At 42.8% G+C, this 247,508-nt stretch overlaps 7 protein-coding genes and 4 long non-coding RNA genes across 41 annotated transcripts in view; 3 read left to right on the top strand and 8 right to left on the bottom strand.

The window, feature by feature from the left end:
* Nucleotides 1-5,508: 5,508 nt before the first annotated feature.
* On the bottom strand, nt 5,509-13,936 carry LOC309335947 (epoxide hydrolase 3-like). 8 transcript variants are annotated; one of them, XM_081851270.1, is made up of 8 exons: nt 13,673-13,936; nt 10,533-10,794; nt 10,125-10,210; nt 9,236-9,411; nt 8,736-8,864; nt 8,031-8,134; nt 6,893-7,041; nt 5,509-5,948 (listed from the first exon to the last, which is right to left on the bottom strand). In XM_081851270.1, the coding sequence occupies exons 2-8, from the start codon at nt 10,773-10,775 to the stop codon at nt 5,729-5,731; spliced, it is 1,107 nt and encodes a 368-aa protein (XP_081707396.1). In that variant the 5' UTR covers nt 10,776-10,794; nt 13,673-13,936; the 3' UTR covers nt 5,509-5,728. The 8 variants fall into 8 exon arrangements, 7 of the variants coding, with proteins under 7 accessions (XP_081707396.1, XP_081707395.1, XP_081707390.1 ...); XM_081851269.1 differs by lacking the exon at nt 13,673-13,936 and adding an exon at nt 12,836-13,662; XM_081851264.1 differs by lacking the exon at nt 13,673-13,936 and adding an exon at nt 12,856-13,662.
* A 3,114-nt stretch (nt 13,937-17,050) lies between these two features.
* LOC309334459 (epoxide hydrolase 3-like) lies at nt 17,051-23,321 on the bottom strand. Its single transcript, XM_081848758.1, has 8 exons — nt 23,179-23,321; nt 22,138-22,399; nt 21,688-21,773; nt 20,636-20,811; nt 20,273-20,401; nt 19,579-19,682; nt 18,229-18,365; nt 17,051-17,798 (listed from the first exon to the last, which is right to left on the bottom strand). The coding sequence occupies exons 2-8, from the start codon at nt 22,378-22,380 to the stop codon at nt 17,579-17,581; spliced, it is 1,095 nt and encodes a 364-aa protein (XP_081704884.1). The 5' UTR covers nt 22,381-22,399; nt 23,179-23,321; the 3' UTR covers nt 17,051-17,578.
* Nucleotides 23,322-23,599: 278 nt separating this feature from the next.
* LOC309334475 lies at nt 23,600-65,317 on the top strand. Of its 8 annotated transcripts, XR_014153104.1 has the most exons (7): nt 23,600-23,677; nt 26,297-26,354; nt 54,779-54,882; nt 56,433-56,604; nt 61,428-61,485; nt 64,235-64,404; nt 65,102-65,317. It is a non-coding gene; the product is annotated as an uncharacterized lncRNA (long non-coding RNA). The 8 variants fall into 8 exon arrangements; XR_014153103.1 differs by lacking the exon at nt 64,235-64,404; XR_014153107.1 differs by lacking the exon at nt 56,433-56,604 and having other exon boundaries at nt 23,602-23,677.
* BRD4 (bromodomain containing 4) lies at nt 39,215-110,081 on the bottom strand. 5 transcript variants are annotated; one of them, XM_081848636.1, is made up of 21 exons: nt 109,886-110,081; nt 90,737-90,823; nt 78,436-78,754; nt 76,165-76,302; nt 74,827-74,962; nt 73,466-73,755; nt 68,879-69,241; nt 65,096-65,224; nt 64,437-64,646; nt 63,359-63,558; nt 61,490-61,791; nt 60,456-60,566; nt 49,046-49,098; nt 47,722-48,052; nt 46,265-46,798; nt 43,762-43,874; nt 43,421-43,577; nt 43,136-43,263; nt 42,748-42,959; nt 42,150-42,408; nt 39,215-40,584 (listed from the first exon to the last, which is right to left on the bottom strand). In XM_081848636.1, the coding sequence occupies exons 3-21, from the start codon at nt 78,718-78,720 to the stop codon at nt 40,516-40,518; spliced, it is 4,020 nt and encodes a 1,339-aa protein (XP_081704762.1). In that variant the 5' UTR covers nt 78,721-78,754; nt 90,737-90,823; nt 109,886-110,081; the 3' UTR covers nt 39,215-40,515. The 5 variants fall into 5 exon arrangements, with proteins under 5 accessions (XP_081704762.1, XP_081704766.1, XP_081704765.1 ...); XM_081848640.1 differs by having other exon boundaries at nt 61,490-61,788; XM_081848639.1 differs by lacking the exon at nt 109,886-110,081 and adding an exon at nt 109,312-109,412.
* On the bottom strand, nt 53,021-55,468 carry LOC309334483. The gene is made up of 2 exons (XR_014153118.1): nt 55,093-55,468; nt 53,021-53,499 (listed from the first exon to the last, which is right to left on the bottom strand). It is a non-coding gene; the product is annotated as an uncharacterized lncRNA (long non-coding RNA).
* Nucleotides 110,082-114,785: 4,704 nt separating the features above from the next.
* On the bottom strand, nt 114,786-132,558 carry AKAP8 (A-kinase anchoring protein 8). Of its 5 annotated transcripts, XR_014153542.1 has the most exons (16): nt 132,440-132,558; nt 130,826-130,864; nt 130,231-130,263; nt 128,589-128,877; nt 127,343-127,856; nt 126,792-126,936; nt 126,391-126,437; nt 126,193-126,229; nt 124,481-124,519; nt 124,302-124,398; nt 122,901-123,042; nt 122,235-122,328; nt 121,541-121,671; nt 119,483-119,578; nt 117,583-117,776; nt 115,910-116,149 (listed from the first exon to the last, which is right to left on the bottom strand). XR_014153542.1 is itself a non-coding variant. In XM_081850544.1 (15 exons), exons 1-15 carry the CDS (start codon nt 132,453-132,455, stop codon nt 115,709-115,711), a joined length of 2,160 nt encoding a protein of 719 aa, XP_081706670.1. In that variant the 5' UTR covers nt 132,456-132,556; the 3' UTR covers nt 114,786-115,708. The 5 variants fall into 5 exon arrangements, 4 of the variants coding, with proteins under 4 accessions (XP_081706670.1, XP_081706671.1, XP_081706672.1 ...); XM_081850544.1 differs by lacking the exon at nt 117,583-117,776 and having other exon boundaries at nt 114,786-116,149; nt 132,440-132,556; XM_081850545.1 differs by lacking the exons at nt 117,583-117,776; nt 124,481-124,519 and having other exon boundaries at nt 114,786-116,149; nt 132,440-132,556.
* Nucleotides 132,559-138,144: 5,586 nt separating this feature from the next.
* AKAP8L (A-kinase anchoring protein 8 like) lies at nt 138,145-164,299 on the bottom strand. The gene is given in 14 exon segments (XM_081848683.1): nt 138,145-139,354; nt 141,093-141,188; nt 142,211-142,341; nt 143,301-143,406; nt 143,792-143,933; nt 144,366-144,474; nt 146,825-146,879; nt 148,305-148,348; nt 149,207-149,324; nt 149,785-150,244; nt 158,565-158,802; nt 160,287-160,319; nt 164,138-164,173; nt 164,176-164,299. Coding segments are annotated over 14 exon segments (2,037 nt in total). The 5' UTR covers nt 164,285-164,299; the 3' UTR covers nt 138,145-138,994.
* LOC309334484 lies at nt 144,629-146,818 on the bottom strand. The gene is made up of 2 exons (XR_014153119.1): nt 145,204-146,818; nt 144,629-144,984 (listed from the first exon to the last, which is right to left on the bottom strand). It is a non-coding gene; the product is annotated as an uncharacterized lncRNA (long non-coding RNA).
* A 142-nt stretch (nt 164,300-164,441) lies between the features above and the next one.
* LOC309334479 lies at nt 164,442-167,105 on the top strand. Its single transcript, XR_014153113.1, has 2 exons — nt 164,442-166,358; nt 166,975-167,105. It is a non-coding gene; the product is annotated as an uncharacterized lncRNA (long non-coding RNA).
* A 3,352-nt stretch (nt 167,106-170,457) lies between these two features.
* On the bottom strand, nt 170,458-228,217 carry WIZ (WIZ zinc finger). Of its 8 annotated transcripts, none has more exons than XM_081848627.1 (13): nt 228,103-228,217; nt 217,695-218,155; nt 197,399-197,459; nt 192,924-195,472; nt 192,312-192,677; nt 182,223-182,390; nt 180,327-180,833; nt 177,133-177,615; nt 175,059-175,586; nt 173,969-174,478; nt 172,825-173,280; nt 172,172-172,364; nt 170,458-171,903 (listed from the first exon to the last, which is right to left on the bottom strand). In XM_081848627.1, exons 2-13 carry the CDS (start codon nt 218,071-218,073, stop codon nt 171,747-171,749), a joined length of 6,357 nt encoding a protein of 2,118 aa, XP_081704753.1. In that variant the 5' UTR covers nt 218,074-218,155; nt 228,103-228,217; the 3' UTR covers nt 170,458-171,746. The 8 variants fall into 8 exon arrangements, with proteins under 8 accessions (XP_081704753.1, XP_081704752.1, XP_081704751.1 ...); XM_081848626.1 differs by lacking the exon at nt 228,103-228,217 and adding an exon at nt 227,251-227,452; XM_081848625.1 differs by lacking the exon at nt 228,103-228,217 and adding an exon at nt 227,088-227,149.
* An 18,474-nt stretch (nt 228,218-246,691) lies between these two features.
* The window catches only part of FOXK2 (forkhead box K2), a 30,956-nt gene continuing 30,139 nt past the window's right edge, over nt 246,692-247,508 (top strand). The window contains exon 1 of one of the 2 annotated variants that reach the window (XM_081848689.1): nt 246,692-247,115. In XM_081848689.1, the coding sequence (XP_081704815.1) occupies nt 246,715-247,115 (401 nt within the window). In that variant the 5' untranslated portion in view covers nt 246,692-246,714. The remainder of the gene's footprint in view (nt 247,116-247,508) is intronic. The other variant, XM_081848688.1, reaches the window with a different exon arrangement.

Raw genomic sequence — 247,508 nt, 5'->3', positions numbered from 1 at the left:
TCACAGCAACCTCTGGCCCAGCTCCCTAGCTAGAGGGCACCACTTCCTTCAGGGAGAAATTTCATCTGCTCTCAGGGTCACAGCTGCCCATGCCCTTTGGCCGTGCATCGGAGGGACTTGGCCCTGCTTCAGCCAGCCGTCCTCAGCAGCCCAACTGCAGCTTCAAAAGGCTTTCGTAGGAACTCCAAAGAATGTTCTGAAATTCCACTCCGAATCTGAAATGGCACTAATACTCCTGCAGTAAATGCAGGGCCATGAGGAGATTCACAGGAACATCTCTTCTACATGCACACACCGGATACAAGCAACTCCTTGTCCTTCCTTTAGAAAATTCAGAGCAGTGAACAAGAGATTTTCCTTGGCCTTTATCTAGGTATACTGATCAGATCCATACTCCCACTGCTATAGAAGTACAGTACAGCAGTCCCATAATTTACACTGAGGTTGCAGTGTAAACCCAAAGGCAACATCAAGCAAAGTCAGAATGACTACCCTGAACCACCACCCCCACATCCAAGATCTTGACAGAGGCTACTGTGACTATCCCAGAGCATTAAGTTGTGGGGTTACTGTATTAGATACTCCCTAAAAAGGATGAAAAGATTCTCTCCCTGTTCCCTTCCAAAAAAGAGGATATGCTGGGCGGGTAAATTCCCTCTCTTGCTTATAGGGTCAGGGATAGGTTTAGTTCTGTTTCAGGGAGCAAAAAGAGGTCATCCATAGTCATTGCTATAGGGGCAGGTGCCGCCCATTGTGCTACTGCTTCTTTTCAAAGGGCTGGAGCTGCTACTGCTCCAGAAATGTGGTATTTGGTTCTGTTTCAGATCAAAGGATCTACTGGGCAGACCACAGGGGATCATTGCTCTAGAACGTGGTCTGGGTCCATATACAAGCGTAGGGACTGCCTTTTAAATGATGCCCAGATGACACTGTCCTGTTATACAGCTTACACAACTTGGCAGAAAAGCAGTACAGGTGACCAAGTGGGGTGCTGTACAATATTCTCCATTCAGATAAACCACTAATCATGCTCTTTCTATGGCAGGCATGGCCCAGAAATTAGAAGCCAGTGTAGGCATATGCTGTGCATTCACTAAGAGTATTTGACAACCCAGAATGTTTTCTGTCTCACTCTGCTCTAAATTTCTAGGAAGGCTTTGTGTGGATTATATAATGATGGCTCTGAAAAGCTGAGATCCTTAATTTCCATTTCTGCAGACATAAATAAACTCTTCTTGAAGATGTTCCCCACTCTAACATGAATCATTTTACAACCTATTCATGTCAGGCAAATTTGCAATCACTTGTAATTTTTGTTAAAGGAGATTCGTTAAAGCATTTGTTAATGGTTTGTTAGAGGTGACATAATGAAAGTAAGCATAGTGGAGTATATGATTTCCAGCCCCCCGTTCCCCTTTCACACATGACAGATAGGCTAGGCCTGACGTTCTTTAATCTAGCTACCCATTATAATGAGTAAAAGAATATCAATGGCAACTGGTGGCTCCTGGACTTGTTGGGGTGGCTCGGTGGCCAAGGAGATCATATAAGGTAGGGCCAAGCGGTTTTGGTTTTCTCTCAATCCTCCTCCCTTGCAGGAATATTGTGGACTCTTAAGCTTTGCAGTTGTACAAATAATTGGCACCTAACTAAACAGAAAAGTGTCTTACCTTGATTCAGGAGGCGTCCCTGCTGTCATAGTTGCTTCTCTGGGGGAAAAGTTGTGTGGCCTTCACCATGCTGTTATTAGACAACAACAGTACAATTGTTTGTAGGGGAGGGCAATCAATATTGTGTTATCTCCACAGCCAGGGCCAGTAGGACATAGCTGACTTCCCACAGTAAGCACGGCGGCGGCGGCGGCGGCAGGACTGAGGGGAAGGGGAGCAGCAGCGACAGTACTCTAATTTTGTGCTATGCCTTGCCCTCATGGCAGCCATTTTGTGCTATGCCACTCACGCCACAGTGGCCATTTTGTGACTGGTGTCCTTGCAGCAATCTTCATTTTTTATTCTTTAAAACTCAAATTAATAAGCAGCATCCATAGCATATCAAACATTTTTTATTTTTATTATCAATTTTTAAAATGAAAAGTTCATCATGATTTCAACAGAAAAGGGCAAGGGTGCCACAGAAAGCAGGGCAGGGTGGGACAGGCATTTTATGATTTGAGTACGTACAGCCATTTTGTTATTTACAACAACAACAAAACACTGTCTACAAGTGTTCTTGAGGAAAATCATATGCTCAAATAGGTTATTTGCTGGAAGAAGTGAGTAACCATTATTAGTATTTTTGTATTTTTCCTGTACTGTACCTATATATTTTTTAAAAATAAATATTGGGTAGTATTTCATATAGTGCTAAGCAGACTGCTCTATTAGAGCAAGGATTTCTCTTTGTGCAATGGATTGATCTCCCCTTCTCCTCCTACTGGGTGCCTCCTAAATCTGTTCTGAAAGTTCCCCCAACTCTCCAGAAAAGATTTGGAGATGGTGCTGGGCTCATGCAGGAGAAGGAGAGGGAAGATAAATCTCCTTGCACATGCGCTCACGCAAAAATGAGGTTCAACACCACCCGTGATTTTTGAAACAGAAGTTCAACTAAACTTGATTCTTTGCACCCTTCAGTTGTTTTTCTCCCTGCCTTTTTGCACAGCTCTTTTGAGCTCCTATGCTCGCTCTCTGCTAGTCCCCAATACTGTATGTAAATTGGCATGAGCAGGAAATCTGTTGCAACAACATCCCCTAGTGGCATTTCAAAAGCACAGCAAATTATAGCCATGATTAGTCTGGTTGAAAAGTGGAATGGCAGAGCATAGCATTTTAAGCTTAAAAGCATCATTTTCTATGAGCAGCATATGTACAGGGAAGATAATACGACAGAAAAAAAGTCTAAAATATTGGTGGGGCAACAGCAGCAAGGATACTTGTCGCTAAATATTGGAAAACTCAAGATTTGCCCACGCTGGAAGAATGGCAGATGCAACTGATGGACTACATGGAGCTAGCAGAAATGACTGGCAGAATCCGAGACCTGGGAGAGGAAGCAGTGGAAGAGGATTGGAAGAAATTCAAGGACTACCTACAAAAACACTGTAAATTATACGAGTGTTAAGAAGGATGAGGGATTTGAAAATAACAGGGCACCATAAAGTTTGGTGAAAAGACTATGAGAATGAGTGAAGTTTATGAGAAAAATAAATTTTGAATAAATATTATGGTAAAATTGGATATTTAAGACCTAGATAAAAATATTCAAAGTTAGGGACAAAATATTGGAAATGTGTACAATAAGAATGGAAATAAGGTGATAAATTGCTGGTTAAAGTTTTATAAATTTGGAAAGTAGGAGCGAGAGACGTGAGGAAGTCCAAAAATGAAGAAAAGTTGGTTATTACACGATGCTAAATTTTATGTTTGTTTTTCTTTTTTGTTTGTTTTTTGCTTATGATGGCTTTTTCTCTTTATTGTATTAAAAAAACTCTTAATAATTTATTTTTTTTAAAAAATAAAATAAAATATTGGTGGGGAACCTTTGGCCCTCCAGATGTTGCTGAACTACAACTCCCATCATCCCTATGCATTAGCCATGCTTGCTGGAGAGCCAAAGGTTATGGTCTAAGAGATGCTTTCTGCTTCATCAGTACATATAAAGGGACATATAAGCAAGGTGATTTTTTTTAGTTCAGAGATGAGGATGCTGTGGCACTCCAGTTTCAGCCCAAGCCAGCGTGGCCAATGGTCTGGGATGAGAAGAGTTGTAATCAAATAAAATCTAGAAAAACACAGGTTCTCCGACCCCCGTTTAAATGTCTGTGAGGCATCACATGGTTTCCTCACCAAGAAACAGAGGAAGAAACATGCTTGACTGGAACAGAAAAATGACAGCTGATGTGACATTTCACAATGAAGGCAGCTGTTGTCACATCTAAGACTAACCAGCCATAGTTTGTGCTCAGTAAAAAAAGCTGCCTGGAATCCTGAAATATTGGCACATGACTTCCAGGCTCACTGACTTATACTAATATGATCTTACCTCTGTTTTAGGGATGCAAGTAAATATTCTGATATGGTACTAAACTAACCCTGAACTTAAAAAGAAAATTGGGTGGATGGAAACAAGAGAATGTTAGCCTGAAAGGGACAGACATTGGAGAAGCAAATCAGCTCACTATATGCCCTAACCTAATAATAGTCCAAGCAATTATGGCAGCCTTTACACAATGGTTTGTGAAAAAGCACAAAGCAGTAAGAGCTAGGCTAGCCAAGGCATTGAGGTGGTGCACTATGGTGGCTCCAGCTGAACCCCAATCTAGCTGAATTACTGGCCCAAGGAAAACCCACATTGGTTTGTTTATTAGACACTCAGATCCTGGTCCTCCTGGACTATTAGAAGTTTGCCAAGGGCCAAATCTACATGATCCTTTCAAGGACAAACAGCAATGTTCAGCAGAAAACCAGGGGCAGGTTCTGATGCAGAAGGATGTTCCAGATTGAGCCCCGTGGCTTTTTCCTCAAAGATAAAGGTGAACAGATAGAGCAAAGATAAATCAACACTTGTTTAAGTACACAGCTAACATCACAGGTAGTTTGACCCTGAGTAATACTAGTTCCTGCCACTCGATTCCCAAAACATTTCCCACTTCTGCACAGCAGCTGCACAATAGCAGCTGCACAACAGCAGCACAATCCACACTAGAAACCCTCTTCCATCTTTAACTTGCAATATTAGGTAATACAGTGGTACCTCGGGTTAAGTACTTAATTCGTTCCGGAGGTCCGTTCTTAACCTGAAACTGTTCTTAACCTGAAGCACCACTTTAGCTAATGGGGCCTCCTGCTGCTGCCACACTTCCACAGCACGATTTCTGTTCTCATCCTGAAGCAAAATTCTTAACCCAAGGTACTATTTCTGGGTTAGCAGAGTCTGTAACATGAAGCGTATGTAACCCGAGGTACCACTGTATGCCCAAAGGGCAACTGTACTTTCTACCTACTTTCACAGACTGCAGGTGTTTGGAGCATCATCAGATCCAAAACAATGGGATGAGCAATAACAGAACAGTATCAAAGCCCCTCTTTACCATGGAGGCTGCTTCATGAACCAACTGACATGCTTTTGCAGGGAGAGTCACACTCCCAGGTAAAACCACATGTTAAGAAGCAGCTTCTTCCTAATGTGTCTAACTCATTCCAGGTAGACAGTAAAGTAAGAAGGCTGAAAACATTTCAATGTGATCCATGCCATGGGTCGCTTTCCTGTGTAGTACCAGTTGCCAAGGTAGTAAGATGCCAATGAAAATGGGTGTGAAACAGCAACAGGAAACACAGCTTAGTTCTGGATTCTGCTGTGCTAAGGCACACTCAACAAAAAGCGATATAGAAGGAAAAGCTGTGCTCTTCCATGAGTATTAATGCCACCATGCTACAGAGGGAGTGAGATAGAAGATTTTCTGCTGAATGCAACAGCTGTGCAGTTTCACCATCAGGAAGCCTGTATCAAAAACCCTGAATCAAATCCTTTTTATTGTAGTGCAAAGAACACAGACTTGCAGCAAAGCCAGTTAAAGGCTGCATGGAACTCATGTTCCAATATGGTGTAGAAACATTCCACAGGACACAGGGTAGGATCAGATCTCCAGCATCAGGTCAAATGCCTGCTGTTGTCATTTCCTGGGTGGGAGGGATGCTTGTAGTACAGAATGCAGTTACTCCCTCTTTCCATTTCAGTCTCTCTTATGGAGGAAAGCCCACATCAGTTGATTGACTTTTTCAGGTTGCTCCTCATTAACCCAGTGGCTGGCTTCAGGGATGAGCTGCACCTTGATGCTCTTCCGCATGTTCTGCTCAATACATGGGATAAGCCCTTGTTCCAGGAATCCATCCTTTCCTCCCCAGATCAGCAGAGTGGGCACCAGAATATCCTTGCACTTTGCAGGAACCCAACTGTAGAGATATAGATACACAGGCCACATTCAGATGGCACTTTGTTCAGTCTTCACAATGTTTACTTACCTGTTTATTTTTGTGATCTTCCACATGACATGAAAGCTACTCCTGGACATCTAGTGCACTCTTGCAGAAGTTTAGAGCTCATTTCCATGTTAATGTTTTCCAAAAACCCCAAAACAAAACCTGTTTGCAACCCTGTTAACTGAGAAAATCACTAGGAGTTTTGCATTGGTAAAATTTGGGGTGCTATCCTGATATACAGTCCCCCCCCCCACCATTTAAAATGTAGCGTGATATGGTGGCATATCACTCAAAAAGCCACAGTTCCATAATGGAACAGAGATACTGCAGTGTAAAAGGATCATTAGCAACTAGGAGAGAAGCACTAGCATTATAACCAACAAAACAAACACAATAAACCCTACATCTGAATGCAGCCACAGAGAAGGCACCTGCAAATCTGCCCTGGACAGCAGGCAACTCACCACTTTGGCCACTTACACATGTTGCGGCCAACCCTACCACTTTCCACTCTAGCAGGCCTCATGCACAGCAGTGATGAGAAAAATCAATAGAAATCCAGAAAGACAGCATGCCCACACTTCAGTTCCAATTCTAGAACCCAACCTTTCCCATTTCATCGTAAGTTAAAATATCTCAGAATCTCCTTCAGAACAGTCACAGGATTTCCTCATCCCCCTTTCCCACCATTTAGACATATATTTTAGAGAGGAAGAGTGTTTTGTCCCCTGCATCACATAATCCAGTGAAGAATGTTGTGACCTCTCCAAATATTTTGACTAGAAAATTCCTGCTGCCAAACAAGTCCCACCCACCTCCAAGGGGAAAGCCTGAATGTACTGGTGCACCACAACTGAGGAAAAGCATATGGTGCCAATACCACATGTGAGCAAATCTGGGGAGGAATGGGTTCTCACGTGGACAGGTTCCTGTAGTAATTCAGGACTGGTGTTAAACCTCCACACTTTGACAGGCTGTACAGGTAAGCCTCTAGCTCCTCATCTGTCAAACGGCGTGCTGGGTTCTGGGCTCCTGTCTTCTTGCCAGTCATGATTAATTTTATTAGCTGTAGAAAAAAAGACACAGCACCATGTGGAAGCTGATTAAATGCACACCCCATTTTCTGACCCAGAGGCAGCTCATGCCATTTTTATATATTTACTCTCCCTTAGTCTTCCACAAAGTACCTTTGCTGGGAAAAGGAGGAAGCAGCATTGTCTCTTTCCCCCCCTTTCCCTTTCAGCTGGCCCTGATCCTAAAAGAGGATCAGATATATACACTGACATTGAGGGTAAGGCTTCTGAATGGCTAGGAGCCATTATGGCTATGCTCTGCCACCACAGATGGAGGAAGCATGCCTCTGGATGCCAGATGCTGGAAACTGCAGGAGGGGAGAGTGGGGAAGTGAAGGTCATAGTCCTCCCTCCCTCTGGCAGCACTAGAACATGTCATAGCTTGCCACGGCCTCTTCATCCCAGACTCTAGGTAATAATCTCACCACATCAATACCCAATGCTTTTCTTCTGGGGGGGGGGACAGGGGTATGCATACCCCAAACACTTTGTGAATCTTTGTACTTTTGTCCATTTACTGTATTTATTTCTCCCGATAGTGATTTTCTTGAGTCAAAATGAGAGTACCCCCTAAACACTGTTTTAGGGGGGGAAAGCACTGCCAATACCTTAGAAGTAAACTTTAAAAGCCAGGGCATGTGTACATAAAGGTAGGCAGGTGGGAGAAGACACAGGATTATGTATTTTATGAACCAAGACAGAGAGCCCAGTGCATTACCTTGGATGAAGGGCAGTATAGAAATTTTAGAAATAATAGCAATAATAACCCTGCACCCAGAGCTGAAAGGAGACTGACAGAGAAATTTGGGATGAATACATAAAACACAGTTGAGAACTGTATTTTAGGATTGTGGAAGAGAACCATCAGTCCCCAGAGCAGAATAAAATGATTGGACCCTTTGATTAATCTGCATGAGCTTACTTCCAAGTATGACAGAACATGAGCTTTGGAACCCACTCCGCAACCGTTCCCTCAACTCACGTAGAAGTCATTTAAGGACCACAGGAACTCTGGTAGCTTTGGGAGCTGGAACAGAAACATGTGGTTGGATCGCAGCAGCTGGGTGGGATGTCGTGGAAAATATTCTGCAAGGTTGAAGGGAAAATAAGTTGTGTGTCAGGGCAGTGCCAATTTCTCCACACATGAAATGCCACCAGATACTGCGTGGTATTCAACTATGTTTCAGTTAGAGCAAACCCACTGAAATTAGTCAATGTGAATAAGTTAGGTCCATTCATTTCAACAGGTGTACTCTATGTAAAACTTAGTTGAATGCCACTCTCAGAAACCAATCTTCAAAATAAAATGAAAGATGTCAACTGGAGTTGCTTCCTATTTCCCCCTAACATCTGCATCAACTTCCAGTCCAAGCAATGAGGGCAGGGAGGATCGTTTTTTATTTTTTTTAGAAAGCCCTGCTGCCAGGCTCCTATTTATTCACAAGCAATGCTTGTGTGTTGGGGTTGGGAACTTGAGCAAAGCAGACAACCTCCTTCCCACTTCCTCCCAAAAGATCTGTGGTGTGAAATGATGGCCCACTCTGACTCTGCATCCTAAGGGCAATGCAGTCATGGTGGCCTTTCACAGTTCTGCAGGCTTCCCTCTTCCATCCGCAATCCTGTTTAGAGCTAGAAAACGCCAATAGCCATGGTGAGAACCAAAATCATGGGGCAGTACAAGACTTACCTAATAAAACATGTGGTTGAACAGCATCCATGACAATCAGCTTCTCCAGCATATTGGGGTAATTGGCAGCAAATGCCAAAGCTATGATTCCTCCCCAGTTATGCCCCACCAGGATGCACTTAGGAATCTCTATAAAGAACAAATAGAAAGCAATGACACAGAGACAATGGGCTGTACTCAGTGCTTATCATACTCAAAATAGACCAAGTGAAGTTCATGGACATGAGTAACTTAGGTTCATAATTTCAGTGGGTCTACTTTGAGTTGGACATAACCAATCATGGACAAGTAAGTATCTGCCTATAGGAAGCTACAAGCCTGCTAGATAATTTCCCAAACACACACCAGTTCATCCCCACAATGCTCCATTCAGCACCCATGCAACACTTCTGAAAGCTTAGCATGACTGAGCAGAGGACATTCTCTTCCCACTGCTAAAAGGTAAGCCACTGCAATGGCAAGCCAGACCCTCCTTCCAAAACAACCATTTCCACTCTTACCATTCTTCTTATTGGGGCTCAGAGCTTCAATGACATCATGTACATCTACCAGCAGAGCATCCCTCTGATAGTGCTCACAACCAGCTGGTGCATCGGAAAAGCCATAGCCCCGCAAATCGAGGGCCACCACCTTATAGGCCCACTTAAATTCTTGCAATTGATGGCGCCATGCAAACCTGTTGAAATACATCCAAACCATAAAGGGATAAGTAGAGAAGAAGGCTTCCCTACGTGAAAATTCCAGGACATCGGTGCCTACTTTTGTTGTGTTGCTTTAGTCCTGCTCTGTAACTTCTACAGTTTTTGCTGCTTGGTTTGTTTATTATTGTTACAAAGGTTGCTGGTCTGAACTGTATTTCTATATTGTGTACAAATGATTTTATTAATGCTTATTGTACACTACCCTAGGATCTTTAGATGAAAGACAATTTAAAGGTATTTTAATTAAATATAAGTATTCACCTTGTTTCGCTTCCTCACCCTCTCAGAGTCAAGAAACCCCCACCAAGCTTTTGCTTAATTTATCATGACCTCTTCTACATTTATTAAAACTGTAAGTCTACTGTATATGTTGCTTCTGATTCTATGCAGCATAAGGTCAACACTAAAAAAAAGTTGTATTAATTACAATTTAATGATGAAGGCCTTATGGTCATTCACTATGAGAGGATAGCAGCAATCAAGTCCCTTCCTTAGGGAAGTTAATATTTCTGTCTAAGACCTTTGCCCCAACTTTGCAGGAATTTGCTGGCCAGAAAGGTATTACGTGACACGTTGGCTGACAGATCTGTAGCCTATCACTTCCTGCATGAACCACACCTGGAGTAAATTGATATCAGCTCCAGGCATTGCACTTCTTCCTACTGCCGCACAGCACAGTGACGCTTACCAGTTCTGGGGAAATCCATGCAAGAAAAGCATCAGCTGAGCTCCTTCCTTGCCAGCAGCAACATAATGGAGACGCAGCCCTGAATTCTTGATACCCCAAAAGTCAGAGAAATAGGAAAGTTACACACAGACAAGAGCTCAGTGATAGTGACAGGTTCACAATATGTGACATTTCCTGTTAAGAGACAGCTGAGGGGAAAGACACTTTGCATCTAAGACTTTGAAGAGCAGCTACCAGTAACCTTTGAAAATATCAGGGTAGAGGGACAAATAGTTTGACCTGGCAATAAGCAGCGTCCTATGTTCCTCCCAACCTGTAAAATACATGACCAGGATCCTGCCTTCAGCAGCTGTCTGTGAGCCCCTGACTATGGCTGGAAGCCTCCCCCTTCCCCTCCACTGTACTCACTTTTAGTGTCACAAAGCCATGCTCCCCATGCGAGGCATCAGTGAGGCATCTTGGTGGAGTCTCCCGTCTCTTCTTGCGCAGCACCTGGAAAGGACCCCTAGACACCACTAGCGATAGGGCCCACCAACAGTAGAAGGCAGCAGCAAGGGAAGCAGCACTATACACAACCAGCCAGGACACAGCATTAGAGACCTTCAGCATCAGGCGTGTGGGGATCAGTAAGAGGCGATAGAGAGAGGCCATCCCCTCCTGTTGTTTGGGGCTGCAAGAGAGAGGCTGCAGTTCAGAAGTAGGAGAACACACTTTGCATCCCAAATTCAATGCCTGGCATTTACAAGTAGAGCTGGGCAAGAACCCTGCCCAAGAGCTGCTTCTAGTTAATGTAGATCGGGGTGGGGAGCCTCAGGTCCACTGGGCAAAAGCCCTGTGAGACTTTCCTGGGCCACCGCCACTTTTCTTGGTGTGTAGAATTGTCTGTAGAAACTTCTTACTTTTGCATGGTTAGAATGCAGCCTTTTCCCTCATCTGTATGCACCACTGTTATACAGCCTAAGAAAGGTTACTTGCTGCTGTAGTCAGTCCTGAGACAGATAAACCAATGGTCTGATTTGCTCTAAGGCTGAGGATACACCAGAGTGTTAATGCATGCATGGAATGCACAGATCCTATTTTTTCCCTGTGCACTTTTGTCCATACAAGAGCACTTTTAAGTGAACTCCATCCAGCATTTACCATCACCACTAGTGGGCAGTGCTTGATGGAATATATTTGCACATGCAAGTATTTGCTTATTTTTAGATACAAGCTTTCGGATATACCAGACTTGCACAAAACACTGTTGGAAAAATGTAAAAAGAAGTGTGTTCCCAAACAGCCCCACCAGCAGCCCACCAAGCACCTCTCACTAACTGAAGTAAAGGGAGGGCGCTGTGATAGATGGCACCCAGCAAAAGTTACCACACACCTTTTAAAAAATGCCCACACAATGTGCTTCAGTACACCTATAGCTGGGATCATACAGGTCTATGTTGGATCCCCACCCTTACTGCATTATCCACAGAATGGACAAATCTGAACAAAAGAGGGGGAGGCGTGCAAGGTGCCACTTGGATGAAGACAACATTGTGCAAATGTCACAATTATGCACACATGGGATACTGAACCCACTTTAAACTGCACTCCAAAACATTTGCCCACGTATGTGCACATAAAATAGAAGATCTAGCTGAAAGGCAACACGTTGGGATCTGCATTCATTGTTACAACGAACCCTAATAATGATTCTTGTATAATTTTTTAAGCTACTGTAAAATCTTAGAAGGGGCGTGGCTGTTATGAGGACCTTGCACTTCGGGATCTGCCACGACACTACCGGTTGCAAGTCCTTTCTCAGAAGACCAGAAACTCGGACCCAGCCGCGTTACAAACGGGAGTCCTGCCACGGGAGGCACGACGCGTGTCCATAGGAACTCAACCGAGCAAACTCTCGGTATCCAGCAAACCCAAGCAGGGGTGCTCGCCTGCTAACACGGCTGGGTTCTTGGCTGCTTTCGGATAAAGCGGTGGGGCTCCCAAGCTGAGATAGTCAGTGGCGCGGGCAACCGAAACTCTCTCTCTCGGTACCTCAAGGAGCAGGGAGTCACTCGACGCCGCCGGGGCACGTTCAATCTCCCCCTGCTCCCGCGACCCACTCGCTCCGGCTTCCGTTTTATAAAGGCAGCGCCGCCCCTCTAGCTCCTCCCCGCCCGCCAGGGGAAGACGCGGCGGCAAGGCGAGGGAGCAGCAGCGCTTCCTTCCCCGCCTCTCGGGGCCTCCTGCTCCTTCCGCGGCTGCTTCGGGCGCAGAGCTCCGCCCGTCGGAGCGACCTCTCTCCGGCGGAGGGACGAGAAGCCTGCGCTGAGCCCGCTCAGGGACAGGGGCGGCTCTCGTCCACAGCTGCTCCCTGCCCGCTCGCCTGCTTGATCTCGAGGGCCCGCCGAGAAGAGAGCGAGCGCCCAGGGAGCCAGGCCTGGAGAGTCCGGGCGCAGGGCCAGATCTCACCCAAAGGAGACCCCGCCTCCTACAAGTCAGGCACGGCGGCAAGAATCATAGAGATGGAAGGGACCACGAGGATCATCTAGTCCACACACACACATTCCGCCATGCAGGAATATTTTGCCCAATCTGGGGCTCGAACCCACAGTTTGGAGATTAAGAGTTTTGGGCTTTTGGAAACCTCGGACGGTCAGAGGAAGGCGAAATGGCCCCTGCCCGTGACACATAAATGACCTTCTCTTTCAACTCGGCTGCAGAGCTATGCTTACCACCCCACATATTCACGCACCGCATCATCAGAGTCTCTTTGAACTGTCCATGATCAGGCAAGGGAACAACAACCCGCTTTTCGGGTAGGTACCTTTGAAACACATTCTTTCCCTCCCACCTGAAAGAATTCTGGGCGCTGTAGTTTGTTAAGGGCTGCTGGGAATTGTAACTCTGGATTGAGTAAACTACAGTACCCAGAATGCTTTGAGGGAAAGGATATGCTTTGAATGTGCTTTAAAGGTATAGTGGGCGGTAGTTAGAGCCACTCACCTCTACAGCTGAAACAGTACCAAAGTATTTTATTGGTAATATAATGTAAGGACACAAAACTACAACTTGACAATAAACAAAACATTTCTCTGTATGCTAGCTGAGATTTCCTACAGGCAAGCTGCAAAACAACTGAGATTACTTTGGAAGCTGAGGCGCTTGGTGGGGATACAACGGGCTAGGTGGTCTGGTGGTGCACTTAAAAATGGTGATAAGTGAACAGAAAAAGAGCCTGTTGGCCTAAGTGGGCAAAGGATGGCAGCCTAGGCTTTGGTTTAAGGTTGGTACTTTGGTGGGGGGAACAGGGTTTTGTTTTATTTTATTTAGCAGGCAAAAACTCAGCAGTTTGTCTTTTTCGTGTGCAAATAACAATACTGGGAAACGTTTCACCATGCCTTTGAGTTCCTTAGAGGAGAGAGGGAATATAAATGTAATAAATAAATGATTCTCTAGCTTTGTGTTATTCCATGCCTCCATGGCACTCATTTTCTGACTGGTGCCCTCGCTCTCAAAATTCAGAATGTGCCCATGGGCCAAAAGACTTTTGCGACCTTTGCTCTACTTACTGCGCCACACTTGCTCTCTCTTTTCAGTCCTATTCCGTCTGCTAAGGAAGCAACCTCTGTACAGACGACTCCTCTAGTATTTTTATTTCTGTTATCTTTTTGCTTCCTTCACTATCTCCTTTATTCTTCTCCCTCTTCAATCACTTCTCCCCGTGGGACTTTCAATTATGGCATGTCAAGCAAGTACCTAGAGCAGGAGTTGGCAAGGTTTACCTCGCCTGGGCCGGTTCACTCCAGCAGAGATCCCTCTGTGGGCCGGATCATGTGTGCGCCTACGATTTCTGGCGTCTGCGCAGATGCGATTTCTGGTGTCTGCGTCTGCGCAGACGCGATTTTTGGCGTCTGCACATGCGTGGTTTCCAGCACAGCGGAAGCGAGTCCTTGCGCCACGCAGCACATGGGGACTCACCGAGCGGGCAGCTCAGTTCGGGGGCGGCTCATGGGCCAGTTAAACAACCCCCTTGGGCCGCTTGTGGCCCATGCGCCTTAGGTTGCCGATCCCTGACCTGGAGGGTCAAGTTGGAAGGGGCATCAACTGAGCTGCTCTACTCTAGGGCACCTTTTGTGCTTTTCCCTGTCCCACTAGCACCACCACCCCTTTCTGAAGGCAAAATGACATGAGGCCCTGATCACTCCCCTGTTCCTACCTGGGAAATTTAATTTCCCCCATTCGCTGTAATGTCACTTTCAGAACTAAAAGAGTAGGTGTTGAACACAGAATCCACAAGGTGGCTCCGCCTGCAAACATTGAAGTACAGTACTGATTTCATTCTAGCTTCAGAGTGAAACTAAGCATGCACTGTATAACTTTGCCAGCAGTTGCTGTCATGGGCCTTAATGTGTTTTGTTCATACACACTCTGATTGTAGCATTGGTGTGGTTATTGCTAGTTTCCCCAAGTGAGCTATGCTATTGGTTTGTGTTTTTTTCAATTTCCCCCAAACTTAAGCTGGATAATCAGGTCCATTGTAAGAAAGTCTGTGGCTCACAACAGTCTCCACTAAAGATTCCAAAAGATGATATTGCTCTTTCCCCATTATTGGTTTTTCTGTAAATATATGTGTAAGATATAGATCATGGGCAAGTGTGAACTGGTACACAAGGAGATCCAGTAACAATGACAGGCAGTATTTTGAGTGCCATGGGAGGGGAAGCAAATGTTTTGTTACTTTATTCTCATTGTATTTTTAATGCCAGAGAGGGGTAGAATCATGGTGAGATTTCCTCTTCTTCTAATGCTACAATAACTTAACCATCCTTGTGTCCTACCCACCTTAACTGCCCCTTTTGGTGGTGGAGCTGCAAGACAGCAATATTTTCATCAAGATTCCAAGGCCTGATATATATGGTTCTTGAACTGAATGCTCCCCCATTTAAAAAATAATTACCTGGCATAGAAAATTAAAAAGCTTGTCTGGGAAAAAAGCTAATCAAGAAGTCCTCTCCTTGGCATTTAATTTTACATGTTCCAGATTTAGACACAAACACATGTGCTTGCTTGAAGCAACCACTTGCCTCCTAGCTTCACTACAGATGATTCATTAGCATCTTTGAACACATGCCTGGCAGATAATAGTGATTCTGGAATGGAAAATAGCACGAGTTTCATACAGTGGTACCTCAGGTTACATATGCTTCAGGTTACAGACTCTGCTAACCCAGAAATAGTGCTTCAGGTTAAGAACTTTGCTTCAGGATGAGAACAGAATTCGTGCTCTGGCGGTGTGGCAGCAGCAGGAGGCCCCATTAGCTCAAGTGGTGCTTCAGGTTAAGAACAGTTTCAGGTTAAGAACGGAACTCCGGAATGAAGGTACTACTGTATTTGCTAATACATTATACCCTAAGCTGAAGCAAAAGATGCTCTGCTGTACATTTTAAAACGTGTGTTAACATTAGCGCCATTGTGCCCCATGTTTAGTTATGTTATTTATATATTTATTTTCTTATATATTTAAGTTACACATTTATATTCCACACTTTCTCCAAAGGAGCCCAGGGTAGCAGACCTGTCAATATAAGAACTATATATAAGTTGTTTCTTCAGTATACAGTGGGAGCTATACAATGATGATGCTAGACCATATTATCATTACAGTGGTAACTCGGGTTAAGAACTTAATTTGTTCTGGACGTCCGTTCTTAACCTGAGGTACCACTTTAACTAATGGGGCCTCCCACTGCTGCCGCACGATTTCTGTTCTCATCCTGAAGCAAAGTTCTTAACCCGAGGTACTATTTCTGGGTTAGCGGAGTCTGTAACCTGAAGAGTCTGTAACCTGAAGTGTCTGTAACCCGAGGTAGCACTGTATTTATTTGATAATATGCAGCATTAACCACAGCAATTGAATGCCAACATAAACCCTAGTTAAAGAAAGCTGAAGGTCAAACAAGGCAGCCTGTGAAGACTTCTTGAAGCGTGGTCTGTGGAAACAGACAGGTGGAAAGGCAGAAGCCTTTCCTCATCCGCTAGAACTTACTGATTGTGCTTTGGCCACAGATTGCCTTGAACCTAACCTGGCCCTCAGATCCTGGTACTTCTGAACTATCAGATGGCCACTGAGGGTCAAAACTACATGCAACTTTCAAGGGCACAAAGCAGCTTGGCGGGAGTAATGTTCAGCAGAAAACCAGTCCTGGTAACTCATTTAGATTGGAAGCATATTACAGATTAGGGCCTTGTGGCTGCTTTTCCTCCAAAATAAAAATAGGCAAGTCAAGCACACTTGTTTAAACACAAAACATCATGGATAATTTGGCCCAGGGTAGCATTAGGAACTGCCACTCCATCCCTGACTCAATTCCTGCCTCTGCACAGCAGCAGCATAGTTGGCAGCACAATTCACACTAGAAGCTCTTGTACCTTTAACTTGCAATTCTAGAGAATATGCCCAAAGGGCACACCTGCTTTGTACCAACTTCAGACTGCCACCATTTGGAGCATCAGGTCCACAACACTGGGGAACAATACCTGTAGTATCAAAACTCTTTATTATGGAGGCTGCTTCATGGGCAGACATTCTCTCCCAGAGCAATGACTAGCTTTAGTCCTGGCAGATGTGAAGCTTCCACCCAGCTGTGTTCCTATAAGTCACCGATATATGTTCCTTTTGCACATATTTACACACCCACTGAGGGTCGTCTTGTCGTTTCTCCAGTCCACCACATGCAGGATGAGGCACACACTATGTGATCAATCACTGCACCATCTCTTTGGCATGAGCAGTGGGTTAATTCAAGCCTCTTCTCAATACATCCAACTAATTGCCCCAAGCGTTACCAAGATGTTCTCAGGCACAGTCATGTTCTCAGGTAATACCACATGTTAAGAAGCAGCTTCCTCCTAATGTGTCATTAACTCATTCCAGGTAGACAGTGAAGTAAGAAGGCTGAAAACATTTATTTCAATGTGATCCATGCCAAGGGTCGCTTTTCTGTGTAGTTTGCCAAGGTAGTAAGATGCCAGTGAAAATGGGTGTGAAACAGCAACAGGGAACATAGCTTCGCTCCGGATTCTGCTGTGCTAAGGCACACCCAACAAAAAAACAATATAGATGGAAAAGCTGTGCTCTTCTGTGAGTATTAATGCCTGTATACCACGGGGGGGGGGGGGGAGCTGGAAGACCTTCTGCTGAATGCAACAGCTGTGCAGTTTCACCATCAGGAAGCCCATATCAGAAACCCTGAAGCAAATCATTTTTATTGTAGTGCAACAGAACACGGACTTGCAGCAAAACCAGTTAAAAGTTGCATGTGACTCATGTTCCAATATAGGGTAGAAACATTCTGCCAGACACAGAGAAGGACCAGATCTCCAGTGTCAGGTCAAATGGCTGTTCTTGTAATTTCCTGCATGCTGGGTGGCAGGAATGCTTGTAGTGCACAGAGCAGTCACTGCCTCATTCCGTCTCAGTTTCTCTGAAGGAGGAAAGCCCACATCAGTTGATTGACTTTCTTAGGTTGCTCCTCACTGACCCAGTGGCCGGCTTCAGGGATGAGCTGCACCTTGATGTTCTTGCACACCTTCTGCTCCATGGGTACGACAAGCCCTTTTTCCAAGAATACATCCTTTTCTCCCCAGATCAGCAGGGTGGGCACCACAATATCCTTGCACTTTTCACAAACCCAACTGTAGGAGAAGATACACAGAAAAGAAATCTGCAAATTGGCATTGAACAGAAATCAGTTCACCATTTTGTGCCACTTATCAGAGTTGTGTCACTTTCCACCCTAGGGAGGCTCATGCACTGCAGCCATGACATAAATCAGGAAAGGTAGCACACCCACACTTTAGCTCCAATTCTATAAATGAACATTCTTTTAGAAATTATAGTATCTCAGAATGGTCACAAGATTTTCTCATCCCCTTTTCTGAAATTTAAATACAGATTTGTGGAGGAGGAAGAGTGTTTTGATCCTCAGCACCACATGATCCAACAAAGAATTTGGTGCCCTCCAAATATTAGGACCAGAAGGCTACTGCTGCCAAGCAGTTTCTTCCTCTGCGAAAAAATGCCGATCCCACCCATTATCAAAGCTGGGAATAAATGGGCTCTCACGTGGACATGTTTCTGTAGTAATTCATGGGTGGTTCTAGACCCCTGTCCTTCGAAAGGCCATACAGGTAAGCCTCCAACTCCTCTGTCATATGATTCTGGTCTCCCATCTTCTTGCTAGTCATAACAGACTTGATTAGCTGTAGAGAAAAAGACACAGCAGCATGTAGAGGCTAATTAAATGCACACCTCATTGTCCTGTACAATACAGTCTCCTCAATAAGCTAGAGGCAGCTCACGCTACTAAAAAGATTTGTAAAAAATATTTGCTTAAACCACCTTGGGCAGGGCAAAGGAGTAAACAGTGTTGCTTCCTTTTAAAAACAAAAAGTTACCCCTGCCCATATGTATTTATCTGATCAGCTCAGTAGTATTTAAAGCTTTTCCCAGCCTGTCTCCTCCACTATCCACACAACGGTAATCTGCTACTGATCTTCACATGAGTGAAGACAAATGCACTAGCTCCATCCTATGTCCACAAGCTGGAGGGTAACCATCTGCAGCAGGGAGACTTTTCTACTTGACTCAGGTAGGCTTCCCATGCAATGTAGATTTTCCAGGGCTCTGCCTCACAAGAGGAGCCTACATAAAGAGCAGCCTCCCTGTCACAGATTGTCACCCTCCAAATAATCCAGAGAGGGTGTCAAAACAAATGTACTTGTGCCTGCTCACATATCCCACTTGTTCATAGTATGCAATGTCTGAATAGGTTATGACTGCCCCTTGTTTAGCGTAAATACAGTTGTACCTTGGTTGTAGAATGTAATCTATTCCAGAAGTCCATTTGACTTCTGAATGTTCTAAAACCAAGGCATGGCTTCCCATTGGCTGCAGGAGCTTCCTGCACTGAATCGGAAGCTGCAGAAGCCACGTTGGAAGTTTGGGTTCCAAAGAACATTTTAAAACTGGAACACTTATTTCCAGGTTTTCTGTGTTTGGGAGCCAAAACGTACAAGTACCAAGGCGTTTGAGAACCAAGGTACAACTGTACCACCACTCTTTCAAATTTATTACAGGTGAGCTTTGAACAAGAGGCACTCTCTATATGGAGTGAGGCTGTGGTGGAGGGGGCAGAAGAGACAGGGTTATGCTTCTGCCAAACCAAAGCAGAGAAAATCACGCTTCATGCAGAGCAGAAAGCAGCCTGGCAGAAGGGTTTGGGATATGCCCATGAAACCCATTTGAGATTTGTAGCTCAGCATTGAGTGAAGAGAATGAACAGTCACCAGCAGAGAATAAAGCGCTTTGGCTTCACAAAGTTACACAGACAGCTTGGAAAAGAGATTTGCTGTATTTATATTCCTAATGCAAGAAGGCATGAATGGTGAGGCAAACTCCCCACCCTGCACTCACATAGAAGTCATCTAAGGACCACAGGAGCTCTGGCAGCTTTGGCAGCTGGAACAGGAACATGTAGTTGGATCGCAGCAGCTGGATGGGATATCGTGAAAAATATTCTGCAAGGTGGAAGGGAAAATAAATTGCCCTGCCACACATTAAATATCACCAGAACTACCGGTACTCATCAAGAGAACCAATATATGGCCCTTTGTTTTTTCTTTTTATTTGCTTTTGGATCTATTTTGTGCATAACTGAAATAAAAATACTTTATAAAAAAAGAAACAAAATCACCACAACCAGAAAACTGTCTTCAAAATAAAGTAGAGGGCTCAACTGGGGTTGCTCTCATCTATTTCCCTTTAACATATGGATCAACTTGCAGTCCAAGCAGTGGGCGGGGGGAGCTGGGTGGCTGTGTTTTTTAATGTACTCCATCTAATCATAAGCTGTGTTGGTGTGTTGGTGGTCAGGCACTTGGATAGATCAGACAACCTCCCTTCTTCCTCCAAAAAGAGCTGTAGTGTAACAGTGATGGCTTATGCAGGCTCTGCATCCTAAGGGCAATGCAGTCACAGTGACCATTTAACTGTGCAGCAGGGACTAGTCCCTGGCAGATTCAGGCTCCTCCCTCCCTTTTCCAATCCTGCTTAGAATTAGTGAATGCCAAAAGCTGCACACAATCGTAGTGAGTACCAAATCCCTCACCTGCTAAGACATGTGGTTGAACAGCATTCATAATAATAAGCTTTTCCACCAAATTGGGGTAAGAGGCAGCAAACTCAGAAGCTATGGATCCACCCCAGTCATGCCCCACCAGGATGCACTTAGAAATCTCTAAAAGACAAATAGAAGACATCAGAACAGAGACAATGTGGACAAGTATCAGCCTGCTTGACAATTCCCCAATCCGAACACCGATTCATTTCAAGGAGGTCCCATTAAGCATCAATGTAACGCTTGAAAGCTGAAGTATGTTGAATGCATGGCACTCTCCTCCCATTGCCAGTAGCCAAGCCACTGCAGTGGCAAACTGGACCCTTCCTCCAAAACAACCATTTTCACTCTCACCATTCTTCTCACTGGGGCTCAGAGCTTCAATGACACCATGTACATCTGCCAGCAGAGCTTCCCTCCGATAGTGCTCAGAACCAGCTGGTGCGTCGGAAAAGCCATAGCCCCGCAAATCGAGGGCTACCACCTTAAATGCCCGCTTAAACTCCTGCAATTGATGGCGCCATGCAAACCTGTTAAAATACAGCCAAATCACAATGGGATTAAGCAGAGAGGGCTTCCCTGGTCTGCAGCTTTTATAGTTTTTGCCTCTCCATTTGTTGTATATATATGTTTTGAATAATGGCTCCCCCCTTGTTGTTCTTCTGTTCCATCAGGCTTTTGGGAATTGACTTCTTTTAATGAAAGGACTGGTGTTGTTTTTATTGTACTTATTAGTATGCTTTAAATAGATTTTATATCTGTATATACAGTGGTAGCTCGGGTTAAGTACTTAATTCGTTCTGGAGGTCCGTACTTAACCTGAAACTCTTCTTAACCTAAAGCACCATTTGAGCTAATGGGGCCTCCTGCTGCTGCCGCACTGCCAGAGCACGATTTCTGTTCTCATCCTGAAGCAAAGTTCTTAACCTGAAGCACTATTTCTGGGTTAGCGGCGTTTGTAACCTGAAGCATATGTAACCTGAAGCGTATGTAACCCAAGGTACCACTGTAGTTTTAATTCTATTCAGATTTAATTGTTTTTAATGATAGTTTTTTTCTATGCTTTTAGCTATTCTTGTTTTTAACCCGAAAGCCACCTGTAATCTTGTCAGGAAGAAAGGCATGGTAATAGCAATACTAATGGTGAACACCTGATGGTCATTCACTGTGCATCATAGAAGCTTGATAGCATGTAGCTGAGTAACATCATCTCCTCTAGGTCATTTCCTTAGGGAAGTTAATCCTTCTGTTCAATACCTTCTCCTTAACTTTGCAGTAAACTCCTCTAACACATTGGCCAACAGATCTGTGGGCTGACTTCCTGCATGAGCCACACCTGCAGTAAATTGATATCAGCTCCAGACACTGCACTTCTTCCAACTACCACACAGCACGGCGACACTTACCAGTTCTGGGGAAATCCATGCAAGAAAAGCATCAGCTGGGCTCCTTCCTCGCCAGCAGCAACATAGTGGAGACGCAGCCCTGAGTTCTTGAGCCCCCAAAGGACAGGGAAATAGGACAGTTACACACAGACAAGAGCTCAGTGACAATAGCTCAGAGTTTTGCATGCACAGAGTGACAGGTTCACAATCTGTGACATCTCCTGTTAAGAGGCAGCTGATGAGAAACACTCTTTGCCCCTAAGACTTTGAAGAACAGCTGTCAGTCACCATTGAAAATATCAGGCTAGAGGGTCAAATAGTTTGACCTAGCAATAGGCTGTTTCCTATGTTACTCCCAGTCTATCAAATACACCAGCAGCCCAGAATCCTGCCTTCACATTCTGCTTCAGCTGCTGTCTGTGAGCACCTAACTATGGCCTCCCCCCTCCACTTTCCTGCCACCATACTCACTTTTAGCGTGACAAAGCCATGCTCCCCATGTGAGGCATCAGTGAGGCATCTTGGTGGAGTCCCCCGCCTCTTCTTGCGGAGCACCTGGAAAGGGCCCTTAGACACCACCTGCCATAGGGCCCACCAACAGTAGAAGACAGCAGCAAGGGAACCGGCACTATACATAGACAGCCGGGACATAACATTAAAGACCTTCAGCATCAGGCGTGTGGGGACCAGTAAGAAATGTGTGAGCGATGCCATCCCCTCCTGTTGTCCGGCGCTGCAAGAGATAGGCCACATCTCAGGGGTAGATAACATGCTTTGTATGTCAAAGGTCTCAGGTTCAATGCCTGGCATCTCCAACTGGGACAAGATGCTAATCAATAGCTTGATTTGGTATAAGGTAGTTTCTTATAGGAGGATTCTTTTTTTAGATGCTTTTGAGAATGCCTTTAGGCCACACACTCATGACCTGCAGCAGTTTAAGTAACTAACAAAACAGTATTCAAGTTTCAATGATGGTGCAGGGTGCCTAGACAGCCATTACTAGGTCGAAGTCAGAAATCAAGTTCTTCCCTTCGAAGCAACAAGATGCAAAATCTCTCTCGGGATGCGACCTATAATGAGCAGGGCAGAATCTCGCACAAAAGCTACAGGTGGCATAGCGGGGAGGGCGGGGGGAATCCCTGGCACAAAAACCGAAGTGCACTAAGCCTGCAATCCTAACCCCATATACCTGGGGGCCAACCCAAATGAAATCAACAGGACTTCCTTCTGAGTAGACCTAGTTAACGACAGCGCCTCCTTCCAGTAAGGCTGGATAAGAGAGGTCGCTATCTTATCTTCCTGCCAGGCTTGTTACAAACGGAGTCCTGCCCTGGGGCCAAAGGCTAGGTAGGAGGCCGTTTCCATGGAAATTCCACAGAAAGTCTCTCGCCGGCAATCTTCCCCAAACCCACGTCCGATGATCGCCCCGCTGACGCAGACGGCGGAGCCCATGCAATTCCTCCTGCCTGTCAGAAGAGTGCTAATCCTAACCCGTCTCGCCACTTTTCCTACCTGCAATAAGTGAGGAAAGCCACTCAAATTCTGGCGCCAAACAACCCTTTGGTAGACGGTGCCTCGAATTCAGCTCCCCGAAAAGGTGAGCCCCGTAAGTAGCTCTGCCTGCTCCCCCATCGATCTCCTTCCTACACTCTCACCTTGCCGCTCCTGCCTCCGTTTAAAAAGCCGCCCCTCCAGCTCCTCCCCCCTGCGAAGGCCGCTATCTCTGCGCTAGTGGGAAGAAGCTCTGCAGTCGCGGGCGGGGAAGGCGAAGGAGTTGGAGCGCCTCACGCCTCGGGGCCTCGCGCTCTCCTCAACGCAGCGTCGGGCGCAGAGCTCCGCCCCGTCAGAGCGACCACGAGGGCAAAGCCCGCTCGGGGGGTGAGAGGCGGTTGTTGTTGCTCCCGGCAGCTCCCCGCTCGCCGGACGGAGCCCAGGGCGCCCGCCGAGAGGGCCCTGACCTCGCCCGGAGGAGACTCCGTTTCTAGCATGGTGGCTGGCAAGAGAGAGCCGGGTATTGGCCGAGTTCTTTTTCCTCAAGAAAACCCCCATCTGTTCAGGCCCGCTTAACTCCCAGGAACCCCGCAGGGATTTAAGGAGGGGAAGTGGCACCCCGCCCGACGCACAAATGGCCTTTTCTTTCATTTAGCTGAAGGGCCCCACTCGGGTTCAAATCATGGGTGTAGCCAAGCCCCCCCCCCATAATCCATACAGGTTCTGCTCCCCCTAACAAAAGCCTGTCCCCCCCCCAACAAAAATACTGGCTACGCCCATGGTTCCACCTCAACCCCGACCCATGGTCGTTCCTATGGAACGGAGTAACCGACCCCGTGGTTAAGACTCCAAGCGGATCCAAATTTAAGTTTTTTGAGCTCTCCCGGGCCCAAAGACTGAGCAAGTTTGCTTTAGTTTTGTTTATATATCTAACAGATCTACCCCCAAACGGTTTGCCATAAATATTAAAATTACCAATAAAAACAAAGCAATTAAAACATTTAAACATAATTAAAATTAATGGTAAAGGAGATTAAAGCACGTCAGCATAGGTGCGTCCTGGCAGGTGTACTTTGGGATATAAACAGGAAAAGACAGGAATTCAACCTGGGCGAGTTAAAAGTAACCACCCACATACCACCACAGGTGGATTGGGGCCGAAGCGTATTATTAGTAACAGAACATAATACAAAAATGTAGTTTGATATTAAACAAAACGTTCATTCCCAACTAGCTGTATGTTTTACAATAGGTGTAAAATGCTTGGTCCTACTCATTTGGGGCTTTATAGCTTGCGGGGAAAGCAGCTGGGGAGGGGGAATGAAATAAAGTGTATAAAATTATGCATGGTGTAGAGAAAGGGACAATAGGGAAGGTTTCTCCTTCATATAACGCTATAACCTGTTAAATGGTGGGAGACTCAAAAGTACTTCTTAACACAATGCATAGTAAATGCGGAAGTTGCTACCACAGGAAATTGTGATAGCCACCAATTTAGACAGCTTTAAAATGGGATTAAGGGACGCAGGTGGTGCTGTGGATTAAACCACAGAGCCTAGGACTTGCTGATCAGAAGGTTGGCAGTTCTAATCCCCACGACGGGGTGAGCTCCCGTTGCTCGGCCCCTGCTCCTGCCAACCTAGCAGTTCGAAATCACGTCAAAGTGCAAGTAGATAAATAGGTACCACTCCGGCGGGAAGGTAAACGGCATTTCCGTGCGCTGCTCTGGTTCACCAGAAGCAGCTTAGTCATGTTGGCCACATGACCCGGAAGCTGTACGCCGGCTCCCTTGGCCAGTAAAGCGAGATGAACGCCGCAACCGCAGAGTCGGTCACGACTAGACCTAATGGTCAGGGGTCCCTTTACCTTTACCTTAAAATGGGATTAGATAATTCCTGAAGGGTAGGGTTATCAAGGTCATGGTAGCTACCTTCAGTCTACCTCTGAATACTAGTTCCTTGATAACAGCAGCAGAGTTCTGTCATGGTCATGCTGTGCTTGTGGGCTTTTCAAGAGTTAAGTTCAGCAATGATAGCTGGTGAAAATATCAGGATGCACATCCTCATTCTCAGGACGCATTAAGCGTCACATGCTAAAATGGGTGGAGGAAACGGAATCCTCTGCTTAGCTCATATGTAAATAGTATTGCTTGTTAGATAAGTTGATTTGGACATCACCAGCTCATGAAGGTTGTGAAATTGCCCATGAACTGGAGTCCTGCTACGTGGTATGCATGTAATCCAAAAAAACAATTTTACTTGGAAGGGAGAAATCTGAATATATATATAACAAATTATTGAATTAAAAACAGAAGCAAAAATGTCAAGAGCCAGCACTAACAATATATTAAAGAGAAAAAGAATACAAAACTTAATGTTTAAAAAGGAATGTTTTCAAGCTATTCCCCCCCCCCAACACACATTGCTTCCCCAGATTTCCTGTTGTAAAAAAAGAGCAAGAGACAAAGCTGAGTTATTGCTTCCCCTCCCCAAGGTGCTTTCAGCTATACATCACTGGTGAACAGAAAGCTTTTAAAAGTTGAATTCCATCCTTGTACATGGCAGAAACCAGTGTTTTACATCTGGCTCTGGCCTCAATACCATCAGAAACCACAGAGCTTCACTCACTGCACCTCCCTGGTATAAGAACTATTTGTTTCAATGATTGGTACCAACCGCACCATAATTATCCAACTAAATGGGTGGCATTAAGTGAACCCTTAAATTACCGAGCTATTCCCACGCAATCTTGGGGACTGAAATTCGTCAGAAAATGGGGACTCCCTCTTTCAGTGCCATGTTCCTGCAAAAGTGGGTGGGCAGCTAGGTATACTTGCCCTGGGACTCGGAGGACTAAGTTGGCGGGAGGGGCCCTCCATGGACCGGCTGCTTTTTTGTTTGAGTTTATAACTTTATTCTGACGAGACACTTCCCAGGTTTCAGACAAGCTCTGCATGGGCCTGCCACTGGGGTATCACAATTGTTCAAATACTTGCAACATGTTGTACAAAGTAGACATTTGATAAAACATGGTCAAAATCCTGATTACTGAGACATCCATCTGCTCAGAAGTTAAGTTGCAGGCCTAGGCCATCCTGCTGCTTATATGCCTGACCTTACCTATTTGTTTCACCCTTCAGATGACAGTTTCCGATGTCAGTTTCCCTAGGAGAATACTCAGCTCCCAGTGCAAAACAGGTAAGAAACACAAGACTGCGCAGTTGTGTTAGGGATACATGCAGCTCTAGGAATAGTCCTAGGTGTCACCATTAAAACCAGCTCTTCAGCACTTTGGACAATTCAATAATAAAACAAAGTTGCTTATTATATCTGCAACAAAATGTTGCAGTATGGAGTGCTGTCTTCCAGGGTACGCTTATCCATCATCCCTCCATGTGTTCTTATTCCCAAACTTAAAACAGCATTCTGTGGCCACTGAGCGTGCTCAATCTCATTGAACTGTGTTTCCACCCACATCCCACATGTCTCTTGTACTTCCTCCATGCCAGCTGATACCTTCCTTGGTGTGCATGAATGAACACAAATGTGCCATCTATAGGCTTAAGATGAATATTGCTGCTAGTGTGGCTAAGAACATGTCACTCGCGTTATTAGCAGCTATAATGAATGTATCCTCAATTAAGGATTACAGACTTATTGGCAATACAGTGGTATCTCAGGTTAAGTACTTAATTCGTTCCAGAGGTCCGTTCTTAACCTGAAACTGTTCTTAACCTGAAGCACCACTTTAGCTAATGGGGCCTCCTGCTGCTGCTGGAGCCCGATTTCTGTTCTTATCCTGAAGCACTATTTCTGGCTTAGCGGAGTGTGTAACCTGAAGCGTATGTAACCTGAAGCATATGTAACCCGAGGTACCACTGTAATTACTTGTGGTTCATGGGAACATTTCCAGAGCTTGCCATTACTAGGAACGGGTATATAATACCAGGGCTTTTTTTAAAGCTGGAACTCAGCAGAACCTCTCAGGTGCATTCTGGCAGCCTTTCAGCTCAACAAATTTGGGTGGATGCTCAGCAAGTTTCACCACCTCTTTCTAGAAACGCCCCGCCCCATACTACTATATGCAAACCGATACTGATGTGCATCTGATATGAATAATAATGTGCTTGTTTGTATACTGTTATAAATAACAAGCTATGGTTTCTTAAACTATGTGTGTGGGGTTATTGGTTTTGTTTGTTATTATGGTATGCATTTCTGTGGTTTTATATTGTAAACTGCCCTGTGATCTTCAAATGGATGTTATAGAAATTTAACAATACCCTCTAGTAAGGGAGCCTGTCAATAACCCATTTGATTATATGAGGTATAATCATTCCACCACTATGAACAGAATTGTATCATTGTGTGTACCCTATGGTAATAATTAAGCATTAAGCGTCACATGCTAAAATGGGTGGAGGAAACGGAATCCTCTGCTTAGCTCATATGTAAATAGTATTGCTTGTTAGATAAGTTGATTTGGACATCACCAGCTCATGAAGGTTGTGAAATTGCCCATGAACTGGAGTCCTGCTACGTGGTATGCATGTAATCCAAAAAAACAATTTTACTTGGAAGGGAGAAATCTGAATATATATATAACAAATTATTGAATTAAAAACAGAAGCAAAAATGTCAAGAGCCAGCACTAACAATATATTAAAGAGAAAAAGAATACAAAACTTAATGTTTAAAAAGGAATGTTTTCAAGCTATTCCCCCCCCCCAACACACATTGCTTCCCCAGATTTCCTGTTGTAAAAAAAGAGCAAGAGACAAAGCTGAGTTATTGCTTCCCCTCCCCAAGGTGCTTTCAGCTATACATCACTGGTGAACAGAAAGCTTTTAAAAGTTGAATTCCATCCTTGTACATGGCAGAAACCAGTGTTTTACATCTGGCTCTGGCCTCAATACCATCAGAAACCACAGAGCTTCACTCACTGCACCTCCCTGGTATAAGAACTATTTGTTTCAATGATTGGTACCAACCGCACCATAATTATCCAACTAAATGGGTGGCATTAAGTGAACCCTTAAATTACCGAGCTATTCCCACGCAATCTTGGGGACTGAAATTCGTCAGAAAATGGGGACTCCCTCTTTCAGTGCCATGTTCCTGCAAAAGTGGGTGGGCAGCTAGGTATACTTGCCCTGGGACTCGGAGGACTAAGTTGGCGGGAGGGGCCCTCCATGGACCGGCTGCTTTTTTGTTTGAGTTTATAACTTTATTCTGACGAGACACTTCCCAGGTTTCAGACAAGCTCTGCATGGGCCTGCCACTGGGGTATCACAATTGTTCAAATACTTGCAACATGTTGTACAAAGTAGACATTTGATAAAACATGGTCAAAATCCTGATTACTGAGACATCCATCTGCTCAGAAGTTAAGTTGCAGGCCTAGGCCATCCTGCTGCTTATATGCCTGACCTTACCTATTTGTTTCACCCTTCAGATGACAGTTTCCGATGTCAGTTTCCCTAGGAGAATACTCAGCTCCCAGTGCAAAACAGGTAAGAAACACAAGACTGCGCAGTTGTGTTAGGGATACATGCAGCTCTAGGAATAGTCCTAGGTGTCACCATTAAAACCAGCTCTTCAGCACTTTGGACAATTCAATAATAAAACAAAGTTGCTTATTATATCTGCAACAAAATGTTGCAGTATGGAGTGCTGTCTTCCAGGGTACGCTTATCCATCATCCCTCCATGTGTTCTTATTCCCAAACTTAAAACAGCATTCTGTGGCCACTGAGCGTGCTCAATCTCATTGAACTGTGTTTCCACCCACATCCCACATGTCTCTTGTACTTCCTCCATGCCAGCTGATACCTTCCTTGGTGTGCATGAATGAACACAAATGTGCCATCTATAGGCTTAAGATGAATATTGCTGCTAGTGTGGCTAAGAACATGTCACTCGCGTTATTAGCAGCTATAATGAATGTATCCTCAATTAAGGATTACAGACTTATTGGCAATACAGTGGTATCTCAGGTTAAGTACTTAATTCGTTCCAGAGGTCCGTTCTTAACCTGAAACTGTTCTTAACCTGAAGCACCACTTTAGCTAATGGGGCCTCCTGCTGCTGCTGGAGCCCGATTTCTGTTCTTATCCTGAAGCACTATTTCTGGCTTAGCGGAGTGTGTAACCTGAAGCGTATGTAACCTGAAGCATATGTAACCCGAGGTACCACTGTAATTACTTGTGGTTCATGGGAACATTTCCAGAGCTTGCCATTACTAGGAACGGGTATATAATACCAGGGCTTTTTTTAAAGCTGGAACTCAGCAGAACCTCTCAGGTGCATTCTGGCAGCCTTTCAGCTCAACAAATTTGGGTGGATGCTCAGCAAGTTTCACCACCTCTTTCTAGAAACGCCCCGCCCCATACTACTATATGCAAACCGATACTGATGTGCATCTGATATGAATAATAATGTGCTTGTTTGTATACTGTTATAAATAACAAGCTATGGTTTCTTAAACTATGTGTGTGGGGTTATTGGTTTTGTTTGTTATTATGGTATGCATTTCTGTGGTTTTATATTGTAAACTGCCCTGTGATCTTCAAATGGATGTTATAGAAATTTAACAATACCCTCTAGTAAGGGAGCCTGTCAATAACCCATTTGATTATATGAGGTATAATCATTCCACCACTATGAACAGAATTGTATCATTGTGTGTACCCTATGGTAATAATTAAGCATTAAGCGTCACATGCTAAAATGGGTGGAGGAAACGGAATCCTCTGCTTAGCTCATATGTAAATAGTATTGCTTGTTAGATAAGTTGATTTGGACATCACCAGCTCATGAAGGTTGTGAAATTGCCCATGAACTGGAGTCCTGCTACGTGGTATGCATGTAATCCAAAAAAACAATTTTACTTGGAAGGGAGAAATCTGAATATATATATAACAAATTATTGAATTAAAAACAGAAGCAAAAATGTCAAGAGCCAGCACTAACAATATATTAAAGAGAAAAAGAATACAAAACTTAATGTTTAAAAAGGAATGTTTTCAAGCTATTCCCCCCCCCCAACACACATTGCTTCCCCAGATTTCCTGTTGTAAAAAAAGAGCAAGAGACAAAGCTGAGTTATTGCTTCCCCTCCCCAAGGTGCTTTCAGCTATACATCACTGGTGAACAGAAAGCTTTTAAAAGTTGAATTCCATCCTTGTACATGGCAGAAACCAGTGTTTTACATCTGGCTCTGGCCTCAATACCATCAGAAACCACAGAGCTTCACTCACTGCACCTCCCTGGTATAAGAACTATTTGTTTCAATGATTGGTACCAACCGCACCATAATTATCCAACTAAATGGGTGGCATTAAGTGAACCCTTAAATTACCGAGCTATTCCCACGCAATCTTGGGGACTGAAATTCGTCAGAAAATGGGGACTCCCTCTTTCAGTGCCATGTTCCTGCAAAAGTGGGTGGGCAGCTAGGTATACTTGCCCTGGGACTCGGAGGACTAAGTTGGCGGGAGGGGCCCTCCATGGACCGGCTGCTTTTTTGTTTGAGTTTATAACTTTATTCTGACGAGACACTTCCCAGGTTTCAGACAAGCTCTGCATGGGCCTGCCACTGGGGTATCACAATTGTTCAAATACTTGCAACATGTTGTACAAAGTAGACATTTGATAAAACATGGTCAAAATCCTGATTACTGAGACATCCATCTGCTCAGAAGTTAAGTTGCAGGCCTAGGCCATCCTGCTGCTTATATGCCTGACCTTACCTATTTGTTTCACCCTTCAGATGACAGTTTCCGATGTCAGTTTCCCTAGGAGAATACTCAGCTCCCAGTGCAAAACAGGTAAGAAACACAAGACTGCGCAGTTGTGTTAGGGATACATGCAGCTCTAGGAATAGTCCTAGGTGTCACCATTAAAACCAGCTCTTCAGCACTTTGGACAATTCAATAATAAAACAAAGTTGCTTATTATATCTGCAACAAAATGTTGCAGTATGGAGTGCTGTCTTCCAGGGTACGCTTATCCATCATCCCTCCATGTGTTCTTATTCCCAAACTTAAAACAGCATTCTGTGGCCACTGAGCGTGCTCAATCTCATTGAACTGTGTTTCCACCCACATCCCACATGTCTCTTGTACTTCCTCCATGCCAGCTGATACCTTCCTTGGTGTGCATGAATGAACACAAATGTGCCATCTATAGGCTTAAGATGAATATTGCTGCTAGTGTGGCTAAGAACATGTCACTCGCGTTATTAGCAGCTATAATGAATGTATCCTCAATTAAGGATTACAGACTTATTGGCAATACAGTGGTATCTCAGGTTAAGTACTTAATTCGTTCCAGAGGTCCGTTCTTAACCTGAAACTGTTCTTAACCTGAAGCACCACTTTAGCTAATGGGGCCTCCTGCTGCTGCTGGAGCCCGATTTCTGTTCTTATCCTGAAGCACTATTTCTGGCTTAGCGGAGTGTGTAACCTGAAGCGTATGTAACCTGAAGCATATGTAACCCGAGGTACCACTGTAATTACTTGTGGTTCATGGGAACATTTCCAGAGCTTGCCATTACTAGGAACGGGTATATAATACCAGGGCTTTTTTTAAAGCTGGAACTCAGCAGAACCTCTCAGGTGCATTCTGGCAGCCTTTCAGCTCAACAAATTTGGGTGGATGCTCAGCAAGTTTCACCACCTCTTTCTAGAAACGCCCCGCCCCATACTACTATATGCAAACCGATACTGATGTGCATCTGATATGAATAATAATGTGCTTGTTTGTATACTGTTATAAATAACAAGCTATGGTTTCTTAAACTATGTGTGTGGGGTTATTGGTTTTGTTTGTTATTATGGTATGCATTTCTGTGGTTTTATATTGTAAACTGCCCTGTGATCTTCAAATGGATGTTATAGAAATTTAACAATACCCTCTAGTAAGGGAGCCTGTCAATAACCCATTTGATTATATGAGGTATAATCATTCCACCACTATGAACAGAATTGTATCATTGTGTGTACCCTATGGTAATAATAATGAAAATTGGTATTAATTGTGTGTGTGTGAAAATCAGCTCATGTGTTTGCTTCAATGTCAGCTTTAATTTCCCACCCCTGTCAGAAGAGTTTTGAAGTATGTTCACCTTCCAAGATTGAGGAGAGGTACCCCGTCTGCTGTCATACATAAACCCATAAAAAGCAAGCTCATCGGCATACTGGGACTTACTCTGCCGCACAAGCAAGGTCTGGTGGAGTGGGGAATCAGCAATTGCAGCAGAAGCTCACCTAGGGTAGGCAACCACGCCCTCTCCCTTCTAGGGGAAAGGCAGGGTGGTGCTTTGCTCTTCCCCCTCAGCAATGCCAACTGTCTTCACAAATCGTGAAGAAATTGGCAGTAGCGGGCAGCCATGGGAATAGCACTCCACTGCAGCTGCTGCCAGTATTGTGGGCTGCTGCCTGTACTACATACAAAACTATTTGTAGTAAAAAGCATGACTGTTGTAAAGTGGGACTAAGTAGTCTGTTGTAAAGTGGGACTAAGAGCAGAATTTTTTCCAATTTGTAATGCTTCCCTTGAAAGTGGGGTCATCTGATCAAAATGCCCTTTAAAACTGCGAACTGGGGAGATCACACAGAAGAGAGACTTGAATGTTTTATAGTTCTTCCTTCTACTAGTGGTTTTGTAGGCACCTGCACACTGAGCAACACTGATTCCCCACTTTATATTCTGGCCATGCACCCTATTACTATTGCTCTGATATTTGATGTAATCAGTCACATAGCCGCTTCAAACGGTTGTCACATCACTACTGTTTTTATCATTTCTGTAGCAATGGAGTGCCCATCATGATACTTCATCTTTGCCAAAATACCAGCTGTTCTAGGGTTTTAAACTTTGAACAGAATGCAGGAGTGTATCTCCTGGCAGGGGCAGGTTGTACGGAACATGTTACAGCCCTTTCGAGTATTTCCACTTGTTCCTCAGTGATTTCCGGATACAATTCAACTCAAGATGCTAGTTTGGGTTGCAAAGCCCTTTGATGGTATATGCCTCTTAAAAGATGCTGGTGGTCTTAACACTCAGCTGATACCAGCCTGCTTGAGATTACCATCTGTGTACACTCTCAATGGCAACTTCTGCAATTGTAGGACTTCCTTCCCCTGAAGACTCGGCAGCATCTGAGGATGTTTCAGGATTGTTGCAAACCTTTTTTATTTGGACTGGTTGTAAGCAGCTATGGTTAGGGAGGTAGGATGATGGGTTATATAAAACAATAATAAAAAAACTTACTAGTTGGTTTTTTTTTTTACAAAAGGTCACTCAAAGTGAATTAACAACAGCGAATGAATGAATGAATGAATGAATAACATACATTAAAACTAGCATAAAATGAAATAGAGAAAAAAATCAAAATCATATTTAAAGGCAGGACACAATTCACTCACTCAAGGAGGCAGGTAGATTATGGGGGTTATGGCACACTGCTGACTTTATAACATCCTCTGGACCCTTGCCCCTCTTGGCTGATAAAAGCTAGCAGGGAGGTGATTAATGCCTCCTTGTGAGAGGGGGTGGTCCCTGCCTGCTTGAAGGAGGTAGTAGTAAAACCACTCCTCAAGAAACCCTCCTTCAGTTCAGAAAATCTAACAACTACCAGCCAGTTGCTAACTTCCCTTTCATGAGCAAGGTTCTTGAGTGGGTGGTTGCAGATCATACTCAGGTGCTCTTGGAGGAAACTTGATTTTCTAGATCCATTTCAAAGAGGGTTTAGGCCAAAGATTGGCACAGACACTGCTTTGGCTGCCCAGTTTGAGGATCTCTTGTCAGGAGACAGGAAATGTGTCCCTGTTAATTCTCTTCAACTTCTCAGCAGCTTTCAATACCATCAACCATGGCATCCTTCTGGAGCGGCTGTCCAAATTAAGGATGGGTGGCACTGTTTTGCAGTGGTTCCAGTCCTACTTGGATGGACATTTCCGGAGGATAATGCTTGAGTGTGGTTTTTTTGCACCATGGAGCCTTCAGTGTGGGGTTCCTCATGATTTGCTTTTACCCCCTATGCTTAACATTTACATGAAACTGCTGAGTGGGGTTATGCAGAAGTTTGGAGTATGTTGTCAGCAATATGCTGACAACTCAGCTCTACTTTTCCTTTACATCTACAGGTATGGCAGTGGATGTGCTGGAATGTTGTCTTGCCTTGGTAATTAACTGGATGAGAACTAACAAATTGCAGTTCAATCCAGGTAAGACTGAAGCGGTTCTTTAGACTGGGTGGATGGGAGGTTGTCTGCTGTTGATGGGGTTACACTCCCTCTGAATGAGCAGGTATGTAGCTTGGGGGGTGGGTACTTCTTGATCCTTTGCTGTCACTTGAGGCTGAAGTGGCCTCAGTGGCATGGGGTGCTTTTCATCAGCTTCAGCTGGTGGCCCAGCTGGGCCCCTATCTGGGCAGGGATAGCCTAACTTCTGTGGTCTACTTCTAGGTTAGATTACTGACATGCGCTATATGTAGGGCTGCCTTTGAAGTCAGTTTGGAAACCAGTTGGTGCAGAATTCAGTGGCCAGGTTGCTCAGGGGGCCAAGCCAGTTTGAGTATATTACACCGATCCTGACCTGACTTCACTAGCTGCCAATTAGCTTCCAGGCCCAATTCAAAGTGCTGGTTTTGACCTATAAAGCCTTTAATGGCTCAGGACTGCAATATCTCAAGGATCACCTCTCGCCATATGAATTGACCTGGAAACTGCAGTCATCATATGAGCCCTTCTTCACGCGCTTCCTCCATGAGAGGGTGGCAACAACAGGAGCATTTTCTGCAGTGGATCTCCATTTGTGGTGTGCTCTCCCCAGAAAGGTCCAGCTGGCACCTTCATTATCCACCTTTAGCTGCCTAGCGAATACGTTCCTCTTCAACCAGGCCTTGGGCTAATAGACATCCTATATATACACTTTAAAATGTGTTGGGCAGGAGGAACAGAGGTTACTGGTGTTTTGGTTTTGTGCTTATTTTTATTATATATTTTGTGCTTTAATCTTGTATTTTTATGCTGTGAACAGCCCTGAGATCTATACAAATTTAATATAAATAAATAAACAAAGCATCCTGTTTCTAGTACTGTCTGGCAGCTTTGGATTTTGACTGTGGTCTCCTATTTTAATGGGTTGCAGTCCTGATATTTCAACATTTGGTATGGGGCAGACATTTTTTTTAATAAGCTTTTATATACCATCAACTTATAAAAAACAATAAAATAATTAAAACATCATGAAATTATAAAATTATTAAATACAGAACAAATTAGTTTATTCATCAGAGCATATATAGGTTGCAGTGCTGATATTTCAACATTTGTTATGGGGTAGATCTGAAATATTATTAGAAAACTAATTGCAGTGGCAATTTCTGTACTGGGGAGGGCTTTCAGAAAACTGAGCTTGTACAACATGCAACTGAAATTTGAACTGTGAGGGAAACCAGTTGATGAGCTGGGACCCAACATTCAGTGTAGCCTTTGCCAAGTCTTCCTGTACAAGAGCAAAAGATCAAAGAAAAAAAGTGTACTTCATATCTTCAGTACAAATGTTTATTTTTTGCAATGAGAACTGCACAAAAAACCTTTAGTATATAAGTGAAAATTCTATGAATTCCCTTCTACAAATGTCTAAAGTGTTTAATACAAGTTTCAAATTCACTGACATAATTATTTGCCAAGCGTTCCGTGCATTAAGTACAGTGGGATTGTACATTTCTCTTATTCATTTGTACAAGACTGAAGAAGGGGAAAAAATAAACAAGATTACATCATTTAGGCTAGACTCCTACATCTAATGTCTGTAATTGTTAAAATCATACATGGGGTTGGGGGAAGAAAGGGAAATTAAATATGTCTCAGTCTGAATGACAACCAAATTATAAACACAAACATTTTGTAAAAACAGAAAAATAAAACACAAGAATAGCAAAAAATACCTTTGGCAGAAAAAAAAGAATCATGTCCCAACTAACGATATCACCCTATGTTCATCATTCAGAAATGTGTAAAAATAAAATACCAAGTACAGCTTTTAAAAAATTAAAGTAGATAGGTGCAAGCCTGTAAACATTTCAAGAAGTTTGCAAAAGATAGAAAGGAGGAGAGGAGAGTGAGGAAGAAGAACGAGACAGCTGAGTAAGCCACCAATCTAAAAAACTCTATCACTACTTGGAACTCTCAACTACCGACAAGGTTTGGCAAATGTCAAATGCAAAAAGAGGGGTTAACATTAAAAAAGGACTAACCTCACTACTGACTAGATACAAGGGGTGTTGTTCTTTGCATACATATAAATTATATATTTTTAAAATTTTACAGCCGAGGGTGCTCTCTTGGTAGAAGTTCCAGCATCTCCATTTTGTTATGCCTTTATTTTTGTCAGTATGGTGCGGTTTTATTATGTACAATTGTGATGAGCTCATGTGTGACCAACTCTTACAGTGGATGTGAGCTCATCTGTGATCAACTCTTACAGCGGATGTGCACTAAAAGTACCCCAAAAACCCTGAGCTTAAAATTAAAGGAGGGAGATGATCATCCAAAGTGCTTCGTAAAAAGGGCAAGTGGGGGTGGGGGAGACATGGGGGCAAGGAATACTGTGAGAAAGGACTGGCAATGGAAATGAAAAGATCAGAACAACGTTCAGAAGGGAAGCCAAAGTTCCTACTTCCCCATCAAAGATCTGCACAAAAAGAGCCAGGAAGAGAAGATTAAGGCCAGTTAATGAACTTGTGGTAAATAGGATGCACCAGTGGCACAGGGAAGAGGAGGGGATGCAAGGGGCTCTTTCTACTTAATTCTGAGCCGTAGCCATAGTAATATGAGCCCCCTTTCCCTGACAATTTCTGGGATACAATTTAAAACCAAGGGCTAATCCATCAATTAAACCTTCACAAAGAATCTGTGTGAGTGAGAGATTCAACATCTCATTCATTCTGAAGTAATAATGCTCACATGCCAGCAGTTAAAGGGTGGAAGCTAGTTTTGTGTACAATCCAGCGTACTGTGACTACCTTTATGTTGGTCCAAAAAATGAACAGCTACACGTTCCCAAGCATACAGTGACCCCCCCCAGGCCAGTGCACAGTCCTCAGAAACCCAGCATCCTTTGGACTACACAGTTGCATTTTAAAGCTAAGGGCAATTATTGGCCAGAAGTCTAGCCCACTCCTAATACAGATCTGCTGGGCTTGGAGATGGAAGTGCAAACACCCCCTTGGCCTTCTCAATACTGGCAACTACCAGGAAGAAGGAGAACACAGACAACATTTTGCTTGCTTTAAGCAACTCATGGTGGCAGAAAGCTTGACCAACACCTACTTGCACATCCTTTCAGCAAGGTAATACTCAAATAGCCTTCACAGAGGCTATCTTGGGAGCATCTCTTCTTTAGACACCCCTTCACTCCCTCAAAGTACCCAACTGTCTGGTACTCTACACAGAAAAGCTTCGAGATCTTCTAATGATGTAGAGTTAAAAAGGCACCTTTAGGTAAAAATTCAGTGTGAAGACCAACAGCTCACAAGAATACCAAAGAATCACTGGCCCCTAAATTCAGTCTGTTCCCTTCAGTACATGGCTACTGCTCCATGCACCTCTGACAACTAAGGGCATAGAGATTTAATTGCTCATTGAAAGGCCAAGTCCAAAGTTAGGCTGGGAATGGGTGACACATGGTCTGCCATGCCATCTGACAGTGGCAGCCTATAGCCTAATATTGGAGCTGTGCAGCAGGCCACAATACACACCTGTTGCAAAAAGACCTGAGATTGATGCTGAAAAGGACCAAAAGATGCAAGGGCAATACTAATCAGAGGCAGTTGAGAGCTGCCTTAGGTATCGCCTTTCCCACTCCTCCCAATACACTGGAAAATCACATGAGGAGTAAGGGTAGTACAGTCTTTTCCAGGTCTGGAGACATGAAGGTAGCCCAACATAAGTTGCTACCTATATTTATGTCATTTTGGACACCACCCTTTTCACAACATAGATATTATATAATACAAGGCTGAGTTTATCTCCCATTTGGCCAGTTATAATCTAGTTGGGCAATGCATCTCATATGAGTGAAGAGATGATGGCAAATTATGCAAACTGTCTTTCAAAACTTCTGTCATATGGGAAAATAGGGATGTCTTTGGCTGAACGCGCAGAAGTGAGGTTGGTTTGAGGTGTTCACGCAAAGTGATAGCATCCTCTACAGCAGCTAACCAGGGAGGGCCTGAGCTGCCAGGAATAAGTACACTGAATAACAGTGTTCAATAGCCCAACCCCACTGACCCAGACTCAGGACAGTTTCTGTCAGAACAGTCACATTTTGTCAAGAGAGGTATCAACACAAGCTCTACACTGTCAAATACTGGGGCCAGGAGTTCCTCTGAGAACACTTGTTTGGAGGAAGAGTACAGAAAGGTGAACTATCTATTCCTTCCTCTCCTTTCACTGGATCCTCAAGGGGTCAGCTGCAGCCAGTCCAAATGCACCAAACCTAAGCACTTTTCAGGCAGCCAAATTTAAAAGAAAGTATTTCACTGACAACATGGGACTTGTCCAAGGCTTGGAGGACCAATGTCCATAAGCAGACAAACCTTGCCTCTTTCTCATTGCAACTGAAGTGGGCCAATTTTCACTGCTAGAAGCTACATCATACATTTGCTAAGATTTGTCCACTGCAGGAAGAGGAAGTAACTGAGAGCAATCCCTGCATGGTCTTTTCCAACTTTTGGTTTAGTTCTACAGCATGAAACCAGCCATGGGGTAAGATGCCTTCTGGGAAAGTCTCTTCTGAGAAGGCACCAACTGCTTGATACTTTGTCTTCCTACAGTTTCTATGGAATTCTGTTGCTTTAGGATTGCTCCCAGGAAAAGCTTTTCCCAGGTTTGTGACAAGACAGAAACCCTGCTAATTGTGGCCGGAGAATTCCCTTCTCTGCTGGAGCAAGACAGGTGAGAGGGCAAGCTGTCCTTTTGCAGCTTTACCCCCTTAAGTAATTTCATCACAAGCAGGATTTAAAAGAAATGTCAGTACGACACCAACTTTAAAAAAAAAGAGATGAGTTTATTCCATGATCAGTACAGACCAAATGCATATTCACCGTATTAAAGTAAAACCAATTAATTACTCCAGAGATTGGCCAATACTGACACACCAGTATTGTACTGTATAGTGGGTATTTATGGCACATAAACTTGGAACAATTCAAAGAGTAAAATGGAAAAAAAACACACTAAAGGTGCTGGGAAAACGATCACTGCTAGTGTGTGAGAGAATCCAACTGAAGGCAAGAGGAGCAGGCCTTCCTGCTGATCCAAGTCCACTCCCACTCCCTCCTTGGAGCTGCTCCTTTGCTGTATAAAAACTAATTTAACAGACTCCATGACATTTAAAACCCAAAATGTATCTTTCTGGTATTACAGTTAAAAATATAGATGAAAAGTTTGGAACTGAGCAAAATATAAGCAGTGTCTTTACAGAGTTTGGTGGGCTCACCAATAAAACTCAAACAAATATATGCCAACTATATTCACTATACAATACAGCCACAGTCAAACACTATTGACAGGGTGGGAGATACCCCTGGTGCTAATGTTTTCCCCACTCCAATCCATAATGAAGAGACAAGAATACCCACTCAAGAGCTGAGCAGTGCCAATTTGTCTGGAGGAAAATAAACAGATTGAAAGAAACTGACTTTGGTTGGTAGTCTAGCTCAGATTCCTGGACCTCCACACAATGCTAAAAACAGAAACCTCACTCAAATCGCCAGGTACACTTGACACCTCTGCTAAATTATTCCCTTTTTCACAAGCGAACACTTACAGAGAATGGCTCCCAGCTACAGGCTTGTGGGAAGTTTAGTTAAAGGCAAAGCCAGTGATGACAGGACTCAGAAACAGCTTGTATGTCTTCTTGTACACAGCCTCTCAATGCAGAGTGTCTTGTGCTGCCAGCACACAGCATTGTAGAGTCAAAGACATTCTGTAACACAGAACTCTTAAGAATAGAAAAGGGGTGAACAGCATTAAGTCCTGGATATACTGCAAGTAAGTTTGGCATAGAGAATATCAAGTGATCAGGGGCACCCTTCCCAGTAACTGCATGTCCACTGACTCAAACCTAGTACAGAGTTGGCTTGTCTTGGTCTTTCTTTCTTCAGTGAGGCGGGGTGGGGAAGAAAATCACATTGTAAGGCAGACTCTGCTGATCCTTCTGAGGCCACATCTGTCACACATGCAGAAAGGCTGCAGGAATGCTCTCCTCCCAGCCGCCAACAACACTATGGAGAGTCAAAGATTTGCCAGGAAATTAAGGAGTCAGGCAAAGAAAACCAGGCGCTATTAGAAAAGATTCTCTTCAAATATTGCCAACAAATCACTCTGGAAATTCATGTCGATAGTAGCTGCCATCTGGAAAAGAAGAGAGAAGGCAACAGTCACCCAGGTTTGCAGGAAAGGTTATATTCCGATAGCCATCCAGTAGAAAAGGGGGCTTTCTGCTGCAGAACCCACCAGGCAGTGGCAATCACTGGCCTGCTTGGCCAGGCACACTGTCTCTTCCATAAAGGGGCAGGCTGAGTTCTTGACTCCAGAAAACCTAGTGAATAGCACAGTATGTTTGGCAGCTCTAAGGAAATCATGCCAGACAACATTAAAAGGGCTCAGGCAGATGGTGCTTTCTTTTCTGTTATCTATTACACCACTGCCTTATAAAAGAAACAGGATAGAGTGACAGTGTCAGGGAACATGATGCTGAGAAATGTGTGTTTGTATGGGAGAGGGAGAGGGAGAGAGAGAATGAAGGATGCGAAAGTGGGACAAGAAGGAAGTATAATTTAACCTCAAAGTAGACACCTATGGCTTGGCCCTAAGAAGAGCAAGTTGTGTGTATGAAAGGTTAGGTGGAATAAGGGCCTCCCTTGTGTTGAAGACAAATCTTATTAAACCTCAGTGGCCTGGTTCACACATAACACCAAGCCATAGTTTGGTTAGTCTAACTATAGCTTGAATATACAAACCCAAACCACAAGGTGGTACTCAACTAGGTTTTACTCTGAGAAGACTCACTAAAATTAATTAACATGGCTAAATTAGGCCTATTAATTTCAACGGGTCTACTTTGAGAAAAACTTAATGCCACCCACAGTGTGAAACCATAAGTTGTTGTTGGCTTATGAACATGTCTTGTTTTAACTACAGATAGGGGTTATGTCCAAACCCAACAACCCTGCTTAGCTCTGGTTTGTTAGGCCACTGCACTCCAGATGCTCACCAAGCTACAAAGGCAGAAGGCAAGAGTGGCGTTTAGAAAATAAACCAAGCTTTCAAGAAACAAGACATGTCTTGTTTTTTCGTCTGTGAGATAACTCAGCATTTGTTGAAGCCATTACTACAAACCATGACTTAGCATTATGTGCATATGGAGCAATGACCATGTGTGGACAGTATCTGTTCACTTGTAGAATGCAGACTCTGGAAACTTCCATGAAAAGGGTATATTAAAAAGGTCAGTAAGAAACAGAGAAAAGAAAAATGTAGAAATTTAGAGAGAGGGAAATCTGAGAGCTTTGTCAATGAATATGGAACTTAACTATTTCTAGGAGGGGACACCCCCCCAGGCTATGCATTCTGTTTCATAAATGTTTTCTTTGCCTAAAGGAAATAATATTTCCTTTCTTCAATCTTTTTTAGGATCCAAACATTTTCTGTTTCTTAATTTAATTACTGATTTACAGTCACAACCCTAAACATGTTTACTTTACTCAGAAGTTCCACAACTCAGTGGGACTTAACACATAGGTACATGTACACAGGATTGTAGGCTTAACGTGAGAATCCTGTGAAAAAGACTGAGGATCTCTGGCACGTAGTGAGCAAATTAAAAATTATACCAGCAAAGTGAGCCCCTGTTGTTTAGCCTGTTGTCGAAATAGCTCCTCATTCAAACCCCAATAATCCCTTTCTCCCTCACTTACTGCCTCCCTGCGCCTTCGTTCCTGCTCTCGTTTTCTGAGCATCTCTCTCTGTTGGTCCAGCATGGACTGAGAAGCCTGCGGCTGAGAGCTCTGTGCTTGGGGAGCAGAGGCTGCTGCTGACACCTGCTGCTGCTGCTGTTGCTGCTGCTGCTGTGGTGGTGGTGGTGGTTGATGATGCTGTGGTGGCTGCTCCTGGCGCCGTCGGACTTCTTCATGAACTCGACGAGCTTGCTCCAGAGTATCCTCCTCTTCACGACTCCTGCCCAAGACCAAAAGTACCATTAAAACCATAGGCTACTCTTTGCATCTTTTCCTTAGCATCTGGGAAGGTACTAACAGCGTCCAGGAGTAACATGCTGATTTGAAGGCACTGCTCGACAGCTTGTTAACCATGAAAATACAAAACAATGGGGGTATAGGATTTCTGCTATAGCTTGACTTCAACCTACCTAACAGCAGGCTGGCATAGCAAAAACAAGTCCTAGCACACCTATGCCAAATTACAGCACCTATGATCATAAAATTATATGAACACAATGAAGCATGTGCTTGCTCCTTACTTGCAGGTGAATGGGTTAGCAGTACAGGCTCCTCTCACCTCATTCTCTCTTGCTCCCGTCTCTGTCGCTCCTTCTCCTTTTCTGCTTGTTCTGCCTGAGCCTTCAAAGCCTTCTCACGCTCCTCCTTTTCCCGGGCTGCCCTCTTGAAGTGCTCAAAGCTGTCGCTGCTGGATTTCACTGTAGAGGATGGTGCAGTGGGGTGCTTCTGCACTAAGCTTGCCCAGGAGCCCATATTCTTTAATTTCAAATCCTGAGGAGGAAAAAGTACATTATAGCTTATAACTATAATTCTCTGTTCCACTAAGAAACAATGCCTAGCGGGAGTGTCAGCAATTCAGCCCAGATTGGTAAAATCACATTTTCCAAGGATAGTTATAATACTCTTGATTCACTTTTAGAGACACTTGCTGATAATGGGACTGTTACCTTTTTAGGGGCAACTGGTGTTTTTGGTTCCTGCTTCAGTCTCTCTTTCTCCTGGACTCCAGGTGGTGGATTTTGCTCTGGGGGTCTTATAACAGGCCGCCCACTGTCCACTGGCTTCATCTCTGTTCCTGAAACAACAATAATCACTGTAAAAACCTATTCCTGTTGGTCGGCACTATAGGATTGATCATGGATCAATATGAGAAATTTAGCCTTTCCTCTTTCATGTGGACAAATCTACAATGAAACCACACACTAGACAAACAGATTTCAATTGTCACTCACGTTGTTGGATATGTGTAGGTGGCTTGATGCTCTCTGGGTGTTTGGGAGGATCCTGCCGCAAGGCTGGGCTGAAAGTCTCATTTCGGATGACTGGGGATTGCATCTTTTCTTCTTTTACCATAGGCTGTGACTGAACCACAGATGCGGCTCTCAGTTCCTGTCACAGCAGGACAAACCCATGTCAATCACAATTTCCCAACGTAGCTTTCCCTGTGTAAGCCCACCCCATCTTGCACTACAAGTGTTTGGCAAATACCTGTTTTCTCACCTTGATAATGTTTTCAAGGTTCATGTGCAAACTGAATTCTGGAAAGTCCTTTACATTCACACTATGTCTTTACCTGTTTTTTTGGCTGGACATTTGGTTGCGGTGGAGACTGATGTTGCAGCCCCTGGAACTGTGGCATCTGTGGGGAATGCATCATGAGAGGAGAAGGTGCTTCTCTCAAATGACCTGTAACAATTCAGCACCAGTCCGTCAGCTTCTTATCACAGTTCAGTCAGAGCCATTAACCGAAAGTTCTGAAATAATGGGCCAATGATCTGCAGTAGAAGTTCTGACCAGACCGTGTTACAACTGGGGTTGGGGAATGCCTTTACTAAATTATTAGCTACTTACCAAATATGGGCTCATTAAAAGCATTTTTGCCCTCTAATGTTTCTCAAGCATGTTCAGATTATCATATGCTCATCAATGAATGGAGAATGGGTGTGTCTTGCTGCATACCCTTGCAGGAATCAGCCCAATGAAGCAATGTGCAAACTAGAGGTTGATCTTTCATTGTCTGCACCATTATGTGTCTAGCCATAACCTATGTATGGGGATTCTGAATATGTTTCACAAAAGCTTCAAAATGCAATTTTTCACTTTTAAAGTTCCCTATTTCCACTCTCATCCCGCCCCCTCAGTTCCTGTCAGTGACTTCTGCATGCTACCTATGCCTTGATCAGTATTTGTCAATCAATTAAGTTACCTTCCTTGATGCCTTTCAATTGTTCTTCAAGACCAGAGGTCGGCAACCTGAGGCCCATGGGCAGGTTCCGGCCCATGAGCTTCCTGGAACTGGCCCACAGCCGTTCCGTGGATCAGCGTGGGGATTCTGTGCTCCCCTCCTGCCTGCGATACCATTTTTTTCACCTTGGAGAGCGACTTCCGGAAAAGTGCCAGAAATAGCGTGTGCGCATGCACACAGGGGCTCCTCCGTCCCAGAAGTGCGCCAGAAATAGTGTGTCCTCACCCGGAGGAGCACCCATATGCGTGCATACATGCCATTTCCGGTGCACCTCCGGGACGGAGGAGCACTGGAAATAGCTTGAGCGCACGCACAGGTGGACATGCCCTGGCCCACTGAGAGGTCTGCCGGGGCCTCAAAAAACGTTGCCAACCCCTGTTCAAAACTATTTTATTTTTGCAAAGCCACCCAGACTTCACTTACCTAGTCCTCCATCACTATGTGACTCTGTCCTTTCCCATCCAAACTACAAATGAGTTAATACTTGACTTTACCCTTCTTCCATCTCAGTTTTGTCTGTTTATTGTACACTGCAAGCTCCTTAGGAAGAGTTAATATTATATACAGTACATAAGTGCTCAATGAATGTTAGCTATGAAGAGGAAGAAGTGAAGACCCAGACAAAACACTTCACTATGCCTCATGACCTATTAAGAAATCCAGCACTGTGACTGTGAAAACATTTTTTGGCTCTTCTGTCCTACAGTGAGCACATTATAGCACCCTAACTTTTGTTCCTACAGTTCCTGCAGGAACAATGATTAAAGTGCTATATTTTTTCCAAGTTGTCATCATTCAGCAGCAGACTCTTTTGGTTAATTACAGATGGGGCACCTTTTACACGATATTAGTCCTTTTGAGATATCATAACCAGTGTTCGAAACTCCAATTGTTCTAGGCTAGGCATATTTTGTGACAGGGAATTTCATTAGTTTGAGCGGTTTCTGAGCTTTGGGCACAGTACTGCACCTAAGATTTCAGATTAAAACGGCAGAATGGAAGGAAAGGAGGACCTTTTTCTGCCTCCCCACTTCCAGCTACTCTCAGTAGACTGGAGAAGAGACCCTCTTAAGAATATTAGGGGGGTGGGCAGGGGAAGGAACATAATATTTTAGCTGAAGTTCATTCATTTTCATCTTTGTATTCTTGTTATTAAAAAGTGTGCCTAGACATTCTGTTGTTGCGCCATAACCTATGTTTAAGGTGCCATTTAGCTCCTAGCTTTCATATCTTAGTTTCTAACACTGATCATAACATAATATGTATGTATGAGATATGAATACAGAATGATGCAGCAGGACACATGGGATTTTTGAATCCAAAAATAGAAAACCTGAGTCAAATGCATTTTACCTAATAGCTCAGATAATCTAAGACAATGGATTGCTTCACCTTATAATATTATTGTCTTTTAAGCAAGGGCAACTGAAGTCTAGGGGAGGTATTAAATGAGCAAGGGGCATTCTGAAAAGAAACACTATGCATGGCACTAATTGAACAGAGTACAGCTGCAAAGGAAAAACTGTTGGCTACTGAAGAGTCAATGTTTTGTCAATATAAAACTGTTATTACTAAATGGATACAATAGTATAACGTTGTCAAACAAAAATATATTGGAGATATTGTCAAACAAAAATATATTGGAGAAAACCCCCTTTTCCTTCCTTGTGTTCTCTTCAATTCATGACTTTTAAGTAGTGTGATAGCCTCCATTGATTTTATAATAAATAACATCAGTAAAGCGTGGAAGATTTTGGAAGCAAAGCAATTCACGCCCCCCACCCCGGTACGTTTCAAGTGTTTATTATATTCACGTTAGATTCTAACTCACCAGCTGAATAGGGATCTGGCTTGTGATGTCGCGGCGATGGGTGGTGTTGGATGACTTGCTGGGGTTTTGACGGCTGTGGCGGCGGCGGCTGTTGCTGCTGTGGGAGTAGGTGCTGCTGCGGAGGTGGCTGAGGCTGAGGGATATGGGGAGGGAACTGCATTGGTTGCATATGTACTGGCCTCTGCTGTGGCTGATGCTGCATCTGTTGCACTGGAGCATGAGGGGGAGGTTGCAGGGATGGTGGAGGCTGCGACTGGACCTTCACTGAAGGGAGGAGAGAAGTCTGTGGCTGCACTTTCTGCAGCTGCTGAATGTACAGCTGCATCTGGCTACTACTCAGCAGGTTGTGGTGAGGAGCAGGAGGTTCTTCATCCTCTAAAAGCTCCTGGGGAGGCTGGGGAAGTGGGGGCTGCGGAAGCATGGGTTGCTGGTTAAGAGCTGGTGACACTGCGGGAGGCCGAGCAGGTTTCGGGGGGAGTGCTGCAGCTCGATTACTAGGTCTTGAGGGTTGCTGAGGCAGAGCATTGTGCAAAGCTGCGGAAGAGAAAGCAGGAAGACATTACATCAACACTGTGACACGGAAAACAGTTGTATTATTCTCACAGATTAAGGTCAGGTCTATGCATGCAGCTGAATGGGAATAAGGTTGCTGAGCTCTGATACAGTAGAATGGATTCTACTACTACAGGTTTCAGGTGGAAGATCACCTTTTTTTTTCTACCACCACCACACACAAAAAAGACCCACACAACTTTTTCTGTGTAAAAGAGATCAACTGAGAAAGGATCCTGCACATTAGGCATAGAAAACCAGCTCTCTAAACTCAAAATCCTGACTCTTCAACTATGGCCTGGTGTTGATACACTGTTCAAGTCTTTCTAAACCACAGTTTAGCAAGCTGGGAACAAGAACTGGGACTGAATGACGTTCCCCATCCCATGCCTCCTCCCCTTCACACACTGATCACACACACTCTGGGTGGCTTACAGCATATCTAGAAACAAGTGCTAAAACCTCCTGATACAGGGATGCCTTCAGATGTCTTCTGAAATTTGTGTAATTATTTATCTCCTTGACATCTGAAGGGAGGGCATTTCAGAGGGTGGGCGCCACTACCAAGAAGGCCCTCGGAGCTGGACCTCAGTGTCCGGGCTGAACAATGCGGGTGGAGACGCTACTTCAGGTATTCTGGGCCAAGGCCATTTTTAGGGCTTTAAAGGTCAGCACCAATACTCTGAATTGTGCTCGGAAACGTACTGAATGATTTCACTGGATACAACCCCATGGTTTAGCAAACTAGGAACGTTATGTCGAAAATAGCCCTCTGATTTCAAGAGAAACTTCCCCTTGATTTGTACTGCCTTGGGCTGCAATATTGCTCAAATGTCCATAATGTCCTATGAGGAACTTAAAAAACTACAGTGCACATTGTTATACATCCAAGAAACAGCACTCACCTGGAGGAGAAACTACTGTATGCTGATTCAAGTGAGGAGGAGTGCTGTGCTCAGGCTGCTGAGGGAGATGGGGCGGCATTTCTGGCTGAGGAAGGTGTATAATCGGTTGAGTGAAATGTGAAATAGTGTCAAACATATTCCCTGGGAGCGGATGCTCCATAACTGGGATCTGCACTGGAACAAAAGCTGGAGGAGAGGATTTGACTGGAGGGGCTGCTTGTTGAGGGGCTGAAGGAGGTGGTGGGGGCAGCTGCTGTGGTTGCAACTGTGGCTGTTGCTGTTGCTGTTGCTGCTGCTGCTGCTGCGTCTGCTGATGGTGGTGATGGTGATGCTGCAGGAAAGAAACAGAGTATACAATCAAGTTTCTGCATGGGAAACAACGGGGAGGGAGTGCTACCCCTTTCGTTAGACCGCCCTGACCCTCGTTTCTCCTTCCCAGCAGTCACTCAACTGAATCGCTAGGATGGAGAAAAACAGAGTGGAGAAGAGCTGCAGTGGAAAAACTGTGGGAAATGTGTTAGCTTTCCCATGACAATTATACACATAAAAACATCTTCTCCCGAAGTTGCTTGCTTTTACAAAAACTGGTTGCTGAAACTTCGTACATGCACTTGTGCGAAGTGTGTACCTTAATTAGAGTATAGCAGACCACAGAGCGTTAGGAAGAAAAATATGCAACCAAATAAAGTACTCTTTTAGAAAAAAACAAAACCCACTGTATTTTTTTTGAAGTTTAGTGTTGCCCCAGCCCCATACTCAATGCTAGCTTCAGCAATCAGCAAATTTATAAAAGTATTGTGCCAGGAAAGATAGCACTGCGCAAAGAGCAAGGTAAGTTCAATACTTAGCTTCTTGCTCCCAAACTGTACTTATGTAACGGAACTAACTGAAATACTAAGAATTTCAGTAAAAAAAATCTTCAAAAGGCAATTAAAAAATCTTTTATAACAGCTTCTCTTGTTTGAGCTGCACTTTCTCAATATCAAACACTTACTTCTTCAACTGGAAAAAAAACATTAAGCCTCTGAGGAAACCTGAGAGCTGGACCCAGTGATAATTCCTTGTCCATTCTGGACCCTATCTTTCACAAATTCCAAACCTTGATTAATGCTAGGGGCCTAGATGAATGAATCTTACTGGCTCCAAATTCCGTATTGCAGGATTCCATATCCTGTATTGCCTTCCCATGTGAGACAGGTCTAGGGAGCTGAGATGAGCAAAGCTTTGTCCATTCTCTTGGACGTGGAGTGGGCTTCTTTGTGATAAATTAACATAATGTCAAGCAGAGAAACATTAAAGTATCTTCCCCTATACAACAATGTACCTTCTTCTGTTCTCGTCCAGAATGTCCTTTTTTCTTAAGTTTTGGAGGCATTTCTGGGGGAAAAGAACAACAGAGAATTACAGTGCTTTTTCATAACATTGTTTATATGTAATGCTCTTTAATATAAGTTATTTTATGACTATGAAATTCAAATCAAAAGGCGCAAAAGTCATTTCTGGAATCCATAGAAAACTGCCTGATTCCCCCCCCCCCCATATGTATGTGCATAGAGAAAAATGTTCTCTATCCCTTTACATGCCTAGAACAACCCAATGAATTAACCACTTCTATTTTACAAAGATGCCATTACAACCAATGCAAGCTGTTGAGTCAAAGACTCAGGAGAAAGAAAGCAACCCCTGGGCTTAGCAATTCACTTTTGTGAGCATCTTCCTCCAACAACTCAGTTGCCTGCATAAATTTTACTACAGCTTTCCTCTGTACTTTCAATACTAAATAATAGCAGCAGCTGAATCAGCTGTGGCCAGGGGTGTGGGTGGGGCTGCATTGCTCTCCTGGCTTTCCAATGCTGCACATCACTGCCAATTACCAAGAGAGGAGGGGCAAGGGAATGGGGAGCTTGGTATGCTGTAGCCTCACTGCTGTCCTGCCCCTCTCAGCAACTGGCATTGGGAAGCCAAGAGAGCAACACAGCCTCACCTGTGCCACTTCACTATTGTACGGTGGTACCTAGGGTTAAGTACTTAATTCATTCCGGAGGTCTGTTCTTAACCTGAAACTGTTCTTAACCTGAAGCACCACTTTAGCTAATGGGGCCTCCCGCTGCTGCCAGAGCACGATTTCTGTTCTTATCCTGAAGCAAAGTTCTTAACCCGAGGTACTATTTCTTGGTTAGCGGAGTCTGTAACCTGAAGTGTATGTAACCCGAGGTACCACTGTATTGAATTCCTAGGTAGCCTCAGAGCAACAGTTTGCTCTAAGATTTTTACTACAACATGTGGTTAAGCTTGCATTACATAGTAAAATTGCTACAGAAATGTCCTCACACGAAGACCATGCTCTGCCTTTTTCAGCTTGATGGCTTTTTGGTACTTAAGGCTATCTCACAAAAAATAGAAAGCTAAGGTAACCATCTGGGTAGGATTCATCCCTCGCATGCTGGCAATAGGTGCAGGTGAGTGTGTGAGAGACTTTCTTATGACACACATGTGTACAACTGGACAAAGACAACTGGAGAAGGTACTTCAGTGAAGGAAAGTGTTTTCCTAGTCTCTATAAAAAGCCCAAACAGTCTCTGTTGAAAGGAAGTTGGCTCAGATCTACCAACTTAAAGAACAGATCAGAATTAGATACAGCGCACCATCTGGGAAAGAGTAAGTTGTCCTATAGCACAAAGACCCCTGCCTGAGCAACAAGATTTTCTCCCCCTCTCCTCACACCCACAACCTGTTCTAGAAGTTCCCCCCAACTCTATAGAGCAGATTTGGGGTGTGTTGTGGGGAGAGCAAGTCTCTCTGGGCAGATGGAAATCCTTGTGCTAATGGGACTTTGTTGGCTACTACTCTGGAAAATTAAGGTGCCTTTCAAAACTTGTCACCAGCCACAGCCTAATAAAGACAGCATATGAAGTACCCCTTTACTGCTCTTAAAACAGAACCACATAGCCTTCCCCACAAATAGCAACAAGTATCACGTTCTTATCACTATTCTACCACTATTATCAGTTGCACCAATATTATCCTTCTTGGGGAAAAAATCTACAAGTTTACCACCAGGCCCTTTATTCTCTTGGGGGGAAAGCAGTTAGTGGAACTTGTTCAGCTTTCTCTACTTGGTTACAAGGATCGAAAAGGTTTCTAAGTATCAGATGTTTTATTAGAGAAAGACCTTTACTGTGCCAGCTACTGATTTCTACTTTCCATGCAATCATAATTTGAGGGAAATTCCATGTTGCAATTTAATGATTTAGAGCAGTTTATTGGCCAAATTACCCATGAAGCAATTAACTTAGCAGTCAGCAGCTCTTTGGTTTAGGTTAGAATGTGAATAGTATGAAAAATAGGTAGAACCACCCCTAGAAGACAGCTTGTTGGCACCGGCTACAGATCACATTAGCTACTGTAATTCTTTTTTAAAAGTGACACCTTGAGAGTAAAGCTGTTTAAGAAACTGGACAGTGCTATGTCAAGTTTTCAGTTTATCAGTAACATCTCAGTGCTTAGCACGTTCTAAAAAGCACATGCTACACATTGCTACGGAGCAGATAGAATAAAGGGTAAATGATGCACACATGCATATATGAAGATGTGTGATCTGTTGCAAAACACTGGCCTCTTGTGCCATTATTAGACAATATTCTATTTCTAACAAGAACTATAAATATTGGGATTCCATTTTAATAAATGAGGAATTGTTAGCTGACTAAAAGGGGCAAAATAGCTATGGTTTAATGCTGATGTCTTGTGTTTGTATTTGTGCTTACATCTCTCTATAGTTGTCTGTGGCAATATCAGCTTCCTTATAAGAACGAGCTAATCAATGAATGAGTTAAGGAAATAATTTAAAAACCTTTCCTGAGTATGTAAACCACACAGGTAGTTGCTTCCAAGGGCTCCAATGGAGAAAGCCTGGATGCAAGTGTGAAGCTTGCAAACACAGCCCATACCAGGAGCAAGGATTTCCCAGCCCTTAATTTAAAAGACCTGGGCCTTCAGAATTGAGCTTGTGTAAATGTAGCTGAATAGACAATATGGTGCTTCTATAAGGAAGCAGCCTTCTTTCATCGCCCTAGGAGTTACCATACATCACAGGTATAACACATTGTCAAATCCACCTAGAATCCTTGTTGGGGTATCCATTGAACCTGGCTTGCAAATATTGTTCAGTGCTCAGTTTCTCAGAAATCCACCTTGGGTTTTTAAAATAGCTTTTTAGTCAATGACAAGCCTGTCATAAAGAAATTTTCACAGCATGTTTTTGTACTTTGAGCTGACTGTACTCATCTGTCTATATTATACTCCATCTAACTGCACTATTGTAAGATACTTCTAAAACTAATTTCAAATGTTATTTCGGCAATATGGTTGCTGTTAAGTCAGTTTACTGTGGCCAAAGCTTTATGGGCTTGTGATAGCACTTTTCTAGATGAGAAGATTACATGATAAATATCTGCCGCTGTACTGACATAGGTATTTATTTATTTATTTACGCTTTAACTTTGCAACTGCATGAAAACTCAAATGACATTATTTTTGGCCGCATACATACTCCTGAGATAATGTATGAATTAGGCCTCAGAGTGGTTTTGATACATTTTTGGATGAGGGCATTATTTAAATGAATTGTCAGGTTAGACAATTTAATTCCTGTAAAGTGGGAGATTATTTTTATATGGAAAACATAACTTAGTTTGATAAAGCAGAGTTAACGTCTAAATATACAAAGTTATGAGCTGCATATTTTTTGTGCTTTATTTTCTTGGTCCCATACTCTACAACTCCTATATAATTTAGCTGTGTGTGTAAACAATACAAGGGGGGGGGGAGGAGATTGTTAAGGGCAAGCATTCAACTTAAGCAACCTGAAAAAACTGATATGGTTATTTAAATTATTTCTGGCATCATTTCAGCCTGATCACTTGGTGACTTGACAGCTGTCTATTCCTGAAATGCAGCTTTCTTCTGGGGGTCTAATGGGTACTTTATGTGTCAGTGTTTCATGCTGTGATTTAAATATTTAGTACACCCTTCAGTAGAATTACACAAATGTGTGACAAACTAATGAATCTGTGCACAAGATACTATGAAGTTCACTGTCACATATGTGAGAAGAAGCTGGATCATCAAGTAGCACCATCAGCATTTCACTATTCAAAATAAGGAACAAGCAGAGGCAGAAGTGAAGGTTTTCTTTGTTTCAACTGGAATAGTTACTGAAATGTTTTGATAACAGCACACTTGTCTAGGTAAGATAATGCTTAATTTTAAATAATACAAAAACATCCAAACACAACACACTTTATGAACTGCACTTTCTGAATTTTAATGCAGTTTTCAGCTTATTTAAAATTGTTAGAATGACCATAAAGTAATTCAAAAGCCCCACTTCCCACATGTATACAAAACCTGATTAACTTCCTCTATAGACCTTGACCAGCATTCCAAGTATCACATGGTTGCTTCTGCTTGTGCTAAGGGGGCTTATCTTCTCCCCTGTTCCAGTGGCAGCTCCCATACAAGCTGAAGGGCTCCACCCAAAGGCTAGTGGACCCTCTGGAATAGCTTTCAGGGGGCCCCAAAGTTTGTAGGGCAGGGTAGAAAAATGGTCAAACTTCCTGCCTTGTGTGTGCAGAAGTGTCTTTCACACATGCACAGAGTAGTTTGGAGAGGCTTTGGCATTTGCACTTTTCAGTCCCGCAGAATGAAAATCAGAGTTCATTGAGAAGGTCCTATTTTGGTCATCAGATCCTACAAGGGATTTTCAGTAAAATAAGCCTGGTGTGTTAAAAAAAAAGAAAAGAAAAGTTGTTTTATTTTCCAGGTAAGCTAGTGAGTGCTTTCTCAAAAGCATCAAGGTCCAACTAGTTTATATGTCATCTTATATGTTTATTTGATTTCCTTAGGAGAAGTAGCAACAGTGACTGGTACTAGTATAGAATGTGAAAAGTAATTTTCCCCATTTTGAAATGACAGGTTAAAAACTACAATTTTAGTTATCTTACAACAGGTACATTTTCTGTAGCAAACCAAATTCTTTATTTATTTTTATTATTTTAGAACAAAAATAGAGATACTATACAACTTATTTTAAAATTATTGTGATTACATCATTGTTAAATCATAAGCATGCAGATAAAATAGAAAAACAGATTATATAAATTACTGATAAATTATTATTTGTAAAGGTAAAATAACTGAACAGCTGAATAAAAATGACAGCAGACAGTCAATTCGTTATCAAATGCACTTTGAACAGTTCACACTTGTGCATAAGGGAAAGCAGAATTACAGCTTTGCTAAAAACATGCATTTATACATTCCAATAAAAAAAATCAAGCCTTTATCATATCTATCCCTTCAGAAAAATTAAAAAACAAATGACAGAAACAAATGCAAAATCGAAAAAACAATTTAACAATACTAATAAAGACAATATATTTCAAAAGCCCTGAATAGTTTTTATAAATGAAGAACCTTTACTGAAATGTTAGAAAGCACTGTGCTGTAGTGTTGTATGCACAAAGGCAATCATTTCAATATGTAGCCTCCCTAATCCTAAAAGCTTAGATTAGATCAACTTTATACATACGTGTTTCTTGCCATTGACAGTATGTACACTGAATAATTCTATTACAAGTCATTAGTACAAAAAAGATTAAAATTTTAGATATTGTTTGATCTGCCTTCAGGTATGCATATATGCAACCATACTGAAAATATACTTTTGAGACAACTATTTATAATGCTGGTGCTTTGTTTCTAAGAATTAAAAAATTCTGGTTTGTAGGGGGAAAGTGTAGAGGACTGTAAGTATAAAGTACCCTTGTTGAAATTAAATAACCTAATGGTTATGTTATAATCTTGAAGACAATCCAGCAGCTGCTTATCAAACAGAGCTCCCATGTAGATGGGCTTCCACAGAACATATGCAGAGCTGTACCTGATACGGATCAGAATAGCGAATCCTTTTTCACACAGAAGCTCTGTAGATGCAACAAAGACCTGTGAAGCTTTGCAGCAGCAAACTAACATTAAATACTTTTTCTTTTTAAAGGAGGATTTCCTACCCGAAATATCACTCCTCCTAAATGAGGGTTACTAGCCTACTCCAACCTGCAGCATGAAAAGAGAGATTCCACCTTCCTACTACTAGGAGAGGTATGATCAAAGTGGGGCAATTCAGAATGAAACCAGACAACCCAATTTATATTGGCTGTCAACCAGTGAAGCCAATCCTTCAGCAGCTTTCATGCCAAACCACTAAACTGCTTTTTAAAATTGGAAGAGGTTTTAAAAAAGTAGTTTGGAGGAGGTTCAGTAGGAGCTGTTGGAAGGGAAACAGACAAGAAAACTCTGTTGCACACATACCTCTAGATCATGGTCATAGCATATAAGAATGTTTACTCATAGAAGAGGCTTCTCATGTAACAAACAACTCTGTGGGTATAAACCAAAACAGGGATCTAAATTTTTTTGCAAAGGTCTCCATCAGCCTAGATAACTCTTAAGTAACATGCTGAGAGGTCATGAATGTATGTAAGAAACTGGAGTCACATGAGTTCAGACACAGAAAAAAGTCTGCAACAGACCACAAGCTACATGACAACCAGTAAAAGGGACTCATATTGTACTCCAAATCAAAGGCAGCTTGATGAGAAATAAGCAAACGGCAAAAAGATACTTGTCTACCATATGCTAAGATTTAGCCAGCCACAATGCATGACATTTGGAAGTTTATCTGTTGTTCAAATCAATCAATCAAATCCGTTTATTGTGAGGACCATGCCTGTGCACAAAAATCAACACTACAATAGTTAAAAATATTAAAATTCATTACATACTATGCCAACAAAACCTTCTTTCCACAAAATAGAAAAGGAGGGAAAACGAGCAGCGAGTTAAACAGACGATGAAGGGGTCTTTATCTGTTGTTGAAAATTTCACAGTTCAACATATTTAACTGGAAATGTTTCTCATTTCCTGTAGCACAGGTTTTAGAATTAAAAAACAATATTGAGAAAGCTGTCAGATGGGGTCATACTGAAAGTATTACTGTAAATTCATTTGGTGAAGGTACTCTAATTTATTACAAGATATCAAATGCTACTGAAGAACACTGAAGGCTCATTCAAGTAAGAACATACTCTAATTACAAGGACAGGGCAAACTCTGAGTTGTAGCCAACTAAGTTCATACTAACTTAGATCTAATCATTTCAGTAGCTCTACTCTCAGTAGAGTTTACTTGGATACAATCCTCTTTCTTCTTCCTCCTCAGGTTCAGATAAGCACTAGTCTAAACTATGATGGAGTTAGGTTTGCTTCTCTTGTGGACTCAGACCACTTATGACATATGGGGTGAATTCACAACTGAATCTACTCTTCACCTGAAGTCTGAACCTGCTCTTAGATCCTCACCTGCTGGATCTTAAGAACTAGGTTCATGTAAGAAGAGTCTATTGTTTGCAAGTCAAGACAAAAGAAGAAAGAAGAATTCACTAAAAATAAAAAAGCATCAACATATCATAGTCCAGCTAAACTTGAAAGTGCTTTAATTATTTCAATAGCCCTGTTTTGATAATGAGGGGTTAGTAATGCCAGCTTCAGACTGATTTAGGTAAGGGGCCTAGATGAGGTCCCTCTCAGAGAAATGAAGCAGCTTTGAATCTAAGCAGATCCATGGCCAACTCTGCCCCCCCCCCATTTCAGGACCCTATGCTTTCTACCGCCAGTGAGGCCACCACCGTGCTAGCTTTCCACTTCCTAAGTTTTCCATGGGTGGAGACAGCAAGGTCAGCAGATGGGCATCTAACTGTCACCAGCAGCACAGATCAAGAGGTTAAGATACCTCTACAAGCCATTTACAACAATCAAACCCAAGGTAATATTGCTTGTTTTATATCTGATTTAAAACCATACATATTTTATGGGACCTAGAGTTCCTGTGAGCGGAGTTCTATTCATGGGACACTCCCTCTGGGCATGAGGCAAGTTTTGTAAATTTCTCCTCCCTCCTGCAGCCAGCCCCCTGTAAGCTGCTCCACAGCGTTACCAGAACAGCACAGGAGGTGAGGCAGGGGCTGAAGGAGGAATCAACATAAGCTGCCTCCTCCCCACTCAGTTCTTTCTGCAGATGGGACACTCTGGATCCATCTCTGCAACTGCCTTCCCAAAACCTGCCCCAGAGGGTTGGGAAATCCTTTGGACAGAAGAGAGGATCAGCAGAGAAGGAAGGAGAATTGATTAACATTGCTCCCCTTCCTATTCTGTTGACAGACACCATCATCAGAGCAACACTGTTGGATAGAATTAACAAGCCTTATAAGTAAAAGTTTAAAACAATTCAAATATTGGTAAGAAAGATCTATCTTATTATTAGACTCTTTGAACCTTTCTAATGCAGCAAAAATCCCAAATGTGTTTAGTTGGATTCACCTATATGAATGATGGCTAATTGATGCCACTAGATAAATTTGTTTCCTATGGCTTATATGATTTTTCTGTGCAACAGGGATTCCCCAACACTTTAAATCCCTTTCCCTCCCCAAGTATAAAGTGCTCTATTGATTTGGATGATTGTGGAAGAAATCAATGGGTTATATGCAACTAAATCACTGCACATGCAGAATGACATCCATGAAAATAATGGAACTTCCCTTCCCTCTCCCCCCCCTCCTCCCAATCTGCTCTGAAGGCCCAGGGGAACTCCTGGAGCTGACTGGGAGTGCTTGGGGGGGGGCGGTTTCACTTGTAGTCACAGAAGTCATACTGTATGTGCAATGATTTAATTGGACACAATCCACACTTCCTTTTTATACTTGGTATATGACATATTGCGTATAACCAAACATGCACAAAGAACATGTATGGGCAATCAATGCATTACAAAACTAAACTTAAATCCCCTAAAGTGGACTTCAACCTCAAAATCAGATGTTACTTCTGAAATAACCTTGCGCTACAATATTTTAATGTGAAATTGGTATACGGTCTCAATTGTTAGTTTTACAAACTTTTAAAAGTACGACAGAGTTTCCCCGTATGTAGAACTCTATTACCTCAGGCATGGTTAATGTTTTTTAACTAAAACATGTATAAAAACAGGCAGAATTAAAATATTAAGTAATACACTGGAGGCATCCCAGGATAACCCCGCCCCCCCACACTATAGACATCTTGAAGGTTGCTTATAAAAAACAACCCATAGCAGATTAAAACAACCAACACAGTGAGTCAAACTGTTGCAAATAAATAAAAACGGGGAAGATGTATCTAGGATGGAATGTCCATAATTTGTGTTCCACTGTGAAGAAGTTCCTCTTTTTACTGCCTGCTTTAGTCATGGTATCTGTAGCACCTGCACATACCCACCTCTTCTTGGCACTTGTCCAAGAGAACACCAAACTTTTTAACATCCCCCGAGTTTAAAAAGCAACAGGAATTTTGCAATATTTTTTTTAAAGGGACTCCCAGAGGGAAAATACCAAGTATACATCACAGATAGATGCTTTTTGAAATGCTTTCACCAGATTCCCAAACTGCTTTTTAAATTAAAAGAGTTTATGCCACTTGTTTTTATAAGCATTATCTAACAACTGGTGAGAAAAAAGCAGGAATATGCCACTCTTTTCTGAGTCATTCATATATATTATGCTTATTAGGCAGCTGGGTAGGCATAAATATCATTCAGATTGGATAACTAAATACATTCTTGTATACAAGCATTACTAGCAAGGTTTGTGACCTGATAGTAAAATGAAGACCAAGCTTTCTGCCTCTCTTGTTTTTGTTTTTTAAAGCATTAAAATGAATGTTCTGGGGAAAACCTCAATTTACTCTTACGTCTACTATGAACACTGAGGATTCTTAAGTTAAATTCACTCTAATGAGATCAAACTTGCTTCGAGAAAACAAACTGTACAAGTTAAAATGAGACCTTTTTCTTCTACCAGTCAGGGACCTTTGTTTTAGGGCTGATCAAGAGCTGGAGAACATCTCCTAGTACCAATTTCTGATCAATATGAAGAAAAGCATTTAAATCATATAAATTTATGTTTTAAGAACAACACAAATAAAGTATTTAATCAAACTTATACTGTAAAATACCTTGCTCACATATAAACTGGTAGAGCATTTTTGTTTCACAGAAAACCTAGTCTAATTGCCATTTAAAGAAGCTTGCTATTGAAATTCAAGACAGTCCAAGGAACAGAGTAAAAAACAAAACATGGAAGATCAAATAAATCTGAAAATAATTTTTAATTTAAAAGCATCTTCTGAAAAGTACCTGCTAGGGCAACCAGATGCGAGAGAGAATACAGCTCATGCACCTTTAATAGTTTTGCAGAAGAGAGAAGTTCTGCAGGTGTAGATTGCATGATAAGGTACACCAACTAAAATTCCTTCTATGCAGTTGTTAAAAATGCAGGAAGGAGCCTTTGTCCTCTTTTGCATCTGGCTGTCCTATTATCTGCATAGCCAAATTCCTATCATTCCTGCCAACATGAGGGAAAAAACACCCTAGGAATCATCATCATCATCATCATCCATCTCTAAACAAACTCAAGAGCCTTTTCACATATGTATATAGATACTAGGAATGGGCCTCTTGCAGTCTATAGAAGCTCCTTTTGCGACACAGAACAGTGTCTTCTAAAACTTCAGTTGAACACAATTTACCATTTTAAACATAGGAAAAGGTCAGTGAAACTATTACTGCTTATACTAATTGAAAATGTCAATTTTCCCCCACCCACCCTCAGCACACTAATGTGCAAGCCTATCCTAAAATATGATTACACCTTCCCCTGCAGTCCCCAGCAGCACATCTCACACAATTCCACAGGCAAGTGGCACTGGGGATTACAGTGAGAAGGATGTAATTGACAAAAATCACCTCCCTGCTCTCCACCAGAAGGAACCCACTGCTGAATCCAATGTCTGGATCCAGCCTATGGCTTTGATGAATAAAACTTAAGGTAAGTCAATCTTTGAAGAACTTACTGTAAAATGCTTTTGCAGTTCATGCAAGAACTGCAGGTCTAATGCAAAGAGTGCACAGAATTTTATTCTGCCATACTTATTAATTTTAAAATATTGATTGTTAGCATGAAACTAAGTGCATCATTCAAATAAAAGAACAACAACTTTAGGGTCACATGAGGAGTATCAAATGAAACCTGTAAGAGCTCTCAAAGTTAACAGCAAAAATATACTGAGGCAATGTTAATCAGAAATAACAAAGCTTTTCAGTACGATGATTGCCCTGCATTCAGTCTATTTTCCCCCAATAACTTCTCAGTGCCATCTTTCCAATACACGATCATACACTGGATCTACCTTCTGGCAAGCTGACTGAACGTTCACTAATAAAAGTGTATCTTACTCTCTAGATGAGAAGCCAGTTTAGAAAATATTCTTTTTTTAAAGCTGTGAATCTGAACCATCAGACACATAAAATGGTACCGTAGCACGAATTATAAAGTGGCTCTGCTATCCTAAATTAATAAAGCATTGTTCAGTGCATTTTGAAGCAATCAGATGTGATACCCTCTTTATAACGTTGGATCCAAACTGGGTAAGCTTCGTATACAGAAAATATACTGTATATACTGCTTTACAAAGACCAAAAAATAAAAAATAAAAATTAAGAAGACGAAGCCATACTAAAAACATATTTATTTATACAGGAAACAGGTATAGGACTGAGTCTATAAATAATCTGCATCTAACCTGTTTCTGAATCTTCACTGTCGGAGGAGCTGGACTCACTGGTGCTCTCAGACTCTGAGGAGGAGAACCCCTTCATTTTAGAGGAACCAGCAATTACATCCAATTTCTCTGCTGCAACAAGATAATAGCACAATATTGTCATTGGATAAGAATATAATCCAGAACCCATTCTTGTGCTATGCAGTATTCCCCTTAAACACTATGGCCTTGCTACTCTTTTCCCTGTGGAAGATTTGTGCATACTGATACGTTTTTAATTGGGCTAAATGAAGCAATATTTTCAAAAGGGCAGGGAGAATGTGCTGCCATGCTGTCCTTTTTCTTTCCAAGGCTTCAACATAAAACATGTAAAAGAAAAATCTGCCTTGTTATATAGTCCTTTAAAAACAACGCAGAATTAATGGGACTCTAGATACAAAAAAGGAAACCTTTTAAAAACTGTCAGATTTCTCAAATAGTAATAACTACTTCAAAATGCATTTATTTTCTGCTGTGCACCTCTTTTAGAAAGTTTGTCCTTCCTTTGAATAATGTGTATGCGAAAATAGTCAATTATTAATACAAAAACTTTTAATAATTTCCAGCAATGGAGAAGCATCATAGAGCCTTGGTTCATTGCTTTGGTTCTGCAACTGTGGTGAACAGTTTCATAATAAATAGAACATTCATAAGTTTTACAAAACGGTTAAAACAGGCTACAATGGCATAAAATAGAAATATGGTATGTTTTTATAGCTGTTTAAAGAGAAAATATTTGTAATATAGTTATAAACTGAGGAACACTATGATTCAATGGCCTGTATCATAGGCCATCAAGAAAGTCCAGTGATAACATCTAATAGATCTGTTCTTTATTATTAATCTAATCCATCATTTGCTGGAATGGCTGCAACTCCGGAATGAGGGATGCTTTTTCCTTGCATGAGTTTATAGTGCCTGAATACTAATATGTTCCCCCATCTCTCTATACAGTGGCAAGAGATTTAATACACAGCGCTGGAATGTAACACAACTGCTCTGAGCTTGAAAGGTACCTTGAGGTTTCCTCTTTTTCCGTAAACAAGATGTTACATATCTTTCCAGCTCCCGCAATGTGGACGCCTTTAATGTCTCAAAGTCAATTTCAATCTCATCAGGATTGGAGTTTTTCAGTGTGGGTTCTCTTGACTGGATGATATGGACAACCCGGCCTAGCTTTTCGCCAGGGAGTTTGTTAATGTCCAGACTCAACTGTCTCTTTTCTTCGTAAGACATTGGTTTACATTTCTCCTCCTCCTCAGACTCATAAGCAGGAGGTGGCTTGGTGTTCTTCAGAGTCACAGGCTCCTTCTTACTACTTAAAGAACAATTATTAATGCATTATTTTACAAAACAATGATTTTAGACAGACAGCAAAATGCTATTCTAAAGTGTGTTGTTAATTATGTTTGCAATTTGTTAGCATTGTCTACTATATTCTGAAATCTGGTATAGTCAAATGCCTAATAATCTAAGCTGAAAGTCAATAACTTTACAGTTCAAATCTTACCTTAGTTATATAGCCTTACTAGGTGGCCTTAGACAAGCCATTATCTCATACCCTCAACCCACTTGCAATTTGGAAACAATAATGACCTCTTTTCCAGAGTTAATGTAAGGATTACCAAGATAATATATATGAAAATCACTGAATACTAAGGGGGCTATATAAATGCAAAGTATTACTGTTTCAGCAAAATAACAGTACATATAAAATGACATATAGCAAAAGAAGAAGAAAATCACAGGGGAGCAACTCGTATTTGCAGAATGCAAATACAATTTTAGTTTGTTATGAAAGTGGGTAAGGGAGGAATAGCATAGATAATGATGTGCTATATTTGCAATAGAGACTACACTCTTGAAGGTGCCACAGCACATTAAGGAGATGACTTAAACTTAGTATAGAAATTAGGTCATCACCTGATAGATATCCAGACTGGCGTTTATGCCAGCTCCCTGCCTTGAGGTCCAGAATGTTCCTGGAGTGGGCTCTGTGCAGGTGCAAAACCCCATGAGTGGGACTGCACAGAGACCCAAAAGAACCACTCAGTGGGACAGAATTTGCTCTACACCTATTTACTCTCTATACTTCCATTTGCTCCTCATAGCATTTGGCAGCTCAACATTATTATTATTTTTAAAAAGCTAACTGTTAATTATATTTAAACCTAAACTTTGTTTCTGTTTTTTTTAAAAAAACGTAGTCCTATTCCACAGTGAACACACACATTTGACAAAACTCCAGGAGCCAGTTTAGAGAAATTTATGTCTTTACTCTAAAACGGAAAGGCATGCAATTCTCACTGGGTGATGATCTCTGCATCTTAAAATATAAGCCTTATATAAAACAAATATATCAATATAAATCATGGGTTGCATCCAATGTTTGTAATGCCACAGAAATAGGCCCATAGAAATTAATGGACATGACTAAATTAGGTAGATTAATTTCAATGTGTACTCAAGCACAACTTAGTTAGATACAGCCTCATAATTACAATTTCCCAACACAGCAGCCTGTTCAAGGACTGCTTGAAATGATTTTACTGATACTAAGGTTTTCTAACATGCAAAAAGTCCTCAATTGCTCCTCAATATCTAGAGCGCAAACTGGAGACTGCTGAAGTAAGCCTAAAGGATCTGCTAAAACCAAATCCTGTACATACTTAGTTTTCCTAAAAGCCAAGAAAGCTCAAATAAATGGTAGTGCTGTATAACTAGAGTTTTACTTTCATAATACTATATGGTTGAAAATAATGTGAATTCAACTAGAGGTTTTAGATATTTGAAGTATTGGAAGTTTTGCCATAATCCTGACAACACACCTGTTCTTCAGTCCAAACAAATCAAATAAACTATAGATTTGAACACAGAAGGCTGACCTTGAGTTACTGTTACTGCCATTATTTTTCTTGGCCTTCTTAGGTGGTGGATCCTTGGTTTTATTTTTTTTATTCTCTTCTACTTCTTCTTTCTTTTTGTGCTTCTCCTTTTTCTTTTCTTTCTTGTCTTTCTCCTTCTTCTTTGGTTTGTTCTGCTGTGGCTGGGACAGGGCAGCCAACTGCTCATGCACTGCTTTAAGCTAAGGGGTGGACATAAAGATCAATACAATTTTGTTCTGATCTCTTCATTTTAATCTCCCCTTGCAAAAAAAAGGGGGGTGCTGATCCCTCTGCTTACTTTGGTGCCCATCTAACTGCTTTTTTACTAAGAGTTTTGTGTGTAATGTTATCAAGCTCACCCATTCTACATGAGCAATATTGTCTATTGAGCAGGAAAGGAAGAAACAAGGAAGTGTTTAACTCTAGTTGCTAAAGCAATTAAGACAGCCATGGAAGGTCAAGATTCTCCTTTAGCCCATGTTTTTCTCTCCTCACATCATATCAACAGTGCAAAGAGTGTGACTCTCAGGCTTCAACAATTTCACTCACAAAGCAAAGTGTGGTGCTGTCCATAGTCAGCAACCAATCCTGCCTTTCAACTTTGAAGCTAGAAAGGTGGGCAGAGATTGTCCCAGCAGCTTTCTAGCTCCAAAGTTGGGAGGAAGACTCAGTCAAACAGGCCACTCAAAAATTATAGACCCCAAGTGATTCCAGTCTCTTTTCACACTAGAATTCAATAGTACATTCAAGAGGAATGTGTGAAAGTAAACTCTGCCTGATTCTTTTAAGTAAAATTGTAAGTCCTGGGATAAAAAGCTCATGACAACTGGCTATAAAGAACATATGTTCACTTTTCTCCCTTCTCACCTGCTACAGATCTGAGAACTTTGGGTTCTCTTCCTCCTTTGAAGTCTCAAGTTGCAGGCTTGCAAAATAATGAACTCCAATGTGGGCCAGAAGACCAAGACTTTGCACATGGTTGGGTATACAGGGAACTGAACAGATCCTTACTCCAAACCTGAAAACTGCAGTTAAGTGGACCAAAGGTGATGCAGATTCAGAGGCATAAATAGACTACCTGTTCCTGGAGCTCTGCTAGCCGCTGAGCTCGTTCTTCTTCAGAATCATCAGATGAACTGTCACTATCAGAGGAGCTGTCACTGCTGCTATCACTGGATGAAGGTGGGGGCACTTTGGGTGGAGGCTGCACCACTACTGGAGAGGAAGCTGGAATCACAGGTTCTTCAGGCTCATCTGGCATTTTAGCAAAACGCATCTCGAATACATCCTGGAGAAATACAATAAGCAATATATACATTAATCCCCACTCGGCAACCACCTTTAGGATACTACTTCCCCCAAAGTGGAATCACCAGTGGTATCCCTTGTTCCAAATGCAGAGAGGCAGTCCAGTAGGATACCATGCTCAGTGGATAAAAGCCAGAAGACTCAATAGAATCACATTCCTCCTCTTTCCCCACAAAGTTTGTCAACCAGGTTTTGAGCTTTTCTCAAAACTAGGCCTCATGTCCAAGACCCTACTGAAAAATAAATGGTGTACGCATATTTTACAGATATATTTTTTGCCTAGAGTAATGTATATATTTGGTGCTTATAATTGCATGTTTTATGTTAGTTTAATATTTCAGTATTTTCTTCTGATAATTAGATTTTGTTGAACTCTTAAAAAGTAACATTTTAATACAGAACTTAATTTTAAAGAAATATTTTCTTTACCTGCAGTTTCCGTGCCATAGCAACCACCTCATGATCAGGAGGATTATACTTGTAACAATTGGAAAACATCAATCTGACATCAGCTGCAAATTCCTGAGCATCTCTATAATCCCGGTTCTCCAGTTTCGACTACAAATGTAAAAAAATAAAATTCTGCCATTCATATTTCAAATACAATATATGAAGAATATGGAACAATGAAACCAATATTTTGCACTTCTATCACGTGTCTGTCTGTGGGTATATGCACAAGGAAGCTACAGCAAGATTTATTACAGGCAATGGTTATACTTTAGAGATGTGTGCAGTAAACTACTGTTTACATTGCTCTGAAATTTCTCAGAACACTCAATGTTGTGGAGAGCAATCTATTATAGGACAGTAGATCCTTGAAAGGTATTTGCCCATTCTGGAAAGAAGTCTGAAAAGAAATTCATAGAATGTTGGCATTCTTACTGCAGAAACATAGAAATCTTTTAAGTAATAAGTTTTTAAAATCCCATAGTTATATATCCTGTCTTTGGAAAGCAGGCCAGATGCACTGAGTAGCACAGTGTAAGACTCAGGAGAACTGCCTCTTCCCAACAGCCAGAAGGGGCAGCTATTGCAAGAAACAAATAGGGATAAGAAATAGAGTAAGATCTCATCTTTCTTCACCTACAGGAGTAGATTACTTGAATAGTACTTGCACCACAGCTGCATGTTAAGTTCTTTACTATGCTAATAAGATGGATGTTACCACTATAAGGGAAGATCAATGAAAATCTGGGTTGGCCCTTCCATTAGTGATTAGGCAAACTGAGGCAACTGCAAATTACACCACCTGAAGCCCACTGCTTACCTCTCTTGGCTGGCCCTGCTGCTGCCTGTTCGCTGAAGCTCTCTCCTCCCTCCAGGAAAGACTAATGGAGGGGGGCGGAGTTCCATCTCTCAGAGCAAAGCATTTTGGGCAGAGTAGCCATGAAAGTACATGTGCTGCCATGGTTTGCGGTGGCAGCTAATAATGCCCAAGACTGGAGGGAGTTGCAGTAACTTTAAGCTCCCTGATTCCATTTTTAGTATCATTAAGCAGCACCACATGTGTTTTCATGGTCCCCCACCCCAATCTCAGATTCATTGTTCGGAGGTAGGGATCCCTCCAGGACCTTCCTAGAACTAGGCAGGGAGGAAGGAGGTAAGAGGTGGAAGCCTTGTTGGCGCCACAACATAATGTAATCACAAGTGAATGTCTGTACAGTGGTACCTCGGGTTAAGTACTTAATTTGTTCCGGAGGTCCGTTCTTAACCTGAAACTGTTCTTAACCTGAAGCACCACTTTAGCTAATGGGGCTTCCCACTGCTGCCGCGCCGCTGGAGCACGATTTCTGTTCTCATCCTGAAGCAAAGTTCTTAACCCGAGGTACTATTTCTGGGTTAGCGGAGTCTGTAACCTAAAGCGTAGGTAACCTGAAGTGTATGTAACCCGAGGTACCACTGTGTATCAGATCAATACATCCTGAAGTAGCAGCAAAACAAACAGACAGAAAGCCAATGGGGGCGGGAGAGGTGCTATAGCCAGCACAGCAATGAAGAGAATGAGCAACAGCAGCTTGGGTGATGCAATCTCTTGCACTAGCCCTGATACGAACGCAGCACATCTGACAAATAAAACTACACATGGCATCTTGGGGAAATTTGGTTCACAATGTCTCCGATATATGGGATAGCCACATTAATACAGCCAGCCAGTGCACTCTTGACCATGTTGGTGTGTCCCTACCACCCCCTGGAAGTCTAACTTATGAAGAAACTCTTTTGCATCAATCCATCCTCTTTTCCCTTTATTCCTCCACCTACCTATCCTTTCTGCCCAAAATTATTAACAAGATTCAATTAATTTATTCCCCCTCTCCACATCAAATCTGTCTTAATAATTACTTTTAAAAGCAGACCTGTAGCTCTGACAAGAAGCCTGGTTTACAAAAACAGAAAATGTTTACTTCTCTGTAGTTCATCCTCATTCCCCACTTCCACACAGCAAAGCCTTAGGCACAGACAAGGTGACCAACTAGGAACTCCATAGCCCTAAGCTGAACCTGACAAAGAAAAAGCCAGAAGAATTTCTTCCTGTATTAATTTCTATATAAGTAGCACAGCCAATGGTCAGTGGAGTAACCAAAACGAACCCCCCCCCCCAATTCTTACGGATGAAATGACTGTCAAACTTAGTTGCTGCAGTGTTACCCTGATAGCATCAGAAAGAGAAACTGCAGATGAAATAGCTGAGCTTGGAAGCCAATAATGGTGCTACTGGTCTTAAATAGGACCTTGTGTACGGCTCCAGTCTGAGCAACTCTGCCAAGAACAAACTCCTGTGCATCACCTATATTATCCTTCAGAAACCGACTCTCTGGCTTTGACCATTTAATTCTGCTTCTGGCCCTCTAATGCTTAAAATCCAACCATCTACCTATATTTCATCACATTACATGCCTATGGCTATTCAAACTTGTAGTTTCTGCTTTTGGACTTGACCCATACTTGCCTTGGTACGTACCCTTTGAGTATGTGACAATGTGGTATACCCATTAGATGGGGATGGTGATTACTTTACCATAGTTGTGCTATATCATAGAAAGCATGGCTTGAACCCTAAAAAGGAGCATTCTACATGGCAACATTTTGTCGCAAGTCTTATTATTATGTATTAATACTGAACATGTGTCATCAGAGTCCTATACAGCTTTAAATCCTATTCAGCCTTTCAACTCATTAGTGAGGCATCATCTCCTAATCATCTTTCTACTTTTCCCTTTTCTATTCCATCAAGAAAGCTGCCATTATTTTCTGCACTAACAGGTGTACAAAACCTATTTTGTTGATTTCTAACTACATAGCTTTCCCACTGTGCTACCCCATGACTTTATATATTAATTGACGGTGAGCTCTGGAACACCTTCTGAGCATCTGTGCTCTCCCTGTTAAGAAAACTGTCCCCCAGCTCCACCCTGGTAGTACAATTGCTTGCACATTTGCTGCTGGTTCTGGAAAGTCCTATGGTAGCAGCATACTAGCTCTGAGCAAAGGCTACAAATAGGAGAAGTCCCTTCATGGTGGGACTGAAATTGATATGAAATTAATAACCTATTTGTGGTGAAGCTGAGAAGTCTGACTATAGGGAGAAGCTCTTTCACTGAAAGATGAAAACCGCCAATGGTTTCTTAATCACTTGCTAGTGTCACCTCCACAGTAAAGATAGTACTTTGGACTTGCTGAAGAGGAAGAAGAAAAGCTAGTCACTTTCACTGCTATTTTTTGCAGCCTCTGTAGATATCCCAAGGTTGATCAAGATTTGTGCATTTACCTGCACCTAAATTTTTCACAGACCAGCATACATAGTTGTTTTTTGCATCCAACGACCAAAATCAAACCCTCCCTTCTAGTGGAAATTAAGCTGAAAATACTGTAACTGGACAAAAGGGCCAAGAATACTTGTCTAAACCAGAGGAACTACAAAATCAGAAATCAAGCCTCCCTATCCACAAAGAATAATATAAACAGATGATACTCCCTCACATTCCAGATATTAATGGAATCAAACTCCTGTCAGTCTCAACCAGCAAAGCCAAGGGTTAGGGATGATGGGAGCTGGGAGTCTAGCAACATTTTAAAGTTACACAGTAAACAAGCACATGCTTGCACAAGCAAACACAGGTACAGTTCCTTCATAACTTACAAGGTGTATAGATGTGTGGGTATTGGCTTTCAGAGAAGACTACATGCACAGCTTAAAACTACACTTACTTTAATTGTGCTCAGATCCATGGGATGCTTAATGATATCACGGTAATCATGAAGCCCAAGTGCTTCCACATCCACAGGTTTGTAGAAGGGCCAGGCGTAGGCAGCATGCTTCTTAGCAAACATCTCTTTTATGATGCCACTACAATATTTTAATTGCTCTGACACTTTATTACTGCTACTCTTCTCTACTACATGCTGCTGAGAGTCTGGAACATCCTTCTTAGGCGGCTTCACTGGTCGGCTTTCTCTTCGTGGACCTGTCTTGGCAGCCTTGGGTTCTGTGGGCAGTGATGAGGACTCATGAACCGGGTCTATTGTTGTTGGAGTTGTAGTGTCTGCTTTCCTCTTCACGCCTTTTTTTGTCTGCAAAAGCAAGCAGACACTCTCTGTAGCCTTCTGTTACTTGTATTGGCTAGATAGGATCAAGTGAAATCCTCACAACTGAGTAAATACTCCGCATAAAAAGGGGAAAACACCATCACAAACACTTCCCACAAAAATGGCATTGGAAAAGGTTCACTTTTCCCCATAAGACTTTAATAAAGCTTTTTATGATACAATAAGATAAAAGCTAAAGAAGAACGAAGAGAAAAGAACATGCAGAGTCGTCTTTCAAAGGTAACTCTTAACCCTTGTCTCACTTTTGATTTCTAGAAAATATGTCTGCTTAACTATAGTTAGGCCAAGTATATAATTCAACGTAAGTATCAAGTTTACGGGAAAAAGAGAAACAGTTAAAAATCACATAAAAATCTTAATATCCAGTGTAGTGAAATATGGGGACCAGCAGTGTAGCTGTGTGCCATGAAGCCCCTGGTTCAAATCTTCGTCTTAGCCATAAATTCACTAGGTGGCCTTAAGCTATTACGTGAGGTGCGGGGAACGTAAGGCCCTCCTGGCCTCTCTATCTGGACTATGGGACTTTCCCAGGCCACGCCTCCTCACTGGACTTACTCTGCACCCTTGTCAGCTTTTGTTTGTGTGGAATGTCCTTGGACTATGCTTGCCTGGAAGGACAACATGTGTGCGCGTGGAAGCTTTTGGCTGCAATGCAGCCCATTATACAGAGTTTAGAGTCATGTCTGTTGCTATGCCCACCTTTTCCTTGGCCCCATCTACCACCACCACCACATGGCCCCCAAAAGATTGCTCAGGAGGAATGCAGCCCTTGGGCTGAACAAGATTCCCCACACTTGCACCGTAGTCTCTGCTTCTCATCTGTAATTAAGGGGTTGTAATACCTTGTTCAAACTTTTTAAACAGGGGGCTAGTTCACTGTCCCTCAGACACTGTTGGAGGCCGGACTATAGTTTGAAAAAAATATGAACGAATTCCTATACACACTGCACATATTTTATTTGTAGTGCACAAAAAAACAGGAAAAACAAAGGAGGCAGGATTGTTACAGAACAGGTCTGTCCATGCACACCTCTTCCCACACAAACGCCCGGGAGGGGCAGCAAAAGGAGAAACCTGTGCGCTGATGGGTTTCGCCGCTGCCTCCGAGGAGCCTCCCCCATAGCACTCACAAGGCAGGGAGACACAGAGTCCAAGAGGAACGTGGGGAAGCGTTAATTGCACATGACTCAAGGCTGGCCGCACCTGCGAGTGGGAACTAAGGGAGCTGCAGCTGGGTCCAGGGCAGCGTGCCTCTTGCTTCCCGCCCCTAAGAGATTTCAGAGGGGCAATAGGGGGAAAGGCATGCCAAGAAGAGCCTGTCTCTGGGGCGGGGAAGAAACGAGAACCCCTGCTGGAGCCCCTCTCTCTTGGGAAGGACTCGTCCTTTGCTGCCCAGCGGCGCCCCACTTACTAGGCCCTCCAGCTGCGCCTGAAGTCAGAACTAGAAAAATTAAGACGGAGGCGGGTTCTGCAATGGCCGGGTGGGCCGGGTTTGGGACCCAGGCGAGCTGGATTTGACCATAGTCTGAGGACCCCTGACTTAGATAATGCATGTGAAACAATGCAAACACTCTAAAGTGCTACATTAAACAGACAGCTTATGCTGCCCACTTAAAATGAATGTTTTAATTTCCTCCCCAATAGTACTAAGTTTACATGATAAGAGTTTCTGAACTGATGACATGAAAACATCACATTTTGAGAATTGAATTCATTACAGGTTCATTTCACTTGAATGCTGTTTGGAATGGTGCTGTTCAAGATGAAAATTTTGAATACCCAGTTTTGAAACTGAGAAAAGCATAGTTGTTTAAAAATCACGTTACCTATATCTACCTTTACAAAACACTCACCACAATCCTATCCAAGTTTACTCAGAAGTAAGTCCTACTGTGCTCAATAGAGCTTATTCCCTAATAAGTACATTTAGAAATGTTGTAATTGTTATCTGTAGTAGGAAGATCTGGTTTTCACTTGCAAGCTCCATGTAAAAGAGAGAGGTGAAAAACAAGGGTCAAACCTCAGTACTGACCTGACCAATGATAGGAATCAAATATCTAAGAATCTGCACTGGAGAGGCTAAAACTGTATCACACTAAAGAGGGGCAATTTCCCATGCAACGACCACACCAATATAAAAACCTGTGCTAACCACTAACGTCTACATTTAGCCATCAAATACATCATCTAGTGGCTGTATTAATCGGACTTTACACCACTTTTGCTTTTCTCTCTGTTGCTTTTCGGTTCCTCATGGTACAAAACATGGCTTCCACCTGAGGGAGTACATATTGCACCTGGTTCATGGGTGTCGCATTACTTAGCTCAAGCTGACTTACCTGGGACAGTGAGACTGCACAGTTACACATTTCTCTCAAAGATTTTTAAAAGATGTTCTAGGAAGGTAGCAGAGGACATTTCAACCACTTTATTTCCAGGGAAAGCTCAAGGCTCCTTCATGCTTTATACAGGAAACACACAATTTTAAGAATGTGCACACGTAGCAGAATGTGCACACGTAGCAGTGCCCAGCCAATTGCAGCTTACTAGTTTGTGTAAAATGAGATTTGTGAAGTGACTCTCAGCATGGGTACACTATTGGGGGGAAGGGGGAATCAACTTTAAGAAAAAGATATATAATAATATAAGTTTTCTCTTTTACCAAGTCAGTACAATGATTCATCCAGCCCAGCACTGACAATTATTCATGCCTCTATGTAGGAACATAGGAGTCATACTATTGGACAATCTAGCCAAGAATTGTCCACACTGTCTGGCAGAGGCTCTCCGGGGTTTCTGTCAAGAGTCTTTTCCCAAGTAAAGTATGGATTAACCAGTGAAACACAATGGCAATACATCCAATTGAAACATATGTTGGAAAGGCAGTTTGGCCCTGATGCTATAGCAGCATCGGAAACACCCACGCTACTACAAGATTTAATCTCTGCAACAAAAACAAAAACTCTACACTTGCACTATATAAAACCCTACTCAACAGGAAGAAACATGATTTAGAATATGATAAGACAAAAGTGGAGTGAAGAGTTAGGGGTACAGATAACAAATGATATATGGGAGTCAAGTATAAAATCAACAGAAATGGCCTCTATGGATCTAAGATTAAGACTTATTCAACAGAAAATAATATTCAGAGTCCACTGGACTCCAGAAAAACTATACCAGAAGAAAATAACAAGTGCAGACAACTGCTGGAGATGTGGGAGTAAAAAGGCGAACTTAGTACATATGTTGATTAACTGCCTGATAAGATCATTTTGGTGTGAGGTGAGGATATTTATAGCAAGAGTAATAAAAAGAAATTGTTATTTAGAGGAACTGAATTTAATTCTAAATTATATTCTGGAAACATGGGAGATTTCAAGGGGTCAAAAAATAAATAAATGGATGTATCGTGCTATATTAGAAGCAAAAAACCTTATTTTGATGAATTGGAAGAGCCGCAAAAAGATTTCATTGAGCACATGATTGATAATATGGACAGATTAGCTACATACAAACGAATTGCATGTCGACACAAAATAAGAATGGATAAATATCAAGAAATCTGGAACTAATATTTAAGCGATAAGGCGGATGGTGGTGGGAAGTAGGGGGAGGAGAGAGAGGTGGGAAAATATTGTTTTAAAAGGTGTAGTCATAGGTATATCACTGTATTCAAATCTGAATTGTCAAATTGTGTTATTGTTATTATGGTTTTTGTTGTATGTCTCTTTTGCGGTTGATGTTTGTATTGAAAAAATGATTAAACAAATTAATTTTTTTTAAAAAGAGTCTTTCCCAGCCCTACCTAGAGATACCAGGAACTGAACCTGGAACCTTCTGAATGCAAAGGATGGGCTCTATCACTGAGATTCAACCGCTCCCATTGGTCTCATGCAGAATTCTTTCCCGACCCAAAGGAGACATACCAAGGATAGAACTTGGGTCTTCTACAAGCACAGCATATATTCTAATATAACCCTGCTCTCTAACCTTCAGAGGTAGAAGATTACAGGCAAACAAAATTTAAATGGGGGGGAAGTCCTAACTCTGCAAGAATGTAGTGAGAGAACCTTAAGCAAAAATATGCCCTGGATCAATATAGCTTTTGGCAAGCCATTTCACCTATTCATCTAAAACTGTCACTTGCCATAATGAAACAAAAGAGCAAAGCTGTAATTTACTCACCTTCATGGGCTGTGCAGCAGTTGGGATAATTGGTTGGTGTGTTTGAATGGGTTGGGGGACAGAAGCTGAAGGAGGGGGAGGGGGAGGAGGAGGCTGGGGAGGTGGGGGTGGGGGAAGCTGGGGAGGCACCAGCGCTGGTAATGGCGTCTGGACAATGTGGTCAGGGGTCACAGAAGGAAAGGAATGAGTTGTTTGCACCGGCTGAGGATTTGGCTGTGAAGCCTGCGTCTGTGGTGGGGATGATGCTTGAGTTGTATTCTGTACCGTTGATGCTCCAGCCTTGGATGTAACTGTTAGAAAAGGAAGCATAGTCATGTGATGTACCCAGCAAACCTCAACACATGCAAAAACGTAGTTCAAATAGCCCCACCCCCTGCAGGAGAAATCACTGCTATGCCATGGAAAGCTGGGGAGATGTAGGCAAATCAAGAGGCCGTGAAATTGAAAGCCTTGTTACCAGGCTCATTATCTTCAGCTGGCTGATAGCCTAGTTACCTGGTTCATTATCTTCAGCTGGCTGCGCAACAGGCTGACCATTCTCAGTGCTGCTTCCAGAACTGTTTTTTTTGTTTTGTTTTTTTGTTTTAAGCTAGACCTGCTTGCTCAAGGACTTTGAGCAAGACTGGTTGAGTGTGGACAAAGCTGGAGGCTGCTGGAGGCCTTCTGTGCCTCCAGGAGAAACCATTGCTATGCCTTGCAGGCGCTGGAGAGAGGTGGGCAAATAGACTGGCTGTGTGACTGGGAGCCTCATTACCTGGCTCATTATCATCAGCTGAGCAACAGTGACTGCTGTGGCTATTTCTGGGACTGCCTTTGGGGTGCAGGGCATATCCCCCCCCCCAAAAAAACCCCCAATTATAATGAATTTTTGCTTACCCGTGTTACTGTTTTTCCTTTCTTTATAGAGATTGATGTTTTGGGGCTAAACTGTACATGAATTTGGAGATACTGATTTCCTACCTCTTCTTAAAGTGACAGCCTTCTATTTGGATAGTTTTTGGTTTGTTGGGGGAGAGGCATGGGAAGTATTGTTACCCTGTACATTGGAAAACTAAAGTAAGTGATTTCCCAGGCTGAGAGCCTATTAGCAGGGATAGATTCTGCCCCCCCCACCCCAAGACAAAGGGAGTCGTTAATGTCAATGCTTTGTTTAAGAGATGTTTCTGCATTGTTGCTTGCTGACCCTAGGTAATTCTCTTGGATACTATAGGTACATGAAACACACACACACAAACTCAAGTTCCTTTCAAGTACAAGCTAATCCACCCTATTCAAATACACAAGTAATGACAGTGAGCATTGGCTAGTCCAAAAGAAAAAACCCCCCCTGCAAACTGAATGGGCAGTCCCAATATCAGTACCTGTTTCCTTCTTCCCCCGTCCTCTTCCTTTTGTCTGGACGATAACAATTTCAGTTTCTTCCTGTGTCATTTCAGATATTTTCTGCAGAAAAAGTTTTTCTAGAGCTTCTGCCATTAAAACAATATCATCCCCTGGCTGAACAAACAAAAAATGTAAGAGGTTACACACATTCATAACTCTAATAGCATGGAAATAACAGAATGACGTGGCAATAAATCTGCCTAATTCGTATCAATGACGCCTGGATGTGTTGGATGCCATGTTCTGGGGTTGTTTCCAAATTCTATTCAAAGCAAACCCACTGAAATTAATGGACCTAAGTTAATCATGTCTATAAATTTCAACAGGTCTATTCTGCCTAAGATGAAGACTGGACACAGCCCTTGATACGGATGTATTTATTGCAATGTGATCTTAAGACGTCGTGCAGAGCTTTTAGATTGCAATTTCCAAGCTGCACGCTTTTATTAAAAGCCCTGTGGCTTCGGGTTCCCTTTAACCACATCATATTCTACACTGTGTCTAATGTAGTCACTTCTGGGTTCTACTTGACTTTTTCCAAATCAAATTTGGCCATTCAAGTATTTGCCAGCATACAGCTCTCGCCCCCCAACTCACTGTATTTCATTATACAGTGGTGCCTCGCAAGACGAAATTAATCCGTTCCGTGAGGCTCTTCGTATAGCGGTTTTTTCGTCTTGCGAAGCAAGCCCATTGACAGCTTAGCGGATTAGCGCTATTAGCGGTTTAGCAGCTCTTAGCGGATCAGCTGATAAGCGGCTTATCAGTGGATCAGCTGATAAGCGGCTTAGGGCTTAGGAAAAGGGGGAAAAGGGGAAAAAACCCTGCAGGAACTCGCAAGACATTTTCGTCTTGCAAAGCAAGCCCATAGGGAAATTCATTTTGCGAAGCGCCTCCAAAACGGAAAACCCTTTCGTCTAGCGGGTTTTCCGTCTTGCGAGGCATTTGTCTTGCGGGGCATCACTGTATAACTAAAGTAACATACACACTTATATCTGCTTTTAAAATGGATTCAATAATATTGTTTTGTTGTAGAGATTTATATCTTGTTTCTTTTTGTTGTTGTTGTTTTAAAAAAATCTCAAGGCAGACAAGTTTATCAGAGTTAAACATTTGGAACCTGCTTGTTTTAAATCTCAATTCTGAAAACTGTTTAAAAGTGAAGAATTTTATCTTCTCTAAATAAAGAATATATATTAAAAGAAATGTTGCTTCTAGGGCAGGTAGAAGAAGGAAAGTACTGTTGCATGAGAGAAAGTATCATGCGATGTCACAGACACATAATTTGAAAGCCCAAATATATGAAGACAACATACCTTATTATAGATATAACAGTTTGTAAACATTGTATTGAAGTCCTGGATACATTCTTGAGCATTCCAGTAGTAGTTATTCTCCAAGCGTTTCCTTATTGTTCCCATATCCATAGGAGTTTTAATAATTTTATAATAATCCTGTGGCAACAGAGAAGACTAATTATTATAACTGAAAATTTTACCAGGCATACTGCATTCAACCCTTTCAGGTAGAAAAGCTTATAAATTTTCTCTCTGTCCCAACTCTAATAATTAATATGTCAACATATTTAGTAACAATGTCTAGAAGATAAAATAATTTTAAACCTAGAAGCATTCAGAGTCTTATCAAAACAACTGACAAAGAGGGAAATCATTCAACATTTGATCCTTAGCTATTGTAATATCTATTTATAACTGCTTCTATACAGTCAGACACACTAGTGCTATATTATTCACATCTTTTACACCCTTTGTGGCTAATGGCAACTTCAGATGCAACATCCATTGGGGGACTGGTGTGGGGGCACATGGGTAAAATAAACCCATTTTAAATCCTTATCCCTCCATAGCTACTTTTAACCAAAGGCAAGACATAGTCCTATCTAGTTCAACCCTCAGTTCCTCTGTGATACTGGGTTTAAAACAGACTTTTAATGTAAAGGAAAGACGCACACCTAATGGCTGATAGAGCCAAATTTCATGACAATTAATATGGAAAACCATCAGCTGTCTGCTCAAACAAAGTAAGGTATCTGCACCCAGTAAACAATGTAAACCAGAACTTTTAAAACAACATTTCTAATGTTGGGAAGGATTCTGGGGCTGCAGCTCACAATTCCTTTCAATAGTTAGCTAGTCTTCAACAACAACAGGACATACTGAAAGACAGGGATTTGTCTGAACTGCATATACGTATAGCTTTAGTAGTCAGGGAATGAAGTAGCCCTGTAAGCATGCTCTGTAACATTTCCAATGGGCTCTGGTAGCCATTTAATTGTTCTGTCTTTGGCAACAGAAATTTTCAACAATTTCATGGTCAGAAGCATCCCTGTGGCACCATGCAGTGCTGCGCAGCACAGGAATGATGTGGATCAGGCCCATGAAATCAGGATAGGTACACTGGCCATCACAGTTCTTAAAATCAACCTAATATCCTGACTAGGAAGAATACAAGCTGACCACTGACCAAGCATGCAGAGAAATCTATTTTGGAGTGCTCCAACAAAGGAATGTTGTTTCAAGCAGCTTGCAAGATTTCTGTCACACTGCCCAAGTAATACAGCTGAATAAAATGGTCCCTGCGTGGTGGGGCAGCAGCATATCACTGTCCACATTACTATGGCCTGTTGGCTAGCTAGTGAGTAGACTCTGAGGTCTTATTTTCAGATTTTCCACAGAAGAACCCTTTGGATAACTAACAAGATAAATCATGGAGGCATAGCAAATCTAAGCCAAGTATTAATAAGGTATCAGAAGAAGGAAGGAACTTTCTCAAAAACTAAACCTGAAAATAAAACCTCCCATTTGCCAACCAAAGCAATTATTTAGGTTTGATACAAGGAAAGCTAAGCATCAAGCAAATAAGAATACTCCCATACAATAATGATAAAATAACCTTACCATCCAAATAAATGTTGCTGCCACAATTAATTAATTAATTGAAAACAAATGCTGTGCTATCTGCTATATCAAGCCCAAAGTGATACAACTCCTACCCAGGGGAATTATGTCTACATTAGATACACAATACGGGGAGAGATGTTGGGGACCAGCAATGGCGACTGAAAATATGGATGGGCACACCAGATGATAGCCCTTCTTCACCTTCCAGCTGTATCAAGCATCCTTCCTATGAAATTTAGTTCACTGAGCATAACATATGCTGCTCTCATGCTTCATCTTCTCCCCACCCACATGCCTACTCCTTACTCCACATTATCTGATTTATTTCCCTCACTTTACTGTAGGCCCATCTGATGCCCCTTTGTCCTATAATATTCAGTACTTTAGAATCTCAGCTGACCGCATGCTTTCTTTAGTCCTGTTCCCAGTCCCTTCAACACTTCTGAAGAAATTCTAACGTTTATGTTTATTTCAGTCCCCATTAAACTACATTTCTATTCCTCTCCTGTTGACCCCCTAGCCAATTCCACTGCCACACCATTTTTTTCCACCTTTGGGTTGCTCCTCACTGCCCATCTTCCACAAGCATCCCACCCCTTGCCCTCTCACACCACTAAATGATAAGATACATTGCTGCTCCTTTAATTCTCTTAAGTCTATACTTACAGGGAGGTTTAGTTTGACAGCATCCACAGGCTGCTGGAAAGGCCATGAAAACTGATGTTTCCATAGTGTCTTGAGCACCACTTTGAGCAGATACTGCAGCTGGTTGGTCATACGCTTGGGTTTGTTAGGATTTGAGGTCTCTGGTGGAGGTGGGTTATTAGCTGCAGTATTGCCTTGTTGGGTTTGGCCCTGTGCCTGTGTTGTAGACATTTGTGTAGCTTCTAGTCCATCCCCCATTACTGGTAAATTTCTCAGTCTTGTCCCTGGGCCACTCTCCGCAGACATGCTATTGATCCCATTGCATTCTCCACTAGGCACTCTGTAAAGCAAATGCAACAATATTAAACATGGGTCAGATAAGGTTAACTACACATTTGTACACAAAACGTATTTTTTTTGTGCTTGCTTCCATTTGCAAAGAGTAAAAAAAAATGCACCCACACAAGTATGTAGCTTGGTTCACCCTCTTACTTTGTAAAATCCTACACTAGGCAAGCAACCGAACCATCAGAATACCCTGAACAAAGCAGGTGTGGAGTCTTCTAGTATAATCCATCTTTTCTCTTCGCCAAACTTTACTAAACATTTTCCCTATGAACAAGATCCAACGCTGTGCTAGCAAGCATGCCAGGACCTTCCTTTCTACTCCCCCAGCCCCAGAAACAGATTTTGGCAGCATACAAGGGGCTACAGAAAGAAGCAAAGGAAAGGGAAGCTATTTTACACAAGTTCACAGCATCAGCAGGATGCCATAGCTGGATGTTACTCAGAGTCTTTCACAAAAAATACCTTTAAAGCATGTTTACCCCACTCCTCAAATGAAAAGACCTTCAGAGTAGCCTACATAAGATCAATAAAAAGGCAGTCTATGCTCACAGGCATGCAATCTAAAAGAAATGACACAAAAGGAAAACAATGAGGAGGGAAGAGGAAGGCAAGCATGTTCAGGAAACAATTCTTAAAGGTACATAATAGTCCTCAATGACCAACTGGAATGGAAACAATTCAGGAACAGAGGCAGCCAAATTGAACTGGTCTCAGCTGAGTCGACTGAGTGGTCCTGCTTTCCATCTCTCCCTCTGCAGAAAATTTATGGAATAGCTGCTGGCAGAAGAAGTTGAGAAAAGGAGGAACCCGAAGGAACTTGTCTTTCAGTGGAGCCAATGGAGTGTGCCTGCTTCCCTTGTTTCTTACTGCTACTGCCATGTATAGCTGGTTTTGCATTTCTCATCAGCTAGGAGCAGGGTGAGCTTATGCACATCCTACTGATGTGCACGGTGCCACGGAATGCAACCCCCATGTAAATGGGGAGCTACCTGTATTAATGCTCAGTAAAGGCCTAGGAGAAAAGGTGAGTTTTTAGGAACTGCCCAAAGCCAATAGTAGGCACTTGTCCTATTTCAAAGGAAAGGGTGAGTGCCACAATTGAAAAGGTCCTCCTCATGATTGCCACAGGATAGTCGCGGTAAATTGATTTATATACCACATTTTCCACAAAATACATCTGTATTCAAAGCCACACAGTTTTTAACAGCTGCAACTAGCAGTGAGCATAGCTTTTCCCTTCCCTCTTTCTGGACTGTTGTTTACTCATGGCAAAAATCTCAATTTTTCTCCCGTACAATGGAAACTTAGTTCATTAAAGTTAAACTGGCCATATTCGGAACATTGTATTCAGTTCTGGTTAACACATCTCAAAAGGGTTAGAACTGGAAAAGATGAAGAAAAACCAATAAAATGATTAGGAGGTTAGAACATCCTCACTTACATGGAAAGGCTAAAATGCTTCAGGCCTTTTGGGTGTCTACAGTGGGACAGGTTTATAAAAGCTTTCACTATATCAAATGATGTTTTTCCTCCTCTCAAAATCCAGAATAGAGTCATTAGGTTAAACTGGCAGTAGATTCAAAATGGTTTTGTTTTTTTAAAGCACTTATTCACATGACATTTAATTTATAATTTTTTCTACCACACAAAATTATCAAACTTGGGTCCCCAGCTGTTGTTGGACTACAACGCCCATTATCCCTGACTACTGGTTCTGCTAGCTAGGGATTATGGGAGTTGTAGTCCAACAACAGCTGGGGGCCCAAGTTTGAGAAACACTGCATATGTCCTTAAATAGCAGTTATGGGAAACAAACAATAGCGGAGAGCTGTTGCCTTCATGTGCTGCTTTTGAGTTTCCACAAAAGAAAGAAAGAAAAGGATGTTGCTGGCTGCTGTTGGAAACAGGAAGCTGGATCAGATAGATCCGTGGTCTGACTGAGCAGGATTCTCACACTACTCCCTTTTCCTTACCATACCTTCAACCAGCATGAACCAGTTGGAAAGTTCAGTAGCTATTACTGTCATATCAAAAAGTGGCATCAGTGGTGGAAAAGGTAACAGAAGTATCACTTCCCACTCTTCCACACTGTGAATAACTTCACCTGGTGGTGCAGAACACTTCAAGGGATGGCCCAACTTATATTTTTAAAATCTTCCTTCATAATGAAGGGTGGGTAAGAAATCGAATAACAAAATTAAATCAGTACCCCCATTTGCTTTTAGGGAAGAAGCAAAAACTGTTTTTGTTCAACAGGTTTCTACAAGACATTGCTTTTAAGGATATATAATTGCTGTCTGTTTTCTAATTTTGTTTTTTTTTATTTGTTACCTTATTATTGTTTTAACATTTGTAAAGCAACATGATTACATTATAGTAAAGTGATGATGAAATATCAGAAATAATCTGATAACACCATTGCAATTCTTTTATCAAAAAGCAATAAAAAGGAAATTTTTGGCTTTCGGTCTTAAACAGAAAAATTCTTCAAACACTATCTCACAATTTTAAAAATGCTACTTAATTCTTTTTTATTTTTTTTAGGAAATGCCTCGAACAGCCCAGGTCCCTTTTAAACAGTGCAATACACAAGGAGTGTCAGGAGAGGGTGCTAAAAGACTGGAACACATAAAGGATAATCTAGCCCAAATTTCCAAATTCTCTTATATACACAAGCTATAAAACTATGTGTATCATTTGTATCATTTGTGCATTTGAATTATTATTTCTTAGACGGTTAATGCCATAACTGCCCTCCCATAAACAACATGTAATTTCTAATAAATGACAACTGTGAATTGGTTATTAAAATTACTTGAAATGAAAGAAACTGAAGCAGCACCTAAGTGAGATCCTGTCTGCCAAAAGAGACATTTGCAACAGGGAGGCACCAAGCCTTCTTGATCTCAAAACCATGGGTGGCTAACCTGTGGCTCTCCAAATGTCGTTGGACTACAACTCCCATTATCCCTATCATGCTGGCTGGAGCTGAAGGGAATTGAAGGGCAACAAGTTAGCCACTCTCAGGAGCAGCAGCTACATTCAGACATCAAACTATGCTTCTGTGTGACAGAGCCAAGCATAGGTGAGTGTTAGGATCCACTGATGCCCTTCCCTCTCCTCTGGTGTAGCTACAAGATAATAAACTTTTGCTTCCAAATTCAACAACCCAGAGTTTCGCATTATGTCTGAGCTCTATAATATGATCAGCCAACTTTAAATAATGGGTTATGAAGTTTAACTATCCAGTTTCATTTATTAAATTTCCTCCCAAGGAGCCCATGGTGGTCTGTATCTCTGGTTTATCTATATAACACTATGCCAAGATTTTGTAAAATAAAGTAAATGCTAGCTAACTTCTCCTCCCAGCTTGAGGTGATGAGGAAGTATGTGAGTCTGCGACTTTGGTCATACTGCTTCCTGCTCACGAACATACAGTGGTACCTCGCAAGACGAAATTAATTCGTTCTGTAAGCTTTTGCGTCTTGCAATTTTTTTCGTCTTGTGAAGCACGGATTTTGGAAAAGCTTCAAAAATCACCAAAGTCTTCAAAAACCTCAAAAAAGGCTACCACACCACGTGCTATGAGTTGCTCCTCGAAGTCAAGTCGCAACTGCACCCCCTGAATGCACGGTTTCAAGACAAAGGAAACAAACTTGCAAGACAAAGGAAACAAACTTGCAAGACGTTTCTGTCTTGCAAAGCAAGCCCATAGGGAAATCCGTCTTGCGAAGCAACTCAAAAAACGAAAAACTCTTTCGTCTTGCGAGTTTTTCGTCTTACGAGGCATTCGTCTTGCGAGGTACCACTGTAGTGCTAAATCATGGTTCAGCACTGCATGTGAACTGGGCCTTTGTCAGGTTTGACAATATGACATGGGGTGGTTAATAAAAAGTAAAATGAAAGCTTTTGAATTCCTACTTGCAACCATGCCACATGGAAAGAGGAGGGAAGTGTCTGAACCTAAAGTTTGTCTAAGCTTGTTCCTGACAGGCTAAACCATGGATTACTCTGACCTGTGAATGTAGCTACAGTATTGGTATAGTTTGCACACAGCTCCAGAGCATGGTTTAGTGCTACATGTGTAAACTGGAATGAACTCAACCTCAGGCTTACACACTCCATCCTCCCATATGGCTAGGTGGTTTTGCTAGCATTTAGTTTTACTTTCTCAATATGCTGTCTTACAACCAGGACTATGGTTTAGCACAGACTTAGTTTCAAAACAAACCTGAGGCTTCATTCCAGCTTGTGCACAAACCACTAAACCATTATTATCAGTACTGAGGCTCAACCCTACCTTTTGCAAGCTTTCTGTTTCCTTATGACTGCCTACATCAGGCTTGTGAAGCCAAGGTGTTTGTTCCTTCTTCTTTTACTTTGACACTTGGCCTGTGGCCACAATACAACACTGGGAGTTGAATCTACAGTGCAACTTTATGTTTGTTTACTCAGAAGCATGACTCACACCTAAACACAAAATATTGCATACCGTTTCTTTTATTGCAATAGAAAATCTTTCTTTTTGTACCTAGTTTACAGACCCCCTGAAGCTCATTCATGAACCACAGGTTAAGAACCCCTGCCTTACAGATTTAATTACTTTTAGCAGAAACTGAATGAAATTCATACAAATTTGACAAACACTGCTATAAACTGTGAATTAATGCACTTCCACACTCCAAACAGGAGGTTCAAATTATATAAGGTACAATTATCATTAATGCATTATGGTTCTCAAAGCAGGAGACAGGCCTTCTGAGACAACAGTTTTAAGGATGGAAAGTTTCTACACTCTGTTCCCTAAAACAATGCACTGTGTGTGTTCAGTGGTTTAGCTTTGACTGAAAGCTCCTTATTTTTTTCATCATATTGCTTTCCTCTTGGAACTTTTAAATCTTTCTATGTGACAAGATCCTGCTTCCACCCTTTTATTTTGGTCTACTTAGTTCCATACCTGAAATGATGAGCAACTGTAGTATTTTATTTAACCTCTGTCAGCTTCAATCCATTTTAAATCAATGCATGTTATGTTTCCCCAACAGTTTTATTCACGGTGGAAAACACGTACAAAAGAAATAGATATTTGACACTATTGTTGTAGCATCTCTCCTTTGGCTTTGTATGTAATGATTCCAGCACAAACACACATAATCATTAACTGTGAACACACAGCAGCACCAGAGAATGCAGAAGTTGGCCATCGCTGCTCCAGGTCAAGAAAGGAGAGTTGACTGAATAATTACTACATGTTGCCCCTATCAAACTAATGTCCTAGCATGATTACCCAGAACTAAGGTTCGGCTAGAAAAGTGATAAGTGCAACACTTGCCTTGACTGAACAAAAAGCAAAAGGACAGAGGTCAACCTACAAGGTTCCTCAACAGAATCCTGTTTTTCTTAACTATCCCTGGAGTAAGTGCATACAATTACCAAGCTGATTCATCCCCTATGTGCAGATTTCATGGCCAGCAAGAAAATCAATACTTCAGACTAACATGACATTCTTATTGTTACAAAAGGAGGGGTACCATGACATTTCCTGTTATATCCAAGTCGAGAGACTGTAGTTTAATCCTGATTTAATGATTTCAGATCTTGATTTGTAGTTTGAAATCAAACCATTGTCTCTTAAGCCTACATGATTACAAATACATCTCCTGCCCCCAAAAGAAAATGGATTGGCAATCTCTTATAAACACACAGAAAGTAAGGGTGATTACAACGGTCAAGTACCGAATGTCCTCACTTAGCACAAGCCACTTGGGTCCTCCAAGGGGCTCCACATAGCACAGACTATAACCTGGACCTGTAAACACATCTTCCTTCTGAGTACTCAGGTGATAACTTTTAAATTGAGCATTGGATTAGTCATTAACATTGCAGTCACGTACATATACTTGTTTTTGCCTTTGCACTGTCTTGTGATTGGACCATTTTGCCATCTCATTTATCTCATGCACTGGCAAAGGGGTGGGATTATTAAACATCTGAAGCAAAAAAGGAAAAGGAAATCCAAGCAGAATGGGTAGAAGCTAGTTTGGACTCTTAGCCAAATAATGCTGATAGTAGGGTGAACTATGATTTGATCCAGCAAGGAACTTGCGTCCTTAAGCCAAGCTGCATACTGAATATCATTTAGAAGTGACTAAGTTGTGCCCCAACTGTTAAAGAGTTCCTGTGTGCACAGTCGTGCTCTATAACTTAATACACATTGGTAGATCACAAGAACTCTAGTGCAAAACAGTAAGGCAATAGAATACTGAAGTTGGTCCACTCCTGGTCCCTTGAACAGTCAAATATTATCATAGAATCATAGAATCATAGAGTTGGAAGAGACCACAAGGGCCATCGAGTCCAACTCCCTGCCAAGTAGGAAACACCATCAGAGCATTCCTGACATATCAATTAGATGCTAATAAACTTTTTAAAAACCTAATTGGTATCCTCTCTGCTGTGGGCTGGCTGACTTATACGCACAAAAGTGGGAACCACAAAATGAAAGCATGAAATTGTGGCAGTCACCTGTTATTTCTATGAGCAACACAACATGCACTGTTTGCATACAGAACATAAAACCTTCACAAGCACACACAATGAAATTAGACATGGTGGCAATTCAAGGCCTATAACTCTGTAAGTTGTTCCTGTTCAGAGACCGCTGCTGTTAAGCAAGAGGTCAGCTAGAGAAATTAGGTCCAATTGTTTAACTGGAAGCACAAAAGCAAAAAAGTTACAAGCCAGATAATGACAGTTCCTATGTAAATACATTGTAACAGGCCCTGATTCCTGCATTGTTGGGAAGTAAGGGGCCCTTACTACTGCAATTCTATCAAATGATCACACGATTCATTTTGAAATTCCTGACTTCATGGAATATTTGGTAATATTTGATTATGGTCAAATAAACACTGTAGTGACTAGTAAATTAACTAGCCTATCAACTCTAGTCTATGTATTTGTCATATAACTGGATACTATATTGCATATACAAATCTAAATCTGAATATATTTGAAGGCATTCCATTCAACCCTATATGTTATTAAATGATAGGATCAATTAATCAAGGTCTATGGAATAATGTGTAAAGAGGGAAGAGAAATTTATCTCACACTGGAAGTGAGAGCAGTCTAATAAGAATAAATGGCAGTGGGTTCATAACATAAGACATGTTTGCACATAATAATAAGCACAGATGTATTGGCTTCCCCTCATGGTTTGTTTAAAGAGAAATAAATCACAGGTTGCATGAAATGCTAACTCAGTGCTGTGGTTTGCTTCTTCCTTCCTTGGCAAAAGTGAAGAGTATGATTTGAGTAGCCTGCACCAGAACATAGCTTGTTCATGGTCAGACAGTTTGTTTGTAACTAAGTGTTACCATAATGTGCCAACCAGGCTGCAGAGGTGTTTCTTCACGTAGGACATAATAAATCTAGATATACATTGCAACAATGCATGGCAAAATTGTTGCCAACTTTCACGACTTTAAAAAAGGATTGGACAAAGTCACTGACTAATAGGCACAGCACACAAAAGCGCTGGGAATATTGCTATTTAAACACTTTATGAGTATCTACTAGGTATTAGGGTCAATCTGAAGCAGGACCACCTGGGTGAATTTTACCCTTATGCTTTTCATATAATCAGTTATCCATATATCCATATATAACCATATATCTTTATGATGATTTTATATAATCCATGCTTGAATCATGAAGGCTTTTGCAGAGCTTAAAGCAAATTGCTTAGATTTGAAAAATCCAAAAGGACCTCTGCCCCAGTTCTCTCCCCTTGTTCTTCTTATGTCCTCAATGTCTCGCCAACATAAGGGGGGAAGCAATAAATCTGATGTGCTGGCACTTTCCTCCTGTCCAGGCAGGGTCCTTAGCAGCCAAAACAGGAAAACACTAACCACAAATGTCCCCGTATAGCAGATGTTGCGTAGGAGAGCTATCAACAGCGTAATGGCCGAATAAAGTTCCTTTCTCCTTAGGTTTCCTTTCTTTCTTACCATAAAGCAGGGGAAAGGTCAAACTGATGTACAGACTGAAGAAAGTAGAAGTTGGGAGGGAACTCTATACATGATCAGGGGGCAAGGCTTGAATGCGCTCATTGGTTTTATTTTTGCTGCCGTGTGCGATTGTATTCGATTATGTCATGTATGTACTCAGGTATAAAGCCTCAGGGCGCTAGAACTGGGGCGCCCAGTCTCTGGAAACGATTCCACTGGGTCAATTATTGCTCAGCAATAAATATCATTTTCTTTTTCTCCACTGCTGCATCTGTCAATTCTTGGACACAATCTGAGTGGGTCACAGGTACTTTAAAAATCCTTGCAACAAATCAACAGGAAATGGCCATTGCCATGGGGTGACATCCAGCACCATGCAAGCAGATTCCCACTTGTGCAGCAAGACTTCTGCTTCCTTTCCCCTCACCCCATACGTACAACCTGAATGCTAGATTGACCTTTAGCTTAATTCAATAAAACAAATCATCATTCCATAGAAATTAACGGATCTAAGTTAGCTATGTTCATCAATGTCAATGGACCTACTCTAAGTAAAACTAACTTTGGATACAACCTATGTATGCTATTATAGTACTCCAACTAATTGGTTTCTAGTGTAATCCTTGATATCAAACTCCTCACATGTGGTTAAACAATGTCTAGCAGGTTACAGGGTCTTGAATTGCTGGAATCCAGCAGAAAGAGATATATAAGAATGTTCTACCCTTTCTGGTGCTTCTAGGCCAGTGCTTTTCTACTCTTGGATAACCTTCCTGGTTGTATTTATGTGCCAACTTAAGGACCCTTGCGGATCAGCCACAAAACCCATAGATACATGCCAAAATCATTAATACATGAAACACCTATCCAAAAATCTTCCCAAACCTGCCATCCTCCCATTAGCCTCAGGAAGCAGGTCCAAAACATCTAGGGGGGCATCTCTACACCATGTCCCAGGCATCAAAAAAACACTGCACTAAGCAGAGGCTGTGTGGCATGAAAAAGTTAAAATACAGTATTTGTAAATCAGAAATGGAAGAGGTGTTATAGTTTTAAAAACAGCTACCAACATGATCTTCTGAGATGTTATTGGACTCTAACACTGATCCAACCCAGCGAGCATGGCCAATGGTCAGGAATGACAGGGGTTATAGCCAAACATCTTGCCAGCAACACCTACCCTACCCTAAGTATTATCAGCTTTTATTTTTATTCCCTTAGTCATATACAGCATTCTGCAAAAAAATTCCTTGCTCAAGGATGTAACTAGCCTGGACCATGATGTGACACCACCACACAGTGTAGTTTTTAACCCCAAAAGAGGATGGCTTAATAACAATGCTAAGCCAAATTGTGCAACAGTACATCATTGGTTCAAAAAAAGTTTGTGCATAACTGATCACAACTACTATTATCAATTTGTTTCTGGATAGCAATTATATATTGTTACAGTGGGGACTGGATGGAAAGGGAAGAGCAGAAAGAAGAATGGCTCCCTTTAGAAAAAGTTCTCAAAACTGTTCAAAGGGGCATAAATTGTTGACAACTGTGATCTCTAACAATGCTATTTTGCTTCCTTAAAAAAATGGGCAATGAGAGACCTAGAAGCCAGGTATGCCACCCTCACTACCTATTTACAGTCTCTTGAATAAATAAAAAGGAACATTTAGAAGTAGAAATAAGGTTGAGACTGGAACGTAGAAAGCTGTCTTATATGGATTCAGACCATTGGGTCCATCTAGCTTTAACCACCTGGGTGAATTTATGTTTCCTAATATTTAGCTGTTGCTGTTGGAAGCTATGCAAATATATTCATATTTTGTATGAAGCTTTTAAATGCTTGCAGGTGGTAGTTTGGGAGTACTTGTTGATCTGGCACTCCTGTTTGATGTGCAGGTGGTGGCTGTAAGGTGTGTTTTCTTCCAGCATTAGCTGGTACGTCAACTACATTACATCTCTTCCTGACAAAGAAGAACCTACTCTGTGGAATGTTTTGCCAAAATGGGATCTCCCAGGCCCATTCATTATATTGCTTTAAGTGGTTGGTGAAGACCTGGCTCTTTCAAAAGAATTTTGGGGTTAATTACCGTAAATTTCGCTCCATAACAGGCAGATTTTTCCTCCTAGAAAGTAAGGGGAAATGTCTGTGCGTGTTATGGAGCGAATGCCTACAGATGGCGGGGGAATCTGCTGCAGTTGTGAGCAGTCCGTGGCTCGCTTTGAAACAGTAAAGCGGGTGTAAGCGGCTCCTGTCAGCTAGCGGAGCCGGGGAGGAGGGAGAGAAGCAGAGCGGGGTTGGCTGCTTTAAAACAACCCCGTCCTCTATGTTCCTCTCTCCTCCCCACTGAGCTGCTAAGTAGCAGCAAAGCTTTTCAGCCAGCCTAGCCGGGAGGAGGGAGAGAAGCAGAGCGGGGTTGGCTGCTTTAAAACAACCCCGTGCTCTCTGTCCCTGCCTGCAGTTTTTTGCTGTCCGATTTTGGATTAGCCACTGTAGGGGCTGTGTGTGTGTGTGCTTCAGCTATCGTTCTCCTCCTCCTGCTTCCCGTTCACTCTCCCTGCGCCCCTGCGCTCTCCCTCCGACTTTAGAATTGACACTCTGTGTGTCTGTGTGTGTGAGAGAGGGCTCCTTCTCCTTCTCTTGCTTCCGTTCACTCTCCCTGCACCCCTGCGACTTTAGAATTGACACTCTGTGTGTCTGCGTGTGTGAGAGGGCTCCTTCTCCTTCTCTTGCTTCCGTTCACTCTCCCTGCGCCCCTGCGACTTTAGAATTGACACTCTGTGTGTCTGTGTGTGTGTGAGGGCTCCTTCTCCTTCTCTTGCTTCCCGTTCACTCCACCAGCGCCCCTGCGACTTCCAGCGCCCTGCGACTTTAGGGCCAGTTCTGTGTGTGTGTGTGTGTGTGTGTGTGTGTGTGTGTGTGTGTTTTGACCTCACTGCGATTGTTGGGGGAGAGTGTTGGTCGCAATTTTTCTTGATTTGTCTCAGAGTGGTTACTATCATGGTTTCCTTGCCGGGGAGGAGGGAGAGACGCAGAGCCTGCTTGTTCTAAAGGAGCAAAGCCGGAGAGGAGCCTCTCCTGCATTATTAGCAGCATCCTTCTCCACCCCCCCCCACGCGTGCTCCTTGTCCCTTGAGTTCTTTTCCTTCCCTCCCCACTTAAAACGTGGTTACAAAGCACGGATCCACATGGATCCTCAGGATTTTTGCACTAGGTCACCCCAAATTCACCATCAGATCACATAGCATATCCATGGCTACAGCCTGCACCAAAAAACACACGCACCCACTGTTTCATGGGGCCGCAATGGCGCAAAAAGGTGGTTACAAAGCATGGATCCACATGGATCCTCAGGATTTTTGCATTGGGCTACCCCAAACTCACTGTCAGATCACATGTCTGTGGCCACAGCATGAACCACAAAAATCATACATCCACTGTTTCGTTTAGAATATTTTTTTCTTGTTTTCCTCCTCTAAAAACTATGTGCGTGTTACGGTCAGGTGCGTGTTATAGAGCGAAAAATACGGTATGTAATTTTTGCTGGTTTAGAGTTCTATGCTATCATCTTCCCAGTTAGAATTTGTTCTGTTGGATATTAACATTAGTTAGAGCATTTATGAGGCCATTTTTGTTTAAGTTTTTTTTTGGGTAGAGATGTCCCAGGATGTTTCCAAGATTGGCTCGTTTCCACTCAGCTTGCTAATTTCCAGAAACATCAGAATCTCACACAACAAAACAACATTTTACTGTAAATAATCAGTACAAGATGACTCACTCAGCTGTCATTGTATTAGTACCAAATCTAAAATTATTTTTAACTCTTTCAAACTATCAGCCATCCAATACCATTAACATACAAGAGCCTCGCCTCACAAGATAACCCAGGGTGGATTCACAAAAGCAGAACACCAAATTTTCATATACAAAAACACATTAAGTAACATATATACAAACACATTACCTTGAGGCAGAGTTTATCCTTGTCTGATTTCTCTCCTGTCTTCACTCTCTAATCTCCATTTTTTACACTTAACTACGAAGTGTAAATCTGCACAAAGAATAAAATATTAGATTAGTACAAAATAAAAAAGAAATCAAGAAACAAAAATACAGTTTAACATTTCAAGTTCAACTTATGAAATTGTGAAGCATCTTTAAGCTCAAATCCAGCCATGTAATTTCCAGGTTTTTCACTATCTTGAAAAGGGATGTTATGAAGGTGAGAACTGCCTTACTATGCCAGCCCAAAAGAGTTCTGGTTCCATCAATGGTCAGTGAAATGCCTTTAGTAAAGCTTATAAGCAGGGTATGAACATATTCACAATATCTCAATTTTTGCCCCCAGCATTAAGAGTTAGAGCTGTTTTGGTAGGCAGCTGTAGATGGATGTAACCTCTATGCAGGACAATCTTAAGTTGACCATTGTGGTTATTTGTGTTGACTTAGAAGTTACGGTTCACCTGCAGTTACCACCATTTGACACATTAAACACAACTACCAAGGGTAAAGGCTTAAAAAACGGATTTACTCCTCCAATACCAAACAGATCAGAACTGGAGTAAATATAGCAAAGAGGAAATCATTAGTCTTTTTTCTCCCACGTTTCTACTAGACAGCAGAAAGGGAGGCCTGAACATTTATGTTGAAGCTTTAGTCTATTCACCTTCTCCACAATGCGCATGATTTTATACACTTCTTACTCAACTTTTCTCTAAACTAAAAAGCCCCAGATGTTATAACCTTTGCTCATAGGGGAGTTTCTCCATCCACTTGCTATTTTTGGCTGCCTTTCCCCCCCTTTCATAACACTAGAACTTGATGCCATCCTATGAAGTTGAATGTTGGAACAAACAGAAGAATATCTTCACATATTAGAACTATGGAATTGCTCCCACAAGATTTAGTGATGGCCACCAATGTGGCTTTAAAAGAGCATTAGCCAAAGTCATGGAGAATAAGACTAACAATAGCAACCACCCACAACAGCTCTGTTTTACTTCCCCACTTGGAGGAACTGTGCCTTTGAATAGCAATTGCTAGGAATCACAAATTGAGATAATGCTATTGCACTCAGGTCCTGCTTGTTGGTACCTGACCTTTAAAGCCCTAAAGGGCCTCAGGCCAGTATACCTGAAAGAGAGCCTCCACCCCTATCTTTCAGCCTGAGGTCCACTTCCGAGGGTCTTCTGGCAGTTCCTCCACTGCGAGAAGTGAAGATACAGGGAACCAGGCAGAGGGCCTTCTTAGTAGTGACGCCCTCCCTGTGGAACACCCTCCAACCAGATGTCAAGGAGATGGAGATGAAGAACTACACAAGTTTTAGAAGACATCTGAAGTTCCTGTATCAGGAACTTTTTAATGTTTGACATTTCATTATTATTTTTCTTTTGCTAGAAGCCACCCAGAATGGCTGGAGAAACCCAGTCAGATTGGCGGGGTATAAATATTAACAACAACGCCTTCCCAGAGGCACCTGGTTGGCTATGGTGAGAACAGAATGCTGTACAAGATGGACCTTTGGCCTGATGCAGCAGGGTATTTCTTATGTTCATAAAACCATAGAATTGTAGAGCTGGAAGTGAACATGAGATTCATCTAATCCAACCTCCTGCAATACAGGAATCTTTTGCCCAATGTGGGCTTGAACCTATGACTCTTAAGATTAAGAAACTTGTGCTCTACTAACTGACCTATCCCAGAGTCTGTTAGGTGATAATACTATTCTGCCTTGAAAACACATGATTTGGGTGATCATGGTTGTTTTAAACAGCACCATTAACGGCTTTCAACAGAGCTGTCAAACATGGCAATGAATTACACCTTTAGAAGTATACCACATGCCCTGGGATAAAAGTTATTCAACTGCCAATAGTGAATGACTTCTATTTAAGGAGGAAACCAAACATCATATCACAATGATCTAGTAAACTCTTTCATCAACACCTTTTAATATTTTTTACCCACAATTGTGTCTCCACGCATCTGAACCAGTTACAAACTTTCCTTGAGTCAACCATTTATTGGCAATGATCCTGATGAAGTTAGTTATCTCACTGATTTTATCTGCTAATGTCATTCAGGGAAACAAGGGAACCAATTACTACACCACCTCATGTAAACACTTCACAAGTCTGAAAACAATGTCTACTCGTCCCACTCCCCCACCCCCTTTTATTAACCACCATGGTTTGGGCTGGTCCTGCAAATGAGGATTGCAAACTGGGATCTGATCCTGGTCTGCAGGGCAAATGTAGGCCATGTTTTGTTAGTTCCTTGTAACAATGATTTTCTACAAATCAGGAAGAAATTCAGTAAGTGAGCTGTGCTGAGAAAGAGAACTCATTCCTTTAACAGCTAGCCACAGCTTGGCATATGTAAACTGACCTTCTGTGTTTGATTTACTATTTTACATGTTTCATAAACGACAACACAGCAAACTATCATTTTGCTCATGACCAAGGCATGCACGACCCCCAACACATGTGCCATTTTCAGCCCTGGAAGGAGGCATAACAGGCTTATGCATGCAATGACAGAGAACACAACCCCCACACAAACAGGGGGTTGCCTGTATTTTTAAATTTTCTTTCTAATTCTGAATGTTCAGTGCCACAAAAGATGCAACCCATTCAAAAGGAATGAACAGATACTAAATTTAAACAGATTAGAAAAACCTCAAGTATTTAAAAGTTTTAACCATATAAAAACATTCTGTATTTCCTCTGAAACTCTGTTATGCAAATAAATTTAAAATGTTAACTATAGTTCAGACTTTCACTTAGGAACAATCTTTAAGGTTCGAATACACCAAGTATATCTACCAATGGAAAAAGTTTAAAAGAATTCACAGATAAATTCAAGTCAGTCTTACAGTGATTCCAGAGAGAAGATAAAGAAGTGCAGGGTTACTGAATTGTGTTGCTCTATTTGAAAGACACTTATTTCCAAGATTTGTATCTCACCATAGAAGTTGCATATTTTAAAAGTAATTTCTTGGCATCCAATGTTTCAAGTTTTCAACAGCTTGCCAACTAATAGGTCATATTACTCAAAAGAAGTTATTGGAAGATGTAGTAGACATATTCGATTTATTGCAAATTAATATTTGCACTGCTTATCAGTCCAAGCTTACTGGCAGAATGAATGTTGTTCTACTTGTTTTCCTTGCCAGTACTATTGCTGCACATTTCATCATCTCTTCAATGTCAATCGTTTCAGTACAATGCTACACATTAAGGGGACAACTAAGAAACCCAAAGCTGTACTGTTTTACAAAAGATAGGGAATACTAAGGTTTTTTTAAAAGCCTGTATGGAATTTCAGAAACAGAGGGCAAGCTCCATCCCTGCATGGGTGAAATATCCACATGCTATTAACAGAGCTTTCTGCCTGCCCACACTCCCATGCACAATTGAAGAGAGGTGCTAAGCATTACACTCAATGAGATGTCTCTGTGTGTGCCTCCTATCTCCTGTTCACTCCTCTACGTGAATTCCTTAACAGTGGCACACAAAGACTCCTGCTTGTACACATTAAAAAGGAAGGTTGTAAAGCAGAATTCTTTCTGTTATACCCTTCAGAGATACCTCCACTATGATTGTGTGAGAAAGAATACACACTATTTATTAAAATATGACTTGACTCAAAACCCCAGGCTGTCCCCCCATTTTACAGGAACATATCATCAACATTTACCCCAATGCAAAACTCACCTATGGATATTAATGACAAATGAGCTTACTGGAAGCAAGAATTAGGTTACAAATTGGGTAGTATTTACTCAAATCTAATGCTCACTTTTTTGGCCAAATTACGTTCCAAAAATTAAGGTGCACATTAAATTCGATAGCACATTAGACTCGAGTAAATACGGTATGAAATCAACTCAAAGAAATTTTAATCTATAAATATTCACATTTTTAATCAACCAATATGCATAAACCTGAAAATGCCCCAAACCAAGAGTTCTAAGGGAAAAAAATCTAGGTGGTAACCTACTAAGCTATTGTGCAAACAGAACAACTTCTGTTCCCATGAGGAACTTTCCCTCCCATGAGCCCGCACCCTCAAAATGTGCTCTCAGTGCTCTGGAGATTTTCCAACCCTGAAGAGCACATCTGGAAACAATTGGGGGGGGGGTGGAAGTTCCATCACACAATGAGAAGAATCCTTACTTGATTCACCCATTCATTTTTATTCATTAATAACAGGGGCCAGTTATATGCATCTACACCCCAAATAATGAACACAGTAGCCTTACTTGAACATTAGAACAAAAGAAGAGCCTGCTGAATCAGGTCAACTACCCATCTAGTCCAGCTTCCTGTGGCCAAACAAAAGGCCTGTGGGAAACCTGCAATGACAATTGGAGCACAAGAATCATAGAATCTTAAGAGATGGAATGCAGGAATCTCAGCTAAAGCATCCATGACAGATGGCCATCCAACCTCTGCTTAAAAACCTCCAAGGAAGGAGAGTCCACCACCTCTTGTGGGAGTCTGTTCCACTGCCAAGCAGCTCTTCCTGTCAGAACACTCACGCCTCCTGTGGTTTCTAACATGGAGTGTGGAATAACACAGAATGAGCAATACATGCCCTGTTGCTCCCCCGCCACATGAATTCTCGCATACTCACACACACAATACGTATCTTACTCTAACACCCCCCCCCACATACTTGAGCAACCCCACAACATACAGAAGCGCTCATATGCTGAGCAAACAGAGAAGTCCTCATTGCTCCTTCTCTCCTCAGACAGGTTTTTTCCCCCCAAGGATTCTCCACAAAGCTGACAAACTGCCTGGATACCAACTCCACTTAGCTCATGAGCAACAAATGGCCAGCTGAATGGGCCTAAAAAGGTCAAGCAGCCAGATTTTCTATCTGGGTGGACAAGCCCAGATTATAATAGGGTCATTCACCACTTATAACAGATCCATTAGAACAAACTCAGCTGATGTCCATCACAGGTTGCTTTCAACTTCGCACATAAGCTGAACGGATCTCCACTCCTACAACCAGACTTCACCTTTCTTCTCTCCCCCCCTCCCCGGGAACTGTCTTGCATCCTCAAAATCTACCCAGGAACAGATCTGGGGGAGAGGCAGGGGCAAGGAAAGAAAGAATGACAGACTCATATAATTGTAGAGTTTGAAGGGATCCAAAGGGTCCTCTAGTTCAACCCCCTGCAATGCAGGAATCTCAACTAAAACATCCATGACAGATGGCCATCCAATCTCTGCTTAAAAACCTCCCATGAAGGAGAGTCCACCACCTCCCAAGGTAGTCCATTCCACTGCCAAACAGTTCCTTCTGATGTTGAGTTCGAATCTGCTTTCTTGTAACTTGAAGCCAATGGTTTCAGTCCTACCCTACGTAGCAGAAGAAAACAAGCTTGCTCCATCTTCCATGTGACAGATATTTGATGGCCATATCTCCTCCCAGTCTCCTCTTATCCAGGCTAAACATACCCAACACCATCAACCATTCCTCATAAAGCTTTGTTTCCAGACCTTTGATCATCTTGGTTGCCTTCCTCTGCACACATTTCAGCTAATCAATATCCTCCTTAAATTGTGGCACCCAGAACTGGACACAGTACTCCAGGTGTGGTCTAACCAAGGCTTAATACAGTCGTACCTTGATTTTCGAACAGCTTAGTTCTCAAACATTTTGGATCCCAAATGCTGCAAACCCGGAAGTGACTGTTCCTGTTTGCAAACTATTTTTGGAAGCTGCACATCCGACAGGACCTCTGCAGCTTCTTATTGGCTACAGGAGCTTCCTGCAGCCAATCAGAAGCTGTGCTTTGATTTCCAAACGTTTTAGAAGTCGAACAGACTTCCGGAACAGATTCCATTCGACTTCCAAGGTACAACTGTACAGTGGGACTATGACATCCCTTGATTTGGACACTTTACTTCTGTTGATGTTGAAATATTATGTCCCCACTGTATTAATGGAATTCTATTTGTGCAACACTGGATTCTGCATCATCACCACCTCCTCACTGGTATACATGCATGCTCTGTGGTGTGCTCTGTCATATTTAGTTTGACTTTTCCACCACTTACACTCAAGTCCTCCATCTGTTTGATGTTCTTGAACTTCGCAAAAATCTAAAAAATCTCCAAAACAGTCACAGGGTGGATGCAACCCATCAACTGCTTCACTCAGTTTCCTACTGACCTATTCCACCTAGCCACCAAATAGAAGCAGCAGACAGCTTTGTGCACTCTTCATTAATGAACAGTTGGTCAATCCACAGATGCATGGAGATGCTCTTTGTGGCATGACTGTAAAAGTGCAGATGAAGTTACAGATAATAATGTTCTATCTTGTTAGGAAGAAGAAATAATCACCTCAGGCAGTATCTAAAGAAGTAGTGAGAGTCCATGACCTGTTGACAGAAACTGAAACCTCCCCATTTCATGTTTTTCAAAGTGAGACAATTAAAAGCAAATATGTATGAAAAATAATTGGCCTGCAAGTATTCTAGTTTTAACTAGGGGAATGTTATGCTAAATTACATACAACCAAAATGTATAGTTACTGAAGATTTGCTATTATCTAATATACTAGTGAATTCCCCCAACAGAGAGAGGTACCAATGACAGACAGCTATGTTGTTGTTGCTATGATTATTATTATTTATTATTATTCTAGTTTTAGCTATAAATAGAATTCAAACAGATAAGATTTTTTTTATTTTAATCCAAGTGCTAAATTAATGTTATGAGACTACTTTGAAATTTTCCCAATTGTTTAACCATGGGATTGAGTACTTCCTTCCTTCTGACATGCATTTCACATGCCAAGTTAAACCAATGTTAGGGCCATCCAAAGATACCACTTAACAAGTTCCAAAATGTTGTTTCAGATCATGGCTTAAGTGGGATCCTATGTTAGCTCTAACTGTAATTAGCATGGCTGCCAATGTAACGGGTAACTATGATTAAACCTGGGAGTGGAGTGAGAATAAATACTCCAGAATCAGGGGGCAGAAAGACTATTCCATTTGACTGCATGGTCAAGTAAGTAATAAGCAGTGATAAATATGAACTGGCCCTTCCTCTCAATGTATTATGTTGTATGTTAGCTACTTTCACAAAGGAAATCACAGCAGTTTCAGACAAACTGGCCATGCAAAAGTCAAACTCCAATACTTTCCACCAAATAGGGCCATGTGGCTTGAACTTCTGAAAACAGATAGTCCCACACTCTCACTCTTCAAGCAGCAATTATCTGTAGCAGGAGTGGAGGAAATGTTTGCAACAAAAATAAATAGATTGCATCACTATTTACACAATGAAAATCCAACATTATGCTTACAGGTATGGTATCACAAATAGCTAAAGATAGTGCTAATATTGTCATCTTAACACTTCATTTCCCTATAGTTCTAAAACAAGTATAGAATGATGTGTATGTAGTAACAATGCTATTGGTGTGCTTCACAGCTGGCTGGTGGAAACTAACACTTGCATACAAGATTCAGCAATACTTTTTAGACCCATGCCCAAAAGGCAACTGGAGTATGTATTAAAGCACTAATCAGATACACAATATGCTACTAAAACACACAATTTATTAACTTGCTCACGTAACAAGATTAAATTTTGACCAGTTACCCCATTCAAAACAAAAAAATTCAGCAGCTTGACATTGAAATGGAAATATGCATGCGGACAAAGAGGGTGCCCAATCAAGCTCTGGGCGAAGGTAAAATTGGGCTACTGCCAGTGTTAGAAATTCAGGTATATAAGCTAGGCACCAGATGGCACCTTAAATCTAGTTTACAGTTGCCACAATGGTCTATTCACTAGAGGATTGAACTAGATGACCCTTAGGGTCCCTTCCAGTTTTAGAAACTCAGATATATAACCTATTTGCCAAACAGCACATTAAACCTGGGCTGTAGTCACCACAATGGAATGTCTAGGTGCTGTTCCCCCGCAATAGGATGATGATTTGATTAATTCCATTTCTCTACTGCTTTGTATTTTGAAGACCAAATCTCAAAGTGGTTTACAATGTATTAAAACATCAAATAAAACAATCTGGAATACTACTACTAATAAAACAATCTGGAATACTACTTCTAATACTACTACTACTACTAATATTATTTCTACCCCGTTCATCTGGCTGGGTTTCCCCAGCCACTCTGGGAGGCTTCCAACAAAAAAATTTAAAATACATCAGTCATTAAAGCCTCCCTAAACAGGGCTGCCTTCAGATGTCTTCTAAATGTCATGTAGTTGTTTACTTCTTTGACATCTGGTGGGAGGGCGCCACTACTGAGAGGGCCCTCTACCTGGTTCCCTGTAACTTCGCTTCTTGCAGTGAGGGAACCGCCAGAAGGCCCTCTGCGCTGGATTTCAGTGTCCGGGTTGAACAATGGGAGTGGAGATGCTCCTTCAGGTATACTGGGCCAAGGCCATTTAGGGCTTTAAAGGTCAGCACCAACACTTTTAATTGTGCGCCGAAATGTACTGGGAGTCAATGTAGGTCCTTCTCTAAGTGACATTTTGCTTTCCCCAGTCGCCAACCTGGCATCCAGAGATCTCCATATGATCGCAACTAGACTTGCACCAGTTGCCAAACGCGCCTGCCTAATTTCGAACACTGGACTCCCTACCTGCACTACAATTCTACGATTCTATGATGTCAACTACACTGCTTGCCTCTTACAACAATTCGTTTATCCCAGTATGCAAGAATGAGAAACACACAGTGGAAATGGTATTAACTATGGACTAAGGCAGAGGTTTTTAAACCATGGTCTGTGAGCACCATTTGGGTGGCCTGTGGAAAGGCTGCAGCACAGTGAAATATACCTATAGCTGTGATGATGGAGGATCCCAGCAAGGCGTCCATGATTCGTGCAGCAGCACAGAAACACAAGACATGCCCAGCCCTGCAGAGCTGCCTAGATATAAGCCACTAATCCAAATTTCACTCTCACATCAAACCAGCATGCTTTATATTGGGAACTGTTACCAATATGCTTAACAACTATTCAAGAATGAATGTGGACATGGAAATAAACAAACAGCACGGATACTGGCTGGAAAAAGCTACTGAGTGATAGTGCAGTACTCTGAGAAGCATGGACATGTTTGTTCTCTATACTTCTTGGCAAGCAGCAACAAAAACTCTGCTCATTATACAAGGATTCATTTATCTCAAAGCAAAAATTATGCAACAGTCTGTAACTATTTGATGAGCATTTCATTAATATGGCCACAGGAATGGATTACACCTGAACAGAAGGAAAGCAAAGGACGTAGGTTTCTGAGGTGAGTCTGCAGATGAAGAGGCAAATAAAGACAGGTAGCACAAAACCATTTATAAACAGGTGGAAACAATGGTAGTTGCTAGCCTACCCTGCTACAATCCCAGACACACTCAGTAGATGACTTGATAATATGAGTTAGTTCTAGGTATGAGCTTTCGTGTGCATGCACACTTCTTCAGATACACTGAAGAAGTGTGCATGCACACGAAAGCTCATACCTAGAACTAACTCAGTTGGTCTTTAAGGTGCTACTGGAAGGAATTTTTTTATTATTTTGTTTTGACCATGGCAGACCAACACGGCTACCTATCTGTAATTGATAATATGAGTATAAAACCAGATTCAGTTGCCTGCAAGGAAGACAAGCATTGTTTTTATTTATATTTCACGATTCTCCAGTCTTTCCAAGTCATGCTTCAGTCCTCTGCAAAGCCATGCTGCATTCCAACACTCTCTTTGCTTTCGGGACATAGCGTCTCCATCAGAAAAGGACCTTGCACTCTGATTTCACAGTGAAAGAAAGGACTTGGACAGAAGGCATCAGAAATACTTTGCACCCTGATTTTAAAATATATTGGCAAACACAGGTTTTAAAATAACTAGGCCCCATAACTAGATTCTAGCCCCTGTTTTGCCTCCATGAGGCAGTATGCTTCCAAATGCCAGTTGCTAGAAACCATGGGAGGGGAGAGTGTTCTTGTGCTTGAATCATGCTTGTGGGCTACAGGCCTCTGATATGATTACTGTGAGAACAGGATGCTAGATGGGCCACTGGGTCTTATGATGTTCCTACTATTTAGTTTATACTTTTAGTGTTAGAAATGAACCAGGTGAGTTTTGCAACTTGCGTTGTGTCCAACTGCGATCATGTGGAGATCTCGGGGTGCCAGATGGGCGAATGGGGAAAGGAAAATGTCACTTAGAGAAGGATCTGAAATATTTTCCTTGAAGCTTGAATCTGTTTTATTCTGGATTGTTTTATTTTATATTTTAATGTGTTGTAAACTGTTTTGAGATTTCTCCTTTAAAATATGAAGCAGTATTGAAATGAAAAATATTAATAATAATGAATGCCACCAGGAAAAGAAAGGCACGTAAACATTCCGCTGTGGCGACCGTAACCTAGGTTTAAGGTGCATTTAGCAATTAACTTATATATCTGAGTTTCTAATACTGATTTTGACTGCTCTCTCAATGGTGCTTGTTATTATTATTTGTTTCATTTCTATGCCATTTTATATTTTAAAGAAAAAAACTCAAAGAGGTTTACAACACACTGAAACACGGACTCCTTGGAGAAAAAGGTGGGATATATAAGCAATAAATAAGCTTTTCTGCTTAGGAAAGCTGGAAAGGCCAGCCAGATGGAGATATCAGTCACCAACTTGGCATCCAAAGAGCTCCATGTGGTCGCAATTGGACCCGCACCAGTAGCAAAATGCACCTGGCGCCTGGCTAGTTTCTAACACAACTTCTCTGCCAGTGACATAAGCAGCAAGAAGGGTGTAAAAGTAGCACTGGCAGCAGCAGGTATGGAGACAACAGCATAGCAAGGCAGCACTTCTCAAGAAGCTGAATAGTGAAAACCATATTAATGGGAATCTTTTAAGTATTTACCTTCTACTTTAACAAACTATACTATAACACAATCACGAAGTGAAATATAAGTAAGAACCACTTTTTCCAAGACCATATTTGAATGAACTTCTACCTAATAGATTTAAAACAGATTTAATTACTCTTGCCATATAGAGGCAAAATTGAAAGCAATCTCCTTAAAACTAACTTATTTTGAAATAAATTATACTGATTTTGGTTGCATTCCTCTGATTCTATGCCAAGGCTTCCTGCATGGAGATCAAGCAATTCCTATAACCTAAATACAGATTAAGAAAGCACAAATACTAAATCTTTTGGAGTCAAACTGATCATTTATCTCATTGTACAGATGAACTGAAGAGGTATACTGGGTCTCATCAGCAGTGTTAGAAACTCAGGTATATAAACTCATTAAACAAAGTTTCAATTTCAGTCACCAAAATGAAATGTCTAGGTGCCATTTTTGGCCAACGCGGCTCTGAAGTCTTTTCTTTTTCAAATGATGGATTGACTGTGATTATCTGTTAAACATCTGGCTAGTTCAGATGACAACCTTACACTAGGTTAAGAACTTTGAGAACTGAAAGAAGTCACTTTATCCAGAGACAGTCCACATACAGTGGTACCTTGGGTTACATACGCTTCAGGTTACAGACTCCGCTAACCCAGAAATAGTGCTTCAGGTTAAGAACTTTGCTTCAGGATGAGAACAGAAATTGTGCTCCAGCGGTGCGGCAGCAGCAGGAGGCCCCATTAGCTCAAGTGGTGCTTCAGGTTAGGAACAGTTTCAGGTTAAAAACGGACCTCCAGAATGAATTAAGTTCTTAACCCGAGGTACCACTGTATACGGTAAAGGTACCCCTGACCATTAGGTGCAGTCGCAGATGACTCTGGGGTTGCGTGCTCATCTCTAGGTGTTTGACCGCAGACAGCTTCTGGGTCATGTGGCCAGCATGACTAAGCCGCTTCTGGCGAGCCAGAGCAGTGCGCGGAAACGGCGTTTACCTTCCTGCCGGAGCAGTAGCTATTTATCTACTTGCACTTGATGTGCTTTCGAACTGCTGAGTTGGCAGGAGCTGGGACCGAGCGATGGGAGCTCACACTGTCGTGGGGATTTGAACCGCCGACCTTCTAATTGGCAAGCCCTGGGATCTGTGGTTTAGACCACAACGCCACCCACATCCCTTACATATATGGACCAATACCTATTTTTCTTAATGTTGACAGACCATTTATAATGTAAAAATATTCTTCACAACTGTGAGCAGGGCAGTGGGGTGGGGTAAGTCAAGACAATCTACAACAATTAAGTGTAACGATGTTCACAGCTCCTGTCCAGGTTGCACAGAATTATATATTTACAACACTGGAACAGCTGATGAACAATGTAAGTCCAAACAATTAAGGATAGAGTTCCTCTAAATCCCAGGATCTCAAAAACAAGCAAGAAAGTGGTTACTGCCTCAGAGAAGCATAGTGTCCAGCTAAGCTTCCCTTAGTACTACTTTGGGGAATACTGGCACTTTTCTCATTCATGTGGCCTTCATTTTACTTCTGAGCCAATACTGTCAGGGGGTGAGACTGAAGAAAGTGGTCAGGTAGCTTGGCTGGGTTCTACATGTGTGGTTAACAGTTGCTACAGGAGAAACTCTGGCATGGAAAATAAACTGGCAGGGCTGAAACCCACCTCAACTCCTACAACTCTCAATTATAGTGCTTGGTAACCGGGATAGTCTAACTATTAAGCTTCCGCCCGCAATTCCTGGAACAACTTACTGATCAAACCTTTGTGTCCTGGCAAGATCATCTGAATGACTGCTCAGCCAGTCTCTCCCACTTTCCTTTCCCACTTCTCCTCATCTTCTACTTCTGCTGACTACTACCTAGACTGAGGTTGCTTCCTGATGCATTCTTTGTTCTCATTTCCACCTCTCCTTTTCCTTTCTAGAAATGTATAATGTCCAGAACAATTAAAGTTATTTGACTCCTTTAGCAAAATAAAAATGTATCCTTTAGCATATAAAAGTGTGCTGTTCAGTTACTGAAGAAAATTACTAGGCAAACATGATTACTCAGAATTAAGACCGCCATTTGATTACGGCTTGCTTCCAGGTAAGTACACACAGGATTGGAGCATCAAAAAGATAAATACCACGAGTTTTGTAGCAGTGTATGACCTGGTTTGTTTCACATTATGCTACAGTTAATGCTGGTGCATGATGCTCAAAATTCCTATTTTGCTCCTCCCCACACTAGGACCAACAAACCACAAATATTGGCCTATTGTGTTGTCTAATCCAGGGCTTGTGGTTTGCACAAAGTACAAGTGATAGCAGAGTTTGTTCCTAGCTTACTGTTCATGGTGTGTTTTGGGGAAACGAACTAAGAGCACAGGTTTAGACAACACATGAAGCAAAAGCTTGTTTTTATTGCTCCCACAGTCATGATCAGGAACACGAGAGCAAACAGTCTCCACTACCATGCTACTAGTGACATCAAACCACTTTGTTAGCAACACCAAAGTGATCTCCTCAGGGTGTAAGCCTGGGCAGTGTGTATGGAGATCCTGGGCTCCCCCCCCCAATTGCACCCTTGCTGTGGTGGTCCACAGGAAAGCAGAGCAATAGCTTAGCTGGAGGAGTTGACAGAGGAGGCGTACAAAGCACCATCCAACTCTTTAGGCTTTTTTCCTCCCACAAAGCAGCAGAGCTTTATGATCAGAGTTTTCCTTCTCTGAGACAGGCTACCTTCCCAGGTTGACAAGCCCCACCTGCCCCTCACTGCCCTCTACGGTAGGTGCAGAAACTGCTTTCTTGACCACTGTACCCACTACTGATTTTGTCCATTCAATTCACATGTAGGGAAAGTCCCTAATTCACCTTAGGGTTGAGACTCATCAGCTACCCTCACCAGGTTTAGCCAGCCAATCAAAGCAATTCCTGGGAAGCAGCTGCCGCCGCATGCTGACAGCTTCTAGGAGCCACTGGTGAAAACTGAGTGCAGGGTGAAGACCAAAGGTAGACAAACTACCCCAGAAGGAGGACAACATGTCTCCCACCAGAGGTATTACCCCTCCCCCAACATCCCCTATACGCCCATACATTAAACCACAGATAACATTTACTAAGGTTTAACATTAGGTGTGAACACACCTTTCTGGTCTGAAGCAGGCATAGGCAAACTCCCCTGAGCTTGCGGGGCTGGCGGCGAGAAGCACGCTTCTCCCGGCCGCCAGCCTCCAAACCACGTCGGGAGACAGCGGGATGGCGCGCTGCGCCTCCCCAGTGTCCCCCGAGCTTGCGGGACTGGCGGCCGGGAGAAGCGGGCTTCTCCCCGCCGCCAGCCTCCAAACCATGTCGGGAGACAGCGGGATGGCGCGCTGCGCCTCCCCGCTGTCCCCCAAGCTTGCGGGGCTGGCGGCCGGGAGAAGCGTGCTTCTCTCGGCCGCCAGCCTCCAAACCACGTCGGGGGACAGCGGGATGGCGGCGTTCCACCTCCCCGCTGTCCCCCGAGCTTGTGGGGCTCTCCAGGCTTCAGCGAAAGCCTGCATTTGCCCCATAGGACGCACACACATTTCCCCTTCCTTTTTGGAAGGGAAAAAGTGTGTCCTATAGGGTGAAAAATATGGTATCTCCACACTATTTCAAAGGTTACCAGAAGAACGCAGCATTTCACAAGCAAAGATGACCATTTGTAGTACATGAAAGTGTAGCATACTCTATAACAGAATTGTGTCTTCACAATACAAATTGTCTTAAAACACATTTCACTCATTTTTTAAAAAAACCTGATAATTCTGGGAACAACTTAAAAAAACAACAACCTCAAACAAGAGAACTGGGTGGAAATGCCTTATGTGGGAATGTACCATGCATAGTTCTCATGATCATACCAGACTGGGACATTGCTATTTAATCATAAGGTAAGAATTGGAATGGCCCAGGTGCTTTGATGAATACTTAAATATTTAAACCACTGAAGATTCAAGAAAATTCTCCTTTCCCAGCCATTTATTTATTTATTTTCCCAGCACCCACGCAAAGCTGCAATCGTATAAGTAAATCACATGTAAGTTGTGGGTCTAGTGCATAGAGTTTGACAAACTCAAATGCATTAAGTCAAAAATCCATATTCCTAAGACCACCACTAAGTTCCACGTAAAGATATACAACTGGTAGGAACTAAAGATGGATTTACACTCTTAAGTAACCATACGTTCTGCCAGAACAGTACTACAGTAGACCACCTGTTCTGAAGACTCCTACAGTTATGGCTGCATGTGCCGTCAGAGGGGTATGAGTAAGGGTCTCCTTCAAACCAATGAGATTTAAGAGGGCTACACAACAAACAGCAGAGTTCAATTTATCAGATTATTGTGTGAACTGAATACAAACTACAGCATTATTATAATTAATATGTTACGTTTGTATACTGCCCTTCATCCAAAGATCCCAGGCCAGTTGACAAAAGAAAATGCAAAATGACAACAAATTCCATAACAAATCGGCATGTCAAAAGGCTGCACTTTAGACACACTTCCACATGCCAGCAAATTCCTAGAATGCTGCTAATGCAGACTGAACTACATCCCTACCTGCATATAAGAACTCAAACGTGCTTCAACTGTATCACTGCCTCACTACCAGCCCTTTGCACTAAACTAAAGATAGCCAACGTGATACCCTCCGTATATTGTTGAACTACAACTCCCATTGCTGACCATTAGACATTTTTATTTTGGCTAATATAACCAAGCGAAACCTCAAATAAATAAAGGAAATAAAAACTAAATGATTTAACCTGGGGAGATGGGAAATACAAGAAATTGTAGATTTGAATTACATTGTACACTGGCAAGCATACCTTTACATCGGTGTTAAAAACTGAGATATGAAAGCTAGCAACTAAAAGGCTCCTTAAACCGAGGTGATGGGCGCAACAACGGAATGTCTGGGTGTGCTTTTTTATAACAATAATACAATACAAATGAATGAACTTCAGCTAAAATATTAAGTTCATTTTTCACACCGTCTAGTCCTCCCCCTGCCCACCCCCCTAATATTCTTAAGAGGGTCTCTTCTCCAGTCTTCATAGAGCAGCAGGAAGTGGGGAGGCAGAAAAAGGTCCTCCCTTCCTTCCACTCTGTAATTTTAATTTGAAATCTCAGGTGCAGTACTGCACCCAGAGCTCAGAAACTGCTTGCACTAATGAAATTCCATCACAAAATGTGCCTAGAACAATGGGAATTTCAAACACTGTTTCACCTATATCATATCTACTTTGTGCATTATATTTTTCCTATATAGACATACTGACAAAACACGTACACTTTTGACTTTCACAAGTCATGGCTTTATGCATTCTTGAAAATATACAAAAATTATAAGCAAGTGTTTATGAAGCAGTTTTTATACAAGAAAATGTATGAAGCAGCTTTTGCCTGATGCACAATAATATCAAAGGAAATACAACCTTTGATTAGCTGGAATTCTGTAGCTGTACAATTGACCATCTAGTGTAGGCAAAGCCATAGTGAAATTTCATGTACTGTGAAACAAACTGTGACCATAAGAAATGTTCTACTGTGATGCTAGTGTAACCTGTTCCTCATGCATAGCTGCATGCTCCATGGAGTTCAGATGCAATTTTAAAGTCTAACAACCATAAACAAAAATGGCTAGTGGCCAATCCAAACACTCCATAAATATTTTTTTCCATGGAAGCAGGTAATTTCCTTCCACATCATTATTACATGGTGCTGGGGCAGCAGGTTCACTTTCAGCAACCCAATCAGTAGCCTGCAACCACTGGTATAATGAAAGGGATAAAATTTACCTCTGAAAGCAAACAATCTTATTTGACTGTCCCACAGATAATAATTCACTCCAAAACTATTATAATCTGCTGCAGGTGAGAGAAGGGATAAAGAAGAATCAGGAAGCACTACACAAGAGCCAGGAGGTCATAATACAGTGATAACTGCTTCAAGAACATATCTGAGCCTAGCCTCCATATAGTTGGGACTATTGCAGCTGTTGGGACCAGAGGGATATTAATTAAATTGTGATAAACTGTTCTTGTTCAGTTCCAACTTTACTAAAGCACTGGCAAATGCATTCTCAGGGAAAAAAATCCTCTGCAAGAAACCAAGAGGGGAAATTACCATCATTACAGAGTAATAAAAACAACAACTGCAGGTCAAGTTAGTGTGAGACTCTGCCTATGTAATAGGTTGCATGCTATATCCACACTGATTTACTGGACAGCACAATTCTAAGCTTGTTTATTCAGAAGTTCCACTGAATTCAATGTGGTTTACTCCCAAGTACGTTGAGTTTGGACTGCAGCCTTCACCTTGAAATGCGCAATTTAGCATTTTCAGACTTAGTCCATATTTCACTACTGCAACTGTATAACTTAAGGTGAATAATCACTTTGCCCCCAAAGAAGCCTACTAGCAACGTTGATCAAATTTTTTTGGAAATTATTATAAACTTTATTAGCTTAAATTAAAATTGCAATAAGACAAGCATTCAGCTAAAAGAAAGCAAGGATGACCGCTGATTTTATCATAACACGCACTATGTATATGAACACTTACAAAAAGCATCCAACATTATGTAAGGACCCATCTATACAAAATCCATTATCACCACACACAATCATTAAATATCCACTTATGTTACTACTAAGTGGCCACTCTCTGTGGACTAAATAAAAATTTTCAGTTTTGCAGTTGTTCTAACAAACGGTAGTCTGTTCTAATCATGATCCACTTCTACCTAGTGAAGCTTTCCAGACCTGCTAAGAATGCAGCCCTCAAACCCCACCCCACTAAAGACTCCACATATTAAGTGCAGGGTTTCTACTGGACCACCCGTCAGATATCTGCGTTATAATCCAAATCTACCGTTAGATCCCACTGAACTACATGGCACCGCTTTAAGGCTTTTGTTGATTTGTTGACTTCGGGGCAAAGGTTGGGAAGGGAGAAAGAGCCATTACGTGTGGTCCTCACAGAGGCACAAACAGCGCGCAGCCGTTTGTACGTACTTAAATCGGGCAGTTAAGGAATCGGCCCCCGGCAACGCTCCGAATCGGGTCGCAAGCGAAAGATCCGCTGCTGCCTCTGCACACCGTTGCCAACTGCGGCCTTGTTAGGCGGGACGCCGCTTGCCGCGCATCCTCCGGGCCTTTCGCTATCAGGCTACACAACAGGAAGCCAATAAACGTGCCGGTCCCGAGCCAGGAGACCAGCCGGCACAGCCCCCCCCCAAATCGCAGGGGGCCAAGGCAGGGCCAGACCCGCTCACGGGGGGAGCCAGGTGGGGGCGGCGCCGGGCAGGAGTAGCGGTCGAGCCAGGCCTACAGGAACCGCAACCTTTGGCAGGCAGGGCACGGAGCGGAGAGGCGGAGCAGCCTGCCTCGCGCGCGCCCTGCTCCGAGGAGCCGGTCAGACCGGCGCCCTCTCGCAGCGGAGCCTCCGCTACTGCCGCCGCCGCTTCCCTCTCGCCCGCCCCGCCGCTCTCCCTACCGGAGCCGCGGCCGCTACTACCGCCGCTTCCCCCTCCTGCTCGATGACAAAATGGCGGCGGCAGGAAGTACCATCAGCACCCGCCCCGCCCAGGTTCGCTTACTGCGCCACCCGCGCACGGGATCCGGGCGCCCTCGGCGGGAAGGCCCTCCGCCGCTTCGAAAATGCACCCCAGCCAGCGGAAGGCCCGGTGTGCAAGGGCGGCGCGGGGGCCGCCCACAGCGCACCCCGGCCTCATAGCGGTACAGGCGGAGGGCACGGACATACTTACGGCAATCACGTACCCTTAAAGGGAGCAGCGAAGCAGCGCTTACGGAAACGGCGTAGCCACCATAAGCCTTCCACACCACCTACCGCAATCCGCGTAACCGTGCGAAATAGCGATCCACATCTTGTTCCCGATTAACCCACCGTGAAACTTAGCCGCCCACCGCGAGAATGCAGAGGGGAGTGGGGTGGGAGAAGCTGCCCTGCTCACGCACGGGCACGGGACACCAAGCAGCGTAGGCTGAGGAGGCTCGCGTAAGACCTTTGCGCAATAGGCCTCGACGCAAAAAGCGTAAGTCGCCTGACGCAACGGTCACATTACGCAATGCGGGTTACGCCGACAAGACAACGTAACTGAACAAGGAGAATACCAACCCCCGCAGCCTCTCCCGGCCCGGCCCAGCTCTTACCTGACGGCGGGCGGAGAGCCGGAGAAGGCCGCGTTGTCACCAGCCTCCTACCAGACCAAATCCAGCAAAGTCCTGAGTGAAGGGGAAGCGCCGCACTCCGTAGGGAGGGTCGGGGACCACGGCGAACAGACCAGGGCAGAGAGCGACGGGCAGCGGGACCAGCAACGGCGGGGCTGCACTGACCTCACCACGCAGCGCGTTACGTCACCACGCAACAAGCCACGCCTCGCGCAGGGCACAGGACTTCGAATCCAAGGTTCCCTTACCTCATGGCCACGCCCCTTCGAGTAAGGAGCCCTCCGAGTGGGCGCCGGGAGGAGCGCTTCTCAGTCTCGCCAGGGAGACGGCGCGTGAGGGGTATCGTAAGGCAAGCGGGAGAGGGAAGGAAGCTGCGTCGCCGCCGCCTCGCAAGAGAATGATGGTGCTTGGGAGATGGGGCTTACCGCCCCACGAAGGTGCTGCTTGCTCTTTGAAGAACGTAGGAACTGCCGCTCTTGTCTCCAGTCCTTCCCCCCGCGCGCCCAGCACAGATTCCTGGAAACGTGTATCTGTGTGTATCTGAAGAAGTGTGCATGCACACGAAAGCTCATACCTAGAACTAACTCAGTTGGTCTTTAAGGTGCTACTGGAAGGAATTTTTTTATTTTGTTTTGATCCTGGAAACGTGATAGAACAAACTTTGCTCGTTAGAATGGAACACGTCCCCGTTTGTGATCTCGCCAGCGGGTCCAATCCGACCCCGCGGATAAATTTGCTACCGCCAACAGTCAGGCAGTTAATTCCCCACGAAAGCGTTTAGCAAAGACTACCATCGTGTCACATAGCTCTCCTGCTTGGTAGTCCGCTGACCGGGTTACTTTTGAGCTCTAAGGCTATTGGCGCTCGATAATAATAATAATAATAATAATAATAATAATAATAATAATAAATTATTCCTCAGGGCTGGGAATTCTGTGGCGCTTCACTCTGCCCAGTTGCACGCATGGGAATGCGGCGCTATGACACATAGAATATACCAGCCTTTCAGACAAAAGCAAGCCCTTGGTGCACCACCAGTCCCGAAAAAGATGCTAAATACACAATGGAAAAGGCGACGGGGACCAGTTTCTTCTCTACAAAACAACCCCCAGTGGGAACCTCATCCGCAGAATAATCTAGGCCTTTCTCTTCCCAGCTCGGTCAGTATTCTTTCAGCAGACGGGAAAGGAAGATTATAGAAGAGGGAACCTTTGTTCACCTACTGGAGCAGAGGACTTGGATCCTAAACTCTCATCTCTGATTGACAGCGCCTATGGCAACATGGGCAAGCTGCCTTTAAGGTAGAAGCACATCGGAAAGAACCCTATCTATTTTATGCTTGGTATTTCTCATGTATATATATGGGTGGGGGAAGAGAAGGCTCGACTTTTAAGCAGGTCAATCGTTCAGCACTCCCTTTCCGTTTACATATTCTGAAGCAGGAGGTCAATGATACCTATAAAAACAAGGGCACACCTAAGCATAGCCTTAGTTAAAGGTAAAGGTAAGGTAAAGTAAAGGATCCCTGGACAGTTAAGTCCAGTCAAAGGCAACTATGGGCTGCGATGCTCACCTCGCTTTCAGATCGAGGGAGCTGGCGTTTGTCCACAGACAGCTTTCTGGGTCATGTGGCCAGCATGACTAAACCACTTGCGGCGCAATAGGACACCGCGACAAGTGCCAGAGCACATTGAAATGCCATTTACCTTCCCTCTGCAGTGGTACCTACTTGCACTGGTATGCTTTCAAACTGCTAGGTTGGCAGAAGCTGTGACAGAGCAATGGGAGCTCACCCCATCGTACGGATTCAAGTTTTAGTACCCTCAAGCAACACAGTTCATCTTACTTGTTGTAATAACTATTAAATGAATGGAAACTTCCCAGCTGCTGTCCTCGTGTAATAGGGCGTGTAGTGGACAGTGAGAAACATTTAATAGGAAACAGAACAGTGGCCATTTAGTAGCAGGAGAAGATCACAAGGTTGCCTATGAACTGTTAAAAGTATTGCTAGCTTTAGAAATGGGATGACCTTCTGCGTAATTCAAGAAAGGTGGCATCTGGGCTGCTTTCCAAACTACAACTACAGCAGTCAGCAGCTATATCTTATGCAAAGGAAAGTGGCAGCTTACAACAAAACCCAGAAGTTACTTCGGCATTTAAATCATTTGGGCTGCTTTCCTATATCCAGTTACTTGAGAGTAAGCTGGAGTAGTGGTTAGAGTGTTAACTGTGCAATTTTTCTATATATAAAAAAGAGGTGCTTGAACTCGCCACGAACGCCTCCCTTGTTTCTCTTATAATAGCAATGGCGCCCACCTGAGAAGTGCTGGAACTGAGTTCTGGCTGGGGAAAAAAGCTCTGTCAGATTAGGACCAGGCTTTAAGTCCCAACTCGGCCAAAAATGTGTGCAGCAGTAGCACACTCACCAAACTGAGTGACCTTTGGCCAGTCACTGTCTTGACCCAACCATCTCACAGGGCTGTTGGAAAGATGAAATGGGGAAGAAGAAAACCTTGAGCTCCTTGGAGGAAAGGAGAGATCTAAATGCAATAAATAAGCCCCATTAATTTATTTGTACCCGAGCGTACAAATAAAAGAGGAGTGTCATGTCTACTGGTGGTGGTGGATTAGAGATAGGAATGCATATGTTAATGAGGTAGGTTATCTGTAATACTGGAATAGAACACTAATGCACCTATCATAGGAATTTTGGGAGCTGCCATATATTGAAGAAGATCATTAGTCCATCTAACTCAGTAATGAGTTATGCTCACTGTGTGCTCTCCCACTTACAAATGCTCCTATATAATGGGGAAAATGTTACCTTAGCCAGATAAGTTATGTGGGCTTTTTGTGTGTGATTTACAGTACAGTGGTACCTCGGGTAAAGTACTTAATTCGTTCCGAAGGTCCGTTCTTAAGCTGAAACTGTTCTTAACCTGAAGCACCACTTTAGCTAATGGGGCCTCCCGCTGCTGCAGCACGATTTCTGTTCTCATCCTGAAGCAAAGTTCTTAACCTGAAGCACTATTTCTGAGTTAGCGGAGTCTGTAACCTGAAGCGTCTGTAACCTGAGGTACCACTGTAGTTGTAACTTCCCTCACATATACAAAAGTTAACTGCTAGTGAAGACCAAAAATTGAAGCTTAGCATATACAGTACATGTCATAGCACCACAAAGAGATCTTTATAACTAAACAGTCTGCAGGCAATGAGAGAACCTGGTCTGGAGTTGAGAGACTGCTTTACCCACAAGATTCTGCAATAAATTAACAGATAAATGCTAATCATTGACTACATTCAGACAAATTTTCAAATTTGTAAAGAACATGACTGAACAATTATTCTGCTCCCTTTCCAGCCAGCACCTAGCTCTAATCAAACGGGTTTTTGTCATGCATGCTTCATTACAAAAGCAGACCCAAGGAAAACAGTCTGATTTGCAATATACTGTACTATACAAAGCACATGCCAAGGAGTGGTCCATCACAAAGGAGTAAAAGGAGTGTTCTGCTCTCAAGGAAGGAGAGGGGAATAAGTAATGGTTCATCCCAGGCAGGCCAATCGTGTATATGCACAGGCAAGCTTAGTCTCAGTAGAGCACCAGCTGTTTTGGCAGGGACCTGTTTTAACCTGTATAACCTGCTGAGAATGTCCACTGTTCAAGGTTCAACTGCACAAAGATGATTTTGTTATAGATGCAAAAGCTGCCCTCATGGAGGTAGACTACGGGGTGGGAATTACTACTTCTTAATGTGAAGTGGGAATTGACCGATTACACTGCTCTTAACTATGGCTGCAGTTACTTAAGGGAGGGTCGCTCACTCTTCTATCTTAGCCTGATTGTCATGTAATAATTGGCAATTCCTTCATGCAACTTTCTATTGTTACCATTCATTTTATTCAGTGATAAACCATTAAAGTGCTTATTGAAAAAGAACGATTTGTGGTGAAATATAAGAATGGGAAGTTGCATGAATTCAAATAATGGTATCAATATTCATATAGGAAGCTTCCTTATACCAGGTCCAACTATTTGTCCATGTAGTACTGTGCTGCCTCCCCTGATTTGCAGCAGTCCTCCAGAGCCTTGGCTGAGACTGAACCATTTAACTGGAAATACCAGGGATTGAATCCGGGCTGTTGTGTGTGTGAAAACACATGCTCTACTACCAAGTGTCAATGCAAAGATAACTTCTAAGTAGTATCAAGTCAAAGTAGTGGGATATTCAGTTGAATGTGTCATATTCCCATCTTCTGGGAGCAACTTCCAGTTATTTGTGCTGTGTGAAGCAGTACTTTTATTGTAACTTCATAAGGATGGCCCTGGATTCGAGTATGATGATGGATAAACTTTTCTGTCAACCTTCTCCACACTATGCATCATCTTATACACCTAAATCATACCCCAGCTTTTCTCTAAACTAAAAAGCCCTGAATGCTTTAACCTTTCCTTATGAGGACTTTGATAATTTTGGTTGTCCTTTTCTGAACTTTCCTCAGCTCTATAGTATCTTGAAATGAGGAAACCAGAACTGTATGCAGTACTCAAAATGTTGTTGCAGTTTTATTTTCAACTCATTTCCTAACGATCCCTGGTATGGAACCTTTGGTATCAGCCACAAGCCCTCACTGCTCACCCTGGCTCTAGATTATCAATGAATGCTTTTGATATAGAAACTGGATTTAATATTTATTCCTCTCCTTCAACCACACAGCAGAGATAATTTATTTTCCTTGTATGGTAGTTCTGGCATTAGCGAGTGTGGGATATGTGTGTTCTAGACAGCAGTCAGTCAACTGCTCTTCTAACATGAGCCATTATGTGACCACATTGTTAAGACAGCACATGTTTTGGAGCCAACTAAATGTAAGATACTAGTTTTCAGTTTCAGAAGTTTATTTAACTGCTAAGACAAAAGACCGGGGTTGTTGTTTTCTTTACAAATAGTGCTCCATCCCACTCTTAAAGCTTTAACTATGAGCATCAATCCTAACACTCACAAATCTGCTTTTATTTTGCTGGTCTTGGTACTGCTTCAATACTCGCAGGGCAATATTTGGCAATTCACTCCATGAATGATACGTCTGTGATTTTTATTAAGAGGATGGAGATTCAGTGGTGGTATAACTTTTCTCCCTTAGGCTATGCCTCTGTACCAGCATAATGTACAAGCTGCAGCTTGCTAGCCAGAAAATCTGAAATAGTGCTCAGTAGAAATGATAACCCCAGTGTGATACACAATCATCTTGGTGCTTAAAAACAAGTTACAGATGCTATTTTCATGCAATATTGCAAACTGGATAAAGAAAGTAACAGTTTTCAAGGCAGCAAGTCTTTTCTTTAGGAACTTAAATGAGCAAACATTTTCACAAGCAAGAACACACACACACTTAACTAATCTACTCCTTCATAAGGAAGAGGCCAAATTTCGTTTCCAAATTAAGCTATATTCCTTCAATACTGAAAAATGAACACCTGGGAGGAGCTGAATGATTAACAACTTTGCTTTTTTTCAAATCATATTGTTCATTCTACAATGAATAAGTCATCAAACCTTTTCTTGGGGAATATACAGCCTTCTACAAAAATGAAGCACAAGACTGCTTCCATAACAGAATAGATGAATTCCTTTCTTCAAATCAATAACAAAATTGGCAGCACCCTAGAAATGCACATACAGGTACTGCACTGACATAAGATTTTTTTTTCCAGGGTGTATGGGGGGGGGAGGGATTATACAGCTAAGCCAGTCAAAATCATCTTCATACAATCAATTTATACAATCATTTATATGGTCATTCCTATTGCAGCTCTGCATTTGCTACAATAACTGGTTCCTCCTTGGTGTCACTATTTTCAGCTGTTGCCATTTCCGTAGAGTTCCCTTCTCCCATCTTCAAATGCTCTTGTTCCTCCACTTGGCTTTCTGCTGCTCTCACTTCAAGGCTTTTTTGAGGATGGGCAGACAGTCCCTCTGTTGTTCCTACTGGCTTGATTCTCTCTTTTTCCTGCTCCTCCTCCTCTGCAGATTTATCTTCAGAAAAGGTTATAGTAGAGCAAGCTCTCTCATCCCCTTCTGGTTTAGCAGTTTCACTGACTTCAGTGGTTGTGATCTCATCTGCAGCACTCTCTTTTCTCTCTACTGCAGCACTTTCTGTAGCCTTTTCAGCTTCTGCCCCCTCTAAGGCTCCAGAGTCATCAACATCTTGGTCAACGTTTTCATCTGTAAATGGGTCCTCACCCTGACAAAGGGAAGAAGCATATTATTACTTACTCACAAAATTGTCTGAACCTCCCTTAGACAGCCTCATACCTAGAATGCAGAAGTTTGCAACTGAGTGATTGAAATTTGAGCACCCTCACTTCAAAGCACAATAGCCTTTCTTGCCTCAAACAACTTAACAGACTACATTTTTGCCAAATTCTTTCACATGTGCCTGCCAGCACCCTAAAGCCTGTGGTACTATTTGGAAAGCTGACAATGTGTCTGCCTCACAGGAGTAAGATTGGAATGCACTTTGCTGCAGTATATTTACTGTACCATCAAGAGATGTAATTCTATAATAGAAAAATCCAGTGGAATCTTAAATAATTTTCAACACACCTTTTGAGCCTTCAGCTTAGAGGCAGAAACTGTTTTTAGGAAATACCCAGTTGAATCACAGCTATGAAGTGCTCAACTCTCTCACCATACTATTCAACACTAGCAAGTCTAGATGCTGACATATGGCTATAAACCAATGATGGGTACTCATACATTTTTGTGATCTCATTAAGCAGAACACTCTTTGTGTCCAAGAAACCTAAGGGAATGACTGTACTGGGAACCACTCATACATCAGTCACACCAAACTCATTCAGACTGAGGTCATGGCTTGTCACTGACCATATCAGGGTCAGTCCTCTCTTTTGCTCTTGCTAGAATTTCTGTTCTTTATTAAAGGAAACACCATATGGAAACAGCAGACACACTAGTGTTGTTCTGCTGATTCTCAAAACCAATGTCTGTCATGTACGGGGATTAAAACCATTCTCTCCCCCACACCTCCCTGCTTTTGTGGATCACTCGTGGCTGACCTGCAACTGATGTACAACGGAAAGGCACCATGCCAGTGCAGAAATCTAGCCCTTAACCTGATCAGATTCAAGTGACAATTTCTGAACCACAATACTCATGAGGCACATGAGTTCCAAGTTCTCTTCTGGAGTCCTGCTTTTCCATCTATATCCATGCAGTCCCAACCCACAAAAATTGGGCCAGATACAGTACTGCCAAGGATTTCTGCACCTAGCAACTAAACATTTATATTTTATGACCCAGTTGGAGACTAACTGCCTCCATGAAAGAAGATCCATGCAGGTGAAAGACAAGTAGCGCCATCTTCTTTGACTGAAAATCAGCCAACCAGCTTTATTCACTGATGTTCTGTAGTTTCAGAGCTCTAGGCTCTACCCCGCGATTTGGATGTGTCCATTAATCGCCAATTAAAGGGGTGGGGATTCAAAGTCAAAAGCTTCCTCAGGAAGGGCAAGGTGCCAGCATCCTTTAAGGGAGGAAGTAATATGCCAATGTTCAAGAATAATTTCTTGATGCCAACTGCATCACCCTGCCTCCAGCCTTCCTTTCTTGGGGAAGGTGCTGAGAAGATTTTTGATGGGGCAGCTCTGGCATTACCTGGAATCCTCAGATTTCCTTCACCCCTCTCAGCCTGGTTTTGCACCTGGGTATGGTACGGAGACTGTGCTGGGTGGGTCGAAGATCTCCTCCTGCTGATGGACAAAGTTCAGGTGTCCATGCTGATTCTGTTAGACCTGTCGGCAGCCTTTGATACTGTTGATCATGAGGTGTTGCTGAGGCACCTGCGGACCCTAGCAGGGGTAGACGGAGTTGCGCTTGAGTGGTTCCATTTTTTCCTCCGAGAGATCCCAGAGGGTGGCACTGGGCAACTGCTCATCTGCCCCAAGGGCTCTCTCATGCGAGCTACGCAGGGTTTATTCTGTCACCCCTCTTGTTCAACGTGTATGAGAGGCCGCTGGGGGAACACAGCCTCAGTAAACAGGCCATCAGTGTCAACTACAAGCTGATGTGCTCAGCTTATTTTTTTTCACTGGACCCAGAGAGCAGAGTCTCAGTTTTACTAGTGTCTGTCTAGCAGAGACTAGTTAATTGGCAGAAACTCAGTCTGGTTAAGACCGAAGTGTTGCCATAGGGACAGAGCAGACATGTAGAGGAAATGACAACATCTGCTCCCCCGTTATGCTTGCCATGAGAGGGTCCTGTTGAATCTTGGGATGCTCTTGGATTCCCAGGTATAGGAGCAGCCAAACTTGTTTCTTTTCGTCTTCACCTGGTCAGATGGCTGCAGGCTTTCCTATCAAAAGTGGAACTCACCAATTACATATGGCCATGTATGCTACATCAGCAAACCCTCAATGGTCACACAGGAGTCTCCACATGACCTGCAAATACTCATCTAGGCTACCACACTTCCCATTATTGGCTCATCACATCCCTGCTTTGGAGATAAGTGGCGTCTTTTCCATTCTCAGCAGGGGAAAAGGCTAGTTTGATTTACAGAGCCATAGTGAAATATTTTGGAGAGGCCCTGTCTCACTCATGTCATGCACTGTCCAACAGTTGAGATCAGATCACCTGATGTCAACTTTCTCCCACATGTAATATTTGGAATAACATTGGGACTAACAAAATTTGCTTTGACTTTGGATGCTGTTCCCAAGTTAATTTTCTTTAACACGAAAACTGAAAACTCATTAGGGAAATCAGCATTACCTTTCTACTCAAGAAAGTCCACTCCATGCTGTGAGCAAGAAAAAAATGCTTTTTCTCAACCAACCAGATAAATTTTCAAGCGGTGCTTAGGTTGGGCACAATGCTCCCCCTCAACACAGCTATATTTTATATTAGCAGAGGATAGCCTGAGGATATTATTTATTTTGCTAATTAATCTAGTTGTAAGCAGCTATAAATTTCTTCTATACTGGCCACGTTAACACATCACAGTAAATGGTTTGCCATAAAAATGCAGATCCCTAGTTTAGCATTATGCCTGAACCTGGGATTGTGGTTTGTTTCACTTCTAGCAAATCAGTGTGAACCCAAGGTTTGTTCTTGGTTTCCTAATCATGATTTGTTTGCTGTGAAATAAACCATGACCCCAGGTTTGGACATAATGCTAAACCAGGGACTGCCATTTCTCGCTTCTGCTTGCACTGCTTGGGGAGGAGTGAATGAAACCTGTATATGCATTCATTTTAAGCCTTTAACTACAGTTTAGTGTAATGTGTGAATACAGCCAGTGTCTGCTAGTATGAGTATCCAACACATCTGGGAGGAGTGGGAGTGAATGCTAGAGAGGAAGACACTAATCAAGGCTCAGATTATACATAAGAAAGCAAAGAAATAATTTTGCTTCCCTCCATCTTATGTGAAAAGACACATGCAGCACACTCAGCAATATTACTGTAATGTTCTGTTGAGGCCAAGCTGAAGCTCCTGCGCTCTTGCTCTGTGAAAAAGCAGGACTACACAGCAAACATCCTGCTTGCTTACTTACCTTGAGGTACTTTTCTAGCATTTTCACAATGTGCTTGCTATTCAGAACACTCTTAGCTACGTGGAAACTAGCCTTCTTGAAATGTTCAGCTGCCATCTAGGAAGTGTAGAAACACAAGTCAATATGATGCCTAAGTAGAAAATAAGAATGCTGCAATTCTGGTTATCTTCCTTATTTTACAGCCATCACTTTTGCGGCACTATGCACTCAAGACTTTGTAAAAGAAAAAATACTTAAGAGTAAATATGGTCAGTGAAAAGCTCTTGCCATAGACTTCCTGGTGATGCTTCTGCCTAGGCATTTTCAACTTACGTTATGCTGGAGCTAGGGTTTTGTTCTATATTTGAAGTATTTCTATAAAATGACAAAAACAAAAAACAGCTCTTCCTCCAGCAGAAGCTTCTGCTGGATTGCAGTCCCTTCAACAAATGGAATAGCTTCAATGAACAGAAGGGCAACTCTGGATCCAATACACAGTAATCAAAATGACGGAAGTTTATAAAAAGTGAGTATAGGACAGGAAACTAAAATATGCTTTATATGAACTAATAGATTTATTTGGGCATCTTTACTACCAAAGGGGGCTTATTTCACTATCAGAAGTGTAACCAAAACCGAAATGAGGTTTCTATAGTGCTTTTATCCAACTGTTTATATTTAATAGTGCTTTACTGTATTGATATTTCATAAGGGAAACTTCAATACATACTGCATAAGTACAGAACCAATTTGCACCTTCTCTTCTTACACAATGAAGATACGTTGGCTAAATTTTCCTTCAGGCCGAAGTAGAAGCCGTTATATCCAAGTTTCAGTTGTAACATGGCAAGTTACACATGTGTCATCAAACTATTCAAGCGTTTATCAAATGTAGGTGTAATCTATGTAGCCTATGTATTCCTCTATTCTGCCTATCACTGTTCCTAGCCCTATCACAGACTTAAGTCTTTCAGGGACTATAAGGAAAAATCAAGCACTGTAACTTTACTCATACTCCAATAAAGTTCTCCTCTTATGTAGCTACAGGTGTCATTATTATGGTCTCTCAAACTGGAAAAACCATGCATATTATTGGCACTTTTTAAAAAGTAGAGTGTACATAAAAGAATGTTTTGCTGAAACCTCACGAAAGTGGTCTGATAGTTTTCATATTTCGAAAAGGAGATACAGAGACACTCATGCCCTTGAGCTAAAAGCCATGACTCACCCAGAAGGCATTCAAATCACCTGCACTTGCTTTTCCTATATAGTGAAATAACTCTTAGGTTGAGTCCCAGACATAGGAGAGAAAAGGGAGAGAGATTTTATGATGGCCATCAGGCAATGCCTTGCCCCACCCTCCAGCCTAAGAGCCTTCAGAATGGAGTTGCTCCCACAGGCATTATGTTTAAGTGTCCTTTAGTGAACTGAATAGAGTGGAAGATTATGAGTCATGGAGGTGGTGAGGGTGTGTATGAATTAATCAGCCCTAAGATAATTTTTAATTGCTATTTTGCTAATGTTGCTAATATTGTTTTATACATTATGAATGTTGTGAATCCTATTATATACTTTTTGTGGTAATTGTGCTGTTTAGCTTTTTTTTTAGTTCTTTTGTTAAGTGTTTTATGGATTTTAAATGTTTTATTGATGGTTTGTAATTGTTTTACTGATGAGTTGTTCATTATTCTACATGCTTTATGTTGCTATCGTGATTTTCTATTAAGTTATTGTTATTTACTGTTTGTAAGCTGCTTTGCAATTTTTCTGAATGAAATGCTGCACAGAAATATATTCTAATCTATGCCAAACTATCATTTATTAGCAACCAAAAAGCAGGTTAGTCATGCCTTCATAAATAAGTTTTCAATTGTAATTGAGAAGTAAATCCCAGATTTGAAAAAAGTGTCAGGTATGCAATAGCAATCAATCAAAGAATTTCTAAGCCTGCATTACTAAACACACTAGCAAGTAAGCCCCATGCAGTTTGTGGGACTTGCTAAGCAAGCACACATGGACTGCTTTCTAAATCAATGCACTTCATTAATCAATCATATAGAAAATACTAATACTGCTTACTCTGCGATTCCTGTTGTGATCAACAGACCTCAGGTGTCTCTGGAGAAGATGATGTTGTGCAGGAATTAGCATATCACAAGCCATACAATGAGCAGCATCTATCTTTTTAAAAAAGTGCTCCTGGCCAATTCCTGAAATGGTACAAACACAAATTAGATGCACACAACTGAACATAAACTATTAAAATGGTGTAGTATGTTATTTCTCAAGCAGTTGTTTTGACACCATTCCCAGAAATTGGCTACGTTAATCATTTTAAGCATACAAACTAAGAAACAGTTGGTCAGAGAAACTAGAAGAGAATTCAAAGGCCAATGCAAAAAACTCACTACAGCAATAATGGTCATGCCATTAAAAAACCCCAGCTGCTACTGCAAAAGTCCTCACAAGCATTAGCTCGTCTGTCCCTATAACATCCTAGGGCAACATGACCCAAACATAGGGGGAACTATTACAACAATGGCTATAACCTTGTTTTTGGGTCAAAACATCTCTGCTCTTAATAACTGGGTACTCTCTAACTCACAGCAACAGTTAACAGCCTGCCTAATCCATCAGAAGGTGGTGGACTCACCTTCACTAGAGATTTTTAAGCAGTGTTTGTATGACCATTTGTCATGGATGCTTTAGTTGAGATTTCTGCACTGTACTTTCTAGGTGGTGGATTGAGAATTCTTAATAGTGTTCCACTTACCTTTGAAAGGATCTGGTTTTTGTTTTGGACCATCCTTCTCCGTTAGCTCTTGTCGGCGCTTCCCAATTTTCTTATTTCTGTTCACTATATATTTCTGGGGATTGTAAAGGAGAAAATATGTGTAATCAGCTAAGTCACTATCTCCAAAACTGAGTAAAAAGTCCAGCTAGAGGTGACATTGCAACTATACACTAATCACTCAAATTAGTGATCTCCAATCACTATGTATTTCACTGGATAATGGCTTCTTAACAGTTCTGTTTCAATCTTTCCTTCACACTTTCAGGTGGGACTCATCAACTTATGCCCTAATGACCAACCAGTTAGACACTACTATCCAGAAACATGCTGCATTAACAAATTACTTGATAGTAACTTGACAAAAAACCTAGTTCAGGCTTCCTCAACCTCGGCCCTCCAGATGTTTTTGGCCTACAACTCCCATGATCCCTAGCTAGCTGGACCAGTGGTCAGGGATGATGGGAATTATAGTCTCAAAACATCTGGAGGGCTAAGGTTGAGGAAGCCTGACCTAGTTTAAGAAAAACTTACAAAAATAACCACTAGCAATTCTTTGGGCATTAATCGCAATTACTGGATAGCAGAAGCAGTTCAGTTACCCGATAGTTGTTTTTGTACACAACTTAAAATCCCAAATAAGCATACCTGCAGGAATTCTACAGTCTTGTCAGGCAGTTTGGTCCCGATGTATCGCAGGACCTCCTTGTGAAATTTGCTCTGTAGATGCTTCTCCATTTCTTCATCATCAAAGCTTCGGAATTTGCATACAGAGCAAGCAAACTGGATTCTAAAGGAAGGCATTGAATTTGATTTTTAGTACACATTATTTATGAAATTCAATACATGAAAAATAAATTCCATAAACTCAACTATTGTCCTAACAGAACCTAAGAAACTTTCTGTCTACCAGATTCCTTTGCTGCTTCAATCTAGGGTTGCACTGTTTGTTTATTATAGCAAACTATGCATAACTTTGCTACAATCTATTTTCATCTGGAGTTTACTAATATTTTGAAATTATCTTATAACAGCAATACCACAACTTTAACAATGTAAGTTTTCATCACACAACACAAGAGTGCTGTAATTCTTAGGTTCTATCCACAGGAGTTTCCATACACTAAGAAAGCATCTCTCCTGAAGAACAGCAGTCCATTTCAACCAAGTTTTATAAAACAGGCATAAGACATAAAACCTCCTGGACCTCCTTCACACCCCTGCTTGACTCATGTAATCCACCATTCTTCTTCCTCTACCCATGCCTCCAGGCCACACACACATGGAAAGGAGAAAAATAGGGGGGGGGGGACTACTCTAGGCAATTAAAGTTTTAAAGTTTCTCAAACTGAAGTGCCATCCTTAGAAACCACACACATACACGCACGCACGCACGCACGCGCGCACACACACACACAGTTATGGAAATACTGAAATGCAATATTAGTTGATATAACCAATTAACCTTCCAGAAGAGTATTTGCCTGTATTACAGAATTACATACATTTTGGAAGGGAGGCAAAAGGAAAAAATGTGTTGAGCAAGCCTACTTAATCTGGAAACAACCAAAGATATAATCAGCCTTGTAGACATGTATGGGATGCAAGATGAAGTATTTACATTTTGATAAATACAGAATTTTGGAAGTGGGTAAAGGAGGACAGAGGAGTCACATTAAACATGGGCATGGCATGGGCAAGTCCTATAGAATCTCAGCTGGCTACCATTAAGCAACCATTATTTTAATTAAATTATTAATTTCTACACTACCTTTTCAACTAGGTAGCCCAAAACAGTTCACAACGATATTTTCAAATTGTTACTATTTGTACATTTTATTAGCACTTTAAATGTAGAAAGAGACAGCCCAAGAAACTTTAGTGAATATTCCTGGAGAAAGAACAGAATGTTCTCAATTACCGCAGCCATATTTCGAAAGGCTATATATAATGTGGGTTTAATTTTATGTATGAAGCAGGAATTTAAGTTAAAATGAATTTTAAGCCAAAGATGTTTAAAGATGTAAGAGTTCTAATCTGTTCAGTTACCTGTCCATAGCACGATCACGCATTCGATCCCTCTGCCTCTGCTTCTCTTTTCTTTGTTTTGACTCTTCATCATCATCATCAATGCCATCACCAGATGCTACAGAAAGTTAAATTTAAGGCAGTTCTTTAAGAACTAACGTTCAACTGCATTACAATGTCATGGGATGAAAATATTGTACCTTCTAATCTCTCCTCTCCTCTTTCCTTGACTTGCTTTTCTAAGAGTCAATTAAAGATCTACCATGTGAAGGCAATAAAAAAAGCACTTACCTCTATCAGTGTTTCATATGGCAAGTGTAATTCACAAATATTATTTACATTATTCATTAAATTGCACTTTTTCAACACAGCCATAGCCTCCCTCATGATATACAACATAGGCATGAGGGCTATTCTCATAAGAAATACTGCCACAGTGAAACTGCTTTCTGTTAGTCACGCTTATGTCAGTCCTCTGAATGGTTCTTAGCTAGTGCAGTGGAAGAAGGTGGAGTGGGGAACAGTCACGCTCATATCCCTAGTCAACTCTGAAGTTCACTGGGTTGCCTTGAGAAAGTCAATCTCAATCACAGGTTGAATGGACACTAAGATTTCTCTCTGAGCTTCTTAGGAAGACAAGAGATACATAATAAATATGTTGTAATAAACAAACAGTAACAGAAGCAGAAAATTGAAACAATGTAGTCTCAAAAATAGTAATGTATGTTTCAACAACACAACACACACTACAACTATAAGAAATACATCCAGATGTGCTGAAACAGCTGGGTATATCTATACAGTTCACTAATATCTTTCTTTATGTTTCTATCAAGCTAAACAAATGGCCCAGGGAATGAAAACTGGTTACTGGACAACTAAGGCAACTAATGGGCATAGTGTGAATGTGCTGTCTACAGAGTCTCTGTCACGATGTATTAGCTAAGATTCCTGCATTGTAGGGGGTTGGACGAGATGACCCTTGGGGTCCCTTCCAACTCTATATGAGAGGTGGTTTTAGCCACTTTCCTGCTGCTGCATTGCACAGGGCTAAGCCATAGTCCAGCTTAGATTTGTTCTTAGGTTTACACCTTAGGGCAAACTATAGCTTAGCTCAAGGCAGCACAGCAGAAGAACACTAGGTGAGGAGTCCATGTTCTCTTCTTCTGGAACCCTCACGCATCCATACTAAGTTACAAAACCCAGCTCATAATATGTAGATAATGCTAGAGCTTGGGACTGAAAAGAGTAGATTTTAGAGTAGAGTATAGTATTTACCCAATTAATATGTTATGGAATTCACTGTCACATGATGCAGTGATGACTATCAGCTTTAGATGGCTTTAAAACAGGAATTATCACTAATTTGTTGAATATTGGCAAGAAAACTAAACAAAAAAAATTAAGCTGAGGATGATATAATATTTTCAGTTTTCAGAGACACCTGGCTAGTCACTGCGTCTAAGGAAGATACATGAATGCTACAATACTATCTCCCCTAAGGTGTTAATATTGATGTTACAAGTTTTTGAGTTCAAATTAATTTTAGCCAGTTGCATCTACAGTGGTACCTTGGGTTACGAACATAATTCGTTCCAGAAGTTCATTCTTAACCTGAAGCATTCTTAACCCGAGGCGCGCATTCCCTACATAGGCCTCCCGCGGCCCTGGAAGTGGATTGCGTTCATATTCCGTGGTAAAGTTCACAACCCGGGACACCTACTTCTGGGTTTGTAAATTTGTAACCCGAAGCATTCGTAAGCAGGACTGTTCGTAACCTGAGGTACCACTGTAATGGCCTCCATAGAAGATCAGAATGGAATTCCTACCCACTCCACAAACCCTCATAACAATCCCTCATAACTTTCAAGTGGAAAGTTAATATAGGCCTGCCAAATGAATTAAACCCTACCTTTCCTCTTTAGATCTTCATTGCTTCTCTCATGCTCCTTTAAAAAAAGGGAGAGAGGGATTACACAAAGTAATTAATTTTACATCTCTTAAAAGCTCAATGTAAAATATGCTGCATTACAATGTCAGCAATCCAAAACATTCATCACTTTAAATGATCACTTCTGAAAATCCAGATACTTTTGAGAAAGTTACTTACACCTTTATCTCTTTCATCTCCTGATTTGTCCTCTCCTTCACCATTATCTGTCAATACACAAGACACCATTCAACTACTGTGAAAAGTTCATTTTATAGTCTAAAGATAGCACTCTTCTGAGATCATTTAAAGTGGAAATTTGGTTTCCATCTGCTGAGAAATTTACTTGCTAGCATATATTTCCCAACTCTTCTCCATCTCACTACAGAGATGCAGGCCATTTATTTATTTGGTGAACTATAACATTGCTGTAAAGTACTATATTTTATAGTAGCACATCGAAGAAGTAGGATTTATAATGACATATTTAATAAATGATTAGAAGACAAATAGGTTGGTACCAAAACAAAGGATGAGAAAAAAGGAGACTAGTCCCTAATGTAACAAAATCAATACATTACCATTGTCAGAATAACCTCTTTCACTTTCTGTCTTTGTCTGTTTGCTGTCTGGTTCATCTCCACTTTGGGAATGTTTCCGTTTGCGTAATCCACTTTCAAAATCTGAATGCCCACCAAAACGACCACGGAATGGTCTTCTCTTTGGCTAGAAAGAAAAAAAGAGCAATACATGCTTGGCCAGTTTGTTGGCACTTGCCAGGACCCCCAGGAATGCATTAGTTTCCTGCTATAAATGTCCTCTTTCACAAAAATACATTTCATGCATTTCCTTAGTAAAGAATAAAGCCCAACCCATGCACCCAAGGAACACCCATATATCACTACCTCACAAGCAGGCATTTTTTCAAGCAGTTCAAACAAAAACATCACTATTTTGTCAATATCACTTCCAATTATTGCAATGAAAAATAAAAATAAATGGTGTTATATTATACATCCTACATAAAAATAAGACCATCTTCTCTTGTTAATCACTGAACCAATCTGATGATTTACAACTACTGAAACAGCTATAAATGTAAGAGTTCCTAAGGTTAGTGTGCTAAACTTACTCTGCCACGTGATCTGTTGAAGCCATAGGGCATGTTCCCAGGAAACCTTCCCATTCCCATTCCTTGCATTCCCATCATGCCGTAATCATAATCCCCATAGTTGCCATAGTCTCCGTAGTCTCCATAATCACCATAATCTCTATACTCTGGGACGAGTGCTTGGGAAAAGAGTGATGGAAGCCGGTTGGGTCCAGGTCCTTCCATATTCCTTCCACCCATGTAATTCATCTCATTCCATTGTGCAGACATCCGTTCTGTACTTGATGGCATGAAGTGGTCACGATTGAAAGTGTTTAGGTGCCCTCGATTCTGGGCCCTCCCTCTGGCAAAGCCATAGTTGTTTCCTCTGTTGCGGGGCTGATCTCTGCGGTCACCAACATCATCATAGCGGCTTCCAAAAGAATCATTCCGATCTGATCCAACTTCATTATAGTCATAGCTGGTTCTGTACAGGTCACGATCAGGCACTGATGCTCTAGAGTCATAGGACTCATAAGACTCAAATCTGAAAGAGCTGTATTACAAGGAAAGAATTCAGTCAGTAGTTATAGAGGACTTGACAGGTAGTCCGAACAGACTTGGCACAGATATAAATTTGCATGCTGGAGGCCCTCTGAAAGTTTATTTGCTTCTCTACAAAGAAGGGGAAATAGCTTAGTGGTGGAGTACATGCTTTGCATGCAGAAGGTTCCAAAGGTTGGAATCTCCAGGTGAAAAAAGACAAGTAAAAGGACTGAGAATGACCTTTACCAAAGAGCCTGGAAAGCTGCTCCTATTCAGAGGAGACAACACTGAACTAGATAGATCAATGATCTGACTCTGCATAAAACAGCTTTATATGTTCACTGTATTGGAATAAGGAGCAACGCATTCTACAACAAAAGTAGAATGAAACAACCTATATCTGTTAGACAACCAGGGACCCTTACAAATTATGAAAGTTATATAACATGTATTTTCTATGTGGTTTCAAGGCACTATTATGAAAACCCTGTTTGAAAATCTCTTGTTGAGCTGATGCCTCAACAAGAGAAGGCAGCAGACCCTCTCTTCAACAGGTTGCCTTCTCTTGCATGAAAGGTTTGTCATCAGAAACTATAGCATTTGTTTAACTGTACCAATGTTAAGCTACTATCTACATATCAAGTAATGAATATTGTTCTACCAATTCTTGTTTTTAACAAATTAAAGTTCAATTGAGAACTAGAAATATGTTTTTCAGAGATGAGGAGAATCTTTAGTTTACCTTCCCTGATCTTCCATGCCTTCCCCAGGACCACCACTGTCTTCCTTTGACAGCATATCCAGACGCTGGTTTATTTTTGCTATAATGGAGTCAGAGTTTTCTGTGCCCACTGCCCCACTACCATAATTTACAACTGGCATGCGAGAGCCCATCTCAGCACTCATTGTCATGTCGGTAGCTTTAGGAGCATCCCAGGTAGTTGCAGCAACACTGGCAGCATCATAGTTGTATGGGGCAGCTGTAGTAGAGCTGCTGGTTTGGGCACTGTAATAATCATAGCCTTCATAGCCTGGAAAAAAGGAAAGACAATAGTACAGTAAAAAGGGGGGCTCTGAGTTTCAAGTGTCAATCTTATCTATGGAAACCATCACCAAAGCCAACACTCATACACACTTGAAAACAACTGTCAGATACAAACATTAATAGGCCACCACTGCCCACTGCCACAAGACCAATGAAGAGTTATTGCTTTAGTTATGTGCCCACAATTAAAGAGGTGGAGATTTTAGGTGTGTTATTATCATTTTTCTTCTATAAAAGCAAATTTAACCCACCCCATTTTCCTTGAAAGAAGAGCAGTATAAAAGTTAAAAACACTACATGATCTATATCACACATTGTTTTGTATACTACAAGCTGAATTCTGCAGCAAAATTCTGCAGATTATTTCTGTGTGTATGTGTTTCACTTGAGTTTGTGGCTGATGAGGCTGTTTGCTCAGGATTGAAGGGGTTAATTCTCTATTTGTGGCAGAATGGTACCTGAATATATTCTCATCAGGACAGAAACATGCCCATGACTGCCTAAAGTTCTGATTTCCTCAGAAGAGGTCAAGGCCCCCTCACTGTCCCCCTTCTACAGCTCCCCGCCACTGCCCCACCATGGGCTCTCACTTTCTCCTCTTGTAACTTTCTGCCTCCTGTTCTCCCTTCAGCTTTGCTTCATTTGTCAATTAGCAGCTATATTAAAATCTTGGATTTCTCCAATGATTTCTATGAGAGGCTCTCATTTCCAACCCTGGGTCTAATTAAGAATAATTTTCCAATATGTGGATAGGTTATTCCCCAGTTTACAATGAAATGGTTCTTTGTGCTGTTTTTGTATCTATATCTCTCTTCCTCCATCCCTTTCTCTCCATCCACTGGACGTAGAAGGGAAAGAAGGGGAATGGGAAAAAAGTATAAATATAATGCTCAGCTTCCACTCTCCCTAATTCCTACTAAACTTCGCTTCTCTCTCGGTTAGCCTCTCTTGAATTCCTGCCAGTTTTGAAGCCCCCCTTCACCAGCCACTTCCATCCCTCTTCCTCCAATCCCCACCGCCAACTTTTAAGATTCTGTAACTACTAAGCACGCTCAGCCTTCACTGGGCCTTTTCAGGGATCCACCCAGATAGTTTTGACTTTTTAAACATGTCTGTGCTTTTGCAAATCTCTGGGTTCCCCTAAGCATGCTGATACTCAATGGCCCTTTTTTGGCTACAAAGTTGTTGTAACTCTGGAGCCAAGTTCTGCTTTAGGAGGAGTGATGCAAATTCAAATTCTAACTTATATAATGCCTCTAAATGTTCCAGTCAGTTATTCTTGTTAATTCTGAGAAAATTAGCAAAATATTTAAGATAGTACTGCAAATAAAACACATACCTTGCCAACTTGCTGGATTTGTTGAATAGCCACCTTTTAAAGAGACAAAAGTTTACTCTTACATTAAACACGTCAATCAAAGCGATGTTAACACAACACGGATTAAGTTCTTTCACAAGGCAAGCAATTTAAAACAATTTTCAATGAATTAGTTCTTTGACAGCAACACAATAAAACACAAGTGATGTGTTAAAGAGTTAAGTACACATATATAGGCAATATCCACCATCATACCAGAGGACTTCCCCTTCCTCTCCTCTACCCGCAGCTACTCACACCTCTCAATCTACTCTAAAATCGCCCAACTCTCTGGAGCAGATTTCAGAAGAGCATGGGGGCCGCAGAGGGGGAGGAAAGGGGAAATTAGTTGCCCAAATAGCTAAAACCATTGGACATCTCCTATACAAAATAAAATCCTCTCAATATATTGTCCCCAAAGTAGAAGTTCAAGACTGCTCAGGACCTTTAAAAAAATATTATTTGTGACCCATGCTTAAGAGAAGCTATTTATTTATAAACACACTTATGCTCAACATTCTTAAGGTTATCTTCTATTTCTTTTCTAAACTTTTTATTTTAGGAGATCATGACTTACCTTGAGTACTGGTGGCCTCAGTACCCCAGGAACTATAACCTGTAAGAGAAATATTGACTCATTAACTCACAGAAACACACATTAACTTCTCCCCTCCCAGACTCTCTCTCTTAACTACTTTCACATACAGCAGCTGTAATTTGAGTGAAAATGTGACTACTCAAACATGCCAATTTACAGTAGTTAGTGGTTTGCTGTGAAAGCACTAATCTCATCCATTTTGCCTGCCTTCTCCAGCACACAAGGGAAACAAACTATGATCAGTAAGTCAGGGACAAACTGTGGGTGAAGACAGTGGCTTGTTTGGAGCAAAACAAACCACAGCTCCCAGTTCAGACATACCACTAAGCTAGGGGTTTTGTTTCACATTTAAAGATGGCAAAATTATCATATTCACAGTAAATCACCCCTAATCTTCAGACTCTGCCCGTCGCACATTCTGCATATGATACCAGACTGTATGCACACCCTGCTGAATCCAACAAAATTAGGAAAGGAACTAAAAGTAAAACTACCACCCCATAATGCGGTTTTATACAAATCTATGGTGTGACTGCCTTTGGAATACCGTGTATAGATCTGGTAGCCTCATCTCAAAAAACGATATTGTAGATTTGGAAAAGGTTCAGAAAAGGCAACCAAAATGATTAAAGGGATGGAGTGAAAGGTTGCAACATTTGGAACATTTTAGTTTAGGGAAACAATGATTAAGAGTTGACATGATACAAGCTTATAAAATTACGAATGGCATGGAGAAAGGGGATAGAGAAAAGTTTTTTCTCCCTTTTTCGTAACTCTAGAACTCATGGACATCCAAGGAAGCTGAATGTTGGAAGATTCAGGACAGACAAAAAGTACTCCTTCACTTATTTAAAACTATGGAAGGCATTTCCACGGGAAAGAAGAGACGGCTGCGAACTTAGATGGCTTAGAAACAACGACGAGATAAGTTCATGGAAGATAAGCCTATTGACAGTGAGTGACTAGCTACAGGCCTTTTAACATGTGGACGCCTCTCCTGGCGTCGACTGCATAGCAGGAAAAAGGATTCGCTTGCTACCTACAGGGGTGGCAGAGGCGTTAAAGACACAGGAGTCCTGCCAGGGATAGGGAAGATGTTGGCAACTTTTAATAGAGATGTGGAAACGACTTTTCCTCTATATGGACCAAGCGCTAAGCCCAGGAAGCTGCGGGTGTCTGGAGGAGGGGGCAGGCCGGCTACAAAAGCTAAACCCCCACCCCCGGGGGAGGAGGGGAAGAGGCAGCACCCCACACAGAAGAATGGGGCGCAGGAACCGCGCGCTGGCGCAGAGGAAACGGGTCGCCTCGACGCCATTTTGTGTCGTCTTCGGAAAAAGGGTCTAGTCCCGCCTTCCTCGCAGACCGTGGAGATTAGAAAGAGGCGCTCCATTCGCCAGGCCAATCTCCTAGAGGGGCAGCGCCGATGGCCAATCAACGCCGCCCGTGTCTCGCGGAGGCGGTTGAGAACCACCAGGCCTAGTCGGTGCGAAAAGCCACCACGGTGAGGTAAACAGCCCTACCCCGAGCGAAGCCTAACCCTCGTTTCCCGGGTTTCCCGGTCCCTTCCCCCGCCCCTGCAGCGCCAGCTCTCACCATAGCCCTGATCCATGGCTTCCCTCTCCGTCAACCTGCGACCACGCAGAGTAACCTATACCCTCACTGCGCGAGCGTTGGAGCCCACCGCGGATTGGCTCCTCTTGCGCACTTCTGAGTTTCTATTGGTTGCGATCTCAAAGTTCTGCCCATTCGTGTTTCCCGTGAGCGGCTTCTACTCCCGCCCCCCCGCGAGAAATCCCTTCCCATTGGCCTGGCTTCTTAAAGCGACCGAAATGGCTCGTTTAAGAGAATTTTCCGGTTCCTGCTTAAATTGACGAGAGGCAACGGTGGAAGGAAACAACGCTGTGTATTATGAGCCTATATGAAGTGGCCGCGGGGAGATTATCTCATTTGTTGCGGTGCTGTGAAATAACTCTTCGCTCACACACACAAAAAAGAAAGCAGCTGCAAGAGGGTGGATTATTTCCCCACCACCCTAGCAGAGCTGCGCTTTTAAATGCATGTTGCATATGAAAAATTATATAGATGCGAGTTACACTACTGTCCCTTTCGCGGACAATGATTTTTTGCTGCAAAATCTCGTTTGGTATCGTGCTTTTAAAATGTTCTCTCTCTAAACTAGGACAATACTCCTAGTTAAAAGACTGGTTTGTAATTTAACTCCTACAGCCTTTCGCTGTCGTGGAATTAGGTAGGCACCTGCTGAATTTCTAGATGTTATTTTCCAGATGCGTAGCCATGTTTTTCGGTCCTGGCAAAACAGTCTTTTGGCACCTTAAATACGAATTAATGTAATACAGCATAAGCTTCTATAGGTCACCATCCATACGGAAGTATAAATACATGTTTTATAGTATTTTAATAATAGTAGATTCTCTATCATTAAGGTGCACTTTTCCCGACAAATTTCTGTGGGTAAAGGGCATAACTATTTCAAAGCACTGCAATGGAAGAGAGCCTCAGATATAATTATTTGGAATTATATTAATTTCTATTACAGTTCCACTACTCCTGGCCTACCCATTTCTGACAGAATGGGAAGAGAGGTCTGCATGGAACTTTATTTTTAAAAATAGCTGTACATTGCTGAAGTGTTTTACAAGGATGCAGAGACCCCCTCTCAACCTTCTTTCCTGTTTTGGGAACAGAGGATGATACGTTATATGTCTTGTCCAGTATCATCTACAGTGACTGCAAATCTTCAGGAATCTTTCCTCAGTACTACTTGGAAAGGGCCAGTGTTTATCCTGAGGTCTTCTGCATGCAAAACATGTGCTCTAGCACAGCCATTCTTTCATTTCCAACAGAGAAACTATCCATAATGCAGCTGTTACAGGCACAAAGATTGTAAACCTGCTGTTGCTCTATTTCCTAATCTTGAGACACACTCACTAAACAGTACCGTCCTTGACTGCTAAACCTTTCCACCACCACTTAATGATGACCTGATGTTGAGCTTGAGCTGGAGTATTTGTGTTATATCCAAGTTCTACACAGTAGATCCCTAGTAATTTATAGCTCTTAGTCTTGCCCATTAATTTCAGTGGGACTGCACAGAGCATCACTAACATGGGATGCAATCCTAACAGTTTAACTCATTTGTGAGGTAACAGCACCAGTACTTACAGAATTTGGTACAATGCAGATTTGTGATAGCATAGCACAGCTATAGTGAAAACCAACTGGTTGAAGAAGCACAATTTCCCCAACTATACAGAGAAAAAGCATCATAGTTTGTGATATCCTTGATAATCATAGTGGTTCAACATTTAATCCTGCGTTATTCCACCCACAGTCCAGTGTACTTTGTGCAAATCAGTACATTCATCCTCAGTGATAAGCATGATGAGGAAACAAATGAACAACCATTTATTTGTTATTTGCAACAGCAGAAATAAAGAAGAGATAAGTACATCGTTCAGTTATGATGTCCAGTTTTGGAGCTCCCCACTTCTCCCTGTAAAGCAGGCATGGTAAGCCTTTTTCAGACAGTGGGCCACATTCTAGGAGCAGGTGAGGCCAGAGGCAAACGTGACTGAAGCAAGGAACATGACTCTTAACCTTTGCTCCCATGTGGCTAGGTATGCTTTTTTGTACAAAAAATATTGTGTGATTTGTTCCCTATAGCAAATAAAATTGATAGAAGCTACACTAGGCAGTAGTGGAGGCTGTATATGGAAGTAGGTTAGACAGCTGCTATGAACCTTGCTCATCTCCTTTGGAAAAGCAGCTGAAGAAATTTAAGCTAAAATGAACGAGGACCTAGAAATTTAGCTGTGAGCATGCACAAGCCAATTGCTCCAAAATGAACCTGGCACTTCAGACACAAGTTGATCTCTAGACAAGAACTAAATTCTATGAAAAGAAATAGCAAAAACTATGATACAGGGAAACACTACAGGACTTACAAAGTAGTTATATATACAGTCGAGTGGATATAGAAATGGAGTCTAGCTTTTCCTGCAGTTTACCAAGTACACATTTCAGTGAAAGTAATCACTGCTTTCCAGATTCAGCAGCAGCTTTACAAAATTCCACACACATGGCAAAGCTGCAATTAAAACAAATGCTCTGGCTATTTTTTTTAATCACTGTCGGGCAATCACAACTTGATTTAGTTTAGTTTTATATAGACAGAACACTGTAATTCATGACAAAGGATAACGAATTCTAAAACCGATGTACAAAATTGACATTTGGTACAGCAACACAGTCAATAACATTCAAGCAGGAGGCTACTTTGTACATATTTGAAGAGAAAGAAACAGAGACGTACATATATCATGAACAATACTAAAGAGAAACGGGTGCCAGGCCCAGACTAAAAGGCTTTTAAGAATTGCATAGATGGGGTAATTTCACCAAGTAGTTTTCCACCTCTGTTGCAGTGGAAGAAGCTATACATGGTGGAATTTTCCCTGCTGTGAAATTCTTAAATGTCGGAAATATTTTCCATGTTTTCTGAGAAGAACCAGGAATATTGTATAGGTGAAGAAATAGTATTCATCCCCTAAAGAGATACAATGTTATGGTATTATCCTTAATTCACTGTGTAGCTGCGCCTAGAATTTACGGTAAAATCTGATAGTGGAGCTAACTTCTGAGTAGATACCAAAGTTCAATAGGACTCACTTGGACAAGTGTGTACAGTCATACCTTGGGTTACAGATGCTTCAGGTTGCGTTTTATCGGGTTGTGGAACGCCGAAACCCGGAAGTACTGGAACGGGTTACTTCCGAGTTTCGGCAATTGCGCATGCGCGCCAAATTGCATCCCGTGCGTGCACAGACGCGCCACTGCGGGTTGCGAATGTGCATCCTGCACGGATCACGTTAGCAACCCAAGCGTCCACTGTATAGGATTGGAGCTTTAGCTGCCCCCTTACATTTCCAAAAAGGACCAACCTATCCTCCTTTTCACTAGTAAATAGCAGTAATGGAATGTGATGGATGAATGAATGAAGTTTAATAAGGGATTCAGATAACCTTTAATAATTTAAAATCTAAGGCTCTTCCTCAGATCTTCAATCCCAACAAAGCCTCCTCTAGATGAAGCACTTAGCACCAGGTTAATTGCTGCCACCACCACTTCCTCTACTACCCTTCTACGATAGCACTTGATAGCTATCCCCACAAAATCTTAATAACAGTGGAACCTCTAGAGATGACCCTCAGACTCCAGCTTAACAGGCTTTGAATTAAATAAATCCATAAAAACCTCCCATTAAGGGTCAAACATGGCAGAAGTTTTAGGATCCGGATCCCCTTTTATTCTTGTTTTTACTGATTAACTGCTAAATTTGAGATTTGCTCTGTTTAACCTATCCTTCTGTGTCGTTTCACCTAAAGCTGCAATTTGCGTGTGTGAAGAATAGAAATGTTCAATATCATACCTAATTTGACCCTAGGCCATCCAGACCTCATGCCTGTCAGTTTTCTCCCAATATGTCCTCACCCCTGCTTTAGAGTTGTGAGACAAACATGGGGACTCCATGCTGAGCCTGCAACTCTAAACATCTATGCCAAAATAGGTCCCACTGCACTTACAGAGACTTACAGCAGGATTCCACTAAGTTGTTGCATGCACAGATGAGGTCTACTGGTGCAACAGGACATTCTCCTGCCACATTCCCCGCAAATCTGCTCTGGAAGCTTGGGAGGAACCAAAGAACAGGTTTAGGGGAGGTGTGTGTAGGGAAGAGACTTTTTGTGTGAGCAGACCTCGTTCTGTGCATGCATATCCCACTTAGGACTACAGTGAATTCCACCCCTTTCCAAACAAGCAAGTAAGCATGTTTATGTGTGGGCTGTTAGTGCAATAATGAAGATGGAATGCATATGAGGCTACTGAGGTTTTTAGAAGTATATATAAGCTTTAAAATGAATACCACTCCTTTTGGGTTTAACCAGCTGATAAAAAGATGGCTACAAAGTAAGTTGTTACCACAGTCTGGCGCAGCCCACCTATGAGGTGGGGTGATGCTGCCACCTTAGGTGGAAGAAGCCCCTGTGGGGGTGGAAAAGTTGATACCTATTTAGTGCCAGTGGTAAAGGCGGTGGGGTGGCAGGGCAGGACTCCCAGTTTTGCCTCAAGCAGCAGAACGGGACACGCTGTCCCTAACTACAGTTAACATTTTTGTGCAACTCACATTTTTACTACTAACATGTACAGTCATACCTCATGTTATGGACGCTTCAGGTTACGTGTTTTCGGGTTGCAGACCGCGGGATACCCAGAAGTACCAGAATGGGTTACTTCTGGGTTTAGCCGCTCATGCATGCGCAGAAGCACCAAATTGTGCCGGTGCCTGCGCAGACGTGGCGCTTCAGGATGCGAACGCTGCGGGTTGCGGACGTGCCTCCGTCACGGATTACGTCCGCAACCCGAGGTTCCACTGTACTATTATCATTTAGGCAAATACCTAAAATGGCTTGAAGAAGGCAGCAATGACTACTTAAAGATTAGAAACCTATGCCACAATCAGTGACTGCCATAATACTTCTAAAACTTACTATCCTTCGCTAACAGCTGTTGCAGAAATTTTTTTCACTTACAGAGCACACACTTCATTTCAAGATGCCAGCTCAGTTATGTAGAAAAGAGTTTAGTTCTATAATTTCAGTACTGTACACCCAATATTCATTTAATTCATTATCAGGAACATCTAAGACTTGATAAGGTACAAAACATAGCATACTGTTCTAAACACTTGAGTCATTACACATTCCTAAAGAAAAACTGTACTCTGAAGCCTCCTTCAACATTTCTATTTCTGTTGATTAAATGTAATGACTTTTGCAATTTACTCACAATATTTATTTCCATATAGCTCCAGATGCTAGGTGTTTCAAAGGCTTAAGGTAGCAGGAGTGGTGTATGGCAGCAAGGCCTGCATCCTGTGGTGCAACAATTACTTCACTCACCCTTTTCCTTTGATGTAGCAGGAAAGCAGAAACAAAGGATCATAAAACCTTGTCCAGTCCACTACCTGATTTTCACTGTAGGAAGCACACATGTACTTGAAGAGAAACACACGATAATAAATGAAGGATGAACAAGAGCAGTAGTAGTTGTAGCAGCACTATTGCTTCATGGGGCAGAGTGTAACCAAAATAAACCTTGGGTTGTAGTAAAAAAGCACGCACGTATCCACACACACACACACACACACACACACACACAAGCAGTAGTACATTGCTGAGATTGCAGGATCATTTAGAATGAGACAACTGCCAAAGAACTGCATTGAAGGGAATATTTAATGTTTCTGTAACACTCTTCATCTTTCATATGGGCTACCATAGCCTTCATTTACAGAATAGCAATCTAAGGCAAGCAGCATAAATGATGTCCCCTAAACAACATCAGGACAAAACTCAAAAGGAGCAATGCTGAATTGCCTTTTACGAATGTGCTAGGATGCATTTATCCCTTTTTGAGGCTTCCTGCACATCCTTCATGTGGCTGCTTCTTCCAAAAACCCACATGTACAGGTAATCCTAATATTATCTCAATCCACTGGAAGAATTCATCCTTAAATAAAAGCACTGGAAAAACTATTGTGCTGACCCCCAAGTATTACTTCTGCATATTAAAAGTAAAAAGGTAGAGTAGAAGAATGCTACAGTTGCATGGAAGTTACTCCGATCGTGCAGAATTTAAAACCCAGAATTCTGCTATTGACATATCCAGACACGGCTGGCTAGGGAACAAAAACATCTTCAACTATATACAAAGTTAAAGGGGGAGGGGGGGGGAGAAAATTAGAGGACAATTGCCTCCCCCCAAAGTTGGAAGCCAATTAACACAATTTGGTTTTGAGTTATTTACTCAAAAAGGAGGGGAGGTATTTTCCTAGTATAAAGCCACCTAAAAATTGTACTGCACAAAACCTAGCTAATACAATGAAGATTTGGTTAAAAAAAGCTATTTCCAAAAACACTTTACAGATAAAGGCTTTCAAGTGCTGTAACTAGGTGAAAATGTAGTCAATGAGAAACAAAGCTGCGTGCCATGTAGTGTCACAAATACAGTTATGGTTTAAAAAGTTTTAATGCAGAGTCTCAAAACGCTTCAACCTTCTGTGCAAGTTCACTCATCAGGTGGTTCCATATCCTCTGAAGGTATGAATCCTTTTCTTTCTTCTTTTTCTTTGTCTTCTTCTTCATCATATTCTTGCTCCTGCTCAGCAGCACATGATTCCTGGGATGTGTTCAAATTCTGCTCTTCCATTTGTCCTGGTGGTGGTTCTTCATCATCATTTCCTTTGTTTTCTGCAGTACCTTCTTCAACTACATCTTCCTCAGCAGGATTGTCTCCACCTTTGGTTTCTTCTTCAGCCTTGTTTTCTTCACCTTCTGCTGCTCCCTCCTCCATATTTCCACTTGTTCCTGCCTCACCTTCCTCATGTTCCTCTTTCTCTTCAGGATCATCTGTGAAGGGATTCTCCCCCTGCAAAACAAATCAGAACCACCTGACACCCAGCATTAAACATCACACACTTTAAGGAACTCAGCAGTCTACAATATATAGCTGGGTAAGCATGTTTCTGTTGTTGAGTGGGGCCATCACATAAAAATAATTTTAAGGCCTTGACTATTGCACTAATTTATTTATTTTTGGTATGCTTTAAACTACAGAACCTGAAGAAAATCAAATACAAAAGTAACAAGAAATCAGGAAACTTTCATTCCTTTTCTTTGACTAGTAGATATAATCAAGTCTCTGATACAAGTGAAAGATCCCTGATCATTTTGGGGGGGGACTATGGCATTTCAACCAACAAGTGTCTCAATAATCTTTCTGAAAACAAGAATGTGTTCTCCATTATACAAGCAAACTCATTTCTTTTAACCTCCAGGATGTGACAAATTTAAAAAGTCATCCCACTCCAGTGGGTGGGTACATATCAATTTATAAAGAGTTTTAAAATATCTTGCAATTTACACAGCAATTACTGTTCATTTTGCAAAAGTTGTTAAAACTCTCCATAGAGTACAGTCTAGGTGTGCCCAATGCCCAGTTCACAGACTGATTGTGGTCTCCTCCCTTCTATTTGCAGCTACTTGGGGAAATTCCACATCCCATCATTTGTGGCCCTTTCCCACATCTTTACAAGAACATATAATGCCTACTGAAACCCTTCCAAATTGCACTGGAAATGAGAGAATGCCTATATAACACTTCCTCTTCCTGGATTCAGAGATGTCTGTCAAGCCTGCTGCAGCATACTAAGCATGCTACATGGTCCATATGCATCTGTGGACCCTTCACTAGGGTGGATATCCTGGGGCTATTGCTGCCACTCTCAATAAAGTATTTTGAGGGGGAACACAATAGGAAAGAAAGCAAAATGAGAGAGAGGTGATTTTTAAAGTGTATACAGAAACTGGGCGCAAACAGAAAAAACCACTGTAAGATGCAGAGAACTGCATACAGTTGTACCTCTTGTTACGTCAGTCTCTGGTTGCGTTTTTTCAGTATACAAATGCAGCAAACCCGGAAGTGTATACTTTCGGGTTTCGCCATGTGCAGAAGCGCTCTGCACATCTCGCGCATGCGCAAAAGTGCTCTATTGCGGTGCTATAGTTGCAGACTTTTCAGGGTGTGAACGGTACCCCGGAATGGATCAAGTCCGTAACTAGAGGTACCACTGTAGTAAGAAAACATAGGGAAGTTAAGAAGTTGGAGGTGCAGACACGTACAGATGGGGAAATGGAAAAAGGAATGGGTTCAGTGGTCTGCAGAGAGAAATTAAGACTTGGAAACTAAGAGTGCCCTTATAGTAAGGCATGGAGAAGAGAGGGTACACTATGAAGCAGAGAGATAAAATGGAGATTACCAGAAAATACATTAAAACTCAGTTAATATTAAAAAATAAAAGCTTTCCCATTGTTAACATAGCAATATGGCTCTTTTTAAGGTTTTTTTTTGGGGGGGGGGAGTTGTATCCAACATGTGTGTGAGTGGAACAGACTTCTCCTTACACACTTCTTCCCTGAAGCCCTCCATGCACCCTCAAAATTTACATTAGAGGGATAGGGTATCCTCTGGAGCAGATTTCAGGAATGCATGGTGGCTACAGGTAGAAGGAAAGAAGTTATACAGTGCAAGCATCAAGTTCGCTCATGCCACTTTGGATTCTGCCCATAACCCCTCTGTGGGCCGTTCTTATGTTTATACGTTTTACCTTCAAATATCGCTCCAATTTCTTGCTGATAAGTTTATTGTTAAGAATACTTCTTGCAACTACTAATGATGATTTTTTTGACTGTTCCATCATAGCCTAGAAGACAAAATACATAAATAAATGGTCTGCACAAAATGTACCTACATTTTATTCTTTTTTATACCAAGACAGGCCTTCCAAAATACAGTAACTTTTCACACATTTTCATCAGGAACTATTTAATGTGGGAAGGAGACTCACAAACCTCCTCCTACTTCCCAAGCAAAATTGATTTTGACAGGTCAAATTTGGTGTGCAAGGCAGATCCTGAGAATGATCAGGCCTGTGGAGCCAAAAAGGTTCCCCACTCTAGACTTAGACTGTGGAAGCTGAGAAGGAAAAAATCTGCTTTCTCACCTGTCAATTCACCAGACCCTATCCACTGTTAATTCTGAACCTTAATATCCAACCAAACATCTGAGGGCAAATTTATATTTGGCAGTGTAAGTCTGTTTGTGGCATGTGTACCACACCTCTCCCAGTAAACACTGGGTAACACAAAAGAAAGAGACATGTACTGAGCTGCAGCGATCAACTGATTCCACAGCCTATGCCCACCGTGTGAAGCAAGATATACACACCTCTCTTTCATAAGTTAGTGTTTAACAAAACAGATCAAAAAGTCTACATAAAATTTTTATTGGCCAATGCACTTTTAAAGTTCTTTAGCTTAAGGGTACTGAATTTCAGCGAACAAATTATCAGTTTGCAACTCAAAGACTTCTTTAAAAATTTAATGAAGCAGGTTTTTGGTGTGTGTGTTTTTTAACAAAACCAAGCAGGAGCTACATTTGCAGTCAAAGAACTGCTTGGAAGTAATGGGATGCCATTAGTGGCTATATTACTGCCAGGAGAGTAGCTATACTATATTGATATATATATTTAAAATAGATACTATAGTCTCTTAAGCATGCTCTTTAAAGCATATTTACGTTAAAATAAGCATTAAAGCCCCTAAATTATTCAATTGCTTTAGTCTTCATCTTCTTTTGGCATTATAAAGTTGAATGATGTAGTGATTGTTCAAGCTTCTCCAGTGTGTTTTTGTGGTGAACAGCTAATTCAACAAATCCACTTACTCTGCGGTTGTGGTTATGATCAAGGGACTTCAGATGTTTCTGGATTATTCCATACTGCATCGGAATGAAGAGGTCACAAGCAACACAGTGAGCAGCCTCCACCTTTTTTACAAAATGTTCCATACCTATGTCTGAGAAAAGTTAAAGAAGTCATAATATTACAGACTGTAGAACGCATATGGAAAACCCATGGCCATCTGCTGTGGGAACACAAACTCCTATAAGCCCCAGCCACCATGTCAATGGTGAGGGATGATGAGCACTGTAATACAGTAACCAGTGTTAGAAACTGAGATATGAAAACTAGGAGCTAAATGGCACCTTAAACCTAGGTTATGGGTACCGCAACTGAGTGTCTAGGTGTGCTTCTTACTAACAAGAATACAAAGCTGAAAATTAATAAACTGCAGCTAAAATCTTATGTTCATTTTTCACATGGTCTAGTCCTCATTTGAAGGCTGCAAAAAACAAAGCCATAGTTCCCCTGCCTGCCCCCCTAATATTCTTATGAGGGTCCCTTCTCCAGTCTTCAAAGAATGGTTGGAAGTGGGGAGGCAGAAAAAGGTCCTCCTTTCCTTCCAGCAGTGGCAGTTTTAATCTGAAATCTTAGGTGCAAGTACTGTACCCAGAGCTCAAAAACTGCTTGCATTAATTAAATTCTCTGTCGCAAAATGTGCCTGAACAATGGGAGTTGCAAACGCTGTCAGCAACGTCTGGAGGGCCATAGGATTCCTATAGGAAACCGATAGCAGGAAAATATATAGGAGGGTGAAATAACAGACTTCCATTCCTCAGGGGCAGTGGGGGAAATTCTCTCTCTAAAAAAGTACCTATCCTACCGTACACACAATGACTGTTTTGCACACATAAACACCCCCCTCGACTGTACCAAAGAACCAAAAGGGGGAAGGGGCATTCAATATCCATCTCAGCTAATAGCAAAGTTAATTTAGGCACATCTTTGTCTCACACAGAACATTACGGAATTGCTTCCTATCCTCTATCCTATTTTTCTGAATGAAAACTGAACATTTTTACCCAAGAAAACAACAGTATGTATTGCTTTTTAGCTGAATTTTAAGACACCTACCCTGGGTAAGATCTTGGTCTTTGTAGATCTGTTGTATAACTGCATTAATATCTTCAATTGCTTTACGGCGTTCTTCTGTCTTCTTTGTTTTATTAGCAACATACTCCTGCATTGCAGAAAAGCTTATGAATACTCAATAGTGCATAATACCATACTCGCCTGGCCCAATGCACAACATGCTAGGATTACTATACAGTACAATCAAAGCTATGCCTTCCTTTCCTTTCCCCCATCTCTCTCAAAAGCAAGAACTAAGGTAATGGTGTGGATGTGTTGTGTACTGAAAAATGCAAGAGCAGCACAGATGAACTGAGAGATGCTGATGTTTTCTACTCTGATAGTCATCCAAAAGTACATTTTTTGCCCCACTTGAAATAATTAAAAACCAAATGACAAGGAGGGACTGGGGAAAATGAAGGAAAGTGCCACATCTAGCTTTGCATGTTAATATCTAAAGGAAAATGGAATGCTCAAAGGAAAAAAAAGCCTACCTGGAGGAAGTCAGCTGTTTGCTGGGGCAGCTTGGTTCCAACAAATGCAAAGTGTTCCTTGTGGAATTTGCTCTCCAAATGGTTGGTCATCTCATCCTCATAGAAAGTGCGATACTTGCACAACGAACATACAAACTGAATCCTGTTAAGATATATCAAATAAAGAAAAATCTTTTTATCTGCACAGCAGTAATTTGAAAACTTCCAGTTTCCTTTATGTAGTCAAGCTGATATAGTTTACTATAGCAAAGAACTACAATACACTAGGTGTGCTTGAATAGGCAACACTGCTGTCTTATTCCCAATTGAACTCTTTATAGACCATGTATCCTGAAACTTGTTGGTGAATACGTGAGACCATCAACCCTCCAACTTTTTGTTCTAACCCTACCAGCAATCCCCAAGAGTGCACAGAACTTCAGTACAGCTGTGATGTAGAGCACTGGAAGGGCATTGGCTTATTATTATTATTATTTAAACAGAGAATTCCTTGTTTTTAAATGTTATAATACCTTTGAAAAACTTTTGAAAGTACAACATGAAACATCAACCTCCAACAACTTGTTGGACTTACCTTTCCACCATCCGATCACGATACCTCTTTTTTTGCCTCTCTTGAGTTTTCTTACCAGCCTGCAATTTGCGCTTGATTTGACTGATCTCTTCTTGAATGGTCATAGCTCCTACATGAATAAGATCAGTTTATTTTTAAAGAATACCTACTCATGGACCTTACTGAACTCCTGGGTAAGATTGGGCTCCAGGTTCCTAATCTACCTTCAATGAAGAGGCCATACTATAACTTATCTGTACACCGCTTGAATAGTTTTTTTAAAAAAATAAAATAGTCTGTAAATTTTCTAAATGAATACACAAAATAATTCACAAAATGCTAGTTTCCTGGAGTTTAATCAGACTTGGAAGCATAATTGCTACTTAAAATTTTAAGACAAATATAATTGTTGGGAGACACAACTGTGGGATACACAAAACCAATTGTTCAGTGATGGTTTATATGAGAAGAAAAACATTTAGTTTGCCTCACAGGTTAATTGGAAAGAACTACATATTAAATAGGAATCTGCCTGGTCATTGGATAAAGGATAAAGTGTGAGTTACAGTTTAGACGAACTCTGAGCTTGATCCCACACAGTAGAATTCTCTTCAGGTTATTCCAGGTATAAGTGTTGCTGCTTATACAGTGGTGCCTCGCAAGACGAAAATAATCCGTTCCGCGAGTCTCTTCATCTAGCGGTTTTTTCGTCTTGCGAAGCATCCCTATTAGCGGCTTAGCGGCTTAGCGCTATTAGTGGCTATTAGTGGCTTAGAAAAAGGGGGGGGGAGGGAAAAAACGGAAAACCCTTTTGTCTAGCGGGTTTTTCGTCTTGTGAGGCATTCGTCTTGCGGGGCACCACTGTATTATTATTTTTTATTACATTTGTATACTGCCCTATACTCATAGATCTCAGTGCTGTCCACAAAATAGAATTACAATATCAACCACACAAAAATATAATAAAAAATAAGAACAGAGACAAACCAGCAACCCCTCCTTCTATATTGTTATGAGTTTGTGGGGTTCCTGGACCCTAGTTCTAATGCATGGGTGCCAAACACTGGATTTAGCAAAAGGTTGTAGTACAGGCCAAACCAGTTTCAAGTTCAGGAAAAGACCTCAGAGAAGAGCCATCAAGGAAAACAAAAGGAAGGTAATGGACAATTAACAAAGCAAATACAGTGGATGCTCAGGTTGCGAACATGATCCGTGCAGGATGCACATTTGCAACCTGTGTCTGTGCACACGCGGGTTGCAATTCAGCGCACATGTGTGACTGCTGAAACCTGGAAGTAACATGTTCCGGTACTTCCGGGTTTTGGCAGTCCGCAACCCAAAAAAACGCAACCTGAAGCGGCTGTAACCCAAGGTATGACTGTACTCTGTGCTGGAGGACTAATGGGTGTAAGCCTCTCCTTCAAGTCATAGCTAGCTTGCAGGACAAAGGCCAGGGTTGGAAGGAGAGTAGTGGTATAGGATTGCAGCTGGGAATGATGTGAGGGGAAAGGTGGCAGTCTGTTCAAGGCAGCAAACTGGAGCAGGGTGGCAGAGGGCCATGGCTGATTTCTGCTGGCATCTAAGACTGGGATGAAGTGAGTACATCTTGGAGTGTAATGCTATGAACCCCTACCATAGGCTCAGGTTGTATACATATGTAAATAAACCATATATCCAAGAAACCACGGCCTTTGCTGTGCCTCATTTCCAAGGGAAACACAAACACTGGGTAAGTGCCTGGACTTCTATAATCTTGCACCACTCAAAGATTAGGATGATGTGTAACAATATTCAGCATAGCCAACTGGCAGATTTTTATTGCTTCTGGGAGCTATTATTTTTGAATAATTTCACTGTCTGGAAGTGATCTGCTGTGCATGCTGAAGGCATAGCCACATTGGTACTGGAAACTAGCTCAAAACACTTATAGCCTACCTCCACAAATAGTCTAGGGAATTGCTAGAATTAACATCACAATGTAAAACTCTTTTACCTGAATATTTTGATCATTGTAAATTTAACTAATTGTGTTGTACTCAAGATACATGTATTATTAGGGAATACTTGCTAGGTTAGTTCTGAACCAACATGTAAAAACTGAAACTTGGAATTTATCAATGGTTTATAAAATGCTCTAATACAATAATGCATATCTCCTGCAATATTCCACACATCTTTTAAAAAAATCTTTATTGCATTTTTAAAAATTACAAAGAATGCATATATTAAACATTACATCCAAATATTCAAAACTAAAAAGAAAAAATACAAAACAAGAAAAATATAAATATAAAAGATACAAACAAAAAAGAAAGAAAGAAATTAATCAGTACACCAAATTATTCAAAGGATACAAACAGTGATTTGGTTATTCTATACACCAAGTTCCCAGAAAGAAATTGCACAATATTCCACACATCTTGTCACAAAAAATAACATAATCACCAGAAGTACCCTAATGCATGTACATTTGAACTTACCTTTCTCAGAGTCTCCTTTTCTTTCCTCATCTTCACCTCCTTCTCCCTCTCCCTCCTAAAATGTAATTAAAGACGCTGAAGCATAGAGCTGCACTTGCTTACAGGCAAGGTAACAACACATGTAGAAATAACCTTTACATCAAGTAATCAGGAGTGCTGCTAGCTACCAAGATGATTTGGGGCTTAGACAAAAAACAGCCACTGTTTATAACCACAGTACAAAATTACCATTTACTAGAAACATCAATATAGTAGGCTGTGATTGTGAGTATCCTTTAAATTCTCTGCAACAATGAGCAATGAAAAAACCCGTAGCTGCATCAGAATTTGTTTAAGAATTTCATGTTCTAAGAAACCTCTCAAAATCCTAAGATCTGCAATTAAATTTTGAAAAATTGACACTAACTACATTTGGATAGTATGGACTGAAATAGAACTCTGCTCAGTTCTGCACTGATCAAACTATAACTCTATGCTCAAACTCTAAGCCAGAGGTAAGGAACCTTTGGCTCTTCTAACGTTGTTGCACTTTAAATCCAATCAGCCCCAGGGCACATGGCTAATGGTCAGAGATGATGTAAGTTGTAGTCCACCAACAACTGGAGGGCCATTCTTGTTCTATGCCTTCTTAAGTTCTTAGCCATACACAAACATACCTAAAAGGTGGGGAATTGTGTCAGCTGGCCTAACCCCCTTTTGCTGCATCCATCCTATCACTACATCTGCCTGACACCAGGGCAAGGAATGCCATATTACAGTAGGGGGCCTTATGCATGCAGGCCAGATCTGATCTCTCACATTTGGGGAACACAATTTACACAAATCAGACCTACATATATTGAGCTATATGCACACAAAACCCAACTTTAACATGCACTAACATCAGATGGGAGCAGAGTCAGCTGGCACAATCCCAATCACCTACAATGAATAGCCAGCAATGCAATCTGTATAGGGTTCACACTCTATTTGCACACTAACACTTTCTGTCCATCTTATATCTGAGCACAACATAATAGATTATTTGGAAGCAGATGTATTTTGTAATAGATCTATACGTTAAATCTTCAATAAATAACTGAAAAAACACCAAGTATGTCTTCTCAGTGTCAGACCTGACAAAAAGCAAAGTGAATGAGTTACCCCAGTCTACATAACATGAGAATCATTAAAGGAGAGCCAATTATCAACAATTTAAATTATTATACTCCTTATTGTAGTGAGGCTGAGGAATGAGCTTGTGTTCACCTCAGGCACCAATGCCTTGAGTCAGCTTTGCTCTTTAAACATTCATTCATCACCTAGTCACACTAGCCTCTGGTTTCTGAACAACAGAAAAAAGGAACTGTACATGGTCTCTCCCTAAACAGAAAGGCAAGCATGGCAGGACATCATTTGTAACTCTTGTTCCTATCATATATGTATAAGACACTGGGATTATAAATCTTTGTATTTGTTGCAGGACTAAATTCAGACTCACATTTTTAGAACCCTTCTCAGTAGCTTCTCCTTCAGGGCCCTCTTCTGAAAAGAACAACATATCAAGTAACTATACAGACTATAAAATGACTGTAAAAGTGCAACCCTATATATGACTTCTCAGAAGCAAGTTCTACTGAGTTCAATTATATTTGCTCCCAGGTAAGTGGGTATAGGGTTGCAGGCCTGAAATATTTCACAAGAAGTTTTGTTTTAATGAACATTAATAAAAAACAGCATACATGGCATCAGACACTGATACAGATTTCTAGAATATCTGGACTCTTGCTAGATCGCTTGTGTGTGGGGCAGAGGTACCTTTATTCATCTCTGGTGGGAATGCCCACTGGTTTCTAAATTTTGGACTAACATTTATAGGGAGATTCCAATATATGTGAAAGTGTTATTGTAATGGCCCCACCGAGTTTCTCAGTTAAATCTCTAGGATGCTTCTGTAATTCATGCTCAAAAGACCTGCTAACATGGACGCTGGGGCTGCAATCAGAATCTTAATAACACAGTGGTGGAAAACACCATTTGATACAAATGTATGAGGACAAACAGCAATTTCAGAGATTACCCACTATTTAAAGGTCTCTAATGGCTCAGAAGACCCTGAAAATTATATGCTATGTGGAAGGATTTTATTTCTTATATTCTTAGTACTGGTGCGCAAAGTTGTCTGCCTGCACTGATGAGGGAAATCTGGTTGTCTTGATGCACCCTTTTCCTGAACAACCAAAGTATGATGTGAAGCTTACTTTTATATTATATTCCTGTAATCATTGGTTTCTTTCAGTTTAAATAAAGTTTTTAATTTTATTTTTTTAATGTTTCAATATTGGCAAACTAAGGTGCAATGAAAAGAAGACAAGGCAGGAGGCTTCAGTGATTTGCTCTTACCATTATCAGAGTCAGAGTTGTCAGAGCCATCAGTTTTTGCTGCCTTACTGTCAGGCTCATCAGAACTGTTAGCCTGTTTTCGTTTATTAGCAGTAGGCTCATTCTTTATTCTTTTTTTCTATGAATTAAAGAAAAGACTGTTTTTACTCACATGCACAGTCTAAAAGTTCTCTTATCACCAACCAAGAAATGTGCATTCATTCACGTTTTATGTTCTCTACCCTCAAGAAAACTCATTTCAACAGGTACAGACATGCACACCTAAGACCTGACCTATTTTATAAGAAACGAACGAATGAATCCCAGGTCACACTTCCTAGATATGACTAAAATCCAGTGATTAATCTTTTTGGTGTTAAGGCAGCATACTGAAGACAATGAGATTCCTAAAGAACAGTTTAAAATAAAGATGTGCCAAGCAGATGTAAGAGACAGAGAAGAAAAATGTTCCCTATAATAAAACAGTTTAAATTACAAAACAGACTCCTTTGCACTCAGTTCTAGGCAGTTCTCTTGCTGGGCAATGTCCCTAAAAATGGGGCAGAAAACAGGTGGGAGAAGATCACATAGGTACTTACTTTAAAATCTGCATCCCACATTTTCCAGTTTCTCCTCATTCGTTGTTTCATGCCGCCTCCTCCAAAGCGCATGTTGCCAGAGAAACTTCGCATTCCCTGGAACATGTTGTATTCAGGGAATAGTTTGTGGGAGAAAAGGGATGGGGGCCTATTGGGGCCATGGCCCCGTCCTCCCATTGGCACTGGCGGTTCATTCCACTGTCCGCCCATGCGCCCAGAATATGCAGAAGCCATGGGTCTGTTATTTCGCCTGTCTCTGGCCCAGTTCTGACCCCGGTGGCCAAAGTTGTCACGTGCTCTGTTGTGGTACTGGTCCCTGCGGTTCCCATAGGAGTTGTCATAGTGGCCTTCATAGGCATTGTCGGTGTCATGTTCAGCTTCACTGTAATCATAGCCGGATCTGTACAGATCACGGTCGTTTAGTGAAGGCCTTGAGTCGTAGGACTCATATGTATCATACCTGCAAGAATTGCACAGCAAGCAAGGAATCTAATCAGTAGCATATAGAGCACCATGTTAAAGTGTCTGCCAAAAATGGCAGTAAAACAGGTCACATTAAAGGAAACAACCTCTCATAATTGTTCTACAGTCAAGGTAATAACAAAGCTCAACTGAAGTTTTAACTCAGTATGAGAATTATTCCCTTGGGCATTATAGCAGTGGGGAAGGACATAGAGGGGGCAATCAACATAAGGCTACATAGAATTCTTGTTCTGTTTAGCCTCAGTCAATCATATAAAGAGCATAGCACTCTGATCAGATTGACAAACATATTTTCAATTTGGGGGAGTCATACAAATTCTTATTTTTTTTCCTTTTACTGGTTTCACACTCTAATCACTTCAGGTGTTCAGCTATGCAAAACAAGTGAAGTCACTGGATGCAAGGTCGGTTCCCACAAATTATTAGCAGTTTGGAAAATAAAGTGGTTTTAGTAAGAAGAAAAGAAAGCAGAAATCATCTATATACTAAAGAGATGCTTATACATGACATTTTGCCTGCAGGAAAGCTCAGTGCAGACAAAATATGTGAGTACACCTTACAATTCCATTTTCTATGCTCACTATAATGAGTGGCTGAGACAAACAAGTTGACTTGTTTCTATAAAGGAGAGCTTTGAACCAGCACAATTTCACAAGAATGTTCCATAAGCTGCAGAAGAACTTTAAATTTAAGCTACATACTATGCATGTAAAACAGTACAGAGGCTCTGAGACAAAGATGCAGTTGAATGCCAAAATCCACATTATTCCTGAAAGCATGTTGTTTCAATGCTATGGCAGACCAAAACAAAGTCATGTTGCACTTAATAAAACCAGTACTGGGCACAAGTGCAAAAATCAACGGTCAAGCTTTGTATCAAGGATCTGAAAGCAAGGACATGGAAAGGAAACAATGGCTGAGGAGGAGACTTTAAAAACTAACTCTGAACAAAAAGTGTCATTCTAAAAGCTATCAGGGTAAGCTCAAATATTCCATCTATCAACCCTATCTTGTGCCATTTTATATCATAGCACTACTCCCTGTTGTAGCTGAGCCTTCTATGAAATTGTTTTCCAAAATATAAATCTATTTCAACTTCCTGCTATTTAGTCTCTAATGCTCACCTAGGCTCTCAAGTGAGAATTAACAGTGCTGGGTTAATATTCACCTAGTATGATAGAACTGAAAATAGGGAGATGCATCACACTGGCTTCCAAATGTGCACAGGGTTGCAACTTCAGCAGAGCCTGACAACCTGAGTCAGTATCTGCAAAAGGGAGATTAAACTTTTATACTCTTCCAGCACATGAAATCGGTAGTTTAAACACAGAAATACTATTTGGCAAAACTATCTACAACAATGACTGTCAGGGAACTGCCATCGGAGAGACAGGTGGTGGACAGGCTACAGGAGAATAGGAGAGAATCTGCAGTAGAAGAGGGAACCAGCAGGGGGAGTGCAGGAGTCACAGCGGAGGGGAGGCTCTGGGATGCTTCCAGTGAGAGTAGTGGAGAGGTAACGGGACCCCCGTTGGGAACGCCCACCCTTCGCCGGAAACTGTCACACAGAGAGTCTCGAAAGCGCATGTCTGTCAAAGAGCTTTTATGTTGGCGTAAATTCCGTAGACGCCCACTGTCAGATTCTACCAGCGACTGACGGAGTCATGCTTTGGGGGCTCCGTTAGTGCATCGGTTTGGATGACCAGCCAAACCCCAGAGGGATCAAGCTTTTACGCACAAGCAGCTCACTATCCCATCACAGCAATCTGACAGTCTTTGAAAGCAGCTTGTGCAAGCAGAAGGCATCATGAGCGAACCATCCGGAACCGGAGGAGCAGGAGCGGGAGCTGGCGCAGATCCAAGCCTGGAACAAAGGTACAGGGCGTTGGAGGTCCAGCTGGCACTGCAAACGGCGAGGCTCGAGGAGAGGAGGGCTCAAGATGCAGATAAGGGGAAAACCACCCCACTTGCCAGACGGGTGCCTGGACTGGTGCAGAAATTTGGGGGGGATCCCCGGAACTATCAAGCCTTTAGGACAGAGATGCAATATGCTCTCAATCTACTGTTTGATGACTTCCCCGACGAGAACTCTAGAGTGGCGTACGTGATTGGCCATCTAGAGGGAGGGGCGAGGGACTGGGTTCGGCCCCTGATGGCAGCCAATAATGAAATCTTAAAGGACACAATGAAGTTTTTCCGCGCCATGGACTTGATGTTTTCCAGCGAGATCGAGCAGGGAGTGGTGCGCAGGCAGTTAATGGCGTGTAAACAGGGGAGCCGATCTGTACGTGAGTACTGGACTGAGTTCACCATGCTGATTCATAGACTTGGGTGGGACCTTGCTAGTGAACCTATTCAAATGCTGTTTGAAGAAGGTCTCTCTCCGGCAGTGAAAGATGAACTTTCCCGGGCGCCTAGGGCGGAGTCTATGGATCAGCTGACTAAATCAGCGCTGTCCATTGGCGCACGCCAGGAAGCTAGAGCTATGGAAAAGCGGGAAGGAAAGGGGGAACGTTGGAAGGACTTCCGCATTCCAGAGATTCCGGAGCAGCCTTTCCCGCCAGCAGAGCCGATGGAACTTGGAACAGCGCGCGCGCGCGCAGTTTCAAACACCAGTGAAGGGCGGAAGAAGGAGGGAAAGAGCGGCAAGAGATGCTATCTCTGCCAACAGCCAGGTCACTTTGCCAGAGTCTGTCCGCAAAGGAAGGAATGGCAAGGGATGGCGGGAACTGTTGGGGGGAAGGAGGAAGAAGAAATCACGGAGCCAGTAAAAGCCAACGCCTGGTTGCCAACATCAGGGCACAGCAGCCAGGCCAGGGAGTAATGAATGTGCCCACGCCGGAACCTCCAAGACCAGCGCTTGTGATAGAGGTGTTGCTGGAACTGGCAAACGGACACCCACTGAAGATAAAGGCGCTATTGGATTCAGGTAGCTCATGTAATTTCATGAGCAAAGAGTTTGCAGCTGCACACCAAATACAGACTATCCCATTGAGTAAGCCTTTGCAGGTTACCACGATTGATGGGAGGGAGCTGTTGGGAGGAGAAGTGAGCCAACAGACTGTACCAATGATAATGAGGGTGGCACGACACACCGAACTGATAGCGTTTAACGTAGCCACCTTGGGAGGAGCTCCTATTATCTTGGGTATGAGCTGGCTGGCGCTACACGATCCGCTAGTAGGCTGGCATCAGAGAGTGGTTTCCTTTGGATCAGCACATTGCCTAGAACACTGCAAGGAGGGAGAGGCTCAGGCAGGCGCCAGGGGCACTCTAGCAGGGATGGAAGTGATGGACAAAGGGAGGGTGCCACCACAATACGCTGACTTGCTTGACGTATTCAGCGAAAAAGAAGCAGATAAACTGCCCCCGCACAGACCCTTTGATTGTCAAATTACCTTACTCCCAGGAGCACAATTGCCAGTGGGCAAGCTGTATGCAATGTCAGACAGTGAGATGCAGGAGTTAAGGGAGTTCATTGACAAGAATCTCAAGCGAGGTTTCATCAGAGAGTCACGAGCGGTGGGGGGCAGCCCAGTGTTCTTTGTGGACAAAAAAAACACAGGCAAGCCCAGGCTTGTATGTGATTTCAGGGCCCTAAATGCAGTGTCAGAACCAGTGACTTTCCCTATGCCCAGAATTGATGACATTCTAACACGGGTGAGAAAAGGGAAAATTTTTACCAAGCTGGACCTTAGGGGGGCATATAACTTGATACGTGTGAGAAAGGGGGATGAGTGGAAGACCACTATGTTCACCCCCTTGGGGGCCTTTGAGTACACCGTTATGCCTTTCGGATTACAAGGGGGCTCCGCCTGTTTTCAATCATTCATGAATCACGTCCTGGGGCCACTGCTCTACAAGAACTGCGTAGCGTTCTTAGATGACGTTCTGGTGTACTCAGACAATGAGGAGCAGCATGTGCGAGATGTAAGAGAGGTACTGAGCAAGCTGCGAGAAAACCGGCTGTGGGTGAAACTGGAGAAGTGTCAGTTTCATACCAAGGAGGTGGAATTCCTGGGGTACCGGTTGTCTGACAAGGGATTGGCCATGGATCCCAGCAAGGTTCAAGCGGTACTGGAATGGAAAACACCAAAGACCAAGAAGGACGTGCAAAGGTTCCTGGGCTTCGGAAACTTCTATAGGAAGTTCATCAAAAACTTTGCCCATTTAACAGCGCCCATCACGGATTGTCTTAGTAGCAAAAAGAAATTTGTTTGGACGGGAGAAGCGCAACAAGCGTTCGAACGCTTAAAGCAGGCGTTTGCGTCGGAAGAGCAACTCTTGCACGTGGATCTACAACAACCAATGAGAGTGGAGACTGACGCGTCAGACCGAGCGGTGGGGGCCGTTCTTCTCCAGCCGGGAAAAGATACGTCTGAATGGAGACCGTGTGCATTCTTCTCGCGGAAGTTGAACAAATCAGAGAGGAACTACACAGTGTACGACCGAGAACTGCTCGCCATTCATGAAGCATTCCGGAAATGGCGGCACTTGCTGATTGGGGCGCAGCACAAGGTTCAAGTCCGAACTGACCACAAAAATCTGGAATACTGGAGAACAGCCCGAGTGCTGAACCAGAGACAAGTGAGATGGGCCCAGGAGTTCTCCAAATTCCACTTTGAGATTCGTTACGTGCCCGGCTCCGAGAACGTGAGGGCGGACGCTCTTTCCAGGAAACCTGAGTACTTAGAGGGGGAGGGAGCGCCTGAGGCAAGGCATGTAATCCCTGAAGACCGCTGGGTGTGTGGGGCGGCATTGGTGGGGCAGAGGGAACTGATAGAGGGTACGGAGAACGATGAATACGCCCAAGAGAAACTCAGAGAGCTCCGGAGGACAGAGGAGAGCACAGGGGGGTTCGAAGAAAAGAACGGGGCGTTGTATTACAAAGGGGCACTGTACATACCCGACGGGGAACTGAGGGGCAGAGTACTCAAGCAGTTGCATGACAGCCCCACAGCGGGACATTTTGGACAGCACAAAACCATGTGGTTGGTTACCAGGGAGTTTTGGTGGCCCAAGGTGAGGGAGGACGTACGGGAATATGTCAGGGGTTGCGACAGGTGCCAGCGAGCGAAAGGAGAGAGGGTGGCGCCAGCGGGGCTATTACAACCCTTACCCACGCCCGAAAGGCCATGGGAGGCAGTATCCATAGATTTTATGACGGACCTGCCAAAATCCAAAGGCAAAACAGCTGTCATGGTGGTGGTAGATCAATTAACCAAGATGTGTCATTTTATAGCTTGTTCACATGCAGTCACAGCGGAGGAAACCGCCAAGTTGTTTGTAGAACATATTTTCAAGTTGCATGGCGCCCCCTTGAGGGTGGTCAGCGACAGAGGGAAACAATTTACTTCCAGGTTCTGGAGGAAACTTATGAGCTTACTGCACGTAGAACTCAATTTCTCAACTGCCCGGCACCCAGAAACCAATGGGCAAGCGGAAAGGGCAAATGGGATTTTACAACAATACCTGAGGTGTTATGTAAAAGACAGAGAAAATGATTGGGTGGATAAGTTACCTCTAGCAGAATTTGCCTACAACAACGCGGAGAACGTGTCCACAGGGATGAGTCCCTTCCTGGCAAATTATGGGTGTCACCCCCGGGCATTCCCAGGAGAGGGAGGGGAGAGGTGGAGCGTGCCGGCGGCGGAATATTTTTTTGAAGAGATGGAGGCGATCCACCGTCAGCTTCAACTTAACTTAGAGAAAGCCAAGGAAGAATATAAGAAGCAAGCAGACAGAAATAGGAGGGAAGGTGAAACTATAAGGGTGGGGGACCGGGTGTGGTTGTCCACCCAAGGGCTACCGTTCAAGGGCGGGAGTAAGAAATTGAGGCCCAAAAGATTGGGACCCTTTGAGGTCATACAGCAGGTCAACCCAGTGGCATTCAAACTCAGGCTGCCCAGTCACATGAAATTACACCCAGTATTTCACAGGTCATTACTGTCGCCGTACCGAGAGGGACGCGAGTGGGGGGAGCGTGAGAGAGAGGCCACCCAAACGCCCGTGATAGAAGAGAGAGAGCGCGACATGAACGTGGCAGGAATCATTGATTCCAGGTGGAAGGGAAATCAGGTGGAATATCTGGTAGAATGGGAGGGGGAAGCAGAGTCGGAAAACACTTGGGTACCAGCAGAGGTAGTCAATGACGAGGTTTTAATAGAAACATTTCATCAGCGTTTCCCAAGAAAACCGCAACCCGTGGCTCGATTTAGAAGGGAACACTTTGGGACCACCGATGAGGAAGGAGAGTTTGAAGGGTTCCCAGAGTCAGGGGTGGGTGAAGAAGCCGACTCCGACGAAGAAGAGGAAGACGGGGAGAGAGACGGTACGCCGTGGCCGGAAGTGTTAGAATCCTCGGACGACGAGGAGAGTTCCTTCAGGGGCTTTCCGCCCTCACCGCCAGTGGGAGAGGAGGCGGGAGGGGGTGAAGGGGGCCCTGGGGGGGAGGTGGATGTCAGGGAACTGCCATCGGAGAGACAGGTGGTGGACAGGCTACAGGAGAATAGGAGAGAATCTGCAGTAGAAGAGGGAACCAGCAGGGGGAGTGCAGGAGTCACAGCGGAGGGGAGGCTCTGGGATGCTTCCAGTGAGAGTAGTGGAGAGGTAACGGGACCCCCGTTGGGAACGCCCACCCTTCGCCGGAAACTGTCACGCAGAGAGTCTCGAAAGCGCATGTCTGTCAAAGAGCTTTTATGTTGGCGTAAATTCCGTAGACGCCCACTGTCAGATTCTACCAGCGACTGACGGAGTCATGCTTTGGGGGCTCCGTTAGTGCATCGGTTTGGATGACCAGCCAAACCCCAGAGGGATCAAGCTTTTACGCACAAGCAGCTCACTATCCCATCACAATGACCTTTCTTAGGCAAGAGATACTGTTTTAATGAGTGCAAATAGAGAGCATACACTACCAAAATCACATTTGATACTATGTAATCCCTTAAGGATTTCTGTAAATCTCCTGCATCTTCTATTTTTATGAAAATGTCATAAATTAAAAACTGACACAATATCAGTAAGATAAATATTAAGGAGTAGCGAAGGTATTTTAAAATAAAAAATATTAACATCCTCTATGATACTGTAAGCTACTTTTAGAACCTGGTAAACAAACAGTGACAACACATAGAAAAGCAGTACAGAATGCTATGCATAATTTACCCATTACAGTTTAAGTACTATGCTTTGATTCCACTAAGCTGCATGAATGTACACAAAACGGGTTATAATACAGTGACCCCTTGACACCTTTCCCAGAGGGAATGACACATACAATTTATTTAGACATAGTTCATTCACCTGACCTCTAGAAATGCATCCATGAAACAGGACTATCAACCAATAAAACCCTAAATATAGCCATTCTAGTGAAGTGCACTAACTGTCTGGGAATCAATGTCTCTAAAACTGTTAAAATCTCAGGTATAAGTGTGAAGCAAATACTTCTGACATCTTTTTATACCGTATATCCTGCTTAACAGCAATAAGCACCAGTCACATCAACAATCCAAAGTTAACTTCCTTATGTATGAACAATAACTTAAGCAATTTATTAATGACTTCTAGGGATGAGAAATGTACTGAGAAAAGATTCTACAGAATTCTGTATTTACTTATTTTCTGTTTCAGTTGGCTGGAGCAAAATCTTAAGTTATGGTAACCAACTAAACACATATCCCATTAACATTGATGGTACCTTACATACACTCTGTGAAAATAGTGACCTATCCAAAACTATATGAGATTTCTAAAACCTGCTATTCTTTCAGAATATTTCATTACAATTAATTTATCAACTGTTACAGTATTAACAAACTTTCCTCACTAAAAGATGTTTACAGTGGTACCTTGGGTTAAGAACTTAATTCGTTCTGGAGGTCCGTTCTTAACCTGAAACTGTTCTTAACCTGAGGTACCACTTTAGCTAATGGAGCCTCCTGCTGCCGCTGTGGGGCGATTTACATTCTCATCCTGAAGCAAAGTTCTTAACCTGAGGTACTATTTCTGGGTTAGCGGAGTCTGTAACCTGAAGCGTCTGTAACCTGAGGTACCACTGTACAAGCACCTTATTTTCAAAGCTAAGGCAGAGGAAGCACAACTTGGCTAATTCTGTCTCCTCCCCACCCCCCAGCTCTATAAGCAACAGCAAAGATATGAAGCAAAGAGCAATACTATCAGTCGGAGAACAAAGGGAACAGCTCTTAGGCAACAGCACATTAGATCAACATGTCTTTCAGAAACTGCCCTGATCTATAACTATTACTGAACCTTTTCACCTTTGTCTCTACACTCACCTGTCTCCACCTGAGCCATAATGTCCTCCTTGCATCGTGTCAGTTTCTAGATGAGACACCATATCTAAGCGCTTGTTAAATTTTGTTATTACATCAGCACTGGTGCCAGTGGATGCGTTATAGTTCATGTCTGTATCTGAATTAGGCATTTCCCAAGAGTTTGAAGTGGCCATACCGTACCCATAATTGCCAGAGTTATCCTGACTGTATCCATATCCATAATTATAGTCCTCGTAACCTGAAATGAGAAGCAGTCACTGAATTTTTTGGTAAGCATAGATTGCCTGCCATACATAAGCATCTAATGCAAGATTATCACCGTCAAGAATGCTCCTCTTCAGGATATAGCTGTGTCTAAAATGTCTGGACAAACATTTTCTGAACTCCTACCAAATATTAAACTTCTTACCTATGGAAAAAGTACATAGCAAATTTCCTGCTAAAGTCAACCTTCATTTTTATCTCATCTGCAAAAGGGCTCAGCTGCTACAGCATTGGTGTTACCTCCAACTATAGCACCATTAACAATACCATCAGGTGTATCCTGATTGCTAGAGAGGCCCAAGGTGGCAGCCTCCATGAGCAACACATCTTACCTTGGATAATGATCCACCTCTCTTTAGGGGGGGGGGGAGTTTTCAGGAGAGACACTTAGCACCTACCCCAGCATCTACAATTAGTCATTTACATAAGAAATCTGCTGAATTTGTGGATAGCCAATAAAATATTCTCAAATCACTTAAAAAATTCTAGCAAGTGGCACAACAGTGTCAATAAGAAGAGAACCTAATTGCAAGACACCATATTTCATCTTCACACAATACTGTAAGGACACAAATTTAGAATTAAAACTGATTAAGGGTGGAAATGAAAATTCATCACATCCAGTAAAATAAAGTTATTCAAGCTAATAGTACTGACTACTTATAATTTATTTCATTTATGAATTGCTTCCCATCAGGCATCCCAAAGCTATTTACAATAGTAATTGGACTGCAGAATACAATGCAGAACTGGATCCCCAGCATGCCTTCCATGATTTATATACTCCATTGTAACCCACACTTCATAATTTGAAACTAACACTGCGTCCTATACATGTTTACTGGAAATCGTCCCATTCTGTTCCAAGGGGTTGAATTCCTGCTGTTTATACAATTACAGCTTAACAGTGTGATCCTAAATATGGTTATTCGGAAGTAATCCCATTTACGGTAATTTAGTGGGGCATACTCCCCCCAAACTCTATATAGTATTGCAGCTGAAATATCTAAATTCCTATGAAAGTTCATGATGCTTTGTTATTCTTTGAACATTTGGAAAAGAGCTAGCAAGCAAGCGGAATTTGGCTATAATGCTATGCACATTTCTTCTGATAAATCTCAATGAAGTAATTGGGCTATTTCTGAGTTAACATGAATATGATTGTTAGCATGTAGGAGGTGAAAGGAGATAAATTAATGCCCAAATTAAACATACAGATGATCAAATATCAGCCATAAGTAAGAATCCGCAGTAGTCTCACTGACAGGGCCAGAAACTGTAACATAAACTCTGACTTAACGATATTGATGGATAAAAGGAGCATGAGTGCCAGAAGATATTAAAAGGAGGAAATACCAAAACTGTGAAAACCGTTACATTTCAACATTAGTTCTGAATTTACTTTTTGATTTAACTGTTATGCATATTGGCAGTCAACTAAGGTTTTATGGTACTTGCCTCTATTTGTGCCAGAGTTCCAGTTTCCATAACCTAGAAAGAAGATACCCCAGAGGTAAAAAATCATGTTAGTTATAAGGTTATTATCATTCTACCCAAAGTACTATTCAAAATACTAAGCAGACCTGGCATGAATATTCACAGTTAAATCACAAGAAAAAAGTTTAACAAAAATTGACCTAACTTCATTTCATCTGACAGCTTGTAATTGACAATTTTTGATCTGTGGACAGATGGAATGTGCTATCTGCACTGCCCATGGTCTAACCTGCAGTCTACAATATTATTTTGTAGAACCCTCTCATCTGGTGTGTACTCTTGCTGCTAATAATGATAGGCTAACCTTGAGTTACACAGACTTGAACAACTATGGCAAGCACTGCCACTCAAAGGAAATCCCAGGCTATGTTTATAGACAGCATTGGGGGGGGGGTAGGAAAGGGTGGTATGGTATGTTGAGATAGCAAAAACATTAAAAAGCTATTGAGACCTATCAGCCTGCAACATCTTGTGAATGTATCCCACTAGTAACCTATGGCATCTCCTTTTTCAATTTATAGTTTATTAAATTAAAAAACTATCACTTAATAAAAGGTTGTTTAAGCCATTTAAAATGCACATTTTCCATCCCTCAGCCTCCTGTCAACATTGCCCTCAGTATTCCAACTTTATCTAAAAGTTTCTCTTTCATTTCTGTCATGAATCTCTTACACATTCTACAGCACACATATACTCATGTGCATGAAAATTCTCAAACTGGCACAACACTAGGATAATTGTTTTTAATTACTTTATTGTAGTCTGATAATAGTAAGGCTCAGACAGAATTACTTAGCATTCATAAGGACATTGCTGAAAATATATATCAATATCCCCTTCAGACCTGCTTCACCTGCCCGAATGGTGGGGACTACTACACAGACAAAAATAGGCTCAATGATAATGTCATGAATCAATCCTGTTTAAATCAATAGCATAAGGATTACAAGTTCAACTGCATCCAGTGAAATCTCCATTTCAAAGCACTCTGACCAGAAGTAAATAAGAAAAGGATTATTGCTAATTTACATTAGCTTGGAATATTAAGGAGTGAGTAATCATTTGTAGGCCAGTATATATGTAACGTACAACTATAGTTTAGAGATCAGGAGTAGGCCACAGGATCACATGCTCCTTGTCTCTCCCATCTCACACATCATCCCTTCTCTATCCTCATTTATTTTTTGTAACTGTTACTAAGGGAGCGCCTAACAGTTCCTTGGAACATCCATTAGCAGAATCACTAACAATCACATAACAGTGAACTGTGGTAAAAGGGGATAATAGGGAATTCCCACAGAAGGTGTGAAGGAGCACATAAACAGACACCCTCTTCTCCATAAACCAAGACTATAAATGAAAATGCACTGACCTTGAAGCAGCAATAACTACTATTTAGGTACTAATTCAGAACACTGCTGCTTAAGGCCTTTTAACTCCAACACTACCCTTCTAAAAGGAATCAAAGTCCACAAGGAGCAAAGAGCTACAACGGCTAGCTGTAAAGCATGTATCACTGCTACAATCTCCTATAAAGAGATTGAACTAGTACCAAAACAGTAGTCCTCTGAAACCTAGCACACAGTCCTTTTACTAAAGATGAAAAATACAACAATTCTGAACAACTTGATTTGTATAATTAATCAAAAATATATTTACTGAAAGATGAATTAGACCTTAAGGGACCTGCGCTTGTCCAGAAGACACAGCAATATTGTGAGGCACAAGAACTTTTGTAGCCATTTAGCGGACACAGAATACAACTCCTATAGTACATCAGAATCAGTACAAGTAACTTGTATAGCCACTACAAACGGCCACTAACAGTGCACATCTCAGAAACCTATTGAGTTCAATGGACTTTACTTGATGTATGTATGTATGTGATTGTGGCTCAGCATTTTTGCCCACAATCTTAATTTGTTCAAGTAAGGGGATGACTGCTTTTACTCAGGAGCACTCTGTTCACAGTGAGAAGCACACTACATATGCTTTCACCCATTTGTATTCCTAGTGTTCAATTCCTGGTGCAAAGTAAGCCCGGCACCTTGCTCACTAATAACATTTTCCATTTAACTATCATAACCCATTTGAAATCAAAACAGGAGTGATTAACTCCTCAGATAATCATCAAATTAGGCATATCATTAAAATCTAAAGTATCTTTATTTCATAACAAAGATAATGTGTCAAAACTTCACAGAAATATAGTATTACAGTATTTCCAGTACTGCTATTTCACTAGCACAGTAGACTTCTGCTTGCACACCAGAACTTCCCCCTCCTCTCCCCCGCAATCCCCCCACCCTCAGAACCTCCTCCAGAGGATGCTCCAGAGTAGATAATGAAGATGTGGAGGGAGAGGAAGTCCCATGGTGCAAGTAGAACTCCAGACATGCAGCTGGACAGAACCCATGCTTCTCACATTCCAGTATCAAGTCCCTACTCAAACATTTGAAGCCAAAAATATGACTAATTGAGGTTAGTTAGAAAAACATTGATCAGGGAAATGTTGGTCTCCCAGAGTGAGTGGCTGGGAGGAGAAAGGAAAGATCTCAGGTGAGAACTGGGAGAAGCTACTATCTTATGTGGGTGGTAAAGGTTAAGAACTACCTTTAAGAGAGAACTCCATACTCTATTTTTACCTTTACCTTTGATAAAAATATTGACCATGGTACATGCTGAGGGAATGAATACCACCTGCATCTGTCACATATGGGAATTAGGAAGTGATCCATGGAAGAATTTATATCACTTCTAAGTGCACCAAAGCTGTCCAAAGCAGCCAGCAAACTGTTTGGGTTTGCTTTTTTAAGTTTTCAGACAAAAATCAGTCATGTTTGTCTTCAGTATGCACTAACACGCACTTGGGGCACAGGTGCCAGACTATTTTATTTGCATATAATTCCATCTGTAGCTGGGCAACCATACTGATACTGAAGAGACTACCTCATATTTTATGAAATGGATTTGGTTCCACACTTACATAACAAAAGGGCTAGAAAGGCAAATGTTGACACCGCAAGTTCTGATAGCCGTATAACATCGCGCATGCATAAACCTAAACGAACAGCGGGCAGCTAGGATTCAAGGGGACATGCCACATTCGCGTTTTTATTTTATTTTATTTAGAAAGCAACTCCTCTTTGGCAAACAGCCTTTCTAAATCCCAAAGAGTGTTAGTTGGTGGTTCAGCAAGGGGGAAACAATGGCAGTTATTCCAAGGGAAGCCATAACCGATCGGACACGGGGGAAGGTTCCCCCCCTTTTTTTTTCTTCCTGCGCCACCTTCCCACACCCACTCCTATTATAACCGCTCGCAGATACCAAGCAGTGGGGTGCGCGTGTGCAAAGACGGCAGAGACGCAAAGATTCATCCCTCCCACCCCGATTCTGAGGCGGCGGGCGCAGAGGAGCAAAGCTGACATTCACCTTTCCCCGATCCCATTCGCACAACGAGGGGCGGGCGGCTGAGGAGGGCGGCGCACCCTGCGCGCACAGCCTGAAACCGTCCAAGAACCTCCCCGCCCCCCACGCGCCATTTCTTTATTTGGCGGGAGCAACGGGAAAACGACGCCTGGCAAACACCTCAGCAACCCACCCCCGCGGGGAACGGGGGTCAGCCCAGCGTTGCCAGGAGAGAAGGGAAAGGCAGCGCTGCTGACCCCACCCCCCGAGATGTTGACACAGGGCCGGGCCCTGCGCTCCCTTTGGCCCACTCGCGGTGGGTGGGAGGAACCCGGCCCCCCACCCTCACGCCCGACAGGCGGCCGCCCTCTCCCCCCCCCCCTCACCCGGCCCCCGACGCTCACCTGAATAGCTCATGATGGCGGTGGCGGCTCCACTACAAAACCACACTCCTCACACCCGTTACCTCCTGCGCCAGACGGCAACGGCAGCTTGCTAGCCCCGCCTCCCGACACTGTTGGCAGCGCTCGCTCACCTAGCCGGTCAGCCATTGGCGGTTACGGCGGTTAGTTCCGCCCCCCCTCGCACGCTATTGGGAGCAGAGGCCTAGAGCCCTCGTATTTCATTAGAGGCGGGAGGCATCGATCAGAACCACTTCGGTTAACCTATAAGGCAATTGCGGATGCCAATCATGTTCCGTCAGCGAATAACAGCACCAGCTAGAGATTTCCAAGAGGTCATTGGGTCTAAGCGGTTATCACTCATGAGGAGCGGCGCAACGGCGGGCACTAATTTGTACTCATTGTCCCCAAGTATGCAGCGCGTCCGCTTTCTCTTGTTGCGCACCTTTCAGGAGGCGGGACCAACCAGCTGCTCCTATTGGTCAGAAAGAGAGAAGCTTAGTTCGTCTCTCTCTCGCGCGGGGGACGGGGGTGGACTGAGGGCGGGGGAATAATCAACGAGATAAACTGGAAGGAATTCAACTTCTTCCCAATATGACGGGCTACGGAAGCTCAGGAGGCACAACGACTACCATTTTACAGCGCCTTGTTATGGATAGTCTCCCTTCCCCACGTCTTCAAGCTGCGGCATCGGAATTTAAATACCGAGGGGGCAGGACAGCTCGAGTGTCAGTTGCCTGAACTGCTATGGCGGCGTGTCCCTTATGAGGGGGACAGAGCAAAGAGCGGCACGACACCATGGTGTAGCCTGCTTCCCCAAATGTAAAGTTTGATGTAGCAACTGTGCTCCTCTCAGTGAAAAACATCAGTGTACGATCGAGCACATAAACGGTTTCTTCTAAACAGAAAGAAAGGAAGATCAGGTCAGATTTCCCTCTCACCCACACACAAAATAATAATGATTTGACAGCCCGCCAATGCAACTGGTGGAGCCAGTGCAACCACCTGCATCGTATCAAACTGGACCTAACTGACATACACTAACGGGATGTGAAGACAGGGCTAAAGTTGCTGAAAAGGTGGTAAAAACAGAGCTATGCAAACCAATGCCCCCCAGCGTGGAAGCTGGTGCTTCTTCACTGATGAGGTTCAGAATACCAAACACCTTGAATATAGACAATGCTTGGCCACTTTATTCCATGAAGGATGGTATCAGAGGTTAGGTAAAAGTCCTCTTGCCACCATCCCATTACACTTTTAAGTTATGGTTGCTGCAATGCAGTATTCTTTTCTAGAAGAGAAAGCATTTGAAGAGAGATTCTGGTTTGAACAAGATTCAAATGGAAAGTGAGTTGCCTGAAGCGGTGAGCGGCAAGCTGCAATATCACAGTTTCTAACCTCAGCCATGAATTCACTCCTTGGCTCTTGCTTCACCTCAGAGCTACAGTTGTAATATATGAATATCAGCCTATCTTGCAAGATTACATTATTGAAACCAAGTGTTTTGAACACTTATCACCTTTGATAATGTATAGCTATATATATTACACCATGTCTGATTATTCTGAATTAGAACCAACACTTAGTCAATCAGTACTGTACTTTATCTTGAACATAAGCCCTTGGCAAAGTGTCTGCCTTTTAATTTTCAGAGAAATATGAAGAACAGAGAGATGGTCTCCTCTGACTCTATGATTTTAACCCATAAATATTTGATAATTAAAAGTAATATTTGCATAACAGCTGGATTTCCAATTGCTAATAAACATCTAAAGCTAAAATGCTATGGACTTAGCTACACCAGAGAGGGTTCCTTTTTGCCACCATATTTGAAAATGCTTGGTGCTTCATAGCTAGTACTGGAACCATCTCAGCTTCTTGCATTAGACATTCAAAATATAGTTACTAGGTTTCCTTCATAAACTCAAAAATTGGACACCAGAAGGTCAGAATAGAGGAACTGACAAAAGATTAAACTACAAAGTGGATAACTGCTTGATGGCGCAATTTGATTTATGAACGTTGCCACAGGCAAAAATAGTTATTCTGCTTACAGTCACTTGTTATTAAAAAAGGACAAATTGAATAGATAGATTTTACCAGTGTCTCATTCGCACCAGCTTGCACATACAGAATAATGCTGAGGGCAAGAATAAAACATCTACCACATGATGCTAATACTCATAGCAAAGGCACTTTTGTAGGCACTATTAAGCAGCCCTGGGTAAGTAACACACTCTAGATTATGACTTTCCAAGAATACATTAGTTGGCATGGCATGATTTGAGCTGTTGGATGCCCTGCTTATGATCCTAAACTTCTGAGTATGCTCTAGGCTTGAGCCATAGTATGAAGCAATCTCTCAGATACTGGTATTTTGTTTCTAAACAAAATCCTGCTTTACTTACATTATCAGTCTACTGGTGGCTTTCTCTATGGGGCAGATTTCCTGACTTTAATCCTTTCGGTGTAGACTCTGATAATTGTTTTACATTACTAGATTAGAATTGCGTTCCAGCAGTGGTGCCAGTCATACATGCTAGCACCTTTACCTTGTATTTTAGTAGGCTGTGCCAATTTCAACTCTTTTCTACAAAACCCAACTTCATCCTCTTCTGTACAGCCAAGTATCAACAGTGAACTAACAAATTCATGCATTGCCTTAAATTGTTTGAAACTATTTCATTCACTCAACCCTTATATTGTCCTTGGTGTGCTGAAGAAAATAGTAATTCCTAAAACTTTAAAAACAAATTGGCCTATGTTTAAGCTGTTGCAAGATCTCCTGCCTCATGGCTCCATTAGTATGAACATGTTTTTGTTTCATCTTTCTCCTGCAGGGTCTCAGAGCTGCTGCAAATGCCATAATGGCCTGACTCCAGTGGAGTAGACCAAGCAAGTCATTCCTTGTCCCTTGGTTTATGTTCATCTTTTATTCCATTAATGTAGATTATAGCAGAAATTTGTACAGTATTGTGTCTACGAGCCTCTAGCTTCAGCCTACAAGGAATTTTTCTCCCAGGTGAAGTACTCTACTCTTCCAGGAGTGTGGCATCCTTGATGAAATTTCCTGCACCCAAAGAAGATCAGAGCCTCTTGAGTATGTGGGTCTTTTAGTGTTGAAGAGGGCTTAAGCTAAGGGCTCACTGAAGATCTTTATCTCCATCAGGACAACTGGGAAGGGGTATTCTCAGATTTCTGAAAAAGTACAAGCCTTAGCAAAAAACCCAAGACCTTGTCACAGACTCATTAAGGAGTTTGATTTCCAAGTATAGCTAATCATGTAAGTTGCTAGAGTGTGATATTAACATTTGTCTCCTACCATGCCACAATGCAGCATGAACCACTACTCTACATCAGTTAACACCCTTGTTTTTACTTCATTTAACAAGATGAGAAAAAATGCAACATTCATATCACAATGTTAGCTTGTGGTAGAGCATCTGCTTTGCCTGCAAAAGGTTCCAAGTTTATCCTGGCAGACAACACTACTGAGCTAGATGGTCTCAGTCTAAGTCAGTTTCCTATGTCTGTTCCTTTGTTTGAAGATTGGAGAAAATGGAAACATTATGTCCAACATTTTACGGTGCAATTGAGGGTGAAAATGTTATTAAAGACCCATTGGAAATGGTCTGAAACAGGCTGTATCAATATCTGATTGCAGGGACAGAATGAGCATAATGCTCCCTGGCTAAACAAACATAATGCTGTAACTTCTCTGCCCCCACACCTGTAAATAGCGCAGACTAAGCCTTTTCAGAAAAAAAATGTGGTCCTGAACTATCTCACAGAAAATTCCATATTTCCCTGTGATCTCCCTTCTCAACTATTTAAATCTGCAAAATTCATGGGCTTTGCCCCTTTAAGATAAGGCATTCAAGAGTTTTATTCCCATCTACAGATAATTTGATAAAAGGTTGAATGCAATGCCTCTTGGAACAAACATAATAAAGGGCAGCTTGTATAATAATTACCAAACAAAGCCACCCTCTAACAGGAATAAGATCTTTGCCTACTGGAACATCAAACTTTATTAGTGAGGCAGGCCCTTTCAAAGGAACACATAGTTGGCTCAACTCCAAAAAAAAGAATATCAAGAGTACTGGCAAAAGGGAGGAATCAATTTGAAAGATTCAAAAGTTGCAAATGCAACCCAATTAAATAAATGTAAACTAATTGGCTATACAAGTTTTACTTGATTAAATCAATTAATGAAAATTTGCATATTTGTAAAAAAAATATCCCTGAAGCAAAAAGCATGCTTTGTTTTAAAGATGATGCACACATACATGATATCAAGCATCTTAAAAGAAGCATTCTTTCTGGTCATAAGGGAGAATGCTTCTTATAAAATGGTGCTTGCTGCCTGCAGTTCTAAGCTAATTATTAAAAGTATCACTTTTCCCCTCACAGTCTGCTAACCAATTTACTGGGGAACCTATCAGTAGATTAAAAAAACTGCAAGTGCTTAACCAAACTGATTATATTGTGCTTTAGGCAGTGAAACCTCTGGCATTAATTGGTTGGGTTAATGTGGCGGCATACAATTCCAGTTGTTCAAGGAACCAAACAGCTTGCATTGCTACTTCTGTAAGGAAGGGGAATGTTGTCAGTTTGGAGGAAAGTAGAACCTCTCTTCGGGACACGTGGTAGTAGAAGTCCCAAGATACAAGGAATCTGAGGAATAGGGAGGCCTGAGGCTACAATGCTGAAGGTAAGGCTCACAGTTGGGGAGCGAATGACAATGAAGAACTTGAAGGAAGGCTAAGTGACTTGAGATGAGACATGAACTTAACACACAAAGGGTCCAATCATAGAGGGAACTCTGAATAAATTTCACAATTTTTAGGATCAGGAGTTGTATGCAGGAGGGACGGTATCTCAGATCAGGAGGTGAAGGTAGAGATCAGATCAGGTAGAGGAGACAGGTGTACTACGCAGCCTGGTCAGGAGACAAGATGGCTAATGGACGCTGTCACTAGACTGCCTTAGAGGCAAATCTGTCTGTTGGGGTGACTAAGGTCACTGCAGCACTCTGTCCTGACAATCCTAAGGGGTTAAGGGAGAGCTGGATTATTCATATTGATTTGAACCAAGCAGCCAATTATTTAAGCTAGAGGCTTTCAGTTGCCTTTAATGCACTTAGAAGTGAAAGCCAGTGTACAATGAAAAGCAGAGGTGTAATGCTTCCCTGGTAGTTAATAGACGGGGAGAACATGGATAGTATCTGGTACATGGTAGCTGCCAAGCAGCATTTCCCTGCTACCACTCTCATGGAATACTTTTCAATCAGATATGATGCTAAGGAAGAACACATCTCGGATGGGAGAGGGAGTGGAAACATGGCAGAATCAACTATGCATGCATCCTTCATGGCCTTTGATTAAAAGAAAGCAATAGGGATGGTTGCATGCAAGACACACTGTGCTACCCACTTCTCCTTCCATTTTTCAGGACAGTCAGAATGAAGCTGGTTGGAAAGCTATGGTGCTATTGCTACCCCTTAATTTAAAGTAGTGACAGGTGTAATAACACCCTCCACACACAGTTTTGGGGAGGCAGCTCTTAGCACAGGGAGTTATGTAATGTTTGGAACTATATTGTCATATTAGTCCCTGCTCTGGAAACTGGCCCAGTTATATATGGTGAGGAATTTGCTCACCAATGCATCGTTCTGTGCTGCAAGATTTCCACATACCTTTATACTGAATGCCTGGGCTGAAATCAAGGTTTAAACCCCTGCTTTGGTCTAAGAGGAACCCAGTGTGACATATGGTGATGCTGTTACACTGTCTTGTGCTGGGACATTCTTCTGTGCTGAATAAAAAAAGCTTAGAGTTGTGACTTTGGTTTCATAACATGACTGCTGCTCAGCCTGCTATGGGAGACCAAAGCATATAAAAATAAATTGTTTTAAAAATCAGAAACAGAGGAAGAAGTTGTACATGGCAGAATAGGCGCCCACAACAGTGATGACACACTTTGATACAAGGATTTCAGTATCTGTTCTACGTAAGTTCTGTATGGGTTGGGGCTCAGACTGTATTGCCAGAGACGATGTGAGATGTGGGAAATACATTCAACACAGGGAAAATAAAAGCAATTTTTTAAAAAAGCTTATACAGCAATACACTTTTAAAGTACACCTTACCAAGACAGTGAGTCTGCTAGTTTCAGTTTATCCTGGAGTGATAGAGCCTAAGGTTTCTCCAGGAAACAGCTTCCACATCCACTGGCAGCTCTTGGGACACCTCTCTATAGAAACCACAACACATTCTCCACCTTCCATGTAAGTAGACAACCAGAAAAGCACACACTCAGGATTCTCCTTTTGTTTCCAGAACAGGTTTAATCTAATATACATATTTCTAGGTACAGTAATAACCAGAATATGCCCATTGAAAAAGTTAAAAGGTAATTTGCCTCCAGACTCTGCTCAGCCTGGGATCCAAATAAAAATGAATGCTTGTTATTTCTACACAAAACTAGAGTTTAAAAAGTTGAGGTTCTATGAAGAGAGACGAGGACAGCAACAGTGAGAAATAACAGGAAAGCAGAAATTCCAGTAGGACCTACTGTTGCTGGTTTGGGAACTGCACCAAGTTCTTGCTAAAAAGGAGAAACATAGAGGCCCTCCACCCGCAAGAAGTCCAAACTCTTCAGGTACCCTTGGAAAGGACTTGCTTGTCCAGAAGGACATGTCATCCCTGATTTCAGGCAGAGGTTATCTATGGGACATCATTACCCTTTCTTCAGCCCAAGACTCAAGACAGGAAAAATCCATATTCCTTTGCCAAAATCTCATTACCATAAAGTGGCAGAGCTGAATTCCCTACAGGGTCCCACATGAAACAGATGGGGATAACCAGGTGACATTGGGAAGTTATGGAAAGGGGAAATGTATATGGGTCAAAGAGTCCATGATTTCCCCTTCAATGCAGGTGGGACTGAGGCCCTCCGTTACACAGTTAGGGAACGTGAACATGCACAACAGGATCCAACGTCTACAGAAACTAAAGACTTGTCACCTAAGGAGTCAAACATACATTAACTCTAGAGTCACATACAGAATCAACAGCTTTCCCCACAGAACAAAGTGCTCTGTGTCTACCCTCCCAACTTGCTTGTGTCTGACCTCAAACAAATCCTCATGTTCACAACTTTCACTAGAACCTCATATTCACAATTCTCACCATCACATCTCTCACAGCCTGAACTGCAACAGAGCAAGTCCATGTTTCCTCCCTGTAACAAGTGTGTGTCTTTGGAGAAACCTGCATTCACTGGAAGGACAAGGAAATTTCCGTTTTACTTTTGTGCAGATAAAAGCGAGCTCCAGTTTGGAATACCACTTCCATCAAGAAGGAGCATCGCCATTAAAAACAGCATCGTTAATTTAGTGCTCAAACTCTGGGACTGTTCCTGCGAACTCTCCGCCCCACCCAAAATCCAAGTTAAGTCTACAGGTGGGCAAAGCTGTGGAGCACGGGGGGGGGGGGGGGAGGGTGTGTGTCAAATACTGCTTTCACCCCCATTCTGATAACCATTAATCTTGTTCATTTGGAAAGGTAAGAGAGAAACCCTGGAATGCTGGTGCTTCCTAAGAGCTTTGCTACTGGGCCTCGGCTACAGGTGGTGCCGCAGGCACATCGGTCCCACTTCGCAAAGCATCGGCCTTGGAGAAGTTAGTCTCCAAGATGTGGCGTTGGAGATGCCGCACCCACTCCTCTTGGATGGAGAGGGGCCCCTGGAACTCCACTTCGCAGAACCTGCACAAAGAGAACACAAAAGTCTATTTGAACCAAGCTGAAGATTTGCCCATCTCAAAGCGCATAGGGAAACCCTCTAAAAGTAGAATGTGGGAAAGGGGTGTGTGGGAATTGAGGTTGCCTGCCCATCTCTTGCCCTGCCTCCAAGAGGCCTGGTACAAGAAGATTGTTGCCTATAATAGGTTTAAGAGCAAACTGCCCACACTATAAAGCCATTCAAATTTCACTGCAGAAAAGGGGATTAGCAAAATGGAACCATGGCACAAACCTGCACTTCAGCGTGTAGATGTTGCCCACAAACTTCACCAAGGAGGTCTGTGGTGGCTTAGGAACCAAGGAGGGCACAGGTCTCACTCTGGGAGGTGGCTGGCGGACCTCTTCAACCTTCTGCTGCAGATCAGCCATCTCCTCTTCTCGAGGTGGAGGAGCCTCAACGGGCTTGGCCTGCCTCCGTTCAAACTCTAGTGAACAGGGGGGGAAATTTGTTTCGGAAAGGATGCTGGGATATAGCAAACAGCATTGGCTGTGATGTATTTAGAATGAAAAAGGAACTTTGTGAAAACATTTTTATGAAGAAAAGAAAGGTGGGGCAGGAAAAAGTCTAGAAGTCATGCAGGAGAGTGGGGAAGCTACAGGAATATCATTGTCATGCTGAGCATCTCCCCATGACTAAGATCTTTACATGCCAGTCTGTTGAGGAATTTCTCTTAGGCCCTTAGCTGAAGCTACCCAAAGCATTGGGGCCAATGAATAATTTGGGAACACTGAGAAATTAGATTGGTGCCTGAACATTCACTGCCATCACTCCTACCCCCCCCCCCCAGGAAGATACAGCCGCCGCCTCAAGAAGGCCTCCCAACTGCCCAGAAAGCCTTGTACCCAGATGGGCCGTGTGTTGAAAATCTGAGAGAAATAACTCACTGTTTATGTTATGCTGCTGATGCTCCTCCATCTTTACCAGCGACAGAGGTGACGTGACTGCAGGTCGATCACCACCATTGCCGCCACTGCCACTGCCACCATCCACAGCTTTGTTAGGCTCACTGGGCACTATCTCCCCACCGAGGCTTCTGTTTGCCAGTGGAGGGCTGCCTGCCTGCAGGCTCAGAGGAGCCCTCTTCCCAGAAGAATCGTTGTCACGCACGTGAGATGCATTGCGGAACTTTTTGGTGAAGGGCCGCCCACCTTGGATGTAGCTGCGATAGGCTCCGGCTTTCTGGGGACGATGCTTGATCCACTCACTCAAAGTCTCGATTGGGGAGCCGTTCACACACCATTCAGTCACTCCAAACTGCCTGAGGTGCGCACGAGCATGGCTGGCCAGCGCCTTGCGGTTCTCAAAGTAGAGGCCACACAGTTCACAGCAGGCTTCGGTGGCTGGGAGCAGAAATGGCAGGGAGCTAGACTGAGCAAAACCTTCAGTAAAGGACTTAAGCAGTAACAGTTCAAGTGTGGAGCACCAGGACTTATTTGCTCCATGGCACTACTCTTATTTCCCCACAAAGGATCCTCAGGGATCGATACCAACAGCCTGAAAAGCCCACTTTGAAACTTCTAAGCACTGCCATCACCTGTAGCCCACAAGTCAAGTAAACCAAACCCTAGAATCCTTTGCCCATAAGTAGGCAAGATGCATACCTTTGCCCACTTTGGCCATACGGCTGAAGACATGGAAGCTTACACCATTTACTGATTTGCCCAATGTCTGAATCCCCAAAGATAATGAAATAACTCTCTACCAGCCAGAGGATGCATAAAGGCTAGCTGATACCAGGGAAGGAGAAGAGGCAACGTACTACACCAGGGTTGTTGGCTAACTCTAAGCCCACTACATGTTAAAAAAACCCCTACCTATCAGGACAGTGCCTTGCATCAAAAGGTTTTTCTAAAGGCTGTAGTGGAATACCTTTTATATGAAGTCCATATGTACACTGTTGCATCTACCCTCCCACCCCCAGCAAGCCTGAAAGCAACTCAATTTCATAAGGGAAGGCCCTGAAATAGAATACCAAGGTTTATCAGGATCCCAACCTTATCCTTTCCCCCATTCTGGGGTTGCACTTACATGTATGAGTGGGCTTGTCATGCACATGCTTGGCTTTGAATGGCAATTCCGTCTGGATGTAGGTTTTCTGCTTCACTTCACTGTGGCCGCTCAGCCGCTCATCTGGCAGCGGGCGCTTAGTGGAGAGTGGTGCCAAGAAGCCCTCTGGTGACTTGAGTGGTGACAGACTAACCTCCCGACCAAGGTGTGGTTTCCCAGTCCTCCCGCCCAGCGGGGACAAGGCCATGGGCTGCAGCATTTTCCCAGGGGATTTAGGATCAGCTCCATCCTCCCCCATGGGCTGTGGAAGCTCAATGCTCATTGTGTTTGGCTCTTTCTTTATCAAGCACGGCTTGTTCTTTTTCTTTATGATTTCTCGTAGCGTGTCGATGGGGGAGCCATTGACTGACCACTCAGTTACTCCCATCTGGCGCAAGTGAGATCTGGCATGGCTGGAGAGCCCCTTCCGGTTCTCAAAAAACTCACCACAAAACTCACACCGAATATCCCGCACGGGGTCAGCACGAGAGGCTGCAGAAGACAAATCAACATGCACAGAGAATGCTTTACACTCAAAGGCAAGTAATTAGCAACCAGTCATGCACCTCTCACAACCTTCTTATTTATTTCTGCAGTGCTTTTCAAAACACACACAAAATGAACTACTTATCTCACTTATATCTGATAAGGCACCCATTTAATTTAAAGGCTCAACAGGTTCCAGGTCTGGGTCCTCCACGCCTGAAGCTAGCATGCTTCTCAACACTCTGTTAGGTCTAGAGTGACTGCACATTTGGAGACAGGAGTATCTGAATATTTGCATTTATTTTGCCAATCGGGAAACACAGAAAGTTTCTCATTGTACTAAGGCACCAATCGCTAATTGCAATCTTACAAGGAACCCATACAACATGGTCACATTTGCAGGAATGCATGAGCATAAAGCTGATGCTACCTGAGATCTTGATTACTAGGCAGCAGCACCCTGTTTACTGAGAAAAAAATATCACGTAGCCCTAATTCCCAATTCTTCACTTTCACACCCATTCCAACATGCATTTTTGCCCATCACCAAAGGCTTAAGCATACAGCCCCTGTTGCTAACACTTACAGAGATTGAGTGGGGACATCTCCTCTCGTGGTGACCAAGCTCTATCAGATAGATGTGAATCATTATGAAGTCCCCCAGACATCATTTCCCGCTTGATTTCCATACGCAGCTGATCTTGTTTCAGTTTCTTGTGCAAAGAGGGAGAAGAAAGCCCAGGGAAGATTTTTCTAGCAGTTGGGGGAGAAGAGGTAGGAGAGTGCCCCAAAGGGCTCCCTGGCTGCTGTGCCTTCTTAGGCATGGGAGGCACATGGCTCTCCCCTGGACCGCGTGACTCCAGGGAGCCTCCAAGAACAGACAGAGCAAGTGATTTCTGACCCTGTGCTGAGGAGTTGGAGGTACTGGTCCGAGGCTGAGCTCGCCTTTTTAGGATTTCTCGGAGGGTGTCGATGGGAGAGCCATTCACATACCACTCAGTTACCCCCATCTGGCGGAGGTGCGACCTGGCATGGCTGGAGAGCCCTTTCCGGTTCTCAAAATATTCACCGCAGAACTCACACCTGATATCCCGCACAGGTTCTGCTCCAGAGGCTGAGGAGAAAGAGGAGAGGAGAGACAGGCCATTACAGAGGCTGAAAAAGGGATTGGGCAGGGAGCAGGATGTGACGTGGACACCAACTAGGTTATTCCCTTACAAGGCAGTATGAAGCAGGCACATAGCACAAGGATTTCACACAAGACAAAGCTGATACCTTAACAAGATTGGCCAAAGGAAAATAAAAAAAATAAACCACCAACAATTCCTGTGAAGCATGAAAGCTGGGGTAGGATGTGGTCAGAGCAGGGGACACTGGATACATGACAGGAGACAGTGAAGAGCAGGTGCTGCCAAATTATAAAAAATGCTGAGAATGGCTAGTCCTATGTCATGAGATTAGCAAGGAGGTATACCAGAAGCTGTGTGCTTTCCTTCACACCCTGATCAAGCTTTCAAGGGAAGATGATCATGTGCGTGCAAGGAATCGGGCATGAAGGCCAGTTTCTTCTCCATGATCCCAACTGTCTCCTTCAAAACGAAGGGCCACCCGTCAGGATGAAAGTACATTTGCTGTACAGCTGAATAGGAAATCCCACAATGAGAAATGCTGAATACCTTTTCCCGTCCCAGAATTCAATGCCTTAATTCTCCCTGTCAGGAAGTTCAGAGAAGACTCATTTCCCAATGTGTGTCAGGGGAAGAACCACCAAGTGCTCTGTATTTGCCACCGTAAGCTTGAGCCATGCAGCCTCCTTTAGGTAATGCAGGACAGCTAGTGCAAAGGGGTGAAACACACCATTCAATATGGGGTGCCCATGGCTATTTAACAGCTTTAAAGCCAGCAGTATGCAGATCACACTTTGACTGGTCTCATCTACTCTCCCTGCACTGAGGGAGGGAAATAGCTGGAATCCCACCACCTGGAGGCAGTTGTCACCTCCATCTCTGAAATGGGTCGCAGTGCCACTTTAAAGCCCTGGTAAAATTGGAAATGGCAGAAGCAATCTTCTTCCTTGCTCTGTAACTGCTAAGACATTAAATGCCATGGAGAAACACATCAGTACTGAGCATTTTGCTGACACTAAACAAAGCCAATGAGTGCTGTAAAAAATGCAGCAGTCAATTTCAAACCAATGGCCACCAAAGGGCTCAGGCTATGTAAGATTGCACACTCTTCCCTTCAAACTGCTTAATTAATTCCCCTTCCATCTTCAGCAGATCAGATTGAATCCACACTTGTCTTGTGATACTCTTAACTGAAGAGCAACCATATAGCCTTCTCCTATCTGGGACAGGGAGATGCCATCCATTTGGAGCAAGATATAACCGTGGAGAAAATACCCGGACAGGGAAGAGTTAACTTCAGCACACGCACACGCCAGCTGGGAAAGCTGCATTATACATTTCAGAAAAAGCTTTGCAAGAAAAGCATGTGGGCCAAAATGCTTGCTTCCCCAACCCTTTGCTGCTTATTGGACATGGTGGCAGGAAATGGCAAGGGGCCTGGATTTCTAAGCGTACAGCTCCATGTCACATAAACAAGACTAGGAAGGGGGAGAGGAAGAGGTGGGGACAGGAGCCAGTGCTGATAGAACCTACAGAGATTGAGTGGAGCCATCTCAGCATCTGCTGCCCAGTACGCACTGGAAGAAAGACCCTGTTTCCTTTGCAGGCTGGCCGCAGCTGAGAGCCTGTGGCCATGTGGCTTCAACTTCTTGGATGGTGGAGGGGAGTGAGGTGAGAGTACAGATGGCTGTTTGCCCAAAGGCCTTGGTGCGTGTGCTTGTTTCATGCCTGTGGCAGGCGCTGCTGTAGCTGTGCTCTTTGGGCTGGGTCCATCAGAGCTCCCAGTCTCCCCTAATGTTTCTCTCTCGCTATGGAGGAGAGAGGGAGGGCGGCCTTTGAAGTCTTCGCTTTTGATGAGATCATTTAAAACATCAATAGGAGATCCTTTAGCATCTGGATCGCTCACTCCCAGGTGTCTCAGGTGGGCTCTAGCGTGACTCGACAGCCCTTTTCTGGTTTCAAACCAGGCACCACATAACTGGCAGTCAATTTCTCTGCCCGAGTCACTATCTACAGCTGCGGAAAAAAGAACACATTGATCACAATAGATACGATCACACAACTGATGTGTCTCAAGTACCTGCTACAACCTGAAAAGGACCTTATTCCTTTTTTTGTTCTAAAGGTCCCATTTCTCACTCCAGAAATGGTAAAGTGGTTTCCTAGTAGGATTTAGCAAGCAGCCCTAAAGGAAAGGCAAGTTATTCACCTGTACCCACTGATGCTGGCTTAAGAGTTAAGCAGAAATTCTCTCAGAAGACTTGCATTTAACCAGATTTCCTTTTAGTGGCCCAGGTCAAGTTTTCAAACACTCCCTTTCCTGAAAACATGATGCTCAAGCCTTTTCCATCTCAGCTTAAACCATCAGGCATTTCAGACACCAGTAACTTTTGAAAACAGCAATGTCAAAAACTGCAGAGTGTCAGACAGCCCTAGTCCCACACTGAGCAACGCTTCAGGCTGCCAGCTGGGTTCATGCTGGAAAAGCAATGTAGCAAACAGAAAGAGTGACTTAAAAAATTAAACCGTCAATTTAAGTGGTCCAAAGTATTTGCATTTTTGCCTAGCATTTCAATCCTTCAGACTGAAGAATCTTAATGTAAATGGTCACCCCCAACAATGGCACAATGTAAAATACAACACTTTCCAAACTGTAATTGTTTCTCATGCCTGTAAGGTCCATGAGGCTTCTTTGATCCGCTATTGAGCTTTGGGTTTGATTTCAAAATAAAGATGGACAGCAGTGATGTTTTCAGTGCTATGACTCTTACATAGTCCAGCAGCATGTGGTATAAGCCATTAGGAAGAAATGGGTTGAACCCAGAACTGACAGCTGTTATTACTCAATGAGGGCAGAACTGCCACTTTAAGAGTTTATTTTAGTTCATGCTGATTTATGCCATTTTCCGTCACAAGTAAATGCAAATTCCCAGGAATGTTCTAAGAAGTCATGTAAGCTATCTAGAAAATTGCAAAGTTTGTTGGTTATAAACCTCCACTTTCATATACAACTGACCGGATGAAACAGTTCAAAATCTTATCAGCCAAGGCAGAGCCTAAAAGCAAAAAATAAAATAAAAGCAAAGAACAATAAAAGCAAAGGTTCTCGCAGCAATTTCAAAAATATGAAGTGCAGGTAAAATATCAATGCCTGGGGCAAAGAGTTATGTTTAGGAATGGATTACACTTCAAAATGGGAATGGGAAGCAGCTGTATAAATGGTGTTGACTTTCTCAGCAACTGTTTTTCAATTGTATGCTTGAGGAAGAATCACAACATATCTAAGGACTCCAGTGCTCAGCTGACACCACAATATTATGTTAAGAATCTGCGGCCCATGGCAATGCAGTTAGAGAAGAAGGCAAACGGGACTTGGAAAGGGGGCTTTTAAATTTGAAGGTTCCCTGATGAAAGAAGCAGGAACTCAGTTGTGGGGTGGACTGGTCAGGATGTCATCCAACACTTCCTTACAACTGATGCTGCAGACTTTGTTGCTGCTGGATCAATAGAAGATACCACACCTTGTGCACTGTTAGCTTTCCCCACCCCCAGATAGGACTGGCCTTGGTACCTTGAGCCAAGCGCACCAGAAAATTCCCCTCTCTTTACGATTCTCCTTACCTCTGCCTCATCACACCAAGTGAGAACTCACTACTCCTTCGCCAGCAACATCTGCAAAACGGCTTTTAAAAAGGACTGAAATGGCAGAAGCAATGCTGATTTTCTATTATTTCCCTCCAATGCAAGAGAACACTGTACAAGACTGAAGCAGGGATACTGGGTGGCTTGTGCCATTTCTGCCAGCTTTAATAGAAAACACTGTTGAATATTATAGCCCAAAAGAAGCACAGATTATGTTAGTCTCCAAACTCCAACATCAGCTGCAAGTCCACAAGCCTTACTATAGGCCCTGAGAAGAAGGGCGAACAGATAATGTACAACAGGGGAAGCAATGGCTCAGATGCAGCAGAAATTGCTTTTAATTAGGTACCGAGAGCACTAAATTCCTCACTCTTTATTCTGAAAGATTGCTAAGAATTTTGGTTTTAAATGAACAGCTATGCAGAAGATCTCAGAGGGTCTCTCAGTCTTTTCTTCTGATAAGAGTTTCGCTCAGGGCTTTGGAAAGAAACATATAGTCTCTATAGTTCTCCCTTCAAGAGATAAACATCCCTACTTTCACTAGTGACTTTAAAAATCTCCAGGCACAAATCAAAAAGACACATGGGAAGGCTTTGTGGCCCATCCAATGAATAAAATAAATATGACTGACCCTCTTGGAGATGGGTTTTGGGGAAGAGCCAGTTGAGGAAACTTCCACTTTTGGGAAAAGAGATTTACTAAAAAGGTGCCTAGGAATAATAATTTTTAAAAACTCCTGCTCACCCAGCTCAGAGAAGGGAAGAAACCCTTCGGGACGACACTAAAGGATCACAGTGAAAGTTCATCAGTTGTTCTAGAAATAGGAAGGGACACTTTTGCAGGAGATCAAACTTATGCAATAAGTCCTTTATGCCCTTCCTTTATTGTGGTGTATGCAATATACCGTATGTGCGAATGAAGCAAGCAGCCTGTGCAGAGCCAATAGGTGTAAAATACGCCTTGGGGTGGGCAGCCCTACACTGGTTCACGCTACAAGGTAATGTGAAACACAAGAGCTCCCTGCAGCAGCAAACTGCAAGCCAGCTCTCCTGTTCACAAGCAGCATCAGCATCAAACAGACTCACTTAGATTTAAGGGGCCTTCTTCCTCCGGTTGTGACCACTGTGCTTTAGGAGAACTCTGCAGAGGGCTCAGCGGTAGCTTGGGGCTTTTGTCTTCGGGGGTCTTTGGCAGAGGAGAACCAGGCAGAGCAGGTGTCACTTTCTTGAGTATGGGAGATCCTGGCTGGGCAACATTCTTGGGGGTGAAACCTGGAGGGCATTTGATTGCTTTGTTTATAGGTGCCTCTTGTGGCCGTTCCGTAGCTTTGTTGGGAGGCAGCAGTGTCGGCTGTGAGGACCCTGCAGTCCCTTCTTTGTGAGAAGCAGATTTTTTGCTAAGACTTGGAGAGATGGGGCCACTGTCCACTTTGCCCTTCTGCTTCATCAGTTCATAGAGTAAGTCGATGGGGGCTCCACTGCTCTCAGACTCAGCCACACCGAGCTGACGTAAGTGAGAACGGGCATGGCTGGACAGGCCCTTGCGGGTCTCGAAGCAGACGCCACAGACCTCACATGTTGTGAGGTTTGGTGCTGGAAAGAGGAGAGTGACTTATTGAGACAAGGTTAAGCTGAACCCCACACTGCCTTTGCTACCAGTCAGTAGAGCACAAGCGCACACCACGTTATCTTGATTTGGACCCGGCTCCATAAACAAGCCAGGTATCATCAGTTTAGCATTGGACTCGCTAAATAGACTGGCTCTTTATTTTGCAACAGATGACTTCACTAAGCTTTAGTAAAAAATGGTGCTGCATGGTCAAATTCCTTCTGCAAAAATCAGCATCACAACTACTAGTCCGCCCTGCAACCATCACTTTGACCCGTGTTCTCACACAAAATTGGTGACATGCGCCTTATGCTAAGTCGGTGAAAGCCACACTATAAATACCCCCTTTAGTCTCCTTGTTCACAAAACATTATAATTCTTATTTTCAGTAACATTTCAAGTATCACGGCCTGATTCTCCTACCCAAATACAGTCAAAAACAATGAAGTCTATTCCATCAGACTGTAGCAGAGGTAAATATAGGAGGGCCATTTGATTGTCTGCTGAGAGACGAGCTTTATCAGACCTCTCTTCTCCCTGAATTGTTTCCATCCCAGCTGGTCATTATAAGAGCTACAATGTAACCTTAAGAATTGATGCCTGAATTTCCTCATTTTCCTCTTCCTTCCTCATTCATTTTTCCTTTGGTATTGTGTCTTTTAGACTGTAAGCTGTGAGCCTTTTCAGCCACAGAGTAGGGTAAAAATGCTTTAAATAGTATTTATACCAAGTGGCTACTTGTGATCATTTTAAAGCTGAAATCAGAAATATTTATCTCGTCTTGGTTTCAAAAGCATTACAATATTAATTCAGAAAGTTAGGATCCCTCACAGCATATATTCTACATTTCCTTTAAAATGAAGAAAAACCACACAAAATGGCTATTTGGTTGTACACTGTAACAAGCAATGGGATAAATACCCCAACCCCCAAATCAATAATGGTACATAATGTTGGTAGATCATATTTGCATATGTTCATTAATTAGCTATTTGGTAAGCTCATTGCTGTTCCTCACAATGTACTTTCACATAAAGCCAAAAAAATGGAAAATACTGTATACTGTATTCACCACATATTGAAAAAGAAACATTTTATTAAACTCTCAGTATTTAACACAAACATTGCAAACTTTTGAAACACACTGAATTCTTTTTGCTATATTTTTCATGTGAACAATACTTTTGTTAGTCATGAAACCTTTCAAATTATTTCACCAAGAGACAGTGTAAATTATAAGCAGTGACACCACTTTATAAAACAAGTGATAAGCAACGGGTTCAGATCTGCATTAAAGTCACCTAATGGGACTGTCACCATCACATACACCATGGACAAGGCTCAGCAGCAACCTCAACAGAGGACAGACTCACTTTTGGAATCCTGGGAATCTGCCTTATTGCTAGAAGGTTCAGGAGACAGTGAGCTTCCTATTCTGTTAGGAATATGGTCTAATGATCCAGCCAGAGAACTTTTCTTCTGGAGGGCTGGTGACCCCATCTCTGCAGTGACCATCTCTTCTTCTTCCTCAGAAGCCATAACTACCAAAATATAAAAGAGAATATGGGGTTTGAGCTGGAAAATTAATAATGCAAAGAGATTAAGCACCATACAAGCTACATTTGCCTCATAGTGCCAATTAAGAAAAGCAAAAAACGATTAATTCCTGCAAATGATTAAGTCTTGCAGAGTTCAATGAGACTTTTTTCCAGATTAAGTGTCTCTAGGATTACAATTGAACTAATTTACTAAAATACGAACCAACACTAATGGCCTTTAATGGTTTTAGCATTTCAAGGCATGATTACAATAAACAAGTCTGTCTTGCTAGATAAGAAGACAGAAAACATTGGTTACTCGCTGTCTGTTGGATGAGCTAAGCAAATTCCTTAGATTAATACAATAACAATAGTCACAAATTAGTTATTTTCTGTTTACAGGGTTTTTCAGTTGCAGGACAAAGCACCACACTGAGTGGCACTTACAGTAGTTATACACACAAGAACCCAGAACAGATGCAGGGGGAAATTGTACTGATGAAGAAACCAGTAATTACAAACAAAAGAAAATGGGTATAAATATTTTCAATACAGGGAAACATTTTTTTGCCAGAGCAAGACATAACATTATATAAAACTGTTTCCGACAAGGAGCCAAGTGTAAATTAATCTCTTATGATCCAACAACAGATACAGTACTGTGAAAAGAACTACAGTAGCATTACAAAAAGTCATTTAGCCCAAATCAGACAATGAGAATTTCTGAAGGTTCAATCCTAACACTCTTACCCTGAGAATAGCGATTTTTACAGAGAATCAGCATGGGATTGTGGTATCCAAATAAAACTGTGGAGGCTCTGATTCAAATTCCCACTCAGCCATGAAGCTTACCCCGTGATCTTGGGCGAGTCACACTCTTTCAGCCTGGCCTACCTAAACTAGCCTTATAAAGTGGAGAGAGAAAGAACCATGTATGCCATCCTGAGCTCCTTGGAAGAATGGCAGAATATAACTGTAATACTATATATAAATATAAATAAATAACTTACTTCTGAATAGACACACATAGGCTCAAACTGCAAAAAAAGATAGGGATGGGGAAGATAAGCAGAATAGGGAATCTTCTCCTAAGTAAGACTGATCCCAACTGTTGTTTTCTGCACAAATTCACTATAATTCAGAGATAATATCAGCTACAACTTTTTTTTTATTCTTCAAAATTATTTAAATATACAACAAAGTAGGCAATCGGAAACGCAGGTTAAAGCAGAATTACTGTATTCTATTGTTTATATTACTAGACTTGAGAGATTAAAAGACAGAAGTCAGCCATTCCGACCTTCAAAGTGCTGGATAGCCAAAACAGACACGAGATAACTTATTGCATTAAAAAATAAATAATTTCCAACCTATGTTTTAGGTATGCATATTTCTTATACTGCAATACAACCAATTCTTGGTGTCTTACTTTGGGCTTTTGACGAGTCAGTAACATTTTTTTCAGGATTTTCAAAATTCACTTTAATAATATGTATCCACAAGGGAGGTTAGAAAGTCAAAAGAAACGAGAGCCGGTTTGCCTCGATGTGGATTATTCCCGTTCTCGCAGCGGACAAAAGATGCTTTATTTTATTTTTTTTTTAAAAAATGTCTCACTTTCGATTGCCAGCTGCTGCCGGAGGGCGCGGACCAGACGTGACAGGCGCTGGCCAGTGGCTCCGGGTGCTGCAGAGGCTAAATGGGAGGCGGCCGAAAGGATGCTGACCAGCGGGGAAGGCACGGCCGAGGTACCCGGGCGCCCCGTTGGCGGGGAAGGAGGAGGAGAGCCGCGGGCTACCAGGCCTTGACAGGAAAGCTACCACGCACTCGGCTCGAAGAAGCAAGGCGCTGCCTCCTGCCAGCCACCCAACCCGACCTCACGCCACCCCCAGAAAGGGACAGGCGCCGCGATCCCTGAAGGCGCAGACCGGGCTGCCCCGGAGGCGGCGGGCGAGGGGGGGGGGCGGAAGGAAAAGCAGGTCTCCAGCATGACACCTCCCGATCGGCCCTCCTGCCTGACGGACATGTCTTCCTCCTCGCCTTCCGGGGACTTACCGGCCTCGGGCGGAGGACCCGCGCTCGCTTCATCCTCTCGGGGCCGCGGCGCCGCCACCGCTTTTGTCGCTTTGGGCTGCGAGGGGGTGGAGGCCGCCATCTTGGGTCCGGCACATGCGGGGCGGCAGCCAGGCGGGGCGGCGGAGCGCCGAGACTCCAACTGAGCGCGATCAGGTGGAGTAGTCGAGCGCCGAGTCCACCCAAGAGAAGCCGGCCCAGCCGAACCAGGAGGAATCCACAGGCCCAGAGAGATGCAGCGAAAAGCACGAAGCGATCAGGGTACGGGTCCAGGCAAAACTACTCCACCATCGAACGACAGATTAAGGGAAAGCCAGCAAGGATGGAAGCCGCGCGCTTAAGGCTCCAGCAGACGAGAGCAGTAGAGCACCTAACTCTCCTGGCCACAGCTAGGACGGAGAAGGCAGAAAGGGAGAGGGGGACAGTTTGCTAGCGGGCAGGTGGGGAAAACAAAAAACCGAGAGAGGAAGATGCACTCTGTGGCCAGAACGCCTTCAGAATAATACTGCTGAAAGAGAGATAAAGAGCTTCACAGCAGACAAGCAACGTGAGGTGTATAAAAACACTCTGCATCTTTAAGCAACAGTTTTAAAAACATTTTTATCTGTTTCTTCATCTGCAAAACCACTTTACTTGAATGGCCACAGTTTTCTAGCCCAAAACTACAAAATGACTCAAGTGCACTGAAGTGGTGGAGGATATAGCTTTCACAGTTGCAACCTCAATCTATATACTGTACTAGTTAAACAGCAATTGCTCCTGTGCAGGTAGCAAAGCAAGATAACAGATTAATCGAAATACAACATATTTTAAAAACTACAACAGATACATAAATAAGTTGTAATTTATGAAAAGCCCCCTTTTATCTCAAGGCTGAGAAAACAGGGTTTCCTTCAGATCTACTTATAAGGATCAACTGCCTAAAGAAGACTGTCTTCCCTTAAATCCCAATCAGATTTGGACACTTCCTTGCATTGCAGTTAGTCTTTTTTCAGCTCCAAACCCATTTGTAATGGAGGGGCCCAGGCCATAGATACAAAGAAAGGTGACAGTTTAATTGTTGTTGTTTAGTCGTTTAGTCGCGTCTGACTTCGTGAGCATGCCAGGCACTCCTGTCTTCCACTGCCTCCCGCAGTTTGGTCAGACTCATGTTTGTAGCTTCGAGAATACTGTCCAACCATCTCGTCCTCTGTCGTCCCCTTCTCCTTGTGCCTTCCATCTTTCCCAACATCAGGGTCTTTTCCAGGGAATCTTCTCTTCTCATGAGGTGGCCAAAGTATTTGTTATGTAACTTAACAGTATTGGAGCCTCAGCTTCACGATCTGTCCTTCCAGTGAGCACTCAGGGCTGATTTCCTTAAGAATGGATAGGTTTGATCTTCTTGCAGTCCATGGGACTCTCAAGAGTCTCCTCCAACACCATAATTCAAAAGCATCAATTCTTCGGCGATCAGCCTCCTTTATGGTCCAGCTCTCACTTCCATACATCACTACAGGGAAAACCATGGCTTTAACTATACGGACCTTTGTTGGCAAGGTGATGTCTCTGCTTTTTAAGATGCTATCTAGGTTTGCCATTGCCTTTCTCCCAAAGAGCAGGCGTCTTTTAATTTCGTGACTGCTGTCACCATCTGCTGTGATCATGGAGCCCAAGAAAGTAAAATCTCTCACTGCCTCTCTCAGGCAGTGAGAGACAGTTTAATAGAAGACAGTAAATTTAATCCTGGTTTTTTATTCCTTGCTTCAGTTGACCTCTTCTAATAAACAGATCTTCCCTTCTGTTCTGAAGATCAAGAAAGATGAACCATCTCAAAAAGAATAAATATGCACTAAAGTGTGCTTAAAATCCAACATCCTCTCCATCAGTTCACGATGAGCAAAGCTGCTTTTGAGCCATAAGACAAGCGAGAGAAATATTTCAATCAGAAGACCATTTTTCTGAAAGTGAAATGCAATGCAAATATCTCCTCTCTTTTGTTGCAATCATAATCCCACTTATCTAGTTGTAAGCCCAATTTCACATTTCTCTAAATTTTCTATTCCTATATTTAAATTTTCATTTCTCTGTAACTGTATTCATATATTTTTGGGGGTTGAACTCATCACTAAGCAAATGCCTAGGGACAGAAAAAAAAAGGAACTACCTTTCAGCAGGCAAATAATGCATTTTCTTCACCAGCACTAGGTGCCTAAAAAAGTGACAACTGATTTTAATAAAACTGTTAGGAAGGGGTCCTCTTTCCTTCTTCTATAATGGCATACCCTTTTAGCAGCTGTAGAATGGACAGAATATACTTTGTGGGCCAGGCTGGGCTCATAGACCATATATGTTTTAGCAGCACTGATCCAACCTTATATTCTGTAGTTTTCTTGGGTCTTCAGCCATGTTACAACATTTTTACCAAGCTATGAAAATTGTTGATTCACTTCCTGTTGCCAAAGAAAGGGATTTTATCAATAGTAACAACTCAAGAGTTCTAGAAAATATATTACCTCATTGTGAGAATTGACACCCTCCCTGAAAAAAGAGGTAAAAATGTTCAATTGGCTTCGGTTAGATGAAGAATTTAGGGTCAGCATTAAGAATAGGAAGTCCAATTTTCCGTACTACTCATGGGTTGTTGTTTAAAGTCCAATTGTCCACAGGAAAAAGTCAGCGCTCTCCTGCAGCAATGTTAAGACATTTATATGATAGAAAATGGAGAAAGATGGAAAGGAATTGCTGAAACAATTAATGGAAGTGGAATACAAAGAGGGAGGTGAGAGGAGGTCGATGATATAAGGGAATGAAAGTTAGAATATGGAAAAGGTATGATGTATGTTTTTAAATTGTTTTTGTTTTGTTTTGTTTAGTTCATTGTGTTGGGTGATGTGTTGAGGTTGTGTTTTGTATGGTTTATATATTGTATTGTTTTATTTTTTCTTGTTCTTGTTCTTTTTTCTCTTTTCTCTTTCCTTTTTAAAAAGTAATAAATATTATTATTATTATTTTTAAAAAGAATAGGAAGTCCAGATGATAAAATAAAAAATGACCAAGATGCTTTTAGCCCACATGCCACTCAAAACAAGGTCCATGCCTCTTTGGAATCTACAGACTTTGCACGAGTTAGAGACCCAGCCATCTATGTATGCAGATTTAGGGGATATCTGAAATACATGCCTCAAAATATATCCATGAAGGGTTTAGGTCACCGGGGGCTGGGGAGTAAGAAAGCATGGCAGTTAAGTTTCATTGTACATGATCTTCCAGTGGTTGGCAAAAAAATGCAGAGATAGAGACAGAGTGACACAATGCTGGTCTGTGTTTTTGCCACACACAGAGGAGGGAAAGAATGGTTAAAATCACAAATTCATTCTTTTTCTTTGCTAAGTTACAAAATGAATTTGAGCCTATGAACAATTAGCTTCCAAAAAGAAGTGTCTTAATGTTGAACTTTCACAACGTCTATATTTGAAAACCTTCGCTATCTACAAACAAACAAAAATACCCCACAAGAAACCACTTCTTAAGAAGAGGAACATTGTTCCCCATGTTTCTAGGGTTTATACACTCTGGGCATGTATTGGGAATCCAATGAACACTTTATCCAGAGATTTATAATGAATTGGTTAATCCAAATGGGAGATTTCCCCAGACTTCCAAATTACATAAAAGCCTGCCAGAAATCTAATCTACCAATGCTACTTGCTTAAATAATAATAAAAAATTATCTTGTTCTTTGTGGTGTTGCTTGGCTTAGTAAGGCCTTGAAAATATAGAGATGTCTGTATTTTATGGATACAGATAAATTAGAGAGAGCATAAAGTTCAGTGGAGTCCTACTCATAATATTTTAAAGCAAAAGGCATCTGCATTAAGATAAATAATGATTTGTAAAGGATGAGCTATAATTTTCTATTTGCAGGCTAGCATTGGTTTCAAACTAGATCTCCATTTTGCTTACATAAACCCCAACTGTTCAACATCTGAAAACTGAGCTGAAGAAGAGAATAAATTCCTAGTATTTTTCATGAGGAGAAGCAAAACATTCTAGAGTTGCTTTCTTCACTAACATCGGACTCCATCTTCCTAGTCACTTTAGTCTCATTGTATTTCCATATTTTACATAATAAAGCTATAATGTAACTGCTGTCTGAAAATGCTGCCATTTTTCTCTGTGCTGTAGTCAGGTCAGGCTAAACTACTTTCTATATTGGCTGTCAGTATGCAGCAACGTTACATCGTTCTTGTTCTTAGAGGATCATCTTTCACAACTGCCTATAGTAGTAAAAGCAGAAGCACCAGAAGGTTTTATATAGAGATATGTCCTCAGATGACCATGTTCCTGACTGGCAGCTTTTATTTCTGATTACAGCTTCACTCTGGGGGAGGAATCAGCTTTTACAGGAGACAGAGCTGCAGCCACTCCTTCTTTGGCCTTCCCTCCTAATGCTGTGCATTCCAATTTACATCATCCTCAATTAGCATAGCCTAAGGTCAGGGATAGGGACACGGGTGGCACTGTGGGTTAAACCACAGAGCCTAGGACTTGCCGATCAGAAGGTGGGCGGTTCGAATCCCCACAACGGGGTGAGCTCCCGTTGCTTGGTCCCTGCTCCTGCCAACCTAGCAGTTCGAAAGCACGTCAAACTGCATGTAGATAAATAGGTACCGCTCCGGCGGGAAGGTAAACGGCGTTTCTGTGCGCTGCTCTGGCTCGCCAGAAGCGGCTTAGTCATGCTGGCCACATAACCCGGAAGCTGTACGCCGGCTCCCTCGGCCAGTAAAGCAAGATGAGTGCCGCAACCCCAGAGTCGGTCACGACTGGACCTAATGGTCAGGGGTCCCTTTACCTTTAAGGTCAGGGATTAGGGGAGTTATAGTCCAGCAATATCTGAAGGGCCACACATCTTTGACATACACAGATCTGAGAATCCCCTGGCATTTGTCTAGCACCCAATACCTGTTCCTTTCATGATGTACAAATGCAACCACCTTTTCAGATGAAGACTTGCAAGTGCTTCCATCAAGGGAAGTTGTTGGAGGTTTTACTTTTTCTTTTTATATCATAGTGATCTTGGCACCACTGAATTCTGCAATCCTTCTTCCACAAATCAGGAAAAGGTTATGAAGCCATCCAGTAATTTTTTGGTCCATATTCCCTACCTTGTTTTCAGCACCCTTCTCTCTTACTAGAACTAGTAAGTACTAGTAAGTAATGCCAATTTAGCTGTTTTATTTCATTCCTGAATGCATCCAGAACGACAAGGCATCAAAGATTTCGTTCATGTCACTGCTAACCTTAATGCATTTGACTAGCAACAGAAATCCATGAATGTTTGGTTTACGGTCTTCAAATAAAAACATCTTGAAGGTCCCAGGCCACAGAGAGGTTAGGCTGGTCTCAACTAGAGCCAGGGCTTTTTCGGCTGCGGCTCCAACCTGGTGGAACGCTCTGTCACAAGAGACAAGGGCCCTGCAGGACTTGACATCTTTCCGCAGGGCCTGCAAGACAGAGCTGTTCCACCAGGCCTTTGGTCAGGGCGCAGCCTGACTCCCTCCTTGGCAATCTTTACAAAACTTTAGTTTATGGTTGCCATCAATTTTGATTTTAATAAATTTTTATAATGTTTTTTAATGTTGCACTGTTTTAGTGTTGTTAGCTGCCCTGAGCCCGACTTTGGCCGGGAAGGGTGGGATATAAATAAAATTTATTATTATTATTTATTATTCCCATAACACAGCATGATACTTTTCTGCAGTCAGCTTTCCATTACAGTCTCCACCATAATTTCCTACAGGCTGTATTGCTGTCCTCAGTACTGCAAGAATGTTAAGTAAACTGATAGGTAAATTAATAGGTATGTGCATGCTGATGATACCATATGCAGTTTCTGACAGTTGTTTGTGTGTTTAGGCAAATTTTCTAGCTACATGATGTCTCCACTTTGCAAAGCCAACTGCTGATTTTTCACAGTTCTTAGTATAGATTAACTCATAAGACTTAGAAATGCACACCATTATTCCCATCCGTTGCTTCTTAGATAAAAACATTTATTTGCAGAAACGTCCATCTGGCAGCTTGTATATAATGAATGATATATTGAGGGCTAGTAAACATGTTAATTGATTATTTATTGCATTTATACCCTGCTCCTTTTCTAAAGGGTGACTTACTTATGGCTTCCAAGCAGTCTCTCATCCAGGCAGCTCACAGGGCAAGAACTGCTTGACTGTGGATAGGCATTATGTGCCTACAGACCATTCCTGAAGCCAAACATATAACTTTTCTTCATTTCACAGTGTAGCAATGCCTGCAAAATTCCTTTTGAATCTGCCATTTGGCATTCCTTGCATTTGCTAAATGCCATTCCACAGATAGGAGGACTCGTATCGGCTGCTTAACACCAAAGCCACTGTGTGGCAATGCACACTCACACCTTTTTCTTTAGACTTCAGTAAACACCATAGACAAGATGGGATTTGGGATCAGAAATACATTCCAAGTCCTATAGAAGAAACTATGCAGAAATCTATTTTCTACCTTAGTTAGTATTACAGATCACAAATATGTCACTTGCTAAATACCATGCGCCTGCAGTGTAATAGTATCCATCAATTCTTCAAACCAATGAACAAAATTCAGACTACTGGCCGAAAGTGGTTTAATACTGCTGGTTATATAAAGGTTAAAGAATACAAAATAACAGGAATGGGATGGAGATTGAAAGTAATTATACCCTATATATTCTGTGTATGTGAAGCGGTTTATCGTTTAAGTAACATCCATGACAACTTTGTTATGGTCTCTTTCTGCCCCATGAAAGTTTTTCCAGTGAGAAAACCTCAGAACCACGCCCAGAGTAGACAAGCTGTACAGACAAAAATCTAATAGTAAGAACCTAAGTTGTCACAGTTAGAAATGGGGGTAGCCCAAGTCAGAATAGGCTGGCCTGAAATGTAGCCGAATGGCAAGGATATGACATGGCAACATGATGTATTTTCCTATTTGTTTTAGATTTAGATCAGATTTTGAGGCAACTTCATATTATGACTGGAGAAAATAACTGAACACTTCCTACTACAGATGGGAGAGAGATTAGTCATTACTTTTTATCTGCAGTCTACTTTTTCATCAGGGGTGCAAAACCTGAGCACCCAGTTATGACTGGCTGCTTAAAAAATTGGTCTGGTGATTTGCCTAGGAGGTCAGGAAGAAAAATGTTACCCAACTCATATGCATTCCTATGTGGTCCTGGTTACCACATCCACTTCCCATAGAATCAATCCTCTCACTTAACAAACTATCATTATTTATTTTCTCTTCTATCCCCCTCCTTTATATATTCTTCTTTGACTTAATCTTTTTCTGCTCTGTTCATCTTTCATCTTCACTTCCACCCAATATTTTTCTCATTCCCACCCACACACCAGTTTTAGGCTTTGACACTTTTGTTTCCTTCTCTTTGCTCCCACACTTTGTCTTTTATTGAGACGTGTGTGTTTATATATACACTCCTTTATCTCAAAAAGCCTTCCCTGAAGTAGGACTTAGACCAGTCTATGACTTCTGGGAAGACTTGGGCCACTGCATGACATCTCAATTAGACACTCATCACATTAATGGAAGGAAAGATGGACATCAGAATCCATCCTCTCCCTGGAACATCCAGATGTCTTCCTCTCCATGGGCTCCTGGGAAATGTCTGAATCCTGTGTTTTACTTCTGCTTATCACTATAGTTCATAATAATCACCATCACTTCTTTCAGGTTGTTCTGTAAAGGTTATCACCAGGCAGGGTTAAGGAGGTAGCATGCTTACTAAGATTAGTACTGTTTCCAGGATGCATGTAAAATTCTGAAACTGCTTACCATCTCTGAAGGGCTGCATGGGCTCATCTCCCCAGGAAGGAGGGAACGGGGAGAAAGGTGATTGTGAAATGCTGCATTCAGATATGGGGGTCGTGCTTTTGCAGGGCCCAAACCCAAGCATCTCTCTCTCCTGATTTGGCGATGAAGGATCTGTTCCTAGTGCAGACTGAAGCATAGGGTATTCTGATGAATTGGCTAGTAGCTCCTTCAAAATGTTAATTGGTGAGATGGTGAGCTCCCAGTTAGTGATTCCAAAATCCCTCAGGTGAGCTCGGGCATGGCTGGATAATCCTGCACGTGTGTCAAAGCCAGCCCCACAGAATTCACATCTCATTAAACTGAAAGTACTTGGATCAAAGTTTGCAACTGTGAAAGAGGGGATAATAATCAGTGTCATATTAAAACATAAAGAACAGGCAATAAATGCTTTCAAAGAACCCCCACTAGATCACATGATTTTTTTTTTAAAAAAAACCCAAACTATGAAAAGTAGACATTGCAAAGATGCTATAACATCTATTGTTGAGAGGGAAAATATGGGAACATACATACCCATCTTCAAGGAATGAAAAATATTAGAAAAATTGAAAAAATTATAAATTGAATACATACTACCTTTTTTCTTCTTCTTTTGGAAGGAAAATTTTTGCTCAATAGCTTTCACTTCTTCTGCAGAGATGAAGTGACGGACATTGTAGCTCACACCCACCCTGTTCAGGTGGCCCCGCACGTGATTGGCTAGGCCAATCCCATTGTGGAACCTGTCAGGACAGTACGGGCATTTCCTCTCCTCATTCTTCAGCATCAATGAATCTGCATCCAGAAGATCATCCAGTTCTAAGGAGCTTTCTAAAGAGGAATCTAATAGGAAGACGCCTAAGGGAAGGGATTCATCCATTCCAAACTCTTGGGAAGGAGGCAACATCTTTTTCTTGAGAATCTTCATCTTGGGCCGCTTCATCTTTCTGGGATAAATATTAATCTCATCAACAAGAACAATGGGGACCATGTGACGTAACTGATGCTGCTGCCCCGCTGATGCTATTGGATAATCTGTTGCCTTCAAAGTGCCCCTGAAATTCCTTTTGAGGTCCAAAGCAGATTGAGGAATAGCAACAGGCCTGAAATATCTATTCTCTGCTAACTCTATTTCTGTTGCTAAAGGGAATTCTTCTTCCATACTCCTAATATCGCTTACGGGTAACCATTTGTGCTGGAGTTCCTCCAGCCCACCTGGGTGGCTTTTGGCATTCTCTCTCTCAGTCTCAAGTGGCGGTGCTGTGCTTTTATTCCTTATTTGTTTCAGGGCATGCGGAGAATAAGCTTTCGCTGAGGTAAGAGTAGACAAGATCTTATGTGAAGAGCTATAGGGAGCTCGTTTCCTAGCCCGAAACCCAGGCATTGGGATTTCTTTTTTATTAGTGCCATTGCTTTTATTAAGTCTCTGGTGGCCCACTGTGAAGCCATGAAGGGATTCATAGTGGGACGTGGTTTCACAGTGGGACTGGGGAAAATGTTTGCCTGCTTTGCTCAAATAATCAGTTTCTGAAAATCGGCCTGACCTGCTAGGGCTGTAGGCATCCCTACTAGTTCCAGGCTGGTTTACATCTGCTTCAAAAGACTCCGTGTTCCAGGACAAGTGGGAATGAGCATATTTCATGTGTTCTTTTAAAATGTTTTCATTTGGGGCTGGAAAGCTGCAAAGCATGCAAGTGCTAAGACCTTTGTTGCTACTGTGTACATGCGCCACTTGAGGTACATGATCATTTGGCCTGAAATGTCTACTATATATGTTGTGCATGGAGCTGTCCCGTGGATCACTACCACTGGAACTGCCAAACAAGTTCACATTCTTCAAACTTTGATCTTTCCTCTCCTTGACATGCATCTTTGCATGTTGGACAAACACCTTAGAGGAGTTGGTTCCAAACACACACTTTGGGCACTGTAGCCTGGCATCACGGCCTTCATCTGGGAATTCATTGAGCTTCTGAATTTCCTCAATGATTTTTTCTCTGGACTCCTGATGGAGTCTCCTGTGCTGCTCTAGAGAACCAATGTCCCCAAAAGCCCATCCACATTCACTACAGGTCAACTGACACTGACCTCCAATGCCCTCTCTGCTTTCATCCAGCCCTAGTCCCCTGTTATGCTGAAGCATATGGTCCATCAAATGTTCCTTCATCTTAAAATAGATGCTGCATTCAATGCATGTGTACACAGCTGGGTCCTCTTCCTGCGCTGCGCCATCTTTCCCCTGCTCCTCCACCAGGGCGTTGCACATATAGGGTCTTGTGTCATCATAGGTGCTGCAGGAAGGAGATTCCACAGACCGCAGAGGAACACGTTCCGAAACATCTCCGGCATTAGCAGTCCAAGCATGTTTGCGGACAGAAAGGTCTGTGGCTGTCTGATGCCCCGACATCTGTAATGCCCACTCAGCAGTGTTCGCAGAACTTACTTCGGCTAAATCGGAGTCCATTGCCTGCCCCTTCCTGGGGGAGAGTGCACTCTCAACAGTCCTTGCTTTACTTGCGTGAGGATTTTGCATTTTTCTAAATACTGGCAGAGCTAACAAAGAAGCTTCTCGTGCAGACTGTCCCCTAACGGCCAGGTTTGTTGCTACATCTGTTGGCTTATTTACATTTCTGTAGGGAGGCCTTAGCCCCTCATTGTGCTCAGAAAGCCAGTCAAGCCTCCGAAAGCCCTTCTTTCCCAACCCTTGCCTTTTGTCTAAGTGCTCTTTGCTGAAGGCTTCTAGCTGCTTTGGTTCATTGCTATGGTGTCTTTCATCCCCACTAACAGTCTGTGCTCCAGGAGGGGGTGGTGAAGTTTCCACTGCTGCTTTGCCAGGGTCTAAAGGCTCAAGCTCCCCTTCTAGATCATCCGTATTCCTTTGCACAGTTTTTATAATGTTAGGTTCCATTGCAGAAGTGGGTTCCTTTGGATAAGAATTATTTTTCCGTGCTGCTTCCTTGGAGCTTGCTAAATCCTTCAAACCAGGGAGTCTTTCTAAAGTGCTTTCTTCTTTGGAGACACTACCCATTGTCTCCCGTGTAGAGCAATCCCACAAGGCAGTCGTGCTTCTTTGATCTGCTGAGCCCCTAGATTTTGCTCTGTAACAGCCTTTCCTGGATTTTAAACGGTCTTCTGCCTTGGTGCTGAAAAGAACAGTCAACAAAAATCAGCTACAGGAAATGTATTGAATTGTTGCTCTAAAAAGATATATGCATTTATAATCATGAACTATTTATTGCCTCTTAAGTCACAGCTGAGATCATGTATTCTACACAGCCCTCCCTTTGCTGCTGCATGGAAAACAGGTGTGCATGCAACATTTCAAATGCCTGTATACATCTCCCTGTGCACTTCCATCACTCAAACAACAACATTCTCCGATGAATCATTCCTCTTCACAAAAGGCAACACAACACCTCAAAGCCCTACTCTATCAGCTCAACCTGTTGGTGGCTACTGCCATTTGGATCCCCTTCTCTTAGCACTTTCACCTCAGTAGCTATTCTATCTGGCTACTATGTAACCATAAAGTATTTTGTATTAAAATTGGCTTTTTCTGAATTCTCCTATTTTACCCTCATTATATATCTTTCTCTTTTCATAGTATGGCCTTTATATTTTAAACCGGAAGGCAGAGACTGTGATAATTTAAATTTTTTGTACCTCTCAGAGCCAATTTTAGTCACTTTATCATCATAAAGAGACAGGACTTCATATATATTTCTAACTAGATAATGCTATCTAAAGTTTACATTGTCCCTTCATAACCTACTAATGTTCAATTATCCAAAAGAAACCTTTCATTTCCAGCACTGGCAACAGCCTTAATTTTGCTAAGCGACTCTGTAGTACTTGCCATTGGGTCATGAGCCATATTCATTAGCAGTGTTTTTTGTTGCTGTTGTTTTCTACCATTTACCTCATTAAAAAGATATAAAACTTGCCATGATGGTTCTGGAGCAAAGTCACAGGGCCAAACCACGAGTTATGTTAAACATGCTTGCCACTTCCCAGATTCTTTTTTTTTTATTTTTTAGAAAAAGCAGCTGTACAGCAGGTTTGTTTTCTAACTCTCTTTTCTCCATGCCTCTTCTGACAAAAAAAAAAACCTGTTCTCCCCATCTGCTACTGGCTGCCCCAAAGCACTACTTGCAGTAAACACTACTTTTGAGGTGCTTCATAGTCCAGATCCAGATTAGAGCCTCACACTTCTACATTTTCTGGGGGAGGGGGAAGAAAATGCCCAGCGCTAACCATGATGTTAAAAATGTTTGGTTAATGGATCTGAAGCTGTCCCACCTCCTAGCCATTGTTCCATCATCGTTTTACTTTTTGTACTTTCAATTTACACCATTGAATCTCTGTACTCATTCATTTTAGACTCCTTGCGCCTTTTGGATGCTGACTTCTTTCAGCAGAAGCTATGTTTGGATTGTTTTCTCTCTGGGCTAAAGTAAAAACAGACTTGTCTGAAATGAACTATACACTTCATCGGAATTCCATAATGCAAGTACTTTCAACATCTTCCTTGGCCAAGGTCATCCCAGATGGCAGGGAAAGAAAACAAGAGCACTTAATGGAGCCAACATATCCTCTGCCAAGCCCATAGAACAATGAAGAGTAGAGAAATCAGATAATGAATGGTTGAAGCTTCATGCAACATAAAGGCCTAGAGACTGAGCTCACACTGCAGTCTTTTGTGCCTTTGCTAGGCAACAAGTCTCACTGATTTATCAGATTTTATTTTCAAGTTTGTTTGTTTGTTATGTTTATAACCAACTGCTCATCGCTCAGCGTAGGATCAATAATCAAGTGGCAGGTATATATTCTATCAATTGATCCAATGACCTGAACAGCAAGCTTCTCTGACTTGACTATGACCCACTTCAAAACGAGAACCCAGGGAAATTTTCCAGGAAGGATTACATGAGTGAAGGCACACATGTTATATTGAATGGTATTATACTAAGCTTGATGTTGCAATACAAATGAAAGACCTTGGGAACTGGCCCACAGAGATTAAAAATGCCAAGCCCTGTAATTCTTCCTCTAGCAATTTCAACACTTACCAGGCTTCCTTCTTGCGAGTTGTGTTTGAGACAACAGCACAAGGAGAAGGATTGGGCTCATCTGCAAGACAGAAAAGGCAGCATCATATGAGTGACTTGTGCAGCATGCTGGGGCTTCAAGTGTACTTTACAAAACATGTAATGTTATAGCTATAAAGCTTTCCAAGCAGCTAAACCCACCCAGTTTGTGTCCCTTCCTCAGGGCGGGTTTGGATTAGTATGGGATTTCTAACCCACACTGTTTAATCCCAAGCACCAACAATTTGATATATAATCATTCTAGCAGTTAAGCAGTTTAAAATGAAACAAGATAGATGTAAAATAAAGCATGTCCAAGAATCCATCTTATAAGTAGTATAAAAAAAAAACACCCATTCTAGTGCCTTAGTATCAAAATACAAATTTGCTTCCTCTGCAAAGTGAGATAATTTCAACTGAAGCAAAAGGGAGTCTCTCCCCCCCCCCAAACTGCTGGTGCAGATGGCCAGATCTGAATCAGTATCATAGCTGTGGACAAACAGTTAAAGTCACCCTACCCACCAACCCACCAACCACCTCTTGAGCCAGACTGGACCACCACACTGGAAATTTGTGTTTCCACACTGGAAAGTTGGCTTTCTTTTGTGCAGAAAACAGGAGTGGGTGTGAGAGACACAAAGCCCTGCTTACAGCTCGTAACACATGGAGGGTGTGCGAAAGCTCACATTATGATAGTATATCTTGACCTGCTAGATCTGCAATGAATGCCCACACTCAGGCACTTCCAGTTCTGTGTGGAATGCAGGCTTGATTCATCCCAATCTTCTGTTACGTTGGCAAAAGGAAGCAGCCACCAATGTCTGCCAAAGCTTCCACTGAACCCTTTCTTTTGTTAGAATCCATACACAGCTCTAGGACCCAATTCTATGCCAAAGTGCAATGTAATCTGGTTTAATTCTACAAAATTCCCAGCAAGATGGTCTGCAGTGGGAAACTGTGTGTTGCTGAAGCCACAGTGCATAGGATGGCGCTTTATACCAAGTCATACCATTGGTCTGTTTAGCCTATTATTGTCTACACTAACTGGCAACAGCTCTCCTGGATTTCAGGCAGGAGTCTCTTCCAGCCTTACTTGGAGGTGCCAGGGGCTGAACCTGGAAACTTCACCGTGTAAATCAGATGCTCTATTGCTGAGCTATGGCTCTTTGCTCAAAGAGTCCTTTCCTTGCCAGAACCTGACTGCTTATAAAATGGCTTAGGGAGAGGAACTACAGAAGTCATATACTGTACTAACTAAAGGTGGTTTTAACATGATTCAAGAACCGAACTTGGCATGTATATTTCATACCCATTTTGTCCCCAAATGGTGGAGCAACAGGGTTTTCACTAACTTTCAGCTGATGATAAGAATTTAACAATACCTGGATGTTAGTCAAATAAAATGGAGATGATACTGAAAACAGAACCAATTTAATAAATGCAGAACTCAGAAGCACTAGGGTTATAACACTAAGGCCCAAACTACACATGGTGTTGAATATGTGTTTCACATTTAATGGACAGGGCTATGTTTTGTTTTTCAACAAATAGCATGGGGTGGGGGTTACTGGGATCACAGATTGGGAGTTTAACCCTTTCTACCCCTGCTGTAATTCTAAGAAAAGTTGCTCTCTGACGCTGTTATTTATTTTGACAGGGATCAAGTGCTGCGGAGAAAAAGAGTTGGGAGTTTGGCCATAACTCAGCAGAGGTTTTTGCTGAGGCAATTGCTACAGTTTTGAGAGTACCGGCAGGTGGAAGGAATGGTGGCATCTTGCTGACATACATTGCTACAAATAAAATTATTGTTAATATGTGGCTCTAAAGGGAAGAGGCACATTTGGCAAAATGCCAGAGCTTACAGGGTCAACCAAGCGCTACTGGAGAGCACAGGACAGGACAGGAGTATCAGGCTGAAACTGAAAAAGCCTGAATCTGCGCCGTCCATTTTTGTGACTGAGTCTTTGTACATTCCTTCCTGCACCTGAATGCCTTCACGGACTCGAAACGCAATAGCATCCCGGTTATATCAGGCATTGTTTACATTTGTAGTGCAATGAACATGAAAGAGAAGAAAATAAAACAGCAGGTTTTGTATTTCGTACTAACGGTAGGCAAGCTTTACAATTCAATGTGATAGTCACTTGCAATGATCCTAGGAAGGAAAAGTTGCCCGTGCCAATCCAGGCCAAAGAGAGATATAGCATTTTATCAGTGTGAGTTTGCCTTCAGGCCAGCTTCTCAGCTTGCCTGGTAGACTTACATAACAGCAAGTCAAACAGAAAGTTCAACCTTCCCAGTTATGCTTCATGTGGGCTATTCACTTAAAAAAAGAGGAAGCTGCACATACAGATAAAACAGAGATCAAAGATTTAAAAAAAACCCTAAACCAATAGCAAAACTAATCTGAGAATTGGAAAGGAGGTGTGTACAAGGCAATCAGTGGCATTCAGAGATGAATCTCCCACACTTAAATGGAAATACTTTGAACAACTGCAGAATGGAACACTTTTCCAAAACCTGTCCCAGGAGAAACGGTTATGTTTGGACTGAACAGATCTAGTGCTCTCCCACTAGTCTGAGGACATACGAAGAGTTCTTTTGGACCACATTGAAAGCCTAGCTAGTTCAGCATTCTTTTCTTGCTGTGACCAACCAGGTGTCCATGGGAAACCCACGAGCAGGACATGCGTGCAACAAATGTGCATATTTATCTTCACTGTCAGACTTTGATTCAAGATGCACAGCCATGCCGTAGCTTGGATGGAAGTGTATCTTTTCCAAACAGCCTCTGCTTAAATACGTCCATGAAAGAGAATGAAAGACTCTATTATACACCATCTTCAAGCCAAGACATGGAGTATCTCCAGATTTCTGTTACAAACCTGATGGAAATCCAGGCCAAAAGAGATAACACCTCTGAAGTTTTAGAACACTGCCTGCCCAAAAGTTCTTCACATTTTTTAAGAGTGTTTTGCAAGACAGCAAAAAAATGAAATTAATATGTTGGTGGACAAACAGCAGGGTCCTGTTTGTTCAGGGGAAAAAGATACCAAGTAGGCTAGTTTCACTTGAAAGGGAGAAAAGAAGCTGGAGAGAACTGCAATCTTTATAAAGGGACAAATTTTGAAGTATTAAAAATATGGAGCTGTTAAGGAAAAAGCAGTAGAAGTACAGATAAAGAGAGAAGGACAATGGCAGAGGTGGATCTTAGGAATTCTTTTGTTCATGAGAGCTCTAGAATTTCTATTTTTAGAAACCATCTCCTTTAGAGGAAAAACAGAACGATTTATCTTCTTACTGATGAGCACAAAACTGTACTCGGTGCTGCAAGACCTCATTTCTTGGAAACAGCAAGAGATGAGGGAATTTAATGTCTTGATCTTAGAGGCGAACATTTTAACCTCTCTGGTAATCCAAAATAAACTTTGCTTCTGAATATTCAAGAATGGGAGTCGTGGGTTTTTAGAAAAACAACACACACACACACACACACACACACACACAGCGCAGGCAGCAGATTTTCCCTTTAATCACAGCCACAGTTTCAAAGCTAGAAAGCATCCTCATAATCTAAATAGTACAATCTGATCCGTTTTTTCAATGGAAGAATAGATATAGCAATCGAGTTTTTAAAATGATGCAGAAGTGCTACTTATCTGCCATCTTATCTGCCATTATATTGGTGTATGCTTTACTGTTTTTTGTGAACCATGTAACAGCTACAGTCCTCCAACTGACCTCTCCTCTAGTCTGCTCTGATGCTTAGCACAAACCACCCTGCCAGGCCTACATCAGGTTCATAGTCTTGAGCTGTTCATAAGATCCAGAGCTGTGTTGCTAAAGAAAATAATTGGTAATCCTTATATTCTTTTCAAAAGACACTAACGCATCAAACAATTCCAAGTTTACCTTCCTCTAACCAAGAAAAACAGCCTGCACTGCATTGCAGGGGGTTGGACTAGATGACCCTAGAGTCCCTTTCCAACTCCACAATTCTACAATTTTATGATTCTTAGGCATATTTTTTGAAAATAAAATTACTAAAGCCAACTTTAATACTGATATATGAAGGATCAGGATTGAGGTTTATGGAAAGCACATTGGACATGAATTACCATATTACATGAAGATACAGTGGTACCTCGGGTTACATACGCTTCAGGTTACATACACCTCAGGTTACAGACTCCACTAACCCAGAAATAATACCTCGGGTTAAGAGCTTTGCTTCAGGATGAGAACAGAAATCATGCTCCGGCGGCGCAGCAGCAGTGGGAGGCCCCATTAGCTAAAGTGGTGCTTCAGGTTAAGTAAAGTTTCAGGTTAAGAACGGACCTCCGGAATGAATTAAGTACTTAACTCGAGGTACCACTGTACATGAATTACTATGCCTTGAACATAAAAAATAAATAAATATTTGGATAACATATGTTAAGAGCATAAAATGGAAAACACTGGTTAAATGCTCCAAAGAATTGGCCTTACTGTCCTTCTTCCATAAGATATATTTTATTATTTTAAAAGATTTATAAACTGTTCACATTATAAAATATCAGAGCGGATGGCAACAGAGAGATCACATCCAAGCCTAACAGGGACTTTGGAAAACTACCCCAGAAGATCAAACTAGATGACATCAACAATTTTGTGTGTCTGAATACAGGACAGGCCCAATGGCATGGAAAGAGGGGTGGGAGGGAGAATCTGGTTTTAAAAGCAATGAAGAGAGGGGGAATGAATGAACACTGCTGAATCCTCACCCCACCAAAACACAGAGCTTACCACCCTGCACTGTTCCTTTGGAAACTTTTCTCCCAGCAGAATTTCCAGCATTAGAAGTTGCCCTCGCTAAGAGAAAAGTGTTTGAGGAGAGAAGCCACAGCTCTTTCAGCCACTTGCTCCTTCTCCTTTTAAGACTAGACCCCCTGTTTCTATGTGACTGAAGCCGTTCCAGGTTTAAAAGTACAGAACGGCTGCTGTCACATCTAGTTCGGCCTAATCTATCATTTGCTGGGCATATCAGCATGATCTTCTTTAAGGGAATCTGCTGCTGCACTATATCATTTGTTGCTGTTAGTAATAACAAAATGCCTCTATAGCGGCTGCATTCTGTCTTTTCCTTTTTACGTATAAAAGTAGAGGAGACGATAGATTAAGGACTCAGAGTAGTCATTTGGCACCCACTCTTTCCCCCCCAAGCTTTTATAAATTCTGCAGGACATTTCCCCGCCCCGCCCCCCCCCCCCGCAATGGCTTTCCTCAAGTGCAATCTGACAATATGCCATTCATTCCAAGAGATTTAGCCTTAATGAAAAAAACCCTTTTCCGTAAATCACGAGGAAAAGTAAAGTATTACGCTGCAAGTAAAACAATTTTATTAGTTATCAGGAAAAAGGTGTCGTGACTTCAAATGTGATAAATACTATATTTATATAGCCAGCAACAGCACAAGCAATTATAGATAACCTAGAAAACTACAGTCTCAAAAATGGGGTCATAGAAATGGGATACACTTCAAATGTATAGTACTGGACATGTCACCAGCACAAACACATTTTTAACAAATGTTGTAGAAAGAAAGAAAGAAAGAAAGAAAGAAAGAAAGAAAGAAAGAAAGAAAAAAAGGGCAGTTCACAAACCCATGTATGTCATTTGACATTCACTAACTCAGTTTATTGTGTAAAAGAAAAAAGAGCCATGTTTAGGCAATAGAAAAGCTCTGTAATGGATTCAGTGAAATATTTCTGGTCTGTGGGGCCCTGTGTACTGCCCTTTTGGGGAACTCTATTCACCTAAATACACGTGACTGTGTCCAAAAATACGATGGAGCTAAATGCAAAAAAATGAGTTAATTAGTAACATGGGTTATCTTTTCCTGAGTCCAGATTGTCTGGTGTGCTGTTTTTTAAAACTAAACAAAACAGGCCACAAGAAGATCTGGTGTAAAGGTATAAAGACAAGGCTCTTGGCAATTGGCTTACTTAAAAGGAAAATGTGCAGGTAATGTTCTATCCAATCAAAGCATGGCACATTTGGACCAGGAAGACTTAATTCAGAATTATGAGCCTCAGAAATAAATAGCACGAGCAGGCACAAAATTTATCTGTCTCCCTAATGGGGAATCTCTGCTTGTATTTAACAGGATGATTCCACAACAGTAACTTCAGCCTGAAATATAAACTCATTGGGTTTTATCCAATGCTAGTACTATTCAGAGTAGACACCATGAAATTAATGACCATGACTAACTTAGGTCCATTAATTCCAATGAGCCTACTCTGAGTAGGATCCACCACTGGATGGGGGGTCACGCTACTCAATGTTTCACTCAGCAGTGAATATGACCACTTAACCATCCCTAGCATAAGGGGCAAGCAGTTGACAACATCACTTCTGATTTATCCAGAAGACCAATCAAAGTGTGCTTCCAGCTACATTTCAGTTGGGCAGTTGCACTATTCCTAATTCAAAGGTAACTTCTAACCCACTACTTCAAGGGGCTTACAAACAGTAAACAACTAAATGGTAAAAAAAACCCAAAAAACCGAAATCCAATAAAATACAACAAAGCCATACAGGCAGGGACAAGACTATGGATGTTATATGCCAAAGCTTAAGATAAGGAAAGTATGATATTTCTACAATTATTAAAATATAGGTTTATGCCTTTGGTTACTTCTTGTAAACTGCTGTAAACACAAGCCCTTTATCTAAATGTAAATGCACCTTAGAGAGGTAATTAGGGTGCAATGCACAGATAAACTGTGCAGAGGTGTGACTCCCCTTCCATGCCACCACAAGGGGCAAAAGTCCTTGCAAACCCCAGATACACACAGCTGCCATGCAACCAACTGATGCTGGAGTACAGTGGTACCTCGGTTTAGTACTTAATTCGTTCCGGAGGTCTGTACTTAACATGAAACTTCTCAACCTGAAGCACCACTTTAGCTAATGGGGCCTCCTGCTGCTGCTGTGCCGCCGGAGCACGATTTCTGTTCTCATCCTGAAGCAAAGTTCTTAACCTGAAGCACTATTTCTGGGTTAGCGGAGTCTGTAACCTGAAGCGTATGTAACCTGAGGTACCACTGTACTCTGAACAGCTCCTGGCTAGGCAATAAGATGGAATGGGCTTATGGCAATCTGGCTGGAAGCCATAGCTATTGATTCCACCAGTCACTGCAATTTTGCCACCAGTTACAACAGGTATCTGTGCTTCACAGTGTCCTGACCTCAAGTTAACTCACGATTTGACAGAAAGGAGGAAATTAAACATAAGCATATCAATGGCACACTGCAGCTCTGAATGGCTGAGTTGCAGATCTGGTCCCTGGGTACTTTGAATGCCAAAATAACTTTGATATGAAACTCAAGAACTTCCTCAAGGCCCTTCTTAAAGCCTTTGTGCAATATGTTTACAAGCCTTCTTGCAAATACATAATAAAATAAAAATAATGCAGGCATGGAGAAAGACGAGTTAGTATCTGTCATTCTAAGCATCACAAATACTACGACCCAACAGAGGCCTGCAGCATTTGCACAGCGACAGAGCAATCATGCTAGGAATTAATGTTCTATCTGAAGGGAGGCTTTGCAAAATATTGTGTTTCAATTGCTGGGATAATATGACATTCCATGATGGAAAAACACAGACTAGAGGGAAGAGATGTGGACCTGTGTGCAATGAATAAACAACAACAATGTGCATTTATTATGTAATAAGTTGCTTGTGAAGAAAAGTTCTGACACTGGTGTTTGGCTGGAGCCCACCAATTACTTTTTTGCTGAAAGAAACCAGCTAGATGTGGCATTGCTGTGGCGTTCTTTGGAGAATATCAGATCACATCACTGAAAATCTAATGAAGCAAACTAACTTCCATTTAATTAAGGGCTTATATCATCCACAAGGGATGCGGGTGGTGCTGTGGGTTAAACCACAGAGCCTAGGACTTGCCGATCAGAAGGTCGGCGGTTTGAATCCCCGCGACGGGGTAAGCTCCCGTTGCTCAGTCCCTGCTCCTGCCAACCCTGCAGTTCAAAAGCATGAAGTGCAAGTAGATAAATAGGTACCGCTCTGGTGGGAAGGTAAACGGCATTTCCATGTGCTGGTCTGATTCGCCAGAAGCGGCTTAGTCATGCTGGCCACATGACCTGGAAGCTGTACGCCGGCTCCCTTCGCCAATAAAGTGAGATGAGCGCCGCAACCCCAGAGTCGGCCATGACTGGAACTAATGGTCAGGGGTCTCTTTACCTTTTATCATCCACTAACAAGTGAAAGTATCATTTGTTTATTTGTTTTTCAATTTTTTCTAATATTTCTTACCCATCCTTCACCATAGTTTCGTGGGAGGTGGGGTAGAGGTAGAACAATTCAGTGGTACCTCTGGATGCAAACAGGATCCGTTCCAGAGCCCCGTTCGCATCCTGAGCAGAATGCATCCCGCGTCTGCGGGGGGTCGCGATTCGTTGCTTCTGCGCATGACGTCATTTTCAGCGTCTGCGAAACCCGGAAGTAACCCTTTACGGTACTTCTGGGTCGCCGCAGGACGCAACCTGAAAAGATTTAACCTGAAGCGTCTTTAACCCGAGGTATGACTGTATTTGTTACAATTATAAAAACAAGAAAACCCATTCCAACAGAACAGAACAATATAAATTCAGCAAAAGTGGTGTGTCCCACAAAACAAAATATCTTCAATGTCAAAGACCAGGGTAAAGAGGTGCAGTGAAAGCTACACAATGAAGGTGCTAGACATACCTCTGTGGGAAAGGAGTGCCACAATTTAGGGGATGCCACAGTGAAAGCCCTCTCCCAGGCCATATATTCTGCCCTTCTGAGAGTGACTGAACTCCCATGAGAGCCCCTTCTGCATATCTTAAAGGGTCTGTAGGGCTGGAAGGGGTGGGGTTGCCATATTTCAAAAAGTGAAAATCTGAACAAAGTTTGGGAAAGCTGTTGAGCGACATGGGTTGCCATACACCCGGATTTCCCCCAGGCACAGTTTATGACTGCATAATGGTCTTTCAGATATTATTTGTGGCCTACATCTTTTATCCACCAAGTGAATGTACAATTTAGATAATTACTAGGATCTTGTCTGTCCATTATTTCTGTTTTAAAGGAATACTTTACATCAGATCGCTTTCCATTCGCTTGGCTGGGGGGGGGGGTGGAGTCATGTGTACAAGGGTTGATTTCTTTCTGGTTCCTCATCTTGGAGAAACTTCCCTGCTACTCTCTAATGTGCAGACTTGTCTAGTTGCCTAAAATGGATCATTGGAAAAAAAAGAGAAGAGTCCAGAGGTCTTCTGCAGAACCAGAAAGCTGTTGGAGTAGTAGGTACACTGCAGGTTTCCATTATGACCGACCATAAAGAATGCTTCTGATGAGAGCACTATCAAACCAGTCTGGCGCTTAGGTTTCAAATGACAGAGAAATCCCTCAAGCAGTCAGGTTAAATGCAGGATAAATGTTCATTGTTGTATAACTGCACCACAAACAAATCAGAATGAATGCTCAGTAAAAACCAGATTTACTGCTGTGTCAGTTTTATATGAGCAAATCAGGGTGAATGCTTAATAAATAGGTAATCTATTCCTCACTCTTCTTTTCTCAATTTCCCCCTCTCTCTCAGTCTTTCAACATTCTGTGCTACTGACTTATTACTGGGCTGTTTAGTCATCCCCTCAGATTTTTTTTGTATATTTGGGCTACTTCAAGTCTGTGACAGTACTTCTCCTGTGCACAAACATGGGAAGGCTCAGGTTGGTAGTAGTATACTGATTAGGCACTCAGAATTGTACTGACAAATCATAAACACAACAACAGCAACCATGTCTCCCCCCCCCCCTAAAAAAACACACCACATGGGAACATGGGGGCAGGTGTTTGTAAAAAGCACAAGCTAGGCTTCGTGCCAAATATCCGGTCAGCAACTTTTGTTAATTCAGGTTTTCAGCTATAACAGCACACCTTTCCTGCCTAAGGGAGAGTGCAAAGAGAAAAGCCAGAAGGCAAGAGTAGACAACTACCCTGATTAAGTAAGATCTAAATGCTCGGGAGGGACGCGGGTGGCGCTGTGGGTTAAACCACAGAGCCTAGGATTTGCCGATCAGAAGGTCGGAGGTTCGAATCCCTGCAACGGGGTGAGCTCCCGTTGCTCGGGTCCCTGCTCCTGCCAACCTAGCAGTTCAAAAGCACGCCAAAGTGCAAGTAGGTGTTTCCGTGTGCTGCTCTGGTTCGTCAGAAGCGGCTTAGTCATGTTGGCCACATGACCCGGAAAAACTTTCTGCGGACAAACGCCGGCTCCCTCGGCCAGTAAAACGAGATGAGCGCCGCGGCCCCAGAGTTGTCTGTGACTGGACCTAACGGTCAGGGGTCCCTTTACCTTTTCAATGTTTATGCCCACAGAAGCACCTGAAATGCTGCAGACCACAAAGAAAATTCAAATTGCATGGTTTTTCTGGGGGTAACAGCGATGGCAAAGGCACTATATTTCTGACCAAATATGAGTATTTAGCATTTGCATGAAGTACTTATTCTCTGAGCATATCTGGACATCCTCAGGCCAAACTCTATTTTGCAAAGGTGATTAAAGGAGACACGTATCCAAATAATCATTCAAAATGTGCTCTTGCTACATTTTGCCATTTGCTGAGACAATGGCATCATTTATAGGCCAAGCAAAATGGATGGAGGAGATTGGGTAAGGGAGGAACAGGCTTACAGCAGGGTAAGAAACCTTGCCAAGGTTGGGGCAGGATTGGGATTTGTTTTTAAATTGCAGGCTGTGTACTTCAGCCCTAGAAGTGGGGAACACCCAGTCATAACAAAAATCTACAAAGTCAGGAGAAAATCTTCAACAAAAAGGCGACGCAAGCACTTTTACAAAGCAAAATGAAACTAAAAGTGTAGACAAAATAGTGAGGGGAGATGAACTTGTGCTACATTCATTTGTAAAGTCAAGGTCACAATCCAACAGCTGTCTACAATTCTTGTTCGATGGCAGTTTACACATCACTAGTTGTCTGATGGGGGTAGAAAGAAAAAGACTGAATTTTCCCAGCGAAGAAAATGCAGTACCGGGAAAATATAATTTCCCCACAGAAGCGCTCTTTGTGGGAGGACACCTGGATCCTATACAACAACTAATGTAAGAAACCACTTTCAATTCACCTCAAAAAACTGGATAAGTCTTGAGATTTGAAGATTTAACAGGTCACAACATCTCTGGAATGTGCATGTCTGGAATTACAGAAGAAACCTATTTGCCTGGTGTTATAGGTCAGAAGTCAAGGCATTCTGAGTTAGGGTTTCCTGAAAGTGTTGGCCTTCAAAAATACTGGTGGGAACAAGCTGGTATTTCGTCTCTCTGCTGAATTAACTTTTTTCTATAAGTAGAGCTAAAATTTGGTCAAGATAATTTTTCTAAATGTCATGAAATACATGCAAAAAAGCTATTACCAAAAGGTCATCCAGTAGTGTAGTTGCATCACCATAAGGATTTTTAAAGATATAAGTCTTGCAGAAAATCAGAAATGTTTGTATTAATCAGAAATGTGCCAGATATATGCAACTAAAAGCTTTTAAAAAGGATGAGGACATTGAGCATGACTTGCAGTGATTTTGATGGTATCTTGGCTGTCTCTGAGTGCCGATCCAGGTCATTGAGCCTGAGCTTCCACAGCCACGGCCCAGTAGATATGTTCTATGCTTATGAAAATATTTAATTCTCTTGCTAACTATGCAGTTTTAGTTACAGATAGGTAGCCGTGTTGGTCTGCCATAGTCAAAACAAAATAAAAAAATTCCTTCCAGTAGCACCTTAAAATAAAAAATATTCCTTCCAGTAGCACCTTAAAGACCAACTAAGTTAGTTCTTGGTATGAGCTTTCGTGTGCATGCACACTTCTTCAGATACACAAAATCTGTATCTGAAGAAGTGTATCTGAAGAAGTGTGCATGCACACGAAAGCTCATACCAAGAACTAACTTAGTTGGTCTTTAAGGTGCTACTGGAAGGAATATTTTTATTTTGTTTTGACTATGCAGTTTTAAATGCATACTTTATACTTGACTTCTTTTAGTAATGTTTTCTTTTGATTTTTTTTAATCTTTGCTGTGTTAGATGTGCATTCTGTAGTTGACCTCCTTTGCAATGTTTTATTTTGAAATCTTTAAGATAATATTTTAGTTTTCTATTAATTATGTTGCCTTGAATGTATACTTTCATGTTTTAATGAGTTGTTAGCCGCTTTGAGTTTTTTTCATAAAAATATAAAGAGGTATAAACATGAAATGAATAAACATGAAACGAATAGAAAACATCCTGGCCCTCACTGACAAGTGACAGTCAAAGAAATCACACTCCCAGCTCTGTTTCTTCCAAAGTCATAAATCAGATTGGTACATAGGCAAGGCACTGGTTACAAGGTTTAGCAGGTGCAAGGAAATTATAGCGACATGGTTAAGCACCAGCTAAGACTTTGATCCAACAAACAATGTGCCCCTTGCATCTTCCTTTTGAACAGCAAGGTGAACACAGTTCTTAGCACAGCAAACAGCTGCAGTCCTGGGACAGGGTAAGTAAATGGGCACTCAGATTCCTATGAGTCGGTTGGGCCTTCAAAGCTTGTCTGTGCTGGTATCTCCATGGAGGCAGAAAAGGAGTCGGCACCAGCACAGCATCTGACTTATTCTCAGTCGTTTCCATAGAAGGGGGAAGCTCTTCACTGATAGGAGGTGGCACCAAAGGCAGCTCCACAATAGGAGAAGTCTGACGAGAGGCATCAGATACCACAGGGAAGGAACACTTCCTTGTCAACCCAGTTGATATCTCCTCTGGATCCAGATGCTTACTCTTTGGATCACAGAATCATAGAATTATAGAATCATAGATCACGGGCCTCTTCCTTGTATTATGACATTTATTGGGAGCACAATTTTGCTTCCTCCAACCTGCTGGGACCCTCCCCGGGTCATCAAGCTCCAACTCCCCAAACTCCTTCCATTCTTTGATAGGATTGAACCATCCCCTCCATAACATCTCAGTGGAGCTCATTAAACACAAACTGTTAAAACACAGTTACGAGTGCTGCTGCATGCATTATAAATATACAACGCTATTGCAATCATGCAGTCATTCTTACTGAACTACGATTCCAGCTTGATGGGTCTACTGTTCATCTTCTCACACTGATCACAAACTTGGCTGACACAGAAACCATTAGGTCTTGGAACACTGCACTAATCAATTGCAAGCTTAAATGCTTTATCATCTTTAGGTGGAGCTCCCAACCATTCATAATCAAGGCACGTCAAAACCACAAGTCCATTTCCAGGAGCTTCTGTGGTGTGCTGATGAGACATTGCTATGACCCCAATGAAAACAACACCACCACAATAGTGCCAGACATGGGGTACTGTAAGTGTGTGGGCAAACCGAACAACCAGATGCACAAATAATTAGTAACATCCCTTCTATCCACTGTCTCAGCCCACAGATCTCAAACTCCCTCATTGTTGGTTTTACACAGCCTATAAGATTTCAGAACTGGGTCTGAAGATGTGGCCTAAATGTTAGGGGGCAGTTGCTTCACATTCTGGACCCTTGAGAATGCTTGCTTCAACATTCATTGGTCACCAACTTCAAGTGAACGTTTTGGTGATTTTTGGCATCCAGAGCTCTCTCCATTTCCTGCTGCTCCACAGTCAAAGAGCACATCCTTTGTCAGATTTAAAACTTAAGCATAACAAACTCAGAAACATAATGGCAAGTTCCTCACAGAAGGAAGCTACAGATACAGCCGCTCAGAAGAAAGAGCTGTGAGTTTATGAAAGAGACCTTTGTGCGCTGACAGTCAGAGTCTTTAAGAGGCTGGCAGATCTGAAGCAGACTCAGTGTGACATCAGGATAAAAGCAAAAAAAGTTCTTTCAGGCAGCAGAACAGATATTATAAGACCACTCTTTTCACTTCAGCAAGCTAACCTGAATACCTCCCTCACCATCAGATGGCAACTGAGACTCTTCTACTTTCACCTACTCCCACTGAGATAATGTTTTGGAGGAGCAGATTTGCCACCAGTTTCAACAAGTCATTTCCTATGTTATTTGGGGAAAATGTGCAATCCAACCCTGGATCAGTATTGTTCACATTTGTCTGCCAACATAATAACAACTATTTTAAATGACTCCCAAAGCTTTTACAAAATGAGCTTGGAGGGAGTCATCTCACGGCATCTTGCAATTCCAAGTATTTGTCTGAAATTAACTGGAGCAGAGGTGGTCACTCAACTGAATGACCATTTGAGTCTATAGAAAGGTAAAGCTGAGCCAAAATCTTTACTCTCAATCAACCTTGGGTGGAGGTGGTCAGAGGATATCAAATTCTACAGTAAATAGAACACGAATATTGCAGTCAGGATAAGTCAAGTAAATCAAGCACAAATCCATTATTGCTGACAATATTTTGGGGTTTAAACAACTAAAAATTATGGTAGGTAGTGGTGCTACACCAGAAAGGGGGAAATCATTTTATTTTGGTATTTGCATCCTGCTTTTTCAAGGCAAAATGCCTTCACAAAGTGGCTTGCCAATAAATGCATATGGCATCAACCACAATAGATAGGATGAGATTTCATTTTAAAGGATATGGGGATAGACAAGAACCCCAGCGACAACTATAGTTTCTGAGTCAATTAAACAGAAGCTGACCACACATTTTCAAGCTAGTTATAAGGCTAGTCTAAGGATGAATATTGTCTGCCATCTTTATAAAACAACCTCTTAATTACAAACTCTCATTGACCACAGCTATGCAGTAGAAATCTCCAGTCTGCCTAAACTGGCATAAGGGAACTTCATAATGGTGCTTCCAGGCAGTGGCTTAATATTGTAAATGGGTCATGGAATATCACAAATTGATTATTGGCAATATTTAAAAATAAATAAATGTTGGATTTATTCAGAAAGGGTAAATCTGGATTACATGGGTGGGGAAAAATATGGGCTGGCATTTTGTTATCAATGACATCCTAACAAATTCCTTCTGAAGATGAAGGGGCTTTCAATATTTTTTTTAAAAAATATATGTATTTATATACTGCTTAATTGCCAGAGTTTGTGGTATGGCATGGATGCCTGCTGTTCAAAGAAGAGATGGGGAAAACAAAAATGCCACTGGGCACATCCCTAAAGTAGTTCTTTGAATCCCAGCCTATGCAAGCTGAACAAATTTGTATTTATTTTCTTGTTTTGGGTTTTATTCTGACACTGGTATATCTGGTGAGAGACATGAAGCTATATATAGCAGAGTCATTCTGTGTCCACAGGAAGTGCTGTTTAATCTCTCTCTGGCTCCAGAGATTTCAGACATTGCTCACACACATTTTCGAGCCTATCTTTGCAGTCTTAAGGGCTAGAAACTTGCATGAAAGGAAAGAAATGACAACATGAACATGCAATATGCTAGCTTGCGTGTTCAATGTAAAAACCTTATCTTTCTGTGCTGCTGCAGCATCACAATACTGCCCGCCCCCTTAAAAAAAAATACCCACGTAGACTTGGCATCAGATACCAACTACTGTATCTGTATGCCTCTTAAAGAGGCCAGATTTCCCATTTTTTTGCAAACCACGGGAACCTAAGCTGGAAACTGGCTGGAAATTATGAAAGTCATTTGGAAATTAATATGTTCCCCCTCTCAAAGTCCTAATTTTTCTTATACTGTAACTAATGCATGTGCAAGATTCCTTTCTGAGATGTAGTTTTCACAAGGCCACTTGGGATTTGTAATACACTGCCTAGGCAACTATGCAGCGCTCACTTTCCTTCCTTGCAAGTGGCGTGTGATGCCACTTTGTCCCTTGATTAGCTGTTGCTCCATGTTTGTAAGCATGGGGCAGAGGCAGGAAGATGTGGCAGTGGTTGGAGCACTGGCACAGGCAGCAAAACTTTTACTTGGGAGATGAGTGGTGAATGCTGTTCAAAAGGAGACATCTCTTTTCCCCACTGGCCTTCTTCATCTCCCACCCAATCTTGCAAGTGGAGCCAGATCCAGATCAGCAATTTTGCAAGTTTTCTGGCAGAAGTGGAAATCGCAGAGGCAGGACTGGTTGATGTGGAGACTGAGAAGAGAGTGAGGTCTGTGCTATGGTGGGGCAGAGGCAGAGGCTCACTCCAGTGACCGGATAATAGTTAGTTGTGTCAAAGTTAGAGTATGCCCATCTTAGTTAATTGAGAGCTTCTGTGAGAAACAAGCTTAAATGAGGAGGGGGATGAGTGACTGCTCAGTCCTGTTGAATGTAACTGTCCAGAAAAGTGTAGGATTTTTAAAATCACTACATTTCCTGTCCCCAACACAACAGCCAGGCTTGTGATGTGTTTTTCTAAATGTTTACATGATGCATACAGCCCAAGGGAGGACCTGTGAGTTTTTTTATCTGGAAAATTCCTAGCTGAATTGATTGCTTGTGTAAAAACTTCAGAGCCACAGTATTGCTCAGAAAATTATATAGTCATTTTTAAGAGTTTCTAAATTTTGAGAATCAATGCATCACCCACCAACCTTTTTGAGTGCTTCGTTCAAGAAACAGAGACTACAATATATAGATGCATATTCGTGTAAATTTATTAATTTTAATTACGACTAGAAACCCATATTTAGGGGCAAGGCAATTTGCCAGAGAAGCTACTCAGTTCCCAAAATATGTGCTGGTTTTAATATACTAGTAAGACAACAAGATCGGTTTCTTCTACACCCTCTCAACAAAAGCTTAGAAACTCCTACTGAAAGCAGGCTACAATTATACAGAATTACTTCATCCAGAGTTGGATGAAGAATTACTTCATCCAAAGACACTGAGAGAATAGGGGACAAAATGACCAGGCCCATCACTGGAGAGAAAAGGGGGAAATAAATAGGCTTGCCATACATCCGGAAAATTCAGGACATGCCCAGAAATCAGACGCCCAAAATGGCGTCTGGGGCAATTTTTTTGGATTTTTTCCTGGGGTTTCTTTGCTGGGCACATGGTGAGGGCTCCAGTTGCCCATGGTGCCGCTGCTGTTGGCACTGCCCGCTGCTTCCCTTATTTGGCCGTGCGTGGCTGCCCTGTCAGGGAACTGCTTCTCTGAGGCATGCGTGGTGCACTAGACGGCAGTGGCACAATGTCCTGAGTGCAGTGGGCTCTTGCCGTGGCTGCAGTGCCCTGAGTGCAGTGGGCTCTTGCCATGGCCACAGTGCCCTGAGTGCAGTAGGCTCTTGCCATGGCCACAGTGCCCTGAGTACAGTAGGCTCTTGCCATGGCCACAGTGCCCTGAGTGCAGTAGGCTCTTGCCATGGCCGCAGTGCCCTGAGTGCAGTGGGCTCTTGCCGTGGCTGCAGTGCCAGCACCTTATGCGCATTTCCCAGGGGCCTGGACCCACCGTTTACGTCTCCGAGCCTGCCCACCCAGCCACAAGGTGCAAGTGCTCCTCCCGACAACTCTCACTGTCTCCTGCAGGTAAAAGGGAGGCAACACAGGCTCATGTGCAAGTGAAGCAATGGCCAGATGTGCCCACTGAGGGAAGCGGGAAGGCAGGGAATCCAGGGTGGGTATTGGGGGGGGGGTGTCAAGATTTTTACTTTTTGAAATATGGCAAGCCTAAAAATAAAAGGTAATGAAACTAAAGGCTGAACGCTACACACCTTTGTGTGACCCAACTCAGTGCATATGCTGTCACCTGTATGGAGTGCTGAAGTTTCTTGCCTTACTTCAAAGTCCTAGCAGTTAACCCCACAGCATGCCCAGGAGGTTTACTGAGCAGTCAAAGCAAAAGCAATAGTGACCAGGCAAACCTGCTTCTTGCAGGCTACCAAACACTCAGTAGTTAAGATGCCTTATTTTTGTGTTCAGATTAATTCTCATCTGTCATAACTGAGATACCATCCATGACAGATATCTGTTATAGCTGAAATACCAGGATGGCAGTCAGTGGTGTAGTGGAGCAAGGACAAAAACACTGCCACTTATGTCACAACAGGGATGACGATATCATCTCCTGGGGCACTATCTGCCAATCCTCTGCATGCCAAATAAATACACTCTAGTCTTCTCAGAAACTAAGAAACTAAGCATAGAAAGAGGTGGGTTATATTAGCACAAACATCTAAAGGTTAAGCTGCCATGTTTATTTTGGAATATTCCGAAATCCCTTTATTATGGCCAAATGGTAGGTCATAAAATAACAAGGAACCTTCCGAGTACAGCAGAAATTGTCATAAGACTGGAGGGTGGTTATGAATAAAAAGCTAACTTGGAATTGACGTCAGGATTGGGTATAGGGAATGTTGTGAAGGGAATGCACTTCATCATTTCCCACTGCACCACTGATGGCAGTACTGATTATCATCAGGACCTTGACAATATTTATCACTGAAAGGAACCTATGAACATGGCAATCTCCTAACAAACAAATGCCAGTGGTGCAACATAGTACGTTGTTGAGAAAAGAGCAGGTCACAGCATCAGCCATGTCCAAGCTTGTTAATACTGCTGTATAGCACAAGAAGATGATATAAAACTGAAGTGTCAGAAACAGAATGTCTTGTGCAGGGGTGACCCACTCCTAACCCACAGGACCAACTGCACCCCCCAAAAAAAATCCACCCCCAAGAGCAAACCACAGTACAGAAAAAAAAAATTTAAAATAGATACAGCAGTATCTCGGGTTACAGATGCTTTGGGTTACAAACGCTTCAGGTTACAGACTCCGCTAACCTGGAAGTAGCACCTCGGGTTAAGAATTTTACCTCAGGATGAGAACAGAAATTGCACGCCGGCTGTGTGGCAGCAGTGGGAGGCCCCATTAGCTAAAGTGGTACCTCAGGTTAAGAACAGTTTCAGGTTAAGAACGGACCTCCGGAACGAATTAAGTTCTTAACCAGAGGTACCACTGTACAGTGCTGAGGTAAGGCTGTTGTTCTATGCTATACATATTTCTCTGTCCTCCTTCATGACTAACAGAAACAAAACAAGCTAGGTAACCAAGAATAAGCCAACACCACCAAATTTGTGAATTTCATACAAGCTGTAGGATTCAGCTTTCCTTGGCATACAATACAAGGAACATTTGAGCAGAGTTTTGATTTTCTTTTAAGCACTTCAAATGTACAGATGGGTACCCAGCCTCCAACGAACTCAATGATTCACAAAACAGCAGGCGCAGTGGATGTCAAGGCGTTATGCTGCTCATCAGTAACAACATTCAGTGAATGCCTTTGACACATTCCGCACTGTGGTCACAACAGCAATTCATGGCACTCTCTGGGGGGAAATGCTGTGTTTACAGAGTCACGTTTACTTACTGTACAGTATGTTTGTTCTTCGTAAGTAAGTGCTTCCAATTTCTAAGTTCTTTTAGAAAATGAACGCTGCAGTCGGAATGAGAGCAGATTCTCCTGCATTCCTGTGGAACTACAGAAGTGTCCGATGTCACCTCAGCATATTCCTATGTTGTGCACGTGTCTCATAGACAAAGAACAACACAAACAACAGCAGAGGAAAATGGCAAATCAGCCATTTGTAGCAGAGGGAAAAGTGGCAAAGCTCAGGAGGAGCAGGAAGCATTGCACCTGTTGCAGCCTTCTCACAGTCTCAATTACACACATGGGATAAAGACAATTTCTGTTGTATGTACTTCTTTTAAACATTTGTCTTTCACAGTTTTCCTTGGAATGTACAACTGCACAGTGCTACAGACTATTACCTTAAATAGGCATAAAGAGGATTATCAGTTAAAACATGCATGCCCAAACGGCTAAACAGCAAAACAGCCATTTTTACTTGCACAGTTGGCATATGAAGTCAAAGGATACTATTAGCGTCACAGCTTTGACAAACCTATGATATAAATACTTCAGCGTATTAGTCTGCATAAAACAGTTATTGGGCTAGGGCTTTCTACCATGCATCACTTAAATTCAGACCCCTGTCTGTGGTGCTGAATTCACAAGTTACAACTAGGCTGCTGAACTCTTGAGATCCATTTTGATCCTCTTCTTATATGTCACAAGCAAACATATTACAGGCCACTTCACACATTGCACTGAAGGAAGTGCACAGTCTTCTACTTGGATGCAAGTAGACAACTATCTAGGCTGATATTTCTTCACTTTCAACTCAGAGGCCTGCCTGGCCTTTATCTTTTATCTACTTTGAAAGAAACAAACCTATAAAAGTTGTTTTGCTTTTTTTAAAAAAAAGAAAGTGCCTATCATTACAATGCACTGGACTTACCAGTCACTTTACAGGCTTCCAAAGCAGCACCTGGCTGTTGATGAGTAAATGGTGTCAAAAAGCTGGGCTCCTCTTTACGGTTACACATCTCATCCGTCACTTTCCCCTCTCTACTCACTGCTTCTAGTTTCTCTGAAGAACCAGGGACAGTCTTCTTGAGAACAATCCCCCCTTCCTTTGACGCCCCCACCAAAGCCACATTTTCCAGAGATGTTTTTGCATCTTTAATAAAGGCAGTTATTCTTTCTTCACCTTGAGGGCACTCAAGGGCAGCAAAATCCTCTTTTTTTGACACCAGGGACATTGGCGCAGTATTTTCTCCATCATCCTTGTGCTCTTTCTGCTGTTCTGATAAAGTAGTGGGAATAGCTTTCTCCATTCCTTGTGGATTTCACCGTGTCAATTTGACAAACCAAACATCAAGGCTTTGGGTGGATTTGCATCAATTACTGCCAGACAACCTATAATAAAAAAGTGACAAAATGTTCAAAAGACTGAATTTCACACAAGCCCTTTTCAGACATTTTGGTTAAGATGCAGTACACTCAACAGCTTCTGAATTTATATAACAAATGCTTAAAAAATTGTAGCTAAGGCCTAAGAACAGCTCACATTTCTAGTGTGGAGCACAGCAATTCCTATTTCAACAGACTAGCATGCTACAAGAAAATGAAAAATATGAAAAATGAAAAACATATTAACCTCAACTTCACTGTAGGACAGAGGGTGGCCAACCTGCAGCATGTGAAACAGGTAGTAGTAGTAGGTTGTAGTATGCCCAGACTGGACAGGAAGGTTGGCAGTAACAAGTCTGAATCAGTCCTGCGGTGCCAGCTCAGTCCCTGACTCAGCAGCCTTGAAGCCACTATAACCTTTGTGAGGGATTGCAAACCTGTGGGCCTCTAAATGTGGTTTGTCTACAGGTCTCCTCATTTCTGACCACTAGCCGTGATGGCGCCTGAACATCATGTGGAAGCCTACAGGTTTCTCACACCAATTCTAAGTGGTATTATATCATGCTTTGGGCTTTCTCGTTATTTGGCAACAGTGGCTATTAGCCATAATTGTCATGTTCTACCTCCACTGCCAAGAGGCAGTATGCTTTGAATGGCAGTTGTTGTGAACCAACGGTGGGGAGAGTGTTACTGCACTCAGATACCGAGTCTAAACTTCCCAGAATAGGCCCCTGTGTTTGGCCACAGTGCTGGACTAGGTGGTCCTTTGGCTTGATCCAGCTGATCTCTAAATGTTCTTATTATCACAATCAAAGAGTCATAGGGGGGGTTTCCCCCTACAACTGACTACCATGACTATCCTTCTGGAACTTGCCAGGAAGATTGTCCACAATGAATTATCTAGTTTGGGATTTAAGAGTAGATCCATACCTTCACTATAAAATAACAGCGGGATGAGCTCTATAGACTTCTCCACATCCTTAATGAAAAATGTGTCTTAACCACATTTTAGCCGTTGCCAAGATGTTTCTGAATGGGAACTTGAGGCACTAATAGTGCTGCAGCACAAGCATTAAATTGTATCGCTGCAATCTATGCTCACAAATCAAGTCATCTCCTCAGAGGAGAATGGTTGCATTGAGTGCAAGTGAAAACAAGGAAGGGTAACTGTATAACACTTATGTTCACCAGGTCCACAGGGATACCCTACTTCCCTTACAATAGTTTTCTTTTATCTTGGCTGTTGGACTACAACTCCCACCAACCCTGACGGGAGTTGTAGTCCAACAGCATCTGGGGACCTCACTTTAGAGAACACTGCCTTACACGACACCTGATAGGATCCACAGTTCAACAGCTGTAATGGGATGCAAGGGCAAAGCATTCCACATAAATAAGCAAAAGATATTACCATCATGGGGTGATGGGAAAGAGAGGAATCTGCTGAATTGTGGGCTGGTCTGCAACAATGAAGCCAACTCAGATCAGCATCAACAGAAATAAATAAATAAATAAATAAATAAATAAATAAATAAATAAATTGTTATTTATATCCCGCCCATCTGGCTGGGCTTCCCCAGCCACTCTGGGCGGCTTCCAACAAAATATTAAAATACAGTAATTCATCAAACATTAAAAGCTTCCCTAAACAGCATTCACAGCATATTGATGCAATCCACCTTTGGGATATCATAATTCAAGGGATGTGCTCTTGGGAATTTTCTTTTACCTTCCTCTGTATACTCATAATGACTATGCCTACACACAGGATTTACACTGTTTGTTATCAAATTATGTGAAATCTTCTGTTTTCCAACTAGCTACTATGCCATTTCTTATCAACGCTGCTCTTTCTAGTTTCAGGCCTGCAGAACTGAGCTAAACCTTCATAAAACAAATTTTAAAGCAAGACATAATGGAGTTCATTGTGGGTTCAGGCAATTCCTTCAAACTGGTACTGTCACATTGAACAAAATAATATGCTGAAACCAATTTCATACACAGCAAGAAATGCAGAACTCATTAATGCATTTTAGACATGTCCTATTAGTTTAAATATATTTATATATTTATTAATAAGAACCCCTATTTGTTTCAGAGATCCCAATTAATTCTCGGCACAGAAACCACCTTTCTTCTAGAACTGGCTGTGTATATATTATCTCTCACGCACATCCACTACATGCTCTTGTCACTGGGCCCCTCTTACGAGTCCTATTATCTCTTCAACTACCCCACACCCTGACCAGTTGAACTAGCTACCAGTGAGACACAAATTATTTTTGTCCAAATTTATCAGTTCCAATGTCATTCTACATTAAAACTGACTGGGGAGAACACATGCCATGAACATACAACTTGCTCTCTATAAAACTTTAATTTCAAAATCATTATTTTGCACTCTGGATTACCTCACAACTTTCCTCAGCAATTAATATGAAATATACTACCACATACACACAATCCTCAGGTAAAGGACACATAACAAACAAAACAATGTCAATGAATCACAGTATTTGGGAATCTACTGTTAACAGCCCAGTCCATTTCATGTTTATAGAGTCTCATGAGCAGAACCATAATCACAGGATGATCCTACCAGCAGAAGGGAACTCCTCCATATTCAAGCCATTGGGTTCACTGCAACTTAAAGGTAAAGGTAAAGGGACCCCTGTTAGGTCCAGTCGCAGACAACTCTGGGGTTGCAGCGCTCATCTCGCCTGGCTGAGGGAGCCGGCATACAGCTTCCGGGTCATGTGGCCAGCATGACTAAGCTGCTTCTGGCGAACCAGAGCAGTGCACGGAAATGCCGTTTACCTTCCAGCCGGAGAGGTACCTATTTATCTACTTGCACTGCATGCTTTCGAACTGCTAGGTTGGCAGGAGGTGGAACCAAGCAACGGGAGCTCACCCCGTCGCGGCTTACTTACAGGTAAATGGGCCTCAGGCTGAAAGCCTATACTCACTTATCTAGGAGCAAGCTCCTTTGAAACGGGATTTGTACTTCTAAGTAGACATTGGTTTTCACATACATGTGCATACAGTGGCAGCTAAGAATTCTATACAGACTTTTTTCTCTCAGGCTTCCCAATACTTAGAGAGGGTCCCCCGCCCAAAAAAAATAATACACTTAATGAAACTGTGAAAGAACTTTAGGTTAAAATTCAAGCCAGAAATTTAGCAATGGAAAAGAAGTGACCACAGTATACTTCAAAAGCTTAAACCCCAAATCAGAAAGAACTAACTAATTACAAAACAAAATGAATTCGTCAGTCAGAGAACTATCTTCATTTAATAATATTTTAGCAGAGCAGACATAAGAGGCCCTTACATGTTGCCTAGTCCACAGGCATCATGTTATTATCCTATAGGGCTACTTCTATCGAGCCCAGATTTGTTCTCTTTCTACTGTACTTGCTAGAATCTAGAGCCAAGATGCAGAATGTCCATTTGGAACCTCGAGAAGTGCTGTAACTTAGCAGTGAGCACTGAAGAGTGTGAACAAACCAGTGCAAGCAACAGAGCAACAAATGTAGTTACCACTAGGAGGAGATAGATGCCCAAAAGTGGTGATAAGTGAGGCTATGGCAATCTAAGTAAACACATGTGGCTGGTGCATGAGAGGTGCAAGATAAAACACAGGAGACAACAGCTTAGCAAGTCTTTTTCCTCAAGGTGACAAACTTGTTGCACCTTTCTTCCATACAGGCTGTTCCTGGATGACACATTCACCAGATGAGCCACAATAATCACCCTGAAACATGTCTTCCCAATCTGTCACACTGTGGCATGTGCCAGGAGTGACCTTGTAAATCCAGTATTAGTTCACAAAGATGCTACAGAAGAAGAGCAGCAATAACAATAGGTCTATATACATAAATACTTTGCCTGGCATCATCATCATAATCATGAGAGGCAATTTGGTTCTCAAACTGCCTGCCCTATTAGGTTCTTCTTCTGGTTTTGAGGCTGAAGAACTAAGCAGGCCATGCCACCAACAAGCTACCTCTGACAACTATCATTGCACAGAAAATACTGGCCAAGGAGGACTGATGCACTGCCAGAATTCCTTCTGTTGTGCACCTTTGCCAGGAGAAAGCAGAGCAAATTACTCGAGGAGGAAATTATTTTGGCAGTTACTGAGTAATTAATTTTTCTAAAGTGGCAGTTATTAAAAGCACAGTTCAGGCACTCAAAATTGCCATAGAAGCCTTTTATAGGGTTAAGTTCAGAAATATAATACAGAAACTTCATCATTTGCCACAGATACTGTAGAAAAACACAGACACAAAAAATGAAAAAGAATGGGATTAGTTCCACAGAAAGGTTTCACACAGCAATACAAGTTCACAATTTTAAAATTATTATAATCTGGATCCACCAAAACGTGCTGGAGCAGTACAATTATCAAAACCATTTAAATGAAACTAAACTGCAATAGCATGTAAGTTTACTCTGAAGTAAGACCCGTTATATTTTTCCTCAGGTTAGAGTGCACAAGATTGCAGCCTAGGAATGATATTTCTGTTTCTAGTGCCCAAACTTTGAGTTTGTGTGTACTGTAAAACTTCCTGGTTAGCACACAATTGTCATGTCTTGCTGAATGCCTTTATGTACCACTTTTTGTCACAAGTGACCTCTAGACAGTTTAATTTAGTGATAAGATACTTTGTTGGTACAGTATATAGAAGCAATGCAACTGATGAAGAATCAATCTGATGAAGAATTTGAGAAAATTATTTAAGTAACACTATCCATGTACAGGTTTCTTTACAGACATTACTCTAGAGAGATATGCCTCAACCCCAGAGAAGTTACAATCTGAATTTTCCCATTGTGGCTTAGGCAAGGTGAGCAGAGAGAGACTATTAACAGGAAGAGTTTCCAAAGAATCTTTTCAGGAGCTGTGGTCTCTCCCCTCCGGAAGTAGGATAATTTACACAAAGAAGTGCTCTTTGGGCTCTCTTTCTCTGGCACCCATAGGCGCCGACTCCATGGGGCCTGAGGGGGCCCGAGCCCCCTCAAAAATTTGTTTGGGGGGGCTCTGCCCCCCCAATAATTTAAGAAAATTATTAGTTATATTATGCTTTGTAAAATCACAAAATTATGTTGGTATTTTTTATTTTCCTTGTTTGACGAGTTAAAACAAAGTCACTCCCGATCTAGAGAGGGGGTGGGGTTGCGGGCTCTCGACCCATCAACAATCTCGCGGGGCTGGCGTCAGCCCCGCGAGAAGCGGGGATTCCCCCTAGCTCATTAATATTCACCGCCCACGGCGGCAGCCAATCGGCTGCCGCAAAGGGCGGGCCCTCACAGGTTCACTTAAGGTCGGGGCAGCCCGGGGCTCGCCCCTTTCGTTCCCCCAGCAGCAGCGGTTTGGAGGTCTTGGGCCCCCCCAATATTTTTTATAAGTCGGTATGGGCCCCCGCCCCCCCAATATTTTTTATAAGTCGGCGCCCCTGCTGGCACCATACATAGGGCCATGTTCACAGAAACCCTTCCACATATATTCTTTTTCTGAAGAGGCTAAATAAACTGCCTATATTGTTCTATACCTTGCTGCATTTCAGCTCAGAAATTCATCTTCAAAACGTTAGGAGAGTCTGCTGAATAAGGCCAATGGGCCCACCTAGTCCAGCATCCTATTCTCACAGTGGCCAACTAGATGCCCGTGGGAAACTCACAAGCAGGATTCAAGCACAAAAGCATCCTCCCCTCCTGTGGTTTCCATCTTCATCATAAACCAATTAACAGAGCTACCATTACAGTAAAATGTTATGAAGCGTTTTAATAACTTGGTCACAATGAAAAAACCATGCATTCAGTCTTTCAGCTGCAATCACAAGCCTTCAAATACACAAGGCATAGCTAATCAACAACTGCCTGAACATGCAAGCAGACTGAGTTCTAAATTTAATAAAAACAAGCCTTTTAAAATAAGTTAATTCCACAGCTACAGTGCCAAATGCATGCATACATATGAGTCTCTATTACTTAGCAGGACTTCCCATTACACACATTTCTGCAGTAACACATCATGGAGGAACCAATAAGCAACTGTTAGAGGCCTAGGGAATACTAGCAGGCAAAAGAAGCCCCGTTTTCCATCACCAGTCAAGCAATCTGCCATCCATGAGAGGCAAAGAGCAACTCTCCAGGGTGTGCAATCAAATAGTAAACTCTGTTTCTACCTGTCCCCACCAATTTATTTATCTTTTAATATTTCTATACAGTACTGCTTTTCAGTTTATTCCCCCCAAAAGTAAGTTTATAACAATACAAATAACCATATACTAAAAACAATTAGTGTCAAAACTGTCCAACAGAAATAACAATATACCGTACATACTAGACAAACCTCTTTGGCAGAGAACTCCATAAGTGGAGGGCCTTCCCCAACCAAGAGAGACTTCTCTCCAGTTACCACTCACCTCATCTCACATTATTCCTAAAAGACTCTCAACAGCTTACTTGTTTTCCTGCCTGCGTCTCTATAAGAAACATGAAAGCTTGGAGCAGAGCAAAGGAATCTGATAGCTTTAGTAAACTCTAAGCCCTAGCTGGACTTTTCATCTCTTATTTGACCTAAATCTGTAACTTCTAGAAAGGCAAACAGTTACATGCCTGCAGTAAGGGAGACTTGGAGTCACTCTTCACTATCAGTCTGTTGGGAGGAATTAAAAAGGTACCACTGACAAACCTTTACATATAGGATGCCCTGTAAAGGCCTGTTTTAGTTCTTTTTAAGAGTTTTCATTCCTTTAGGATCACAGCAGTCCTCATACACTGGCCTGACTTGCACATCACACTAAGCTAAACCATGGCTTAGCTCAACATAGCAGCAGGAAGACTGGAAGAGCAGCAAGGCAGTCACATTATCTTCTCTGGAAGCCCACACACCTACATGATCACATTAAGTCATGGTTTGGCTTAGTGTGACACGTAAACCAGGTCACTGTGTCTTTTAGCTGAGCATTATATGGGTATCATAGAATCACAGAATTGTAGAATTGGAAGGGACCATGAGGATCATCTAGTCCAACCCCCTGCAATGCAGGAATCTTTTGTCCAGTGTGGGACTCAAACCTCTGACGCTGAGATGAAGAGTTTCATGTTCTACCGACTTGAGCTATCACAGCTACAAGTATTAATTGGTTAATTTAACTAATCAATGGCAATGAATATTCATCAGAGACTGGTCAGATGAAGTGGACTAGTCCACAAAAGCTTATGCTATAATAGATGTTACTCTTTTAAATTGCCACAAGATTATTCGATTATTCAGAGATTTTGCTGCCACAAATTAACATGGCCATACCCCTGAAACTCATCTAAAACAACATAGGCAAATGCATGTAATGTGGTGGACTATATATTTTAAGGTTCAAATAGTTCATCCTGAATGTTATAACTTTTCCAAATTCCAACAGGCAGCACTGAGCCTTTCTTCAGGCCATGTTCAGTAAAGCAATCCTTTGCTGCAGATTAAGTCTCATATTACTGCTTCCTGCATATAATTAAGGGAGGTATACATTTGGTCTCACTCTACATCCCAACACCAATGGTGCCAAAAATCAACAATACATACTACCTCCCTCAAAAATATTCATTATGCAGTTCTTCTATCTCCGTCACTAAGCATGCCTTTCACTCTCACTGTACACAGGTTAAGATGCATCCAAGTACTCTCAACAGTTCTGGCACTACCTGTTCTATTTCACCTTGAGCATCCCACTACTTCCTTTCCAATGGACAGTGCCAGCTGAAAATACGGAAACTAAGGTCTGCAAATGACATAACCAGGAAGACATCTGGGTATGGTAAAGATAAACACAATATAATAATTTAAGCAGAAAATGCCTCACCCCATATTAACTTCAAAACATTTTAAAGTGCACCAATATTGTCCAAGGCTTCATATTTCACAACCTGATAGAAACAATGCTTACTCAGCACAGTCAAAATAATTTCTATTGGTCTTTCTTCCAAGTAAGTAGATTTAGGATAATAGTCTTAAGCACTGTCCTAACCGATTCTTTGATTTGCTGCAGCAGCAAACCTTTGGCAAATTGCCCAAGTGAGAGCACGCACCAAATAAATTGCCACTATCAATGGATAGGAAACTTACTTCTTAGTAGACATGTATAGGATTGTGTTGCAAGTCCCACAGAGTGCAATGGGGCTCACTCTCTCAGGTAATCAAGTACAGCAACTTAAAGAGGGGAAGAAGAGGCAGAAATCTGACACAAAGTAGACCTATGTCTGTGAGTCCTCATCCTAATGGGTGCAGCAGTTCCGTGTATTGCACTAGTTCAACCTCATCTATTTCTCACAAGTATAACTTCATGTAACAGCGCATGACAACACAGAGGAACTGTGCCAAGGAGAAGACAGTGGCTTCTTTACAATGAAGCCCCCAAACTCTTGGATCTTTGGGTCAAGCAAAAGGCAGGTGTCCTCTCTTGTCCCACCCACCTCGAGGCACATTTGCTCTCCCTCCCAGAGGAAACACTGACTTACCGGCTTGCTGAAGAACCTCGGGAATCATTCATGCCCCCACCCTAAGCACCACCACCCCACTCGCCCACGCAGAGGGTGTGTGTCCCTTCATGAGCATCCCGCTCAGTCTCATCACCTGATGCAGGTCCGGATGCCCATCACTCCACGCACACCTGTGACCCGCCTGCCGCTCGGAAGTCCTTCGACGGACACCTTCCCCCTTCCCCGGCACCTGTCCGCCTTCCCGGGCGCCTCCCCCCAGTCACCTGCAACCCCCTCGGGTGTGCCTCGCCGCCCAAGCCTCCTCGAGACAGGGCACCTTCCACCTGCCACCTGCCCCATTCGGACTCCCCACCACTTGACCTCCCCACTCCGCTCCGCTCCAGGGGGGAAGAGCAGCCGGAGCTCTCGCCCGGCTCGTGGCCTACCTGTCACTTACCTCCCTGACAGCAAGGCTCATTCACGGGCGCTCCTTCCCTCCTCCTCCTCCTCCCTCCTTCCCTGTCACTTGCCCTCCTCCTAGGCACCGCCTCCTCGTCCCCTCCTGGCTCCATCCCCTCCGGTCAGGTCCTCCTTTCCCAGCCTCGCCGGGGCGCACTCACCATCTTGCGCCCAGTGCTGCCGCCGCCGCCGCCGCCGCCCCGCGCTGGGTGCTCAGGGCTTTCTCGTTCCCCCTCGGCAGCCCCGCTGCACCCTCCTCTTCTGCCCTCCACCCGGCTCCGGCCTCTTCAGCAGCAGCAGCCGAGGCCGCCGCGCCGGGGACATGGCTCCTTTAAATCCTCCTCCTCCTCTCTTTCAGCTTCTCCCCCCGCGCCACCACTCCCCGCTCCGTCCCACCAACTCCCTCCCTTTCTCTACCCGGCCAGCCCAGCTGCCTGCGCCGCTCCCGCCGCGCCCCCCTCCCCTCGCCTCCTTCCGAGTCGCGACCGCAGAGCGTCTCTAGCAACGCGACAGCAGCGGCGCCATGTTGGGAGAGGCAAAACGAACTCTCACCCCTACCTCTCGCTCCGGGATGACGTCATGGGGCCGCCGAGGCCAGGGCCTCGGGCAACTATATTGCGCGAGCGGGGCAGGCTGGGGTTTGGTGTCTGAACTAACGGGCCGGGGCACTGGGACAGCTGTGGTGACTCAACTTGCCCAGGGTCAAAGCAAATACCCTCCGAGCTGTGGCAACGTGGCTTCTCTCTTGGTGGCCACCTGTCTCCGGAAAAGAAAACCAGGCGCGGGCCACGTTATGTCCAAAAGCCCGTGGCCACTGGGGAGGAGGGAGAGAGGGCAGCGGGCAGGTGTATTGGCGCTTCTTGCCAGGAGTTACGCCTGAGGAGACCGGCTGGGGCAGTCGCCCCGGGAGGGAGGGAAGAAAGGAGGGAAACCTGCATGGCTCCTTTCTCGTTTCACCGGCCAGCGGCTCCTGTCACACGACGTCCAGAAGCGCTAGCCTCGAATACACTTACTTCTGACTTGGTCCAGCACGCATGGCGGGAAGGAGGCGCGCCCCCTATCGGAGAGCCCTATTGCTAACCCCCTCAGCGCCCCGAAAGCGAAAGGGCGCCAGAAGAACCCATACACACAAGTTCTTCAGCCTTTGATATGAGTGGGGTTTAGCTGGGTGGCAAACCTAAAAGCGAGCGACCCGGCCGCATCAGGCGTCCAAGCACCCAGGGCGAGTGGATGTTTCGCCACGCAGGCGAACGTCCGTGTTCCGAAGTGAAGGCGGGACAGCTCACCCCACCCTTGTAAACACCAATCAACAATACTGATAATGAAAACGTATTTACTCTCCACGACCAGAGAAACTAGACGTTCATTCTTTGAAGCTGTGCATTAACGCCGCCCTCTTAATTTTGGATATATTTTTTTGTTTCACTTTGCTTTCATTTAATCCAGAAATAATTGAGTAAAAATAAAAGATCATCAGAGTTGACTGCCAAGTATGCATGCCTGCGGGCTTCACACAGGCACTGTGAAATCAGGATGCTGGACTAAATGGGCATTTGGCCTGATCCAGCAGCTTCTTATGTAATTATAGGATTACAACTTTAGTATTAACAGAACAGAAAGCAAGCCTGGCCAGATGAAAATCCTGCACAACCAAGAGACTGTGATTCCTATAATAAAATTACCAGGGCTTGTTCCAGTCAGCAGATCTCCTCTCTGTACATTTCTCCAACATTATTACACCATCCAGCATTTTCCAAACATCTAGCCCATGATTCCAATCTCCTATTTTGTCTCTCTATGATCCTCATGAAACCCACACTGCAATTTAGGTTTACTCAGAAGTCCCACTGAATTCTTTGAAAGGCTACAATCCTACACCCGCTGAACTTTTTGTGACTTCTCTCCTTGAAAATGTCTCCAGTAATTAAACTGGAAAGATGGCATCAGGAAAAGGGGGGTGGGGGAGAGACCCAAATTGCCCTTACAATATGGGGTTGCATTGTCATCATAAAGTTCCCTCAGACAGTATGGCAAGCCATTAAAAGAAAAGAATACTGGCATAATGTAAAGGTAAAGGACCCCTGGACAGTTAAGTCCAGTCAAAGGTTCAAGCCGAGGGAGCCGGTGTTTGTCCACAGACAGCTTTCCGGGTCTTGTGGCCAGCATGATTAAACCGCTTCTGGTGCAATGGAACACCATAAAGCATGGAAACACTTTTACTTTCCTGCCAAAGCAATACCTATGTATCTACTTGCACTGGTGTGCTTTCAAACTGCTAGGTTGGCAGAAGCGGGGACAGAGCAATGGGAACTCACTCCGTCATACAGATTCGAATCGCTGACCTTCCAACCAGCAAGCCCAAGACGTTCAATGGGTACTGGCAAAGTAAACTGATATTCACACCATGTAAATGACTTTGCTTCCCAGGCTGCTGTGCTTAAAAAGACCTCATAGATGCTTGATACCTTAGAAGAGCTGATACTTGTCAGAATAAGATATTATTATTTATTATATCTCTATACTGCTCTTCAGCCAAAGATCACAAGGTGGTTCACAATATTGGTCAAAACCAGCGCTTTGAATTGGGCCTGGAAACTAATTGTCACCCAGTGCAGTTGGCCCAGGATTGATGCAATATGCTCAAACCTCTTGCCCTGGTGAGCAACTTGGCCGCCAAATTCTGCACCAGTGAAGTTTCCAAACCATCTTCAGAGGCAGTTCCATGTATAACAGTGCTATAGTACAGTGCTTTTGTTCAGTTAAAAGTAATGTGCAAGGGCAAATGCCGAAATAAGTCAGGAAGGGAGTCTGTTAATTGTAGCCACAGGTCACTGACGGGCCTGACTCTCTGCTGTCTTTATACCACTGACATCCCCATTCCATACTGTTATGAACTAAATAGTAACTGTTAGGGCCACAGTGGTCGGAGCTGTACAGTATCTATAAATAGTTTATTGTATTTTATAGTATTTATATAATTTGTAATAAACCTAAAATAGCTTTAATCTGCCCATTTTGTGACAATGAAATAAGTCTTTAGACCTCATGTGCTCAACTCCCCACTTGCACATGCAGCCCTTGGGGGCCTTCAAGTGTGTCTTGCATAGGTGACCAAACAGCCTTTACTGCTGAGTGTTGCTATCTCTCTGCTATGATTGGGCTTCCATATATATAAGATTTTCCCCAGCCCACCGAGCAGCTGTTTGGCAGGCTGGGGATAGTGCAGTTTTGATGGTGAATATGATGCACAAGGTGGGGAGGGGGGCAGGGGCTGTTCACCACTGAGATGTGCCTCTGCACTGCTGTGTGGGGCAAAGAAGTTGTACACTACTGATATATATAACCATATGCATTTAAATATTAATAAAGATTCAAAGAGATTCAAATAAAGCAGGTACACTTAAAAAAAAATCATTTATTGCATAGCATTCTGTTGAGGTAAATTAGGGCCCAGAACCATCCAGAAAAGGAAGTGGGTAATTACTGGAGAAAATCAGTTTATCTTCACAAGATGAAAGGAAATGGCCAAATGTGTGGTTGGTTGGTTGGTAGGCAGCAGTTAAACATTCATAATCTGAGAACTGAGCAAAACAGACTCTGCTCCAGCTATAGCCAGTCATGACTAAGGACCTTTGAAAGCAATGGAAAGAAAATCACAACCCTTTTGCTTTTCATGTGACTTAGACCACATGCATGTCTACTCAGAAATACTGTAAGTATCACTGAATTCAACTGTGTATCCCTAGGTAAGTCTGTGTATAGGGTTGCAGCTCAACATTACCTGGAGTGAAGCTAATAAATCTGGTAAGAGAGCAATTAAATTTTTGTTTTAAAATTTGCTTGCGCTCAAATTTATAGCATGATATTTTTAAACAAATCTGATTTAAATCAACATTTTAATCATCAAGTTTCATCTACCCTGATTTATTATGTGTTCTCATCACTCAACATTTCTGCTTTTACCTTGCCCCACGCCTTCTTTCTCTATACAGTGGTACCTTGGGTTAAGTACTTAATTCATTCTGGAGGTCTGTTCTTAACCTGAAACTGTTCTTAACCTGAAGCACCACTTTAGCTAATGGGGCCTCCTGCTGCTGCCGCGCCACCGGAGCACGATTTCTGTTCTCATTCTAAAGCAAAGTTCTTAACCTGAGGTAATATTTCTGGGTTAGCGGAGTCTGTAACCTGAAGCAGATGTAACCTGAAGCAGATGTAACCTGAGGTACCACTGTATTCTCCCATAACTGCAACTGCCTGAACACTCACTCAGCCTCACCCTCCTTCCTGCTTGAAACCTCCACTTTAAAAACAGTGCTATTGCATGTATTTTGAAGCGTAACCTTATTATTGTGCAACTGACAATGATGTAATAGTCTACAACCTGCTCTTTTTTTGGTGATGTTCTTTTAGTAATGGTTATTAAAATTATTTTTTCTTTTTACATTATCCACTCCTCTGGTCTCGCATTGCATACTCCTTCTGAAGCTCTTCCAGTATGAACATAATGTTACACGCAGCGCAAGATTCCAGGGGTATCAGCGCTCTTACCAGGGTCTGTGTTTCCTTTTGGATAATAAGGCACATTGCCTTCATCATTAGGAAACATTCATGTTATTTTCCTCATCTCCTTCCAACATCCAGTGATCTGAACTCAGAACCTCTAGATGCAGACTGCTTGCTAGCATAGGCAAAGGGACCCCTACATTTTACATACAATGACTATCATAGATATCATAATTTAATATATGGCTGGTGGGCAAACACCAGGACACAATTTTTCTAAGAAGGGATGGTGGGTGATCTAAAGCTGCTGCCTGGGTGTATTGTACAGATCTTGGCATCTTGTCAAAGCTAGAGTCTGTCAGTAATTATCTGATAAGTATACTTCCCTACACCTCATTAAACATCTTTGTCTGCTGACCAAATGGATCAAATGAGCTTCTTGAGGACAGCTCTCATGTGCACTAATCCAATAATTTTGACTTGCATAGTGCAAGTGGTGCTGTCTGCGGTTGTTATATAACTTATATCCAACACAGCAAACAATAAGCTTTAGCCTTTCTCTCCACTTGTCATATAAAATGTTACAGCTCCATGAAAGCTCTTTATAAGAAATTGTTGCAGAAAGAGAAGCAATCTTTAATCACTGGAGCTTGAACTTTTCAAGAACATAAACTGCAGTTAATGGCTTGTCGGGTAGAAAAGATGTACATTCAATATGTTGTGCATTTAATCAAATAAATAAAGTTTCTCTAAACAATGTAAGGTAATGTTTTTTAAATATCTTTAAATTTAAGTTTTCTATTCTTTCCATTATGTTTCATTAAGTTTCAGCATTTTTAACACATACAATCAAAACACAATTTCTTCTTTTCTCTTATTTTTATCAACTTCCCACCCCATTTAACATGAACTTGTTGTTGTTTCTCCCCTTCTGCTCCCCCACATCTTCTATCTATTAAATCATAACCACAATATTATAATCTAATCACCTCTGTTGCTCATAGCTCAAATCCTGCTAGTGAGTTCATCATACAGCTGTTCCTTGGAATTTGTACAGAACCTGTTCTGGAAGTCCATTTGACTTCCAAAATGTTCAGAAACCAAAGCGCGGCTTTCGATTGGCTGCAGGAAGCTCCTGCAGCCAATTGGAAGCCGTGGAAGCCCTGTCAGACGTTCAGCTTCCAAAAATAGTTCATAAACCAGAACAGTCTGCGGTGTTTAGGAGCCAAAATGTTTGAGAACTAAGCTGTTCGAAAAACAAGGTACGACTGTACTATATTTCATTAAATAGTCCAAAAAATGCATTCTTCCATAAAATACTTGTCATTAGATTTTCTTTAAATTTTCCAATGCATAGTCATTATCTTTTAGAATCCTTAAAAATGCAGTATTACTTTTTAATTAGATGTCATGTGTAAATGTTTGGTAAACATAACCATCTAATTACTTATTCATTAAAAGCCATATAGTTAATTGGCTAAGACTGCAATTCTATACCTACTTATTTGGTGGTAAGCTCCATTGAAACTAAGTTAGATTTATATTTGAGTAGATATGTACAGTATAAGATTGCACTGTAGGGTGTGATAGTCCTGACTTGTAAGAGTTTACATTCAGATTTCAAAAATACTTTACCAAGTAGTAATACTCTGAGCTGAAATTGACCCTTCCCATAATATTTTCTTGTTTTTACATTTTAAACAACAACATTTATATTCTGTACTTAGATTTGAATTATTTAATTTTAGATCATGAGCATGTGCCAGGGACCATGGGTATTTTATTTACATATAGCACCTAAAACGTTTTCGTTGGTTTCATAAATAATGCATTATTATGAAGATTTAAAAACTATATCGTTAATGCTATCAAGCTCCAGATATGTAACTTTTTAATATGCCATTTCCCCCTCAAACGTCACCCTCTGTCATCTCTGTTTAAATAGCTCCTAAGGTACACAAAGGGTCTTTGTGGCACTTTTTAAAAAGGCTATCACACTGGAAATAACCTGAAAACAGTGATTCACGTGCATGTACCTTTCCAACACCTTCTGCAGTGTAGACTGATGCAAAGCCCTAGCAACCTATATTTTTAGATATATCTATCCAGTGGTTTAAATTTTGATCTATACTACATTTCTCAATATAATTGGTACATACGCGTCCTGCATATACAGACTTCTCCCTCAGGACTTTCAGAAAGTCAGTTTATGTATTAGGTGCACATTTGCTTAAGACTAGATCCTGGTGAACTCGGTGGGAATTATTTCTGCATAAACATCCACAGGAGTGGGCTGGCTGAGTCTGCAACACATGTATCTTCTGTCTCACCTTTCTAGAGCATTTGGAATTAGGACATAAGGAGAGCGCAGCTACCTGTTAGCCTAATTAGAGAGAGGAATCAGCATTAGGGACAAAGCCTCACACTACACATACACGTAAGTTCATTAATGAGGCACCTGAAATTCCACAGTGCTATTTCTTCCTTATCTGTACTGTACATTAAATGGACAACTTAATGAAATTAAGGGGCTGAACATATTGCCCTATAAACTTGAAAACTTTGCCCCAGTAATCAACTTATTGTATTGCTTTTTAAAGTAATGTTTTGATCTAGAAAAAAAATAGGCATTCAAAAATATGAAAACCATTAAGGGAGAAAGCATAGCCGTAGTATTGTCTCATTTGCAGCAATATTAGTAAGCACAGAACCAAGGGAAGAAGACTGATAAGGTTTTAGCATCTGTCCATTCTGTTTAAATTACAGCCCAGTATTTTCTGCTGCGTGATCAAAAAGCTGATAAACAGCCATAGGATGCTGACTTGGAGAGGTGCAAGTGCTGGTGCAGCAACAACAGCTCTTTGCAGGTGTAAACACAGTTCTGCTGCCACCAAGTGGCTGCCCAAAGGGCTTTACACTTACATATCCTGTCCTGAAACGGAAATACTGTGCTGCTGTTTTGTTTTCAGTTTTCATATCCTAATCCTACAATGTCACCTCAGGGTTTGATGATATCTGCAGAGCTGAGACTGATTTTCATGGCCAATTGCTCTGATTTATCTTAGTTTTCTTAATTAATTAATACCTTAATTCTTTTCATACAATTTTGGGGCAAATTCACTGATAAGAGAGTCAAGGACACTGTCATCAGGGAAAGCTCCCTTGCCATCTCGAGGTTACTGACAATATAAAGAGATCCCATGTGAAACACCAGTATAACAGGGGAGCAATGTACCCCTTTCTATTCCAATATGCTCACAGGCACTACATATTTAGCAAGCTACGTGATCCATCGGCTGGTAGGTCATAATGGTAGAGTGGATTGTAATGGCACTGTAAATTATCTAGTGCCTAACTCTGCTGTGATGGACTGTGTGCTCTTGAGATGGGACACTTGAAATAGCTGTGGTAAGCCAAGTAAGGCAATTGGTCCATCTAGCACAGTATTGTTGACATTGACAGGCAGTGATTCTCCGGAGTTTCAGGCAGGAGTGAGGCAAAAATTTAGTTGCATTTGATAATGCCTGTGGCTATAGAATGTAGTGTTTCCAATTCAAAAGCCACAGGTAGCCATCCTCACAGCTGGTGGGTACAATAGTAGGTTAATTCAAGCCCGAAGCTGTGCAAGCTCTTTTTGAATCATTGTCAGGCACGGAGGGCTTGGTAAGACTTCAGGTGGCTTGATAAAGGAAGGCACTCAGGTGAACAAGCAAGGAACCATGACTAGAGCCTTCATTTCTAAGACAGAGGGCATGCTCTAACTTGAGTGGGCAAGTCAGATAACAGACCAAGAAGCTATCTATTAAAAGACATATGAAGGCAGCCCTGTTTTTAGGGAAGTTTTTAGTGTTTGATGTTTTATTGTCTTTTTACTGTTTTTGGTTGAGTGGCTGGGGCAATCCAGTCAGATGAGCGGCATAACAACAACGAGTGACAAGTGTCAATGAAGACTGGTAAATGCAAAGCAGTGGCCTGTAGTCTGTCTGAACAATAAATTACTCAGAAGAAGGATGTATGGCAAACCTCAAGAGTAGGAAATGAGGTGGGATTGGAACATAGGAAGCTATCTCCTATACCTAGTCAGACCACAGATCTATCTCGCTCAAAACTGTCTACTACGCAGCAGTTTTTCAGAGTCTCAGACAGAAGCCTTTCCCAGTTCTACCACAAGATGCTGGGGATTAAACCTAGTGTTATGTACTGAGTTGAATAGGATCCAAACTGCAGCACTCTGAGTATATTTCACTGGCGACGAAGGTGGGATCCCGCTGAGCTGACTGCCACACACAGCACCGCAGCACCGCCACCTGCCGCACCGCTGCCTCGCACCGTGTATCCAGGCTTCAGCTCCGGGACACAAGGAACTCAGAATGGCAACTGACAGCAGCTTCTCGCCATTCAACCCAGCATCTGGAGACTGGGAAGCGTACGCCTCCCGTTTCACCTTCCTCCTAGAAGCCAAAGGGGTCACCGATGAAGAAGACGCCAAGAAGAGGGCAATATTCTTCAGTGTCTGCGGAGAGGAGACATTTGAAATCGCCCGGGCTCTCCTTGCGCCTGAAGACGTCGCTACTGTTCCATACAAAACAATAATGGAACAGCTGAAGGGGCACTTTTCGCCACAGCCCTCAGTGGTGGCTCGTCGAAATGCCTTCTACGCAAAGCGGCAAGCCCCTGGGGAAACCATAACTGGGTTTGTGACCTCTCTCCGCCAAGCTGCCCGGTTCTGCAACTTCTCAGAGCTGGAGAACATGCTTCGTGACCGCCTCGTCGGTGGCCTGGAGGATGAGAAGCTGCAACGACGCCTCTACGCTAAGAAGAACCTAACGTTCCAGGTCGCTCTGGAGGAGGCCCTGGCAACGGAAGCTGCTGAGAGGTCGACGCAAGAGGCACGGCTGAGCCAGCCGTCCCAACCGAGGGTCCACCACGAAGACCTCACCAACGACTCGGGATCCGACAGGGAGGAGGTGCACCGAGTACAGCAGCGCACTCAAGCAGCCCACATACCACAGCTGCCTCGACGAGAAGGAGGGAACTGCGCAAGCTGTGGAGAAAGTCACGAGAGGAGGACCTGCCGTTTCCGCAACGCAGAGTGCAGGCAGTGCAGAAAATTGGGACACATCGCCCGGGTGTGTCGGGCTCGGCCCACCCGAAGCCAGGCATCAGATGACCAATCCAAGAGCCCCAGGTCCCGGGGCCCAACGCACCAAGGCAACTCGACGGAGCTCACAGACTTCCAGGTATACCAGTTGCCCCACCCCAACGTAGAGAAAATTTATGTAGAGGTACAGATAGAGGGGGCCCCATGCCGCATGGAGCTTGACACGGGTTCAACTCTATCCATAATCTCGGCAAGGACCTTAAGGAAACTGTGTCCTACTGGGGGTCCCAAACTCAGGCCGGCCCCATTCACCCTCCGGGACTTCCAGAAACGTAAGGTCCCCACAATGGGGGTGGGGACCTTCAGGGTGCAATACCGAGGGCGGACGCGGCAACTGGACTTGCTTGTGGTCAAGGGCCCCTACATTAGCTTACTGGGGTTGGCATGGTTTGGACCACTGGGACTAGCCATCACCGGGGTGAACCACATGAGCTTACAAGTGGACGTGGACGCCATATGCAAGGAGTTTCTGGGGGTTTTCGATGGGAAATTGGGACAGTATACGGGCCCCCCCATTGCTCTACAGCTTGACCCCGCAGTACGACCAGTCAGGCTCAAGGCCCGCCGGGTCCCATTCGCCCTGAAACCCCGTATAGACGAGGAATTGGACCGACTCGTGGAGCAAGGAGTGCTGGAGCCGGTGCCTAATGCCCCCTGGGAAACCCCAATCGTCACACCCGTCAAGCCTAATGGTTCGGTCCGCATCTGCGCAGACTACAAATGTACCATAAACAAGGCCCTCATGGCCCATGCATACCCAGTGCCAGTGGTCAGCCATGTCCTTGCCACCCTGGCTGGGTCGAAAATTTTTGGCAAGCTGGACTTGGCCCAAGCATATCAACAGCTGCCAGTAGATGAGGCCACAGCAGAGGCACAGACGATTGTGACGCACAGAGGAGCGTTCAGGGTAAAGCGGCTGCAATTCGGGGTCAGCGTGGCACCAGGCATATTCCAGAATCTAATGGACTCTCTCCTTAAAGGGATTCCTGGTGTCACCCCCTTCTTTGATGATGTGTTGATTGCCGGGCCCACACCAGAGGAGTTTGAGGACCGCCTCCGCACTGTTCTGCACCGTTTCCAGATGGCGGGTCTCAAGGTGAAGCGGGAAAAATGTCTACTAGGAGTGCCTCAAGTGGACTTTCTGGGATTTATGGTGGATGCAGAAGGGGTTCACCCGACTGGGGACAAGGTACGGGCCATTTGTGATGCCCCAGCGCCCAAGAACAAGACTGAACTTCAGGCCTTCTTGGGATTATTGAACTTTTACCATTCCTTCCTTCCCCACAAGGCGGCGGTAGCGGAGCCCCTACACAGACTCCTGGACAAGCGGGCCCCTTGGGTGTGGGGCCAGCGCCAGGAGGCCGCATTCCAGGCAGTCAAGGACTTGCTTGTCTCAAACTCGGTCTTGGCACACTTCGACGAGAGGCTGCCGGTGGTGCTAGCATGCGACGCCTCGCCCTATGGCATCGGCGCTGTCCTGGGACACCAACTCCCGGATGGAAGAGAGGTACCGGTAGCATACTTTTCCCAGACACTCAACGAAACCGAGCGGAACTACTCGCAAATCGACAAGGAGGGTCTGGCAATCGTGAAGGGAGTAAAAAAATTCCATGATTTCTTGTACGGGCGGCCCTTCACCGTGGTGACTGACCACAAGCCGTTGCTTGGCTTGTTTGCCCCCGAAAAGCAGACCCCCCAAGTGCTGTCTCCTCGCGTCCTCAGGTGGTCAATTTTCCTTGCCAGCTACCAGTATGCACTGATTCACCGCCCTGGAAAGGCGATGGGCCATGCAGACGCCCTCAGCAGGCTACCACTACCGGAAACAGGCCCCGACCCAGCACCTGCACAAGAGGTTATGAGCCTGGAGCTGCTTCCTGACCGCCCCATTCAGGCACAAGAAGTTGCACACCATTCCAAGAAAGATAGGGTCATCTCCCGGGTCCTGGACTGGGTGTGGAGGGGATGGCCCAGCCGCAGCCCCGGGCCAGAATTCGCCGGCTACACAACCCGCAAACATGAACTGTCAGCCCACAAGGGGTGCCTGTTATGGGGAAGCAGGGTCGTTGTTCCCCAGCCCCTCCGCAAAAGGATCCTCACAGCCCTACACGAGACACACCCAGGGGTAGTAAGAATGAAGGCCCTTGCCAGGAGTTATGTGTGGTGGCCGGGGATCGACGGAGAGATAGAGGCCTGGGTCAAACACTGCCAGGCCTGCCAGGAATCCCGCCCAGATCCCCCAAGGGCCCCAGTCCAGTCCTGGGAGTCCGCCCGAGCACCATGGTCACGCCTGCATGTGGACTTCGCTGGCCCCTTTCAGGGGAAAACATTCTTCATAGTGGTGGACTCCTACACCAAATGGCTGGAAGTCGCACTGGTACCGTCCACTTCTACGTCCGCAGCCATCCGGGTACTACGCAGGCTGTTTGCAACCCACGGGCTCCCTGACACTCTCGTCTCAGACAACGGGACTGCATTTACATCAGGAGAATTTCAAACCTTCACAGTGCAGAACGCCATCCGCCACATCCGTTCGGCGCCATTCCACCCTGCCACCAATGGCCAAGCAGAACGCATGGTGCGGACCACCAAGGACACCCTTCGCCGCATGACGCAAGGGGATTGGGAGTACCGCCTTGCCACATTCCTTCTAGCACAGCACAGCACCCCCAGCTCAACGACTGGCCGGAGCCCCGCTGAACTACTAATGGGTCGGCGCCTTGCAATCAGATTGGACCGCCTTCACCCCGATAGAGCTCAGGATGAGGTAATGGTGGGGGAAGGCAGGAACCCCCGGACCTTCGAGGCCCAGGACCCAGTGTACGCAAAGAATTTTGGGGCAGGCCCTGCATGGGTACCTGCCACAGTCACCAGGGTCACGGGCCCCGTGTCGTACGAGGTGCTAACAGATGGGGGGCAATGCTGGCGCCGCCACTGCGACCAGATACGGCGACGATTCCCGGGAGAAAACCAGGAGGAGGAGGACAGGTCAGAGGAGTCCCAAGGGAACAGTGGGGCAGTGAGGCCCATAGAGCAGCAGGGGCAAGCAGGAGAGGCAGAATCAGTAAATACAGAGAGGACCCGCGAGGCCGAAAGGACACCGGAACCAGAACCACGACTGAGCGAGCCGGTTGCGCCAGACCAAACAGCCCCATCCTTGGAACACGAGCCAGATCCTGAACCCCGGACCAGGGAACACCCCAGGCCGCAACGCACACGTAGGCCACCGGCGTACCTTGAGGACTATGAATGCGACCTTCCGGGCAGGACTGGAACTTAGAGGGGAGGGGTGTTATGTACTGAGTTGAATAGGATCCAAACTGCAGCACTCTGAGTATATTTCACCTAGGCTTTTGTACGCAGAACCTGTGGTCTTCCATTGACCCACAGTAATTCCAATACTGTACATCTGATCACCTAACCTGACCCAAACACATGAAGTTTGTTGGGCAATAACAGGGGGCCCCAGCTGAGCCCTGCAGTCTTTGATAGTAACTTATCTTTCCCATATTAGCCAATGAGTGGGGTCATCTGGAGTTCTGGAGTACCTTGTCAGCAATATGCTGATGACATACAGCTTTATTTTTCCTTTGCATCTGCAGGTATGGCAGCGGATGTGCTGGAATGTTGTCTTGCCTCACTAACGGACTGGTTAAAAGCCAACAAACTGAAGTTCAATCCAGATAAGACTGAAGGTAGGAGGTTGCCTGCACTTGACGGGGTTACACTCCCTTTGAAGGAGCGGGTATGTAGCTTGGGGGTACTCCTGGATCCTTTGCTATTGCATGAGACCCAGGTGCCTTGGTTGTGTGGACTGCCTTCCATCAGCTTTGGCTGGTGGCTGTACTGCACCTCTGTCAGGACATTGATAGTCTAACTTCTGTGGTCTATGCTCTGGTAACCTCTAGGTTAGATTACTGCAACACATTATGTGTAGGGCTGCCTCTGAAGGTGGTTCAGTAACTTCAGCTGGTGCAGAATTCAGTGGCCAGATTGCTCACTGGGCAAGGAGGTTTGGGCATATTACACTAATCCTGGCCCAACTGCACTGGCTAACAATTAGCTTCCAGGCCACTTCTTTGTGTGCCTCCTCTGTGAGAAATCTGGAGGAGGGCAACATAAGAACAGGCCTTTTCAGCAGTGGCTCCACACTTGTGGAATGCTGTCCCATGTAGGCTTCCCCGGCACCTTTGTTACATATCTTTAGACATCAGGCAAAAACCTTCCTCGTGGCGCTGTGGGTTAAATCACAGAGCCTAGGACTTGCCAATCAGAAGGTCGGCGGTTCGAATCCCTGCGATGGGGTGAGCTCCCGTTGCTTGGTCCCTGCTCCTGCCAACCTAGCAGTTCGAAAGCACGTCAAAGTGCAAGTAGATAAATAGGTACCTTCCAGCAAGTAGATAAATAGGTACCTTCCGGCGGGAAGGTAAACGGCGTTTCCGTGCACTGCTCTGGTTTGCCAGAAGCGGCTTAATCATGCTGGCCACATGACCCGGAAGCTGTACGCCAGCTCCCTCGGCCAATAAAGCGAAATGAGCGCTGCAACCCCAGAGCTGGCCACAACTGGACCTAATGGTCAGGTGTCCCTTTACCTTTACTCTCCCAGGTCTTTGGCTAATTAAACAATCTACACATCACTTTAAGTCTGTTTGCCACACTTTGATAGTGTAATCTCCTCCTACGCTACATGATCCTTTTAACAGGAGATGCCAATGATGCAGCCCAAGATTTTCTGCATTTTCTGCTGGCCTTCAACAATCCATACGGAGATAGAATGTGCATGTGATCATTTTGTATATGCTTATATAAACTGTTGGAGCTCTGCTTAATTCACAAAATGTACATAGCGAAAAGTTCATTTGAAATACTTGCTAGATTCTTTCACCTACTGTTCAAGGATCTGCTTTAATCATCAAAGGTATCTCCTACTGAGTATTATATTTGTGCTTTCTGAATTCTAAACTAGCACAATTTTAAAAAGTAATTTGTGCCCTCTGGCAGGCAGTTCTGCCTGAGAGTTGGGGTCTACATTCTCTGGTGAGGTATTTCACCAGCAGTGCCACTTCAACACTGGCAGAAAGCTAGGCAACGTCAAGACTGGTGATTACTCTTAAAAGATCAGGCCCCTAAAACAAGAGCATGCAGTTATTCAATTTCTGACATTTTAAAAACTAGGCAAACAATATACATTCTATTTAAATTAATGTAATTGTAGAGCAGAGTGGTGAACTGTTAAAAGGTTAAACAAATAATGCCTGCCACCATTACATTTCAGTTCTGACATTGCAGTACACTATTATTCTACAAATTCACAGGAGCCCAGATCTGATTAAAGGAAATTACAAGCCACTCCTATTCAGGTCAAAGGCAGATTGGGATGGAGATGAATCCTGCTAATATAGAGAGCAGAAAAGTCACAATGATCAAATCTCAGAAAATGCTGCAGTTTCTCTTCCACTTCTGTGCTCCCAGACTTGTCTGCTACTTATGCAAAACGGAAAAAAGCAGTGATTCCCATTAACCATTTAAACAGCATTCACTGAATACAACTGCTATGTAAACTGGGTTTTCATATTGTGCTGGTGGTTGTGTTTATTTAAGAACAAATAAGGATATTCCTGAGGTCACTGTGGTGATGTGTATCAATCGTTATTCTTCACATATGTATTAGAAGCAAAAAATGAGACACGGTTGTATTTAATTTTTTTAAGAAACATTTGCATAGTAGAGCACATACAGCAATTTCCATATTAATAATAGGGGCGGCACATGAAACGACTTCAACAATTATTTTAAATTGCCTGGATTTCAAGTCGAGGCTGTTCCTTAACCTGCCCTTGGCTCAGGTGTATCATGCAAAGTCTTGCCTTTGAAACATTTGTCAACTCAAAATGGCCTAATCTAGTCCCTGAAATGGCATTTCATTGATTTAACAGCCCTATGTTCCAGTACCAATTGTTCTGCCTGCCCCACCCCCAATGTCCTTTTCTGTATTTACAAACACACTCTGCCTAGGTCACTGCCCAGACACTGAGGATGATGTCATCTCAAAAGCACATGTCTTGCTGCAGCATCGAGGTTTGTTAATTCCTCCCAGAAGGGGGCTGTGTAAAGTGCAGATTGAACAGGAAGCAACGGAGGGGGCTCCCTGAAAGCGAAGTAGCTTACTTGTGTATATTATTCAGGGCGCCAAGACTATATAATTTAGTTAATCGGAGATTATTGCACGGCGTGTTACAACCTCCATAAGCAGCTTGACGCCCAGAGCATTGTGGGTAGCATGGTTTGTAAACCAACTGCAGACATTTGTGTTGGACAAAATAACAGGCAAGGATTTTTTCAGACTACTGGACTGGAATTTGCCCAACAAAGATAACTGTGAAACGAAGGATGTGACAAAGAACATACGTATAACAATCTGTAATGTATTTTATTAATAAACTGGTTGTACATTATGTGAATCAATAAGAGATTCTACAGTTTATATAGAGACATACCAAATGATCACAGTCTGGGTTGGTCAAGGATCACAACTCTGTGGCAGAGGGCACGCTTTTGCATGCAGAAAATCCTGTGCTGCATCACCGGCATTTCCAGTTAAAGGATCATGTAGTGAAGGTGACTGGAATGCCTTTGCCCCAGACTCTGAAGGACTGCTGCCAGTCCTTATTGCACTAGATAGAGAAGTAGTTTGACTTAGTATAAAGTCTCATATGCTCTATTTTCCTGCTCCTGTCCCCCATAATATTTTGGTATCTCCAGACTGTCACTATTTTGTGGGAAGGATATAAGCCTACACCAGAAAATTAGGCTTGTGCAATTTAATCCAATGTGCTTTGTCACCCTACTGCAACAAATAAACTTTAAAAAATACAGAGAGATGCTTTTTTGCAGTTAGGAAAGTGAGTGGGAAAGCACCATAAAGTGTGGGATGGATGAATGAATGATTACAGAGAAGATGAATAAGTACCTCACAAGCAAATCAGGATGATTGCTGCGTTATATATCTGCCTTGCAAACAAATTAAAAGGAATGTCCAATAAAGACCAGACACTAGTAGCCTCCATGCAAACTTTGTGGAAACAAATCAGGATAAAGCCCTTTGAATCCCATTATTGGCAAACATGGCCCATGTTTGATAAAGAGCCCCATTTTAAAACATATTTGAGAGTAATCTCTTGCACATACAAATACTTTAAGTTGTGGTTCCTCCTTTCTTAGAACATAAAAACAGAGCAGGTAGGTTTCTCCCTAGGTGTGAGCTTATCTAATATAATGTAATATCCCAGCACTCACTGCAACCTAAATCCTGCAAATGCAATCCTTAGCTCATACAACAACTAACTTATAATTGTGCAATGACAGCGCCAAAGCAGATTGTTTTGTGAGGCTTTTAAAATCTGAATGGCTTTTTTGGAATACTAGCATTATTCAGAATATTTCAAACTGGTCTTTGGGATTGAGCGAGGGCACTTTATGAGCTCCAGTTCAGTTTGCAGAAATCATGGGACACTTCAGACACCTTGATGAAATTCTAAAATCAGGTGAACTGAGTCACAGCATCTCTAGACTCTGATTTAACAAAACAGTTGCACTAGTGGGTGCCAGTGCAAGGAGTTCTGCTAATGCAAAAGGGCTTTTTATTTTATTTTTATTTCCTGATGTGCTCCACCCCAAATCAGCTGCGGAGGATCAGGAGAACCCCCAGAACAGTGTGCCTGGGGATGGAAAATTATTTGGTCGGGGAAGTAGAAATGTTTGCTTGTACTGTATACAGTGGACACTCTGGTTGCGAACGTGATCCGTGTGGGATGCATGTTTGCAACCCGCAGTGGCACGTCTGCGCACGCGTGGGTTGCTATTTGGCACTTCGGGTCCGTAACCCGAAAAAACGCAACCTGAAGCGTCTGTAACCCGAGGTATGACTGTATTAGAATACATAAGAGCTGTATAATTTTCTTTTTAGTTTGAGCTAAACCCACAATTAAACATACTTTCCATTATACTAAAGGAGATAGGTGTTGGGAATTCAGTAATATGACTTTGAATTGTTTTTAATTGAATTGTTTTTAATATTTAGGGAAGGTTCCACTCTATTCCTTTTAATTGGCCTTGCAAGTACTGTAAAGGCAATCTGAATTCAGTAAGTTCAATTGATTTCAATTCTAAGGAAGTGTGCCTAGGATTGCAACATCACACTGCTGCCCTGAAAATACTCAGAATGAGATCTCCTGCCTAGGACCTATGGAATTCGACAGGGTATAATGTATCCAAATCCTATGTAGAAATAGGTCGCAATATTAAACTTGCTTGCCTGGGGATGTCCCATTGAGACTAACTTCTGAGTCAACATGTGTATGATTGCATTGCTAGGATTGTGTTACCAATGTTCCACTAATGCATTCTATAGACCCAGTCAGGTTGGAGAGCTATTAAAATGCACAGCTATGTTCTTGAAGATACATTCTTTTATTTTTGCAAAAAAACAAAACAAAAACCCAACAACCCTCAGTATTTTGGTTTAGGGTTCATATAAAAAACTAAGTGTTAAGCTAAAAATCATTAAAACAACCTTTAAAACAACCCATTACAAAATATAAACATTTTAGAAGCAAATTTAGTTCAAAAGGCATTTTTATTTGCTGAATAAAATATTGACAGAAAATGCGCTACACTGCAGAGAGAAAGTGTTCGAATCAGTGAGAAAATTATTTAAAACTTTGGTATTAATGGTATGTAGAACATTACAAGTTTGAGACTAAAGTGGCGGTTAGGTATATAAGGAACACAACTCATCACCAAGGTGCTAGTCTTAAATTTTAACATTCAAAAGGTTTAGGAGTGGATCAGCATAGCTCAAGGACAATCACCACCTGTATGCATTTGCCATTATTAAGACCCTTATCGAAACCTCTCTCTCTCTTGTAAGTTTCTCCTCTGGCTACAGCAGGCAGTGAGTGACCTGGGATAGGTGCCTGATCTCTGGCGCATTCTAGGGTCACATTAGCTTGAACTTCAGACCTTTTTGCATGACAATCATGCGTTCCACTACAGCTAGCCTGAAATAGAATTGATCTCTAGTAGGTTGAAAAGGAGGAACGGTAATATGTTGTAAGTAGTCGATGTAGAATGAGACACAAATACCGTAATCTGTTTGGTTATTTGCCTCCAGTGAGAACTATCAGAATGGTAATGGAGCTGAGGGTGACACACAAATGCTGCCCTTATCTTTCCCACAATAATAATAATCAGTGGGTGGTGGTGGTGGGGAGATGACACTGTGTGTAGGCATCCCATTTGTCAGGGTAGTGTATATGAAGTTGAATGCTACAAAAATATAAATATATATGAATGGGACTTTCCCCCTTGAGTAAGAAAACAGTGAAAGTTGCCTCCTTTGCTTATTTCAGATTTGCATGCTTATGTATGTACAGTGCTGAAGATGATATGAGTTGCCTCTAGAATTTATATATCTGTTTACAAGCGTAAGATACTATTCACTCTTTCTGGACAGCAGTTCCTGGAGCAGGGAGTAACAGGCATCTATCTGATTCCCCACCGCCCGCTCAAAGCAATTAAAACATACACAGTGTGCATATATCCATATATAATCCATTCCGCGTTTTTCTACCGCCTGCCTGGCTGTCTTGTCTGTTCTGAGGCACAATCTACCTTGCTGCCTTGCGCTTGGTCCCGGCGCCGGTTGCAATTGGCATGTGCGGAATAGCTCCATGGGCGTGCAGCGCTCCCATTGGCCGAGCCGGCCGCCCGTCCGGCGGACGCGGGGGGCTGCGTGAAAGTGTGCGTTGCACGGTAGCACTCCGCTGCTTGTGTCTGTCGGTGTCTGGGGCCGGCCCGGCGGGCGGCGTGTGGGGGAGGCGGGGGGCGCGCACGCGCGCGCGCAGGGTGGGGGGGACTTGACGGAGGGGGCCCCCCTTCGGTCCCGCGCGCTGTCTCGGCCAAGATGGCGGCGGGGACGGCAGCGGCGGCGGCGGCCGTGGCCCGGCTGGAGGGCCGCGAGTTCGAATACCTCATGAAGAAGCGCTCGGTGACCATCGGCCGCAACTCCTCGCAAGGCTCGGTGGACGTGAGCATGGGCCACTCCAGCTTCATCTCCAGGAGGCACCTCGAGATTTTCACGGCCCCGCCCGCCCAGGCCGCCGCCAACAGCGCTGCCGGCCCCGCCGCCGATGGGACCGGGCCCCAGCCCGATGGGGCTGCCGCCGCCGCCGCCGCCCCCCCTGCCGCCCCTGTACCGTCTGGCGGCGGGGGCGATTTCTATTTGCGCTGCCTCGGCAAGAACGGCGTCTTCGTGGACGGGGTGTTCCAGCGCCGGGGGGCGCCGCCGCTGCAGCTGCCCCGAGTGTAAGTGCGGAGCGGAGGGAGGGACGACCGGGCGGTGCGTGCGAAGTGGACGGGTGGAAGGAACACGCGCTCCGGCGCCACTGTGACCTCCTTTTCTTTTCTTCTCTCTCTCTCTCTCTCTCTCTCTCTCTCTCTCTCCCCCCCCCCCCCCCCGCTTTCCCCGTTCCCGGTGTGTCAGTCAGGGGGGCGTGAGAGAGGCGGGTTCAGGCCTCTCCGCCAGGCGCTCCGGAGGAAAGGGAGGGACGGCACCACGCCTTACGGCTCTTTCTGGCCGCGGCACCCGGGCAAGGAGGCTTGAAGGGTGTCTGCAGCGAAGGAGCAGCAGCAGCACCTGAGCCCGGTTTCTTTTCTGCCAGGCTGGCGTGGGCATCGCGCGTGGTCGCTCGACCGGTT

The sequence above is a fragment of the Podarcis erhardii genome, assembly GCF_964252035.2.
Source record: "Podarcis erhardii genome assembly, chromosome: 2".
Classification (NCBI taxonomy): Eukaryota; Metazoa; Chordata; class Lepidosauria; order Squamata; family Lacertidae; genus Podarcis; species Podarcis erhardii.
This window is presented reverse-complemented; position numbering and strand designations above follow the sequence as displayed.

Coding starts and splice junctions, on each gene's coding strand:
- LOC309335947 (XM_081851264.1), bottom strand. Junction 9,412..10,124: donor CATGGATTTCCCCAGAACTG/GTAAGCGTCACT, acceptor GTATTTCAACAG/GTTTGCATGGCGCCATCAAT. Junction 8,865..9,235: donor GAGCCCCAATAAGAAGAATG/GTAAGAGTGGAA, acceptor TGTTCTTTATAG/AGATTCCTAAGTGCATCCTG.
- BRD4 (XM_081848636.1), bottom strand. CDS start 78,720: ATGTCTGCGGAGAGTGGCCCAGGGACAAGACTGAGAAATTTACCAGTA. Junction 64,647..65,095: donor CTATGGCACGGAAACTGCAG/GTAAAGAAAATA, acceptor GTATTTCTCCAG/GATGTATTCGAGATGCGTTT. Junction 40,585..42,149: donor AACGAAGGCGCAGGGAGGCA/GTAAGTGAGGGA, acceptor CTTCTTTTCCAG/ATGGCAGCTACTATCGACAT.
- AKAP8 (XM_081850544.1), bottom strand. Junction 127,857..128,588: donor GGCATGGAAGATCAGGGAAG/GTAAACTAAAGA, acceptor CTTGTAATACAG/CTCTTTCAGATTTGAGTCTT. Junction 126,230..126,390: donor GAGATGAAAGAGATAAAGGT/GTAAGTAACTTT, acceptor CTTTTTTTAAAG/GAGCATGAGAGAAGCAATGA.
- LOC309334459 (XM_081848758.1), bottom strand. CDS start 22,380: ATGGCATCGCTCACACATTTCTTACTGGTCCCCACACGCCTGATGCTG. Junction 18,366..19,578: donor GGTCCTTAGATGACTTCTAT/GTGAGTGCAGGG, acceptor TTTTCTCTACAG/CTAATCAAGTCTGTTATGAC. Junction 17,799..18,228: donor TACTACAGAAACATGTCCAC/GTGAGAGCCCAT, acceptor CTTCTCCTACAG/TTGGGTTTGTGAAAAGTGCA.
- WIZ (XM_081848627.1), bottom strand. CDS start 218,073: ATGGAGAAAGCTATTCCCACTACTTTATCAGAACAGCAGAAAGAGCAC. Junction 175,587..177,132: donor GATGGCTCCACTCAATCTCT/GTAGGTTCTATC, acceptor CTTTCTCCTCAG/CCTCTGGAGCAGAACCTGTG. Junction 171,904..172,171: donor ATCTACACGCTGAAGTGCAG/GTTTGTGCCATG, acceptor CTCTTTGTGCAG/GTTCTGCGAAGTGGAGTTCC.